Here is a 288358-nt window from a genome sequence, read left to right as displayed (position 1 = left end):
TATGAGTTAAAATACAGTGGAAGTGGTGGGGAGTCTGCCTAGATTAGCGTCTCCCCACACGGCCGTGGAAGGCAAGCTTGGCAGATGTCAGTGACTTTCTTTCATAGAAGCAAAGACACTTAGCCAACAACTCTGAGAAGCACTAAGTCGGGTGAAGACCACAGGTTTATTTGTTTCACTCAGGATAGCTCTGAGGCTTTAATGTTCTCATGTCCCCTGTGAGCGCAAAGCAGAGAGGAGATGGTGTTCTGACACCACCATCTTCTGCTATGGAGCATGTTCGCCATCAGTTTTCATTCCAAACCTCAATGTTCAGTGAACTTAAAATCTACATAAAGTCAGGCTGTTTACAATTAGCCCCAAAATCATCTAGCTAAGCCCTGGCTGGTGTAGCTCAGTGGATTGAGCGCGGGCCTGCAAACCAGACGATGGCGGTTCGATTCCCAGTCAGGGCACACGTCTGGGTTGCAGGCCAGTTCCCAGGGGCAAGTTCCCAGCAGGGGATGCATGAGAAGCAACCATACATTTGATGTTTCTCTTCCTCTCTCCTTCTTTTTGCCTCTAAAGATAAATAAATAAAATATTTTCAAAAAAAATCATCTAGCTAAGATAAATAGTTCCTCTAGTTGGGAGAAATATTTCCTTTGTTTAGGAGAGAAAATTTGGGGGTGGGTTTTTTGAAAACTTTTAAATATGATTCTTAATTTTGACACAAGATCATTATTTTTGGGGCCTCATGTTCAGAGACTGGGTTGATCATCATCACTGAGTTCTCAGCTTAAGGCATATTTCATCCCTTCCTGCAAAGTCCTTTCCCATTAGCTTAGTTATTAATTTATTCTTTCACTTATTCCCTTTTATGTCCATTCTCAATTCCATTTCCTTCCCTCAACCATTCTAATGTATTCAAATACATTGAATACATAATGTGGGGATTTTATATTTGTGTAAAATGTGAGTTGTTGTTTTATATTTTTATTTAAAAATGGTTTATGTTGCAAAATTTATTCCTGTTTTAACCTCTTTACTCGGCTCTATGTTTTTTAAGATTCACTATGTGCTAATTATATACTTAGCTATTTCTTTACATTGCTGTGCAGTAAGTAATTCATCGTGAAATTTCATTCATTTTTACCTATTCACTTCTCAAGTACGGACACCTAGACTTTCTCCAACTTCCTTCTTTAACAAACAACACTATGATTAACATCTTCTTGTATGTCCCTTGTGGAGTTGTGTGAGGCAGACTTTGGATCACAAACCCAGCAGGAGGTAGAATAAATATCTACCTAAGTGTTGTCACATTGCTGGCTTGAATGACTGTACTAGTCCACACCCCTACCTGTGATGCAGGTTTTATAGGATACCACATCCTTGCCAAAATTTTCCATTAGCCAGATTCTAATTTTTGCTAGTCTAATAATATGGATTAAGATCTCATGAGAACTATTTTAACCCTGCTGCCCAGGATTTTATGATATTTTGACTACCAGAGATAACAATTAAATCCCTAGAGTCACACAGATCAAAATGTGCTTGTAAGAATAAGTTTTAAAACTGTGTGTGTATACTTTGCTAAGCAATATTAAGTTCAAAACAGAAAATCACCCAGTCCAAAAAACATCCTAGTATTATTTGCTAAAAATCGAAAGGGTCATTTTATCATTCTCTAAATTCTTCTTGCAACCGGAAATGATTTCTGAATACACTGTTTCATCTGTCATTGTCAAAGATTAAATAGAATCAAATATGCAAGGTATTTTTTTAAGTTTGCTAGAGCAGAAAAATGTCATTGTCAACACTTTTAAACATTTTATGACTTTGAGATCTTTCCTTAAAAAGGAAAAAGCATATCATCAAAGTGTTTAGAATTGGCCATGAATATTAATATTTAAATTGAAAACAACTGCCACTAGGTGGCAAACAATCTACACATAGAATTATACAAAAAAGAAAATTATAAATATATTACATTGTATTTGCATCTTATACTAGACAGTGTAAAAATACTTGGTTAATACAGTAAATTCTATGTATTGTTAGTGACATTATCACTGGAAACATAAGCTTAATGGTACAAAGAGTGGCAAATGGCACAAAGTGACAAATGCACTTTGTGATTCAGCTTTCTTTTGTTTTAAGCAAAAAATGTTTAAGGGAATGAGGATAGCAGATATTTGGTCTTAAAATTTAACATTTGTCACTATTGTGGAACTGTTACACAGACATTTATTATTTATCTCATCCATACTTTCCAATAAGGTATCTCTCTTGTTGAAGATGCATTGATGATGAAACACAATAGATGTAGGTGACCTTGAACTTATCCTAGGACCTATGTCTGGCTTTACGGGTTCTACATGGTTATCAATTTTATACTATGTTGGATGTAGAGAAAGAGACATAATGCTGGGATTTTTCTTTCTCCATTTTATTCCACCCTTTTGGAAGTAGGAACTAAGATGCTATTGTGAAGAATGCAGACTCTGGTGTTATACCATCAGCTTTAAACATTAGCACAGTTACTTACACGACCAAGTTGTGTAGCTGTGGTCAATTGTGCTATTGTTCCCAAATAATAATTCCCCCTTCTGGTAAAAGAATGGCTCTTTCCTCATACTGTTGACCTTGAGCTTGACTATGTATTTGCTCTGGCATATGAGGCAAGTATATACCATAACTAGCAAGAAGTTTTAAGAGCTGTTGTAGGTTTCTACCATTTCTCTGGCTCTTTCCCCCAACCAAGAAAATTGCACAACCCTAAAAAGAACCCTGCATCTGGACTGAGAAGACTCATAGAGAAGACCCATAAGCAAAATGATTCACAGCTACCAAAACATAATATGAGTGAGAAATAAATATGTGGTATTATAAACTCCTGGAATTTAGAGGTTGTTTGTTTCAAAGCATTACCTAGTGAAAACTGACTATTAAAATGCATTTTAGTTTCTTCACGTATAAAAGGAAGCTGATAATACTAGTTATCTCACAGGACTTGGGAGATTACATTAGTTAATACATATAAAGTGCACTGCATCATAGTCCTGTTTAGATATTATTATTAAAGTAGTCTAAATGTATATACAATAAGAGTTTTCATTACTGAATGACTAGTCTTGGAAAGTTTTCCTCCTGATTTTATTTAATCATAAAATATTGACATTCTTATTTTCTGTAAGAGGAAACTGAGACTCAGAAAGTCTTCATAGTTCAAGTATTCTCAAACCATTTGTGGCTGAGTCATTTTTGGTATTTTTTATTCTAATTAGTCACAGTATAATACTTTCAGAAAACACAATAAAAATGAGTTACTAGAAAATTAAAAAGAGCAAATTCAAAAAGAAATACAAAATATAATTCTAATTTTTATTATTGCATTCAAAAATTATGTTAATTGTATGTTAATTAATATCACTGGAACCAACATCACATTACATTTTTTTAAATTACAAAAATTAGCCACATTATTCAGTGAAAATATACATATAAGTGAGTAAAATAGAAAATCACTGTTTTACTTGTGACTTTTTTATCATTTCATAACCATGATGAAAAACTATAAATGAAAAGCAATTTCCCAAATTAAATTCCAATATACATACTTTAAGCTACACACATTTTCTAATGTGGCAGATTAGCTTGCTTCTTACTTGTTAATTTAGCTAATCCACTTTTGTTTTAATAACACTCATAGTAGAAAAGCAAGTCTCACAGATCTATGTTGACAAGAATGGCAGAAAAGATTTTACGGCAATTGCAGAGTACTTCCTTTAAGCTTTTATCCAAAATGAAGCAAACGATGCTGTATATTCAGAATTTATATTAATAAATCATCAGAAGCCAATTCAACAATTTGTTCCATAGATTTATAGTTAAACTATTTCTTAGTGAAAGGAATAAATGATAGGTTTAACACTTTGGATTGCGGTTGACAAAATAACCTTACAATACCATACATGGAGACAGGGCCTGCTGTGCACCCTTAGTAGGCATCTTCAAGTCAATGTAGCATGAATCCACATAAGACTTGTCATGTGATTTCAAGAACTAAACTGTTGTGTACCCTCTTGATTGAAATGAGTGAACTGAACACATGCTTGTAAGTTTCAGCAATTTTCTAAATACCTGTGTTTATTTTCTGAATATATCTTTGCAGACCAACAACAAACAATGTGCTGACAACATTATTCTGTGAAACATACATTGAAAAGCGCTGGCCTAGGTAACGCATTTCAAACCCCAGTCTGGCTGACTGGTCTCCCTCAGTCGTATAAAATCCTTTCTCGGTTGGAAGTTGCTTATCTGGAAACAGATCATCGGCACTATGGATTGCATTTGTTCTACTCCCCATACTGCCTGGCAGGAGCGGCTGGCTCACCAAAGCCTAGAGCCAGGGATAGAGAGGATGACTGGTTTAATGAGTATGTGGATAATGCCTGTGTGTACCTATAGGTTGAAGTGTGTATTGTATTAAATAACTATTACTGTCTGCATTTCAAACCCCAAAAGTGACACTGAGACACAATTTTTTCGTATTGTCAGTTTAGTTGCCAAATTGTATTGCAAACTCTTTGATGGCAGACTTAAAATCATTAGTGGTTCTGGAAATCTGTATACATGTGTAATTGATTGACCGATGATTAGTTGGCTCACTAGTTGGTTGCCTTGGTTAGTTTATGGCATCCAAAAATGTATTGGCAACCTAAATAAGCTCAAATTATGACTTAATTTCCTGCATTGAAAAAAAAAAGCTGAAGTTTCTTAATGGAAAAATTGACAAATATGCCATTCTAGGAAACAACACGCAGGCACAAGCAGAGGAATTTGGAAAGACTGGAAAGATTCAAAACTGACTTCATTACTCACAATTAAGACCAGGGCATTATTTTCTTTTTTCAGGTTGTATTTATTTATTTTTAGAGAGAGGGGAGGGAGAGAAAGAATAATGCGATAGAGAAATGTAGATAGGCTGCCTCCGTACGCACCCCGAATGGGGGCCACACCCGCAACTCAGGCAAGTGCCCTGGCCAGGAAACAAGCAGTGACTTGTGCTCTGCAGAAAGATGCCCAGCCAACTGAGCCACAGGGGTCAGCAGGACATTGTTTTAAAGCCCCAGTTCGATTTACCATGAATCCTGTTTTAAAGTGCAAAAAATGTGTAGAGTAAATATAAAGTCATTGAATTTAAATAAATCGCTATTTCTTTTTTGTGTATATGTTACTGATTATGCTGTGACAGTTGTCCTGTTTTGTTTCTCCCCCTTTTCCCCCTCCCACCATCTTTCCCCTCAGTTCATGTCCATGGGTCGTACATAAAAGTTCTTTGGCTTCTCCATTTCCCATACTACTCCTGACCTCCCCCTGACTATTTTGTACCTACCATTTATGCTTCGTTTTCCCTGTACCTTTTCCCCATTCTCCCCTTTCCCACTCCCTGCTGATAACTCTCCGCGTGAGCTCCATTTCAGAGCTTCTGTTCCTGTTCTAGTTGTTTGCCTAGTGTATTTTTGTTTTTGGTTTCTTAAGTTCAGTTGTTGATAGTTGTGTTTGTTGTCATTTTACTCTTCATAGTTTTTGTCTTCTTTTTCTTACATAAATCATGTTAGCATTTCATATAACAAGGGTATGGTAATGATGAACTCCCCTAACTTGACCTTATGTGGGAAGCACTTTATCTGCCCTTCCATTCTACATGATAGCTTTGCTGGATAGAATAATCTTGTGTGTAACTCTTTGCTTTTCACAACTTTGAATACTTCTTTCCAGCCCCTTCTTGTCTGCAAGTTTTCTCTTGAGAAATCAGCTAATAGTCTTACAGGGACTCCTTTGGAGGTAACCCTGGGTTGCGTGGTCTGTCTCACCCCCCAGTTGTTTCCCTTGGCTTATCTACACTCAAATGTGGGACCCCCTGGTCCACCAGCCACCACCTTGCTGTGCGTCCTCTCTGCCCTGGCTGCCTATTTACACCCCTCCTACCAGTCTAGGTGAATGTTTCTTAACTCTTTGGTTATCGGACTTCCATTCTGTTCAATTTTCAGGCAGTTCTGGTTGTTTTTGTTCTTAAATTGGTGGTTATCCTTCAGGTTGTGCAAGTAGGCCAAGCATATCTACCTACACCTGCATCTTCACCAAGAGTCCGGTTAACTTCTGTCTCGGCACTAGGGCTAAACATTGGTCCTCTTTCACTCCTCCTACAATAAATAGCTTTTGGATCCAGTCACCATAAGCCTCCTTGATGTATTTTCCTAACTTGATATCTCTTGAAAAAAAAGTAAGAATTGAAATAAATTGTTATTTCTTATCCAACATGAACTTGTGTAAGTTAAGGAAGTTTGATTGTTTGTTTATTAATAATTGTAATTAACATAATTATTATATAGCTATAAATATTGAAATAGTTTTGTTGCTCAGGTAAAATTTCCAAATGATCATTTATTCTATGATTAATTTTAGTTTCCTCTAAACACCCAGTTGTGTGGGGGCTTATCTGCATTTATTTCTACTAAGAGTAATTTAAAATGTCAAATGTTTGTAGTATTAAATATCTTCATTTTATAGTAATAGAATCAACTTTACTAACATATTTTTTTTGTTTCTTAGTCATAGAAATGAACAGGTCTTACAAGCTAGACTTGAGTTGTGCTTTCTTAAAAAACTGGTTCCCTGTACTTTGTCTGTTTTCCCCAGGAACAAATACTTAGTATGAAGACAAGTAGCAACACTGTATTTTATTCATTAAAAGAGTTTTCACATGTTACAAAGATGAGAACTAAGAACATAAGATGTATACAGTGAGGGGCTAAAACATGTTAATACTTTTCCTCCCATCTTCTAAGTTCTTCTGTCTGGGCTAATGATCAAATTTAATAGAGAGATTAACAGGAGAAATCAAAGTTTTAATACATGTGTGTGGGGAATTTACATAAGCATTACAAGTCCAAAGTCAGTGAAGCAACATTGGGCGTAGAAGACATTTTTGGACAAAGGAGAAAAGGGGGAACCAGGTATTGGATTTAGAAATGAGAATGGACAATTCACAGGAAGCTGAGGAAGAGCAGAACATGCACGGCAGCAAGATTTTTGCTCGGCAACTCAGAACTGACCGGGCACAGGGAACGTAGCTAACAGTCTCCTATCTAAAGCCTTCATTTACCATATTTAATTCAAATTAGGCTAATGTGACATTCTAAGCTCTCCTTCCAGAAGCAGCAGGTTTCTCTGTGAATCTTAGGCAGGAAAGGAGGAAGGGTCAAAGATAGTTTCTAGTATTTTGTTTCTTAATAAAAAGCTTAAAATCAGTCTCTCAAAAAGGCAGCTTCATGGTGGCAGGATTCTCGTTCTCTCTCATTCTCTTCGACGGCATCTAGCTTCTGTACCTGGGAAGCTTAGCTTTCTCCAGGTGACCCGGAGAACTCTTGAACCTGTCAAGAGGCATCTCTTACTCGCAGCTTCAGAGATTTTGCTCATGAACTCCCGTAATCAATTTTGAGGTATTTCTATTGTTTCAAATATTTTTAAATTGTTTCATTATATTGACTATTATATGTTTTTTCAAAAAATGCAGAAAATATATTATCCATATATTAAAAACATGAGCATTTTAAAATAAAAGTTACTTTGCTTTTTAAATTGTATCCAATGGAATTTTTTTAACCAAAGCCACTTTATCTATCCATATAGATAGAAATATATAAGCAAGGTATTCCTTTAATGCAGGAGATTTCACATCTTTCCTTTTTCTCTTACAAAACATACTTGTAATTTATTCCTTCATGAGAATACATATATATTAATGATGCATACTTAGTCATTAAAAGTCTTTTATGACTTTTAGTTTGTATAATGCTTTATGTATATAACTTGAATTTTAAAATTCTGTAAACAGAGGCTCTAAGTGTTAAAAATTTCATCTAGATTTAACTATTATTGTGGTTATTAGCATACAATTGATCAAAACAATATTTATTATAAATGTGATAAATATGCATTGAATATTTTAAAACTTGGAAATACATCTTTTAATGAGACAAATAGGGTTGTATTTGTCTACAAATACTACTTATTATTAAAATGAAAAATTGGATTTTCACTTTTTTTATAAATGTGAGTGCTGAGAAGCACAGTTCACCTAAATAAGTAAACGGAACTGGAAAGGAATTCACTGTGGCTCTGTTATTCAATTACTTTAACTTCTTCTGACTTACATAACAAAATCTATAGTAATCTATCATCAAAACTAGGTTTTAATTGGTGTATTGATTCAGTACTTTGTTGAACTATCATTGAATTTAGATTTTTTTAAAAAAATAAAGTCTCTAGTTTAGAAAAAACTTTTAACCAGTCATTTGAGTTAATTGTTCTCTCAACACCACTGCCAGTATTTATAATTGCCCTCTCCTCCTTATTTTGGCGATGTTTTTTCAACCAAGGAATGGATGATACAGTAAAATTCAGTTCAAGAAAGATGAGTTGTTTGTTTTTCATTTATGAAATGTGAGAAAGAGGATTATAAAAGAAGACATTCAAAATGGGAAAGCACAGAAGACAATTTTAACAGAGTTTTAGGAGTGTGTGCATATGGAAACTGAAGATCTAGAAATTGATTCCCTTACCATCACGGTCCTGGGTGGGCCTTGGGACGTGTCCAACACTCCTAGGCACACACACCACCAGTCTGAAGGTCACTGCTCTTCTCTGAGGAGAGTGGTTCTTTTCTGAGACCGATAGAGAAGGCTTTGCTTTACGAGTTTATCAAAGTCTACCTCCCAGTTAATGGACTTAATAATGTCATTGCTTTCAGGTTGCTCTTTTGAGACAAGACGGGCAACTCATTAGTTACTGTGTGTAAAAAGACAGCTCTTGGTTAAGTAATGTAAATGATTACGTTCTTGTCAACGGACAAAACCATCTCCATTTCTGAAATTACCTTTTCTGCTGCCCAGTTTAATCAGACCAAACTCTGCCTTAGACTCTGGGGATACTGCACCGCACTGCACAGGACTAGGTAGAAAGCTGCTGAGAAAGCCTGCCCAGCAATTCCAGCCTTGGCTAAGCTCCCCTCTTCTGGGCATCCATCATTCCTTCTGCAGATCTTTACCAAAAAGATATTAAAATTACTTTCTTATTATACGTCTTCCTCACCAAACTGTGAAATCCTGGAGGCAAAGGGATTATGTCACATTAGTCTTTGCAGCTCTAACTTCTGCACAATACTTTTTATATAGAGGTGCTCAATAAATGTGTAGTGAAATGAACCGTACTGAGTGAGGTAGAGACAATTATATTTGCATGGCACGAGGTTAGAAATACAGAGGCTTCTGCCCTGAAATATTAACTCTCCCAGTTATTCTTAATTTGTTTGATAAAGCTTTTTTCATCTCCTGGAATCTTAATATTAAAAAAATGAAATATGAAATAGCCAGAAAAATAGTAATAAGAAAGAAATTGTTCCCTACAGTGGGAACAATCTCTGCAATAATATTGCAGATAGTGCGGGAACATGGCAGGGATTAGGCCTGCAAAGGAGAGAATGTTCCAGAAGAATGAAGAGTTTGACCCAGGAAGATCACCAGGGTTGGGTATAGGATTTGGGATTTGACCCTAAACGTAATACATGGCCATTAGAGAATAGTAATCAGAATATTGACATGATCTGACTTGGTTATTAAAAGACAATTCTGGCAGAAACATCTCTTTCTGACAAAGCCAGGCTGTGCTAATTACAACAACACTCCCACTTAAAACAATCGAAACTTACAGAAAATCACTTTAAAAAATCTCTCAACGGCACTGAAAAGCCAAAAAAAAAAAATGAGTAAGGAACTTCCAGGCCAAAACCAGACTTTAAAAAATAGGACCTGAGAGTCTCAAGTAATCCAACAAATTCCAGGCAGCATAAATCACAAGAAACCCAGTTAGATATTATCATAGTGAAGCTACAGAACACCCAAAACAAAGGAAAACAGTGCTTAAAGCAATCAGAAAAATAAAAGATAGCATTTTCGTTTTCTAGGGCTGCCATAAAAAAAGGCCACAAACTAAGTGGCCTAAAACAACTGAATTTATTCTCTCATATGAACATGAATTTTGGGAGGGAGTTATAAGTGTTGGGGGGACATCCTTCAACCTACTGCAGTCCACCCTTTGATCACCCCAAATTTGTGTCCTTCTTTCCCTGTACAAAATACATTCATTCACCCTAGCAAAACATCCTTAAAAGACAACTCATTTGAGCATCAAAGTCCCAAATCTCTTCATATGAATGACAAACCAGTTAGGGTCCTTGTTAGGGGAAAATTCTTCTCCATCTGTGGATATACGAACTACAGAGCAAATGATCTTCCAAATACAATGATGAGTCAGACATAGGTTAGACATCACTTTTTCAAAAGAGAGAAAATGGAAGGAATAAAAGGGTCAGTGGTCCCAACAAAATTCCCAGCAAGGCAAATCCCAGGAGGTTTCAAGACTCAGCAACCGTCATCTGTGGTTCAATCCCCTGTCTGGGCCCATGGAGGCCCTGGGACCCACTTCTCTGGCTTCTGTGTCCACAGCTGTGTTCTCGGACTTACTCTCCTTTTTTCTGAATACTAATACATGTTTACAGCTGACTAGTTCTATTTTCTTATTTTCTGACTGTAGAATCCCAAAAGTCTACTGACCTTTCTTCATTTTGTCCAGTCTCTGTCCCTCTCAGTCCAAGTTGCCAGTGTTTCTGCTGATAGAACATTGTCGAAAATGTTTTGGGTTTCTCCTACTCCACCAGGTTCCATACCATTGGACAGGAGCATCCTGCCCAGAGACTTCCTGGATGACCTTATCTCTATTCCTGGTTTCTGCTAAAATGGGCAACTGGTTGTATGAGTCATGCACCTAATCTCTCCAGCAAAAGGTTGCCAGCCACGCCCTTGGTATTCCATCCAGCTGCATGCTGGTTCCTGATTCTTTTTTTGTTTAATGGTTTAGCACATCCTGATTCCCTTTTTCATAACAGTCCCTTCCCCAACTTACCTGTTTCCGGGTAAGAGCCAGGCTGCACCTTTACATTTTGCTGGGAAATCCCCTCAGTTAAAGATCCGAGATCAGCACTTGTACGTTCTGCTTCCCACCCAGCCATGAAACACAATCCAGCCAAGTTTCCTGCCACTTTATAACAAGGGCTGCCTTTCCTTTAGTTTTCAATGACGTAACTGGCATTTCCCATCAAGTCTTCAAAAGAAGCTCCTTTAACGTTGGCATTTCTACTAATTGTCTTTTTAAGGCAGTCTAAGATTTCCTATTAACCATCTTAAAATTCTTCTAGCCTCCACTCATTGCCTAATTGGAAAACCACTGTAAAAAAGATAATACTTGTAGTTATCTGTGTACAGCATTTTAGAGTATCTGTTACAGCAGCATCTTATCCTCCAGTGTCAAACCTGCATCAGCTCCTTAGAGTTGTTATAACAGATCACCACAAACTGGCTTAGAACAACAAAACTTTATTCTCTCACATTTCTGGAGGTCAGAGATCTGAAGTCAAGGTGTTGGCAGGGATGATTCTTTCTGGAAGCACCAAGGGAGAATCTGTTTCATGATTCTCTCCCAGCTGCTGGCAGCCACTGGCCATACTTGACATTCCTTGGCGTGCTGTGGCATCACTACTTCTCAGGGCATCCTCCTCTCTGGGTCTTTGTGTATCCTCTCCTCTTCCTCTAAGGACAAACATTACCAGATTTAGGACCCCTCAGGATGGTGTTGTCTTGAGATCCTGAACTTACTACCTTTGTTAAGTCCATATTTCCAAACTAGGTCACATTCAGAGGTTCTGGATGGATAGGAACTTTTGAGAGGCACCACTTAACCCAATACAGTTAGGTTACCTTCTTCAAAAGAACAACAGCAGATTGATTTGAGTATTTGTTCATGCATCTATGTAGCAGTTTCAAGGTTGGAACTCTTCATTTATGTCTCAGCTCACTAAGTGACAGAACCATGCATCCACGTGTTCAACCCAAAAGCTTAGGAGTTATTAAGGTATACTTCCTTTTTTACCCCTCATATCCCATCTATCAGTGAGTCCTGATATCTGTCTCTTCAAAATGCATCCAAGTACAATTACATCTTACTACTTTCACTCACCATTCCTCATCTGGACTACTGCAACAGCCCCAAAAGGGAAGACTTGTGCCCTTGCTCCCATTCTTGCTGCCCTTCCGCACCTCCTTCCCACCTTCCCCCAAGTCCATTCTCCACCCAGCAGTCAGAGGGACATGGGAATATAAATCAGAACACATCCCTACACTGCAATGATCCTCCTAATAGATTTTCTTTGCCTTTACCTACCCTAAAAAGCAGTCCTTGACCCGGTCTCTACTTACCTCACTAACATTATCTTTAAATTGTTTTCTACTCTGATCCTTCGATACATCAATCTCACTCTCTGCCCACCCCCCACTCCCCCGTCTTAATGCTTGCTCTTTGTTTTGCTTGGCATGCTTTTCCTTCTTCCATTCCTTGAATGGCTGGCTCTTACCACCTAGTCTCAGTTCACATGACCCCTTCTCAGAGATGCGCCCTCACCGCATCTGAAGTATCACCTCATTCTCAATTGTATGATCTCGTTTCATTGTCTTCTTAGCACTTTCACCAACTAAAGTTATTTTGTATTATTTTAGTATTTGTCCATTTTATTTCTCTATCCCTCTGTATAATAAACTTCATGAAATCCAAGACCCTCTGTGACTTTTTTCATGTTCTACCTCTACAGCTGAGAAGATTGGCTAGCACATAACAGGTGCCTGGTGAATATCTGTTGAATACAAATGTATGAATAATTCCCAAAGTAAAAAAGAGATAGATAATACAAATGAGGGAATAACTATTATTGTTTTGGCACTGTGCTAGTTACTATTTCCCAGATGCATTGTGTACCCTTCCTAGAATTGTTCTGTGTCCTGGTAGGCCGAACCTTGGGAGACGCCGACATTCTGGTCCCTTCCTTGCTAGTTTCTGGTTGGACTGGGTCAGCAAGAGGTGCTGGCAGGAGACGGGCACACAGGAGAGACAAAAGTATTCCCCTTTCTTCCTGGTTCTTTCCCGCCCACAGCTCTGACAAGGACCCAATTTCCCTAAAACGACAATCCCCTCCTCCCCACCCTGGAGGACTCACTGAGCTACAATAACACTGTTTCTACCACTGACTCCTTTCCTTCTGGGGGGGGGGGGGGGTGCAGGGCGTGGAGGTAATTCTTGATGTTGCTAGTCCATGAGCGCTCCAACATCTCTCTTAGGTCTCCTAATCCCACCCGAAACTCTGCAGGTAGTCTTTCATTAAAAGTTTCTTCATTTAGCATATTCTGGACACCTTCTGCCTGCCCTTCCAAATCCACTCTTCACCTTTCCCACTATGTTTTGTGCCATAGGAAGCTGAAACAGAGAATTTACCAATGGCTTTTACCCTTGATCAATGGCTTTCAGTGGAGTTCAGCTAAAGGGAAATAACAGCAGGAAATCAAAGGCAAGAGAAAAGGGAAGTCAGGGTATTTAGCCCCCTTCTCTAGCTGCCAGGTTGTCTCAAAGTGAGTGCCTTTCTCCCCCACGGGACTTTGGTCCCACCAGGAAGCTCACTCTCACACCCAGAGTGAGCTATCTCTCCCCTTGGTCCTTTAGACCTAGAGCTGTGCAAGTCTCACTGCTGCGGCAAGGGGCAGGGAGTTGCCCGTCCCTTCTGGTACTTCCTAAGCTGTGCCCATGTCTTTGCATTCAGTCCCTTTATTAAACTCTCTTCAAATTACTCACTTTGATTGTGCCATATGTTCCCTGCCAGGACCCTGCCTGGCAAATGCGGTGAGGCTCCCCCATTACCACATCAGATAACGTCTCTCCAGCTGAGCTGTCTGTGCATGTTAATTTATTTTAGTGCAGAGGATTTCGATTCTTACTCTATTTCTCCTCTCTCACTGAGTGGTAGTGACTGGATCAGACTCAGAGACCTGGACCCAGTTGTGGGAAGAATGAGAAGATGCGGCCGCTCGGTTCCACGTGAGATTTCTCCTAACACAGGTTCTGGTCCCTGGTGTGCCCTGGTCTGTGTGGCTCTCTGGGCCACACCTCGGTGTCCCATCTGCTCTGCTGGGCTGAACGGAGGGTCGGTGCAGACTTCAGGTCTGTGTGAGACAGACGTTTCCTGTTGTTATGCTGAGAATTCTTCATCTCTAACCGGTAACTACTATGGCTCATCCTCAATACAGTCTTTAGTTAGAGAAGGAGGCCATGCTGTGTAGTGGTGGGAGCATAGGAGTCAGGGACACCTGGCTATGAGTCCCGACTCTCCAACTACCGTGGCCTAACGACAGCCTCACACCAACACAAGTGCTATCTCTGCTGAAAGAGATGGCCACTCTGTGACGGGCACATCACAGTTACCTTGTATTCGGGAATGACAACTCCTATCTTTCTGGGTTTTCTTTGTGTTGTTTCCATTCTACTGTAGTGATGGGAGGGGTTTTATAGGCTAGTCTAAATTTGGGGTAGGGGATACAAACAGAGTTTCTGGGGGAATATTCCTGGAAAGCGTGTCTTCTTGCTTGCAGAAATCCCTGATTCCACACTACTTCCTGTATGACACTATGGAACAAGATCCTCGGCCTGAAGCAAACCTGCTGTAGCTGATTAGCATTCATGCACACAGTCCAAGGTCTGTATGTAGATAAAGGCTCAGTCTGTTAAAGAAGGTATGTCTTCTGTGGGCCTTTTTAATGTATACTTTTCCACATTAAATAAAGAAAGGTCTGAAGTACAGTGGGTCTTGCATGATATTCCAGAACTGAGTCCACACAGCTGAATGCAGCCCACAACGAAACAAAGACACGATGACTAAGTGGAGTTAGTGTGGCCCGTTTCAGGTCTCCCTTGAATTCTGACTCTGTGTATTGTAAGCCAGCTTTCAAAAAGGGTCCTTCCCTCCGAACAGCTCTAGACATAACTGGACATTCGTGTGTAACAGATAAGATTTATTTGGCTGCAAAAAGCAGAACACTCTCACAGTAACTTTTCACATACAAGAACTCATTTTTCTCACTTAACAAGAAGGCTGATCCAGGGAGATGCAGCTACTTGGTGAGCCTGGCAGGGACCCACACTCACACACTTCCATCCTGCCATGCTTAGCTGGTGACTTTCATAAGCACAATTGCAAAATGATCGCTATAACCAGACAACTTATCTGCCTTCCTGGCAGGAAGGAGGAAGGGGCAGAAACCCACCTGAGTCTCTCCTACTGATTTCCGATTATACTTCATTAGCCAGAATGGGTCATGGCCCGCCCGGGGTTGCAAGGGACTCTAAGAAGGTGTTTTTAACAGAACATACTGTCATCATGAACAAAATTGAGATTCTGTTCTCAATTTTGGAGAGATTAGGAAGGGAACTAACAGTATGAGACAAGGGTAAAAATTTAACATCTTTATTCTCTTTCTTCTTCTGTATATTCTCTTTCATCCTCTGATACAGTCACTCTCTCTCCTTCGTAAACCTCTCAGTTGCAGTAGTATGTGGAGGGCGTTTGTGTGTTGGGAGTAGGTGGAAACAAACACTCAGTTATAACCTGAATCAAGGTAGTTCACTACTTCCGACCACACATCTTCTTCCTGCCCACAGCCCAGTTTATTATATTTATTTTTATTGTCATTTTAAAGTTACAACATATCTTTTAAAACATTTAGGAAATATAGAAAAGAAAGGATAGTAACTCATAGTTCTACTACTCTAATACTTCCACTGTTAATATGCTTATGTATTTCTTGCTATTGTTTTACCAGGGATTTAAAAAATTATAGTGTTAATTGAATACCACATCCCAATTTTATGATTTGCATATCATAAGCATTCTTCTGTTACTACAAAAATAATATAATTATATCATAACTTATATACACGTGTATGCATTTAGTCATACCACTAAATAGTAAAAACCAATACATTCCATCCTCTAAGATTATTGACACACAAACAAGACCAAAATAATGGCCACCATTTAGTGAGCACTTACTGTGCACCAGGTATGACGGGAGCACGTTGTCAAATGCATGATCTTATGTATTTCTTACGACCCTATGAGCAAAGTCTTATTATTGTCCCTGTGAACAAGTAAAGAAATTGACACTCAGAGATGGTTAGGTGGCCTTTTTAAAATCACACAGCTAGTTCATTTCCTCTTTAAAACATTATAATATGTATGGTAGTAAGTTATAATTCTGATAATATAACATTAATGCAAAGTTTACCTACAACACTACAATTATTGTGTTTTCTGCTTCAACTTTATTACAGAAACCTTTTGAAGCAGGGATCATAAAAGTGTGACTGAGAGAAGCAAAATGTGTCATCTGGTAACATGTTAAATGATTATTTGAAAATTATCCTGTCAAGTTAATGAATTATATCTGTTTTATCTAATTGGACTATCTATTCTAATCAAACTATTATTTCACTTTGAAGTGTAAACAAGATTTTAAAAAATTTTTTATATAGTTGACAATTCTCTTCATCTCAGCTTATTCATGTTATATTTCCCTGCTCTATTTTGTGGTGTTTGCTGAAACTAGAGTTATCCACACCAAAGTTTAAATGGTTTTGCCATCTTTCCTTTAAGGCACAACATTGATATATTGGGTGTAGGGAGGTTTTGATGACCTATCACTTTCCAGAACAGAGTTAGAAAAGTGAGGAAAGTCAGTGTTACTTAGGATATTCTGAGATTCTTGAGGCCATAGTAGCAAATTACTAAATGATTATTATGAGAATCTATTAGTACATTAATTTAATATTTTTCTTTACTTTTTTTCTTGCAGCAGAAAAGCTCATCTAACAAGATACCTCAATGTTGTTATTCAAAATGATTAAACCAGGAAGAATTAAGGCCCTCTTTTCCTGAATTTTTATTTAACTAAAACAATGAGACTAAAAGGTGTTTCTTCTAAAAATGTTTTAATTTTCATTTTTAATCAGTAATATATTGTAATGCTTTTTTAACTAAGAAGAGAAAAAGCTGAACAAAGTATCCACTGAGAAGACATATTACCACGTTGCCTCTGTCCACCTCATGCTCTCCTCCCCCATGGTCAACCACTTATACTCATTGCTGGCATTATTTCCTTTTTTCTTATATAAAATGTGACATACATTTACTCTCTCCTGCACCTTGAGTTTCACCCTTAACAATATTCCCTGGAGCTCTTTCTTTCTTAGTGTATCTCGTGCTTTCTCGTTGTCTTTGTACGGCTACCTAATATTCCACCTGTGCATGTACCATAGTTTATCTAACACTCCTCTGCTGATAGATACTTGGGTTGTTTCCAATGTTTTGCTTTTACAAACAAAGCAATAGTAAATAACCTTAAGCAGAAATCATTTTGATGTGTGCAGATTTGTCAGTAAGATGTATTCCCAGAAGTTAGATTGCTGGGTCAAAGGATAAATACATTTGTAGCTATTAAAAATATTGCTAAAATGTCCTTCATGGGGGTTGTATCATTGTGTCCTCCAGCTAACATAGTATAAGAGTACCTATTATCCCATGGCCTTGGAAGGATACTGTTGCTCAGCTTTTTTATTGTTGCCAAGCTGATCATTGAAAAAATAATGTCAGTTACCATAGCATGGTTTTAATTTACAGAGATATCATGCTATTTTGAGTAATGCAAGTGGTTTCTGGGGACATGCACGTATGCATGTTCATGTAATCTCTTTCTTTACCCCTCACTGTCCTGAGGTCTCAGGCCACAAAATCAGTGCTGTGAGTGGAACCATGTCAATGAGGCTTCCACGATTTATATTGTAGGCCCTTCAGTATGAGGTAGTAGATGCGGTGGCACGAGCCTTTGAACACAGCCAGGAGAAAAATTCAGGAGCAAGGAGCCAAGTCCTGGGTTTGCCAGTAACTGAATACTTGCTTTGAGCCAGTCATTGACTCACCAGGGGTTCTGTATCCTCATGTGGTAGGAGTATCCATAAGCAGAATAATAGGAAAGGGGAGAAACAAAGGTTTAATGACTGCTGCTGAGGAAGGGAAGAGTATGCAAGAAGACACCAATTCAAAGGAGCAAAAACATGCCTGGCTGATACCATCAGTTGGAAATACTGGACTAGCAAAAATCTGGGGAATGAGATAGACATACTCTGCAGTCAATTTTAGTTCCATTATGGTGAGATATTCCGATGAACTCATGCAGGGTCTGGCCATCTTGAAATTAAAAAGGGACTGGTATTTGTAAACATTCAGCCTCAAAACCGACGATTGGATACAAATAAAGTTTATTTTATTTTGGAGATCATGCACATCTTATGACCATAATTTGAGTTCAATTTAAATTCTAAATTAGTCTCCTTAAAATTATATGTTAAATGTCTGACCATTGATATTTATTAAATAATTATTCACTGGTTGCCAATTTTTAAATATATTTGGGCCACATTTATAAGGGACACATTTCTGAAACACTTAGCTGAATGTAGAGTACGATTCTACTTTATTCAAAAACCTATTTGCTTATTGGTAACTTGCATAAAGTAACATCACAGAGACTACACACTAAAGAACATAGTCTTCAGAACCATCCTATCCAGGTTGTAGAATTAAAAGTAATTTTATTTTTTCTTACTTATAGGTATTTCTATCATGTTTCTACAATGGTTATTTGTTATCTTTGAAAGGACTTTTATAAAATCAAGAAAAAAATACCTTGAGGTTTACAATGGAGCCTAGGGTAAGTTTCACTGTTAAAAGTTCAGTGGAAGAAGCTCTCGTATCTAGTCAAAGCTCTTAAACCAACCAGAGGCATTTTGGATGGAATAGAATAACAACCGGTAGGTGCTTTGTCCTTTATCAGGGATCTATTTGAACACTTTTACAGTATCGTCCTTTGCTCATTTTACATTTCTTATTTGAACACAAAATAGGAGAAATCACACAGCTTGAAGGTGAAAAGCCTTGCAGTATACCTATTTGCGTGTAAACACAATTTTTCAACCACTTTGTTTTATGCTTCTCATAATTTCCAACAGCTATAATAGGCTGTAGTTCCATTTGCTATTGGATTATAATGGTTATTTTCACAGGACACTGTTCACGGTATCTTCTTAACTGGTCTCTGGACAATCCATCTGATATATAACCAGAGTAATATATTCCTAAAACACCACTTTCATTATGTAACCTTCCTGTTCAAAAACCTTCCGTAGTTTCTGTTATTTATAGTCATAATTTTTAAGTTTTTAAATAGTATCACACTTCCCCCTGCCACAGGAAGCCTTATGTGGAATATCGTGTTAAAGAAACAGGTGAAGGTAGTATTTTACAGAACTTATGATAAAGTCAATCAGTAAAAACCAGGAGGTTATTTTGATGCACACAAAGAGGGCTTTGAGTGTTATGGTTGACCCTGGACGTCTTCAGCTTTCAAAATATTTCTGTACTTTATTCTGGTTGCACAGATCTGAGAAAAACCACTTGTTTTTTTATAAAAACAAGTAGTTGCTGTTAATAAGAGTCTTCTTAATAGCTAGGCTTACGATCACAATGAATCACAAAACCACGTCAAAAGTTGACTCCAAGATTTGCCGAGAAAGTGAACACATTGGTGGAAGTCACCAGGTTGACATATATCACACATTCAAGTGTGGATGCTGGCTTCTTCGCCTGTCTGTTCCCTTGTTTCTTTCAGCTGCATGACTTGAAATTCAGAAAAAAATGTTTTTAAATTATTAAAGATCAGGTTTCTTCAAAGGAGCTTCTTAGTTCATGGAAGGATTCCCACCAAATGAGAGTTGGCTGGTTGTTTGCACTTTAAAATTAGGCATTCTTTTTTTCCTCTTGATCCTATGTTGTCAGCCATCTTTTTCCATAAAAGGACCAGCTTTGTCCACCCTGAAAGTCTGCTGAGGTGGGGAACATTGGTCTTTGTGGATCCCTACAAGTGTAAGAAATTGTTTTTGTGTTATTCACGCTCTTCTCATTTTGCTCCTGTGCAGATTTCATTGTGGCCCAGAACATATGGAAATACATCTTTCATTGAAAGGTCCAAGACCATCCTTTTCACGGTGCTTACTTGGCCTTCAAATCCCCAAAATCTGGTCATCATCTCCTGAACAAACGTTAGGCTAATAGATGGAAACCTGTGTGATTGCCCCTTGAGCCTCAGATGTGTTTTTGCATTGTGTCATTTGTATGTATCTCTTGCTGATTATTGTCAATCACAGAGGCAAAGCAGTTTTTACATGTTGTATAATTCACTCTTACTTCCTCAGAACCTATCCTTCTAATGATCTACCCCATATGCATAGATGCAAGTGCAGTTTCATATACTTTCATTTCTTTAAATTATTTTTACTTTTTGTCTTAATCTGTCACTTTTTGTTACTCGTTTTAACACACACGGTTTCTTGCTCTTGCTGGTTGTGACAAGGTAACTACCGATTGAACATATTAAAACTAAAGCCATTCAGCAAATATGCAGTGAACTCACGTGGACGGTAGTCCAAACTAAACAGCACCACTATAGACACCGTCTGTCAGGGACAGGCAAAACCGACCCACGACTGCTCCAGAGAGCGGCTCCTCCGGCACCTACGCCAGAGTGGAAGTCGCCAGTTTATACGTTGAACTTTCGTAAGGAATTTCTGTCATTAGCAAGCACACTTGTCAAAATCAATTCGAATCACACATTAGCAGACTATAACCGCATGTTAGAGAAAAGGTTAGCAAACTTACCCTGTAAAGGATGAGACACTAAATATTTTACACTGTGCCAGTATTTGGGTCTCAGTTGTAACAACTCAACTTCGTGTAGCACAAAAACAGCCATAGATGATATGTAAACAAATTGGTGTGGTCGCCGGCTAACAAAACTTTATTTACAGAAACGAGCAGTGGGCCAGATTTGGCCCATAGGCTGCGGTTTGCTAACCCCTACAGGGCAGGGTAAGCAATTCTTGTTTGTGCGACTCAGTGTACATTAGTAAATAAGTAATCACCGTGCTCAATCAAAGATGGCAGCAAATGGTTTGCTACTTCTCTCACTGACAAGTGGAGTCTAATTCCTCGCCCCTTGAGTTGCATTGTTTTTAGTGACTCATGTGACTAACAGAAGACCGCTCGAGTGACGTTCTGGGATTTCCTCCTGGGCCTCTTGGCATGCCCATTTTAGGGAAGCCAGTGACCTGGGACAGGGCTGACAACCCTGACGCAGCCATGGGGCGAATGGGCACAAGACACAGGACAAGGCCCTGGGTGGGGGGAGGACGGATCAGGAGCATGGGAATAAAGAAGCTATTGGAAGCGGATGGCCTGCCAGGTGAGCCTCTCCAACTAGAGCCAAGGTGACCAGAAATAAGGCACCCCGACTGCATTCTAGTCAAATTGACAACTGGCCCAAATAAACGTTTTTGTCGTTTTCAGCCATCACATTTCGGGGTGATGTAGTGAATTTGAGACGTTCGGGACTAACGAAGGAAAAAACAAGAGCGTGCAGTGGCACCAACGCACCATGAGCTTCATCTGGGTGGTGCCTGACCAGTGGAGGAGGAGTCACGGCACCAGAAACTGTGACCTGGGGCCACTCCCAGAAGGGGAAGAAGATGCAGGGATTCTGGGGACCGGGAATCGGAGAGCAAGCTTACGTGCTTAGATGATGTTGTCAGCAGCTCCCTCTGTGGGGCAGTTTGGGGTCCTGGGCTTGTCTTATATGTGGCTAGCAGATACCGAGCGCAGCTTATAGGGTATGCAAAACAAGCAGCCTCCAAACAGGCAAAAATATGCTATTTGGGCTCTATTTTTAAAAACTTGATGTGGAAATGTTTGAGTTAGTGCCAGCGGGCTGTAATCTAACAGATTACTGTAATGAAATAAACAACAGAGGGGCCGACATAGAGGGGCCATCTTTGGCTCTTTAACAGGTGGTTTATTATGCAGTGATAAGTAGACCAAGCCTGCAGCCATGCTACAGTGTAGTCTTTTCAGGTACCTGTATTTTGTTCAATTAGATTCCACAGTTTTGTTTCAGCAAACAGTACAGATCCTAAATGTTTCGTATTCTGCACAGGATTCAACCCAGTGCTTTACTGTTGCTAGGTGATAAATATTTCTTAAATAATGTACAGATATTTTCATGGCCAGAGAAGTCACTATCATGATTGGAAGGCACAGAAACAGGTCTATTGACATGCAAAAGAATGCAAATATTTTTGGAGTCAGTGAAAGAGGGCACTTTCTGTAAATATTTGAGAAGAGATGTGGAATTTATCTTTAGCTCTGTTGATCAAATCATACCCTTTGGAATCCACTTTACTCTTATTTTCTGAGTTATGCATGCTTTGAAGAACATGATTAAAATGTGCTGATAAACCAAATAACATTTCTCAGTACCATTTGCCGTCCTGGCCATACTATACCTGACATTAATTGGTGTGTTCATTCTATTAATTAGTAGGTACAATCCCCAGAGATGTTGATGAACCAGCTTTGTTTACTAGCAATATGCCACCCAGACTCATCTCCACTTGATCAATGTGGGTTAAGGAAAATGACATGCAAATTATTTATTGAACTACCATTATGGACAGAAAACTACATTAGGTACTTCAGAGGATATCATTGTTAATAAGAAGAAAAGCCTGCCTTCAGAGGGGTAAATCTGAAAGGATAGCTAGGATTCATACAAAAATAAGCTTTAGGTAAGGAAGAATAAAATAAGTGTCATAGAAGAAAAAAAAATGTGGGGTTTTAGTAGATAGAGAAATCAGAGCTGACTTATTAATCAAAGAAAAAGAGAATTTTAGGAGGGGTTTTATAGAGAGATAACTTTCGAGTAGTAAATTTGAGTAAGTTTTTATTATTTTCTAACCAAGTACTGCTTAAAGTTAGACAAAAGACCTATAGGTATTTGCAATAAAGTATATCAGACTGCCCTTGAAAAATAAAGAATAATGGGGGAGATCTCTACAGGCCCTGGGCAACAGTGAGCACATACAGACCACGAAGTGGACCAGCCCCACAACAGTGTTCTTGGACAATCATCCAGATAGCAAAAACACTCAAATAAGAGAGGACCGTGTGCACGGCGTGTGTGTGAGTAGTGAAAGACAAAGTGCCGAAGATAAGCTGGCCTTGGAGAAGGTATTTTGCGCTTCATTTGCAAGACATTAGGGGCTCTTGGAAGGTGTCTGAGCAAGGGAGTAATGTCATTAAAGTTGGATCTTTTGAAAAATATTTTTCATTTGTTAATTTTAGAGAGAGAGAAGATAGAAGAGAGAAAGAAAGAGAAATATCAACTTGTTATTTCACTGACTTATGCATTCTTTGGTTGATTCTTGTATGTGCCCTGACTGGGGATCAAACCTGCAACCTTCGTGTATCAGGGTGATGTTCGAACCAGCTGAGTTACCCAGCCAGGGCTAAAGTTGGGCTTTTTGAAGATCAGCCTGGTGGGGGGAATCAGGAAACTGGAAACGTGGAGGTTTGCTAGGAAAATAGTGTTGAAGTTATTCCAATAGTTTCACTAAAGAGATGAAAGATCATGATGTTTTAAACCACAGTAACAGCCAGAGACAGGGGCCATTGGGGATAGCTATGAACAATATTGTTTTAACTGGAACTTGTTGGGAAGCTAGGAGGAGACAGCCATCCAAGCTAGCTAACACTAAAATCCATGGGAGTATTTTATGGCATAAGGTCTCTTCATGAGAATTCAAAAAGAGAGCTCTAATTCAGATACATCTTCCAGAAACTGAAATTGGAAACCCACACTGCATCATGCCCCAAGGCTGCTTTGCACAGGTCTGGGGACATGTCTCACTGCTTGCCTCTCTCCATAGGCTTGCTCCTTTTTCCATGCCCTCCTGACCATCTTCCTATACTTGGGATCTACAGCTCATAACTTGACCTTGTACATTTGCCTCAGAATTCTACAGCTCTGACTTGATCATGTAAGCCCTCAGCTATAACTTCTCCAGCTAATTCACAAGTCTCTCAGCTTCCTAGTTCTAAAGTCCCCGCAAGCAACAGCTGATTGGTCCAGATGGTCTTTTCTCCCCAAATTACTGGTCAGCTGTGAATGGCCTGTCCTTCATGTGGGTAGACAATATGTCTCAAACAGCTGAGGTCAGTGCCAGGGCAGAGTCAGTACCAGGTACATGACATGGAACACAGTAGTCTAGGCCTGCCCCTTTTTCTTTAGAGATCGTGATGAACTGGGAAGAAAGGGCCAGATACCTCAAAATATATCTTATCCACTGTAGCTCACAACTGTTTATATGGAAGTTCAGAATTCAAGCCTTGACATCTTCAAGAAAAGTAGTATCTTTAGCCAAAATAAAGTTGCGGGGGGGGGGGGGGATGGGCAGTAAACTATGATGAATTACATTACAGATCTTTAGATAATAAGTTGAAGATATTATCTGCCTGGGTGTTCTTGTAAATGGACAGAGAAAATTCCTAAGGCAAGACTAAATTATAAAATTATAAATGAGGATCTTTGCAAACTTCTTCCTTTTAGAATATAGCTACACAGTGGATGAAAAGGTTACCTGTTAAATAAATTTTAAATGTGAATAAATAAAATCTACTTTATTGCTAAATAACTTCAGGTAAATGATGCCCTGTCTTCTGAGCCTATTAACCTCAGAGAGTTTGGTCATAGCACAGTAAATGACAAATAGTGCTGACCACATCTTTGAACTTCTAGTATGTCAATAATAGCATTATATAGGCACCTTTTAGGTCAAAGGAGTGAATTAAATTTACAAGAGATAAACCTTTGCTTTATTGCTGAACTGTCACAATTCTGGATACCTTGACCTGAAAGATGAGGTAATAGAATAAGAAGCTGGGCAGAGAGCGGACTTTATTTTTAACGCATTGTTCTAAGACGTAATCACATTGTGGACTGATGACACTTCTAATGTGCACAGCTATTTCTTGCTGTCGTATGATCTGATTGAACATTTCTAGAGAGGGAACCCTCAAATCACAATAAAGGAGCCCAGTAAGTTTCCCCATTGTTCTCATCACTGGAAATGTCTTTCTTTCAGTGAGTCAAATTCTGCTTCCAGTAACTGTACTCACTGATCCTCATTATTTCCTCTGAAACTGTACAGAATAGAAGTCATTTTCTTCAGCCATTTGTTATTTGACATTACTTTTGATTCCCCCACCATGTTCTTACTCTTCTGGATAGACTGATGGCTAGTTTTGCTGATTTCTTAACGTGGTCTGAAGATAGGATTCAAAGAGCATATACCAACACAGTGACCTAGCTGGCATTAGATAATTCAAGTGTTAGAAAAACTAGGGAATACATTTTCTTTTTAAAAGTTGTATTTTGAAAAAGGCACCAGATATTTGATCAAGGAATTATAATGATAATAATGACACCTCAAACATATGTAGATTTCCAGAATTTCCAAGGATCTTTCTTAGTTGGGATTTCTCCCCAATCCCTATTTATGCTAGTTTTATTATACTAGTATTTATAATACTAGTTTTATTCCTGATGTTAACTCCTCAGGACCCAAATAAAAGCAGACAGTTACTATCTGTTCTTTGATATGACAACAGAAAAAAGAAAACATTCTACTTATCAGTACTAACCTGATCCACTCTTGAATATCTTTAAAAATCTACTGTTAAGTTGATTTTTGAATGTGTAATACATACGCGTAGTACAAAATTCAAAAGATACTACATAACATACAACAGACAATAACCCTCCCTGCGACCAGAACCCCTGACCTCCCAGCAGTGCCCCGAAGGCTCTAACTGATGCTAAGGTTCTTTCCCAGACTTCCAGAGATATTCTATGAGTATGTGATACATGTAAATATAAACTAACTTTTTGTGCATACATTGTAAAAGTATATCTTGGAGGTCACTTTGTGACAACATAGGATTTTCCCATTCTGTTTAAATATCCATTGTGCTCTGGTATTACTATTTAACAGTCTACCTTTGTGAGACATTTTGGTTGTTTTCAGTTTTTTTCTAGTAAAAACAGTGCTGCTGTGAGTATCTGTATACACAACAGGTTCATGCATAATGTTTTGTTCAGTGTTTTCTGTTGTAATGTTGGTGAGATGCCATAGTAGCTTAACTCTTGCTTATGTCATTAGCTTATTTTAAAATTGGTTTCACTATACATTATTTCACATAAAGTCAGAGAACTTGCTGTATTTTTCCATTAATATGCATATATATACCTATAAAATTAATTACAAGAAATGATTGTGATATATCAAATGGCATATAACTTTTTGTTTGTTTATTTATTGGTAGGCACTACATTGTTTCTTTATTTTCCATTGAATTGCACACACAGTTTTTAATTTAAAAGATGCCAGACACTCTGGAGAATCTGTACAACAGTGTGTGAATTTCTCCACATACAGAACTTGCCAAAATAGCATGTTATGAAATTTGTTGATCTTGGACAGCATCAGGGTGAAATATAGTGAGACACAACTCATTTTCATTTTAACCTTGGCAATTTTGTAATAGTGATGTTGAACATCTTTTTAAATGTCTAACAGTTGCAAGCATTTTCTTTTTCATTACTGAACAGTTTGTATCTGTTTTCTATTGAGTTTAAAGATCTTTTTAAAAGATTCATTTGAAGCACTTATATGTGAAGCTATTAACATTCAGTCCATAATATGACACAAATATTTTCTCTCAGTTTTAGATATCTTTAGCTAAAGAATTTTTTGGCATGCAGATTTTAAAAATATATTTAAAGTTGGAAAAGGTTTCTGTGAGTTTACATAAAAGCCTTTCCAGTGTTTACAATAATGCTATATTTTTAATTTATAAATTTTTGATCCATCTGCATTTATTTTGATGTAGGAATAAGGTGAAAATCAGCTTTATTTTTTCAGATATTCAATTAACCTAGAATTATTTATTGAACATTCTGTTTTTCCCCAGTGATGTGAAATACCACCGTTGTCATTTACTAAGTTTTATTTGAGGATTCTATTTATAAACCCACTCATTTCATTGGTCTATTTATACATGCATGTGTCAGTACACCACTATTTTAATTATTATAATTGATAGGGCCAATCTTCCCCCGTGGCTGAATTTTTTCACAGAATTTTTCTAATTATTCATGCAAGCTTATTTTCACATGTGAAGTTTACAAGCCTTTTTAGTTTAAAAAAACATCTATTGCAATGTTATCAAAATCATGATAAAATAATAGGTTACTTCAGGTACAATAGAGACAGTTATAATGTACCTATTCTCTTTAAGACTAGAATGTAGCTCGTGCATATTTATGTATTTTTCTTTTAGCAGCATTTAAACTTGCCCTTACAGAGTTTTAGACATTTCTTGTTGTTTAGTTTCAAGTATTCGATTCCTTTGTTGCTATTACAGTTTCTCTTTCATATTTCAAAATGGCTACTCTTTGTATGTACCATAATGTGTTGCTTAATGACAGGGATACGTTCCAAGAAATGCATCATTAGGTGAATTTGTCCTTGTGTAAACACCACAGAGTGCACTTACTCAAACCTGGATAGGGTACAGCCCGCTATACCTCTAGGCTGGATGGTACAGCCTGTATTGCTCCTAGGCTACTGACCGGCACGGCATTTTATTGTACTGAGGACTGTAGGCAATCGTAACACAAAGGTGTTTGTGTATCTGAGTATGTCCAAACATAGAAATGGTACAGTAAAAAATATGGTATAAAAGATTTTTTCAAATGATACACCCGTATAGAGCACTCACCACTGTAAATGGAGCTTGTAGTACTGAAAGTTGCTCAGGGTGAGTCAGTGAGTGAGCAGGAAGCAAACGTGAAGACCTAGGACATTACGGCACACTCGATGCGGCCCCTTCACTGGCAACGTTCGCAGTGGAGTTTACAGGCTTAAGGGCCATGATGAAGAAAACAACACGAAAGTAAATCAAGCACATGAGAAAGTGATGCAATCCAGGGAGGAGGTGAACGCGAGATGCCTGAGGCTGCCGCCAGGGTAACAGAGCATACTGCTTTACAACAAATGTTTTTATAAGCAGAAATAACAATAAAAAATGTAATAAATAAACCAGTAATGTAGTTGTTTATTATCATTAGCAAGTATTAGGTACTGTTTGTACATAATTGTATGTGCTGTACTTTTCTATGACTGGCAGCCCAGTAGGTTTGTTTACGCCAGAATAGCCACAAACACGTGAGTAATTCACTGCGCTGTGACGTCATGACAGCTGCAGAGTCACTAGGTCCTTTGTTGACTGAGATGTCATTCTGCAGCAAGTGACTGTAAAGAGAGTACATCCCAGTGACTTTACTGAATTATCTTATTAAGTAAAGAATTTTATTTTATTTTATTTATTTATTTATTTAAGAAGGGGAAGGGAAGGAGAGAGAGGGAGAGAAATATCAATGTATGGTTGCCTCTCATGTGTCCCCTGCTGGGAACTGGCCTGCAACACAGGCATGTGCCCTGACTGGGAATCGAACCGCGATTGTGTGGTTCGCAGGCCTGTGCTCAATCCACTGAGCTACACCAGCCAGGGCTTAAGTAAAGAATTTTAAATGTACCTAGTATTATTTTAGTAAGAACTTTTATCATAAGTAAATGTTAGTATTTTATCAAATATACTTTTAGCATCTGTGAAGATGAGTACATTATTTTTTTATTAGATTTATTAACAGTGAAATATGTTATTAGAGTTGTTAATGCTGAAACATTTTTGCATTTCTAATATGTACCTGATCTAGTCAAGACTTATTATTATTTTAAAATATGATATATTTTACTTATTTCTTAGAATTTTAAAAATCAATTCTCATAAGTAAAAAAACTTCTGTTTTTTTTATTATCTGTCAGGTTTGGGTTATAATATTATTCTTGTTCCTTAAAAATAATTTTGAAGTTTTTCCTACTTGTCTACACCCTAAAACAGTTTAGCCTGGAGTCCTCTGTTTTGTTCTTGCTGTTGTTGTTGTTTTAATTTTTATCTTTTTTTCAGACTGTTATATCAAGGGCTAGCTTCCAGGAAATAATTTTTAAATATTTTTATTTATTTCTCTTTAGAGGGTAAGGGAAACAGAGAGGGAGAGAAATATCAATGTATGGTTGCCTTTTGTGCGTCCCTTGCTGGGAACTGGCCTGCAACCCAGGCATGTACTCTGACTGGGAATCGAACCACTTTGGTTCGCAGGCCCGCGCTCAATCCACTGAGCTACACTAGCCAGGAGTCCTCTGTTTTTAAAGTTTCAGAGAATACCCTGGTGAAGTTCCTGGGCCTTGTACATGTTTAGGGAGGAGAAGGAGAACAAGGGGGCTCTTTGCTCATTTCCCTGTTTTTATTTATATTTTATAACTCTTCTGTGGTTTGTTTTCATAATTTGTACTTTCTTATAAATTGATATATCTCACAGAGGTTTTCAAATTATTTTTTGCACCATTGAGCAAAATAACCCTTTCTTTAAATTCACTCTGTAGTGAGTTACTTTCCCATTTTCTTCCCTTACTAGCATACTTCTTATTATCTTGGTTACATTAGCTAATGTCTTCTCCATTTTTTTCTCTTAAATAATTAACTTTTAGATTTAGTTAGTGTTTCTCTTGGTTTTTTTTTTCTGTTTCTTAATGCATTTGTTTCTAAATCTTCATCCTTTTTATCTTAAAGCTCTGACTTACTGATGTAAAAAAAACATTCTTGGGAAGAGCCATGTTTAAACTGTTGACGATCATTTAAATCTTAGGAAAAATAAATTTCAGATTAGTTTGCAAAGCTAGGTTTTGCTAAAGGGAAGGGAGAGTTATTTATTAATCAAGCAATTGCTTGAGTCCTAAAGAAAGGACGTAGCGACAAGCACAGTGCTGGGGAGCACAGGGAGACAGATACCTTCCTCGTAACACAGTGTCTCCTGCCCCCCCACATCAGAATTTGTCCCTCTCACACCATCGCGTAATGGCTTGACATCCCTGGGGGAAAAGTAAGTTAGTATTTATTGGAAAAGTGCATAAATTCAAAAAAATTGAATTAGCTACATAAATTATAAAACACAAGTCATGGTACTCTTTCTTTCTCGGTAGTAGAAATGGAGCAAAACCATGCAAACCGCTTTATGGAGAGGCTCATAGCCGGCTACAGACACTGCCAATCAGGCCATTTCATTCACCCTGTGGAGGTGCTGCCTCAGAAGGGGCAGGACAGGTGGGTGACCAACAACGACAGCCCAAGGCTGCCTCAGGTACAAGTAGTTCTGCTCATCCCTGAGGGCCGGTCTCTCCTCTTTCTTACGGCCTCCTCCTCTTTCAGACAGCTGACCATCATCTTGTGGTTTTAAACACTTTTTACATACTTTTCTCTACTGGATCCTTATAACAAGCCTGTGTAATAGACTCCCCTCTCTCTCGCATCTAACTGAACATAAGTCTAGATTTTTTAATTCAAAATGTGGGTCATGTCTTTCTTGTCTCTCTACTTGCAGGTCCTTTCTAAGTCAGGACTTTATTACCTTGTGCCCAGATTTCTGGGGTAGTTTCCTGGCATCGGGGTGGGCTAGCTGTTGTAAAACAGACAACTTTCAATCCTCAGAAACACAGCACAAGTTTGTTTCTTGTTCACATCATAGTTTAATGCAATGCATGGTTGGGGGCCGGGCAGGGTAGAAAATACTCAGATATCCAGTTTTTAATGTAACTCTGGTTCCAGCAGACAAAACTAGAATGTAATGTATAAAGAATTTTAAATTTGTATCTTCCTTAAGTCTATCAAATAAAAATTAATATGAATTACAAGAACAAGATTTTTTCATCAATATTGGTTCATTGTCTTATTTTAATTTGTTAAATATATAGTCTATGAATTATATATATGTATATATGTGAGTATATATATATGGAGAGAGAGAGAGAAGATTTCATTCTTTCTTCATTCTCTATCAACTGCAATGCCAGATAATGTCCAAATGTCCGGGCAGTTCCCACACTGCTCCATTGCTCTGCCTGAAGGTAAGATTTTCTAATGACCCAGTTACCCCGCTGGGTCTCACGAGTTGCGGGCAAACAACAGAGGGTTTTCTTCTGCTGCTTTATTTTGTGCTGATTTCTTAGTTGACTCTTAAATCTTTCCCAACCAAGCAATATATAGCTAATCAATTGATTTCTAAAACTCTGACAGAGTGGGACCTTACTCAGAATACTGAAGTTTATGTTCATGGTCGTTATCTCCCTTCTGAGAAGGAGCTAGCAATCTTTTCCTTGGCTAGAGATCCCTGCCTTAGGCCTAGGGCCTGACAAACAATGCCACTTTTTGAGGAAGCTCCTCCTTTGGTCCCCTTCCCTAAGTTAATTGCAGCCTTATGCCTTGGATGTAAAGCAGATGATACAACTTAATTACGGTACTAAAAATCTGTGCCAATACTATCTTTGAAATGAAATGTCAGAGTGGCACCTCCTATTTTTATTTTCATTTTTAGTCTTATTTATTTTGAATGTATCTGAGCTTTTGGAAGTTTGTTTAATGCTAATACATGAATGATATATAAGATTCTAAATGCACAAATGGATATACTGATAAAATCCATCTTTCTGTCTGTCCCCCAAGCCCCAGTTCCAAGTAGCAAAGGCCACCTGTGTTACCAAAAGGTGGACTACCAGACAAGTGTTCTTTGTCTCACCTTCTTCCTCGCATCTACGATTTATTCTAGGCATTATTCCATATTAGTTTATAGCATGGTACCTCATTCTATGTTATGTCTTGCATAATATACATTGTAGAAATGAAGAATTTTTTTAACCAGCTCCTGGTCACCAAGGTTCTTAGGTTTCTAGTCATTTGCTGTCACAGACAATGTGGCAATGAATACCTCTGTATCTATGTCCTTGAGAACTTGCTGCAGTCTGTCTTAGAATATATTCTTAAAAATGAATGAGTTAGGCCAATGGTGTGTGTCTGAATTTAATTTTGCTAGACGTTACCAAACTGCCTCATTGGTAGAAGTTCTTTAAGTGTGTTCTCCTGAAAATCCCTGACACAGCTGGTGCCCCTACCCCGGTGCCAGAATGTTTTTTCAAAGTGTTTATCTTTACTATTGTCGCGGGTGAAAAATACTTTCTCACTGGCATCTTAATAAGCACTCCTCATAGGAGGGCATTGAGTATATATTTAAATGCTATTAATAAGTAATATGACTATAATAAAGTATCATAATAATTGTAAACATCAGAAATATGGTTTCAATATAGTAATAATCACACTAATAATCATGATAATCATGGTAAATAACAGGCACACATCATTAGGTTTTAAAAAGCAGCTTCAGTCAGATGAAGACCATTGAACACCCTTCTCTAACTGAATTTCCCCATTTCTTTTCAACAGTATTAGCTAGTCTGAATTCAATAATTTTTGTTTGCAGGTGTTTACTCAGTCTTATAAAACACATGTGTATTCCCAAACTATATGAATGTGTGTATCATTTGTCTGCATGTTTTAAAGTTCACGTAAATAGTGTCATTTCCATTCCTCTGAAGTATACTTTTCACGCACAACATTATTTTATGAGAATTCATTCATGTCTGTGTAGCTCAAATTCATTCACTTATCCTACCACTCAGTGGTAGGATATTCCATTAAAAAAATACATCACAATTTGTCTATTCAACTATCGATGTCCATTTGGCCTGTTTCCAGTTGTGGTCCTTTCAGAAGATGTTATTCTAACCATTCCTGTAAATGTCTTTTCATCAACACGTGAGCAGACATACCTGGGTTTTGGGGCATCTTCAATTTCATTACATGTTGCCAATTTGCCTTTGAAAGTAACTGTCCCAATTTATACTCTCATCCGCAGTCTGGAAGAGTTGCTGTTGTTTCACATCCTTGCCAAGACTTGGTATTCAGAGAGATTAATTCTTTGCCAATACAACAAATTTGAAACAGAATCTCATTGTGGTTTAATTTGCATTCTCTGATTACAAACGGAAGTAAGAATTTTTATATAAAAGCATTTGTCTTTTTCTTCTATTTAAACTGCTTCTTTGTGGTCTTAGTTCATTTTTTTCTATTTGGTTATTGTTTTTGCTTTATTTTTCATTGTTTTGTAGGAGGTTTGTTTTTTTAGGAGATAAGCTAGCTTAGCTATCATTTTTCATCACAAATTATTTTTCTAGATTTTTATTTTTCTTTTCTTTATAGTAGTTTGTATTTATATATCCTTATTTATAGTGGATTTTATTTATTTTAAAATGGATTATTTAAATTTATGTATATATTTACATAAATAATTTTAAAGAAATGTATAAATATTACCAAATATAAAAATGTCATGTGTGTGCAATTATTTTCTGTTTTTGTTTGGTCTTCTTCTTGTTCTTTTCTACCTGTCACCCATGTGAACTTCCTCCTTCTCCCTGCAAAGGTAACTCAATCTTTTTAAGATAGTAATAACTATATAAGGTGCCAGGTGGGTACTGGAAATATCAGGAGGAACGGTTTTTAAAGTGTACACTTGTCTAACCACTATGTTGCACATCTAAAACTAACACAAAATAATATTGAATGTAAACTGTAATTTAAAATAAAATTTAAATTAAAAAAGATAATTAGGCCCTGGCTGGTGTAGCTCAGTGGACTGAGCGTGGGTCTGCAAACCAAACAACCATGATTCGATTCCCAGTCAGGGCACATACCTGGGTTGCAGGCCAGTTTCCAGCAGGGGATGCACCACAGGCAACCATACATTGATGTTTCTCTTCCTCTCTCCTTCCTTTCCCCTCTAAAAATAAATAAATAAAATCTTTAAAAAAAGATAATTATGTAATGAGATAGAGGTGTTAGCTAATACTATGGTGGCAATCATATTGCAATATATAAATGTGTACAAGTCAACATGTTGAATACCTTAGACTTACACAGTTATATGTCAATTATACAGTGGTGGGAAAAAGTAGAATTATATTATGACATCCTTTTGAGTTGATAAAGCTATTGTAATAATTAATCTGCATGTCTTTTTCCATGTGAACAAGTGTAAACCTACTTTTGCCCACCCCTAGATTTCAATTTTAAAAATAAGTCACATTAAAGAATTTAGCATTTCTATTTTTCACCGTAATTAAATAATTCAATCTAGACATATATTTACAGACATGTATACTTGCATTCATAGCATACAGGGTATTTAAATTTTTGTTATTATTTGCTTTCTAAACATAGGATTATGCTAACATAATTTTCTTTTACTTTTTATGTTTTTACTTAACAATGAAAATCCCTCCAAGTCAGCTTGTATGTTTCTAACTCATTCCTTTAATGGTTCCTATTTGCATCAGCAAAAATTTTGCTAAGCAGAAGCCACCAGCTCTTTCAGGAACTTAAAAAAGGATAATTGTACTTAGTCAAGATTTTAATAATGTATTTTGGATTTAATACATTTCATAAATGTATTAAACAAATACATTTAATAAATAAATGTAATTATTTATATGCATGAAACTTACATTGACATTAAGAGGTTCATTTTTCCTCCTAAGGTTTTCACGTTGTAGGAATTAATCCTTAAGTGAATATAGACAGAGCACAGAACCAAGTGACAGAAAGTACATTCGGTTCTATTCCCAGCTGTGTGGACTTGGGGAAATAATTTACCTTCCAGACTCCAGTTACCTCATTTGAAGAATGTAGGATAGAATTAGCATAGAGGCTGTGTTCCTGATGAAGTCATATACAATATTAATTCAAAACTCAGTTCAAGACTAATCTGAGGTTTGTCAAGGATTTACAATTCACCAGCTGATGTGGCGCCACCATGTGGTAGCAGTGTAAACACAGTTTTAAATGTTTTTGATTCATTACCTTTCATGTTATGATTCTTCAGCAACTAATTTGAAGAATTGACATTATTTCAATTTTTTTACATAAATTGGAATTTTCTAACATGCTTATTTTTTACTATTTCAAGTTGCAAAAAAGATGCGACGTCACTAGATATAGTCAGAATAGTTTTGACCTCCAAAATTGTTTCTATACGATACAGTAGTAATTACATGCTAAAATGGGGAAAACACAAAAATCAGAGAAAATAATTTGTAACATAAGAGTGTATTTTAGATAAAAATACAGTAGTTTTGGCAGCTATGTGGCTGGAAAACTTTTCAGAGTTCCTGAAGTCCCTGAAGTCAGGGGGTGGGAGGAGCCAGAGAAATTAGGGTCAAAATGGGGTAGAAAGGTCCAAGGCAGTGTAGTGGGGTTCTGGGTTATTGTGCAGTCTTCAGAATGTCTGAGGCATACGCGAAGTTAAAGCTCATTGTACAATCTAGTATAATGTCAACTTTTATTTATTCTAGCATGTATGCATCCATTATTATTTATTGAGAAAATAGTTGTATCAACCTTTTACTCACTTTAGACATTTGATTTTTGTTTATTTTTAAGTAAATTTTGAGTTTTGGAATAGTTTTGGGTTCATAGAAAAGTTGCAAATACAGGACAAAGACCAATCTTGTGGACTTTGTACTCAGCTTCCTTCGTGAATATCCTACGTCACTACGGTACATTTGTCAGAACCGAAAGAAGGAAGGGTTCCATTATTATTAACTAAAGTCCATACTTTATTCAAATTTTCTCAGTTTTCACTTAATGTCTTGTTTTTTGTTCCAGGATCCCATCCAGGACATTATATTACATTTAGTCATGTCTCCACGCTCCTCCTAGCTTTGATAATTTCTCAGAGTTTCCTTGTTTTTGAAGACTGATGAATTTGAAAAGTATCGTGCAGGTATTCTGTTAACGGTTCCTCAATTTGGGTTTGTCTGATGCTTCTCTCATGATTAGACTGATGTTACCGCTTTCTAAGAAGACCTTAGAGGGAAGGTGCATTCCCATCGCATCATGTCAGGGGTTCCTACTACTCACATTTACTTATCCCTGTTGACATTAACCTTGATCGCCAGGTCAAGGTGGTGATTGCCATGTTTCTTCACTTCTTCTTCTTCTCCTCCTTCTAGACAGTACTCCTTGGAAGGAAGTGACTGTGCAAAGCACACACTTAATAGGTAGGGAATTAGTTTCCCCTCCGTGAGTGGAGATTATGTACATAAATTATTTGGAAGTTTTTGCATGAGATATTTTTTCTCTTCTCTTCCATTGATTAATTTGTCAGTCATTTACTTATATAATGTGAACCCAGATATATATTCTATACTGTGGGTTATCGTTCAACACTATGTACTTATTCTAATGCTGGAACTGTTCCAGGTGTGGTGTTCATGGGGAGACCCTTCAGCTTGGTTTCCGTACCCCTTTACATGCCCACCATTTCGGTTTTGAAAGACTTCCTTCCTCTCTGCCTCGCAAGGCGCGCTCCACACTCACCTTGTGCCTGTCCTGCCCGGGCCTTAGAATCAGCCATTTCACCAAAGAGCTCCAGGTCCTTTTTTTTTTTTTTTTTTTTTTGAGAATGATAGTAGAAACCAAGCTTTGGGCACTCGGCGTAGTTTCTGTTTAATTTGAATCTTTTCTCTGCAGGTGTTTACATAAATATTTTTGTCTCCATGTCTTAATCATCTTAAAACTGAGGTACTTTTAAAGAGCCTTGAAAATTGGAAAAGTAGTTTGGTTAACAAGGCTTGCTTCACTCTTTTTAACTATAATTTTTGATCATTGCTACTGTTAACACCACCCCATCACTATTTGTAGGCTTTGTCACTCTCAGGTGTAAATTCTGGATAAAAGCTTTCTGGAGGAAAATTATAAATTATGTATGCACTCTTCCTCACTANGTTTACATAAATATTTTTGTCTCCATGTCTTAATCATCTTAAAACTGAGGTACTTTTAAAGAGCCTTGAAAATTGGAAAAGTAGTTTGGTTAACAAGGCTTGCTTCACTCTTTTTAACTATAATTTTTGATCATTGCTACTGTTAACACCACCCCATCACTATTTGTAGGCTTTGTCACTCTCAGGTGTAAATTCGGGATAAAAGCTTTCTGGAGGAAAATTATAAATTATGTATGCACTCTTTCTCACTATGTTATTTGTCACTAAATCATCCGCTAACAAATACGTTTCCGTAGTGAATAAACAGAGCTATGTGCATCTACGCATACAGGTGTTTCCCTTTAGGCTTCTTATTGGACCACATTTCTCGGAGAAAAGTGCCAAAATTACTAGACTGTGATTCGCTTGAAAGCAGCACCTGTGTGTTTTCTCCATCATCTTTACGTTGCCAGGGTTTAGCTCATGCTTGACATGATCCAGGGCTTTCCTCGACATTTGCTGAATAAATTACAGGAACTACTAGAATATGGTAAAATCTATCATGAATAATGTAATGTGTCTAAGATTTTCTTATGTCTTCTATTTGTTTTTTTTTTTTTTTTTTTTACTTGTTTGCTTGATTGTGCTTGGGAGGGCTTCAGGGCTACCAGTTAAAAGAATGGTGGTTACTATCACGGTATTTTAGTGCCAACTGCTTTCATCCCTCTGGTAATGTTTTATCAGGAGCAACGGTAAGTTAATCGGTTTCAGGCTTCTTTTCCACTAGTGAAATAAGGTCCGAACTGTTCACTTAAGAGAACACGCTTGCCCAAAGAAAGCCCATAAAACCTGAGTGTGTTTTCCCTTGGTTCATAGTAAAACATGAACTCTTTATTTGAGTTCTCTGTTACATGGAAAAGCATTTCTATGTATAGTGTTGAATAAGCTATTCTTTCACTAGATGGTATTGAATTTAATTAGAAGAAAATATCTTCATGAAAATAAGCCTTTAATGATATACTGTTTCATTTTAAGGCCATAAGTCATCATATCTTGTAAGTATTAAGATAATGATGCTGAAATACAACTCTATAGAATAAAAAGTATTCATTTGGTGTTCATTCTTTCTGTGGAAACATGCATTTTATTCTTTATCTTCCTTATATTGTTACTTTTAATTTCCCATTTAAAACAAGGTTCTCTTCTTGTGTGTTCTCTTTTATTCTGCTCTAGATTCAATACAATTTTATAAGATCATTTAAATATAATTTAAGAGCTGAGCATCTTAAATGAACGTTTTTTTGAGGCAGCTTTTTTGGCTTCAGTATGAACACCACCACCACCCATCATTTACTCATTCATTCATTCACTCACTCATTCTCTCATTCCTTCATCCATGACTTACTGAAACTGCTGTGTCCATTGCCATCCAGCACTGGAAAACATGGGTGGGAAAGAGAGATTCCTGATTTCAATGGTTAGCAGGGACGGAGTAAAAATAAACTGCATAATGGAGTAAGATGGTCCTGGCTGAGTTGAGGAGAGCATCACACCTGGATATGCCCTGATGTCTGGTTATACGAGTTTATGTGAAGAGCCTTCGAGGGTAACATGTTGTGCACAGGTGCACAGCAAATGGAGTAGGTAGGAACTGGAACAGCCTTCAGTCTCATGTTTGGCCACTAGCTTTTTCTTTATTCCTTTTTAAATAACAATTAACATCTATCATGTCCTTGATATGATAACATCTCTCAGGTCTAGACTCTGTTCTAGGAATTTTGTGGGTCCTTAATTAACTCATTTTTTCCAAAGTGCTCATCCCAACAACTACACACTGAGACAGACTGTGCGTGGTGGTCCCAAGCAGGCACTCCAGCTCCCGTTTTGCAGAGGAGGAAACTGAAGCACAGAACACCTAAGCAAACTTAGATCGCACAGCCCCCAATGCCATAGCCAGGATGCAGACCTGGCATGAGCTCCGAGCCTCTCTCCCATCATAAGGAGTATCTGTACTACTTGCTGCAGAAGCCGTTCTTCCGAAGGGCTGCACCAGACAAGCAGAAACAGTGAAGAAGGGAGGTGTGGGGAGCACACAGAGTACTTCCGAGGTACTTTCCATGACTAAAGGTGACCCAACACTTAGCACAGCTCCTTGAAGGTGACGGATTTGGGAGCCCTGGCAGGGAGTCAACTCAGCATGGACACTGTTGCTGTCATCTGGGTTATGGCCACCCTCAGACATCCTCTGCTACCTTCAGGAGCCAAGGACTCTGACAAAGAGAGGTGTTTCAGGAGTAGGGTGATGGGTGGAGAGAAGCAAGAAAAGAAATGTAACCCAGATACTTCATGGGAACTGTTTATGAAGCTGGCTGTGTCAATACAGCTGAATGGCTGGCTGATCGGAGACAATCAGGAGACATTCTGACAGCACAGTGAAAACACAGCGCTTCCCCAAACGGCACATCTCACGTCTCCGAAACTTGCTTTGCTGGTCTCTAGGCACAGCAAGATTATAAAAGATTTACATTTTCCACTTAATTGAGTAGGGTTTGAATGTTAGGGGTTGGAATTCCTTTTATAAATGAAAAAAAGTGACTTAACCCATAATTGGATGTAATTGGGTTAACTGCTGAGAAAATAATTAGCACTGCCCCTCAAATGCATCATTAATAATAAAGTTTTAAAATAGAAACTATGTTTTATTGATATTATTGGGGTGAAGGAGAGATGTCAGAAATTAATTGAGCATTACTGTGCCTTCTAGTCCTGAAAACAAGGGATCGAGTATTCTCCTCCCTGGTGTCTCTAACTTCACGGGAGAGCGGAGGAAACTCTGCAGCTCATTCAAGATGCCAGTAAACTCTCAGAGGTGAGCAGATGCATTGCTTGGCGTGATTGATGGCCTTTTCTGAGATGAGTGAGCACAGGAAACAGAAGGTTTTTCTGACGGTGCTTCTGCCAGAAGTTCCAGCCCAGTTCTCCGCCTCAGGCCCCTTCCCTCTTAAACCACCTTCTATTAGTAGAGGGGGAAAGTGGGATGAGTTTTTCCAAGGGATGGGGTAAAATGGTTTATTTTTTTACCACTACCTAGTCATACAGATGGTTAAAAAGGGGGAAAAAGTAGAGATAAAGCTTCATCCAAGTATTTCATCAAAATGTTCCAGTCAAACACAGCTGCATCGTAGTGGCTGCCTCCACATGGATGCGTCAAAATGACTGTCCAAACAGCCCCATCGACCTGTCGCTCACCCAGGGCGCGTGGGACACGCTTCTGACACTCCAGGCACACAAGGAGCAAGATCTCACACTGCGTTCCCCTCTGTGACCACAGTCTTCTGAGGTTTTGAAATACCTGTGTTAAAAATATCACACAACTTAAGTGCCAGGGGAAAGGTGAGCACAGGGTTTTAGAGGAGGGAACCTGCAGAAGGAAAAGCTTCCCGGAAGAGGAAAAATGATCTGGGAGGTTGGAGAGATGGCGGGGAGGGGGCCTTGGAGGAGGAGTCAGAGGGAGGGAGAAGGTATCTTGGGCCGAGGGGACGGAGTGAACATAGACTCGAGGTCAGAAACTGGACAGGATGATCCCTGCAGCCTACCGGCATTTCAGGTTACTGACTACACAGCCTGGACTGAGCACCTACTCTGTGCTTCCCACATCGTTCCCATCCCTCTTGGAGAGGATGTAGTTGACCTAGTAGTCAGGGTTCAATCTTTTCTCCCTTCTCTCAAATACGACAGAATACATCTTATCCATAAACCAGTATCAAAAATCAAATTTGATTTTAGCGCCATGTGATTTCCCTTCAGATTTGTTCTACTTAATTTTTAAGCCACCTTAATCTGAATGCAGTACAGATAAACTACTTGTTTATTATGAAAAACATAATTACATTAGAGATACAAATACAAAAAAATTGCTAACCAATTAAGTTATTAAGCACTCACGTCAGAGGCCATAACTTTCTGAAAATACCAGTAATTACTCGATTTTAATACTACTTTGTGCTCTATAAAATTGAAAAATTGGTTAAAACATTTTAAACATACATCAATCTTATCAAAAAATAAATTTTACATATGGATTAAATACAGAGTATTTTTCTGTAACATTACTATTAACCCAAATTTTCTCATGGTAACAGAAATATCTAACAGAATATAAAGCAAATAACTTCTAATGTTTAATTCATAATTCATAAATAGAAACATATTTGTTGTATAAAAGTTGCATATTAATCCCATGTATCAAGGATGCAGAAATCTCCCCTGAAATCACATTTTCAAATTTTTATGCTAATATTTCACAACTAACTTTTATGATTACCAAAGTAATGCATGTTTTCTTTAAAAAAAGGAAGAGTAGATTTAAAAAAGAATGAAATAAACAGATGAAAATCACTAATATTTGTTTATAATGTTTTTTGTGTGTTGTTTTATTTACAACTTTTTAAAAACTGAATCTGGATCACATTATAAATTTGGTTTTGTATGCTTCGTTTCTTACTTCTCCCCATGTCGTTGGCTATTGTTTCAATTTGTTTGATGTGTAGTAGATTTGTGAGTCTCCAAAACAGCCACCTCCTTCCTGTTTCAGGGACTTGTCTGTCTTGTCCATAACAAATCCAAGACTTACAATTGTGAAGTCATACTGCACCCCTCAAAGAATAATAACTAAAACTCTGTTAAATTTCCTTACGGACTTTTTTACTAGTTTTATCAGATGATTTCTATAAGCATCCAGAATTGACTGAGGATGGTTCACACTAATTAGCCCTCACCAAACACGTTTTTGTGTGTCTAATAGAGTAATTGAGAACTCTTGTAGGGAGTAAATCCTAAAACAACTAACTTCTGAAAGAGGATTGGGTGGGCTTGGTCTGTACTTTGGCACTTAATTTCCCAGGAAGAGTGTAGCATGAAATTTCAAACATCGTTTGCCACTTTGGCATATGATGGCCAAAGAGCAGGCTGCACGTGGGCGCTATTCATTTTACACACACCCATAATTCTGTTAGTTTGACTTTGAAAAGGTATCACACCGCAGATTCTACCTACAGAGGACAGAGACAGCACAGGGACCAGTAAGTCTGACAAACCCAGTCTGCTGGGTCGTGTCTCCGGGTCAGACTGGGAGGCACCGGCACTGCCCTTCGGTGTGAGTGGCGGTGAGGGGAGGAGTTTCCAGCAGGTCAGAGAAGGCCTCCACCCAGGAGGACAAACACAATAGAGAACCAGGCAGTTTGGAAACCAGAATTACAACGATTTTGGAAAAACCAGGAAGCCCTTTCCTTTCCCAGAAACCTCGTTTCAGCATCTCTCTGCCACTTGATTCGGGCTGCTTTTCCTGCCAGCAGTTTTCTCCTCACCTTCGCCCAAAGGACGAAGGAGACAGATGACTCCCACGGTGGTGCCAAGGCTCAGAAGATACATATAAGTACAGGTCCAGCCGCGGGGAGGAACAGATTCCTGTCACTGCCATTTATTAGACTCCACGCACTGAATGTTTGTGTCCCCTCCCCCAAATTCACATGTTGAAACTCTAAACCCCACTGTGATAGCAGGTGGAGATGTGACCTTTGGGAGATGATTAGGTCACGAGGGTGGAGCCCTCATCTGGGGTTAGTACCCTTGTGAGAACACACAGTAGAGAGCTTGCCCTCTCTGTCAGCTCGGCACTTTGGGAGGATACCATGAGAAGATGCGCTTCTGCTAACCAAGAAGCAGGACTCCACCAGACACTGAATTTGATAGCACCTTGATCTTAGACTTCCCAGCCTCCAAACAGAGAGAAATCAATATTCGTTGTTTATGCCAGCCAGCCTACGGTATTCCGTTAGAGCAAGATGAACGAAGACACCAGGTAATGAGCTTGGCTCAGGTGCCCAATTCTGTGCCTATCAGCTGACCAGGGTGCAGAGTCACCTTGGACACCCATGGGTGCTCTGAATCCCTCCTGGTTACTGGGGCAGGGGCCAGCAATGCCTATGATGCTGACCACTGCCACCAGGTAACTAAATAATAGCTTCTGAATTGGTGTAAGGATTTTTTTTTTACTTTTCTCTTTTGGACAATTATATTAGTAGCACACAAATACACATTCCTTGTATATGGTATGTAAATGTCTAGACCTTTTTCTTTGGGAATCTTTCTGCAAGTGTTCGCCAATTTGCTTCTGTCACTTAATAAATATGTCTTCGATATTATAGTGGCATATCTTTTAATGATTTAATTCTTCCAGTTCCTCAAGTAATTCAAAAGTGCATTTTATCACATTAAAAAATCTAGTGCTACACATCAAATGGATGTAAAAGTCAAAGTTCTGTTTTACACAACTCCTGAATTACATTTTTATTTTGCTAGTACCACAGTTTATACATATTCCTCTGCAGCTTGAATTAATGCATAAATATGTATTTATTATTTAAAAATACATCACTTAACAAACATAATTTAAAAATACATATGCATGGTAAAAAAAAAAAAACTTTTTTTTAAAACACCCTCCTTCTATAACAATCTAACTTGCTATTTTTCAAAATTGCTATTGACAATGTGTTATGTACCGTACTGGATTTTTCTATGTATTTTTATATATACACTCATATAGCAATATATTATTGGTTTTTTAATTTTAACATAATTTGGATACAAGTATAAAAATTAAGCATAACTTTGCTATTTTAAATTCATAACTATTTGTTGCAGATGGTTTCACATAAGTACATATAGACTTTTTAAGTTCTGCCTATCATTCCATAATATAGATATATTATAATTGAATTATTCCTCTACTGGTGTATATTTATTGCTTTTAAATTTTCACTATTAAAATATTGTGATAAATAGCCCTGGCTGCTGTGGCTCAGTGGATTGAGCATGAGCCTGCGAACCACACAATTGCGGTTCGATTCCCAGTCAGGGCACAAGCCTGGGTTGCAGGCCAGTTCCCATCAGGGGACTCATGACAGGCAACCATACATTGGTATTTCTCTCCTCTCCTTCCCTTGCTCTCTAAAGATAAATAAATAAAATCTTAAAAAAATATTGTGATAAATATAGCTATACATGTTTCTTCAAGTGCATATGAGAATATTACTCCTATGCCAAAAAGATCAGTATTACAGAAGGGTCCTACAGAAAAAGCTGCAATAATTTCATTTCCATAATAATGTTTGAGAATGTCAACTTCCACACAACCTCACCAACCTGGATGTCAACAATCCTTTGTAATTTTTGCCAATATGAAGAGTGAAAAACATAATCTCATTCTCTTGTTATAATTTGTGTTTCCTTGGTCATTAGTGAGAATTGACATCTCTTTATATGTTCATTTATCATTTATATTAATTTTTAAAATCATCTATTCATAAATTATATATTCTTTTTATTTCTCTTGGATTATTTTTACCATATTTCTTAAATCAATTTGCAAGAGCAGTTTACCTTTCTGTCCTTATGTATTTTGAAAATATTTCCCAGGTTTGAGTTTGTTCTTAATAATTTTATCATATGAAGTTTTCAGTTTTTAAGTTGTCAGTACTTTTATTCTTTTCCTTTATGGTTTCTAGATATTGTGAATTTTTGTAGGAATTCCTTACCACCCAAGACTGTGAGAAATTTTCATAAATGCACTGATATATTTTCAAGGTTTAACTTATAAAACAATATAGAGCTATTTGTGTATTATGTTTTTAAAGTTTAACTTATAAAATAATTTAGAATTATCTGTGTCTATATTGTAAATTGGAAGCTAACTGTTTATTTTTCTAAATGAATAGCCAATCATCTGATAAATTATAAAGTTGGCTAATATCTACCCATGTTTGAAAATCTGTCCTTCCAACAAATTGAATTCTTATATATAAGGGCCTCTTTCCAGATCTTATTTCCTATATACCTTTTTCTACTTTTTTGTGATGCTATGCTGTTTCTTTTACCATGCCTTTGTTATGTTTTGATGTGCAATTGTTCTTTTTTCAACTTTTTATGACATTCTTGTATATTTTTTCTTTCAAGTGAACATAAATATCTTCTAACCAAGTTCAACAGGCATCACTTTGGGTTCCTTTTCAAATTTCTTGCAATCCTCTGTAGGAATTTTTAATAAAAATTCATGGAATGTAGAGACAAATATGAAAAAATTCCTACAGAAGAATTGGAAAAACTCACCTGTAAAACCCTCTGGGACTAGTGCCTCTCTAACACTGATCTTTGACTCCTGATAGCTTCTAGGTTATTGTTATCCAGGTTGTCTATTTCTTCTCCAATCAGACACAACCACTTGTATTCTCCAGAAAACCTTTCCTTCCATCTAAATTTGTATAAGACAGCCTCCTTTCCTTACAACTTTTATTTTTTGGTTGGTAATTTTGTCTTTTCAATTTTTTTCTTAATTAGACATGACAAAAGATTTGTCGACTAGAACCTAGAAAGCTGGCTAAGGTCTCCTCTGAATTGTGCTGCTTCTCTTCCCTCACTAGCCCATTCCCCAAAGGAAAGACTTGCTTGTGCACTACGTGAAGTGGGCAGGACACTCCTGATGCCATGTTTTATTCTGGGCAGGAAGAAGTTGGGGAGGATGGTGATCTTCTCTGCCCTGTTGCCAAAACGTGGGTGGATCCCATTAGTATCTTTACGCACATTTTCTTTTTGCTTCCCGCTCTTATCTGTGGTAGCATTCCAAAGGAGTCATCCCCAGCCCTGCTGGGCTTCTCCAAGGCCAGGTAATTCTCTGAGGAGCCCTCAGCCTCCGGTGGGAGATTATTCACTCTTCAGAGAGGGTTTTGCTGATGGGATCCAGGGACAAACACTGCTAATCCCTGCCATTCAGAATAAGTGGGAAGGGAGAGAGAAAGAAGGTGCTCAACTGGCCTAGCTATTTCAAGAATGTGTTGACTCTAAGCTTAGAAAAAATCACTGAAATTCCTTCAACACTATAAAATTTCTCTTCCTGGTGTTTTAGCCCGAGGTTTTCTCTAACCCTGTTTCTTCATCAACCTGATTCCATTTTGTTTCTATTTATCTTCCTAGGAACTTTAATTTTCCGGGCATCCTTTCTCATTTTCCATCACTGATACAGATTAATTCTTGAGAAACAAACAAAACCTTTCCTAGTATTTCCTCAAAAAATGAATTGAGAAAGAATGTCTATTTGTACCCTCTTCCACCATTTTTAGACTGTCCCTTCTCTAAACACGTTTATACTGAACTAAAGGGAATAGTCCAAATAAGTAAATAACTGGATGAACAAAGTAAGGACTGAGTTAGGCACCCTTGTTATGCTCTCATGTCACTCTGAATTTCCTCTGTTGTTTCATAGTTAAACCTGTGTAACCGTGGTTTAAATCACTGTTTGTGAGAACCAAGATGCTGTTCCTGTTATATGCTATTTATAACCTTAAGGCACCACATTGCTTCAATCACAGTAAGCATTCCATAAGCACCAGTTAAATGGATACATGAATATAATATTATTTTATGCACAGTCCAAAAGATGCAGAAATTCAGTAACAAGACCTCTGAAGGATTTGGTCCAGATTTATACGGACAGTGACCAAACCAAGAGGGGACCAGGATGACTTCTACTGGAGTGCTCTTTCCACGAACTGTCTCAGGCTGTTTGCTAAGGCTTTTCTTCCAATCATCCCTTAAACAAAGACCACTGGAAAGAAGTCTGACTATCGTTCATAATGGCAGAAATCCTGTCTCATAACTCACATAAACATCACTTCTTCCATTAGCGCTTCAGGACATAGCTTAAATAGCTTCTCCCCTTCCTCTTTGATATTGTGTACCTTATTAGACTAATCAAGTAAAGCCCATATCACCTCCCTGGTTGTGTTGTAAATTTTATTAGCATTTCTGGCCTTCCGTGCCTTTGCAAAGAAAAAGATGTTGGTCAAATGCCGTGGAGGGGCGAGTGGGACTGGTGCAGTGGGTAGCTGGTGTGCAGGGCCTGCTTGTTCATCGTTTTAAAATTTAACATCAGAGTTAGGAAGAAGTCTGGATTGGCAAGCCACTGGTTTCCTAGAGTACGATCGTTTCGTTCCAAAGAAGGGTAAAATGGTCCTTTAATGTTTTGTTCAAGCAGCATAACAACCATGGGTTTTTTGAACCTAATTGCTACATTGTGGTGATCACAAATGATCTTTCTGAAATGCACTCTGATATTAATCCATTTGTTCACAAAACCTTACCATAGGTAAGTAGATGTTATTTTACTTGCCAATCATAATTCTGTTTAAATGTCTGATGGGGATGATAAGCCGAACTTGGCAAAAATACTTTTGCTGGCTTTTGTTGTCATTTGTGTTTTCTTACTTTTTTGTAATGTGAACTCTAAACATAAATTTGTGAGTTGGTAGTTTGTGGTGCTTATATCTTTCTTTAAAGAATAATATAAATTATTACCACAGAATGGTAATTAATGGGTTATTACCACATCACATAATATAATTAAGGCCGTACTGACATTGTACATAAAAGACATTATCTTATGAATAAAACTTCAATTGATATATTCAGTAATTCCCCTTCTTCTATTTTAAAGATATTTTATTTTATTTTTGTTTCTACTTTTTATTGAATTTATTGAGGTGACTTTGGTAAATAAAATTATATAGGTTTCAGGTGTACAATGATGAACAATTCTGTAATACATCATCTGTATATTGTATTGTGTGTTCACCACCTCAAGTCAGCTTTCCTTCCATCATCATTCATCACTGCTGTGCCTTCTTCAATTTCCCTCTTCCCACCCCCTGCCCTTTCTCTCTGATAATCACTACACTGTTGTGTGTATCTATGCTCCTCTTACCATTACAAGGAATCTGGAATGTTTTCAGATTCTGATAAAATTGCCTATATTTTCTCCATATTAGGTAAGTAGTTGCCAATAAATATCTTAAATTAATTAGTTTTTCACTAGTCTCTATTTAGAATAGTTATACCTGAAAAAAAATTAGCAACTTTTTTTTGAAACTGGGTATGTAATTCCAGTTTAACCAGAAAATACTACTGCAGGAAACAGAAAAATGCTTCAGGACAGACTTGTCAAAGCAGCGAAACATCGTGAAATCATGGGTTGTCCTTGAAAATTTTCCTGAAGATCATTTAGTCTTATTTGGTAGGTGCAATTGTTGTAGATTTTTTCATGACCCTTGAGCATATGAAAAAATATCTCTTAATATTTCCAAATCAGATAGAATAAAATCTTTCTAAGCCCACAGCCGGTTAGGACTATTGAAAATCTATCCTTTGTTATTTGAAGTGGTGGCTCCTTCCTTGACTCGGGGTCATACACAGTCCAGGGTTCTCTGGGGGAGATCTCCTGGCCTCCCACTAAGAACTCTAGGTCATTTAATTTGTCAACTTGGCAAAATTCTGGTCCCCATTTGTTTGGTTAAGTACCAGTCTACATGCTGCTGTGGAGGTATTTTTTTTTAAATGTGATTAGTATTTAAATCAGTAGACTTTGAGTAAAGCAGTTTATTCTCCAAAATGTGGGTGGGTCTCATCCAAAGAGTTGAAGGCAGTAAGAGGGAAAACTGAGGGTTCCTGATGAAGAAGCACAGAAATCCTGCCTGTTTTCCTGCCTGGTGTCCTGCCTGCAGAATTCAGACAATCGCAGCCTTGACTCTCCCGGAATTTTCAGGCTGCCAGCATGCTTTACAAATTTCAAACTTACCAGTCCATGATCACATGCGTATGTACATATTCATAAGGGCTAAAAAAATTAGGACTTTTCCTCCAGCTGTCCAAGTTCTTTCTGCTGGGCTAATCGTCAAATTAACAGAGACAGATTAATAGGAGGAAATCAAGTTTTTAATGCATACGCATGGGGAATTCACCTAGGCATGACAATTCCGAGACAGTGAGGTAACGTTGGATGTCTATGACATTTTGGGACAAGGAAGAAAGGGGGATGGGGTACTAGATTTCGGTGGTGAGAATGGGCGGTTTACAGGCAGTGGAGGCAGAGCAGAGTACACAAGGCAGGCAAATTCTTGTTAGGCAACTCAGAAGGAATGGGACACAGCGGGTGTCTAGCTAACAGGCATCTACTTGAAGCCCTCTTGCTTACCGTCATTAATTCCAGTTAGGTTAAGGTGACATTATAAGAGCTTCTTCTTGAAACAGGTTTCTCTGAATCTCTTGGGCAGGAAAAAGGGGAAGGTCAGGGTTCCTTCTGTTTTCTTAATAAACAGCTTAAAATCAGTATCTCAAAAGGGCAGCTCTAGAGTGGCAGAATTTGGGTTCCCTTCACATTCATTCCATTTCTCTGAAAAACCCTAGTTACTACCTGATTTAAAAGCCCCTTGAGTAGCCTGTTGAGGTGTTCACTGACCACGTGTTGCTTTCAAAGTGGGGCCATTTAGCTGCTCTCGACATCTGCTCCCTTCCCACTGCCCCAGACACCGTGATGCTTGCTCTGGTCCTCAAGGCAACAGACTGGTGTTCAGCCCTAGGACTCCACACGCTAACCAGCCAGAGTGTCATGCAATGGCAGCGTGCTGGTCTGCGCCACATCCGGGTCTCACTGTTCCTGTGTCTTCTCAGCTGCTAGAAATCCAGCTCTGTCCTTGGGTTGAGTCATCCCCCCAACCACTACCTTCATGTCCAAGTGTTAGAATCCATGCTTTCCCATCCACCTGTGTTGCCTCACTTTGGGCAAAGCCAACGACCTCTTACCAAGGATCTGAGTGGGGGTATGTTTAAGAAGGAAAGTTATTTATTTCCCCTTGGGGAGCAGATGAGAACACAAAAGCTTGGCATTAAGTACTAAAACATTACCCTTTTATTCCTTTAATTATTCTACATCTGTGAGAACAGACATGAACTACGTTCTCATTAAATTATCCTGCTTGGTGTGTTAAGGAGCCAAGACCCAAAGAAGTTAAGTGGCTTTCTCAAGTTCCCCAAGACACTCATAAAAAGAATAAGATTCTATCTGATGCCAGAACCCTCCCCCACCTTCATCTTGCACTTGACTGTAACCTGCCGAAAATTTGTGCACAGAATTCATGGAGGCCCTGGTGTTGCATCAGCTTTGCTACTTAGTTATGAAATGGCAGGTTGGGATTTGATGCTTAAATGGATCACAGTCTCTGTGGCTATTGGCAGCCTCAGCTTCCTCCAGACACTCAGCCACAGGCTTTGGAGGGAAGAAGGTCCCTTCCAAAATGTGTAACATAGTCCAAGCTTGAAATTTCGTGGGTACCACCTGGCGTTGGTGGTTAGAAAGTTCTACAAAATAGAACTGCTTCTTCTCTCTTCTTGATGAATAATCTCTGTAATTTTTTTAAGTTCACCAGCTCAGTGGAAGGACAATGCAGAATGGGGTTTCCGGCTTCAGCATTACGACTTGGGCTCTTCCTATTGATCTCATGGGCTCATTATGTAAGCTTATTTCTTTTGCTGATACAGGAGCAAAAAAGGCTGACTTGTGACTTTTCTCCTGTTGCACTCAGTTGTCCAAACATACTCAGACATTCAACAGTCTGTGAATAGCCGGCCATTTAGTCTTTCAGCCAAGAAGGCTGTGGCTGGAAATTGCTTGAGAAAATATCTGCTTTTGATCAAAATAAAATTAAAACTGTAAACCAGTATAGTTCAGTGCCTATAATAACCCTTGTCCCTTAGGGTCGTAATAAAACCGTCAGCTTCATGTGTCACTGACTCTCTCTCTCTCCTGCTTTTGCTATTGCTCTCATTATTTATCTGCTTTTGTAGTTAATGTTTTCTATATTCCAATTGTTTTCTTTAGAGAGCTGGTTTCTATAGAGGTTGTCATATTGTGTCCTTGGGTTTTTGTTTTTATTTTTTCTTATCTACATCTAATTCTAAGAGAGAAGCATGTGCGTATGTCAATAGGCAAGTGGAAGACATCACATGGTTTGAAATCAGAGTTTGTCTTCCTGGCCTGGCACAACTAAATTCACCTGCCAGGCACGGAGAGCCCAAGATTGCTCCAAACCTGATTTCTGCCAGATTAGCACCTGTGACCACTGCCTTGAGGCTACATATTACAATTACTATGGGAGACAAAATGTGCAGACTATAAAAACGGATCGCCAAAGTTTAAATCCTAGCTTTACTGCTTACCATCTGTTTATAAACCTGGTGTGAGTTACATATTTCCTCTATGCCTCAGTTTCCTTGCCTGTAAATTTGGGGGCTTTAAAGAAAGAACCTACATCAGAGAGTTACTGTGAGGTTTTGATGAATTAATACAGGTAAGCCCTCAGAATAGTAGTTGACACATAGCGAGTACTTAATCAAGGGTCATTATTATTAACCAGGTTTTTGAGAAGTTCTTGGTTTGTTTTACTAAAGACTAGAACAAAGCTTATTTTTTAAAAAGGTATGTGCTTTATATTTGACTTTGTTATAAACACTGATTTAGAATACATTAATAGCCCTGGCTGGTGTAGCTCAGTGGATTGAGCACTGGCCTGCGAACCAGAGGATTGCAGTTTGATTCCCAATCAGGGTACGTGCCTGGGTTGCAGGCCAGTTCCCAGTGGGGGGGCGTACGAGAGGCAACCATACGTAGATATTTCTCTCCTTCCATTCCCCTCTAAAGATAAATAAATAAAATCTTTAAAAGAAAAAAAGAATACAGTAATAATATTCCTTCAGTTTTCTGGACAAAAACTCTATGATTTTTCTGGAAGTTAATCTTTCTTCTGAGCTGGAGTATTTGAAATTCACCTTAAATAAATCTTTTCTGAAGTCACTATCTATAACTGGGGAACTTTTTTTAGATCATTGAGATCCTCACCCATTTCTTTATGGTTTGTAAAGAAAAATGAGAGAAGGTAAGAGTAATGGACTTAGTTTAAGAGGGAGGTTTAAATGTTAGGCTTTATTTGGCTGTGTGAAAAAAAAAAACAACAAACTCTGAAATTCAATTTTCTCATCCAAAAATACAAAGAAGCTATTTTGAAAATCATTCTATTGGAGCGCTAATTCATAATATAACATACATGATTTTAAGTTCCGGATATAAGAAGAGTTTAATGTAAACTTAATTAAAATGTCAGCCCAAAGCATACATGAATATTTGATATTGGGGGTGAAAGGCTCTCTCAAGAAACATCTCACAAAGGAAAAAGTTGAGTTGATTGTGGAAATTCTAAAAATAACTCCTATAAATCAAAAACTTAAGAAAATATAAAAGCAAACAGCACAATAATATGTATAATATGAATATAGGAAAATATGTATACTATATAAACAATACTTAAAATCAGTAAAAAGGATAAAAACACTAATATAAAAGTGAATAAATAACATGACACCCATCACAATGTATGGACCTTACTTGGATCTTGATTTAATAAACAAACTTCAAAAAAATAGAAGTGAAGACAACTAGAAATTAGAAAATGATATTCGCTGAAAAAAATATTCTCCATTTTCCAGGTGTGATTAATAGCATCATGGGTGGGTTTTTTAATGAGCCCTTACTTTTCAAAAATACATTCATAGGCATTTTCAGATAAAATGGTATGATGTCTGAGATTTACTTCAAAATAATACAGGCGTGGCGTGGGTGAATTGGAGATATAACTTAAATAAGATTAACCACAATTTGATAATTTTTAAAGATGCGTGAGGGGCTTTTAATTCTATCGACTGTATAATGTTTGAAAGTTTCTGTAACAAGAATACATAAAGTATACTACAGTTTGTGAGAATAATCATATTTAAAACATATTCACATGGATACTTGAATGCATGAACTTTGTGTGTGTGAGCATAAAGCTGACCTTTGTGTCCAGAGGAGAAGAATGTGACCAGGAAGGGGCTTACGGGGGCAACAACTCTACCACTAATATTTATTTCTTGTAAAGGGTAGAGCATAAAGTGGTGATTAACATATTATTATTTATTAATTTTGTGCATTTTAGTTATCACTTTGTATATAAAATTTTTAAGTGTTCTGTCTCCAGTTTTTTTAAGTACAAGCATATGTTTTTAACAGAAGATAAAATAAAGCTGAGCAACAGCTATTGGGAAAAATATTCAGGCTTGTTTTTACCAAAAGAAATACAGATTTAGGTGATACAATTTTTTCTACCAAACTGGAAAAATTTAAAACAACAACCAGTGTTCGCTAAGGCATAGTGAATTCACACTCTTATACACTGCTAGAAATACAAATTACTTCAAACTTTCTGGAAGGAAACTTGATGTACAAGGCAAAGTAATACACTCCCAGGTGTTTGTTTTATGGAAATAACTAGAGAGAAACACAAAGGTTTTTTTTATTAAGGGATGTTCACTGCAATTATGTTTTATAGGAAAATTGGAAACTCTCATGTCTAACAATTGGAGTCTAGTTAAATGCTGATGGCATGTTCACAAAACAGTTTTACGTAGTAATGATAATTCATTTTGAAAGACATGGAAAACGTGCGTGGCACAGTATTCCATTTTAAAAAGCAAGACCAAGACGATGCTTTACAGCATGGTCCCACCTCTGTAAACAACAGTAGGAGAGCTGTGTCAGTTTGCACCATTGTGTCACCTTCTGAGACGTAAACAAGTCCGGACAGGCCGGAGGAAGTGGTGGGTGGCCTTCTGGGCTTCTCTCAGGTTGCCTGGGGGAATGAAGGCACCTCCTAGAAAATAACTCACTCTGAGCGAAAAGGGAGTTGTGAGAAACAAATTTGACTCTGAGATGAAGCCTAGGGATGGGAGCCTGAGTCCAATTACTGCCTTTGCATCTGCCCCTGCTCAGTCTCCGTGGACCTTGAACTGGTTCAAGGAGAGAGAGGACTGTGTGCAAAGGTAGGAAGAGCTACTTAAACAAAAGCCTTGCAAAACATGGACCACCAGGGGCACCGTTCTTAGTCTGCCTATAACGGAATGTAAAATCTAAAAGGCTTTCTTTGCTGCTGCTCTGCTTGGCCTGCTCCCCAGTGGGAGCTTTGAGACTTCAGTGTGTCAGGGCAGTTAGTTCTTGACAGCCACAGGCAGCAGGCTCTGCCTAAATGACACCAGGGCCTGGGACCTGCCATGTGGAAGCTGCCTGCACCGGCTCCTGGGCACCTGCAAGACTCCCACTCGAAACAATAGAAACACACTGGGGGTAGGACAGGATTTTCCGGGCGGGTGAGGTCCTGCACTTTTATTACAAAGCAGCAAAGCAGAGGTGATGCTGTTGAAGTGATCTTTTTATTTAGCTCCACACTGGGGTGGTTTGGTGAAACTCGGGTTATACACATATGTACCTAGATGCCCAGAAATATAACCCAAAATGTTATCAGTGCTAATTGTTATCAGTGATTTCTAATGTCCTCTTTTGTGTGGGGGTTGTGGTGGTGTCAGTGTAAGATTAAGTATTTCTGTCACCGAGATTGAGATGTGACTGCGTACGCCTGGAGAACATGATGGGGAATATTCTAAGGTGGGTGTGGCGGAACTTCCAGGTTTGAAGCTCAGTGGAGGCCTGAGGATTCCTCTAAGAAATCGTACTCTAAAGAAAAAAACAGCATATTTGATTTTATTTTCCTATTGTTGTTGGAAGAGTTCCATTGCCTTTTAGGTCAAATATTCTATATGATTTTATAGACTTAATAATTCTGTGAAAACATTTGTAGTTCTGTGGATAAATATCTTTGATTCGTCTGTGACTATGAATGCACAAGTAACTTCTGTTGTACACGTAATGTTTTTCTCACGGAATTTCACTCATCTCCTGGTGGAATTCTCAAAAATGGTCATGGAAAGCATTGACTTATAAGAGACCCAAGGGCTGAAGCTATTTGTAACAATGAAAAACAATAAGAGAATATGTTGAAATTGTTTCTATTTACACTAGTCTCTTCAATTCTTTATGTGGATGGAAGAGGCCCTCTATTTCAGCTGCTATTATATTAAACTGTGTTGTATTTCTCAGTTCAGGTGGAATACAAAAATCGTGCTGTTTCACATATCAGAAAACCCAGTCTGGCTCACAAGAGTTTCATGTAAAACGTCTGACAAATGTATCCCAAGGGCAGAAGATGGACCTCATCATAAGTTAGGGAATTTGAAAAAGGTCATTTAAAGGAGATACTAATAACACATATTTGAAAGCTGTCGTAGTCGTACATTTAGTCTATATAAAGTACTCAGAGTTTTTAACCAGGGTAGTACCACACTAAAATTTTTTAATAGTTGAGAATCTCAACTTTTAGAGTATCTATTGATTATGGAGGACCTGGCCTTTCAATGTTTTCAACTGGCACCAGTATTTCATGATTAATATGACAATTATGCTTGTTTTGGCAAATAAGCATTAGTATTAAAATATGATTAGTACTTTAAATGTCTCTATCAGTTGAAAATCAACAGATACTTTTTTAATGGCTGTTTTGTCATCCTTTTAAATGCTTAGAAGGTATTTTTTTCTGTTCAAGTTTCTGTTTTTTCTCGGTCAAATGTGGCAGTTTTATCAGTAAGAATATACTGTGCTCGGCTGCAGTAACAACACACTAAGTATCAGAAGCTTAATACAATAGAGGTTTTTTCTGGCTCACATCATAGTCTGAGGTAGATCAGAGAACCATTCTCCAGCTGTAGCTTTGCCATCTAAAATATGTCTTCTGAAATCATTGCGTAAGAGCACTAGGGAAATGAACAGGATACTTTTAGGTATCAGGACTTGGAAGTGGCTTATGTCACTTGTATTCTCACTCCTTTAGCTGGATCTCAGTCTCATGGTCTCAACCTAACAGGAAGCTTCTGTGTCCATGAAGAAAAAGAAATTTTTAAATAGCGTCTCTCTGCTGTAGTAGTTACATTTCACTCACAAGTCATCTAGTTTCTACAGATTTTCAAACTTATTACCAGAGAATTGCACATAATGCTCTTTTATAATTTTCAATGTAATGTATATTTATATCTTCCTTGTCAACCTTTTTCTTTATTTTTAATTATATTTTATGGATCATGCTATCACAGTTGTCCTGATTTTTCCCCCTTTTCCCCTTTTCCCAAGCACCCCTCACTCCCTCAGGCAATCCCCCCACGATTGTTCATGCCCATGAGTCATGCATATAACTTATGTGGCTCTTCTATCACCTACACTCTACTTTACATCCCCATGGTTATTCTGTAACTACCTGTTTGTACTTCTTAACCCCCTCACCTCCTCACCCATTCTCCCACACCCCCCTCCCATCAGGGGACCATCAAAACACTCTCTGTGTCCATAATTTAGTCTCCATTCTTCTTGCTTGCTTAGTTTGGGGTTTTTTATTCACTTGTTAAAGATATGTATTTCTGCCATTTTAAAAAAAGTGTTTACTTATTTTTAGAGAAAGGGGAAGGGAAGGAGAAAGAAGGAGAGAAACATCAGTATGTGGTTGCCTTTCACACAGCAGAGGGCCTGCCCTGGCCCACAACCCAGGTATGTCCCCTGACTGAGAATGGAACCAGCAACTCTTAGGTTCACAGGCCGACCCAGTCCACTGAGCCACACCAGTCAGGGCTATTTTTGCCACTTTATTGTTCATAGTTTTGATCTTATTTCTCTCTTAAATAAGTCCCTTTAACATTACATATAATAATGGTTTGGTGGTGATGAACTCCTTCAGTTTTTTTCTTGTCTGGGAAGCTCTTTATCTGCCCTTCAATTCTAAATAATAGCTTTGCTTCATAGAGCAGTCTTGGCTGTAGATCTCTGCTTTTCATGACTTTGAATATGTGTTGCCAATTCCTTCCAGTTTGCAAAGTTTCTTTTGAGAAATCAGCTGGAAGTCTTACAGGAGCTCCCCTGAAGTAACTAACTTCTTTTCTCTTGCTGCTTTTAAGACTCTCTCTTTGTCTTTAACCTTTGGCATTTTAATTATGATGTGTATTGGAGTAGGCCTCTTTGCATCCATCTTGTTGGAACTCTCTGTGCTTCCTGGGCTTGCATGTCTATTTCCTTCACCAAATTGGGGAAGTTTTCTTTTATTATTTTTTCAAATAAGTTTTCAATTTCTTGCTTTTTCTCTTCTTCTGGTACCCTAGTGATTCAGATATTGGTATATTTGAAGTTGTCCCAGAGGTTCCTTAGCCTTTCCTTGTTTTTTTTTGTTTTTGTTTTTGTTTTTATTCTTTTTCCCTCTTGCTGTTCTGATTGAATGTTTTTTTCTTCCTTATGTTCCAAATCATTGATTTGATACTCAAGTTCATCCACTCTACTGTTGTTTCCCAGTAAGTTGTTCTTTATTTCAATTAGTATATCCTTCATTTCTGACTGGACCTTTTTTATGCTGCTGAGGTCCTCAGTAAGTTCCTTGAGCATCCTTATAACCAGTGTTTTGAACTCTGCATCTGGTAGATTGCTTATCTCTATTTCATTCAGCTTTTTTCTTGAGTTTTTATCTGTTCATTCATTTGGGCAATATTTCTTTCTCTCCTCATTTTGTCAGCCTCTCTGTGTTTATTTCTATATGTAGGTAGAGCTCAAAACAGCTCTACCATGTCTATACTCCATGTCTTGGTAGTGTGGACTAATGTATTAAGTGTCTTATAGGGTCCAGTGGCATAGCCTACAGTATCCCCCAAGCTGGATACTTGTGGTACACCCTTCATATGGGCTGAGTACACCCTCCTCTTGTAGTGGAGCTTTGGTTGCTCTCAGCAGATCAATGGGAGGATTTACCCTGGCCATTCAGCTGAAAGGACTGACTATAACCACTGACCACCAACTTCCACCCTCTGTGGAGGATCTGCTGTGCAGGGGCAGGGTGGTGGTGCTCCGACATGGTCTGTAGCTGTCTACTGGGTGCATAGTCCCTGAGGTTTCTCAGGTGGTGCAGGCCAAGGTTAGCCCCGACCTCTGTTTTGCCTGAGCCCCCCCTGCCTGAGCTATAAAACAATTTGAGATGGCTATTCCTTGTGCTAGGCTTGAAGATCCCCAGGAAAAGCCAAGCTGTGAATCTAGGCTGGCTGCTAGTAGTGCCAGGTCTGGAGCTCACTGAGGCCAGCTTTTGCTTGTTTGAGAGGATTTAGGAAGTTGTGAAGCAGGGGCCAAGACCAGCCATTCATATGGAAAAGCAGCTTAAGTGGGCCTGTAAGTTGATTGGAACAGAGTCTCAGGGGCTCTCTAGTGCAGGGCAAACATTGTTAGCCAGGTTGATTGAGTCTCAGATATGGCACCAGCCTGCCAGCTCTTTGGCTCTGTGGGGGGAGGGTTTAGAAAAGGGATAATGGCCTTTGCTTGTCTTGATGCCAGACTTCAGTTTCTTCTAGTATGCCTCTGGTGCCTTTCAAGCTGCTATTCCAGTGCTAGAGCTCAGAAGGAGTAAGTTTGAGTTGGTGTGACCATATGTGGGTTCTTTAAGAGGATCTGCTTGGGGCTCTAGAAGTTTCTTCTACCAACTCAATCCCTGCTTGTTTTTGTAGCCAGAAGTTATGGGGACTCATCTTCCTCGCACTGGAACCCTGGGGCGGGGGACTCATTGTGGGGCTGAGACTCCTTGCTTCTGAGATATCCCTCCCAATATTTCATCCACCACACACTGGGGCGGGACCAGCCCATTCTGCATCTGCTCCATTCCTACCAGTCTGGATGAATGTGATTCTTTAATTCTGTAGTTGTCAGACTTCCATTCAACCCAATTTCTGATGGTTCTGAGTGATGGTTGTTCCATATTTTAGTTGTAATTTTGATGTGATTGTGTGAAGAGGCAAACCATGTCCACCTATACTGTCATCTTGAGTGGAAGTCACCTTCCTTGTCAATCTTAACTTTGTGTATTTATTTTATCTCTTTTATCCTACTCTGGGTTTACCTGATATTCATCCCTTGGTCCTTACCAAAAAATAAAGGCAAGGGGTTTTTTTACTTATTCTTTCTCTTGATATTACTCTCTCTGTGCTATTCTAAGTGAGTAGTCTGTGGCAATAAGCAAAAGAGCTTCTGCTCCTGTGGAACTTGTTTACTCCTGCTTCCTTTCCGTCTGTTTTTTTAACATAAAAAAGAAGTGCTTTTTTCATTTATATTTAATTTGTTTTTACTTTTAATAAAAGTTTCTAGCCCTGGCTGCTGCAGCTCAGTGGTTGAGTGCCGGCCTGTGAATCAAGGGTCACCAGTTCAATTCCCAGTCTAGGGCACATGCCTGGGTTGCAGGTCAGGTCCCCAGGAGGGGGCATGCAAGAGGCAACCACACATTGATGTTTCTCTCTCTCTCTTTCTGTCTCCCTTCTCTTCTCTAAAAAATAAATAAATAAAATCTTTTTAAAAAAATAAAAAACAAAAGCTTCTAAAACTATAAAATTAATTTCAATTTTAACTGTTTTTTTAAGTTTTGATATTAAGTGTTCTCATTTTCTTTTTAGATTTTTCCCTTTATTTATTTTTTTAAAGATTGTATTTATTTATCTTTAGAGGGGAAGGGAAGGAGAGAGGGAGAGAAATATCAATGTATGGTTGCCTCTCGTGCATCCCCTGCTGGGAACTGGCCTGCAACCCAGGCATGTGCCCTGACTGGGAATTGAACCATGATTCTTCGGTTTGCAGTTCTACACTCAATCCACTGAGCTACACCAGCCAGGGCTCCCTTTTTTAAAATTAAAATCCATTTATATAGTATTTTGCAGACAAAAAAAAATGTACAGTCTTCAACATTCAGGCAATGAACTCCATTCTCAGAAGTGTTTTGTGAGAAGACCAAATTCCTTGCCCTCCTTCCAAAAAAGGTACTTCTGTTTATACTCCTAAAAATGATGTGTTTATTACGCCACCTCTCAAGAACAATCCCCAAAACCTCTGCAGAATGAAGAAAACCTTCTTTAGAACGCAGAGCCTCGACACAGAGGTGTCGTGCAAGAGATACATAAATGGCTGCTATTTCAGAGGAGTGTGCGCACACCTGGCAGATAGGCCATGAGAAGAGCTTGAGGACCCAGTTGAGTGGCCCCTCGCTGTGGAGCATGGCCAGCTGGGACTGCATGGCCTCCAGGGCCGCCTCCTCCTGCTCCTCCTCAACTTCTGAGGCGGCCATTGCTCCTGGAGGTTCAGGCTCTGGAAGGGTACCAGTCACTTTACTAGGTGTTTTGCCCAAGGCCCCTGCTGTAATTTCAAACAGAATTTTGTCGATCTCCATTTCTGCTGCTTCTTCCATTTCTTCCTGATCATCCATGCTTTCAGAAGAGTTTTCTATGATCCCAGCCTTCACCATCTCTTTGGACAGCTTCGGCTTGGTGGTCTGAATTTCTGGGATTCACTAGACTGCATGGCCTTTATCACTTCCATGCTCTTCTGCAGGGAACCGTCCACGCACAGAACTGCCAGTTCATTCTTCATGCCCATGAGCACAGAGTTCATGTGAGCTTTGGATGCACAGATCTTCCTTACAGCCTTCCTTGACCTGATCATCTCCTCGGCCAGAACCACACAGGCGTCTTTCTGACCCTTCTTGGCAGCATCTTTCACAGACTGTTTCACTTTTTATTCTTCTCTTTGAATATCTCTTATTTGCCAGTCAACGAAGCTCATTTCCTCTCTTATCTTCAGTGATCACTCATTGACCAGCTCTTTGGGCAGCTTCTCTTGGGATTTTCCAAACAACCCCATTGCTTATTGTACTTGTCTTGCCCCTTTTGGCTTTTTGTTCCCTGCACCCAGGCAGGTCAGCTGTCTGGGCGGGGCCGGTGAGAGGACTGGATTTGTTCCCTTTTATTTCTTCTTTGATTTAGGATTTTTAAAATCGCACATTTTTATTTCAAAGGAGTTAAGTTTGTTTATCTTTATATTGAATTATTAACACAAATATAGCCTGTAAAATGTGTACTTTTTAGAATTTATTGTCCTCTTTGTGGCCAAGAACATTATTAATTGTTGTATGTGTTCCATGCAGCTAAGCAGAGAATATATGCTCTCTGATGTTAGACATTGTTTTTTATAGCTTGTTGATTGTATTATTAAAATAATCTATGCCCTTACTTATTATTTATCTACTTGAGCTATAAAATTCTGGAAGAGGTATATTAATTTCTTTCACTGTATTTCTTCAAAGATCTAGCTGTACTTATAGAACCTGTTTATGTATTTGAAGGCTTGTTGTTTTGTGCCTAAAATTTGATGCATAAATTATAGTAGAAAATTCTCCCGAGTCTAGGTGAATTGCATCTCTTAACACAAAATCATATCTCAGTTCTGTTTAATGTTTTTGGCCTCGTTGCTTATTGGTATTTTACCTCCTGCACTGTTTGTATTTGCTTTGTATATCTTTGCACATATCTTCATTTTCAACATATCTTTGCAACTTTGTTTTAGATGAGTTTCATTTTTCAGTTATTTTTAATATGGCAATGATAAAAAATTTAGTGAGAATCTATATACTTCTATTTTTATTCTATCCATTATGTGTTTTCTTTATATTCTACTATCCTGTTATTGTTTTCTCTTTTTATTATCTAGCCCTGCTATGTCAAATTTTTCTTCATTGCCTTTTCAAATTTGGTAACTTAGCATTTCTTCTCTCTTTTAAATTGTGCTGGTTGTTAAATCTACAGTTAATTTTTTACTTATCTGTTATGACACCAGAACATAATGACTGTATCTAATTCTATATACCTTATTTTTAATTTCTCTGTTCCTGATACCTGAGAATTAGAATGGTTTTACTTCCTCACTCTGCCATGTGTTCTGTTTTCCTGTTTTCTGAATTTTTCCAGGAATTTCAATAAGATAGTAAACTCTCTCCAGGCAGCAAGTAAGGACATTCATAGAGCTCTGCTTACGTGTTTCCTTTTTCCCAGTGATCACCATTGTTGCTCATGTATTGCCTGGTTTTCTAGTTATTTAATGTGGGAAGGTAATTCTAGTCCTTCTAATTTCAACCCAGCTAGAAGTGAAAGTGTGTGCCTTTTTTTAAAAAAATAATCTTTCCCCAAATTTGCCAAGACTGTTCATTCATACACTTGCATCTCTTGCTACTTAAGGAAATTTTATCTCATAATTAAATTTTGACTTCCAATTTGCCTCCTTTTGAGTTCCAGAAGGAGTTCCACATGTTGAATTCGTTCCTTGTTGGGTTTCCTGGGTTTGCCCTTTATTTTCTTTTCCTTCATTAATTCCACCTCTTAGCATCTTGCTCTGGGTCCTGATACGTTTTTCCGGTAGATTTTCCACCCTCCTAATTTGCTTCTCAACAGGAGCTGTGCCCCCCGGTGAGCTGTGTGCTTGATTGTGGTGTGTGTTTCTGCAGCACCCATGCAGGGAAGGCTGAGGGGCCCCAAGAGCAGTGAGATCCTCAAATGATGTGAGGCAGAGCAGAAACTTTCTGTCATAACAAAGCAGCAAATGACTCCTTTCCAGACTATGGAGAATAAAAGGAAAATGGACAGCTGTCATTTTGGAGGCATTCATTTCTTTCCGAAATCCCAGGGTGTATGGGCTTGTGGAAAAAAAGAAAGCTTTCAATTTTGTACTCTGGATGAGCCAAGAACCATCGAAAGGTTCTGATAAAGAACAAATAGGTGTTGTGTGGGATATGAGGATTCATTCCCAAGTCAGCCCAAAGCTAGCCCACTAATAGAGATAGTGAGGGGTGAACGTGTTTGGGAGGTCTGCTTGGCAGAAATAGAGTGGAAGACTCTCAGTTAAAGTGACAAAACTTATTCACAATAGTCAAAAGGTAGAAACAACCCAAATGTCCACTGTCAGATGGGCAAACAAAATGTGGTATATACCTACAATAGTATAGTATTCAGTTTTAAAAAAGAAGTAATTCTGACATGCCACAACACCAACGAACCTTTAAAATATTATAGTAGGTGAAAAACAACAGATACAAAGGGTCAAATATTGTATGATTTCACTGATGCTAGTGCCATCGAATTAATAGGGACAGAAAGTAGAAGACTGGTTACAGGGGCTGAGGGAAGGGGGAGTCGGAGTTACTATTTAACGGATGCAGAGTTTCAGTTCAGGATGATGAAAAATTCTGAAGATGGATGGTAGTAATGGTTGCAAAACACTGTGAATGTACTTAACATCCCTGAACTGTACACCTAAGAGTAATTTAAATACTAAATGTTGTTGTGTATATTTTACATACCCATATACATATATTTAGAGAGTATATTAAACTCCCTTCTGCTCAGTTTTTCTGTGAATGTAAAACTGTCCTAAAATTGTTTATTTTTTTAAAATGCAGTTTATCTAAACTTTATACAGTGGTGGCAAAGAGTATGCAGAGACAAAAGACAAAGATACGTGTTGGAAGAAGCCTGGGCAATCCAAAACAATAAACTGGAAAAAAGAACAAAGAAAAGTAATTATGCAGTTACATAGTCATTCAAGGCTATTTTATATTGTTTCAAGGAAATAGTGTCAGATCCTGGTATGACTGGGAAGGAGGGTGGGATTAGAACATGTTATTTTTGCTATTAATTTTTGTTATTTTTGCTATTAATCTCCAGAGTTCACTCAAAATGTGTCTTATACAAAATAATTTCATGGAGGTTTTTGATATACAAAAACCTGCACATATTTAATTTACACAATTTGATGAGTTTGGACATACACATATACCACAATCAATGTAGTAAATGTACTCATTATTTAAAAGAGTTTCCTCATCTTCCCCCCTCCACCTTTTAAAAAATCCTTACCTGAGAATATGTTTATTGCTTCTTAGAGAAGGAGGAAGTGGAAGAGAGAAAAAGAGAAACATCAGTGTGAGAAAAAACATCCATTGGTTGCCTCCCGCATGTCCTCCAACCAGGGTGCAACCAGTGTGCGGCACAACACTCCCACCAACTAAGCCACCCAGACAGAACCCCCACACACACATTTTTTGTGTGTCTTTGGTAAGAAATCAAAATGAAATCTAGCCACTTAACAAAATTTTAAGTGCACAATATAGTATCATTAACTACAAACACTACGTTGTACAGCAGATCCTGGAATTTATTCATCTTGCATTACTAAAACTTTATACTCTTTAAACACCTATTCCCCATTGACCCTTATCCTACCCTCTGGCAACTACCTTTCTATTCTCTCTGGGAGTTTCCCAATTATAGGGACCTCCCGTGAGTGCAATCATGCAACAAAAGATATTTGTCCTTCTCTGAATGGATTCTTTCACTTAGTATAAAGTTAGGATGGCTGTTAACAAAAAAGAAAAAGATAAGTGTTGCCAAGGATGTGGAAAATTTGGAACCTTTGTACACTATTGGTGAGGATGTAAAATGGTGCAGCAACTATGGAAGCAGTATAGATACTTCTTGAAAATTTAAACGTAGAACTACCATATGATCCAACAATCCTACTCTTGGATATCCACCCAAAAGAACTGAAACCAGGATCTTGAAGAGATATATACACGCCCATATTTATTTGTAGCACTATTTACAATAAGCAAGATATGGAAACAATACAATTGGCACTGACAGATAAATGGATAAAGAAAAGTGGTGTCTCTATCCATAGGTATATATATCTCCAATGAAACATTATTCAGCCACAAAAAATAAAGAAATTCTGCCATATGTAACAATCATGGATGAGCATGGAGGACATTGTGTGAAGTGAACAAAGTATGTTTTGGCTATTAGGCCTCTGCACAATGAAGTCTCAGCAGCATTGGGCAGTGATAATTCTAGTGGTTTTATAAGGAGAACTCTACTGGATGAGAGAAAAAAAGTTGATTATCCCTCCACCCATCTCTCCCTTCAAATCTGATCTTGGCTTTTTCCCCATTATTTGTAGATAATGAGCCCGAGTCCAGTTTAGTCATCAGAGAAAATGTATTTTAGGTTTAAAAAATGTGCAGTCCAGTTTCCAAGTTTCATTTAAAATTAGAGTTGCTTCCCAGCCTCAGCTTAGGACTTCAGAGTCCCCAAAGGTTCCACATTCCCTGCCTTTCTTCCCCTCTCCTTTGCCCTCAGTAGGCCCTGGGCTGGGGGTGAGGAGAGGTGGACGAGGTAAGGAACAGGGAAGATCTGCTGGGCTGGCAGGGACGCAATCAGGCACGGTGCCCAAGGATGGGGCAGATTCCCAATGTTGACACTTCCCCTCACTTAGTCCTATCACTTAATGTCACAGACTTACAAACAACAGAATTTTATTGCTCAGAGTTCTGGAGGAATCCAAAACGGTGAGTATGGTTAGATAGGGCCCTTTTCCACATTCATGTCATATTCTCACAGAGTAAAATGGGCTAGGGAGCTCTATGGGGGTCACTTTTATAAAGGCACTAATCCCATTCATGAGCACCCCACCCTTATGCCCTAAGTACCTCCCAAAAGTCCCACTTCCTAATTCCTTCACACTGGGGCATCAGGACTTCAACATATGATTTTGGGTGGCAGGACACAAACATTCAAACCATAACATCTTCTAATGGGGTGATTTTCTGGATTCCTCGAAGGCACTTCTCCCTGTAGGATTCCCTGTGCAGCTGCCTAGTCATAGCAACGCCACCAATTTTGCAAGCTGCATGCGCATCATACCTTAGTCGCAACACACCACCAGAACTTCCTGCCAAGCACTACTACTGAACCTGATTCAAAACGTCTCAAGCCAGCTTCCCCCAATGTGGCCCAAAGCCAGTCCACCCAGAACCACTCAGGAATCTTGATCCGCCATTGCTGACAAAGCAGTTTGCTCCCGGTACAGCCCTTTCCCACTCTTGCTCTGCCACCTTCGGCTGCTCCAGGCACTTCACCAGGACTCATGCTCCTCCGCATCAGGAAGCATTAATCAAGGGCCAGCTTGGTGGAAGGTGCGGCAGAATTGAGGGCAAAGCACCCTCTTCCCCTCTCACAAGGTGTGAGCAGAGATACCCTAAAGTTTGCAGCAACACTGCAAAGAAATGTCCTTTTCCTCTTTCTATCTTTAATGAAAAAAGGCTTCAGTAATCAGTTTTTCTAGGGGTGGATCAAGGCAGCTCTGCTTAAAACATCAGAGCTCTGGAAACCATTGTGTTGCTGTTGGTCTTTGTCTCCTCAGCTAAAACTAAGACTATTTAAAAAACAACAACAACAAAAACCTGTTAGTACAGTTCTTTCCACATGAAGTAGAATGTATTATTTTATATTATTTTTTAACTGATCCAAGTAGTATATTTTAAATCATGTTACTAACATTGCTGCTTCCCCTGGTCCTCTCTAGCTTGACAAATCGTTCAAGAACTCTGTCCATTGTATGAGTAAGAACAAATGTTGTATTAGTAAATGCAAACATGAAAACACAATTAAATTTTGCTTAACTAGCATTTTGAATAAACCACTCAGCTAAATTGAATTTTCAGATTAAGCAGCAACTTCTCTTAGTTTTAATGTCTGTGATTAAATATCTTCCTTAAATTCCTTAGCTGCTTTAAATTCCTTTGGAATCAGGAAGCATATAAATGAAATCAAATTAAATATATGTCATTTCCCACCTTAATATGGTTTGTAGGAAACATAATTTAATATTTGAGACTTATAGGAAATGTGAGATAACCCTTGCACCCCTGGCCTTCCTCCTCTGACTGGATCACATACCTCCGGGGACACCCACATTGCCCAGGAAAGTACAACCATGGGACAGGGGAGACATCACACCTGAGCAGCTAGAGATAAAGTCAAGTCTCAGAGCAGGTGCTGCCTTGGGTGTGAAAACATGGAGAACCAATTTGGAACAGGACCCTGCATCCCACGCGCTTGGACGACACCTGAATGGGGACTTGTTTGTTCTCCAATTTGTTTGTTCTCCTCTTTGCTTCTCGTGCACTATTTCAGTCACATAAGTAGCTAGGCTTTATAATTCCTTGGATTCTCAACGCTTGGTACCTAGAAGATGCATAGTAAAATAGAAATACAAGAAATCTCCATTAAAATCTGTCATGTGTGACTTTGAATAAAAGACATACACATTTTTTATTAACTTATCTTATCTCTAAAACATTGAAAGGAATTTTTACCTCCAAAGGTTGTCATGGGAATTAAATGACAAAACACAATGATCACTAGACAGACCAGAGGAGGTTCCTTCCAGTTTCTCTACCCTTTTCTTTGAGGCTTTGAAGGGCTTGCCTTCCCCCTCTTTGAAGCCTTCACAGTTGTAATAAAACCGCACACGTTTCTGAGGGCTGAATTTGTCTTTCTTTTTCTAGGTTTCCCCTTGAAGCCACGTTAGTGCTGGCAAGGTCCTGAGGTGGGGGCTGATGTCACACCGTCTACAGGTGTGAGTGACTAGGTGTTCAGTCAGCAGTCTGTAGGGCAAATTTAACCCCAACAGGGCCACCTTATTCTACGTGGTGACTAAGTCAATGGAGGGCTCTGTCTTGGGAATTTTAAGTATAAATTACTAGAGTGAGTTGTTAGTAATACAGGCGGGTACCTATCCTTTCATTTCTTCAGCCAACACTTCTTGAGCTTCAATTTCCCACATTCGCTTCTAGCTGATGAGAGCATAGCCTGTCCTCCCAGTCCTCCTGTTCTGGTGGGAGAGACAAACGCGTGCTGTATTTGATCTGAAGATGTGCACTTTCTCACATTTTCAGATTTCTGAAAATGGAACACATCTTACAGTTCTGGCATCTTACAACCACAGTCCTAGACCAGTGGCAGCCACAGAGTCATTTTCCTACGTGAACTTAGTTTTGTATCTGTTTATAACCACAACACAATTAAGTTATGTGTATTGTTGGTACTGCACATGTAGAGTTTCAATACTGTTTAAACGGTCTTCAAAAAATGGTATATTTATATAGCTGAAAAAAGAAAAACTTATTTTTTAGGCAGCAGGACCAAGAAATAGAGCAAAGAAATATAAATTTGCTATTAGAGAAGCAAGTAATACCATTTGAAGTATGGCCACAATTCCATATTTCTTGCTTTATGGATTCTAAGAAAGGAAAACACCCACAAGTAGATGAAGCTGTGTTACATTTTATTAGGGAGATATTGTGTAAGAAAACACTGACATTGAGTATAAGTTGAAGATATATCCGACTATTAAATTCTGAATGTAAAGGTGTCTTAGGTATAATTTAATTGATTTATTATGCTTACAGCTTCCTTTTTTTCTGTGAAGGACATATGATTTTAAAAAATGTCAAAAGTCTAAAAGAGCTCTTTCAATGAATATAAAATAAAAAGTCTAACTGATAAGAAAGATGGTATGAATTTTATTTGTCAGAGTTTCTTTTTTTTAATGGGTATATAAAATAATGGCATATGTTTCAACTGTTAACATCTCAGAGTTACTGAAATTCAGTAGCTATATAATGTCAGTGCTAAGTGCCATAAAGAAAAATAAGGCAGATAAGGGGATAGAGAGTAATGGGTAGATCATACTATTTTTGGATGTGATGTTCAAGGAAGGCCTTTCAACTAAATAGACATTAGAGCAGAAATCTGAAAGAAGGGAGAAAGTGAGCCATGCAGTTGTCTAGGGGAGGGCTCTTCCTCTCGGAAGGAATTACAAAAGGAAAGGTTCTGCGGAGAGAGCATGTGCGAAGTGTTTGAAGAATCGCAGAGAGTTTTCTGCGGCTGCACGTGGCCGAGGAAGGCTGAGAGTGAAGTCAGACAGGTAGCAGGAGGTACACATTATTGAAGACCCTGTAGATCATGGCGCAGACCTTCGATTTTATTCTAACTGGGGTGGAAAGTCATGGAGGATTTTTAACACTCTGAATACCGCAGGGAGAGCAGCGTAGGGAGCAAGTCGGGAGAAGAGTGCACTCGTCTACCAGACCTGATGGCAGTGTATGCCAGAACACTAGTGGCAGAGATAGGAACTGCAGTTTGAATACGATTTGCAGGTAAAATCCACGGCATCTGCTGATGGGTTATATATGGAAATGTGAGAGAGAAAAAAGAATGAAGAAGCGTTCCAAGCTTTTTGGCCTGAACACCTCATCATACGGTGGTGATCTGGCTGAAGTAGGTGAGGCTCTAGGAAAATTAGAGTCTGTGGAGGATGTTGGGGAGAGAATTCATACATTAAGACTTTTATTTTGGACATGTTTAAGTTTAAGCACCTAAGAGGGAAATGCAAGTACACAGTTATATATAAAAATCTTTAGTCAGGGAGAAGCTAAGGCTGTAGAAACGCATTTAGGAGTCATCAGGGTATGTATGGGTGGTATTTAAAGCCATTGGAGAGGTTTAGCTCACCACGGGAGTGAGTAAAGGAGACTGAAGAGAGGCAGGCAGGCAGCCAGTGACTGGAGGGAAAGTCGGGAGAATTTGGAAACCAAGTGAAGAGAGTGTTTCAAGATGAGACTCTGTCGAATGTTGCCGAGAGGTCCATTAAAATGAGACTGGACAATGGACCACTGGATGAAGCACTGTGAATGAAGGTCAGCAATGGCATTTGACAGGAATAGTTTCAGTGGGAAGGTGGGGGCACAACCTAATTAGAATAGATTCAAGAGGAAGGGAGAGGTAAAAGGTGAAGAAAACAAGACTAAGGTGAAGAAAATGAGCCTGAGGCTAGAGTACAGGTCACCTTTTGAGGAAGAAAAGAGAAATGAGTCAGATACTAGAGGAAGACATGAGGTCAAGACTTTTCTTAATGCTTTTTTAATTATGAGAATCATTACAGCATGTAGTTGTGGTTGATGGTGTGAATGATAAAGTGCAGAAAAAAATTAAGAGATACCAAGAAGTAGGTAAAAGAGAGGTCATTCCATGCACAAGTGGAGAAGTGCATAAGAGCCTTAGATAGGAGCATAGACAGTTAAGCCACGGACAAAAAGAAATTATAGTTCAAATCCAAGTAATACTGGGAGACAGTGCATAGGTCTTTTGTGGTTTTGCAAAACATGCAAATAGAGGCACCTACTCCTTTTGTTTCTAAATATCTTTTCAAGGATATTTGTATAATGAACGGCCTTGGAAAAAAGATATTTTCTCCCTCTGAAGAAAAAGTAGGCATTCTTACTGCCTATTATAAAAGATATGGGTCCTTCATCTCAGATTGTTCTCCTATTATACAGGGATGCATGTGCAGGTATCTATCTGGGCTAGGAGGGAGGTGGGGCAGGGGAAATGGACAAGAAATATGCTAATACTCATGTTGCTTTCTGCTATGAGCAATAAAGTTTTTGTTTCTGACCCAGTAGTCTTGTATCTTCTGCTGGCATTCATGACAGACACTGTAGTAAGCTAACTTGTTAGCTTGAAAGTGAGGTCAAGTCTCAGATCATCCACAGTCCTTGATACACAGGCTGGTAAATCTGGTGATGGGATTATGAGCACACTCCTTGGATAAAATAAAAAGCAAAGTCATAGGGTAAGATTGAGAATGGGAATGATAGTTCGGAAGTTAAAAGGCCAAAGTGCATGTACGATATATTAAACAGTGAAGAGATCAAGGCTTAGAATAACATTGCCAACTCATACTGGGGACACAGCTGAGTATTTTTTAACATTAAGTGCTAGAAATTTATACAGCCAATCATTTTTTTTCTAGCCACATTCAGCAACTGGGGTACAAAAAAAGGAGGAACAGGAAATCAGATTTAACTAGGAACTAAGATTTTATCCAAGGTGAGAATGTTGAAAGGAGATTTGCAGGGATTGAAGAGTTGTTGAAATAGGCATACCACAGGGTGTGATCTGAAAAGGTGTAAGGGACTGGTTTAACAACAGAATGCTTGAAATTAAAATTTTAGAAGTGGTAACATTGTTGGTAATTGGTCCCTATGTGAATATTGATGTCACCAAGAATAATGACCAAGGCAGTGGCAGAGAGAGAAGTAATGTCAGGGGCGAAACCTCCAGTGAACGAGGAGAGCATTGTAGAGGACTGTAATGAGGAGGCGTCACAGGTGGATCAGGGTGGGTGCCAGCCCATACAGTGGGTGCCTTCACAGAAATCAGGAAATCACCCTCTTGCAGTCTTGCTTTAAACGAGGCTTGGCAGACAGTTTATGTCTCTGCACATTAGCAAATGACACCCTCCCGCTGGTCACGGCCATTGTCCACACTGTGTTGCACAGGTTCTGTCTACATAACACTATGTCACCCTTAATCAGGTGGCATGTATTTTTTAAGCAATAAGCTTGAGGGGTTATTTTTGTATATTTGTTTGGTTTAAGTAATAAGGAGAATTTTTCTAAAAATGGCAATGGGAAGCAAGAAAGTGGGCTTCCATCCTATGCCTAGACCAAGTGGTTTGTGGAGTACAAAAGAATAAACAGTCAACACTTGTCAGGGGAAGCTGAGTCTTCCAGGGAGAGTCAGGCTTTAGTGAGAGAAACAAGGTTCAGAGGACAGTATTTAGACATAGAATATTTAACTGATGACTATGAGTACCAGGGAGTAAAATGGGTAGATGTAGTTCAAAGGCAATTTTAGAATTTTTTATGAAAAATTATGTCCTATTGAAGATATACAGAGTACAGGAAAGTGACGTGATTATGTGTGAATAATTTATTATATTGGGTTTATTTCTCCATTTAGGTTTGTTTGTTTCTATTTACATACTGGTTAATGATTTAACTTGTTGCCCTTTTAAGTTAATTTTGCATTTTGAAAACTTAAAATATTAAATGGTTCACCCTGTTTCCATCATCCACTAACAGAGACAAATTTATAAGTTTATGGTTTATTCTTTCTGTTTCTCTTTGCAAAAATAAGCAGATATATGTACGTGTTCTCTTTTCTCATCTTATGAAACAGGCACTATACTAATAAAGTCTTTTGCACCTTGTGTTTTTTATTTAACTATATTTCATAGAAGTCTATGTAAATTCACAGGGATCTTTCTTCTTCACCTTTTTTTACCGCTTCACAGTTCTCCACTGCGTGATTGTATAATAGCTTACCCAACCACTTCCTTGTGTATGGAATTTCAATATTTTCCAATTACAGATAATGCTGCAATAAAGAGCATTATACTGATGCATTTTTTACTTTCTAGGTTTAAATTTTGGGTAAATTCCTAGAAGTGGTATTTTTGCATCAATGCAATAATCCCTAAGTACTTTTTTTTAGATACAGCTGAATTCTCTGTAATAAAGCTTGTATTATTTTGCATTCCCACAAGCAATACATGAGTGTTTTAGGCCAACATTTGAGGCAAGTACTTTCCTGTCACCTGAAAAGTCTAGTCTATTAGTTTAAAAAGGCAGAAAAATGGAGTCAGGATAGAAAGGCTTCTTGTGGTGGTTTCCACTGGGACTAGTGAGAAGTGAATGGGACAACGAAAAGGTCAAAAACACACCAACATATTTGTTGAGTAAAACATAAATGTGGCATTTGAAACCTGTGTGGAAAGGATATATTTTTCAACAAATGTTGTTGACTGAGTGGTTAATCATTTGGGGGAGAAATTGTCACAAAGCAGTTGTAGATTGTGTTGTTCAGCTAACCTCAGATCAACTCCTATAACAACCACATACAGACATAACCAAAGAGCCCAAATAAAATGTAAAATAATATCTTTCTAAAAGCATAGAGAATATTATGGAACAGTAAAAAGTGTCAGGGCCCAAACTGAAACAAAATAAGAATGAAGATAGTTCTGTTAACTCAAAAATGCCTTTGCCTTTGGGGCATTTCCTGGTCTTTGAAAGGTAAAAGTTTAGTTTTGACAACTTGTGGGTGAGGGGGAAGGAAATCAAAACCCATAAGTCATTCAAGATAGGAGGTCTCCCTATAATAACCTGGCACCCCAATGGGCTAGTACATCAAGGTTAGGGTGAACCAGAAGTTAAAACAAAACAAAACTCCAAAGCAAATTTAAAACCTAAGTTCAGGTTATTTGGAGTGGTGATTTAAGACAGCCTTAGGCTGGCAGAAGTAGGTGTAAATCCTGTCTAGGAGAAGGTGCCATCATTGTAGATTGCAGATTATTCCCACACACAAAAAATACAATATCCAACACACAATAAATGATACAGAGGCAAATAAGGAAATGAAACTTTGTGACTGAGAACCAACAGAAACAGCAAAGAGCAGAAATAGATACACAGATACTTCAATATTAAAATTATTAGACACAAATTCTAAAATAACAGTGCTCACTATGTTTAAAGAAATATTAAAAATGTTGAAGATATCTTTAAAAAAGAGGGAATGATAATAAATAATATTGCAGATATAATATTGGACCAATAGAATGTCTACAATGTAAAGAAATAAGCAAAATTAAAACTGAGTAGACACACATCTCACACCATATACAAAAATCAACTCAAGAAGGGTCATAGACCCACACATAAAAATTAAATCCATAACACTTTTAGAAAAACACATATGACAATATCTTTGTGATTTGGTGGGAGGCACAATCTTTTTAGGTAATAGGAAGCAATAAGCATAAACTAAATATTGACCAAATTAAAATTTATTTACTACTTATCAAAAAACATTAGTGAGAAAATGAATTGGCAAGCCACAAATGAGGAAAACATTTGCAAATTGTATAAGGGATTGGTAGTGTCATCTATACAAATCTTCTACAAGTAATAAAAATATAATAAGCTCAATTTTAAAAACAGACAAAAGGATTGGAAAAAACAGCTTATAAAAAAAGAGATAGTTGAATGGCTAACAACTTAGATTTCTACAAAAATAGTTTACACTAAAGGAAATATTTGTGCCAAAAAAAATTGTGTGTAGATAAACATATAGATTGATGGAACAAAATAGAGAATCCAGAAGGAGATTTATACATATATGACCAATTGATGAGTTCCCAAATTAGTTGCCAAAAGTACTTTCATGGAGACTGAATTGTCTTTCAAAGAAATAATGTTGAAAAAAAATTGAACATCCGGCTGAGGTTAAAAATAAACCTTGATCTTCACTATGCACCACACACAGAAATTAACTTGAAACAGATCATAGAGAACCCCAAAAGCATAAAATACACTGCTGAAGGAAAACATAAATGAAAATCTTCATGATCTTCTCAATAGGCAAAGATATCGCTTACTAGACACAAAACCCACTAACCATAAAATTTAAACAAAAACAAATTTAGAAGACTTCATCAAAATTAAAACGTTCTGATCTCCATTATTAAAACTGATTCCAATTCTGCTAAGGCAATATAAACCTCCTAAAAACTTATCCTGCCATTGATAACAATGATGAAATGTAAACAAAATATTTAAAACAACTACCAGAGAGTTCTAAAGAGTAAAAGAAAAACAGGTAGATCATGGAGAACAATGAAACATGGGGAAATGACGGGCCCAGGGCTAATGTACTGTGGGTATTGGGATGAGTTTACTGTGATGGCTGCTGTTGCTGCTGTTGCTGCTGCTGCTGTTTGCAGATTTCCCGAGACAGAGTCACAGTCATGGAACAGGGTGAACAGCCAAATCCCCCAAAGAAACGCTGACATATTTCTTGGTAAAGGAAACATGGAAAGTAGTCTAAACAAGCCAGAGAGTGAAGATGAATCTTGAACAGAAGAGAGCTGGAGAAGGGAATTACCTAATTTTGCTCATAAACACGCTAAGAGTCTGTCAGTTCCTTGAACTGTATATGCTTGGAACAGAAACAAAACAGCATGGCCAAGGCTCAGAGAAGTAAATTGAGATTTGGACCACCACTCAAAAACAATAAAAAGAGCTTACCATCTGAACCCAACTAGGTTAATTGCCTGCTAAAACAAAAATGCCAGTACTCTGTAGAGGATCATAATAGAACCCAAAATCTACACATCACTTGAGTCACAATGTCCAAGATATAATCCCAAATTTCTTCTCATAAAAATAACCAGGATTATCTGACCTATTCTCAGGAGAAAAGGCAATTATCAAATGCCAACTTTGAAATGATCAAGATACCAGATTTATCAGACAAGGACTGCATAGTAGTAATACAATTTTCAATGAGGTAAAGATGAACATGTCTCTAATGAACAAAATAAAAGGAATCTCAGTACAGAAATATATTGCAAAAAATAACCAAATGGAAAGTTTTAGAATTAAAACATACAAAAGCAATAAAAGTTTCACTGGCTAGGCCCAATAGCAGAATACAGTTGACAGGGAAACTAGTGAGTGAACTTTAACTAGACCAATAAAAATTTTCCAATCTGGAGAACAGACAGAGAGAAAAAGTAAAAAAAAACCAAAAACCAAAAAACAACAACAAAAAAAACCCCTAAGAGGCCTGTGAAAAAATATCAAAAGATTTATCATATTTGTAACTGGAATCCAAGTAAAAGAAAGAGTGGAACATAAAAAATATTTGAAGAAATAATGATGAAAAATTTCCTCAATTTTGTGAAAGATATAAGTTAACAGATTCAAGAAGTTCAAAGAACTCTAAACAGGGTAAATTCAAAGAAAGTCATGCCTAGAAACATCATGATCATACTGCAAACAAAGACTTTTTTAATCTTAAGAGTAGTCATTAAAAAAAATAACACATTCCTGGAGTAGCAATGATTTGAACAACTACAGATTAGGTCGGGTGACGTGGAACAATATCTTTAAAGTGCTGAAAGCAGGGAAAAAATTATCAACCCAGAATTCTATATCTAGCCAAAATATCCTGCAGGGTTAGGCAAGATAAAGACATCTCTCTTCTTCTTTTTTAGAGGCTTACTTTATTCTCATTTAACACAGAGAGAAAGGGAGAGAGAGAAAAAGAAAAACATTGATGTAATAGCAACATCAATTGGTTGCCCTCTGACCCTACAACCTAGGCATGTGCCCCAGCAGGGAATTGAACTGGTGAGCTTTTGGTTTATAGCACAATACTCCAACCAACCGAGCCACTCCAGCCAAGGCAAGACATTTTCATACAAAGGAAAATTAAAAGGATTTTTTGCCTATAGCCATGCACTATTAAATATGCTATAAAAAAAGGAAAGAAAAAAAAGAGTCCTGCAGGCCAAAGCATGATGCTAGAGGGAAATTTGGATTTCAGATACAATAACAAACATTAAAAATGATAAATATCTAAATAAATATAAAAGTATAGAGGACTTCCACCAAGATGAAGGTGTAAATGGGAACACTGTGCCTTCTCCCACAACCAAGTTTAAAGACAACAAAGTTTTAGCAAGCAAAAATGCAGCCAAAACACAGAAAATTGAACTACACGGAAGTCCGACAACAACGAACTATTCAGCCAGACCTATAAACCAGCAAAGGAGCAAGCAGTGAGACAGACTGCTCAGGCCCCAGCAGCAGGAAGCAGCAGAGGGGACCGCCATTGCCCCTCTTGGATCCTGCCCCCACATACAGTGTCACAACCCAGCAACTGAGTTGCCCCTCCCTGGTGAACACCTAGGGCTCCGCTCCTCATACGTAACAGGTGCGAACAGACCAAAACATGGCTCAAGAACTCAAAGCCCCAGAGCCGATAACTCTAAGCGACCAGAAAATAGCCAACCTCTCAGATGCACAGTTCAAAATACTGGTGATCAGGATGCTCACAGAATTGGTTGATTTTAGTCACAAATTAGAGGAACATATGAAGGCTAAACTAATTGAAATGAAGGAAAATGCACAGGAAACCAATAGTGATGGAAAGGAAACTGGGACTCAAATCAATGGAGTGGACCAGAAGGAAGAACGAAACATCCAACCAGAAAAGAATAAACAAACAAGAATTCAAAAAAAAAATGAGGAGAGGCTTAGGAACCTCCTGGACATCTTTAAACGTTCCAACATCCGAATTACAGGGGTACCAGAAGGGGAAGAGGAACAGCCACGAGTGGAAAACTTATTTGAACAAATAAAGGAGAACTTCCTCAATCTGGCAAAGGAAAGAGACTTTCAGGAAATCCAGGAAGCTCAGAGAGTCCCAAAGAAGCTGGACCCAAGAAGGAACACACCAAGGCACATCATAATTACATTAGCCAAGATTAAAATGAAGAAGAGAATCCTAAAAGCAGAAAGAGATAAGGGGACAATCACCTACAAAGCAGTTCCCATCAGACTGTAAGCGGATTTCTCAAAAGATACCTTGCAGGCAAGGAGGGGCTGGAAAGAAGTATTCCAAGTGATGAAATCCAAAGACCTACATCCAAGATTGCTGTATCCAGCAAAGCTCTCATTTGGAATGGAAGGGTAGATAAAGTGCTTCTCAGATAAGGTCAAGTTCAAGGAGTTCATCATCACCAAGCCTTTATTATATGAAATGTTAAAGGGACTTATCTAAGAAAAAGAAGATAAAAAATATGAACAGTGAAAGGGCAGCAAACTCACAGTTATTAACAACCATACCTAAAACAAAAGCAAACTAAGAGGACAGCTAGATCAGGAGCGGAACCATAGAAATGAAGAACACATGGAGGGTTAGCAACAGGGGAGTGGGAGGAGGAGAAGGGGGAGAAGGTACAGAAAATAAGTAGCATAGATGGTAAGTAGAAAATAGATGGGGGGAGGGCAAGAATAGTATGGGAAATATAGAATCTAAAGAACTTGTGACACACAGGCATGAACTAAAAGGGGGGGAATGGGGGAGGGGGTGTGCAGGGTGGAGGGGAATGAAGGAGGGGAAATAGAACAATTGTAATGGCATAATCAATAAAATATATATATTTTAAAAATATATATGTAAGTATATATTTTCCTCTTGAGTGTTTTAAAATTCACACAACTTTTTAAAGAAAAAAGTATGAACTATAGTAAGTTACTTTTAAACTAAAAAGTAAAAACTATAATATTGTCATGTGTTGTTTTCAATCTATATAGATATAATATATATGATATCTGTAATATAAAAGATGATGGGGAGGCTAAACCATCTATATTGTTGAAAGGTTTCTATCTTTTACATGATGTTGTTGGTAAAATAATAGCTTTTGGTACACTATGAAACATGACAGGTAGATAGAAAAATAGATAGATAAAATAATTCCTACATCAATCCCTAAAAGACATATGCAAGGAAGTATATCTTAAGAGCCCTTAGATAAATTAAAATGAAACACTAAAAAAAAAAATTAAAATTATCCAAAATTAGGCAGGGAAAGAGGAATAGAGGGAGAAAAAAAAGAAGCTGGCTGACTAAATTCATCTGTATCAATAATTGTATTAAATGTTAACCAGAGCCCAAATACCCTCCAATTTAAACAAAAACAGAAAAACAAAAAACCCTGTCTGGTGTACCTCATTGGTTGGGCATTGTCCTGCAAAGTTTAAGGTGGCTGGCTTGATCCCTGCTTAGAGCATGTACTTCGGTGGAGGGCCCATCCTAGGCAACTAGTTGGTGTTTCTTTCCCTCTTTTTTTTCCTTTTTCCCCCTCTTTCTAAGAATAAATAAATAAATTTATCTTTTTTAAAAATAAAAAATAAAGATATATTCAGACTGGACAAAAGAGACCCAGTTAGATCTGCTTATAAGGGACACACTTTAAATATAAAAGCAGAAATAGGTTGAAAGTAAATAGAAGAAATAGAATATAGACTGTGCAAAGAACGAGCACAAGAAGCCTGGAATGGCTATATTCATATCTAGTCTTCACGACAAAGTTTATTAACAGATAAAAACAGGTGTTTCATAGTGATAAAAAGCACAATTTGTTGGGAAGAATCAAATGTACACACTTAATAAATGAACTTCAAAACATATGAACATATAAAAACTTATGGATGTTCATGCAATGTAATACTACTTAGCAATAAAAAGAAGATATACAGATAGCAAATAAACATACAAAAATGCTCACCATTATCATCCATTAGGGAAATGCAAAGTGGAACCACAGTACAGTACTACTACACAGCCACTAAAAGGGCTAAAGTCATAAAGATTGGCCTCCCAGGTATTTAGAAAGATATAAAGCAACTGGAATGCTTATGTGAAATGATACAACCCACTTTGAAAAAGAATTTGACAATTTTTAATAAAACTAAATATGTACTGTTGTATGATCTACCAATTTCAATTCTAAATATTTATGAGAAATGAAAGCACTTTTCTACATAGAGTTTACACAAGAATAATTATAGCCACTTTATTAATCATACTACAAACCTTGAGCTATTAAATCGCTAAAGATTTTGAAAGTGTAATGTCCACTATTGGTGACAGTAAGGAAATTCAGGGCTATTTCTCCACATCGGGCAGAAGCATAAAGTGAACGTCCTCTCTGGGACGCAATGTGGTCAGAGGAGTCCCAAGACTTTATTTTACCAGAAATGCAGAGGTCCTCACAGGGGAGATGTATGCTATAAAGAGAGGGGTGGAAAGTCCTGCCCCCTGCAAAACTAGTTGGTTAAACATTTCATTCCATCCCCAGGACTCTGATTGGTGAAACTCCCAAAGCCTCCCCATGGTTCCTGTTAATTCCCAGCTTTAAGCTCAGTGGTGTAATTGGCCTCAGGCTCCTGTTTGTATGCTGTCTTTGTTTCGATTTCCAACAATTCAGCTTCTTCACAAGTCTCCAAAATGCACTCATGGCGGTGGGGTCACATCCTTAGATAACACGAGACCTATTTCTGTCTCTCCTGCCGTCCTGTCCCCTTGTAGCCTCTGGAGGCTTAAAATTCTTCTCTGTTGTATGGAGCATTGTGGCTCTTCCACATTTCTAATTCCAAAGGTGCACAGTAAGCCCTTCAAGGCACTTAGGAGAGTATTCTAAACCTCCTGATCTTAGAAGGGTTACCCATGGCCAGTTTTGCCACTGCCTCAACAAGTCCACTTCCAGAATAAAGAAATAATCAGATCCTCATGTCAGTACTCGAACCACCAAAACACTGTAAACAATTTAAATACTAAGCAAAAGGGTTAATAAATCATAATCTAAGTCACATGATAGAATTTTATACACCTATTAAAATACGGTTTTAAAAACCATTTACTATGGGGAAATTTTGGCAACATATATATTTTTAAATAAACTGAGGTACAAAGAATAAAACAACCAAAAAGGCTAGACCCTAATCTCCTTCCCCATCAACACACTAATAAAGAGTAGTGCATATATAAGGTTATAAAATTTAAATAATGGAGAAAGTTACGAAAAGGAAAGTGAGAGGCCTCGGCTTCTTTTTTCCTTTCTCCCACCACTTTCTCCAAGTGAACAATTGCTTATTATACTTCCTAATTTAAAAAGCATAAATCTGCATAAATTCACATCTATCTTTTGAAAATCTTAAAAGAAGCCTACAATTTACATTGCTTTATAGCTTTTTTATATTTATGACACATTGTAGAGATTTTCTAACACCAGCATATATATGTTTGTATATATATATATTTAATAGGGCATAGATAATACTCTACATGATTACATATCAACATCATGTTAATATACCTTATTTTTGGAAACGCTAGTTGCCATATTTTTATTCCAAAAGATTGTTCCAATTTACACTCCAATTTACAGAGTTTTCCTGCATTTTCACTGCATCTGTACTATCATTAAAATTTACAATGTGTATTTAAAATAAAGTCATTAAACTACCAATTAATGAGAGCCTACAATGTGAATTTAAAAGTCATGGCATGCTAACAAAAAGCATGGCATTGTACTACACTGGATGACAATTAGATGAGTAGAATATGGTTCTCAGTCTCTCCTCAATCTAGTAATCTGGAGGGGAGGAAGAAGAGGTAAACAAGTCACAATAATACAAAAAAAAGAGAGAAGAGAAAAAGAGTGACAAAGATATGAAAATGACTGTCATGTAAAACTTAAATGAAGAATAGAGCTTGGAGGAAGAAGTAATTTATTTCTACTGTCATTGTGAAAGATTTTATAACCCACAGGCCCCAATTTGCTTGGGATTAAAGCCCATAACAGCCACCATTTTTTGATATTTAGTACGTATTAGGCACTATACTGATGTATTTTAAGTGCATTTTCTAATTTAATGATTGTAACAATATGAGGTGGATAAGATTCTCATAGGCATTTTACAGATTGGAGAGCAGGAATCTGAGAAAATAATTGCTTACCCTCACACAGCTATTATCATACACTTTCTATATGTAGTTCATTTAATTGTCATAATATTCCTATGAAATAAGCACTGTTATCATCCTTTTTTCAGGTGATAAAAAATAAGGCAGAGAGGGTGTTAGGTTTTTGGGGTTTTTTTGCTCAAGGTCCCAGTGACAGACTGTGGCAGGGCAGGGACACAAACCAAGGCAATCTCAGAGCTAAGGACTTGAGTTCTTAGCTGATTAATTGTGGGAGGGAACGGGCTGCCAAGGGGCAAGGGAGGAGGAGAGAACTGCGTGTGCAAGGTGAGTGCGAAGGACAGATGGCTGAGCCAGGCTCTGGAAGCACATTGAGGGAAGGAGTTGTTCACTGGGGACTGGACAAGGCCAGTGGGAGTGAGAGTGGGGTAAGAGAGTGGAAATGAGATACATTGCAGAGGTAGAATACAGAAGACTTGATGGCTAATTGGATGCCTCAACCACAGCCCTCTCAGCCTTCAAGTCTCTAAAGGGTTTTACCCCTTTAGTTAGAGCCCACAGGCAGCCTTTGATTCCTTTCGATTATTTTAAAGGCCTGTTTCTGGATGCTTCTGTTAGAGTTGGAACCATTGTTGTGCAGTGTGGGCTTGAGAAAGGATGATGCTAATGAGCTTTGCGCTTCAAGAAAACTTCGTGATCCCTCAGTTGTCCACAAATCAGGAGGTTAGGATAGTGGTTATCAAGCAGCTTGCAGGAGAGATAGCACACTTCCTTCCAAGAGTTTCTAACACAAATGAAGAGATACGTCCATGACATTTTCCAGATATCCTAACACTTCTTCGGCACGCAACTCTACTGATTATTCCCTCCTTAAAGTGCTCTCTGCCACCAACTTCCACAATACTGTTCCTTCGGATTTTCCTCTTATCTTTCCAACTTGCCTTCCCATTCCTCTTAACTAGTATCAGTTCCGTGTCCTGCCAGAAACCATGTGACCCAGGGTTTGCTCCGCATTCTTCATTTTTCCCTCTGTTTGCTTCTGGTACAATCTCAAATAAATTCACTTAGAACATTTCATCTGTCAGTTCACAAAATAAGAGGATCTGAACCTCTTATCTCACTTCTTTTACTCAGAAGAGACTGACTCCCTGCCCTGTACACAACTTGGAATAGGCCTTTGTGGCTGGATTACCACTGTCCTCATTCCAGTTTTTGAATGGCACATTGACTTACCTCCTACATATATCTGGAGGGCAGCGACTCTCCGGATCCATGTTCTGTCCTCTAGACTCATGTGTATCAGAAGCCAGGCTGTCATCGCACAGGCACTTCAAATTCAACACAGCCAAAATGGAAATTACTAATTTTTTTTTTGCTTTGTTCCTCTTTGGTCTCGTCCAGGTAAATATCATCTTATCTACGCAGGTATGTAAATCCTAAAGCTAGTCACCATCTCTGACGGCTCTTCTCTTAACTCCACAGCCAACAGTTGCCAAGTCTGTTACACCCAATTCTGTCTGCTCATTCTCTCTGTTTTGAAGATTACAGACTTAGTTCAAATCCATAGTATTTTGAGACTGCATAGTCCTAATAATCTAATTGTTTTTTTCTGGTGATAATATCCTGACAGCTAACTGCAGTTTTCCTCCTTTTTTTTTTTTACTGCTGGTTTAATGAACTTTCTAAAATGATCTTATCACTAATAGGCTTAAAATCTCTTAATGGCTCCACCTGGCCATTAGGATAAAATGCAAACTTTTCAGCACACAAGGCCCCTTCCTGAGTTTTGCCTCCAGCCTCATTCCACAGGATGAAGTTTCCCCTTTAGCTGAGCCACCTGAGGCCCCATTCCAGACCTACTGAATAAGATTCCCTGGAGGAAGAGCCCTAGAGGCCGAATGTTTAAAAAGCCTGTGTCCATCTACCGATCACAGGAGACTGAGAAACAGACCTCAGGCGCACCCATTTCGCTCACCACTATGAGGCTTCCCAAGTAAAGCACAGTGTCTCTCTTTATCGTGTTGTTGGCCTGTGCCCTTCCACCTCCCTGACTTCTACTACCCCCAAGGTCTCCTCGTGGGCCAGAGTCTTCCCAGCTCTTCAGGCGCCACTCCTCTGTCCTCCTCCTTTGTATTTCTAAATGCCCCATGCCCATCCTTATTCCACCACATTCCACACTGTGGTTATCTTATCTACCTCCCTCACTAGATAATTTGAATGTGAATGTTTTGGTAGCAAACACAATTTCTTGTTTTTCACTTTTTATTCCAGATTCTAGTGCGGTGTTTAGCATAGAAAAGTATTTGTCGAATGGATTACTAGAGAATTAAAATGGAGGAGTATTCTGTTACGCAAAGAGAATTGTCGAAAGCCTATACTGAGTTAGCAATACGGACAACTGTCAGAATTTGGGTTTAAAGCTGGGGGTTGAAAGGGTCAGGCCAGGTTCCCAGCTGGCCAGACTGCCCATGACTCAGTTATCCCTACTCACTTGGTAGACCAAGGCTTTATCAGAACTCTCCCCCACCACACGAAGCAGACGTCTGATGCCAGCCAGAATGGCCTGTGGTCAGACTGACCCTCCTGTGCCTGGGAACAGCCCAGCCCTTTACCTAATCCACAGTCCTGGCTCAGATCCTGAAACCCTGAGGTGCCCACCCAGAAGAACAAGAGACGAACCCCTCCCTGCACTTTTTCTTTTAGAAAACCCACTCTTGCCTTCCCCTGGGCCTGCAGTCAATCTGACTCAGCCCTCCTGCATCTGTTGATGAAGTTCAGCGTCAAATAAAGGCATTTGGATCAGGTCATCCAGTTCCTTCCACCTCCATTTCTTGTGCGGGAGTCCACGCAAGAAGTCCTATACAGAAGTCCTATACCAATGAGTTAAAACACAAGTAGATATACACAGAGAGAGAATCATAGTGTAAATGCAGTATCAATCAAAGCTTTTAATAGACACTAATGGAGACTGATCAAAACAGAAAAAGGATTTATTGAAAAGTTGTTGGTTTCCCATAGAAGGAAGACTCAAAATGTCAGGCTTTGGAAACAGGCAGGAACAAAAGAAGGTTGAGCTCAAAAGAGGCTGCAGCTTACCCTCCCCTAGCACCAGGCACCAATTCTGCTGTTGGCACTGGTCCTGATGACTGTTACTGCAGCTGCTGACACTAGGATGAATCCCTCACTTACCCTCTTTCTTTGCCTTACGCTCCCCAGGTTCAAATCTCAGTGATTCAAATGACTGGACAAATGTAGATCCAGCTGTTTGTGAGAGAGAGATGGCTGTGGAAACACTTCTGGACCTGACATCCTTGTATACACAGCAGCAAAGGTGCTACTTGGAACATGCCCGAAATAAAGGCAGAGATTCCAGTACTAGGTAGACAAATGTTTTTTAAAGTTGTTTCTAATTTTATAGTGTTATGTAATGGTAAAATTAATTAACATCCTAGCATTCTGTTAAATTAGTTTCTGAGTACAATTACATTTACTACATGCTATCACATCAGATTCAAAGAAGTTTTAAGGTAGCAAGAGCTGCAGCGTAGATTCCTCCAGGACACTTGGATAATGAATAGGAATCTAGAGGAGAAAGTGTAGTTCTAAACACCGGGAATAGAGAGGACAGGGTGAGTTTAAGATTGGGATTTCAGAATCAAGAGTTTGTAGCTAGCGAGTTAGTAACTGAAGCCAGAGTGTGAACACAACTATCGGTTCTACACGATGGCTTCACACATGAACAAGTGGTCAAGGTTTATTTGTTCACTTCAATGTTTTTGTTTTTATTCAAAAAGAAGTCATCTCTGTAAGAGTAGAGGCTTTAAAATTTTTTCAGCAGAATTGAGAAATGCAAAGAAAGTTTAAGCAATCACTTCAAATCCTACCCCCAAGAAAGAACCATTAACACTAGAGGATCATCATTCTAGCCAGCTTTCTACACATAGTAGGTGTGTAGAAAATATATACACCCGTACAAAGATAAAAGCATCTGAGCTACCGCATTGCACCATTTGAGTGGTCACCACTCCTATAAAATGCACATGATAAGATAATTCATTGCATGTATGGATGAATGGAAAACTTTAGTTAAGTGGTCTCATTATTAAAATGAAAGTAATACTTTTAATTAATAGAAGAAAAATATTTTTAATTGGTGGACTTCAGACACGTTTTTTTCATCACAGAATACATTACTTTCTCCTTTAATAAACTCCGTAAGGTTGAAAAAGAGTTTATTAAATAAATAAAAAGGTAAAATTAGTTTTTTTTTAACTAAAAGTTTTGGGTTTAGAGAGTATCAACTAACTCAATCTTATGAAAAATGAGAACTTCATCTTCTTGTCAGCTCCCCCTCTTGATTTTGCCATGTTTGCAAATTGTTTTATTTTTATACTGTCAAGATACAGGGTGGGGCAAAAGTAGCTTTACACTTGTGAGTACACAAGACAATGTTTATGTTTGTGCTATTATTTACTAATTATTATATTATTTTTGTATATGAACAACTGTTGACCTACTCTTGTCCACTCTACTTATATTCAGTTGGTATTTTTCAGTATTTTGCAAGGCAATTGCTCACCATGTGTTCTTTTGCTGCCACTGTCCATTCCTCAGTTTTTTAATTTTCATTCATTTCTTAATCAGCTGGATGTTTGTTATACAATATATTTTCCTTTATTCAGTTGTATTAGAATTCCAGGTCTTCCATTTTCAAATATGTTTCTTTTTCCTTATTCATATATGGCACCATGTTTGGGAAAATACTCTTCTGTCCTACTTAAAACATTGAAAGAAAAGTAGTTTCATTTTTGTTGTTTTCAAATGATCTTTAACTGAAAAATTTTTTCTTAGTCATTGCTAACTAGCCCAGTATGCCACTGCACCCCAGCTGATGTCATCTATGATGTCACACAGGTGGCGGCCATCAACACTGCAGCCTACAGACTGGGCCATCCCCAGCATCTCTTTCCTAGGTCTCCAGGAAAGAGATGTCTCCTAGGTCTCTTCTCTAGCTAAAGATTGGTGCCACAACTGTGGGGCAATGTTGACAATCTCATCAAGAGCGATATGTTCTCCATGCTTCATGTCTTTCTGCTGCTTTCTGGCTCTTGGCCATTCTTTCAGAACTTTGATGACCTGGGCAGAGGTGGGGGCACTACCTCGAATGGTCTGTTTTGCTGTCATCCTCAGACGCTTGCAATCATCTGTTGCTTTGACAATTTCATCACCAAACTTTTTTGAAGACAGGTCCAGGGGAACAATCTTGGGGGCCAGGACAGATGTGGCATCAACTTCCCCAGCAGTGCACCTCAGGAATAAGACTTTGACCTTGTTGGGGTCGAAATTTGGTGGCCTGGTGAAGGCATGACTGACGTCAGGTGGTTCACGACAACCAGAGAAAGTCGCACCTAAGCCTCCTTCAAGCTGAAAGCCTAAAAAAGTGCCTTCTTCCCTCCTACCCCCCTTTTTAATGAAGTCATTGCGGTGACACTAGAAACAAAATAGAAAAATGCTTTCTGTACTTCAGAACTCTTTCCACTGTGCTCCCTTGTCTCTGGTGTTGAATACTGCTGTGAAGGTAGTGTGATGCCAACTTTTTTCCCTTTGTCAGTGACTTAGTTGTTTGCCTTGATATCAGACTATTCATTTTCAAGCTCAACAAGTAAACCAGAGTTTCCTGGAGCTGAGGATTCCTCATCGAATAATCTTTATTACTATTAGATGGCAACCATTGCTCTCAGGACTTGGGCAGTCCTGAGAAACAGTTTCCCAGGAACTTTGAAAAGGCAGGGAGTATAAAAGTGTCAAGAAGAATGCCAGATGGTATCTCTAATTCTGATTTTGTCTTCTAGGTCCTTTGTCTTTGATTTTTTTTCTCCTGTCTTGTGTCCTGTAGCTCCTCTTGGGCAGCTTGAAACGATTCCATGCACCCAACATTTGCTGGAGAGACAGTGAGGTAAAGACCTAACAGGAGGAGAACTTAACTGCTGCTGTGGAGGAGCATGCTCTCGGTGGAAAGCTGTAGTGAGCTCTGCAGAGCAAGTGTGGTAGACCAGATGTCTTGTTGGGATGGTGAGTTTTCTAAGATTCCTTCTGCTGGCCAATAGTTTATGATTTCCTATAGACAGCTAGATGGATAGATACGGATGGGGGTCTGAATAGATGAAGTGGCTAGGAGGTCATGGGGGGAAAACACCTCTGCACAGTCCTTCCTTGCAGAAATAGTGTGTCATTTTGGTGAGGACATCTATTCCTGCTGAGATGATTTTGTACCTTATGAAGAAAAAGGAAAGCAGTCAGTGATAAAATACATAGTGATATTATCTTAAAGGTACCTAGGGCTCAGGGGGGACTAGAAATAATCATTCTGAACCTGTAGACCTATCCTGTGTATGTGCATGTGACATATGTGTTTGTATTTTGGATGTTAATATGCCAAAGGTAGAGTCACCAGAAATCCCAGAAAACGATTCTAAATGTTTCCAGTGGCCCACAGTGACCCCACATGCAGAGGCTCAGAATTTGTGAGTGGACATCTTTTGCCAAGACATACATTTAATTGATTTAATTAAGAAGTCCTTCTCCTGTTATTGGACCACACACTACTGGGGGCTCTGGATACTGACCCACTGCTGGGCATTATAGGTATTAGTTGGCTTCCCTTGGATTGCCTTCCTTAACTCTGAGGATGAGATCACAAAGTTCTTACATTGGATTATTCCTTGTAAGGGACTAGTATTATGTCTTACAGAGCAGTGTGTCTGTCTTATTGTTTAAGCTTCTGTTTCTTATTGATGGTGTGATAGCAAAACAGAGTTCTCTTCCTCCCATGCAGGTATAGTTCTCACATCTGCCTGTGCTACTCACAGCCTTCAAGTGAGGTATGGACCCATCAGGATGGCGAGCTCCTTTAACTTAGTAAAGTATTTTTAATTATCAGTGATTCTTTTTCCCTCACTGAGGAGTTAGCCTTGGCTGAAACGAGCTGCTCTGATGAAGAGAAAGAGGTCAGCTACATTGAAATCCTCTTTAGGCCTAAATGGTATTCGCAATAATATTAGAAAGTTAATTTAGATTAGAGATGACAAGCTGTAAGCCTTTCATGTGAAATCAGCCCACAGCCACATTTTCTTTAGCCACCATACAAGGATGATGTGGTCATTAAAATAATTTTTTCAATTAGTTGATTATTTTTAAAAATTAAGAGCCCTAGCCAGGTAGCTCAGTTGGTGAGAGCATCGTCCCAACCCACTGAGGTCACAGGTTTGATCCCTGGTCAGGGCACATACAAAAATCAACCAATGAATGCATAAATAAATGGAAAAACAAATCAATATTCTCTCTCTCTCTTTCTTTGTCTGTCTTTCTGTCTCTCTCTCTCTCAAGTCATTAAATAAAAAATTACAAAATATCCCACAATGATCTAGATTTCATCCATTCATAAAATGAGAGATATGACAATCACTCTAATGTACCTTTCCAGTGGCAACACTGGATCCAGAGCTGCTATGGAGACCCAAGGAGCAAGCATCCTCCTGACACTGGCCTATGCTCTGCAGCTCTCCAGGGTTCCCACCAGTCACTCCCCTTCTGACACAGTGGCTAGCTGTTAGTTCCCATTTATTGTCACACCTGAACTTTTGTTTTTCTTATGGTAGAGTCATGAGGAACCTAACGTATTTCCTATGTTCTACCTCTATCATAAGTAGAAATATGCAGGACAAACTGAAAGAACAATGGATTTCCTTTTCTCAGGCTGCTTTAGGCATTGACATTACCTACAGGGAGCCTCTGGGCATATGAGTTCATGACTGTTGCTCTAGATGACGGAAGGGCAAGCTGGGTCAGGTAGGCCAAGATTACGGTGCAGGTAAACATGGTGGTTAGTTTATGGAAAAGGGCAGCTTCTTCTGTGTGACCACTACTTAACCTTTGTCATGTAGATTTATTACTTGGGTATAGGTATGGGGCAACTGGGGAGAAAAGTCAATGGTAATCAGGAAGTATTTCATGCTCTTAATGGTTTTCGGTCACATACAGCTTTCTGATTTTCCTCCTTGAGTTTTATTATTATGAAAGTGTGACGTGATTTATGGCAAGTCTCCTGCATACTCTTCATGCCTGAAATGTGCCAATTAGCAGTTTGAGTGTGAGCCTAACCAATGTAGGCTAAGAATCCTTGTGAGCTAGATTCCAAAATCATCTGAGTTCTGTACCTGCCACCCCTTTGCAATGATGCACCCATGCAGAATATAGTCCTTGTTCAGGTACAAGTTGTCACCTCACTTTTCTTGGTCCAGCTTTCAAATTTCTTATAGTCTTTAAGATCATTTTTAAATTATATACAGATCATATACAGTGAAAGCTCTTCCTCCCACACCTGCCCCCTAATTATCCAGAGTTCTTCATTGAAGGCAAATAATGTTGCCAATTTCTAATATATTATTCTAGAAACTGTTTATGCCAATGTTTCTCAAAATGTGTTCTGTGAATCTCTGGGGGTTCCCCACGATGCTCTGAAGGGGTCTGTGAGATCAAAACTATTTTCATAATGATAGTGAGATATGATTTGCCATTTTCACTGTTGGCATTTCCTTCCCAAAATTAATGGTGGATAAAACCACTGACGTCTTGACATGAATCAAGACAGTGTGGCACATTGTATTCTTCCCTGCCATGAACTCACAGATAAAAGCATTGCAGTTCCACTTAAGAACGTCCTTGACAAAGCAGGAAAACCTAATAATTTTATTAAACCTTGACTCCTGAGTACCTTTTTAATATTCAGTCTGATGCATACGGAATTATATATAAAACACTTCGCTGCACGCCAAAGACCCAGGCTGTCTCAAGGAAATGCACTTGCATGGTTGTTTGAGTTGTAAACCGAACTAGCTACATTTTTCATGGAGCGCCATTTTCACCTGAAAGAATGACAAAGTATGGTTATTCATATAAATGTTTAGCAAACGTTTTCTTAAAAATGTGCCCATTACTTCAAGAAAAAAAAGTGACAGCATGAGCCACAAACTATAAAATTTGAGCTTGTAAGTAAAAATCATAATTTTGGAAAATGTATATCTAACAACATGAGCTCAATAGCTTCCCAAAATCCAAAAACATTCTGATGAAAATGGTGGTGATGTTTAAAAGTTTAAAAGATTTGTATAATTCAGTGGATCAATATTTCACAAATGTCTGATGCATGCCCTTAAAATCATGCATGGGTAAAAAAGAACCATTCAAAGTGGAAGGCAGACCAATGAATTTCAATGTATCATGGTATATAACTAGCTCATTGATAGAGTTTTAGAAACTATGTTGCAACTAAATTTTAAGAAACTACCAGTACTCTGACTGGTATGGCTCAGTTGCTTGGAGGCATCCAGCAAAACGAAAGGCCACTGGCTGGTCCCTAGTCAGGTCATGTGCAAGAGGCAACCCATCAGTGTTTCTCTCTCTCTTTCTCTTTCCCTCTCTCTAAAAATAAATATGTAAAATTCTTTTTTTAAAAACTACTAGTTGTTGAGTTTGGGTGTAATATTAAAGAAGAATAGTTATAATTATCCGAACAGTTTTTTGAAGTATTTCTGTTTCCAATCTCTAATCTGGGTGAAATCAGATTTTCTTCGGATACTTCTACTGGAACAACGTGTCACAATAGGTCAAATGCAGAGCAGACAGGAGATTCTAGATGGCTTCCCTCAAGGCAGACATTGAAACTATTTGCAAAAATACACCACTCAACTTTTTTTTAATTTTTGAAAACCTAGGGTTTTTTTTCATAAAAATGTTACTTATATTAACTTGCAATGAGTTTATCATGGCTGTGTCTTCATACAAGGGAGCTAGCTGCCCAGAGTCTCTGATAAGGGCCAGGACTTAATTCCTGGGCTCCGCCCTCACCACCCAGTCTCCTCCCACAGGCCCCACCTCCTAGTACCATTACCTTGGGGACGAGGTTTCCACAGACAAAATTTAGGAGAACACAAACATTCCGTCTACAGCAGCACATTTATGTATTCTACTTTTTTCATACGAAACACCCTGTCTTCAGAGCTATTCCATATCAGGACATATAGATCTTCCTTATTCTTTTTATGGCTACACATTGCCTCCTTGTAAGAATTTTTCAGAATTTGCAAAATTAGTCTCCTGTCGATGAATGTGTTCTTTTGTCCTGTAGACCATGCCCCAGTGAGGAACCTTCTAGCTATGTCATGTCACTCATGTTTGTGAAGGTCTACAGGACAGTGATGGAAATGCTGGCAAAGATTTAACTGTTTTGTAATGTTGATATATGTTGCAAAATGTATAAGCTCATGCTTTTTTAAAACTTATTTTTAGTTTTTGTCTTTTCCCCTCCCCTTAAGTTCATTTTTCTAAATGTTATGTTATGACTTTTCAAAAATAGACTACATCGTCATTGTATGTAAGTTGTGGTCAGGAGAATATAGCAGAGTTGAACGGTATGTACATAAACACTTTATATGCTTGGGGCAAAAGTTGACTTTAAAACCCTGGCTGGTGTAGCTCAGTGGATTGAGCACAGGCCTGCGAACCAGAGGATAGCGGTTCAATTCCCAGTCAGGGCACATGCCTGGGTTGCAGGCTGGTTCTCTGCAGGCCAGCCCCCAGCAGAGGACACACAAAAAGAAACCATACATTGATGTTTCTCTCCCTCTCTCTTTCCCCTCTAAAGATAAATAAATAAATAAATAAATAAATAATCTAAAAAAAAGACATTCCTATTTTTTAAAAAAAGTTGACTTTAAAAGGTAAACAATTAAAACTCTCAAGTTTACAATAATATATAAGCTACACCACCGATTTCCCATAAATGTCCTATATCATAAATGTAATTTGAGAGAAGTCATCATAAGTTTTTCGCAAATCTATATATTTGCCTGGTATATAGTTGAAATGATTTGGCAACTTCTTCCGGAGGCCCTGAAGCAGCTGGCCCTGAAGGCACCAGTGAACAAAAGTTCCCAGCATTTGTAAATTCTGACTTCACAGTGGCCAGTGGAAAGGACGGTGCTTGTCACTACAGAGACAAGATTGCAGAGCCGGTTGGAGGTGGATTCCAGGTAAAGGGTGCCATAGAAACGCAAGATAAGGTCCAGAGTTCTTGCGTAGACTCTGCAGGTAAGTGCTTGTACTTTGCAGATAGGAGCTGGTGGTTTAGTGAAGCACCTTTGGGCAGGGAGATAGATTTTTTAAAATCTTAACATTTTCAAATAGCTAAAAGAAATGAAAACCTTCAGTTACCTTCTCCCTGTTCCCAGATAACAATCACATTTTGAAGGAGGAGGAATCTATTGATCTGCTCATTACAGGCCACCCCATATCTTCCATTCTGTCTTCACATATCAGCTTAAATACCATCTTCTCCGGAAAAGCTCATGTCTCCTTTAAACTCAACAAAATTATGTTTCTTCATGTTTCCATAATACTCTGTACTTTCTCCACCATAGCATTTGTTACAATGTATTATAATTGCCTATTTAGTGACAATATTTCTATTACATTTTACTTCCTAACGAGAGTGGTAATATGTGTCTTATTCAATGCTTTATTCCCAGAACCTAGTATAGCGCCTGGCATATGTAGTAGGTACTCAATAAATAAATATTTATTGAAATAATGAATAAATAGAAGGACAAGTTTAGCTGGAATACAGGCTCTGGGTATACGGAAATTTTAATTTAAAAGTCCCAAATCTCTCAGCAACTACTTTAAACAGCACTATCTTTAATATCATTTGAATTACTGCTTAATATAAAATTTCTAGTGATACAGATACACATAATATTTCCAATGCGGATATATACTATGGCTTGATATTATACAGGATGCCATTTTCTCATCTGTTTTCTCTACCTTCTTTAGTGGTATCAGTGCCATTTACCTTATTGGCCATCAATGGCATCTTTGGCCTAAGGAAAAATAAATGGAATCTCCAAGAAGCAATAAGATAAATCACATAAGAAAAGTAGCAATGAACTGGTATAATCTAGATATAATAGCCCAGTGAAAATGTGGTTTAGATGGTATTATTAAGCATGAAATTATTTTTCGACATTTTGATCAAAATTATTTTTCTTGATTCCTAAACTGCCTTAGGTCAACCAAAGAAAACAGAATCTCAAGATGTGGGGTAACTTATCATCTTTTAATTCTGAAAAAGCTTACTGTGTGTCCACTTACACTGAGCAAGGATGACATGAGGAAGAACTCACAAAAAGCTAGAGCTCCAAAAATACCCTCCATGCCCCCTGCCCCCTCCTCACTTTTCTGAAAGACAAAATCTTCTTCATGTCTGTTGAGAAGACTTCTCTCTCATTCTTTCACTACAGTCAGAATTCATTACTCCCTCTTCTGTGAACCCCTTTATTTCCTTCCCATATCTTTGTGATTATTCTTGTGTCTTCTGAAAGAAAATGAGTTCCTTACAGGCCTTCATTGGGTGTTTTTCAAGCCACTTAGCGCCTTCACTCCAGTAAGCCAATGCTCCATAGATGTTTATCAAACGCCTTAGTGTCTCTCAGTGAATTGCCCCTGTTGTTGATAAGGTGTATGATGTAGAGGACTGAGGTATTCAGAACATGTGAGAAGAGGAAGCTAGACAAATTTTTAAAAATCAAGAAAAGTTTCAGCAAGTATTAAGACGATTTAGATGGAGATTCAAAATATTTCAAGAATATCATGACTGCCCCAGCCACTGTGGTTCAGCTGGTAGGGCGTCATCCCATAAACTTAAAGTTTACTGGTTCAAGTACAGGCACAGCACATGCCTGGGTTGCAGGTTTGGCCTCGGGCCAGAGCGTGGATGGAAGCAACCAACTGCTGTTTCTCTCTCTCATGTCATTGTTTCTCTCTCTCTCTTTTTCACTCCTTTCTCCTCTCTCTAAAACCAAAAATTTAAATTTTAATTTTAATTTTAAAAAAGAATATCATGACTTAGTTTATGCACTGATGACAGGCCTGTTCAAATCTTAAACATGGACATTTAGAAGTTTGTAATCTTGGGCAGATGACTCAACCTCTCTAAACCTTACTTTATTCATTTGTGAAATGGGGTAATAACAATAGGGGTAATAACAATAACAATAACAATACTTGTGTTAGGAGAGATTGTTAAATCCTCCTCGGAAACACCCCCATCCACTGGTGTATATTTTTTATGTAATTGCCCCTCCTTGACTGTGGGATTTTAACTTTGGTGATTAGTTTATGATATGGGACAAATGTGCAGGGATTTTTTCAGATCTCATTAAGGTTCTAAATCACTGGCTTTGAGTTTATCATAAGGGATTATTCTGGGTGAGCATGACCTAAGCAGATGAGCCTTTTAAAGGAAGTGGAGACTTCTGTAAACAGAGACATTCAAAGGGAGAGACTTTCCTGCTGGGCTTGAAGAAGTCAGCTGCCCTGTTGGGGAAAGCCGAGGGACAGGATCACATGACGAGAACTACAGGGGCCTTTAGGAACTAATGGCAGGCAAGCCCCACCTGACAGCCAGCAAAAAATCCAAGACTTCACTTCTACCACCTCAAAGAGCAGAATTCTGCCAACAATCAGATGATCTTGAAAGAGGACTCAACACCTCAGTGAGACCTTAGCCCTGGCCAACACCTTGACTTCGGCCTAGTGGGGCCTTGAGCTGAGGCCACAGCTTACCTGTGCCTGGAGGCCTGACCCACAGTGATTGTGAGATCGTAAATGTATTGTTTTCCACAGCCACGTTTGTCATAATCTATTATGTAACAGTAGAAAATGAATATACTACCTTATTAGGAAGATTTTTAGGTTATAAGCAACTGATTCTGGCTGAAGTTCGATTTCTTTTTAAAGAAGGCAAAACTTACTGGAACAGAATTTGGTACATCAAGGGATTGAAGGAAAAGATAAATGTTTAGGCCCTGGGATAACAGGCTCCAAGGCTACTCTGAGGAACTCATCCAGGAATGTTGAGGAGTGCACCTTGAAATAATCTACCTATGGCCACCACACCTTATCCCTTGGCCCATGAATCAGATACTCCTGATGAGTCTAATTGCTTCACTTTCTTCACGTATCCACTTCTTGATGTCAGGAAGCTTTGGAATCAAGAGGCCTCCAAGACTACATGGAATGAGGCTGGGAGTTCCTTAAAAAGAAAGTGTGGTGCTATTAATGAGAGAGAAAAGGAGTTTGGGAGCAGTCACAAACAAGAGATCCACCTTGCTACCTCACAGGGTTGTCAGGAAGACATGAAAATACAAGTAACATGAACAGGACAATTCTTAGCACACGGTAACCAAAATGTAAACTTTAACCATCATTGTTAAGCACCACGGGGCCTAAACCTCATCTAGACAGTAAAATAAAGACATCTCCTGAAGATGAAAAGAAAAATCCCGTCTTATGAGGGAAAATTTTTTCTTGCATTCAGAAAAATGATCTAAGTGACTATTGCTACCTAATTATTTATAATTAAAGGTGTATCAGAGAACAGAAAGTTACAGATTCCTAATTGCTATTTGTACTGATTATCGCCATGTATTCAAAACCAAACCAGGTATGAGACAGACTCTTCCAAACTTCAGTGGGTCAGACAGGGAAGCCAACTGTTGGTGGCTAAACCTCTTCCTACAAAACTTCTAATGGTTGGCTCATGGTTCTGGCTGTAAGTATTCAGACAGTGACTAAGCCCATTTATTCATGTTTACATGACAGCATTAAATTAGAAATTAGAAAAAATTAATCCAGATATGCAACGATAGCCACACTTACTGAAGATCATAAATAGAATCCAAAATAGCTAGAGTACCATGTGTTGCGTGACTTAATTGTGTTTTTTGAGGTACAGCTTTCCTTTCATCGGTTGTTGCTTTTGTTGAATGCTGTTGGTCAGTACACTCGTCCTGAGCAAGGCCAGTCTACGAGGTAGTGTCATTTCCAGCCCAGAATATCACTGATGTCTGAATTTAGCTTCCATTATATTCTGTTCTACTCCACAAGTATTTATTGAGCTCCCATTATGTGCAATGAACTGTACTAAGTGGTATGATAGATTTTTTACAAAAATGAATAGATAAGACAGAGCTCAGGACCTTAGGGTATTTTATTATCTCCAAAGAGAGACAAATGTTTACAAGGACCAGACACCATATAGAGCAAAATATAACAAGTGTTAAAATAGATACGAGACAGAAGAAGGCTTTAAATTCCCAGCGTAATCACCTGGAGTTTTTCATGGGAGAAGTGGAATTTAAGCTTCTCTTCTCAATGGGACAGGCAGCACTTTACTCAGCTCCTTATGTATTCCCGTGCCTGGCATCTCCTTACGGACTTAATGTGAGAAACTAAACGTGAGTTAGAACAAGTTAAACTGTGAAAAATATACATAAAATTGATTATTTTAATAATTTGTAAGATTACAGCTCAGTGACATTAACTACATTCGCATTGTTGCAAAACTATTACCACATCCCTCTCCAGACCTTTTTTCAACTTGCAAAACCAAAACTCTTCACCAATTAAACAAAGACTTACCACTTCTCTTTCCCCAGGCCTAGCAATCACTATTTTTCTGTCTCTGTGAATTTGACTATTCTACATATGTTGTATAAGTGGAATCTTGCTCTATTTGTCCTTTTGTGATTGGTTTATTTCACCTAGCTTAATGTCTTCATGGTCTATCCATGTTACAGTATGCATCAGGATCTCCTTCCTGTTCTATAGATAAATTTCTATATATTAAACTTATGTATAAATGTATATACATATATATGTGTGTATATACATACATATATAATAGAGCTAAATTTTGAAATTGTACACGGGATAAAGAAAAAATGAAAACTTGCATATTACCTCTTCAAGATATATTTCTATGTGCTTTTGTGGGATTTTCCCATATAGTCATTAAAGCCACTGCTTTACTATGGCACCGCCACTTTAAAACCAAATTACTCAATATGGTTTTTGACTAATCTCACCATAGTTTGTGTAGCTAATTACACAAGATATTTGTGTAATATGTATATAGTGTATCCATTCATCTGTTGCTTTTTTCCATCTCTTGGCTATTGTGACTATGCAGCTATAAATATGGGCATATGAATATCTGTGATAGTGAGATGGAAATTTTGATGGGTCCAGTGGGGGCAGAAAGAGGGCATCTCAAGCTCAGGAAACAAAATTAACAAAAACGAAGATGGATGGCAATGACCTGGGCTTGCGTGACATGGCTTCCAATGGAGCTGTGGGGCGCAGGGCTGACGATGCAAAGGTCAATCGGTGCCAGGGCTTGGAAGGCACTAAGTTGCATACCAAGGAAATAAGTAAACTTTTTCTGAAGTTATAAGAAGCCATTTAGGGGAGCAATATTACCAACTCTATACTTGAGGAAGATTATACTAGCAAGGGTGTAGTTATAAATACAAGGTAATTATCCTGGCAGGAGAAAAAGTAGGGCAGTGGCAGAGGAAGAAGTAAAAGGGAGGAGGGAACAGAGGAGAAATATTACACAGGAACAATCAATAGGGCCTGGCAACCAGCTGGATGCGGGCGGCAGGAAGAGGAAGTTGTAGTTAAATCAGTGACTGTGAGCAGGGGCGACATTATCCAGTGCGATGAAGAATGTAGAAGGCTGAAGAAGCAGGCAAAAACAATAGTTACCATTAATTAAGCTCTTCTGTGTTAGATATCTTAGAGGCATGTTCTCATTTAATCTTGATAATGGCCCAGAGAAGCAGGAGTTACAGGACACAGGAAGAAATTCAGTTGAAGTAGATTAAGTTATTAATATCTATTTAAGTGGTAGAAATGGAATTCCTAGCCAGGTCTAACCCCAAAGTGCAAGCTTTGAAAAAAAAAAACTTTTTCAATCACAACACTATTTCTTAATCTTTAAACATGTTACAATGTCCACATGAATTCCTTATGTAAGTCCAACAACTTGGAAATGTAAGTCGGAAGCTCTGTAGAATACTCATGAACAAAAATTGTCCAGGATTCTTTGCGCAAAGATAAGTTCAAATGATGGGGAGGGAGTCCGTGAGTCCACTCAGGAGATAATCTAAAGACAGAAGAAAAGGCCAGAACTCAGTTCCAGAAGCCCCTAAATTCGTCAGGTGGGAGGATGAGAGGACTTGATCTGAGGGACGAGAGAATAACCACAACAGTGAGTTGGCCAGAAAGATGCACGAGAAGAGAGTTTTAAGAAAGGGATTCGTTAGCACTGCCAAATGCTTCTGGAATCTTAAATCAGAAGTGGACTGTGGCCACCACATTTGACATGTAGGTTATCACTCGAGACTGCACGGACAGGAAAGCACACTCAGCAATGTCCATGGATTGAGGAATAAATAGGATGTAGGGAAATTGAAACGGCAAATGTAGACTACGTGTTCAGGAAGTTGAGCACCAATGGAGAAGAGAAATTACGGCACAGTATTTGAAAGGGTGTAGAATTGACAAAAACTATTTTAGGGCTGGGAAGATATGAACATGTGTTTTGGCTATTGAAGAGCCAGTGGAGAATAATGGAATTAGTGACCAAAAACTCAGTATCTTCTCAGTCCAAAACATTTTCAAACTTCCCTGAAACTCAATGGATTCTTGATTGGATTTGGCTACTTACCAAATCCCTTTTGCCCTTTTATAGACCTTTAAGCTAGATTGCTCTTGACTAATTTCACCAATAAGACGCTGATTTTTTTTACCTGTTCATTCTTCACTGTCTACTGATTCTAAGAGCTTGCATACAGAAACTCTCAACATAGTAATACAGGGAAAGAACTACTTTCTTGAAGCCTTTCATAAAAAAAAGATTGGGAAATTGCTGAGAAATAATAAAATGTTCCAGCACCAAATTAAAAAATTTTAGTCTTTAAAGACTTCAAACTCATTGAGAAACCTCAGTCTAAAAACCTTCTATTGATTCTAGTTTCTGAAATAGAACCAAGTGCGAGGCACAGCCAGTATAATTTAAAGTAACAGATTGTCTTTTCAAACACTGACATTCCACTCGACATTCTACATGAACAAAGTAGTGTTCCCAATTTTTTTTCATGTACAGTTACACTTACTGTATTTATGTGATGAATTCTATTCCAGATATAGGTATTGATGATTATAATCATGCCTCAGTTACCTGTCTTATGGTAGATAATATAGGTATCATAGGAATGGCATAACAAATATTTAGTTAAAAAACTGAAAAGGGCTTAGAAGATGTAAAAGTGTAATATAAATGCTAAATAAAGATAATATATTCTGAACAGTAGGCTCCCTTGAAATAGGGTCTACGAATTCATTAGCACTCTCTGTTTACGTGCTTTTTGGAACTTTTAGGAGGATGTTGTCCATGAGTACGCTTGTGGGACGAACCCATGACCTAGAAACCAGTTGGGAAATGGGCAAGTAGAAGAGCAGATGTAATAATTCACATAGTACTATTTCCATAAGTCATTCAATAAATATTTATTGCATACTTAACTGTGTACACATACGATTCTGGGTGCTAGGAATATTGCAGGGAACAAAACAGGCAAAGACCATGACTCACAAAGTAACATTTATTGATTACTAACCATGTGCCAAGATTTAGTCTTGCATTAATCCACTGAGCCCTCAAACAACCCTATGAGCCAGGCACTGTTAATATCCCCTTTGCAGATACAGAAACTGAGGTAAGAGAGATTCAGCAATTTTCCCAGTATCACACATTAGCAGCTAGCGGCGTTGGGATTAGATCTTTACTGTCTGGCCTGCATGCTCCAGATACCTAGTAAGAATACCTATAGTAAGATACCTAGTAAGAATAAAGTGGTTGGGTACTGGGGTAACTAAATTGACTGACTTCGTCCCATTTAATTTTGTAAGGCTACAAAGAACAAGTCATATGTGCTACTGTTGCTTGGGGTCTTTTATCTACTTAATTCAAAAAATAACTCAATTTTCCATACAGGATGGAGAGTTTGAAGGATACTAGTGAAGGCAGAAGTTCTAGTTATGCAGGTAAGCTTCATGGTGACCATAGAACGACCTGTCCTTTCCAAGACTAGGCATTTGGGAATAGAGTCAGGCAGAGCCCAGTGCAGCCCTGGCAATGTTATCTTTAGCTGGAGGGCTAACCCCTGCTCCATCTACCTTATGATTTCTACTTATGTTGTTTCCAATGCTGAATAGCTAATGAATCATTTGGTTTTTTAATGACTATCAACTAACTTTATTTCCAGTATTTCCAGTTCATAAGGCCAAGCATGAGAATATGACTGGTCCATTTCATCATTTTTATTCATACAGAGAAGTGCTTCCTGCTAACTGACTCACAGGCCACCCCTTGCTCTTCGGTTCAGTCCTTGGATTAAATGCCCACTCCTGGACCAGCCCTCTGTGATCAGGAGGCCAGGTTAAATGGAAAGAACATTCTACATCCAGGCTCTAAGGGTATCTGGGGCTGTTATCACAGACATGTTTTAAGTCTGGCTTCTCCTCTCTATTATTAATTATTTAGGATGAGGCTTCTGGATTTAGGCTTCAAATGAGTGTGTTAAGGAGAACTAAAAAATTGTCTTCCTTTTAATTTAGGAGTTGATTTACAGTCTCATATTGTTCTACACTTTTGAATATGTTTGTCATAATTCTATATTTATTTTTGCATCTAAAAGAAATGATAAGAAATATTCACATCAAACCATAACCTCATTTTTTATTTTTAAATATATTTTGATTATGCTATTACATTTGTCTCATTTATTCTCCCCTTTGTTCCCCTCCACCCTGTACCTGCCTCCCATCATTCCCCCACCTCAGTTCATCTCCATGGGTCATACATAATTTCTTTGGCTTCTCCATTTCCCACACTATTCTTAATACCTATGCCCACTCCCCCCCACCCCCCCGCCAACCCAGGTCTATTTTGTACCTACCACTCAGGCTTCTTATTCCCTGTATCTTTTTCCCCATTCTCCTCCCTTCCCCTCCCCACTGATAGCCCTCCCTGTGATCTCTGTTCTGTAAATCTGTTCCTGTTCTGGTCATTTGCTTAGTTTGTTTTTTTAGCCTGAGTTGTTGATAGTTGTGAGTTTGTTGTCATTTTACTGTTCATATTTTTATCTTCTTCTTTTTCTTAGAGAAGTCCCTTTAACATTTCATATAATAAGGGCTTGGTGATGATGAACTCCTTTAACTTGACATTATCTGAGAAGCACTTTATCTGCCCTTTCATTCTAAATGAAAGCTTTGCTGGACAGAGCAATCTTGGATGTAGGTCCTTACCTTTCATGACCTTGAATACTTCTTTCTAGCCCCTTCTTGCCTGTAAGGTTTCTTCTGAGAAATCAGCTGATAGTCTCATGGGAGCTCCTTTGTAGACAATTGTTTCCTTTTCTTTTGCTGCTTTTAGGATTCTCTCCGTATGTTTAATCTTGGGTAATATAATGATGATGTGCCTTGGTGTGTTCCTCCTTGGGTTCAACTTCTTTGGGACTCTCTGAGGTTCCTGGATTTCCTGGAAGTCTATTCCCTTTGCCACATTAGGGAAGTTCTCCTTCATTATCTTTTCAAATAAGTTTTCCATTTCTTGCTCTTCCCCTTCCCCTTCTGGCACCCTTATCATTCAGATGTTGGAACATTTAAAGTTGTCCCAGATATTATTTTGGGATATTTTCCTCATTATTTTGAATTCTTGTTTCTTCATTCTGTCCTGATTGAATGTTTCTTTCTTCCTTCTAGTCTAAACCATTGATCTGAGTCCTGGTTTTTGTCCCTTTGCTATTGGTTCCCTATATCTTTTTCTTTATTTCACTTTTCACAGTCTTTACTTTTTCCTCTATTTTGTGACCATACTCAACCATTTCTGTGAGTATCCCGATTACCAGTGTTTTGAACTCTGCTTCTGATAGGTTAGCTATCTCTTCATTACTTGGTTGTATTTTTTCTGGAGCTTTTATTTGTTCTTTCATTTAAGCCATATTTTTTGTCTCAGCGAACTTGTTAGGTAGTAAGGGGCAGAGCCTTAGGTGTTCATCAGGGCAGGGCAACACAGCCCTGGGTTGTGACGCTATATAGGGGGGAGGGGTTCTAGAGGGAACAATGCCACTTGTTCAGCTCTCTGCTGGCTTGCAGTCACTTCCCCCACTACCCACAAGCAAATTGGGCTTTTCTGGTGATGATTGCTGGGTGAGTGGTTTTGTGTATGTTCTAGGACCCTGTGGGTCTCTTGAACGAAATCTCCTGTAAGGCTGGGAGCTTCTCCTGATGCCTCAACCCCCACAGGCTTTTTCAGTCAGAGGCTTTGAGGCTTTATTTCCCTGCGCTGGAGACCTGGGTTGCGTGGTCTGTCTTGCTCTTCAGTTGTTCCTCCTGGTTTTTCAGCGTGCAGATGTGGGGCACCCAGTCCTCCAGCCGAGGCCTTACCCCATGTCCTCTCCAACCCGGCTGCCCATGTCTGCCCCTCCTAGTGGTCTGGGTGAATGCTTCTTCTTTAACTCCTTGGTTGTTGGACAAGGAAGCACAGTATGTTCACCTACACCTCCATCTTGGCTGGCCATAAGTTCTTTATATATTAATTTCCTTAAGATGTTGAGAATATGATTTACATTATAATCCTTTCCTTATCTGATAAATAATATGCCCTTTTCCTTTCACCTTCGGTATTTCAATTACACTCACTATTGCAAGCTCCATTCTAAGATGACATGCAAATGTATCACAGAAATATAACCAAGATTCAAATTAGACTATCTATACAAACATTTTGGTGCTATCCAGAACAGTAACAAGAAAATCAAACTTAGCTCTTATAAATACCAATAATGTGCATCTAACCAAACCAATGTTAATGTCGCTTTTGTATTTGGAAAAACATGATACACAATTATGTAGGCTAAAAAAATAAAAAACTTGACTCAACAGGGTGATTTCAAGTAGTGTTCATCTAGAAAAGTTCTATGGAAAAGATTTCATTTTTACCTTAAGGCTTGTGACCACTAGCACACATTACAACATGGGGAACTGGGTTAGGAAAACGACTTGTATCTATGGAACAGATCAAAACTAACAGCCACTAGGGACAGAAACCCATGACCCTCATCTCATTGGTACCAGTTTAAACCAACTGAATGAGCCATAAACTGATAATATTTTGACACCTAGCAAATGGATGGATTTTTTACTCTTTACTTGAAATTTCATTCTTGATTCTATATTATTAGTATTTGTACTAAACTGTGACAGAGTTCCTGTTATGTGGGAAGGATGGGAAGACACATGGCTTTTAAACAGACCTCAGAAATCAGTTACTCTAAATCCCTAGTCTAACTCATGAGAGGGTTGAAGCCCTCTAACGTGAGGTGACCTTCCTGGTGTTCCCAGTGGGTGGTGGCAGAACTGGATCAGCAAGTGGAGTCCAAAATTTGGACTCCAGTCCTGGGTACTTTCACTTTGTGAGGGGCTGGCTCATGGAAGAGTTCATCCTTGAATTGTTCTAGGAGCGGAGGAGTGTGCCCTAGTGTTAGGAAAAGGGAAGTTTTGGTTCCTTAATGGACCTTTGCAGAGTGGGTGTTACAGGTTGGAGTATAGTAAGAGAGGCTTTGAATGATTTCCATCTGGGATGTGATGAGGTGCCTCAGAAATCTCTGAATGCTGAGTGCCGCGATTTGCTTAAAACATTTCCATATACATTGATTTTAGTTTCAGAATACTTAGGAATAATGTAACCTGAAGTCATTTTGAGGGGAATAGTTTGGGTGTAAATAAAGAAAAGTAAGGAAGTGAACTAATACCTTCCTTTGTCAGTGTGATAAGTCGGTGTGATGAGATAGAGCAGGGTGGGATGGGAAGAGGGGAGAGTGGTGAGATTAAATGGAGCCAGAAAGCAGGAATATATCCCGAATTATTAACCAGTGACTGACGGGTAGAAGGGTGAAGGAAGAGCAAAAAACGTTTATAGTAGTATGTTATCATTTAGGGAACAGATGGAGAAAGGTCCTATATACTATACCAGTTTGTATGGAGAGTACCACAGTGTTACCTGAATTCTAATGCTTCATTCTGCCTCTGTCTCAGGTGGTGGCACCAAAGAATTCTTTGTAGAAAAAATTAGTAGCAGCCTTTAGAGTCATTGTTCTTACACATGAATACCTTCAAAATATTCACCATTCTAAACCACATCTTGGGAACAACTGAGATGACATTTTGAGGTTTTACTGATGATCTCTTGAGGAGAAAGACAATGTGTTTCAGAGAGCCTCAATTCATCCTCATTTCTGTAGGTGAACTTCAACAAGTGCACAGATCCCAGGCCAGCCTTGTTCTCCAAATCCTTGGACTTTTACTCAGTTTTATTATTATTATTATTATTAATTGGATCACCATCTCAGAAAAAAGGATGGAACCACATACCATGGACACTTGTCCTTCACATCAGCTTCGCTATGATTTTTTCTAGAAAGCCTTTCTTATTGCCATAGCTGCTCCTCAATCGTACTTGCTCTGCATGACCCCTGCTGCACATTTCCATACTGTACTGCAGTGCCCGGTTTACTAGGCAGTCTCCCTTCCTAGACTAAATTCCTTCTGGCCTCCTTTTAATCTTCTGTTATTCCCCAGCCTCTTGCAGAGTACTTACCATAAGGTAGGCCGCTAATACAAGTTTATAGACTGTTGAACCAGCTCCTCTGAAAAAATACATGTGAAACAGAAATGTCATCCAAAAATTATCTACAGAGAATGAATCTAAAATGGATTTTTAGAAAGAGGAATTTAAAATTAATTTTTGTTTATTTCCGGGTAAGGTCTTAGTTTTTTGCACGTGGCTCATGGGCTTTCTTTCCTTCTCCCGTAGTCTTCTGCCTTTGGCTATTTCAGTTCATTATTCAAGGGCCAGGAAGAAAAGAGAAGCTGAATTTTAGATTAGTTAATTATGCTGTTTGAGAGCAGCTCTGAGAAAGAGGGGCTGCGGTGGGTGACATCTGTAGTTAACTGGCTGGATGAGATTATCTGTAGCTCTCATTCACCCAGCCTTCCCCACTTCACACCCCTAAACCAATGGTTTCCCAACATGTGAAGCATATTTTATAAGTTTATTTCAGCTTCATAGGGTTTGTTCCTTTGTTCTGGAGTGTACGTCAGGCCATATGTCTTGATTTTTGATTTGGAGAATTCAGTCACTACACCAACAGAAGAAATAGTCGGGTGGTCTGCTTCTCTAGGGTAATTTCATGGTCCTAAGGAAAGAATTTAACAGTTTATTTTCTGAAACTGGTTCAAGGAACATTCCTTAAGTAAAAAAATTCAGTCAAGATTCATATTACTTACATTTTGGAGAAGGATTTTTAATACAGAATTTCCATCTGTGATATATTTAAATCCTAGGCCTCAGGCAGCAATTTCAGAAAAGGGCCTCCTTTACCCTTTATTAGATGCAAAATAAATAGTCCACTTTGACAGGGTGGGGCCTTTGTCTTACTTTCCTACTCCTGAAAAATGTAAGAGCTGGTTCTGCCATCCCTGAAACTCCACTGGCTACTTCAATTCCTGCACAGCAAACCGTTACTGACATCAAAATGATTATCACAACTTCAAGTTAACTGAATTATTCTGCAACTACTTGTTTTTACTTAAAAGAGAGGAGAATGGTGAGCTGCCCCCAAAGAGGCCTGCAGTGAGTAAGTGAAAAGCTATCAATATCAAAATACAACACTCTTTCTTGATCTAGTTTTGACGCCTTAAACAAAGACAGGTTTTGCTATTTGGGACCACTCAGCCATCTTGCCTGAATACACTAAGAGATAGTCCTCTACCTGCTGATTGCCGAGGTACTTTAGTACTGATTTCTAAGTTGATGTACAAATCCCAACGTATTTTACAACAGAGGCCTAACATGCTTAAACTGCCTATCCATAGAGATCAACACTTAGGAAACGGAAAGAACGCGCATTTTACACGCACACTTTATTGTGTATTCTTCCAGTCCTAAAGAAGGGGAGGTTCTGTGTAAAAGCTTAAAACTTTATTTCATATTTTTTCATGACCTGTAGCATGCATTTAGCCTTTAGCGAGTGTTTATATGGAACTAAGGCCCACTCTTGCATGGCTGAATGCATACATTTAACAGTACGTGGTGGATTGGCTGCTCTGAGGATTGCCTTTAAAAAAAAGTAAAGTGAAAAATAGACAAAGAAATCTATAACCTTAGCTGTCTATCATATTTGTTTTTGACTGTTCTTGAACCAGCTCTAAGCCGGTGACAAGAATTTTGAAAAGATGCACCTGAAACAGTATCTCCGGGCAGGCTGCATTTGCCAACCAGCTTTATTCCTGCTTTCCAGCGGCGAAGGCGCAGCAGCAGCACAGGGAGCCAGCGCGAGCCTCCCCGGCAGGCAGCCGCGGCGGCGGCACCGGCACCAGCGCAGTTTCCCCTCTCCCCAGCCCTGACTCTACGCGCACATGCGCACTGCGCCCGCAGCCCTGGACCATTTGTCAGGACTACTCGTGAGACGGAGAAAAAAAAGAGAAATTTTGGGGGTAAGAAGCGGTTGATCGGATCTAATCTCTAATTAATCTGAAGATGTGTCCTTGCAAAAGACATTCATTTATTTTCCTGGGTGAGGATGAAAGTTAAGAGACCTACAGAGAGAAGGAAGCGCACCCTCGTCTTGTGAAACAGATCAGGGGAGGGGAAAGGACAGAAGGGGTTTCTCCCCCACTTCTCTGCGCCTCTGGGAAAGAGGAGAAAACTTAATCCTGGGGGAAAAAAGTGGGCAAGTGACTCGGAAACGGCTGGAAGGGGAGTCTCTGGGCATCTCACTCTGAAGTAGTGAGTGCGAGTGTGAAAGAGGAACAAAAGAGAGAGAAAAGAGAAAGGAAAAAATGGGGGGAGGAGAGACTTGTATTTTTTTCTTTGCGCGCACACGGGGAAGGGTGTGTGGGGCCGTGCGGAAGGGAGCCGGGGCGAGGCGGCCGCGTCGGGCTCGCCGGCGCGCAGGCGGCGGGATGCGTGTGGGCCCCCTCCTCCTCGCCCCCCGAGCTTGTCACTTTGGTCGCTTTCATGACACCGGGCACGGGGTGGGGGAGCGCGGTGGCGCCGGGCTCCGCCGGGGTGCGTGCCCGAGTGGGCGCCGCGGAGCCGCAGCTCTGGCGGCGAGCGCGGCCGCCGAGGCGGGGGGCGCCGGCGGGGGTGGCCGGGGCCGCGGATCGGTGCGGCGGGAGGCGCGAGCCCCGCGCGCCGCCCCTGCGGCCCCCTCCGCCCGTGTGGCCTTTGTGCCGGGCGCGCACCGGCGAGCGAACCAGCGAGCGAGCGCGAGAAGTACAAGTACGGGAGACCGAGGCAGTGGGAAAAGAGGCCGGGCCACTTTCTCCCCGCTCGGGCTGCGGAGAATGAACTGGTTGAATGTGCAGGCGCGTCTCCCCGGCGTGTGCTGTGTGTGTGCGCGGCGGAAGGGCCTCCCCGACTCCCACCGCGCACACGCACACTCACACGCACGCACACACTCACGGACCCGCGGTAGGGCTCGGCGGCCGAGAGTTTTCATTTTCTTCCTCGCCACCTCCCCCTTCCCGACCGACTGTGTGAGAATTTCATATAGATCAGCTCCAATTTCCGCCATTTTGGGAAAGTTGCACAAAAATAAACCCTCCGGTTTATTTCTGCCCGAGGCAGGAAAGTGCTTCGGGAAGCTAGGCAGAGCGGGCCGGCCGCGGCTGTCCGCGCGGGGGAGGGCGCGGGCCGAGGGCCCGGCCGGGAGCCCGCGCCGTCGCGGCGTTCGCCCCGCGCTGCTGCAGCGCCGGCCCGGTGCGGGCGCGGGCGTGTGTCGGGAGGCAGCGGCGGCGGCAGCGGCAGCGGTAGCGGCAGCGGCGGGCGGTGGCGGCGGGCGGTGTGGGGGCAGGCGCGGGGCTGCTTTTCCTGCAACTTGTTTACGTCGTCCTTATATTGGGGAGGCAAAAAGGGGTCCGAGGCGGGCCACCGCCCGCCTTGCGCCTCGTGCGTGTGCCTTTCCGGAATAATGGGTTTTGCACACTCGCGTCCTGGGCCCGGCGGGCCGTGCTCGCGCCGCCGCGGCCGGGCGGGGGGGAAGTAGAGGCCGGCGGGGGTGGGGATCGGGAAGCGCAGGAGCCGAGGCATCCGCCGCGCGCTCGGTGAGCTGGTGTGTGTGTGGGGGGGGGGGGAGATGGAGGAAAACTTGTGAGTCCTGGAGGAGGGGGCTGGGGGACAGGGGACGGTGCCATGGGCATGGGGAGGGCACAACTTTTGTGTGGTGGCAAAACTTTAATTGCCACAAAGATAAAAGGCCCTATAATCCTCCCCCCACCATTTCTGGTTAAAGCACGGCCCATAGCGCGACCGTGAGAGAAAGTTTAAAAGCGGGCGGTTTCCTCCCCGCGTAGCCCGAGGACTGGTGGGGGTATCTTTTCGTCCGTCTGCGCTTGGAGAAAGGTGGGGGTAACAAGCCGCCCTCTGGGGTCGCGAACACCGTGGCGCTTACCCCACCCTTCCACGGGGAGACGAAGGTAAACGTCGCTTCGGTTTCCCTCCCTCCCCACCGCTTCCTTTTCCTCCCCCTCCCCGCCGATTTTTTGAGGGGACCCAAAAAACGGAGTCTCTTTCCTTATGCAACTTCCTCGGACGCTGTGAGTCTGCCCTTCCCCCTCCCTGCATCCCTCGGCCGGTTCCTTAACCACCTCGGGTCTACCGCCAGAAAAATGCATTAGAGATCATTCAAAGCGCCCAGAAACAAAAACAGATTTTTAATTGTTCCAAGTTTAAGTTAAGGAAAACAGATGAGAAATAAGAATGGGGGCGGCGCGATTGGGGCGAGTGCATCGAATTTTAATTTTGGTTTTCCTATAACGTTGTTTGTAATATGTTTAGTAGTTTGGGGAGCCCGAGAGTCTCTCTACTGGTTAGCTCGGTCGCGTGGATTTTTGCGCAAGTTTTTAGAAAAACACTGACTCGAGTAGAGCATTTCTCCGGAAAGTTTCAAGTGCAGCAAAATAGCGAACGTGCAAAACTGGCCAAGGGGAGACCTCTAGTGGTTAAACGCATCTTTAAGTTCGGAAGGCCGAAAGCAAAGTTTGGCCTTTACTTGTAGCTACGTAGTCGGTTCAGACGTGGAAGTAATTAGAGGACCTGAGTGAGCGGCCAGATGTTGAGTGAAAGGATGCTGATCAGAAATGGAAAGTGTAGTGTGTCCGAGAGCAAATGAGTTCTGAGGACGCGGACCCCGTAACTTCATCTTTCATTACTTACATGAGAAAGGCACTGTGCTTTTATTCTGGGACTTGAGCTTCGTCACTCCCTGGATTAGAAAGAATTGTTTTCGTATTTATTGTCGTCTACACATTTATCAACCTGTAATCAGGAGACAGCGGAAATTTTCACTTTGAATGTTAATAAAAATGCTGCTATGTGTTTAAAAGTTTGAACCAATGAAAAAGACTTGGTCTGAGTGGGCCTTTTATATGAGTTGACCGTGTTACTCTCTCGTAAATAAAATTTAGCACTGTTGTTTAGTCATGAAATAAATAGTCCCTTTTCGTTTTAAGCGTATAATTTTGTGTTACTGGGTAAAACATTTGTGTATACTTAGTATAATGTTATTTAAACAAATCTATGTACAAAAACTGCTTAAATAATACCTATTGTGTTATTGTATGTTCTGTAAAACAACTCTAATTTTAATGATAAAAGCAATGCGAGAAATTAAAATTGAATCAGATGATCCCTCTACCTGCTTTTCACGGAACTCGAGAAACTTTAATGGGGGAACTTTGGAAAGGGAAATGATAGAAATGGTAAAACCCATTTCACTTCATCCAGGACTAATTTAATATACTGAGTGATATTGTGTGAAATTATGCAGTAAGTCAGTGACTCAGATGCTAAACTTTATCATTGTGAGTGGTGGACTTGAAGGGTTGTTTTTAACGATAGTGCTTTGATTTTTTTATCTTTCTTTTCTTTAAATCTGTGCTAGACTTTCCAGAGAAGTCTTGGGAGTGAGCAGCAGTCATAAAGACCATCAGATAATCATCTCATCACCACTAGGTAAGATTTGCTTTTTGGAAGAAGTTGCTTGATGTATTTACAAATATTAAGGGCTGCATTTGAGGATCAGGAAGGAGGAGTGCATGGGGACCGGGTTGGCGGGAAAACACCATTTTATGTGGTCTGCACTGAGTGCATGGAAGTCTTGGCACTGGTTGAACCTGGAGTAAAACATCGGGAAAAGTTATGAGACTGTCCTAAGAAATCTTTGGACTGAATCTCCTACCATATTCTTGTTTTTTTTCTTTTTCATTGAATTTATTGGGGTGACATTGGTTTATAAAATTATACAGGTTTCAGGGTACCAATCTGTAATACATCATCTGTATATTGTATTGCATGTTCACCATCTCAAGTAAATTCTCCTTTGTCACCACTTACTCCCCCATACGCTGTTCTGCCTCCCCAAACCCCACCTTCCTTCTGGTAATCACCATACTGTTGTCTGTGTCTCCCAGTTTTTTCCTTTTCCTTTTTCTTAATCTCTTTGCCGGTTCTTACCAGCCCTGCAACCGCCCCCCACAGCCATCAGTCTGTTCTCTATCCATGAGTTCTTAGCAGATTCATAATGAGAATTTCAATTGCACCTGTTTTCTACTGAAAAAGAAATGAAAAAACTAGAACAAAGTAATTATAAATGAATATAACTGTTGTGTAAATACACAATGATATCAGTGCTTCTGGAACTTGGTAAAAATTTGTAGGTGAATTTTACAGCCAGCCCTTTGGGGATGTTTAACTTCAGTGGTTTAACTCCAGTGTGGGTGACTTGTGCCAGATACCACGTGGTAGGATTGTAGTGCGTTTTTTTTGTATTCTCGTAGGGTCGTCAACTTTCTTGAACTGTAGCTCCACAGGGAAAACAGTTGTTGACCATTAAGATCCCTTTGGCAATTTCGGAGGGTGCTGGTTGGTCCTCAGTGATCCCGGATCTGTCTTCAGGACAAAGGTTGTTCTCAGGCGCGTGGGCCAGCCCTCACTGGGTGCTGCATTGAAATACATTTGGGCTACTCTGGTGCTTTCTGCTATTTGTATCTTTTTCTTGTCCTCCTTTAATCCTTTCCTTCTGACTCTCTGTTTCTCTTTTCCTTCTCTTGAGTATTAAGAGTTGCTGATGTTGTTTGACAAAAACAAAAAAAAAAAACACAAAATAAATTAGCTTTACCTTTTATGAGGAAAACTATTAATCCTCATGCGTTATAATACAACTTTTATATTATAGCCAAGATAGGTGTGGTCCAGATGTCAAAGCTGAATAACCACTGGTATAAAAATGATTGTTAACAGGAGTCCATTGTTATTTTCTGCCTGTGAGTCGTCCTGAATAATGTTATCAGCAAAATAAGTAGAGGTGGTCCATGTGCGTCCTGCAGCAGAGACAGTGGAGTGGGATGAACTGCAAGAACATCATGGAGACAGAAGTAGAGTTCAGGCAGAGTGATATGTTTCCCAGGCTGGGGAGTTTTGTGTTTAGACGTGCTGAGTGGAAGTCAGTGATTTTTCCCCCTTCATTGGAGGAGTCATTGAGGCAAGAGTGCTAGAATAGGAATCAGAAGATAATTTAGTCACAGAAAACCTTGTTTAAGTTCCTTCACCTCTTTCAGCCTACATTTCCCCATGTGGACACTGGGAGCAATAAAGCTTGCCTTGCTGTCTTTGTTGAAAGGATCAAAGAAAATAAAATTTGGAGAACTGTGAAGAATCACCATATTTTGCTGTGTATAACATGCACTTTTTTGGCCAAAATTTTTGAGGGAAAAATAAGGGTGCCCGTTATACATGGGTAGTACTAATTCTGTCTATAAATATGTTTCTAATTCTTTTATTTATGCTTACGCATTAAAAGTGTAACTCTAGAAAGCAATAACAATATCCGTATACAAAATAATACTCTGGCATACTAGGCTTTATATATAAATAAAAAATTGAATTAAAAGTTAAAAGATTTTTCCCACTGAAAGTTTGGGTCAAAAACATGGCTGTGCAATATACACAGGAGCACATTATACACTGTAAAATACGGTACGTCAAATGTTTGGTAGTCGTTTTACTATTTTACTTGAGCTGTGCTTTGTGAAGGGCAAAGGTAGGTTGTTTAGGACAGAACAGAGTGATTTAATTCCCGTATAAAATTATTAGATTGGTTTCTGGTGTATATATTATGTGGACTGTCACAATACTTTCAGAGGATAGTATTTTTTAGGAAAAAAGTAGTTTATATTTTATAGTATTATTGGCTTTTTGAGAAAAGGGACTGTGTTTCAACATGGTGCTGAAGACAAACTGAAATTTATTTATCCCAAACTAGTCATTTAATAGGTAGGATTAAAGGAAATAAATACTTGAGATTTAAAATGATGCCTAACTGTGGAAATGGCAGGCTGGTAAAAGTAGAAGAGCTGGTGTGAGGGGAATTCGTGTCCGGTAATTAATATTTTAGTTGCTTAAGTCTGCTGGGAAATGAGGATGAGAAAATAGGTAACTAGGATAGTAAGAATTTAGACCACAGGGGGCAGGCAATGGATCTTGCAAATGATTGTGGATTTAGGGAAGGATCCATGGAGGGCTCCCCTATACCTATGGTTTCTGGACCCCTTTGCTACTTTTTTCTAATTATTACCAACTCTCTTCTAGACAGAAAAAAAATGTCACAAGTGCTATCATTATTTTTCATTTGATACTGAACTTGACAAACCCTGACATGTTTTAGTCCATCTCTTTTCCTATACATTATCTAGTCAGTGTTCTAAGAATCAAAAAAAAAAACCCCAAAACTGAATAGTGAAAAAAAAATATATGTTCTGTTTAATTAGTCCCTGAGTAATTGGGGGTTATTTGTTGAATAATCTCCACTGGCTTGTTTGCTAGTTTATTTCTAAGAAATATACTTGTGTATTTCAACCAAGACTATTTATGGTAGATATTGTCAGGATGGGAAATTTATAAGAGAAGTTACATTATGTGGTGTGGGTCAAGGGTACCCTTGGGGTCCCAAGGAAGGAAAACTTAAGTGATTCCCCTTGGCAATGTTTCTACTAGTTAACCAGTTTTTATTGAGTTCTTACAGTGCCAAACACTCAAAGACTAGGTGTTTGCCCTTGAGGAATTCCCTAGACCCTCACCCGAGGAGTAGTCACAGCTCTGAGCTCTGCTAATGTGAGTGTAACAGCTGCACTTTGTGCCAGTAGAAAAGAAGGAGGGCTGTAGCACTCCTGGGAGCCAGCGAAACGCGAATTCCTGAGTTAACTAAATGCAGGGCCATGGCATATAACTGTATACACATGGCACAATATGCTACCTTTCTGTTTTAATGCCTAGTCTTCCAAAATGAGTGAGAATCTCTTCACCAGGGAGTGCCTGAATTGCAAATCTAGTAAGGGTGATGGGTTTGGACTGATTCTTTTCTGCTTGACTGTGTCCACAAAGGTGACTCTGGAGAAGATCTATAACTTTCCTTCCTTACTACTCTGGAAGGACTCATTACTCACAAGGATTTGAGAGGGGGTGCCTTTAAAGTAGACTCTTTATCTGGGAGACACTGTATTTAAATAAAACTATTTATGTATTCATTTGTGTGTTTATTTACATATGCCATCTTGAAGTTCAGGGCCTTCCGAAGATGTATTTTGTAAAGACTTCAGTATCCAATGGGAATATTCATGTTACCTCTCTACTCGTTACTAAGTTAAATAATTGCATTGAGATTAGATTACGAACTAGTTTGTATTTGTTGCAACATCAGCTATGCAGGAAGTAGATGGAAGCAAAACACCAGGAAAGGGTACCTTGAAATGTAACGGAGTTTGACTTATGAAGTCAGGTTGGGAAAGACCTTTAGGAATCCCCTATTTAGGAGTCAGAGTGGTTTGGTGGAAGAATGAGGGCTTTTGCAAAGAGCTTGAGTAAAGTTAGGTGATCTGATGAGCCTCTAAGAAGTGGACTTAGAATTAGTGACTTGGGTAGTGACAGGAAGAATTACATGTGTATTATATGCAGTAGTTAAGATGCCTTCTGTATTATTCTTTCTGTAGTTAGTGTTTTGTATTGGTCAGAAATGTTTATTGCACATCTATTTTGTGTAAGTCTCTGTTGGGGAGTGCTTCACGTAATCAACACTTAGGAGAAGTTGAATGAATGTGCCTTGCCTCAATGCAGTAATAATCTGGTAGAGGAGGTAACCTAAACACATCTATTGGTAATTAACAAAACAAAACCGTGGCGCAGTGCTAGTGAGCGATAGAGATAAGTGCAGTAAGTACTATAGTGGTACACCGAATGTGGTGTTAAATGCATTTCTAGAGTAGGACCTGGGAGGTGGGGTGTCCTCTGTAAAACACTGTGAACTGTTGATGCGGTAGGTGTGATTGTATATGGAATGCCTTCTGATTGTCAAACATTAAACTAAGTATTTTATCCAACAAATACTGAGTGCCATCTATATGCCCAGGTACTGTTCTAGGCACTGAGTTGTCTCAAATACTTGCACTGACCTTGAGCATTTGGTATTATTCTTTCTCTTTTAGAGCAAACTGGCCCTGAGAGATACTTAGTAACTTGTCTGTGTTCTTATCATGCAGTTTGAAAGGGGTGGGACCAAGGAAAAGGATACTGGCTTATGATCACCTCCCCCCCCCACACACACACAACATAAAATAGTTTATTTGTTGAATGGGGCTAAAGGAAGAAAACGGGTGTATTATAGCAGGTAGGTCAGAGGGGTTTTGCATGGATTCGAGACATAATTGCCAGACTAGCTGTTCACTATCACCACTTTGCACACCTCACCATTTTATTGGTTTTCTTAACAGTCCACTGGATGGAGAAGAAGTAAACGTCTATGTGTCCTGGTTTTTGCAGCTTGGAATATCTCAGACTTTCAGATACTTTAACTTGGCTATTGGTTTCATTTTAGATGATGGGTCACCTAACGTTTAAAGCCCAGACAAGATTGGTTTCTGTTGTTACCCCTACTCCTTCTGAGCTACTGCTTCTCCTGCCTTGTCTTTTCTGTGTCTCAGATGCACAGCACCCTCTTGTTTTCCCAAGTTTTGGACCCACATAGGCCTGCCTTCCACTCTAAAGAGCATCTTCCCAAGGGATTAAGCAAAAACAAAACAAAACCAGACAACAGTATGGTGATTACCAGAGGGGAAGCGGGTGGGGAGAGGGAGAAGAGGGGAGAGGGGGTGTAAGTGGTGATAGAAGGAGGCTTGGTTTGAGGTGGTGACCACATAGTACAATATACAGACGATGTATTAATAGAACCGTACACCTGAAACCTACGTAATTTTATAAACCAGTGTCACCCCAATAAATTCAAATTCAATAAAAGAATTAAAAAACAAACAAACACTTGGATCTGCCGGAGAATACCCAAAGATGCCATTGCTCAGAAAGTATCTCCCAGAACATTCTGAGAGCTGTTATTAACCAGATGCACCTTGGAAGAATTTAGTTCTACTCATACATTAGAGGGTATTTAGTTCAACACCTGGGAGGTGCTGGGTCCTAAAAGGAATGATTGTTTTGTTATGTGTTGATGTTTCTGATTTTCAAAATGGTAAGTCCTAGAATATTTCTAAGAAAGTAATTTTCAGATTAATGAATTTTCTCTTATATGTGGGTTTACTAAGATGAACAGTAGGGTGCAGGTATAAGAAAAAAATAATGGAAAGAAATCTCTGTCTCTTCACTTGCCTTTTTTTTTCTTTTTTAAACCAAGACTTGCGAAAAGGCCAATTACTGAGTTATACTGCAAAGAACACCTTGGTTTAGCTCATGGCTTTGAAATGACCACAAACTGGTAACAAAACATTATTCAGATTCAGTTTGGAAATTACTTACTTATTTAAAAGCTTATTTATTTATTTAAAAACTTTAATTTGTTTTGTGTAGCAAGAGACCTGATAAGGCAGTAGGGTTAGTTATCAAAAACTGTAAATCAGTCAGTAAATAAAAAGAATGGGACCTCAGTTTACCAAACTGAATTCAGAAGATGATGGAATTTACTCAGAAGCCAGGATTATAAAAGGAAAGAAGAAAATGAAAATGAGGGTTAGAGATAATCAGGAGAAGCTGGGTATGTGGGGGAATGTACAGTGTTGGAATCAAAATTTAAAAATGAAGACAGGGACTATGATATGACCAAGAATATATTCATCAGCAGTGCTATAATTACTGATGTTATACTCATTAACCGAAAGAGTATAAAGAGTCTCTTGATTTGTTGGGGGGTTCTGTGTTACAGTAGGTGTATAAATCTGTTGTACAAGTTATGGTCCATCAAGAGAGCTTTATTCTGATTTAGGATGCCATTATATGCATTGATGACATGGTAGACTATTTGTCCTTAACTGAAGCTCTTTTATCTACTGAGATTTTTTTAGTATCTATTATGTGCCTGGCCTTTTCAGGATTAGACCACAGCTTTATGTTATGTGTAATTTTATGGAATTAAACTAGTTCAGTCACTAGTTCATTTCAAGTAGGATTGTTCAGGCACCAAAATCAGTTGATTATTTTTTTTCCTCTGTTACACAGATGGACCCTGAACTGTTGTGAGTTGAAATTACTAAGTGGGCAGTCTGGTCTAGTTGTTAAATGATTGAAATAATGTACCCCATTGGTTTGTGGTCTTATTTAGTAGCTTTGAGGCCTAGCTGTTCAATCTATTGAGGAGGAGTTTAGCAACCAGTGGTTATCAAGATAAGCCTGCAGACGTGACTGCCATGAGTGACTAAAAATCTGGTCAGATCTACTTTATTACATGCAATAGAGAAATCAAGTGTAAATCTTTTAATTTAGCTCTGCGTTTTATAAAATATGAAGGAATATAAGAAAAAATACTACTCTTAAAAATTGAAAAGTATGAAATAAAATAAAAAAATTAGATACTACTTTTAGGGGTTTTTTAAAGTTCAGGTTTATTTTGCATAAGCATCAAAGTATCTGTATAAGACAGGTTCTTGTTCTTTTAATTCCCTTTGAATCCCTCTAATGGTGTAAAATATCTGTCATTACCCTGCTAGGGTAGTATGGTGATGATATGACAGCATTTTTCAAGCTATTTCTGCCTCAAATTGAGATACCATTATACTGTACATTGAAAATGAACTTCAAATAAAAGCATTTGATGAGAATGTATTAAATATGCCATAGGCGAATTTAATATCAGTTTATGATTTCGTTTTCTATGTACATTTTTTTCTTGAAAGGCATTTTTCATTTTCTGTTTCTCATTTAAAGGAAGTATGTAGGTTAGGCCACAGAATCTCAAATAATTCATCCTTCCGTACAGTAACAGAAGGGCAGGAAGTTGAGATTTTGTAAAGGTTGCCTTCGGTGATTACACCTTTGCATATAATCTCCATGGCAGAAAAGGTAACAAATGAGATAAACATTGCTGTGTTATGTATAAATAGGGTTGTTCTCATTAAAATAGGACCACTAGATTTGGGGGTTTGTTGTATCAATAAGAAAGGACGATCATAATAACTGATTCCATTTTTTAAAGGGGGCATAGATTAGTTGTCACTTGGGTGTCTACTATTTAGGGATAGATTGGGTTCGTTCTTGATGGTACTAAGATTTCAGTTCTTACTTCAGAATGATCTAGAGTTTGCCTACCTAAAATCTATGAACTTGGGCCCCTGGGGCAAAATTTCACATCTCTCCACACAGATCTCTATTCTAATATGTCTGTGACTTAAAGAGTCCTTATCAGTCAGGTTGAGTAGAATATCAAAGCTGGTATCTGTCATGCTTGATTTGAAAGGAAAATTTTTCTTTTGTGGCAATGTGTGTTTGTTGAGAGATGCTTCAAGTGTGAGTTTAGATTTTTCTCTTATCCTGTTGAATACGCCTGTTTAAGAGGCTTGACTTGAACTTCTTTTGATGTGTTCTCCACTGACACTTAAACAAGGAGTGTTTCTTGGAGCGGTAATGTTATGCTTCTGCCAAAGAGGTAAATAAATACTTAGCAGCTTAGTTGGTAGATAGAATTTTCACTGGCAAATATGAGATAGATGGACAAACGAAGATTTTTTTCCAGATTTCCCCTCTCCCCAATCTGTTTCTAGGCAACTAGTCTTGCATTTTCCCCTTCTCTTTTACTTATTCACTTGATACATTTTACTGATACTTATTTTAGACGTTCACAAAGAATAAAGAAATGAAGTCCTTTCCTCTAAAGCCTCCTCTAAGTAGATGATCATGATACAATATAATACATATTGTTATAATGAGGTACAGAATCTCTTTCCANGCAAGTCCCTAACACGCATTCCAGTGATCATTTGCAGCAGACTCTTCTTAGGCGTTCTGGCCCCCGCTTTGGGGAGGATCCAGAGCTTTCCTCTCTCTTTTTCCTACTGGTCTCTTGCTATAGTCTCTCAGTGTGTTTTCTGTTTGCATCTGTACCAGGTGTTTGAAAGCAGGTTCTGGAACCAGAGTTGGTTCATGAGGCAGCTTTTATGCCTCCTCAGCAGAAATGTCACAGTAAGATTGCCAGTGGCCTAATCTTGGGTCGTGATTAGAGATGATGCCTTTCTTAGTTTTTTGGTTGTTAAAATTGCGAGAGCGTGGCACAAATGAGTAGTTACTGACTTTTTACATCGGTTTCCCAAGTTCATTTTGAAAATTTTCTTGTCTGTGAAATCCCAGAGTCTCACCATTATTCTCTTAAGCCTCTGCTTTTCCCTATCTTCATGGCTGGAGTCCTGAGAAATCAAATAAGCTTTGTAAAGGCGCAAAGGTATTGGCCTCCGCACAGTTGTCTTTCCTCTGCCCTGCTGTGCTCCAGACATGTAGTACACGGGTGTTGGAGGGATTGTGGATGCTGGAGTGCCCCTTATTTCCTTCACGGTAGTGGGAGCTATTGTGGACTGAGCATCCACAGTGTGCAAAGCACGCTAATGTGTGTAATTTAAAAAAATTAAATCTCTATGAAGTAGATATTCTCATCTCATTTTTTCAGATGAAGGAGCTAAGTCTCAGGAGACGTTAGGTGCCTTGCCCAAGATTATGCACCTGGTAAACTCTGAAGCTGGATTTAAACTCAAGCAGTGTGTCTCCAGAGCTTGTACTTTCCACTGTTAGGTTAGACCAGCTCCTGTGTTGCGCACATACCTGTTGGGCCCTGTGCTGACGCCTGAGCAGCTCTGCCTTGGGAGGTAAAGTCTGGTTTTTGGCTGAGTGACCTCATTTTTCTCTTCTGCAAAATGAATGTAAGAATACTTGCCAGTCTTAAAAGGTAGTTCAAAGGGTGTAAGCTGGTATTGGTGTAACCTTTATTTCTCCCATTCTCTGAAGATCCAAGCTTTTGCTTTATGGGTAAGGCCTAGTCTTTCCCATTACGTGTGAGCGTCCTAGATTGGGTTGCACATCTTTCAGGAGACTGTCATCTTCTCTTCATCTCAGCTCCAGGCCGGCTCTTCGTCCTGACTGTGCTGTAGGCTCCTCCCCCGGGGGAAGTCTGTGCCCTTGCTCTGAGCCTCGGCTCTCCCCACTCACCGCAGCTCTGAGTGAAGTAACTGTGCGAAGGGAGGGTCGTGAAGGACACACAGACTCTGTTTATCTCTTGTCAGAATAACACCAGGGATTCTTGACGGTTGTGAGGGACTTATTACAAGACCATCACCAACTTTCAACCTAAAAAAAAACACATCCCAGCACCTGGTTCCTTCCTTCAGGTTACTAAAGTATAAGTGAAAAATACAAATGATCTCTCTAGACCTTAACTACTTATCTCACTTGATGAGCAATTTTTGTACTGTCTGGAGCACTTATTGAAACAAATTCACACATCTTTTCTACTGATTTCCTCTTGTAGCATTTGGTAGTTTTGTTCACATAAATGTGTCTGAGTCATCATTGCATTTGACATTTCAATCTTTAATTTATCTGAAACTTCAGTTTTGTGGCTAGGGCCTATCACTTTCATAAACATTTCCATATTCCCCTCATTCTGTCATCAACACTAGAATCAACTAGCAGTTAATTTTGTTTGCTTCATTTCTTAACAAGAAAAAAGTTTTTATCGCTTTATTTACAACGGCTGTAACACTAAAACTAAGCGCTCTGAGAGCCTGGCTGGACCTTGGCCAGTCCAGGCAACTTGCTCTTCACTCGCATCTTTATGACCCGTGTGATTCAGAATCCAGTCTCTGCAAAATGACAAATTACTAAATGTCACTGGAACTTCAGATGTCACTCAGGAATTGCGGAAGCCATAAATGGTGTGCGAATGCCCAGGATCTGCTGTCTGTATACTTCTGCTACCTGAGTCATGGAAAAGTGGACCCTGCCCTTCCTTTTCTTATTGATCTGTGGCACTGATTCCTTTGCACATGCAGGTAAATACTTACTAGTAAGTGACCCAAGAGCTTTGGGGAAGTTGATTTTTCTTGGGGACTTACAAGCTATAGCTTCGGTTGTCTTCAGAAACAAACATGGAAGACGTGCCTTTTATGACATAAACAATTTTAAATAATCATGAAACAGGATTTTAAATTAAGTTTATAAAAAAGTGTGAAACGTTTAGCGGTGTTGAACGTTTAACATTTGTCATTTAACAAGCACGACCACAAGGAGAAGGTTTTCTTCCATGACTGGCTTTCGGCAACCCCTCATTGCCTCTTCCTGGAGACAGCCAGTGTTACCAGTTTCTGGCAGATCCTTGCAGAGAGAGTCTGTGCACGTACAAGCAATCCCCATGTTTATGTTCAGCCCCTTTTGTTTTATATAAATGGTAGCATACACTTTCGGCATCTTGCGTAAGAGTCATAGTATTAACAGCACATCGAAGCTTTCTATATCAGGATGTGAAAAGCCACACTGTCTCACAGTGGCATCGTGGACTGTCGCACGGACTCACTACTGTTGGCCTTTATTGATGGACGTTTGGGTTTCCAGTTTTTTGCTATATTCAGGGAATAACCTTTTATATTTTTTCTTTTATACATATGTGCAAGTAAATACAGAATGTATTTCTAGAATTAGGATTGCTGAGTTGGCGTATGTTCTTGAAAATTGATCTCTATAGGGGTTGTTTCAGTTTACAGTGCTGTCATCAATGTGTGAGAGGCTTCCCCATATTCTCATAACAGGACTTTTGGATGTAAGATGTTACCTAATTCCATCGCCATCTAATGTTTTTAGATTACTGGTGGTATATGGTGGGTCGGAACTGCCAGGGATTTATTTACATGAGAAACTGAGGAAGTCCGTGCACTACATACAGTATCCCGAGAGAGTCAAGTTGTGCCTCTTTGGTTTGGAGACAGAGAGTAGTAGTAGAGGAGACAGACACCAAAGGTAATTCTGAGACAGTGTTGTATGTCAGTCTGTCCTCCAGGTGTTTTGTTGCAGGCTTAAGGCAGGAAGAGAGTAATAAAAATTAGTAAAAGCTACAGTGAGCTGTTTCACAAAAGGGGGGCTTTGGAGTATAACACATTGTATAGGTACCACCAGCAGTGACCTCTGTCTTCAGTAAAGTCATCTCCTACGTGAGACACCCACAGTGGGCATTGAGAGGATCACAGTGGACATCAGTACCCTTGATTTTAGCTGCTGTTGTCCACGACGTCGATGTTAGTGAGAAGCAAACGCTGCATTGGTACGTGGGTGGGACATCTGAACCCCAGAGCTGTCCCTTTTTGACATCAGCAGTGAGCTGGAGACCATTGGAGTTTAGAGGAGATGAGGAGGAAGATGGTAGCCCTTGTCTGACAGCACAGAAGACCCATCATGGTACACGCTTTTAAGGTACTTTCTTGGAAATCTCAGCACCATTAACAAGAGATTTGGGATGGGATTTCTATGAATGAGAAATACAGTTGTGACTTGTGAGTGACTATTACCTGTTTTTTCTGGCCTGTGGACTACAGGCTACACATGGGATCATGGAACTGTGCCAGATCTTAAGTAAAACATAAAACAGCGTTTCTAAGTACTAAAAACACTTGCTTACCTCTCAGAAACATGATTTGTTGGAGTGAAAGGACTCTATGTTTGTATGCAGACACTTGTGGGTGGTAACAAGGTAGAAAGACTTAACGTGTCATAGAAGTAGTTTCCGTTAAAATGATATTGGCTGTTGGCTATTCTACGTGCGTATGAGATTGTGGAAAAATGCCTAATCTGTCCTAGGTATTCATACTAATTGTGATAGTGAAACTAGCCAGTAACTTCAAAATTAGATCATGGGAAAGAGAACAAAATAAATATTTTCATGCTACAGTACCTTATGCAAAATGTCCACAGACCTTAGAATAAAACAGTGGATGGAAACAGCTACAAATTTTAGATGCATGCTTATAGTCAGAGTGCACCGTGTAACATTAGCAGTGTTTGGTAGGTCAAAGTGTATTCTAAGGATTCCCTAAAACACGCAATGCAGGTTTTGTACTACTTTTGTTCTTTTTAGTTATGGGATTTTGCTGTTATGAATTTTACACACTTAAGTTTTTAACTTAGATTGAAAATCTGCTTGTATTGTGTGTGTATATATATATATTTATATTTATGTCTTCATTTCATTTTTATCAATAAGAATATTGATGAAATTTTATTAGAAGCATATGCATTGCACTGGTATAGATAATTCGAGAACTTTGGTGCTAGAAAATTGGTTTCTGGATATATGTTCTAAGGAGTAATACAGGGAAAAGTTAAGTTTTGCTAGGTTCTCAGAGGACACAAGATTCTACAAGGTTAGATAATGTTTGAGGAAAATAGGAATCAGGCTAACCTGGGTGCAGATCCTTACCATGCCACCAACTGCGGTTTTGGCTGAGTTACCGAACCTTTCTGTGGCTCACTTTCTTTCATGTAGACTAGAGGGATACTGGTGCCTGGGTTTTTGTAGAACAGACATAAATGAAATAATGGGTGTAAATTGCCTGCTGCTTTGAATCTTTCTGGAAGAAGGTGAGGTCTAATTAATACAATAGAAAGTACATTTATTATGTCTGACATGGACTGCCTGGTAAACAGATGTTGTTAACAACCGTAGAGAAAGAACAGTAAAACTTTTTTTTTGAAGGCTCACCCAAGTTTTACCCGGTTGATCCACCAGGGGGACAGTTGCCATTCCTCCATCAATTTACAGGGGAGTCAGTTTTGTTACCCGTCTGTATTCAGTGAGGTAGGAGCCAGAGACTCTAAGTGCAAATTTGCAGTTAATTAATATTTTTACTGTTTCTTAGATTAACTCTTCACTAGGCCTTTATATTCTAGTTCCTGTGTTGAGGATTAAGTCTTAATGATAGTGAAATCTGATGCTTCTGCAAATTTAAACTATATAAATTTTGAAATGATCAGATATAGACTTAATATATGTATATTTAACATTTTCTCATTTAAAGGGAAAGAAGAAACTATTGAAAAATCTAGTAAATTCTAATAGTAGTTACAATTCAAAGAAGTTTTTTTCTATTGACTCTTTAAAAATGAATGTATATTATGTATTCAAGTAGACTACACTTAAAATAATTTTATTATAGAAAATTTCAAGCATACATAAAACAAGATGTAGTATAATAAACCACTAGGGACCCTTCACACATTGACAGTTACCAATATGTTGCCAGTGATTGTAGCAAATTCCTTACATGTGTCAGTTTCGTTTTGAATCCCACAAATACAAGAAAAGAACTCCGTTTAAAAACTGTATCCTATCATCATTCTTGTAAGAGAGCAGTAGTGTTTCTCTGATATCAGATAGCCAGTTGGCATTCACGTTTCCTCTCTTAGTAATCATCTTTGTTTAATAGTTCAAGTCAGCGTCCAAACAACACCTATGAATTGTGATATTGTTAATACGTCTCTTAAACTCCTTTTAATTTAGATTTCAAATTTCCTCTTTCAAATACATTTTTTGTTTCTTGACAGTTTTTTTTTGTTTTGTTTTTTGTTTGGTGTGTAATAAAACAAGTTTTTATCCTGGACAGCAGAAATTTTCGGACTTTTTGGTCTCGGGTCTCTTTTATGCTCTTAAAAATATTGAATATCTCCAAGAGCTATTATTTGTATAGGCTATATCAGTATTTAAGTGGATTATAAATTAAAATAATCCTGGCTGATGTAGCTTAGTGAATTGAGCACCAGACTACCAACCAAAGGGTCTCTGGTCTGATTCCCAGTCCAGACAGGTGCCTGGGTTGCAGGCCAGGTCCCCAGTGGGGCCAGGTGAGAGGCAATCACACATTGGTGTTTCTCTCCTTCTCTTTCCACCTCCCTTTCCCTCTGTCTAAAAATTAAATAAAATACATAATTTAAACTATTTATTTAAAAATAGCAATAGTAAATCTATTATATTAGTGTATATAAGCATAATCATTATGAAACAAAAGTTTCAAAATTAAAAGCATATAAATGATACTGTTTTGTATTTTTGTAAATTTCTTTAATGTCTGTCTTTAATGTCTGTCTTAATATTAAATTTCTTTAATGTCTAGATAGCTGGATTCTCATATCTGCTCTTGCATTCAGTCTATTGCAGTATGTTGTTTTGGTTGAAGTTTATGAAGTAAACCTGCTTCACACAAATATGACTTGGGAAAAGGGAGGTGTATTTGAAGTCTTTTCGTTTAATGGTGAACATTCTTCTTTGACACTACGCCAAAACCTGACAAGTGGTAATTTCTTAAATGTTAGTTGCAGTGTGCAGTTTGAAACTCTGTCAGTTAGCTTTTCATGCTCTGTTACTTTAAAAAATATTGGTCCTTCTCGCACTTTGAATGGATCCTTTAGTCATGTACCGTCAAGCATTGGTTGTTTCAAAAGCACTGTTTCAGCCAGCTGTGCAGATCTTCCAAATGTTGACATACTTTATTATGAAGTATTTTAAAATTGTGTTCATGAATATTACCACCTATTTCCTTAGAAAATTCTGTAGCTAAGGTGAAGCTGTCCAGTTCCTGTCAGTGGATTCAAGGTTTTCACAAATTCTGGTTTTTCTCTTGAAAACTCAAGTTGTATCATGAGCAACAAATGCCATCAGTATTTTTCTTGGTGTGCTAGGCTCACTTCATTTATTTTTGACAAAATATTTGCCAAATATTCAAAACCGAATAAACATCATTTGTTAAATAAAAATGGCTTCCCATGCAGAAAAAAACAACAGCTTTTTCAGCTGGTCTCAAACAGTTCGCAAGCGCTTTTCCTTGAGACAGGCATGGTACTCTGCATGCCCGGCCACTTTATGGTGCTGACTTTGTCATCACGCAGAATATTAACAGGATGTATATTTAGGCATCAAGACAGTAAAATTTATTATTTTACTTCATCAAGAATGGTCGTTAGGGAAACTGATACTTGCTCACCGTGAGTGTGTGGTGGTGAGCAGATGACAGCACTCACCTGCTTGTGCATCTGTGCCCCGAGTGTGAGTGTCAACACAGTGACGGAGGCAAATCATGTGTTAGCATTTTTATGAAAACAGTTTTGACTTCCTGGGCCTTTGGAAAGGGTCTCAAGTGAGACTATCTACTCAGTCCACTGAGCCACAATAGCCAGGGCAAGTGTTGATATTTGGAGTAATTTTTTTAGATCTATGGATATGGGGTAGTATGATAAAGAATATTATGTAATTAAGGGAAACTAAAGTAATGACCAGTGAAATAAAAACTGATTTGTATGTGGAATATTTAGTAATATGCTCCTCCCCCCACCCCCTTCCAGGTTAAAAAAAAATCATGACTGAATCTGCCTCTAGCACAAGTGGGCAAGAGTTTGATGTATTCAGTGTTATGGACTGGAAAGATGGAGTAGGTACATTGCCAGGAAGTGACTTAAAGGTAAGCCATCTTTATTACATAGAGTTATATGTGTGGCATGCATGTACATGTATTTATTAAAATAAATATGAATATGTAAAATAAGAATTAAAAACACTAGGTGTGATTCTGTAGGTTTTATATGATACTTAGACCTCTATAATAAACTCTCAGGTCAATTTAAAATGCTCACAGTTTGGGAAAAGCCATTGTTATTTAGGGTAGGTGACTAAGGAGAATTTTGGCAGCATGTGCTCATTTTGTGGAAACTAAGTTACAGCTTCAAAGAGGGTCATCTCAGGTCTGGCTCTATCATGATGGCCAATAAATGTGACACTTGTAGGCTTAGAAGACCTGGCTTCATATATTTGTAGTAATGGGCTTTGTAAGTTTCAATAAATAGCCACCTTCCCTGTGCACTAGTTTGCTCACTCAAAAACTGGATAATGATAAAATATTGAATATAAAGGATGATTTGCCTCCCTGGAGTTATTCATAGTATAGATGTGGGTTTTTACAGAATCACATGTTCAAACGCTGGTTCTTCTGTGAACCAGACTGCCTTTGTGTAGATGAGAACTCTCTTCAGAATGTGACTCTTCCGCTCGTACGCTCCTTTTCTAGGGGCTCACCCTGCCCCTTTTCCCCAGGACCCCAAACGCTCTCAAGGACCACATCTGCTTCCCCATGAAACATGGTTATGCAATCACCCATCTGGGAAATCAGTCCTCCTCACCTCTCGTTTCAAATTTGCTTTTGCTCTGATCCTGTCTCTGGGACCTTGAACTTCTCTGTGGCCTTTTAGACTTTGTGTATGTACTTGGTCACTCGCGTGTTTGAACTTCCCGTCTCCATAACAGGCTGTCTGTTGGCTTATCTCTCTCATGCGTGGTGTCTGTACTGTCTGGAACAGAAATTCCTGCCCCCTAATGCTGGCTTCTTGTAAGCCAGTCCCTTTTAGTGTTTCCTGGATGAGCATCTCAGCCCAGCCTGTTCTTGTTCATCCCTAGATCTGGACAATCTGTTATTGGGAAAACACTTGGATTTTGGCTGGGTTAGGTTTAATGAAGGGCAGTGTGCCAACATTTCCGAGTTTAGCTTAACAAGACTATTGTAGTGAGGTTTAGTGAAATCTGGAGAGATTTTAGTTTTCATCTGTGTGATCTTGAACAAGTCATTTGGTCTCTTTGGACCGGTTTCCTCTGGTAAAATAAGGGATCAAATAAATACTAAGGATTTTGTCTACTCTCACATTCTCTAAATGTTCATCTGGATTAGATATATTGGAAGTAGAGTACTGGAATTTTTGAGAAAGAAGGAACTGTTTCTCTGACTCGGATAATGTCAGCCGCACATTAGCTACATGAGCTTAGTCAAGTTATCTAAATTCCCTAATTTTCAGAATCTTTACCTGTAAAATGGAAATGTGGGATCTATGTCATAAGGTAGTTAGGAGGATTCAAAAAATCTGTATGTCAAACACTTAAATTAATCTATTCTGACTTTGTGATATAATATGTAACTACCACCTTCCCCTTTTCATTGCTGCATTCACTTCCTTGTAATTTTTTGTCCCTTTTGAGTGGCTTTTTGGTGGTGTCAGGTAGGTGATGGAACTTGTGGTCTTAGATTTTGACAATAGAGTATCATTTTCATCCCTAAGAAATTTAGACTGCTTGAAGGTTTTTCTAACAAAACATTTTAGGAAATAACCCATTGCTTTTATTAAGGTAATAAGGTAACTAAGCCATTTAGTGGGTTATTAGAATCTGCGTTATTTGGTTTGACTTGTGGTCCATTTAATTGAGCAATTGCCGTGTATCCAATCCACTTCATGAATTGTAGATAGTTTGATACTCACTTAAAAAATAATTTAAAAACTTATTTTCTACCTTCCTGCCTTTTCTATTCAAGGAGATTCAGAGACTAGTCAGTTGATTATATTGCTTAGGATTTCTAATTCAGTTGCTTCTTCTATGAAAATTTGAGTTGCTTAAGAGATCTGCGAAATTGATTTTTCACAAATTTAAGATGTTAGAAAGAACTTTGAATAAATCATGAAATTTCCTCTTTCACATCAAGCTTTGCTTATTTTATGCTATTAAAGCATGGGTATAGATATGTGAATTTCCTACTAAACAGGATGTTATTATTCCAAGACAACCAGCTGAGGTTAACTCAGCTAATGCAATCAGCTAATACACAGAAGTCAGTTTCTTGTCGTGGGAACAGGTTTTTGTGTGCTGCAATACGTTGCCATTTTGAAAGAACTTTTTTCTGTAAAAGCCTTCTGATTGCTGACCAGTCAAGTTATACACAAGTATCATTCTTCTGCTTAAAATCCTTGGACAGTTGTCTGAATCTTTCATGGTAAAGGTCAAGTACCTTCAGTGTGCCACCAAAGTTTTTTCGTGGCCTGGCCTTAACGTTCCTCTCTGCCTGCATCTCCCTTCAGTACTCAAGGCCACCCTGTTTCCTTGCCAGCCTAAACCACCAGCTGAAGATGTTGCACCTTTTTTATTATTCCCTGTTGCTGGAATCCTTTGTACCCCTACACGGGCTAACCAGTCCTTACATAAAGCCAGTGCAAAAGGTTTGTGTTTTGGTGCAGGAGTGGTATAATAGAGAACCTACTCTGATGAACATTTTACCTGCATCTTTTAATTTAGCCCCTTTATTTAACCTTTGGAGGTATGTGGTTTCTCCCGCTGTTGGCAGCTTATGGATGGGAAATGGAGGCCCAAAGTGGTTGTCATTTGCTCAAGATCAATTAGTTATTGGCAGATCTGTGTCCTAAAATAAGGCTTTTTGATATTAATTTTGTTACCACTGTTGTACTACAGTTCAAAGAGAGAAAACGTTTTCCCATCAAAAGAGAGGTGCAAGGACAATGTTATAGCATTTAAGGAGGTATTATTTTAGCTGAAGGGATCAAGAAGGCTTTGGAAAACACGTGTTATGTGAGCTCCAGGTGCCTGAAAGTGGGTAAGGGTCTCTAGTGTGTATGTGAAGACTTTGGGAAGCAGGGACGGGAGGAGGTGAAGAGAAAGGCAGGCATCCCAAAGAGGAACTAGCATAAGAAAGTACAGTGTTGGGGGTGGGGAGCGGGGAGCAAGTGTCCACTGGCCTTATTTAAAATCTTGTCGTCATTAAGCAGACATTTTTGCTTAAACAAGCTTTGGAAACGTTGCTATTGCTTAATGTGTTCTTTTAAAATGAAAATTAGTATTTTTAGGTTGTTAATCTCAGGGCTAGCCATAAGAGCAGGCAGGCAGTCAGTGGTCATGGAAAGGTGTATGGTAGGGCTCCCTGTCCCTAAAGCAATTTCTCTGCCTGAACTTCTAATTATGTCTGAAATTTATCCTCTGAGGATAATTCCTCCGGGTCATAAGGATTGAGTTTTTCAGAGTCCCTGGGTACAATGCTGACATACCTCTGAGAGCGGTAGCATCTTATCCAGTAAGAATAGTTACCACTTAACAGCAGCGATACAGAGACCCAACTGGAAAATTCACTGCACTTAGTGAACAGTTTGCCTTGTCTCAATTAGTGTTCAGACCAGTTTAGTGAGCAAATATCTTTGCCCTTAAAACAGATTGGTAAGTAGAACTAAATTTTAGCACTAAGCATAGTGAAACAAAAATAGTAACCTCAGGAGAGTTTTTTAATGATCTGTTATTAAAGATAAGCAAAAAATAGGCAAAAGATCCTTTGCTTTTACAAGCAAAAATAAATCCTTGGATAAAGAAGAGAATGGAATCAATTAAAGGTAATTCAAGCCAAGACAAACAAACAAAACCTTTGCTAGTCTTTATGTATTTTAGACGTAATTGTTTTCTGATTGACCTAGATATATCCATTTACAGAAAATGTTACAATGTTAAGCTGATGTGTTTACTTTGCTTAAGAAAGCCCTTTGTAAAGTTTATAATTTTGATATTCTTGGTTAAAATGGAGCAACTTGATAAATTTTCACATTTATCATAGCTTTTTGGATTTCTAAGTTAAAGGAATAACTTCAGAGTATAATTTGTTATTTCAAGTTTTCTGGTTCCAAAACCATTCATAAAACCATTACCAACTTCAGAACCAGAGTGTTTTATTGAAAAAACAATATTAGTAAAGGTCTCAGTTTTTCTGGAATTTCATCTGTGGAACTCAAGTGACGTTAACAGAACCTAGCAACCTGTGTTGTCCAGCATTTTCTACAGCAAAATAATATTGTGTAAGAAAATCCAGACTGAGAAGCCAGAAAAAAAAAAGATTGCTCTCTTTGCATGTGATAGGATCCTTAAAAAACACCTCCAGGTTAATTTCTGAGATAAAGTGATTTTGGTTAGAATAGATGCTCTTTACCCTTCAGGGTTATAGGATACCTCTGAGAATGTGATGGACTTTGTGAATCCTATCCCCAGAGATACAGGTTTGTGCCCATATCCTAATTGTGCATACATGTCATGGGGTTCATCCACCCCAAAACGTCCATCCGTGGATCCCTGGCTCACAGGGGTCAACTGTTTTCCTCAGTTCCACTGCATCTTTACTTCGTGCTTACACTGTCGGTCAGTTTTATAGGCATTAAACAGTAGGAGAAGGAGAAGATAATTGGGATTGAATGTCGTATCATGTAAACATCACCTTTTGACTTTGGAAGTATTTGAGCCTAAAGCTTTTGGGGGCCATCGGTCTGCATTTCTATTTGGTGATTTCGCTCAGCGGTCTTCTCTTTCTCGGTGTTTGACGCACAGGGTAGTTTGTAGTTCAGCGGCAGTTCACAGACTTATGCTCCAGGAGACTTTATTTGTAATTAAAATGTTTGGTGCTATTTCATACATTTTGTGATTGTCAAGTAAGTATAAATAAACACCAGCATGTAATAAAAATAAAATTACTTTCCTGGATTGAATTATCAGGGTCATGCTGGTTTTTAAAAATTTTTATTAGAATTTGCATTCTATCATATTTTAATATCATTAATTAATAATCATTATGGCTTGTTTTTCTACTCTTGCCCAGTAGATGGTACTGTCAGCTTTATTTTGAAATATTCTGTTTCAGAGTTGATCATTTTAAAATAATTTATTTTCCCCCAAAACTTATTTTTAGTTTTTTTCTTCCAGTTAACTTTTTACCATCTCCTATGCGGACATTTTTTAGGTGAACATATTAGCTATATAGTATGCACATTTTACCTCAAGATTTGTGTCTGGAATATGTAGTCAGGGAAAAAATGTTTCACTTCTTTAATTATTTCAGTCTGTTCAGTCTAGAAAGCATTTAATGATTGTGGACTACATGCAGAAAATTATTTAAGGTGTTATTTTCACCTGGTGGAAAGAATACTGGCTTAAGATTTTTCTGACTTGAATCTGAATGTATTTATTTGCATCTCATATGTATTTCTATGTAAGATCCAAAAACTTTAAGCAAAAAGTTTTATTAAATCCCTTTGAATTTTGAGCCCTCTTGCTCTTCATCACCTGTTAAAATGAGTGGGTCTTTAATGTCATTCTGTTTTATGGGAAAACAGAAGCAATACAGAAAACTTTGAACCTCGGGCATACGAGAGTAAACCCAGCTGTTTCAAAGAGGGTGGTGCCCCTGTGCACAGGGAGTGGTTCAGCCTGCAGTGCGCGCACACACACACACACACACACACACACAGAGTGCGACCGGGCTGCCACAGAAACATACCTTGAAGCTTGCCATGCAGTAAGAGGAAATTTTCAATATCTGGAGTCAAAATGTTCATGGAGTCAAAATGCCCTTCCTTTTTAGTGATAAACTTGTCCTGGAGCTAGTAGACTTGTTCAGTTGTCATAGATATTACCAGTCACTTTAGAAAATTAGAGGTGAATATAATGGAAAATTCTAGAGAGTAGGGAAAGAAAAGAGGAAGTGTAGAGCCTGGGAGTCATGTGACCCATGCTTCTGCCTTCTTCGTTCACATCTTGGGATATAGATAGCAACATGGGATATGCCAGTAATATTTTCTGGAACAGAGAGATTCCTTCCTTCTGAACTAGGTGGGCTTGGATGAGACCAGTTGATTCCTGGGAAAACAGTAATTCTCCTTTTATTGATTTTGATGATCAAATAAGCTATAATATAAGAAAAAAGTCTTAGCAAAAAGATGGTGTTTGAAATTACAGGCCACACATGTGAGCCGGACACTCTGCAGGAGCGTGCAGTGGTGGTGGTTTATATCATTGAGAAGTCCCTTGCCACTTCGTTCTAGTCCCTTTCCCCAAATTCTAAAATCAGGAAAATGCAAAGGGTTTAATATCTGCAGAAGGCTTGTCTAGATACAATTATTTTGATTAACTTTTCAGATGTAGTTCATTTTTTTCTTAGGGACTGTGTGGGCCAGCCGTTAAATGATTACTGTTTTGAGCACTTTTGTAAATGTTGCCTCTTTCTGCTGTATTGTCACCAGTTTCGAGTAAATGAGTTTGGAGCCCTGGAAGTTATAACAGATGAGAGCGAGATGGAAAATGTTAAGAAAGCAACAGCTACTACGACTTGGATGGTACCAACTGCTCAAGAAGGTAACAATGGGTCATCTACATTATTTCTTTCTTTTGAAAGTTTTTAAATAAGAATATCTAAGGTTTTATAATAGGATGAAACCAAAAAAATCCTGGGTGATCTTCATGTCACATGTTCTAAGGTAAATTTCTATAGCAAAACTGATATGGAACCAGCTTTTATATTTTAAAATAACCATGAACTGTCTTCTCTCCTAATGCCAGATCTGTAATAGCACCAGGTTAATTGGAAATTATCAAGTAAATCCATGTAATAGCCTACCCAGGTGATTTAGTCAAAAGCCTGCCACTTTTTTCTCATCTACTCCGATGGTTGTAACTAACACCTATATGCTGATGACTCCTAAATCTATATCTCCAGCCCCGACCTCTCCCCCGAGCTCCAGGCCCGTATTTCCACCTGCCTACTGGACATCTCCACCTGGATGTCCCACAGGTACCTCAAACTCCCCATGTTTGAAATGCAATTCATTTTCTATTTCTTTCTCCCCTCCCACCCCCAACCTGCTCTTTCTTCTGTACCCCATAGTTTAGTTGATGGTCAGTAAGGTACCATCTACCCACTGGATGAGCAAGAAATCTAGGAGTCATCCTGAGTGTGTTCTCCCCAGCCCCATAGCCTGTTACTTAATCCTCTTGGTTTTTATTTCCTAAATATGTCTCAGATCTGGCCTTTTCTGTCTATTGTCACTGCCACTGCCTTAATTTAGGCCCTTATCAACTCTCACCTGAACTATTGCAGGAGTCTCCTAAAGAAACATCCTGCTTCTAATTTCACCCAGTTTATCATGTACACTGAATTTAGAGGAACTTATGTAGATTGCTTATCTGATGCTTCACCAGTTTCTGTTTCTCTCTAGCAAAACATAGTAATCTGGGTGACCCGCATCCACCTGCTTTGTCTCTCTGCTCTCTGTCCCATTCTTCATACTTTGTGCTCCAGTAGCACTTACACCTAATTCTCCCAACACACCATGTGACCTCTTGCATCCTTGCCTTTGCTCATGCTGTTTCTCGTGGCTGGGTTGCTATTTCTCTCTTTCACCAGTTGTTAAATCCTTCTTTGCCTTTCAAAACCCCGTTGAGGTTTTATATTGAAAATTTTTCCCTGACCTCACCCCAGCCCAATTGTATCACTTCTTCCTCTGTACTGCTTCTGGGACTTGCTCATGCTTCAGTTACTGCATGTGCCATTTCTGATTACAAATACTGGTCTCCTCACCTGTCTCTCTTCTGGACCGTGAGCTCTCTTGGGCAAGGTCTATACTGTCATTTTCAGAGTCTAGCTTAAATTAGTGCCTAATAAATGTTTGCTGAATGAATGATTAGCCTAATGATTCAGGCGAAAGGAAATGTGAGTCCTAAATGATTTGGATAATTATGATTCAGGAGATCTGCTACCTTAAAAGGAAAACAGAGAGACATTAATTTAACCAATTTAGTAAAACAAAATTACTCACCAGAATGTAATGAACATGAAAAAACATAGATAGTGCCTTTTAAATTTTGTCAAAGACACATCTTCTGAATTTTGTGACTAATGAAATTTTCTTCATTTTTTTTCGAACTCTGTAGAAAAATCCTCGGACAAGCTTTTTATCTTTTCTGCAGAATTGTTTTGTTAATGTAAATAATTTTAGTGATTTCTACCAAACTCATCCTCTTCTTTCTCTCAAATGCTGTAGTTTAATCATCCATTCAACAAACATTATTCTTTTATTGTGTTGCTAACAAAATTATTAGAAGGCAGTGTTTAAGTATATTTGGGGCTGTTCTCTGTCATGGCTTTAAACTCTTCCTGTCCTTTTCACCTTCTAGTTTTCTCAGAGAAGACCGGGGTGCCTTTCAGGTTGAAGGAGCCGATGAAGGTGGAAGGGCTTCCGTTCTGCGAGAACTGTTGTCAGTGCGGCAACGTAGACGAGTGTCTTTCTGGAGGGAACTTTTGCAGCCAGAATTGTACTCGGCATGTCAAAGACAAGTACGTTTTTGCTCCATTCCGTCTACAAAGTGGGTTTTAGAGTGTCAGGTCATGGTGCTTGGGGATACAAGAGGCTCTCTCACCTCTGTCACCCTTTCATGCCCCCCTTTTTTTCAGAGACATTTTCTGTAGAAGTAAATGGACCTTGATCACATTACTGGACCTAATGACTTCAGTCTTGTCTGATCTGAGTTTTACTGCTCATGTTTAACCTGCAATACAACTTCTGTCGAGGCTTATCCTTCTGTTTTACATTAATTTGATTGTTTCTCAGATAAAAGTATTTAAAGTTCTCTGGACTACATACACCTTTTGATGTTACTGATATTTCTTGAAACACAGTTCTGTTTATATTTGGGGGGTTCTGAGGTAACTCACCTAATACTCTACAAATGCAAGATGAAATCAACTGAATGAAGATGGTCATAGTGAATAATGTAATGGGTTATGTTAGTGCTGATCTCAGGGCACACTGAGAAATACAGGACACAGCCATCAGATATGACTGACAGAGGGGTCACTTTGCCACTTGGGGACCATCTGGCATAATTCAAATTATTACCAAGAAGATGCAGTTTTTACATATAATTGTATACTACCAATAAATGAATTGACATTTGTATTTTGGTGGTTTCCCATGTATGTTAATCAGTACAGTCTTGTGAATTGTCCTTTTTTTGTTGGCTAGCTGATATTTCACTAAGTTACGCTTGGCCATTTTCATTTGGACTTACATTCTTTTTTTAAAAAATATTTTATTTATTTATCTTTAGAGGGGAAGGGAAGGGGAGAGGGAGAAACATCAATGTATGGTTGCTTCTCGTGCATCCCCTGCTGGGAACTGGCCCCTGCCGGGAACTGGCCTGCAAGGCATGTGCCCTGACTAGGAATCGAACCTCGATTGTCTGGTTCGCAGGGCCGCGCTCAGTCCACTGAGCTACACCAGCCAGGGCTGGACTTACATTCTCAATAATTGATAAATCTTGCTTTAAAGTTGCCCTGAAGACTAAAATATTTTTAAATAATTGAATTCTTTATTAGTATTGGTAATCCTTTATTAGTATTAGCAGATGTGAAAGACAAATAATTTTAAACTTGTAGGAATATGTTTCACATATTGTGCTTGTCCTCTTTTGAAATTAACATAGAAGCTAATTTCTAATTTCTGACCTTGGTAATGTCATGCATGATAATGGTTCGAGGTGTTCCTTATCAATGATATTCTAATGTTTATACATTTCTGTTGGTAGTTAAATATTTTTCCTTTGGAGGATGGTGTTTGAAAAAAATTTGCATTGATATTCAACATGCAGGTATTTAATAATTATTGTTTCCTGCCACTGTTTTGGATTTATAAACACAGCAGAGATCAGAAGGAAGAAAGGGACATAGGAGAAGACAATGAGGAAGAAGATGCTAAGGGTAGTCGGAAGAAAAAACCAAAACTTTCTCTGAAAGCTGACTCCAAGGAGGATGGAGAAGAGAGAGATGATGAAATGGTTAGTATCTCTTACACAACTACCTGGGAGTACAGGGGTGCTTCTTAAGTGGTAGCATCATGGTCAAAGTCACTGGCTCTGCAGCCAGTTACTGACTTCAGATGCTGCTTTCACGCCTCTCTGTTACCATCAGCAAGTTGCCTACCTGCTCTCTCTTCGTTGTGGGTCCTCACCTTAACATGAGAATAGTGAATAATAGGACCCATCCCTTAGGATGAAGGAGGAGGATGTGCTGGGATTTATTGCTGGAGGGAAAGAGGCAACAGCAGACCTTAAGTTTGGCAAATGAACCTTCAGTTTCTTGATTGCAGGAGCCCAACCCCATTTTGGTAAATTGCAGACAGACCTCATAAAAAAGCTATGTGAGTAGGTAGAAAATGGCAGAACAATATCAGGTATATTTGGGGAGAATTAATTCAAAATTTGTAAATTAAGACATAAATATCTTACACCTAGAGAATATACAAGATCTATCTATAAAAAGCCCAGCCATTGTTAATATAATGAGTATGGTTTGCATGACATCAATGTAGCCTGGTAGCCAAGGAGAGTGGACTGGAACGTGCACATGTGTGAACAGCGATGGCTTCACTGTATTAGTCAGTGGGGGCAGTAGATTCCGTTGAGTAAGCAAGCGTGTGTACTGTGTGGCCCTCATATTCAAAGTGACTGAGTGAGTAGAGCAACAAATCTGCATCATATTTTGCATTAAGCTTGAACATTCCTCTGTGGAAACCAGTCAGATGATTAAGGTTTGGGGGGACAGTGCAGTGAGGGCAACACTAATGAAAGCGTGGCACACAAGCTTCAAAGGCGGTTGAAAATCTGTTGAAAGTGATTCACGTTTCAGAAGGCCTGCAACAAGGAGAACACCTGAGAGTATTGAACATGTACAGGCTGCAATCAACAAAAATCGGTGACTGACAGTGTGAGAACTAGAAGCTGATCTGGTGATTTCAAAAACTATACTCCCTCTGAGATTTTGACACAGGATCTTGGCATGAAATGTGTCATGGCAAAATTTGTTCTGTGGCTTCTGCTACCAGAGCAGCAGAGACATCATGCTAGAGTCATGAATGATACTGGAAGAACTGTGAAGGAGACTTGGGGATCATTGTCCTATGTACAGTGTTTCTTGCATGTTGTATTTCTTCAGTAGATGTCTCTATTTTTCATACAACATGGCTTGATCTTTCTGGACAGACCTTGTATTAATGGTTCTTATGAAAATAGAACTTGGAGGTCTGGGGGCATTTCCCTTAATATCAGTATTGAACAACCTTTATTTGGTAGTCACTGTTCTAGGAGCTGAGAATACAGGGATGAACATGACAGCAGGGGACAGGGTCTCTGCTCTCGGGAACATTGCATTCTTACTAGGGGAACATGTAGTAAGATAAACAGGAGAAGTGTCAGCCTGTAATAAGTGTTGTGCTGGAAATTACAATAGGGCATTAGGATTTGCTGACTTTGTTAAGCTGCATTTTGTTAAACTCCCTTTGTTAAGGGAGGCCCCCCAGAGATGGTGGCATGAGCAATGTGATCTGAATAAGAAGAAGGAGCCAGCATTGCAAAGTCAGGAGTGAGGAGCCCTCTGGGCAGTGGAATAGCTAAGGAAAACTTCCTAATGTGTAGCATGTTTTCTTTGCAGAAGTAAAAAAAGACAATGCAGTTGAGAGTGGAGTAAGAGGCAGCTGAAGAGGTCCAGGGCATGTAGGGCTTTATGGTATACCAGAGTAATAGGTTTTCATTTTGTTCTGATCATGATGGGAAGCCATTGGAAAGGTAAAGGCAGGGGAATCCTTGGATATAATTTGTGCTTTAAAATGATCACTCTAACTTTGACCTGGGAAAGCAAAAGTGGAATCAGGGCACTAGTTAGAATATTGCAGTACACTAGCTAGGAGGGCTATGTAAGACAGGAGAATAGATTTGGGATCGATGTTAGGAGTAGGGTTGTCAGTGTGTAAAGGAAAGAGAAGAATCCAGGGTAACTCTTAGGTTTTTGGCTTTAACCACGGACTGAATACTGATGCCATTTACTGAGGATGGGAAGGCAAGGTTGGAGTATAGAACCTAGAGTTACTTACGCATCATAAGTGTGAGATGCTGACACCTAAGTGGAGATCCCAAGTAGGCAGGTGGATGCATGAGTGTGGAGTCAAGGAAGAGGTCAGGGCTGGAGGACGGACTGGGGATTTTGGCAGACAGGTGGTCTTTAAAACCTAGGGGACTTGGAGGAGACACAAGCAGAAGGACTGAGAAGAGGTTTGGGGAAAACCAGAGGAGAAGGGTCACAGAGCTGAGAGGGGACAATGTTCCGTGGAGGCAGGAGCAGGAGCCCTGCCCTTCCGCTGTGTATTTGTTGGACGTGCTCCTTCTGTAAGGACCTTAGGCTAAAAGCAACACAGTTTTCAAATGACATATTCTCACTTTCCTTAAAACTTAGGACACTAAATTGGAGAAAAGTACAAAAACCTAATGCTTTTTGACAGTTTTCTACTTTTGTCAGTGCCAATCTCATGAACTTCTAAAAACTGCAATTTTCTATTCCTACTGTAGGAGAACAAACAAGATGGAAGAATTCTGAGGGGTTCACAGAGAGCCCGAAGGAAAAGACGAGGTGATTCAGCTGTACTAAAGCAGAGTGAGTTGATTTTTTTAAAAAGGTTTCACTTGCAACTTTATGAAATTAAAAAAATTTCATGCAGGTAGACGTTTTAGTCTTAGTTGTAATACATGCTAGGGCAGTTAAGGTATACTTTTTTTAAGTATTTAAATTTTTTTTAAATTTAATTATTGTTCAAGTACAGTTTTCTGTCTTTTACTCTCATCCCAGCCCCCCCCCCATGTTCCCCACCTCCCTCCCATTTCCACTCCCGTTAGTTGTTGTCCATGTGTCCTTTATACTAGTTCCTGTAATTTTGTCTGTAAAGATTATAGTTTTGGTGATTATTGGGGAAGAGGGGTATAAGGGTAATAAAATACAGTAAAGTACAATAAAAAGACAATAAAGATTAAAAAAAGATTATGAAGAAGTAGGTAAGGGAAAGAGTCGGAGTTAGTATCATCTTCCAATTAGTGTTGGGCAAACACAAGAACATCGTCCTTTATTTTCTTATCAAATAGGTTTCGTTTACTTCTGCACCTTCATTAAAACCTGTGTTCGTGTTCATTTCCTAATATTGTGAGTTTCTTACAGTTTGTCTCAAACCGTAGCCTCCTGACCATTTTCTTTTTGGTTGTTCCCCTGGCAGCACTTGATTCTCATGTGAAATCCAGCCCTCAGGCCCCTTCCCTTAGTACTTGAGCGGATGCACTCACCACCTTCTTTGGCACGGACCTCACGTCATTTTCGTAGAGGTCTCAGTGGCCTCCACTGGTGGTAGCCCCTCCCACATCTGCCTGACCAGTTCCTCCTGTTAGGTCAGTCCGATTTGCGCAGCTCCACTCCAGCCAAATCAGGGTCAGGAACCCAGTGCTCCTCTTCTGTGATTGGATGCGTTCCTTGGTTGCTATCTCTTAAGTCTTCAAAAAGGGTTTGATATATTTCTACCTGCCTCAAGCGTACAGTCTGCCTTTTACATGTGGGGGAGATGACTTCTATTTTATGTTACTGAGATTAAAGGGAATCAATTTTCAGTTACTTATTGCTTTGTGTCAAAAAATGTCATTTATCTTTCTCTCCCCCTTCATTTCTGTTCTCAGGGCTCTGTCTCCTCTGGGACCTTGTTCCTTCAGTCCTTTATTTTTAACCCTTAGGTATTCAGGCTTTTTTCTCTTCATGAGCTCCACCTTAGCTGGTTCAATCTCACTGCCAAAATACCTTTCCCTTTAATTTTGTTACTTATCAAGCTATTGCATTCTTCCTTTTATTTCCATTACTTGTCAGATTAATCCAAAATAAAAGTGAATATAGTTGACACCTTAGCATTATCACTTATATATTCTTTTGCTGCTCAATATCTGGCCCTCACTGAGTTGATTTTCTTCTTCTTCTTACAAATTGGTAGCCATTACCTAACCACTCAGTACACTAGCCACTTTTCATTTTCAACTTCTTGATCTCTTAGGCAGTTTTTGGAGTGTCCTGCCTCCTGAAGTGCTCACTTCCTGTAGCTTCCGTGGTACTGTTCTGCCCTGCTCTGGCTTCGTAATTGAGTTCTTCTTTCTTCCTTCTGCCCTCCTGACTGTGGATGTACCCTGCAGTTCACTGCTTAGCTTTCGTTTCTTTGGCAGAGCAGGGGAGAGAAGAGACTTACCAGTTGTGGTCACGAGGGGAGAGCCAGGCCTAGTGGTGGTGTTTAAGAAAGTAGAGTTCACATGTACATCTGTGGTTCACTTGTCTTTCAGGTTTGCCTCCTAAAGGAAAGAAAGCCTGGTGCTGGGCATCCTACCTGGAAGAGGAGAAAGCCGTGGCAGTGCCAGCGAAGCTGTTCAAAGAGGTCTGGCTCCCGGGAGAGCTCTGTCTCTCAGGGCGGAGGGGCTGCGGAGGAGCCGCAGTCACGGTTGGCCTCGCCACTGTCCATTAGGACGCATGACTTGGGATAATTCCTACTGTTTTTCGTGTGTGTACTTACGTGGAGGGGCACCTCTCTTAGTATACACACACACCTTCTGCCCATGTGGGTGCAAGGGCACAGACCTGCACACGTGCCCTTTTCTCTCAGCATTTGCCAGCTTTCACTTAATTTTAAAAGATGCTTCTGCTATTTGTAAAAAACTGGTAGGTAAAGAAAAGCTGGCATGAAAGTTCATGTCGACATCATGACTTTGGGAGAATAAAAATGAGTTACTGAGGTTTATATGATACCCCAACAAAAGTCTAAAAACGAGTTACTATAGTAAATATAATAAAAGTATTTGGTCGTAAGTGATTTAAAGTCAGTTAAAGGTATAGATACCAAGTGTAGTTCTAGCCAGGAGCTGCTGCCCGGGGGCCCAAACGGATCGTAAACGTTTCTAATAAAGGGCCAGAGAAGGAACTTTTAGGCTTCGTGGTGCATCTGGTCTCAGTGCAACAGCTCGACTCTGTTGCTTTAATGAAAACAGCCACAAACAATATATAAATGAATGAGTGGCTGTGTTCCGGTGGAGCTTTAATTACAAAAGCACATGGTGGGCTGGATTTGACTCATAGACTGTAGTGTGCTGACTCCTGGTTTTAAATTACTTAATTATATTTAATCACGGTATGTAATAAGTCTGTCATCAATACCTTGTTATATATGTGGGAACATAGGGACTTTTTAAAAAGTGGTGACTAATAAATGTTAGGATGAGTACATCTACACTAAGCATATTTAATTTAAACATAATAGTCGTTACATATGAACTTGTTATATATGATTATATTCTGTAACTTTGGTCCTTTGAAGAATAGCCTTTTTACATTTTTAAGAAGAAATTACATGTGGAAAATGGAGACAATTGTACTTGAACAATAAAAAAAATTTTTTTAAAGTAACATGGACAGAAAAAAACAATGCTCTAAAAAAAAAAAGAAATTCTATGTACAGATAAGCTACACACCTCCCCCCAAATCCTCTCCCCTCTGTTAACAAGATGATGATGATATGTTACTCAAAATATTGTGAACTTTGCTTTTTTTTAAAACTTAGTTTGGAAATTATTTCATCTCAGTTTATTAGTTCCTTTATTATTGTTTTATATTAATGCATAAAATGTCAACTTATGGGTACTCCATAATAATTTAAGTTGCTTCCTATTGATTAACATGTGAAATATTGACAAATACATGATACACACATATATATGACATACATATATATTTGAATAGGGAGCAATTCAAATTATAGATCAGACATAAGATGGAATACTATATATTTGTATAAAATATAGATACACAAATCTTTTGCCGTGTTTTAGTGAATAATCTGTACACCCGTCATTTTGCACATGTGTGGGTAACTGTTGGATAATTTCCTAGAATTAGAATTGCTGAGTCATAGAGAATTTTTTTTAATAGATACCATGAGATGGCTAGAGGTCATACCAGTTCGTATCTCTGCTAGTGATGTGCGTGTGTACCTATTTCCCTAGAGTCTTGCCAACAACATTATCAGACTTTTTTTATCCTGACCAACCTGATAAGTGAAATACATTTTTTGTGTAATTTCACTTTTTGTGACTCTTACAGGTGAGGTTGAGCAACTTTTCAAATATATAAGACATTTAAATTTCCTTTTCTGTGACCTGTTTATGGTCTTCGTCCATTTTCTATTGGATCATTAGGTGATCCTTTTTCTCTTGAATTTTAAAAAATGTGTTCAGTCCTGTGGCCCAGTTGGTTGGGCATCCTGCCACAGGTGAAAAAATCACTTAGGGCCCCGGCTGGGTGGCTTGGTTGGCTGGAACGTCCTTCTGTCCACCAAAAAGGCTGCAGGTTCCTTCTCCAGTCGGGGCACATACAGGAAGCAACGGATACTTTTCTCTCCTTTCTGCTCTCTCTCAAATCGATAAACATATCCTTGGGTGCAGATTTTTTAAAAACTATGTATCTGGTTAAACAGTCTTTATTTAAGAATGGTTATTATTCATGTTTCTAATTAGACTTTCAGGATAAAAATTAACTAGGAATGCTGTCATTTTTTCATTGTAGTATCAGTCCTTTCCATATAACAAAAACGGGTTTAAAGTCGGCATGAAATTAGAAGGCGTGGACCCGGAGCATCAGTCTGTGTACTGCGTCCTCACTGTGGCTGAGGTAAGCTTTCCTTCCTCTTTATTTCCAAAATAAAGTGGTGATTATGGAATTTTAGTGATGGGAAAAGATGCCACTTGTTGAGTGCTTACTTTATGCCGGGCATGGTGCTGAGTATTTTGTGTGCATTACTTCATTTAATCTTTACAAAAGTTCTCTGTGGGTCATGCTTTTTCATCCTGGTTTTCTAGATGAAAGAACTTAAGCTCAGAGAGGTTAAGTGATGTATACAAGGCCACACAGCTTCTAAGAGGTAGTCTTTCCCATGCTGTGTTCTTTTAAACTTTATTCTAAGATTGTATTTATTTATTTTTAGAGAGGGGAAGAGAGGGAGAGAAACATCAGTTAGGTTGCATCTGGTTCACACCCCGACTGGGGACCAAACTCGCAACCCGGCCATGTGCCCCAACCGGGAATCGAACTGGTGACCTTTTGGTTTACAGGACAACGCCCAACCAACTGAGCCATGCCACGAATCAGGATGCCCTACTATGTTTTTTAGCATAAGGAATAGATCAACAGATGTATTTTTTTTACTATTTTGAGGTACCCCTGTGAAATTTTTCGGGGAAAAAATTGTCCAAGTCAATTATATATATCTTAGTCTAATATACAAAGTGAGGCAAAAGTAGGTTTACAACATTGAATATTTGAAACACAGAATTTATTCTTATATTATTATTTGTTAATTATTATATTATTTTCCATATGAAAAACTGTTAGCTACTTTTGCCACACCCTGCGTTACTGAGAACAGTTCCTCATATTGCTCCCTCCCTTGAGCCAGGGATGTGTATCTTTTTAAAAATGTCCCCAAAAGAGTGAGATGATCTCGTGTATTAGTTTTATTTTTTGTAGCAACCTTTCACTTAGTGAATCTGTTGAGAGCCTTGGCTTCTCTAGAATATGGTCACACCTGGTGGCTGGATGCTGACAGTCACAGTGGATAACCGTGCACAGTTGCAGAGAGAGTACCAGGGGGCAGAGAGAGTACCAGGGGGCAGTACCAGGAAAGCTGCATTTTATGAAAGCCTGGTGAGAAAGCAGATTCAGTAAGCACAGACCACTTGTGAAATGTCGAGCTGTGAAAGGGAATGGGATCTTTTTAAGCCCTGTGTGTGTAGTGTGTTTCAGCTCTTGGTTTTGAAGAATATTTATTTTACCTTGTCTCGTTTTTTATTATAGCAGTAATGTTTGCTCATCATGAAAACCTCAACTAGTATAAGGGTATATATTACAAACAATAAGTCCTCTCCCACCCTCTTCCCTGATTTAACGTCCCAGAGATAACAGCTCTTAGTAGTTTACTGTGTTCCCTCCAGATGTTCTTCTCTTCATGTAAAAATATGTACATGTATATTTTTCTCTTTTACATATTGATGGTATCATACATAATAGTTTGTGCTTGCTTTTGTGACAGTGTATCTTCTGTGGTATATATACATAATATTTTTTAACCATTTGGTAGTATTGCATTTCACTGAATTGTCATAATTCTTTTAACTGTTCTCAGGTGGATGAAAATTTGAGGGGTCTGCACTTTCTCATCACTACAAACAGTGCTGGTGTGAATACATTTACAAACATTAAAGTTTTTCATGCATGTTGCTATTTGTGCTCCAAAAAAGTTTTCACAGTTGTTAACATTCTCACCAAGAATGTAGAAGAAGCCACTAGGGAGCAGATAACTGTTAAGACCAGGATAGGAGAAGGGGGATCTAGATTGTTTGCGGAGGTCCAGCCGTAACGGGGTGGGGGAGGAGTCTCTCCTTGAGTTTCTTCCGGAGGGATGGGGGCGTGTGCACAGGCAGGCTTGTCAGTTTGGAGGTGGGCATTTGAGGGAACACCCTTTCTATGGAAAGTAAATTAATCATCAGCCTAGAGTGAGGATGGAGTTTGTAAGTGAAGGAGCGGGAGGAGGATTGAAAAGGTTTTTAAAAGATACGAAGAATGGGAGTGGGAACTAGACAGGCCCTTGTGGAAGGATTGCTCTTCAGTAGGGAGAGTCCAGGGTACAGGGACATTCAGTTCTCATTGAGTTAGATACAGTTCATAAACAGCAAATACTGCACTATTGCTCCTAAGAGAATTAAAAGGTTAGGTTCCTGTGAGCCTCTGGTCACAACATTTTTGTCAGTTGATTAATATGTAGCCTTGTTTATGTGTTTCTGTTTGGAGAGCTTATCATTTAATATCTGCTGTTGATTCATTAACATTGAACTCAGGCCAGCAGCACTTTATAACTTATACCTGGTGAAGCTTATCTAGTGTACCTGTCTTCTCTGTGAGGCACTTAGGAACACTAGCCAGCATTTCAGCATTGTGCTTGGAGGTCATTGTAAACAACAAGCTGACCCACAAAAAGCACAAACTTGAAAAACACAGCACTGAGTAGACTGTGCAGAGGCACCTGCTAGCAGTGTGAGACCCGAAACAAGGTGCAGAGCATGGCCTTACCTCACCTTATCTGGAACCTGGCCCGAAGGCCCACTCACATTTCTGCCATGCTGAGCGTGCACCTATACCCAGATACCACACATATTATTTATGGGTTATAAATAAATTTTACCAAATTAGGCAGATTCACAGATATGAAAATGAAACCTGTGAATAACGAGGATCAACTGTGTCTCTTTTTTCCCTCAGCTCCAGTCCCTAGACCAGGTGTAGGTGCATAATTGGTGCATATTGGGGAGATTGGGATTTTGTCAGGCAAATGTTTGAGGAAGGACTCCCAGGCAACAGTTTTAAAGTGTTGGCAAGAAAATGTGTTAAGTAATTGCCAGGGTAGGAAGACTTTGGAGTGAGGGGGCTTGCTGGGGAAAAGGGGGAAGGTTCAATGTGATGAGATGCTGGAGTTTTTATTGAGATTGAGGAGGAAGTGCCCTGGGAGCAACTGGGTTAGCAAAATGAATAGAGGAGGTCTTTGTAGGGTGGACATTTAATAGTCGAGAGGCAGTGCAGTTTCTAAATGAGACAGTGTCCATGGGGGACGGTGCCTGAAATAGAGAGTAAATGCAGGGAGCCAGGGTCCAGGGTATCGGACGAGGCACCCATGTGTGTGATGGAACTATTCAGAGTAGAGAAGAAAAGAGTAAGCCCGGGGTCGTGTCTGATGAGTGGGAAGGCACAGCTGGGAGAGGAGCACACAGGATGAGAAGGGCAGTGTGGTGCAGCCACACGGCACGGGCCTCGGAGGGATGGAGAGCAGGGGACGGAGCAGCCTCCACTTGAGGGATGGCTTGAGAAGGAACAGCTAGGATGCCTTTGAGCAAGGAGGTTGACGATGTAGGAGACAGTTTACCAAAGCATGGGGTTCCAGAGTCCATAAGGCAGAGTAGAGAGATGGGGGGAACAGAGGGAGGTTGAGTCAGGGACAGAAGCTCAGAGGTGATGCTGAGAGACTAGAAGGATAGATTAATAAAGGGGCTTATTTCTTAGCCACTGACCAGAGACAACTGAGTGTAAAGCAGAGTAGGTTTGTGTAGCTCTCAGGCTTATGAGAGAAGCATCCCCTGAACTCCTTGGCGTGGGGTGGGCGTGGGCCTTGGAACAGCCACTTACCCTTCTTGGGAGATCGTATTTTCAGGGATCCCAGTCCCTGCTCTGCAGAGGGACACTAGTCTCTTCTCTGGGGGCTCAGCTGAGCGGTAAATTTTATGTAATATAGCAATGTGTTCTCATTGAAAAAATACTAATATATAAGATAAAACATAAAAAGTTCATCACTCCCTTTTGACTCTTCCTTTTCACTCCCATTTCTCAGAAGAAATTATTGTTAATATTAGGCATATATTCTTACAGACCTTTTCCCATATCTATATGTACATGTAACTATGTATATAAATGTGTGGTACACATATGTTTATGTGTACATGCATCATTATGATATACACTAAATGTGTACACATAAGTACACACATGGACTCAACATACAATTTGCTCATTACCTGACTCGCCCTCTACAGTTTGTTTTAGAAGACATGCGGTGGCAGTAACAGTACAGCTTTTCTTTTTTGGGATTGTTCGTTGCCCTGGCTCTGGACTCCCATCTCAGGCTTCATGTTCAGGCTTCTGCAGGGCGGGTGCTCCTGGAGTGCCTGGATGTCTGGTGTGGTGTGTGGTTCCTCTGTAGTGTATGTATATATGTATATATGTATATATGTATATACATATATACATACACTACAGAGGCCAAGGCAGAGCGTGACCCAGCTGAGACTCCATAGACCCATGTGACCTTTTTAACTTGGGATTTCCCCAGCTGCCGCCCTTCAACATGTGTACTTCCTCAGCTTTCAGTGTGGGTCACGTGAAGTGATTTCTTACTGGCATTCCAGGGAGCCTGTATCACCTAAGTGTGCATTGGGTAGGCTTTCCTTTCTTTCTGCCAACCCAGGAGCTGGTAGAGAGGAGGGTCTGTTGGACTTCAGTGTGTGTGCACCAGTCGTGGTCTGGCTGGATCTCACCATGTGTGGAGCTGTGTGAAGGACGAGGAGCGTGCATGCAGCCAGCGTGCAGTGATGCCTCCACCCTGGGACACTGCAGGGGCGGTGTGCCCCCCCTGTGCTGGGCTGGCTGCCTCCCTGCTGTGCTCCACGGTGACACATGCTGGCACAACATAGCAGATGAAAAGGAATGTGTATACGTCAGAAAAGTATCTCCATCCCGAATCCACATGCTCCTGGTGGAAGTGGAGATAAGGCCAGAACACAGAGGCTCAGCATTTCTCGTATACACAATAGCCTTGGCCTTCACATTTTGTCATTTGTTTGCTTGTTTTTGCTGCTCTAAATGCAGGTACTTTGATTAACATAAACTGTATCATAATAGATGTCCATGTACATGAGTATTCTGGGTGTTTTTCTTTTGTTTTTTTTAATCAATCAACTGTCACCCGTTTCAGGTGTGTGGATACCGGGTCAAGTTGCACTTTGATGGGTATTCAGATTGCTATGACTTCTGGGTAAATGCAGACGCTCTGGACATTCACCCAGTTGGGTGGTGTGAGAAAACTGGCCATAAGCTCCATCCTCCCAAAGGTATTGTACTTTTTTCTTTTATATTTTAAATCTACAAAAAGTTACTTTTTTACATGTTAATTTGGAATTTTTAAGAAACAAGCTTTTCAGGTAGGCCCAAATTCAAGCTTATTGTCCACAATTAAAAATACATTCATTAAAGTGAAAGAAAAAAGCAGAATCCTATTGAAGAGAATAAACTACCATATGTCCATGTACTTATTTGCATATAAAATAACATTTGTGTGATATTTAATTTTGACTACAAATAAATTTTAGCTATGCATATATATATTTAAAAAACTGATTTAAAAAATTACTTCTAACCTGTTTACAAACCTGTTTATTGATATTTCCATATATAGAAAAATCTCAAAAATTGTGCATTAAATTTATAGATGTTAATACTTAGGGGATTGTGAAGCTCAGTATAACACTAAAAATTGGTTTAGGCTGTGGTTGAACTAATAACAGTTACTTTTAAATTATTGAGTGCTTTATATTATAGTCTTCCCATGATTTTGCCTGTTTTCATGTTTGTTTAAAAGTCCAAAAATAACATACCATCTTTTCAGTCCATCTTCACTTAATAATACCTTATTTCCTTCTTTTTGAGCTGCTACACACAGTATTTACATGATATCAAAGATTTAGGTTACTAGTTTCTTTTTGGCCTCAGTGTTATTGTTTTTTTATGGACTAGATATCCTTTGGTTTTAATTGAAAAATTAATGGCAAAACAGTGTTGTTCAAATGTCTGAAGAATTACACAAAAACACATGGAAAAAATGAGGGCAAAAAATAAAATCTATAAACATTTATATAAATTGACCTCTTTACCTATGGTGAATTATTAGCTCTTCATTTTTTGCTGTCTTACGGACTTTAGAAAATAGAAAGAGAGCAAATGAACAGATAAAATAAAATGCGAGATTTCTTTTTTTTCCTAAGGAGATGTTGGTTTTTATCAACATTAAACATTGAAATTGTGAAAATTAAGGCAAGGACATTTCCATTATTGTAATTTACCAATGTGCTGACTTCATAAATCTTGAATTATCAATCCTCTAGTGATAGGCCAAAAAGATTTTATCTCTTCTATTATTTTTTTTCCAGCTTCCCATTTGTACAAATTAGTTTCCTGAAATAGAATACTGAGGGAAAAATAAAGAGTTTGACTATTCTAGATCACTAGTCTACTGCTAAGGAGTCCTACCTAAATACTGATAAGGAGTTACTGGGAAATAAAAGGAAGAGCACCTAAATATAATGTATATTTGCTTCCTTTCATCTTTTTTTAAAAAGACCTATTACCATCATTCAGAATTGAAAAAATATATATAATTTATTGTAAATAAACATGACCCATGTATAAAAATTCATAGTTGTGAATTATGTTTTAAATTTTATTCTTTAAAAAATTACTTGATCTCCTGATTTTGGCATGTTGGAGTTACAGTTAAAAGTAGGAATAGAAAACTTAGTGTGAGATATTTTTGATATGTTACTAAGTCTGTTTATGTGTTCTTACCGTAGGTTATAAAGAAGAAGAATTTAATTGGCAGACGTACCTGAAGACATGCAAAGCTCAAGCTGCTCCCAAATCATTATTTGAGAATCAGAATATAGTAAGTACATCCAAAAGACCTTTTCTTTGGGGAAAAAAAGTAGCTGTTGGATAGGGTAGATTACAAGTGTTTCATAGGATAAATTACAGGTAATAACAAGACACTATAACACATTTCATTGCTTTGGTAAATAGAGTACTCTTACCTTAGTTAAACTTTAATAAAATTAGCTTAAAATCTTCATAAATATCTATTGCATAGCCATATCATCTTTGCCTTTTTTTGTTGTTGAGTGGGAGAAGGCAGCATAGTACAAAATGCAGATGTAATTTACAATTAAGGTGCATTGAAAATTAATTCGATGGGATGCTTTATTGTTATTGTTACTTGTTCAGGAGTGCTGTTCAGATGGGATTCTGTAGTACAATAAATGTAGCCCTGTTTAGGTTTGCATGCCAGTGACTGATTTACCTTCACTGCAGCATCTAGCTTTATTGTAACCGAAGCACAACCTGGATGTGTGTGTGTTCTCCTTAACCTGTATTACTACTGTCCTTTACCTTTGGCATCTCTGAGGAGGCCTGATACTGTACATATAGTCTTCCTGGCCCAAGTTCTGATCAAATTGAAAAGAATGGAGAAGAAGCGGGTAGAACACCACAATATTACCTTTACAACTGATAAGAGCTCAATTACCTGGCTGATATTTGCTATCAGATGAGTTTCTTAATTCTGAGCCCTAGAATTAAAGAGATTTACAGGCCCCTCCCACCCCCCCACCAAAACCCAGGAACCCTGGAGCAGAGCGCACATACCCACCCACAAGAACCGAGCCGCCCCTTAGAGGAGCATAAGTGGAAACCATGCACCCTGTAGTACCGCTTACGTTTTAGGGTATGACCAGCTCCATCTTCCAGATCCACCAGGCACCAGTGAGTGAAAATGTGGAAAGAGGCAGGCAGCAACATTTCAATTAACGTTCCCTCCAAATGAAGATAAATACAAGGATTAAGGGAAAACGTTCTCCCCCAGCCCAGATAGCCTCCATTTGGGAAATGATTTTACCCAGTTGTTTTGAACATCAACGTAATGCCTAAAAGATTCTAATCAAATTGAACATAAGCCTGGTGGAATTAGAGAACTGAAGAGAGGCGTGCACGCACCTGTGTGTGTGTATGTGTGTGTAGGTAGGTAGGTAGCTAATAGAAAATGAGCCAGGTTCAAATGTTAAAGTATCATGATTGAAAGGACAGATTCATTGCTGAAATGTAAATACTGCATTTTTGGTGGGTATTCTGTTAAGACAAGGCCAGTCAGGTGGAAAATTCAGTGGCTGGCTTTCTCTGCTCCAAGTTTCCTAATCACTGTCTGGTTCCCTGATGAAGACTTCCATTGGGGATTTGAGTGACTGCTTTAAACCGTCATCTTAAATTTCATGCTTTGCTAGTACACAGCTTAATGTGTTGGGCTGTGTGACTGGTATCTTAAGCAATTGATTTTTGTATTTTTAGACTCCTCTACCTTAGAATACTCAAATATTTATGGTCAAAACTTTGATAAGTAATTTCAGGACTTAGAAGTTACAGTGAAGGTGTCTCTGTCGCATTAGTGACTGCTTCTTCAATTCAGACAAAACTTAATTTTTAATTTTCAGGGACATGGCTATCTACATTTTTTTAATGATAGCAGTACAATTATAGAAAAGAGAGACAGCATCTATTTTGCTTAGAGTAATTAGAATTGTATCAGGATACTTTAGTATGGACAGAGGATTTTTTAAAGAAGTACAGCAGTATTGTGATTGGTAAAACTAATATCCAAGTACAGTTGTCTGAGATTAGGATATTTTTCCTCACAGAAGATTTTAGGGGATGTTTACATTTTACTGCACCTAAATACTAAATTTTATTGAATTTTTATTTTTTAAGGTTTTATTCATTTATCTTTAGAGAGAGGGGAAGGGAGGGAGAAAGAGAGGGAGAGAAACATCAGTGTGTAGTTGCCTCTCACATGATCACTGGGGGCCTGGCCTTCAACCCAGGCATGTGCCCTGACTGGGAATCGAACTGGCAACCCTTTGGTTCACAGCCTGCACTCAATCCACTGAGCTACACCAGCCAGGGCAGTTTCACTGAATTTTTATTATCTTAGTTCCATGTTCCAGATGGCTGATAATCTGTGAATGTCCTTCTATTACAAACTGTCTTTGAATGGCTGTATGTATTAATAGCCAGTTCTTTGGGTGATGTTGTGGATAATATCGGTAGTGTGAAATAAAAGTTGTAATAATTTGCAGCATTTGATTTATGAAGATGACCTACTTTCAGTAGAGTACTCTTTTGAGTGATCTTTTCAGAAGTGGGAGTGAATTTGTATTGACTCATACACATTTTTAACTTGATTAAGTACATATTTTGTGTGACATAATTCTCACTGTTAACTCTATAATCAAGGAGGAGAAAAACAGGAAGTAAACTTACCTGGTGAATAAAACTTGCCTAACAAGTACAGTTGTCCAAGGTACCAAAACACATATTAATATTAATTAAACTCTGAGGTTGTGGGTGTTTTAGTTTTGAGTTCCAGAGAGTTAAATGGGACAGTTAATTGGGTGTAGCAACAGGGCTTTTTTTTTTTTTTTTGCTGCTGCTTGTTGGAAAGCGATCCTGTGGTAAAATCGGTGCATGATTTTCAAATTATTCGAATACAGCTGATGGATGCCAGGCCTTCGAGCAAAGGTGCCGAGGGGGGGCGGGGCTTGCTGTCGCGTGTATGCTTATCCCTAATTAAATCTGTGTGTTTCATAGACAGTGATCCCATCAGGCTTTCGAGTTGGAATGAAGCTTGAAGCTGTAGACAAAAAGAACCCTGCATTTATCTGTGTTGCTACGGTAACAGATATGGTGGACAATCGTTTCCTGGTACATTTTGACAACTGGGATGAGAGCTATGACTATTGGTGAGACATTTTCCATTGCTCTGTGTGCTTTCCCTAACTTAGTGTTTATCCGTGTAAACCATGGTTTGAAAGCAATTATAGTGTGAAGCTTAGAACAGAAGATAATACTGCTGCCCCTCTCTTTTCCATTGCAGATGTATGACTTTTTACCTGTCCCTTGTGGCGTGTATTTCTAAATAATATCCTTTAGTTCTGCTTCATGATTTGTCTTTTAGTTGACTTCCTCCTGGGGAAGCACAGTGTGCACACCCCCACCCGGCACATGCTCACTCTGGGAGGCACGCACAGACTCACAATTGCCCCTGCATCCCTTATTTTTCGGAAAAATAATTTTCTTTTTCTTTTTAATTTATTTATTTTAACTATTGTTCAAGTACAGTTTTCTTTTACTCCCATCCCAGCTCACTCCCCCCCACCCCCCGGGTGCTCCCCACCTCCCTCCCATTTCCACCCCCCTAAGTTTTTGGCCATGTGTCCTTTGTACTTGTTCCTGTAAACCCTTCTTCCCCTTTCCCCCTGAAATTCCCTCCCCTCTCCCCTCTGGTCACTGTCAGCCTGTTCTCTGTTTCAGTGTCTTTGGTTGTATTTTGCTTGCTTGTTTGTTTAGGTACCTGTTAAGGGTGAGATCATATGGTATTTGTCTTTCACCTCCTGGCTTATTTCACTCAGCATAATGCTTTCCAGTTCCATCCATGATGTTGCAAAGGGTAGGAGCTCCTTCTTTCTTTCTGCTGCATAGAATTCCATTGTGTAAATGTAGCATAGTTTTTTGATCCATTCATTTACTGATGGACACCTAGCTTGCTTCCAACTCTTGGCTACTGTAAATTGTGCCGCTATGAACATTGGGGTGCATAGGTTCTTTTGGATTGGTGTTTCAGGGTTCATAGGATATAATCCTACCAGTGGAATTGCTGGGTCAAAAGGCAGATCCATTTTTAGTTTTCTGAGAAAATTCCATACTGTTTTCCATAGTGGTTGTATCAGTCTGCAATCCCACCAACAGTGCACTAGGGTTCCCTTTTCTCCACAACCTCTCCAACACTTGTTATTTGTTGCTTTGTTTATGATAGCCATTCTGACTGGTGTGAAGTGGTATCTCATTGTGGTTTTAATTTGCATCTCCCTGATAGCTAGCAATATCGAGCATCTTTTCATGTGTCTCTGGATCCTCTGTATGTCCTCCTTGGATAAATGTCTGTTCAAGTCCTTTGCCCATTTTTTAATTGGGTTACTTGTCTTCTTAGAGTAGAGTTGTGTAAATTCTTTGTATATTTCGGAGATTAAACCCTTGTCTGAGGTATCTGGTAAGTATGTTTTCCCATACAGTTGGTTCTCTTTTTATTTTAATACTGTTTTCTTTAGCTGTGCAGAAGCTTTTTATTTTGATGAGATCCCATTTGTTTTGATCCCATCTTTCCTTTTTGTCCCTTGTTCTAGGGGACATATCAATATGAAATATCTGATATTTTTCTGCCAATGCTCTCCTCTAGGACTTTAATGGTGTCACGGTTTATATTTAAGTCCTTCATCCACCTTGAATTTATTTTGGTGTATGGTGTAAGTTGGTGCTCAAGTTTCATTTTTTTGCACATAGCTGTCCAGTTCTCCCAGCACCATTTGTTAAAGAGGCTATTTTTACTCCATTTTATGTTACTGCCCCCTTTGTCAAATATTAATTGACTGTAGAGACTTGGGTTTATTTCTGGGTTCTCTATTCTGTTCCATTGGTCCATGTGCCTGTTTTTATGCCAGTACCAGGCTGTTTTGATTACAGTGGCCTTGTAATACTGTTTGGTATCAGGTATTATGATCCCTCCTACTTAGCTGTTCTTTCTCAAAATGGTAGCTGCTGTTTGGGGTCGTTTATGGTTCCATATAAATTTTTGAAGTGTTTGTTCTATGTCTGTGAAATATGCCATTGGTACTTTAATAGGTATTGCATTGAATCTGTAGATTGCTTTGGGTAGTATGGACATTTTGATGTTAATTCTTTCAATCTGTGAACACGGTATATGTTTCCATCTGTTTGTATCTTTCTTGATTTCTTTCTTCAGTGTTGTGTAATTTTCTGCATACAGGTCTTTTACCTCCTTGGTTAAGTTTATTCCTAGGTATTTTATTTTTCTTTTTTGCTATATCAAGTGGGATTTTTTTCTTGATTTCTGCCTCTGCTGTTTCATTGTTAATATACAGAAACACCTTTGATTTCTGGATATTGACTTTGTATCCCGCTGTTTTGCCAAATTCATTTATTAGGTCGAGCAGTTTTTGGATGGAGTCTATAGGATTTTCCATGTACACTATCATGTCATCTAAGAACAGTGACAGTTTTCCTTTTTCCTTTTGGAAAAATAATTTTCATTTGTCTCTTAATGTTTTATGGCTGGTAGCTAATTTTACAATTCATAGTGACTGAATACAAATATATTAAGGAATATGGTTTTTTAATCCTTACTGTGTTTAGATATATTACATAAAATAGTAGAAGCAACATATTATAAAATAATTATAATAAAGCCATTCTATTTAAAGTAATTGAATTAATGATATTCCATATCTAATTTATGTTCATTGATCACTACAATTCATTTCTTGATGAAAGGCATTTCTAAAGTATTTACCGTGTTTTGCCGTGTATAATGCACACTTTTTTGCCCAAATTTTTGAGGGAAAAGTAAGGATGTGCATTACACGTGGATACAATGATCACATGCCATGGGTATGATAACGGGCATAGTCATCTCCTGTGTAACGTGCACGAAAAATGGGTGGGTGTGCGGTGTACACGGCCCTTCCAGAGAACACTTACCATGAGGACATTTTAAAGACGTGAGAGATGTATTTATGAAATATAACTAATGTTACAGTATCAAATGAATGTTAATTTTATAAATGTTACTAAAGTTCAGGGAAGCTTTCCAGGCCTTACTTTTTAGTGTACATATATTTAAATATTAAGTAGAGGCATTAATAATGTGCTTTACTCCTCAAATTGGATTCTTAGACACATCAGGTTTACTTGCATTATTTTATAAGAGAGACACTGAAAGTTATTTTGTATTTGATTTTTAAAATCCTTTTTACAGAATAGAATCCTTTTGGTTATATGTTACATATCCTTTTTACAGAATATTTTTAATGTAGATAAGTAAGTCTGTGATTACATCACAGACTCACATTTTGGTGTGTTTTACCCCAGCTTTTTTCTGCAAAGCATAATTTTACCTCGTGGGGTATCTTCTCACTTAGTTTGCAGTAAAGCGTTTGTTGACGCAGAGACAGTTTCAAGTGCACACAGAGAAGAGTAACGGAGTGACCCTCCTGCAGCCCTTACTGGCACCAGCACTCACCGATCTGTATTCACTCTGTCTTCTCCAGGTTCTTATCCTAAAACCCGAACTCCAGGATTGTTTGAAGCAAATTCCAGATATTATAGCTTTTCACCTGTGAATATTTCAGTATGTGTCTTCTAAAGATAGGGATTTATTTTTCCTAAATATATAATGTTATAAATGCTAAAATGTTACTAATGTATTGGAACATTTTCTCCAGTCGACTTGGGTTTTGTTTGCTTTAGTTTGATGGCTTGGGGTGCAAATGAGGTACACACTTGGTGATTGCTTTGATGTCCCTCTTGATGTCTTTTAAAGTATAGATCCAGTTCTTTATCTTTTTCTTCTCCATGTAACCATTACTGAAGAAACCAGGTTGTTGGGCCTGTTGGTCTCCCACAGTCTGGCTGCGCTGACTGAATCCTTGTCCTAATGCGTACTGTGTTCTTCTGTTCTTCACATGCCCTATAAATTAGTGGTTTTATTTTATTTAAAGTTATTCATACCTGTCATGAGTGAAGGGCTGGATGAGGAAACTACATTTAGAAATACTGTTATCTGCCTCTCGTGGGGCAAATATGTGTCACCCCACCCTCAACTGATACCCTGTGCTGGCCATACCGACGTGATGACTGGGGTCGAGGCCTTTGGTTAGTAAATAGTACTTTGCAGCACTTACTAGAATTTGTTGAAATGAGAGCTTTTTGTTTTTAAAGTTCTCATTCATTTAGGGAGAATGGTTTTATTTTTAGCTTTTGCCTGATTCAAACAAAGTAAGTGAATGTTTAGTTATTTTTGTGGTCTCACGAGTATTACAGGGTTTAAAAAGATAAGTTGCTTATTTGACATAAGGTCTATTTCCTTTAAAAATACACTTCTGGAAAATAGTGATGAGGAAGTGTAGGCGAGTTTGTCACAAGAATTTGTACAGTCAGTTCTCTTTGATGCCAACTGCCTAGAGAATAGGAAGGATCCTGAGATCTGTTTTAGAGAGAGCAGGCAAAAAAAGTGATTTTTTTAAGCTCTGATTTTATGAGCACAAAATAATCATTTTTAGGGTAGAATATACTTTGAGGATTTATTTATACTTATATTGACATGAAATTATATTTTGTTAATTATCAGGAAAAGAATATGATATGTTCTCTTCATCATTGTGCATTTTAGGCACATTGAAAATTGCTTAAGTGCACTTGAATTTCTCTAGCCTTATTAAGTATTGTGTTCTTTGATCCTTGAATTTCTGAATGGTTTTTCTTTCCTGTGTAAATCACTTACTTAGGTATGTAATTGAGATTACAAATTAGATTGCTTTTCCCAATTTATAACAGTTTGGAAATGAGATTTTTTCCCCCTTCTTTTGAATTGAATAGTGATTTTTATTTCTTTACCTTAGTGGGAACTTACACACACACATTTGTGTTACCATATGTTTAGTTGCAATAAAACATTTCTTTCTTTCAAAGAGGAACACTTTGTAGGATTTAAATGTATGTAAAATTGGAATAGTATTTTATAAAAAGAAAATAGTATATATATTATAGTAAATGTATACTGGTTTACTTCCGGATTCCTCTACTTTTGTTACTGGTAGTTGGTAGCTACTTAATTCTCTCCCCTGGACAGTCACTGGATTAAGGAACAGCCCTCACTATCCCAGGTGACCGGGTCGGGAAGGAAAGGGGGGCAGTGGGGGGCCTGGTGTTGTGGGGGCAGTGGGCAGCCTCTTTCCCTTGTCATCTTCCAGGTCCCTGAGGGTTGGGCCTGTCCCCAAGCACAAGGTGAAAAGGAGTTACCTCCTTTTCTCCCCCGGGCACTGGGAAGGAATGGAACTTGGAGAAATGTTGTTTTCTTTGACCTTGTCTTTCTGGAACCGGGAGATCGTGAAGACAGAACCTCGCTGACTGTTTAGTCAAAAGACGTAGACCAGTGGGGTTGCAGCTTCAGCCATCTCTGACTTTCAACCTGGTGTCCCCGTTAGGGCACAAAATCAACCACCTGATTTGTGAAAAAGAGAAGCAGAGTTAATGAATTAGAGCAAACATGGGGCTGGAGCCTTTTACTGAGTGTATTTAAATTTTTATTTAAGAGGCGGAGCTCTTTTGCATTTATAAGTGGAGAGTAATAATAACTTTACGTGTGTCCTCCAAGTGATGTTGCAGAATTTGCAGTGTGTTGTCAGTGTCGTAGAGCAATGTCACAGGTAGCAGGTGTGTTACTTGTGATACTTGGGAAGCACCCGTTGGTGATAGCGATGAGTTCCAGAGGTGAAAGGAACCTGGGTGGCCGTGCACTTCGGCCCTGGCGGGCTCACCATCTGGGGAGAAAGGGGAACACAACCATGGGCTCCCCTGAAGGGGAGAGAGATGGTAGCACATAACAATTAGGACCAACTGCTTGCTGTCTGCAGTGGCCCAGGGACAGAAGGGCTGACAGCCTCACACTGGGGTTCTTCAGGATGGCTTCCTGGAGGACACGGTATTTGTGCTAGACCTTGAAGGATGATAGGAATCTACATAGATCTTGGGATGGAATTTTCCTGGTCCAAGAAAAGTCTGTGTTTAAGCCCAGCATGGGGGTGGGAAGCTAGCAAGGGCACGTTTGGGGAATGGCAGCCAATCTATTCAGTTAAGTGACTTAACTCTTCTAAGATTCATTTGCCTCCCCTTACGAGAAGGATTAATAATAATATTCAATACCTTTCTCTTAGGGTGATGTGAGGATTAAAATAAGAGGTTTAGAAGCAGAAACCAATTTGCAAAAGGTTAAAGAGATGACAGACTATAAGGGACAAGCAGCTGAAGTTTAGCCCTGGGGGGAAAGTGGATTATTACTTGACGGGAGTCAGCCTCTGAGGAGGGTTTTCTGCCTGGGTGGAGTCTGAGCCTGGTGACAGGCCACACTGTGGAGAGACAGAGTGGAGATGTCCAGGACTGAATAACTGGGGACACCAGTCCCCTTGGAGAGGCTCACCTTGGGAAGGAAGGCACTCTTCCCTCTCAGCCTGGAGGAGATGAAGAACTGAAAGGAAAACTGACGGTGGAGGAATGAGTCTCCTTTATCTTTTCCAAGTAGTCATTGTGTTTGAGAATCAGGTGTTATGCTCGAAGGAAATGCAGAATATTGAAAACAGCTGCTGTGGGGAATGGGCTTGGAAATGAGTTGGAGATAAGAGGAGAACTAGATAACCCAATCGGATGAGGTCCAGGGCTTAGCAGTAAGCAGTGATGGAGGCAGCCCTCCAACTGGAAGCGTTGGCAGTGGTGGAAGCCAGGAAAGTAAACTGACAGAGTCATCATGCTCTGGATTTAGGGAGCGGGAAGGGCCAAGCGTCCTGTATTTCTTCAAGAAGCCGAACCATTATTGCTTGAGATGAAAACTTTGATGTTTTCCTTATGTAAGGGCCTTGAAACAATTTTTTGTCTCTCTGTCTGGATCCGTGGGGCCCAGTGCTTATGTGCATTAGTTTTGCTTAGCGCTTGGCTGTCTGTGCCCAATAAAACCAGGATCTTTGTCTTTTCAACCCAAGGGCTTGGTGAAATCAGCCACTTCCTGTTTCCATAAAATGAGGATCTTAATGTCTCTTCACTTTATGCTACATTTATAAACATGGGTTATTTAAGAATTATTATTTCTATTATTATCCACCAGTCTGGGTCTCATTGGATCTTAGCAGACTTCCTCATGATTAATTTGCATGTACTTGTGAAACAGACTTAAAAAAAAAAAAACAACTCTTTTTTGAACTGGCCTGGTTCGATGACACACTTAAAAGCCCAAAGAAAGAAATGAGAGGTGCAGCAGTCAAAGATTTGTCTAAGTTTTACCATTAGCTATTCTTCATTCAGTCTCTTCGTAGTTACATTTCTGCTTTTGGACACTAGATGGGACTAAGAGCTGACGTGTGTTACAGATAGTGGCAGAAATGGCGTCACAGCATTCCAGCCTCTGCTGCAGTCTTGACTGCTGATTGAGAGAGTACGAGTAAGCCAGTTGAAAATAAGGTAGTTTTTGTCTTTTCTGTTGATTTGGCTTCCTCGTCTATTTAAAATGGTGACTTTGGTCAATATTTAGATAATATTAAAACCTTATGCTAGCAAGATTCAGGTAGTGCGGGAATNAAACAACTCTTTTTTGAACTGGCCTGGTTCGATGACACACTTAAAAGCCCAAAGAAAGAAATGAGAGGTGCAGCAGTCAAAGATTTGTCTAAGTTTTACCATTAGCTATTCTTCATTCAGTCTCTTCGTGGTTACATTTCTGCTTTTGGACACTAGATGGGACTAAGAGCTGACGTGTGTTACAGATAGTGGCAGACATGGCGTCACAGCATTCCAGCCTCTGCTGCAGTCTTGACTGCTGATTGAGAGAGTATGAGTAAGCCAGTTGAAAATAAGGTAGTTTTTGTCTTTTCTGTTGATTTGGCTTCCTCATCTATTTAAGATGGTGATTTTGGTCAATATTTAGATAATATTAAAACCTTATGCTAGCAAGATTCAGGTAGTGCGGGAATGTATGGTCAAAATATGCCACAGTATTTCCCTTAATTGCAATTTATAAAGAAATCCAATAAAAATTGAAAGAACTAGTAATGTCTAGCGCTCTTGCTTTAATCACCACAAACTTGGCAGATGATTATAAAAGACACTTGATAATTGTATTAGCTTGGAAGGAAAAAAATTAAGCAAAAGTTACCTTTTTTTCATTTTAAATAAGCACTATATGAATTAACAGCTGTTCCTAAAGTAAAAATATTTCTAAAATAAAGGTAATACATCATTACTAATAATTCATAACTAAATGATTGTCTAGGAAAAGAATAATGTAGCTGGAAATAGAGCTCCATAGCTTTGTTCATACAATTTGTAACAATACACCTTAAGGAATTGTACATTAAAATATCTTATGAAAATACATATTTTAAGAAAGGTACCAATTGCTGTATGAACTTCATGTTGACCTAACCTTGCTTATTTTCCTTTCGAATTTTTTTTCCACTTGAAGCAGGCTTTGTCCGATCCCCAGTGCCACCTAAACAGCTCTTATCAAGGATAATGTTAATGACCTTTACACTGAGAAAGGTGATGATAAATTCTTGGTATTAATATATTGGATAAGTAAAAGGTCCTTTGCAGGGTCTTTTTATTCAAATAAGGTAGATTGTAATAAGGTGCTCACAATCTCTAATTAAGGTGTTTTTTTCTTTTACTTTTACTAGTATTTGGCAGTTTCTCTTGATGATTATGATTTTAACTTTGTATCATTTACAGGTGTGAAGCATCTAGTCCACATATCCATCCAGTCGGCTGGTGTAAGGAACATAGGAGAACGCTCATTACTCCTCCAGGTTTGTGGGTGCTGCATGCCTGATGTTATCCATGTGTGTCAGAGGTCAGCAGACCTCTTCTGTAAAGGACCAGCTCATAAATATTTTAGATTTGTAGTCCATACAGCCTTTCTCACAGCTGTTCAATTGAGGTGAAACAGAAGAGCAGCCGTAGACAAATATGTAAACGCATAAGCGTGGTTGTGTTACGCTAAAACTGGATTTTCGAGAAGAGGCAGGTGGCCTGCAGGTGATCATTGGCTGACTGGTATCCGAAGTGTTCAGGTACTTCAGCTATCTGCCCCTAGCCTAGGGCCTTCTCAGCTTGCTTATTCTCTTTCACAGGCAACAGTCCACCTGCTGGTAGGTAGTCTTATTTTATATCAGTTTGAGTTTATTTTCTTGTGCTGAAGAACAGATTCTGTGGCTTCATCATAATTATGACATTGAGTTTCTGAGCATCACTATTTAAGGTGCCATGACTACAACCGATATGAACAGATAGGGTTGTCAGCTAATGACGTGTCACTCGGCTACGGGTGGTTGCTTGTGGACGCTCCTGTGAGCAGTGAGGCTCTGTTATCAAAGGGAAGGGATGGCTCCTTGATTCTAGAAGCTTATGGGTGGATGTTGCCTGCAGCATGTAAGCAGCAGACTCAACCTGGAACTTCAGATACTTGTCTCATTCCACCCTAACAGCTGGTTTCCTTTTTAGACTTGTGCCCAGGTGCTTATTCCTGGATCTCAGTTAGTGTCTGGACATTTACTCACTCAGGGGCCAACCATTCCCTGTGATGGGTGAGGCGAGTCCCTTCCACTTTGGGGGTTCTCCTATGTTAAGGGGCAAAAGCCATTGTCCTTTACCAATTTACAGAGCTGTTTTGCAGATGAAAGAATATTTACATAAACCATGAAGTGTGGAAGCTTGGTTGTGGCCCAGGTGTGGGGCTGCCTGCGAGGTTCCTGATCAGTTCTCCTGTGTCCTGACTTAGGTAATGCCGGAGTGGTGAATAGGGATCGCCACGCCACCATCATCATCTAGATTGCCCTGAGGGTTCCTTTCCATTTCCCAGTTTGATATGGATCTTAATTTTTTCCTTACTGCCTCTTTGGTCATGATCAGAGGTCTGTAAAGTAAGCAGAGAACCAGTGAGTAACAGATTCCTGGTTATGTCCTCGCAGCGCTGGGTCAGCCTGGGAAGGTGCAGAGTCAGGCGTTGCTGCTGACTCTTGTGTGAGGCACTTAACAGACTCATCGGTCTTCTTTCACGGACTTTTATAACTCAGTAGAGAAGATACGTAGCTTTTTGACAAATTAAGAAAATGCAGAATTTCATGTGAAACACATAACAATGTGGATATACTCAGTGCCACTAATTATATACTTAAAAATGGTGAAAATGGTAATTTTTATGTGATTATATATTGTGTCACACACACACACACACTTTTTTTTAACCCTTCCAAATAAGGAGACTGGTTTACGAGCCCATGCTGATGTTACTCTGCTCTTTCACTCCGTGACAAAGCCAGAGGTGTTTCTCTGGTCCCGTTTTGCTCTGGGCAGATTCAGGGCTTGATGTCTGATCCCTGTCTGAGAAGGAGGGGTCCTGCCCCCTGGTGTCTCTGGGCAGCTGCCCTTCTGACACCCTTGCTGTTTTGTGGACCGGTCCCCCGAGCAGCTTTGTCGGCCACATTTGTGTTCTCTCTAATCACATAATATACCTACTGTTCTTTTTCTAAAATTGAAGTCTTCATTCCTTTTAAAAGGACTTATTTTGAGTTATCCAAATAATATGGTAAGACATACTTTTTCAAAAGATTTTATTTATTTATCTTTAAAAGGGAAGGGAAGGAGAGAGGGAGAGAAATATCAATGTGTGGTTGCCTCTCTTGTGTCCCCTGCTGGGAACTGGCCTGCAGCCAGGCATGTGCCCTGACTGGGAATTGAACCACGATCCTTTGGTTTGCAGGCCTGTGCTCAATTCACTGAGCTGGACCAGCCAGTATGGTAAGACATACCTTCTAAAAAAAAGTTTAGGCTGAGAAGAGAGATAACCACTGTTATGTCCCTTAATAGTTTAGTGGCTGGTCATTGTGTCTTTCCAGAAAACTGGTTTTGCCTCTCTGTGTGTGCAAACAGGCATGCATGCAAATCAGCTTCAGTATCACATTGTGCAAGATGTGGTCCTCAAATTATGTTTTCAAATGTTTGCATACATAGAACGGTTTGTGTATTTTCTCTTTATTTTGAAACAACATTAAATGTACAGAAAAGCTGCAGGAATAGTATGGAATTTGTCTGTCCCTTTGAACTGTAGGCCCATTTAAATTTGTCAGTTGTACCAGTGATGTCATTTATAGCACAAGGGTCCAGCATTGCTCTCAGTCGTCGTACCCTCTAGTCTCCCCCAGTGAGGCTGTCCTTGACTTCCACAGCTTCAGTACGTTGGAGGACTGCAGATTCATCTGTTTGTTTTGAAGAATGTTAATTTGGGTGTGCTTGGTGAGGCCTTGTGCTTAGACCCAGGTTATGTGTTTGGGGCAGGAAATCACAGAAACAGTGTATGTGTCCTTTCAGGTGGTATGTGTCAGGTGGTCTCATTACTGGTTGGATTTTAGCATTAACTGATGAACATGGTGCTTTTTAGGCTTCTCCACCAATGTAGTTTATTTTCTCTGCAATAAACAAGTGTTTTATGGGGAGATACTGAGATTGTGTAATTATTCTGTACTTCGCACCTGTGTCACTCACACATTTTAGCATGTGTTGATATTTCTAGTATGAATTATTATTCTAAAGTTGGTAAATGGTAATTTTTCTTATTTTATTACCCTTGTACATAATGAGTTGATATTTTTATGCAAATAATAGCTTTCTCACCTTCCCATTTGTTCCTTTAACTTATTGATACCAGTGTGGACCCAGAGATTACTGATGTCATCAGTGGGTTATAATTGACTGCTAACATTATTTTCATGTGTGGGTTTTCTCAGATATGGCTAGTGCGAGCCCCTCTAAGCTGGTTTCTGTATGCTTTGACATGTTTTTACAATTTTTTGAGAACGCTCCACTCTCTGGCACAAGGTTATCTTACACTTTCTCTGGCCCAACCCTGAAGTCAGCCATTTCTCCCATTCTGCATTGTTCTTTTTACTAGAGGATAATACTTAGAAAGTAAGATCTGAACCCTGTATGTGCTCACTGCTGCTTGGGTGTTGCTACTTCCAGCTTTCCAGTGGATATAGGAAATTTGTAAATATATAAAAATTATATTTGTTTCTATGTCATTTATGCATATTAAGAACCATGAATTTATATCATTAGCTCCAATTCATATTAATCAGTTTTGCGTTTATTCGAGTTTTCCACTGTTCATAATTATACCTCTTTTTAGTCAGTGAGAAGTCTGGCTTCTGTTATTTCCAATATATTTACTGTTTTTTTCAGTACCTTTATGTAGTCAGTTTCCCATGTTGCTGGGCTACCAGTAATTCCTGCTCAAGCGTCCTTAATGGATTTTGGACTCGGAGTAAGGAAAAAGGGGCAGGAGGGAAGGAGGATAGTTGCTCTGAGACCTTGTGTTATATTTTGTCTTGCTTCTTGGCTCTAATAATATGAAGATATATCTGGAATATTTCACATATTTGTATATGTAAATCCATCTCATTCTTTTTTTAAAGATTTTATTTATTTATCTCTAGAGGGGAAGGGAAGGAGAGAAGGACAGAAATATCAATGTATGGTTTCTTCTCATGAGTCCCCTGCTGGGAACTGGCCTGCAACCCAATCATGTGCCCTGACTGGGAATCGAACTGCGATCGTGTGGTCCGCAGGCCCACGCTCAGTCCACTGAGCTACACCAGCCAGGGCTCATTCTTTTTAATAAATATTTTTTATTATCTATAGAAAGTATTTCTATACTTCTTTTTAATAAATACTTCCTATTAACTATATAAAGTATTTCTACACTTCAATAGAAGTGTACAATACACTTCTTGCACATTTCTATATTGGTGGTCATTTAACTGATTTTTATATTTTCACATTTACAAACAGTGGTGCATTGTCTTTCTACATGTATATGAGAATTCCATAGATTATTAGAAGTAAAATTACTAGATTAAAGGGTATTTATGTTTGTGTGTGTGTTGTGATGTAATTCTGTGCTTACCTGAGAAATTGTACATGCACATTTTTTTAAAAGTTTCATTTAAAAGTGAATAGGGAAGTCATGGTCAAGGTGAAAGCAATTTCATTATTACAAATAGTAATGAATGTGTGTTGATATTGCAAGTAGTTTAAAGTTATTGTGTGTAATACTAACATAACTTCCTATATTCTACTGATAGCACTTTGTAATATTATAGGTCAGTTTGTGGTTCTCACTGTCATTGTGGTTAAACCTAATGGGACTTACTTTTTTAAAATTAGGTTATCCAAATGTGAAGCATTTTTCTTGGGATAAATACTTGGAAGAAACCAATTCTTTGCCTGCTCCTGCAAGAGCTTTCAAAGTGGTGAGAGAACATACTTATTTTACAATATTTCATTAATTTGTATGGTGATCATATCCACTCATTGAAATTTAAGAACAGAAAACAATAGTCCTGGTGAGCTAGAATAGGAATGGGAGGGAAACAGAAGACCACCAAAATGATATTTCTGAATTTTTACGTGGTTCACAGGCCCGCGCTCAATCCACTGAGCTACACCAGCCAGGGTCTGAATTTTTGTAATTTTGAAAGTCAAATTGTTAGTTGGGTTTTTGTTGTTGGCATTTAAAAACCACTTTCATTTTGGACTTTAAATCTTTTTGTAAAATAATTCTGTTTGAGTCAGTGTGGAGTAAGTTGTTTGTACAGCAGCTTCTGGAAGATCAATCAGGTCAGGACATTGTTTTCTAATGAAAATTATATTCAGTAATTCATTTGAATTTGCTTATGGCAGACTGAGATGCTATTTTTTATTTTATTGCTATTAGCATGTTTAATTATCAAAATACAAGGGCACCTGCTTTTATCAAAGTACCTTTCTAAACCTAGGTCATTGTTTCTTATATACTATGATTGAAAGTAAACTTCATTTCTATATAAGGAAAGAATAAGAAATGAAATATAATTAAAAATTTTCTGTTTTAAACAGCTTGCTTTATAATTTATATTTAACATAAACTTAAAGGAAAAGAAAGGTGTTAACTATTAAAATTTTTTTACTGTGGCATAGCCTGTTATAAAGAACATTTTTCTTTAATGATCCTTTTGTGTATAACTTGTTAGAATTTTTAATGATAGGATTAATCAGTAGGATTAATTAGTAGGTAAGAGCTCAAATACAGAAAAAAGAACATCAGAAATTTTTGAGAAAAAACTTATATTACATGAAAAAGCCATATTGAAGAATGTGTATGATTCCATCTGATAGTAAATTCAGAATTTAAAAAAGAGTCGTGTTTAGAGTCATTCCATACTTATGAATTTCTGTCTAGCTCTCTAACTTCATCCAGTATAAAGAAGAGCTCCATTGCACTTTGCTTTGAACTGGACAAAAACAGCAGGATTAGTCCACCTGCGTGGTGTCACCTTGATATCAGAGGGAAAACAACGATTTCTCCAGTTTGATTTTAGATGCTTTGTACTGGTTGTTTTGTATCCTGCACCTAAGTTTTGCATTTAATTTTCAGAGCAACACTTTTACTACACCCATTTCACAGAAGAGAGATGTGAAGTTCAGAAAATTTAATATATTTACCTAATATACGTATTAATTACCTTGTCTTCTACTGCCTGTAGTTTTTTCAGAGGTTTATGGCTTTCTGCTGAGTATTGAGGTGTAGGTCCTTATTCTCATTCCTGTTCTCACCAGAGCAATTCTGTCTTGCATGTTGAGATCACTAGTTTTCTCCTTCAAAAGATTTCTGCTTTTTGCTTGAATTCCTACCTTTAATCTTCATGTCTTAATTATGCCATTTTAATGCTCTCTTTTTTAAAAAATCGTTTTCCTGCTTGTTGATTTTTGCCAAGGTACCTCCAACTAATGAGGAAAAAAAATTTTGTCTTCCCTATGGCTAATCAAATAACCACAATATTTTGAATTTCATCACAAGGTCTTTTGTTTCCTATTTGCTCCTGTAGGCTAGGTGGCTGGGCTGTTTGTATTGCCTATGGGATTGGCCTCGTGATGTGGGATTGTGTTTTTTATCAGGAGCCTGAATTCCAAAGCCACTCTTGGAACTTCAGAGTTTGAGAGGCTGGGTTCCAAAGTGGCTCTTCTTTTTTAATTTTGTCTTTAATTCTAGTTTTGTGGCATAGAGCCCGCCTTCTCTTCTTCTAATCTCACTGTCTAAAATTCTCTCTTACGGCAGAAACCTCCACATGGATTCCAGAAAAAAATGAAGCTGGAGGCTGTAGACAAAAGAAACCCCGTGTTTATTAGGGTGGCAACAGTCGCAGACACAGACGATCACCGGATAAAAGTAAGTGCTCTCTGCTGTGGTTTTGCTGTGTCTTTTGTTACAAGGTATCATGGATGGAAACTTTAGAAATCTTTAATTTGTGAAGTCCTATAATTAAATTAGTAAAAACACAGGAATATGCTAATTAAGTGGCTGTGAATCTTCGTCAGCATTTGTCCATTTTTTTAAATCTATAAAAGTTTCCTCTTTAATTATAACTGACTTTTAATATAGGTCATGTCTACTTTCACTAAACACACACTCAAAATAGTAAAAGTTTGTCATAACTAAGAGAAGACTGCTTACGCAGATTATAGACATTCCTTTGAAAAGAATAACCCACTCTCCAGTAGCATGTTCTTATTTTGTTCCAGAAATTAAAGGTCAGTGTTACTTTGTTGGGGTATGTTAGACATAGACTTTTCAGAAGACTATCCCGCCTTTTAACAGAGGACAGGTAAACAGAAATAATTTCACGAAGGACATCAGTTTTTAGTTAGAGTTGGATTTAGCAAAAGTCAAGCTGCCCTCCAGGAAGATGGATTTGGTTTGCCGGGTGTGCATGTGAAGAGGTGAGATGCAGCAGCCCCTCCAGGGGAGTAGTCAGAGCTCCCCATCTCTGTTCTGGTTTCGGACTAAATGCACTTGCAAACCAGAACAGTATGGGTTCAGCTTGCTTCGTAGAATGGGTTAGAATTTCTTTTAGGGATGACAATAGTTAGAATCACAGTCAGCTGTCAGATTTACATGATGTTTTCCAGGATAACACTCATGGTGATAACCGCGTGGGAGATTTATGTTGTTATCATTATTCCATTGGTGAGGCTGAGGCTCAGGAACACTGTAAATGAATTCCTTACTAATTAGGGGCAGGGGCAGAGCTAGTCACAGTCCTAAACTGTAGAGATTTGTGCATTCTTTTTCAAAAACCACATTTCAACTGTCTTTAGTGAGGTAACATGTAAGAAAGTAAGTTACAAAATAAAATAACCTGTATAAATGTATTTCTATAAAATAGAAATTTTAACATTCAGTTCACTAGTTTTAACATAGAATTACTTAATATTAATTGCACGTTTTGTAAATAATGGAGAGCCTCTGTTAACCTTTTCAAGTATATTTTCCTGTTAAGTCATAAAGAGAGTATTTTAGGACCAGAAGTATTTGTTTTTTAAATGTAAACCAGTTACCAAAGAAATGCAGAATTAGGAAAAATCTTGTTTTTGTACATCAGATAAGTCAGAAGTGGAGAGACTGTGTGTTTCACGCGAGGAGCGTCAAAGTATATTCTCACGCGTAGTTGACTGGAGCGCGCTTCCGCACTTCTGAAGGGCAGTTTGGTGATAAGCATCCAAAACCTTAGGATGTTGTTTACCTTTTGATGCGAGAATTTCAGTCGTAGGAATTTATGTTAAGTAAGGGAATAACCAAAGAAAATATGCAAAGGTAAAAACTGCAAGGAGTACATAGCGGTACTTTTTATAGTGGTAGATGTGGGTGAAATAAATTACTGTGTATCTCTGAGGTGTTAAATATTTTGGAAGAATAATATTGGTAAGTGAAAAATTTGTGTGTTTTATGTTTGATGTCCAGAATTGTTTTTTTAAAGAACTCATGTGTAAGCAGTTACGGAAATAAGCATCAAAATAATGACAGTGCTTCTTAGGGTGGGAGAATTATAAATTATTAGGTTTTTCTTTTTAATTATTTGGTTTCAGGAACACATGTTACTTTTTTAAAAAGATTTTATATATTTATCTTTAGAGGGGAAGGGAAGGAGAGAGGGAGAGAAATATCAATGTATGGTTGCCTCTCATGAGTCCCCTGCTGGGAACTGGCCTGCAACCCAGGCATGTGCCCTGACTGGGAATCGAACCACGATCCTGTGGTTCCCAGGCCTGTGCTCAATCCACTGAGCTACACCAGCCAGGGCTACATGTTACTTTTTTCGAGTTTAAAAAAAGCATTTCTATTCTGTGGGTTTTAATCCTTGGATTACCTTATTTCTAAGCTTGAGAAAGAAGATTCTTTCCAACGGAGATTATTTTGAACCCATACATATGTACTTCAACAATTTAACCATGCACTATTTCATCAATAAATGTACCATAATTTATTTATCCAGTCCCCTGACTGTGTGCATTTTGAATATTTTTCTCTATAAACAATGAATTAAGTTATTGAGATGATCATGTCAAAGATGATGCATTTTATAAGTTAATTGTTGTTGCTAGATAACTCTCCAAAAATATCTCATCAGTTAATACTCTTACCAGTCCTTCTGTCAGAACATCTTTCATTCTCATACTCATCAGCTCCAGGAATCACCAAAATGGAACATTGCTGGCAGGTTCAAAAGAGAAGAGTTGCATCTTACAGTTACAGTGATTCTTTTTTTTTAGTTACAAGTGAAATTGAGTATCTTTTTTTTTCTTTTTCTTTTTGACTATATTTTTATATATTTATTGTTTATATTTATTTTCCTGTTTGTGAACCATTTGCATGTATTTTGTATCCTTCTATTGGGTTTTTATCTCTTTATATTGATGTGTGACTTTTTAATAAATTGAGGAGCAGTGCATCATCAATATGTGTAACAAATGTGTTTTGGGGTTTCTAGTGGTTCTGCGTCTTACGTGCAATACTTTACGTTTTGGTGCAGTCAGATTGATCTGTCTTTTATGGCTTTGAGTTTAGTGTCTTACTTATAAAGGCAATTCCACTCTGAAGATTAGAAATACATTTACTCATACATTCTTCTAGAACATTTATTGTTCAGTTTTCGGTGTTTGAATTTTTTATCCATCTGGCATCTGTGGTCTTATGAGGATTAATGAGTTCATAGACTTTAAAAGGACACCTAGATGGCAAGCTTGATTTAAAAGTAAAATATGCAGGGTGGGGGCAAAAGTAGGTGTACATGTGTTTGTATGTAAAATGCAAATACTTAAACCTCCTTTCTACAATTTTAAACCTATTTTGCCCTACCCTGTATATAGCTTGTCAGTATATCCTGTCACACTAAGAGATGTAAAAAATGTAATATTTAGAAAATAGGTAGCTGGTTCTTAGTCACTGTGTCTGAAAGACCACTTGCCCTTGTACCTGGTGGCCAGTAGAGATGGTGGCATTGACCAGTCTGTGAAACCTCTTTGCAAGATATTGTAATTATCTGTAAGGAAAAATATCTAAAAATGCATTCGCTGGAAGGATATTTTGTAAACTGGGTATATTTTAGGGCAGTAATGTTTTTAAGAAGTCCTTTTAAACATAATTTTAGGAAACTTGACATTTACATAAAAGGCCCTCTTGCCTCTGCACGCTCCCCTGCCACCTCCCCCACTTGGCTGATTTATGCGTTACTCCAGTGACTTTTCCTGGGTGTTTGGTGTTGCTTCTAATAAGGTGTTAAGTACTCAGGTTGCTTATGAGGAGATACGCATAATATATCTGTAGAAGTATTGGCAAAAAAACTGCCTTTGGCAAGAAAGACATTATTGATGGTTAGGAAATTTGAAGATGGGTGAAAAGGGCATATTTTTTTATAGTGTGAACCAAGTAATTTAAATAATTGAAACGTTTATTTGGTATTCAATCTACTGTATAAGTTAGAAAAGAATGAAAATGCTTATGGTGAGCAAGACTTTTGATGTAGGAATTTTTACACCTGAATTGTTGAATTTTTTGTGGTCGCTGTTGAGCAGGTTCACTTTGACGGCTGGAACAGCTGGTATGATTACTGGATGGAGGCCGACTCCCCCGACATCCACCCCGTGGGCTGGTGTTCGAAAACTGGGCATCCTCTTCAGCCCCCTCTGAGTAAGAACTCAAGGCTAGAAAATAAACGTTTCTGTTTTCTTGTGTGATGCTTAATAATTTATTTTCCCTTACCCTTGTCTTTCTGCTATACATTTCTTCTCTATGTACTCCTTGTCTCTCTTACTACATTTTTAATTACCTGGTAGCAAAAAGTATGTAAAAGAAAAATTAATGTCTGAAAATGTAAAGTGTGTATTTTCTTTTTATTTAGAAGTAGTAATCACCTTTTAAAATTAGTACTGAATTTTTAGAAGACAGTTTATCATACTATCAAAACTTAATCTATCATTGTTGATAAATAGTTTTCTAAAATGTTACCATTGGGAGAAACTGGTCAAAATATGTAAGAGGTCTCCCTCTGAATTGTTACTTATGACTGCATGCAAAACTACAATGACCTCAATAAACATTTCAATTAAATTCAGTTATTTTTTGTTAAAAGAAAGATGTACACCTAGAATATGACATACTAGGATCTCAATTTGGGAAGAAAATATACACATTATAGGAAAAAACATGTAGAAAATACAATGAATTATTGTTGCATTTTAAAAGTATTTAGTGTGCCTTCCTCACCTAGTAGCTTCATTTCTGGGTATCATATATGAGCTACGTAAGGGCTTGTATAAAATTGCACAGACATGGTATTGGTTACAGTAGGTTTAACGTAACCAAACTTAGAAACAAAAATCCGCTAAACAAATTGTGGTGCATTCAATTACAGCTACTATGTAACACTCACAAAGAGTATTACTATTCAGATGGGAAGATTTGTAAGACTTAAAGACCAAAGAAGACTGTTTCAGAATAGCACACATCTCTGTTGTTCCTTTTATGTGGCAAAATAAAATGAAAAACTTGATACATGTATTAGATGTATTGGATATAAGAAGATCATATAGGAGGCTGCACGTTGTCAGGACAAGGGGAGGCACGAAATGTGGAGGGGGTAGCTGGAGTGGGATCTGTGACAATTCTTTTGTGTCCAGTTTGGCATTTGAAGTTTTCATAGTGTAAAACTTGGTTTGGCCAAAAAGTCTGTTTAGATTTTTTCTGTAAAATAAAAGACAGTTTAAAAAAATGTTTTACCAGTAACTTCATTGATTTGGATATTTTGACTGTGTCTGCTCTTTCCCGAGTGGTATAACCCTCAGTTAAGGTCTCCATTTGATCGCAATCCACTCCAACTGGTCTACCCGACCATGGAGCACAGTCCAGTGAGAAATCACTGGTGCGAAACTCACACACCTCTTTTGACACATTTGATCAGTCACAACACCTTTTCTATACACTGCACAAATCTTTTTTTTCTTCATTTCAGTTGCATTCTTATCTTTCTTGAAATAAAGCATAATATGCTGAAAATATTTATTTTTTCCATCTTCAGTAATAAAATGGCTACACAAAAATTCACCAATTTTGATTTTTTTTAATGCACACTGTATGACACCTGTCACAATACAATCTAACAAATTTACTTCAAATGAAGTTAAAGACAACTAAGCAGAGCTATCATAGGGAAAAAAACCAACGGACTTTTGGCCAACCCTATATATTGTTTTGTACTTCAAAACATTTGTTTAGAATCTTCTCATTAATTCAGATTAGGTCCCTCTGGATTCTGGAATTTGTGACATTTTGGAAGGGTTAGATCAAAGTTTACTATTTCACTGTTAAAGCCAGATAAATAACATGAACAAAGTTGTAGAGGAGCATCTTTAGTAGAGACTTCTAAAATTCTTTTAAATTTATAGGATCCACTTTTTTTGTTATTTATGGATATTGATTCAAGATTATATTTTTAGGCATTTTCCCTCTATTCTAATCTCAGACATTTGACTCTTAGAACCTTCTGGTTAACTTCATGCCTCTTCTTTCTCTTTTTTTCCTTTTTCATAGGCCCCTTAGAATTAATGGAAGCTTCGGAACATGGTGGGTGCTCGACCCCGGGATGTAAAGGGATCGGTCATTTTAAGAGAGCGAGAAACCTGGGCCCTCAAAGGTATGTGGTGCTGCCGCTCACGTGGGGATTCCTTCCAAGGTCAGGTTGAGGATGTCTCACATATGCGACATAATAGTTTTTATGTATACGGAATAAGTGTGAACTAGTTTATTGTTTTATTTCATCTTTGTTGTGTTTTTTCCATCATCATTTAGTCCTCTTATACCCCACTCCCCCTAGCAATCATTACACTGTTGTCATGTCCATTTGTCCTTTTCCATTTTGCTCAATCTGTCCACCTGCTCCCCTCCCCTCCAACTAGCTGTTGTCCTGCTTTCCATCCCTGAGTCTGTCCCCAGGTTCCTTGTTACTTCAATTTGTTCCTTAGATTCCACATATGTGTGAAATCATATGGTGCTTGTCTTTCTCTGATTGACCCTTTTCACTTAGCACAGTGTTCCCCAGGTCCATCCATACCTTCACTGAGGGTAAAACTGTCTTCACTTTTACGGCTGAGTGGTATTCCATTGTGTAGATGTCCCGTGGTTGTTTTATCCATTCGTCTCTTGATGGACACTTGGGCTGCTTCCATATCTTGGCAATGGTAAATAACACTGCAGTGAACATAGGGGTGCTTATATTCTTTTGAATTAGTGTTTTGGGTTCCTTCAGCTATATTCTCAGAAGTGGGGTTGCCGGGTTGAAAGGCAGATCCACGTGTACTTTTTTTGAGGCAGCTCCACACTGCTTTCCACAGTGGCTGCACCAGTCTGCATTCCCACCGACAGAGCACTAGGGTTCTTCCCCTTCTCCACCTCCTCACCAGCACTTGTCTGTTGGTTTATTGATGACAGTCGTTCTGACAGGCATGAGATGGTGTTTAATTGTGCTTTTTATTTGCATTTCTCCCATGATTAGTGACATGGAGCATCTCTTTATGTCTATTTTCTGTCTGTATGTCCTCTTTGGAAAAGTGTCTATTCAGGACCTTTGCCCATTTTTTAATCGCACCTTTGTTTTTTTGGTATTAAGTTTTATAAGTTCTTTATAAATTTTGGATGTTAACCCTTTATCAGTTGTATCAGCAAATATGTTCTCCCATTCTGTGGGTTCATTTTTTATTTTGTTTATGATTTCCTTGCTGTGCAAAAACTTTTAGTTTGATGTAGACCCATTTGTTTATTTTTTTCCTTTTGTTTCCCTTGCCTAGGGAAATATATCAGTTAAAATACTGCTAGGAGCAATGTCTGAGATTTTGCTCCCTCTGTTTTCTTCTACAATTTTTATGGTTTGGGGTCTAATATTTAAGTCTTTGGTCCATTTTGAATTTATTCTTGTGTGTGGTGTATGTAAGAAGGTGAGCTAGTTTCATTTTTTGCATGTATCTGCCCAATTTCCCCAATACCATTTAGTGAGTAGACTGTCTTTAGCCCATTGTATGTGCCTGCTTCCTCTGTTGAATATTAATTGACTGTAAAGGTGTGGGTTTGTTTCTGGGCTCTCTAGTCTGTTCCATTGATCTATGTGTCTGTTTTCATGCCAATACCAGGCTGTTTCGACTACTGTGGTCTTATAATATAGGTTGATACTAAGCAGTGTGATTCCTACAGCTTTGTTCTTCTTTCTCAGGATCACCGTTGCTATTTGGGGCCTTCTGTGGTTCCATATAAATTTTTGAAATATTTGTTCTAGTTCTGTGAAATACATCATTGGAATCTGGATGGGAATCTATAGATTGCTTTGGGTAGTATGGACATTTTAATGATCTTAATTCAGATTCATAGCAAATGTAGTTACCATGGTGATCCTGAAAAGAATGAGTATGTCTGTAGTTTAAACCTTCATAGGAGAAAACACATTCATGATTTCAAAGAGATTTACTCTAGCTGTTTTGCCTTCCTTGGCAGTGTGACTAGTGTAGACAGCTTCTGAAAGTTATTTTGAGTTGACCATTAATAATGAGAAAAGGGCAAATTCTGCTGGAAATATTTGTTTGGTAGCATATTACATGATTGGCTGACTGAATGATTTGAATACAGAGAGGTGATATTTTTGTAGATTAGCAAAGATCACACAGCAGAAATATAGTCAAATATAAGAATTTGTTGATCAAAAATGTATTTTTCTCTTACCTCTAAGTAACTTTAAAAAGAAACCAAATTTATACATTTGAAATTTGATGTATTATTTAGGCGATTTGGAGGTCTTTTTAGATTGTTTTAGATTTTTACTGAAATACTGAGAAATTACTGTAATGTAAGTGGGTTTTTTAAAGAAGAAACACATTGTCTGTTCAGGTGTATATTTAAATAACCTGTCAGTATAAGTGTTCTAACTGCAGGTTAAAGGGGTTGCCCAGTAAGAAGAATGATACCTTGTTGCTCATCTGGACCGTGCAGGTTGTGAGTCTGTGTCTTTAAAATGTCTAACGGGTGCGCAACCCGTCCCTCTGACACCAGCAGGAATTGTTGAATCGGTGTGGTCACTGTCATCTTTGTTTAGTCTCCTTTCTCTCTTTCCTTCCACCTCCCTGCAGTGCTGCATGGCTTCCTTCGGCAACACTCCTCCCAGTTCTTTTTTAGGAGGTTCAGCGTGTTCTAAACTAGAGTCTGAGCATAGAAAGGATGATGATTCCCTTTGCAAATATCCTTTTACAAATCATTTTTGTTTGCATGATTGCAATCCAAAAGTTATACAATTAATTTAAACTAAGTTAAATTAACTTAGTTTAACTCCCAGTACTGCATTTTGGGAGTTATTTAGTATTGCCGAGTAAAGGCAACTGGATTATTTTCAAATATTATGTAAGTCTCAATGCCAGAAATACTCATTAGCGTGCCGAATTTCCATTAGATGTTTGTGAGTTCTGTTGTTCCGGAAATACTTTTGAGCAGCAGTTTCCCCCGCCCACCGCCGGCAGCTGACATACCCTGAGCGTTAATTTACTCTGTGAGGTGTTTCACTGACTGTTTTGCGTGCACGAAACCTCAGACGGCCCTGTAATACAGAACTGTTACTCCGAATTTTTGAAGAGGCCACTGTCACCTTGGCGGTGTACTGAGTTGCCTAATTGACAGCTGGTCAAGGAGGGACCTGGGAATTGCAGCCAGTCTAACTCAAGGGTCTGTGCTCTTGGCCACGACCTTCTCACTGCCTGTCAAGGCACTGCTCCGTGAATTAGCCCCAGATCCAGCCTTCAGCTGTCTCGTGGACTGATAGAGCTATATGTAAGCTGCACGTAATTTAATTAATATATAGACACAAAATGGTAAAAAAATACCACAACTTTGATAGATGTACGTATGGATGAAAAAAAATTTTTTAAATGGGTGAATGCAGACATCATGTTGTTGGGCTCCTGTTGAAAATTAAATTTTTTTTGTCTTCTGGTAAGAAAACCCACCTTAAAGTGATGTCCATAATCTCTTTAGGAGGGCTTTTGGTCTGAGCCAGGAGTTTCAGCTGTCACAGCAAGGTCTGTACTTGCTGTCCCACCCCGCCCCTCTGCCTGCCCCCCACCCCCCACCCACCCCTGGCCTATCCCCAGTGCATCTTAGACCTCTGAGGGTCCCTCAGTTGGGCCACACCCCCTTCACAAGGTTTCAGAGATTTTCTTTGGAATATTTCTTCAGAGATGCAGTGTGGTATTTGCTAATTATAATCAGGGGACAGTCATGGAAGATTTTACGGACAAATGTGATAAGGCAGTCTTTCAGTGTAATTGGAACCATAGTAGAGAATGAATCATTTTTTTTGGAACGAGAGAGGAAGAAGTGGACCTTATAGCTTGAACGACATGCATGGATGAAGAAGCTGTGTTCAGGGCATAACTCGGAGCTCGGTGCAGAAGTCTGACTGGAGCCTCAGGGAGGAGCGCGCAGTGCAGAGAACTAGGGGCAGTGTCGGCTCCTGCCCTTCTCTTCCTTCTTCTCAGCCCCTTCAACCAGCTTTTCTTGGTCTCCCCAACTCTGCTCTCCTATGTACAAACTCAGAGCTCTTTACTGGGCAAGATACTAACCCTTAACAGGCACAGACTCTTTTCCATTTCATTAGTAGACTTGTGGAGTAGCTGCTGCCTCATGGGTATTCTTGGAAAGGTTCATTTCATGGGCACTTATTTTTGTCCTTGCTGAGAATGCTGTGTTTAAGAAAATGTAATGAGAAGATTCTCTTTGGATTAGTTTACTGAGAAACTGCATAAATCAAACATGCATTCTTTGCTTAGATAACAAGAAAAGTTTCTCTTTTAGCAAGAATAATCAGTTTTATGAACATGTAAGTAAAGACCTATGTTGGGTTTTTTTTTTTAAGATTTTATTTATTTATCTTTAGAGGGGAGGGGAAGGAGAGAGGGAGAGAAATATCACTGTATGGTTGCCTCTTGTGCATCCCCTCCTGGGAACTGGCCTGCAACCCAGGCATGTGCCCTGACTGGGAATCGAACCGCGATCCTCTGGTTTGCAGGCCCGCGCTCAATTAAAGGCCTATGTTTTGACTAGCGTTTCTTGTTAGCTTCTCTGAAAATTATAATAGTTGCATTTGATCCGAGAAGAGTAAGACATAGAGCGTGTATCTCAATTGAATTTGAGAATGTGGGGTTATTAAATGTTGAAATCTGAATGATTAACAAGTGAGTTGGATATGGATATGGTATTCTCATCTCTAGGCACCTTCAGTAAGTAGCCAGATTGCTTAATTCTGTCTCAGGACGGAGCATTAATATTGGTTGCATCGTGGTGTTTTTCGTTGCTGATTCATTAATTTGGTCTACTGAGAGGTCAAAGCATTGGAGGAGTTCAAAGGAGTACTAAAGTTATCTAAAAGTACATATTCTACGTATCTAGTGCCTTCAGAAGTAAATGTTTCCCACATATGATTTGATCTTGGAGAAATTAAATAAGAAAAGAAAAAATAGCATTTACTACAGTCTCTGAAAAATGTTCATACAGTCTGTGAAGAGTTTTAAAATTAGTAAGTCTGTTCACACACCTGCAAATGATAAACATTGTTGTATTAGTTCAGTATCCATTGGTCAAACACTGATGAGCGCCTGCCTTGAGCTGAAGTGGGTGACAGACAGCACAGCGGACGGGACCCCTGTTTCTGAAGGTGTGAGGGAGCAGCACTCCGAGAGAAGCACCCCTCTTCCTGAGGAGAGCAGGGAGCCTTCCTAAATGCAGTGTGGCATGGAGTTTTAAGGCTGCCCTTTGTATATGCTGATGCTCTTTTGCACGAAGGGGCTGTTAATCTCCTTCCCGTTTTTAAGTAACAATGATAGGTGAGATTTATTGATGGCTTCCTGTGTTTCAGGCAGTGTTTTAGAGTGGACATGTGTTACCTCATCTAATCCTCACAACACTCTGTGAAGTGGGCACCACCGTTCTAATCCCTGTTTCACAGATGAGGAGCCAGGCTTAGCCTGGTTAGGAACGTGCCCAGATCGGACAGTGGCAGAACCAGGGCTCAGCCCAGGCTCGCAGGGCGCTCAAGTCCCTGCTCCTAACTGTGCGGCTCTCGCGCACAGCTCGGTGGCATGATGGAGACTCCTTCCTTGTTTTACAGGTTTTTGTTGGGACAGAGTGTGAGGAGGATTACGTGAGCACTTAGGAAACTTAAGTGTTGCCTAATGGTTTAAATAAATGATTTTACAATTTAAAAGATTTTAAAGGTGGCTTTGGGGAGCGGTCCTTTCACCTTTCCTAATAAGCTGGAACAGTCTTATCTGGGAAAAACAGTGTCTGGTCAGCCCAGAGGGCAGGCATTTGTACAGCCCATAGGGGATCATTAGCTCATAGAACAGGGTGCATGCTAATAAGGCACTTACAGTAAAGAGCTTGGAAATTGTTGTGAGTATATGCAACCTGAGGAACTGTGTAACAGTAAAGAGCAGTGTGTATCTGTACTTGTGAGTATCCATGACCAAATACACACGTGTACATGTGTGGTGAGACACACATGGCTTATATTTTGTCACTAGAAGCTTAGTACATGAGAAACTAGAAATGACAGAAGCCTAATGGGAACCCACTCTCTCCACAGAAGTTTGACCAGCACTGACGAGTTTGTAGTTAGTAACTTTTAAAACTATAGGAGCGCTGTGAACTTAAAAATGAGGAAATTGACCCAGAGAGGGAAAGCACTGGCTGTAGGACAGCAGCATCCTGCTGGGAGACAGCGCCAAGGTAGATTTCATTGTCATGGACTACGGACAAGCAAATTCTTCTGTATTGCCAGGGACTGTTAACTGAGAGAGTGATGGTGAGGCAACACCCAGGGGCCGCGGTCCAGCTCTGCCAAGAACTGAGGACCGAGCTCCCTTGTTAAGTGAATCCTCTGCTGCTGCATCTGCGAAGTGAGCATTGAATAGGCACAGCCTCCCGTGGCCGTGAGAATTAAAGGAGGCAGTGCAAGTGGGGCACTTAGCCTCGGTCATGCATTCAGTCCATGGTGATTATTGCCATTGTCACTTCCCAGACGAGAGAACAGTCTCAGGACTTGGGCTCGCTCGTTACTGGGAAGAAGAAAGCGGCAGGCTCCTGAGTTCCGACTAGGGCCTTGCCCACCCCGCTGCGTACACACCCCATCCCTCGAGCACCCTACATTTGCCCTGGTGGCGTCCCTTTTTTTACCGCCTCCCCTCGCTACCCTTTCATCGCAGGTGTAGGAAGGGGAGTGTGATGAAAACCCACTCGGCTCGTCTCAGGGTTCAGCAGGACAGAGAGTGGCTCCCTTGGTAGTCCGTCCTGGCCCCTCAGTAAATCCCAGCTTGGAGGGCTGTGACTATTTCCCCTACTTCAGGCTGAGTTTAAAATGCCTCTAAGGAGGACACTGAGGCACCAAGTCGCAGTCCTGTCTCCCAGTGAGCTGCCCACGTTTACATATTGTGATGTACAAGGACACAGTGTTCCGTGACTTACTGAACAGATAGGAGAGGAGCTGCCCTAATGCACAGCTCGGGACCTGGGCCTCCTCAGAGTCCTGTGAGAGTCCCCAGAGGGGGCGTGGGGGTGGGGTTTGGAACGGAACTCTCATTTTCTTCATATTCAGTAAAATTCCAAAGTAAATTAGAGTTACTCAGTAATCGTAAAGCCAGGTGTTTAATGGTGAGTAAAACATACAGTGGTTGCAATATTCTAGGGATAGCAGTCTCCTATCAAATGAAACAACAAAAAAATTTATTTGGATATTTGCCTTGCTGTCAAAAAAAAACGCAACCAGACAAACCTGCAATAGAAATGCACAATATGAGGAGAAAAGAATCGAATAACGTCTTTAGGATGACTTGATCTGAAGCTTGGTTTTAATACATTTTCTTTGTTGGAAACAGAATCAAGAACAGCGGGCTGGGGGGACTAATGGTATTTTTACCCTGTTTGTCGGGGGTGGGAGGGAAGTTTGTTGCCGATGATGAATTTGGTTTCAAACAGTTTATTAGGAGGCAACCCTAGGACATTGGTATTTCACCTGAAATCCAGACCAGTAAGGTGGGGCTCCCCCTCCCCCAGGGGAGCCACTGCAGGTGGGCCTGCCCCCTCTTCAGGCCTGTGTTAGTTACAGGGGGGACGGAGGACCCAGGCGCAGCCAAGCACTTGCTGCCATGTGGGCCTCTGTCCTGAGGAGTGATGTGAAGACAGGTCGGACCTGTTGGCAGCCTCTTTGGAATTGAGGGCGTGGGGTGCGCAAGTGGCTGAGAGTACGAGCATCGAGGCGAGTACCGTGCCCCCAGCAACAGCCCCCATGTGGGCCATTTGTGGGGGAAGGTGTGGGTTGGGCCCTGCTGCCCGTCCAAGCCTGACTGTCCAGCTTTCCTCTGGAGCTGTCTGATGCTTTTACAGCAAGTTCATTTCTGCTGAACTCAGTCAGAATTGGCTTTGGTCACTGATATCTGTGAATACTGATGGATACAAATATCCGTGAAAGATCTCATGAAGCTTTGGAAGGGTGATTGTTCAGAGAGTCCTCATGGTACATTTTGCTCCACATCATTACTGAATGAAATAAGAGTGATCAGTCTGTTTCGTGCAGCTTTGCTTCTGTTGGGAGTGCGGGGAGGACCGGAGGAAAGATGGTGAAGGGGTTAGCCAGAGAACATTTGTGCGTAACCCATGGACACAGACAATGATATGGAGATTTACTGAGGGAGGGGTGCCAGTGGGGCCGGGTGGAGATGGGCAGAAGGAGAAAAAACAGGGACACCTGTAATAGGATAAACAATAAAAAAGAACAAACAAAAAGAAACCTGAATAAGAGTGTGCTCATTTAGCCAAGCTGCTTCATCGCCGTGTTACTGTGGGCAGGCAGCATCTCTGGGTATGTGATGAGCATTCCACAATTTCCCGTGTCCCCAAGTGACCATCTCTCTATTCATTCTCATCTCAGGGGAAAACTGGTATTCTTACTACCTCTGAGTTTTTCAAGCCAAACTCTGAAGGCCATTCTTTTTTTTTAAAGATTTTATTTATTTATCTTAAGAGGGGAAGGGAAGGAGAGAAGGAGAGTAATATCAGTGTATGGTTGCCTCTCATGAGTCCCCTGCTGGGAACTGGCCTGCAACCCAATCATGTGCCCTGACTGGGAATCGAACCGCGATCGTGTGGTTCGCAGGCCCGTACTCAATCTGCTTAGCTATACCAGCCAGGGCTGAAGGCCATTCTTAATTCCTTTCTTTATATTGTTCCCCAGAACTTGTTTATCTCCATGTCCCCTGGAAGGGATGGGAAAAGGCACCTTGACGGTCCTCTTCGCCCCATTTAAGCCACCCAAATCCAAGTCATCGTCGTCCTATCTTTACTATTAAGTAAAGTTTCTTGCTTCAATTCTATCCCCTTGAAATCTCTCCCAGAGTATCCTAGGTGATTGTTTTAAATTGTAACTCAAACCATATTTAATCCCTTATTTGAAGGCCCTCCAGGAACTTCAAATCAACACATCAGGCCCTGCAAACACCTTTGCCGCCCGGGTCCGTGCCCAGTGCATCCCCTCCCCCTGCCCCCTTTCCTCTAGCCCAGTGGCTCTTGCTTTCCCTGCCTCCCCATTTCCTGGGCTGCTCTTCCCTGGGCTGACAGGGGCCGCCTTCCTGGCCGAGGACACTGCTCAGATGCTGCTGCTTTGGAGACCGGGGAGGCAGGCCTTTCCTCCCCACCCCATCACAACCCCAGTTCTCCCTGGCATTTGTCACCTCCCAGAGTTGTCTTAACTTACTTATTTGTGGAATCCTGTGTTACCTGTGTTGCCCTAGAACGTTGGCTCCCTGAGAGCAGAGGTCTTCTCTTATTTTCCAGTGCTTAAAGAGGCAGTTATCACATAACAGATACTTTTTAAGTACTTGTTGAACAAATGAGTGAAATAATTAAAGAGTGAAATTACCTGACCATTTTAAGCCTTAGTTCGTCACAGGAAAAGCCTTTTGTGGGCTACTGAACAGATTAAGTAAAACACTTCGTGAAAGCACCTAGCACGGTGCTTGATACATAGTAAGTGCTTCATAAATACTACCAGTTATTGTTTTGTTATTATTGGGCTAACGTTGTAGACACTTACATCAACACACAATCACATGTTATTTTCTACTTTTGCATAGATACCAGCGTGGAGGAGCATGTAGTTAAAAGATTGATTGCATTTTTGCGTACAGGATGTACGTGATAAATTCTGTAGGCTGTTATCGGAAACACTTAAGAGCATTTTTAGACCCTTCTCCTCTCAGGTGAATGTATCAAATGCACTGCTTAAAAATTCTTCCTGGGTGATTATCAACATTCCCACTATCTCCTAAAGTGAAGAAAAGAATATGGAAAACACCAGTAATGTAATTTACTAAGGTACATACCGATTCCAGACTTCAGGAGGCTTCCTACGAGCAGAGGGGCCAGAGAGGCCGTTAGTTGGAGGGGGTGGTTGTTTTTGATGTACAAGTATTTCCAGTTGTTCTGGAGCCTGGAAAGCTGAGGCCCAGGCATAGCGGTGCACTGACTTAACGTTTAATTAACAGTGCGCCGCGTGGATGTTCTTTGCTGGATGATAGGAATGATCCCCAAATGGGAGCTGAGAGACCGACTTGTGGTCACGGATGGAAGTGAGCCAGAACGGGATGTTATCCACACTGACCTCTATTCCTTTTCCATAGTAGGGGCAGGGGCAGGGGCAGCTGGGGGCGGATATTACTTTCTAGGGCATCAGTTGTGCTTCCAGACCCAGACACAGCAAGCTGGGGAAACGCCTTCCTTTTGAGGGCGGTGGCATCATAAAGGGAATTGAGCAGCGTGCGACGTTCGGGGCCTGGAGGATCACTGTAGAGAGCAGATCTCGGCCACCCATCTGTGCCTGAATCTTCCCTGTCCCGCCTTGGTCACCAGCCCTCCTGTGACATCTCCTCTTTCTGTCTCTGGGCTGATTGTCCCCAGAACGGACACAGAGGGAGTCCTGTGGTGACTGTTACTCAGTTCCAAGGATTGCATCAGATTGCTTTTAAAAATCTAGTACAATGACATGTTTTCTATCAAATATAATTAAATTGTGTTTTTTCATTAACTGTAGTAGGGTGACATTGACACCATTGTGTGGTGTGTGTGTGTGTGTGTGTAACTCTCCACATCGTTCGTACCTCACATCGTGTGCGCCTCACCCGAGGTCAGGTCTCCTTCCATCACTGTTTGTTGGACCCCCTTTATCTTCTTCATCCTCCCCCATCCCCCCAAACAGACAAACAAAACAAATTATGCTTTAAAGACAATATTTCATACTATTTAATCATATGTGTATACATGTATAAATACATTTAACGTACTCAGTTAAATCTTGGCATTTTATGTTCTGTAGCCTGTCATTGTAATTGGAAGAAGTGTTTTCTAAGGGGAATGTTCTTTTCTTTTTCTTTTAATACTTAGTGCTGCCAACTGTCCCTATTCAGAAGTCAATTTAAATAAAGACCGCATTTTCCCCGACCGCCTAAGTGGGGAGATGCCTCCGGCCAGTCCATCGTTTCCGAGAAGTAAAAGAACAGATACAAATGAAGTCTCTTCATCTCCTGAAGTCAGGTAATTTACGTGATAACATTAATGTTGTTTAGAGGCATTCTAGTAGAAAGAGATTTTCTCTTCATTTTTTTACACTGAAGTATTTTAAAGAGATTATCACAGGCATCATGATACTCCAATATAAATACTTCATTATGCATACATAAAAAACCGTTTTTCAAAATAACACAGATTTTATTTACTCTTTTTTAATTTTAAACTTATTTGCTATAATTCTTTTCTTTTTTTCATTTTCAAAGTAAAGACAACATTTGTTGGTTACTGATTCCTTTCACCTGGACTTAACAATGAGCTAGTGAGCTATGCAAAGCTCTGAGAATAGTGACTAATAAGTAATAAGCCCTCAACAAATGTTAGTTTTTATTACTGTGGTTACATTGTTTTACAGTATTTCTTTTATCCCCGAGGAGCAAAAGAAAGGCTGGCCCATTTCTCTGTTCTTAGGTTAAACTCTGAATTGAGCACTCACACAAGATGATTCTCATATCAAATTACCTTCTGTCTTTTCCTATACGCAGTGCTCACATGGCTGTATTTTCCCACCCAGGATGTAATACATTTTCTTCGCATCATTCTAAATAATTTACTAAAATTTGGTTGTCAGACTTCGTGGGGGGTTTTTTAGTGTACTTTGACACGGCGAGAGAGAACTTGCACCACCAGAAGCCAGCCCCGAGGCAGGGATTTGCTTGCAGGCGGTTCCCTTGGGAGCTGAGGAATGGACCCACAGCGGTGGAGTGAGGACAAGACCGGGAAGGAGGGATAACAGCAGTAAAAGCTGCATTGCCGCGCTGGTCACTGCCGTGGACAGCAGCACAGTCCTGCTGGGAAAGCTCCAGGAGTCTGAGTAAAACAGACACTTCAGTTTTCCCGTGCAGCGGTGAGGGAGCTGAGCTACTTAGGTACCAGTTCCCTCCAGTCACAGAGGGAGGCTGCTGAGGCAGGAAGGCCACATTAACACCCAGCACACCCGCCTTGCAGCACAGCAGGCAAAGCAGCCAGATCCCAGGTTCATCCTGCAGAAAATCAGAACAGGCGAGACAGCAGGGAGTTGGCAGCTGAGTGCTGAAGTGGGCGTGCATGGCCAGGGCGCATGGACCGACGCTGACCGCACTGGCCACGCCGCCCCATTCACCAATCTCAAGTGCCCGAAAGCCTCCGGTGTGAGACATGTGCTAGCGTTGCTTTTGATCTGGTAGCTGACATAATGAATAAGTGAACGATGCAAGGACGACGCGTATCCTCTCGTACCGTAAGCATTACTGCAAGGGCCAGTTCCCAGGCCACCTGCTCAGGACAAACTCAGGGACAGCCGACGTTCCATAGCAGCAGTTCCCAAACTTGGCTTCCCGTCACAGTCCTTGCTATCTCAAAGATTCAGATTTGGAAGCCTAGCCCACCGGAATCTTCCAGGCTAGAGGCTAGAGTCTGCCTTTTAAAAATTGGTTTGGGAGTATCCTTGCTTAAAACTTTCAGTGACTGCATTCAGTGATTCCTGGAGTTGAGACCCTAATCTGAACGTGGCCTACAACGTCCTGGGTTCTCTGGCTGTTGCCTCACTCTCCAGCTTCATCTCTGCCAGGCTCGGCTTTAGACTTAATGCTGTAGCCACCCTGGCCCTTGGACATGCCTTTCTCTCTGCCCAGAACCTAGCTTGTCTCTCACCTTGCAGGCTTCAGGTTAACTCATTCCCTCAGGGAAGCTTCATCTGGTCTTCCAGGCGTAGGTAGCTCAGGCACCTCATTCCGTACTTTCATGTCCCACACCTGACGCTGTGGACAGTTTTGTGAAAGTATTTCTTCAAAACCTGTGGGCTCTGTTGATGACAAGCTCCATAGCAGCAGAGGTCACATCTTCTCTGGTTCTTCCCTAAGACCCTCCCAGCACTGAGTGCACTACCTGGCACAGTAAGGACGCTAGGCCACCTTGAGTCATCCACCAGCCTTGAAAGAAGACACATCAGTTATGTAACCTAAGAGGCAGCAGCTCTATCACCTTCTTTTTTGTTCCAGTCAAACTGCCTGCTTTCTCAGCTTTGTAAGATCTCCAGAGTAGACATCTGAGGGGTCATTATTAAATGATGTAGTAATTCCCCCAAACAGAATCCTGCACTCTTCTGTCAGTTAGACCAGTGCTTCCCAAACTGTGGTTGTGTTAACTCCTGACCCCTGCAGAGAATGGCACCAGAGGAATGACGACATTCCCACGGTGCACGGAGGACACGGATGGGGCTGCCTCCTGGAGGACTGCCGGGGTCGGGGAATCCGCGGAGTCGGGGCATCTTGGTGGGAAGCTTGGCCTCACATTAAGACGCCCCTTCTTGAGCCCTTTTGCAAATATGCTGGGTATTCGGATCCCTTATCCTATGGCAACTTGTCGGATGGATAGTCGGATGGGGTCTGTATTTGCCAAATCTCACTTTATTGGTTAGGGATTTTCGTTTTATGGGAACTGATAAAATTAATCACTGGACTAGGTTTCCAGGAGTGTTTTTCCTTGTTATCTTTATAATCCACTGTATCTTCTCACTTTTTTTTGCTAACATATGTTTCTTATGCTAAATCATAATTTGATAGGCTCATTAATCAAAATGTCTTCTTTGTAGTCATTAAGTAAATAATAAACCATATTTACTTCTCCTGGCCCATGTTTTATGAAAACACTATTAAAACTGTTGCTAATGCATCATCTCCAAAGGAATTTAACTTCAAAAAGTCTTTATGTGACTGTTAACCATAGACCTAAAAGTTTTGATCGCACCTGTTCTGCCATTTTTTCTGAATCCTTCCGAAGATGGTGACCTCCTCGTCTTGAAGCTGTTCAAGCACAGTCCCTTCTCCATTTGTCTGATGAACGTAAGGGACAGTTCAAGTACTTTTTTATAATTCCTCTAACACGCATCCCTGAGATTCTCATTCTCTGGGCTTCTACCTGAGCGTGACCACAGCCCAGAATTCAGGGGAAGAAATGCTGAGGACATACAAAGAGACATCCTTTTAATGTTCTGAACAGAAAATTCTGCATGTTTTATAGCTGCCACTACTCCACTGTGTCCCCACTTGTTACTGGAGAGCACAGGTACCTTTCAGTTCTAACAAAGCCCGGGTGAGATGGAGTAGAATAAGCTATTGTGCAAAGAGTTGGGGTCATTTAAAGCCGTTATGAGACAGACCAAACTCATGTTGAATTTGGAGATGGTGGCATAAAGCTATACAATGAAGCAAAGCCATTGATTGTTTCATATTGTTTCAGTATTTTTTTAACAAATTGGATCTGATTGAAACATAATTGCCTAGGGATTGCTTTTTGATGGAAAATAAAGAAACCTAAAGAAACACAGTTGCTTGCATTCAGATGCCCTCCTGCTACTATGTATTTACTCTGCTAATGTTTGTTTGGCTAATGTTTTCCACATAGCATAATTAGAGTAAGGCAGTCAGACATCTAAAGCCTGACACATAATTACAGAGGAAAAGAGAATGCTGACACATAAAGAATAGATTTTTCCATTTGAGTGGATTCCACTGTCTTAATTAAAAGCCTCAAGAATATTCTTAAGATTTTAGTTATGATTAACATTGCAATTCAAGCAAAAGAAATGTTGAAATAAGTTGGTTCTTCAAGGTTCTAAAATCCCAAGAGAAAGTCCTGTGTTCCAGGTACTCTTTCAAGGTGCTTTCAGCTGTGTCATTTAACCCCCATAACGCCTGTGGTAGGCAGGCATTACTAATACGTCCCCATCCTGAACACAGAACCTCTCTGTTTCACAGACTGTACAGCTAGTAAGTGGCAGGCCTGCCTTATAACCCAGACAGTCTGGCTGAAGTCTGGCTCTTAAAACAGTTATAAGTAGGTAATTTTACCCTAAAATATAAATAATTTTAAAATAGTAATGTCTGCCATTTATCACGTCCCTGTTTATGTGTTTGGCTGTGTGCTAAGCACTTAGATATACATTACGTTATTGAGTCCTCAAAATTCCTATGAGGTGAAGGATTTATTATCCTTGTTTTGTAGACGATGCAGTTATCAGTTAGGGAAGTTAAGTAACTTGCTGAAGGTCACACGGAACTGTTAAGTAGCAGAGCTGAAATATGAACAGTCTGTTTACGTCTAAAGACCGTATGTATAGCCTTGGCCGGTGTGGCTCAGTGGATGGCATGCCTGCCTGCCAACCGAAGGGTTGCTGGTTCGATTCTCAATCAGGACGCGTAACCTAGGTTTTGGGCCAGGTCCCCAGTGTGGGGTGCATGAGAGGCAACCACACACTGATGTTTCTCTCCCTCTCCTTCTCCCTCCCTTCCTTTCTTTCTAGAAAATAAATAAAATCTTTTTTTTAAAGCCCTTATGTATAACGACTGCTGGGCTGCTTTTTCCATGTTATAATTCACTCTCCCTGTGCCTCCTCAGCTTGTGTTCTCTTCCAAAGTGGAATTGTTGGTAATGAAAAATGTTGATCAGGAAAAGATGTAGTTTTTATGTAGAGCAAAATCATAATATTAAAATATTTTTCATTGTCATTTTGAAAATAAAAAATCTGTCAAGAAGCCTATCTTGTGCTGTGTTCCAGAATGTTTATTATATTATCCTGGAGATTTGACATTCTGATATAAACATCTTTTGTCTGTGTTTGGAAGATTGTGCTGCTAGAATAACTTTTGCTGAGGAAGTTGGAATGCTAGACCAAGGGTTTCATTTTGCATAGAGAAAGAAATCCATCATGGTACAGATCCAAATAGAACTGGAAATGAAAGTCCTAACTTACAGGAGAGAGAAATACTGGTTGTCCAATTGAGGATTTTTTTTTACTTTAAATAAAATATAAAGCAAATAAGACTAATGGGTCATATTCTTCATTCCTGACCTTATCAAAAGACAATTTGAAAATAAGATTATAGCACAAAAGGCACATTCCCTTAAACTTCACGTAACAAGGATATGTACTATATTCTGGAAAAACACAAGGATGAAAAGCAGATAAATTTTGGCATTAGTAAGACCTGGTACTATATTTGCCCTGTAAATTGTCATTAAATATTGTACATGGGAAGAGCTCAGTAAGTTTGGAGTGCAATGTGTTTTCAAAATGTTAACTTTTCTTATTGTTAACTGCTTCCACACTTCTGGATATGTTGATTAGGATCCTGCTTACTCGAGTGGTTATGTTCATCCGTCCCTTTCATGATCCTGTTCTAACACCCTGCTCAAATGCGGCCTGCCCCTCCCACTCTTCAGCTAAGCACACACCATGTGGAACTCCAAGGAGCTTAGTCACTTTTAATATTAAGGAATTAGCAGAACCCATATATTAACTGGAAATAAAACATTCGGCACACATTTCATACTGAGCCCTTTATTTGAACTGTATTTGATAAAAATAAATATCCATGTTTACATATTCCTGCGTTTATATGGGCTTAATTTAATGAAATGCCGTGAGTTAAAATGGGGAAAGTAAAAACAGCATGCTTCAGTAATGCAGCAATATAAATATAAGAGCAGGTAGCTTTCATTTTGCTTTTCTTTGGGGATGGATTATGGCAGATCCGGGCATGAAGAAATGTTTTGGAGCAAAGATCTTATTTTCCTTGTCTGTGTCTTCCCAGAAAATGGCCTTTCTCTTATATTTTATAAAATAAGTCAATGACATTGTATTTGGGCATAGGAATATAAAAGAGCTTTCCTCATCCTTAAGTCTCTTGCCTTTCTTTTAATAAATGTTACTGTAGAGGAATTGATACACTTTCATGAAACTGCAGAAATGTAACTTAGTTATCTGTGGACAATTGATCATAAAACTGAAATATACAAAAAATTCTAAGACTATTTTAGCCTTTTGTCTAAAGAATATCATTTGGATTCAAAGAAGAGTATTTCCAATTTAATATAAAACAAGTTCAGAAAATCACATAAGCTAATTTTAGCATAGTAAGCTGATTTTAGCGTGAAATCACCAAATCTATTTCAGCACTGGTTTTACCAAGAAGGCGTAGTTTTCTGTTACCATCTCAACTGATGTTCTTCTTCCAGTTATCACTGATTTTTTTCTTATATTTGTTTTCAGTGTACCTCCATTTTTACTATGGAATGAGAGCCTTCATAGTCTTTCATTGGTTTCTCTTGGGAGAAATATTTTTATTGCATAAAACAGTAATTCCTTCCCCATTATTAAGTAAGCAAGTATTCTTCTGCAGTTGTTATAAGTTGTTTTCAGAATGACTAAGCCAGGGAGCTCAGATTCCAGTGAAATTTCACATGTCCCCAGAAATGGTCTTGCTAAGAAGTGAACATTTATTGCATGCTCATTCTGTAAGCATCATTGTGTTAGATTATTATTCCAAATGGAGAATAAACTAATGTCTTTATAATTAAGACTGTAAAATTCCTTTATATTTTGTTGGGATATTTGGTTTCAAATGTATTTGCCCTTTAAAAAAAATTACCAGAAGTGTGTCTGGGTCTTCAGGAAACTCATGGTATGTTTGTAAAGGTATCATCAACACCTATGAAACAACAGAATGTGAATACAGCGAATTATAAAGCACTGAGGTGTGTGGGCCAGTATCATAACCTAGACAGCCCCAGGAAATTACAAAGGGAAATTTATTTTGAACTCTGAAAGTGCAGTAGATTATTAGGTTGAAAATGTTAAATTCTCTGAAAGTTAGCTTTAAAGAAAATATTAGTACCGACCACCCAAAGTCACATCATCTGACTTGACTTTGAGTGGTGGGCACACAATGAATGTACAGATCATGTATCATAGAAATGTGTACTTGAAACCTATATGGTCCTGTAAATCAATGTTATCCCAATAAATTTAATTTTTAATAAATTAAAGAAAATATAAGTAGATTGCCTGGTTCTTTTTAAAGCCAGTTTTGTCCCTGACTTAAGGGTAAAACTATGAAGGAAGATTGCAATACGTCCTTTCCATTTTAGAGCATCCTTGTCATGTTTAAATTAGCAGTAAATCCTTCTTGGTCACAAAGAGGCGGAATCATTTCAGCCTGTGAATTGGACCTGATTAGGCCAGGCAGAGCTTCCCGGAATTGAGTTTGATTCTCCGAGCCAACCTCAGCCTCGACCCCAGGTCCTGGCGCTGCATTGTGCAGTGAATCGATTAAATGGTGTGGGCTTTCAAAGCATTTTCTTCCTTGAAATCATCTTACCAAGCAGTACAAGTAAAATTCCTCATGAATACATGTCTCTGTTTGAAGTTGAATTATGCAATAGCTACATTTGGCAAGATAATCTTAATACCATTCTTAGCTTTAAAATATCTTTTCTGAACAGTGAATGAAAATGGATGAGGAGGAAATGGACATTTAGATGTTATTAGCATTCATTGCTTCTTGGTAGAACTAAAAGTTCTGACATTTTAGGGGCACTATTTGTTTTTAAATTTTAAAAAAACAGTTGATGAGATGCAGTGCTAAACCAGTTTTTTTAAAGATGTTTCTATTACAAAATATTAAAATGCCTGTTGTTTTTCAGAGACCAGCATGCGGATGATGTCAAAGAAGACCTTGAAGAGAGAACAGAAAGTGAAGTGAAGACACCGCATGAAGCCAGAGGTAGGCACGCTCTCATGTTACTGGTGGATATTACTAGTCATACTCAGCGGTCAGCACTTAACTGGGTTTGGCCATCACCTTCATGTTAAAGATAAACTTCATTGGGTTGTCTGTTCCATTATCACGGATAGTAAAGTTTCATAAGGGTAAACGTAGTATGTATTTCATCGTGATACAGATTTACCTGTACTTACGGTCTCTTTCACACATGTGTTCCATGTCATATGTAAAGTTTGGGTAAGATCCTCTATTTGGTCTTTGTCATACATTTTCTTTGGTATTATTGATGCCACTTGCTTTACAGTTCTTCAACGCATCAAAGGATGTGTGTTGAGATCCAAATAGAATTAATATGGTTTTCATGTAATACCACAGATGAACAGAAAATCACGTGAATGTTTTTAGTTGTATTGGAGAAAGTAATGGTTTTTAACATCTTTGCTAACAAGGTGCTACAGTGGTTTAGCCAAGCAGCGAAGTCATAATTACTGTTAATCATAGTATAGATTGTATTTATAATTTATCCACAGCTCTATAATTATTATTTATTTTTTATAAGAAAGTGTTGGCCTGATTACGATTTAATGATTGTCCCTAGGGCCTTTGCTGTTCGTGTGCGTTTTTTGGTTCAGATTATCACGTAAGATTTGTGAACAGCACCTAATGATTGTCTGCCTGTAATAAACAATACCATAAGGAAATGCTTTGATTTTCATATCTGATTTTCATAAAGTAGTGATTTGAGATTATTTAAAAGTTCTAGCCACTGCTGTCTTCAGTATGTTTCGTGGTATTTAATGTAGCACTGTACACAAACCTGCCGGGTGGCCGGGGTTCTTGTTCCTGCTCAGCCGCCTGCTGGCTGTGACCTTGGGCATTTCACGGAGCACTTCTCAGTGCTTCTGCTTCCTGGTCTGTCCAGAAGGGTGGTGACGGTCGCTTCTCAGAGGCTTCTTACCGGGATTAAGTGCAGCGACATTTGTAACTTGCTTAGAACAATGTCTTGCTCGTAGGCTGTGTTACGCAACTTGATTATTTTAAATGTTCCTGGTATTTAGGAAGGAAGAAAAACACCTCTAATTTATGAAGGATTTTTATCATCAAGATACATTGTGTTCTTAAATAAAGGCTGCATCCTGTCTTTGTGAGTGGTGGTTTAGAGCACAGCTTTCATTCTCATCTCAGCTCTACCAATTGAGTGTGGGGCTGGCTTTGGGCAAAGTTTCCTCCTCTGTTTTGTAAAGTTGATGTAGTAATAGTACCTGGATTGTCATGATAATCATTGGATTATCTTCAGTTCAGATGCACCAGTGGCTGAAGCTGCATGTAGTATTAGTAGCAGTGTGGAATAAGTGTCTTTTAAATGGAATTGACTGATTATGGAAAGTTTAGATAGATTCATAGCAAAATCTTCTAGGCTCTAAACTTCTCTCATTTTGTTTTTCATTGGCTTTATTATGGTTGAATAACCTTTTTTAAAAACTGTTCTTCACATACGACATACTAGTTTCAGCTTTACATCACAGTAACTTAATACCTGTATATGCATTACATAATAAGTCTGTTATGATCTTAGTGACTCTACTCCCCACGCTGTCCATTGTATCCCCGTGATTTTATTATTTTACGACTGCAAATGTGTACCTTTCAATCTCCTTTTTGCCCTTTGTCCTGCCGTGCTTCCTTCTGGGAAGAAACCCTTAGTTTATTCTCTGTACTCACATAGACTCTGAACTTTCTGAAGAAGTATTAATTAGATAACCCTTGTGGCTTCTCTTTCTGACTTGGTGATCTAGTCAACATGTCTTTGCTGAGCTGATTTTGATTTTTTTTCCCTGAAAACAATCTACTTAATGGAGAATTTCAGGTCTACTAACGTGATTTGAAAGGTGTTCTTTTTTCATGGTAGTTTTGGCTTTTCAAATTTTGTATATTTTTGTTCTATTTTTATTGATTCAAACATAGCCAGTTTTCGTCTTATTATTCTTTTTGTTTGTTTTATTATTATTTCTTCTATTCTTTCTTATTTTGGAAACATTGCCAGGATTTATATATAATTTTTAATTATCTCACCCAGAAAGGTCAACTTGCATACTTTACTTACTGCCCTATTTTTTCTGCTAATGAAAGGGAACTACATAAAATAAGTTGCTTTAAGAATTTTCTAAATGAGATTTAGCTATTAATATCTCATCCAGTTTTAGATGCCTAAAATAAATTTGATAACTTTCCTTTTCAGCTTTTGAAATATTTTGTATAAAACTTTTATAAATTAATTTTATCTGTAGTGGAATTATGTTACCCTTGTTAGCTTTCATTTAACTTCTTTCTTAGTTTTAAATCACCTTCATTTTTTTTTGAAAAGTTTGTTTAGTTTTATTTTGTATGGGAAAGATTTGGATTTTACTTTCTGACGTTACCATAGTTTATTACATGTTTGTCTCTGGACCCCATGGACCTTCAGTTCAAAACAAGCTCTTATGGAGTCTGAGAACTCTTACAGGGTGTCTTGGTGACATTGGGGATAGCTTGGATCCTAGTTTATAGGTGGAGGTGTTCAGGTTTTTTCTGCCCCCCACCTCTCAGTTCCCAGTAGAGCCATGACCCATGGTCTTAGATTGGGCTCTCGGGAAACACACCCCAAGAGTGTTGTGTGCAGGTTTCCTGAGGCCCCCTGGGAATGGTGCCTATGAGAGGGTGAGAGAGGCAGGACTGAGCAGAATGGAAAGGTGAGCTGTGATCTAGTTACAACAGAGGCCTCAGTCAGTCCCACGAGGAGCTCAGGGTGATACCCTGAATTAAAGCAAGAGAAACAGGCCTTTGAGCCTGTGCTTTGGGAACGAATGTTTTAGTTCTGAAGGGCAATTTGAGTGGCAGCCACAGTATCCACTACTCCCCCCCATCCTCCCTCAACCCGCCTCCGTGGTTTGGTCTCCAGTTTTCCTTTAAGGAAAATAAAACAAAACTGGAAAACAAGGTAACCTAATTCAGTCTGATCTTTTCAATTGAAAGCAGTGAACCTGGCTCCCAAATTCAGTCTTTTTTCATAATTTTGTCTGAGATGTCATGAGCTCTTGATTTTTTTTTTTTTTTTAGATCCAGAAAACTTCCCTCAGTTAAAATGTTGATTATTACTTCTGCTCCATTTGTTCTCTTTTTCTGACTGGTAATACCTATTATTCTTGGGTTAGAGCCAAGCATGACATTCAAAATATGGAACAATTGGTTTGGCAGCCAACACTACATGGAAAAATGAAAACCAACACTGCTCTTAGTTCTGAAGCAGATTTTGGAAGCTGACTTGGAAATAGGAAGCAAAGTGAGATCTGAGTCTGAACAGAGCAGGGGACATGGTGGGTACTTCCCCTTTCCTCTGGCACTTCCGCTGTGCGGGCAGCCCACCACGCAGTGCTTCTACTGGGCCCCCGTTGGGAACGGTGCTGTGGGAAGGAGCAGGTTCTCTTCCTCTGTGGTGGTGAGGACGTCTTTCTACAGAGAGACTTCCTGTTCGCTTTGGATGGTGTTCCTTACACTGAAGACTTACTGTCTTGATTCTACATGAAACATTGGTGGCTTTTTCTTTCAGGATCACCTGTATCAGAAATGTTTAATTGTAAGAGTTGCTCTTCCACTTGCCTTTTTCCTAACCCTAAGCTAAACAAGAATTTTAATATCTGTTCTCTCTACCAGAATTGAGAGACAGCGTGGTGAGAAAGTTTGTGTTTGCAAATTTCTGCTTGGGAAAAACCACATTATTATCTACTTTATATCAAGAAAGTCTGTAGAGATAGGCTGCATCGACACAGTCTTCCACAGTTTCTGGTGCTTTGTGAGTGCTGAATAAATGATTGCAAATGAACAATTTCCATGTAGTCAATAGTAATCACAGACATTAGAGGCAGACTGTCCATTCTGAAAGTGTCAGCGAGGAAAACATTCTCGTTTGATAATTGTCCAGAGAGACAGAGTAGCAGTGAAGCCATACAAAGATCCACAAAGTTCTCTCTCTTAACACTGCTCCCACTTAATATTTTCTTGCTTCTGATATTAAAGAAGCCCAGAAATTCATGATGTTTTAATTCCAAAAATGCATTAATTGCTTTCCAAGTCATCAAATTGACGCTTCTATTTTGTTGTTATTTTTTAGTAGCAATAAGGAGTTTAATATCAGCTCCTGGTTTTATATTTTAATAGATTTTATTTAAAAATACATATTTATTTTAGAATAATTTGTAAATATGGAGAATTAAGAAGAAAATTAAAGTTACCTGTAATTTATTTTCTCAAATAAGCTATCTGAATTTTAGTATCTAATTTTTGGACAATTTATGTATGAAATAATATACAAACTACTCTGACCTGCAGTTTTTTAGCTATATAATATTGTATGCACTTTTACATAAATATTCGTACTAATTATGAAATAATATTAAATTTTGCCTCTGTGGGTGGGTATAATGTCATTAAGTGAATCAATCTATTGATTATCAGAACTAGTTGTTTTCTATCTCTCACTATTACAAGCACTATTGCCTTAAACCTTAGTAATGATTAGAATTAGATTTGTGTATATGTGACATAAAATACATGTAAGTGACTTAGCAGAGTTTATTTTTCTCTCACATAGAGGAAGTTCAAAAGTAGGTACTCCGGGATTTAATAGTACTCAACAGTATCAGGAAATCAGGTTCCATCTACCTTGTTGCTCTGTTTTGCAGTGTCTGTTCCCAAGGCTATATCTTGCTCAACAGTGGTGCTGGTAGACCAGCCATTCAATTAGTACTCTACCAAGTAAGAAGGGGAGGGCAGGAGGAGGGAGTGGTGATGGGCACACAAAGTACTCTCACACTTTTAAGGGCACTGCCAAGATGTTGCAGATACCATTTCTGTTTATATCCCATTAGTCATATGGTCATATGTAGCTGCAAGAGAAGCTGGAACATATAGTCATCATTTTTGATACAATTATGTACCTAGCAGAGAACTTTCTTATAGATGATTGTTAACATTCATGCTTTAGTAGTTTCTTAAAATGATCTTTTAGACTGAGAGTTGCTGAATTGGAGGATAATAACTCAGGAGAACAGCAAACCTGAACAGTTTGTTTCAGGTGACAGCAAACACTTTGCCCAAAGCTTTTTCAGGCATTAAGTGTTTTCTAGTTACTTTAGCTTGATGATGATAAGAGTGGGAGACTGTTTTTTAAAAGATTTTATTTACTTTTAGAGAAAGGGAAGGGGAGAAAGAAAGGGAAAAAAACATCAGTGTGTGGTTGCCTGTCATGCACCCCTAACTGAGGACCTAGACCATAAGCCAGGCATATGCACTGGCTGGAAATCGAACTGGCAACCCTTTGGTCTCAGGCCAGTGCTCAGTCCATGGAGTCACACCAGCCAGGATGGGAGACCATTTTTTTTATCACACTAGAGGGTGCAGTCTGATCAGTCCAGACGATCCTGCTGATACTCATGGTGGCACGCAAGTGCAGATCCTGCACGGGGAGTGAGTGCTTGAAATTTGAATGCCAAACAAGATCCTAGCAGTACAGTCCCCACACCCTGCAGTACCTCCTGGCTTGTAGGGCCAGGGAACTTAGTGGTGCTGTATTCTAAGGCTGAACTATGTTTTAGCTGGCCCTGGTCTGATTTCTGCATAGGCTTTGATCTCCTAATTTGGCATAAAAAGGTTTTCTATCAGACCTCCTTTCTAATAAAACATCCTGATCCTTATGCCTCCTCTGTATGACCTGAAGGTTCTCTGTCTATCTGTCTCCCTCTTATGTATGTATATGTTTCACTAAAAGACTTTTTATAGAAAAATAGTGATTCTTTGATTTAATATTAGTCTGAGTAGATTGATGTGTTTATAAATATAATGAATATTATGGCTGTGCACTATACTGTTTCTCATTGTAATGTATTATAAAGTCTCATTATTAATTCAACATTCTTTTCATTAACATTTAGTCCCCATGTACTCTCTTCCCCCAGCAGGCACCACACTGTTGTCCACGAGTCCTTTTTCCTTTTTGTTGAATTAGCATTGTAGCTGAGCTGGTGTGATGGGGGAGAATATATGTGGGGAAGGTGCCTTTCTTCTTCTCATGGGCTTTAAGTACGTTTCCAGAAAAGATTTTTGTTCTAAAGGATCTTAAGGAGATCATTATTCACAAACTCTTAAGAGTCCCAAGGACATAAAATCATTTGCCAAAAAATGCCTCTTTCAGAAGAGCAGTAGTAAACTAGGCTTGGGTCCAGAAGATCTAGCAGATAAATAGAATATTCTGCAGTTTAATTTTGATCTCCACAAATGAAAAATGACAAAAGCATTTGCCTTCCTGTTGTTTTTATTGCAAAATGTCCCATTTCAGAAAAGTTTAGTTGGCTACTTCAGAAGTCAATGTGATTAATATTGAGAGACCAAAACAGGGCTGAGATAAAAGAAGAGAACAGGACACACGCAGTGGCCGAACTTGGGCATCCAAAGCTGGAAGGAAAACAAGGGAAACAAATACAGTTTCCTAAGCTGAGAGTTATTTTCCTGGCCATGAAGCTCTAAGAGAAATTTCTTACCTGAAACATCGAATGATAGAATGACAAATGTCTTCAGTGAGTGATGTAGCAAGCATGTAGTCACATTTACAGATTGTGTCTTCTGGTCACCTTCAGGTGACATTCAGTGAAGACACAGGAGAGTATAGTTATTCAAGGACTATTAATGTTGAAATGAACCAGTGCCCATTATATGGGGGAGATGCATGGCTTTGGGGGCTTTTTGCTGCTTTTCAGAGAGTAATTTCCCATTTGCTTTCAATCAACCAGGTGCCCGGGAAGAGCCCAGTGTCCAGCAGGCACAGCGTCGGTCAGCTGTCTTTCTGTCCTTTAAGTCCCCAATTCCGTGTCTGCCCTTGCGCTGGGAGCAGCAAAGCAAACTTCTGCCAACTGTGGCTGGAATCCCTGCCAGTAAAGTTTCCAAGTGGAGCACAGATGAGGTATATTTTATTGTCTTTGTCTGCCAAGGACCAGGTGCAGGAGTGCTGCTGGCTGGAGGGGGGACCACATTAATGGGGGCCGGGGCGGGATAGTCTTTTCTTCTAAAAGATAAGAAGTTATTCTGAAACAACTAAAGCATGCAAGTTAAACATTTTGAACCTGTTTGAGCATTGAGATTCTGACTTATTTTTAAACTGGAGTTTTTGTCTTATTTTTGACAGGTATCAGAATTCATCCAGAGCTTACCTGGGTGTGAAGAACATGGGAAGGTATTTAAGGATGAAGTAAGTGTTCCACTGAATTGCAGTATGTAATTTAATGGGGTCCAAGCACTGAAATGCAGTGAAGGGTGAAATTTCTGCCTTGGCAGAGAAGGAAAGAGAGGGCTTGTGTTGTAACTGACAAATCAATAGTTGTCTAACAAGCAGCATTAGTAAGTTGTATAAAAATGTCTTTGTGTGAGATTAGATGCAAAGGAAATGTTTGTACCACTTTATGATACCCCAGAGCAATAGTGCTGGACTCGTTATTTTTTTAAAAATAAATAAAAATGGCCCTGGCTGGCGTAGCTCAGTGGATTGAGCGCGGGCCTGCGAACCAGACGATCGCGGTTCGATTCCCAGTCAGGGCACATGCCTGGGTTGCCAGCCGGTTCCTTGCAGGCTAACTACCAGCAGGGGATGCACAAAAGGCAACCATACATTGATGTTTCTCTCCCTCTCTCCTTCCCCTCAAAAATAAATAAATAAATAAAATCTTTTTAAAAAATTTTTTAAAGAAATAAATAAAAATGAACATAAAGCTTAATAACATACATTTCTGTAGTTGTAGCAGAGAAAGGAACCAAAAAAAGGAAATAACCATTTATTTCTAGCACAAGGAAATTGATTCCCATTATCTTGTTTTCAAACATAATTTTAATGGCATCAAGATTAACTAATCTATTTGATGCTTATATGTCCTGTTATCATCCTTATTAAAATGGTCTCTCAGATCATATATATTTATACCAGTAATGTTTATAATAACTGATACTCATTACAGTCAGCTGTTAGAAAACTACTTTTTAGTTGTTTTCATCTGCCTGTCCAGAACTTCAGTGTGACGGGTGAGTAATAACGATGTCACCTGTAGGGAGCATTGAAACAAGGAGGAGCTCAGGCTCTCCCAAACCAGAAGTCATGCCATCTTGCCCGTTGGCTCCTCCAAGCCGAACAGTCAGTTAGCGCTTAGATCTTAGTCTGAGAAGGCTTTCCTCCACCATCTGCCGTCTCTGGTTTGTAAGTGTGTACAACCTGTTTGCTCCCACGTTTCCCCTCAACTGTTAAGAATCACACACCCCAATTAGGAGCATTGCAGGCGTGTCAGGAGAGCGGAGAGTGCAGCCCCCGGTTTCCCGTGTCACATTACCTGCTCAGAGCTCCTGTGCGCGTTAGATGGATGCCTAGTAAAATGCACAGGGATCTGATTTTCAACATCATTTCTCTGATTTCGGTTCTTCTAAATGTTTTTTCTTCTCTCTGGTTGATCTTTAATTGGAAATTATTCACATTTTGAGTTTCTTTTCTTCCTCCTAAGTGCCTTTGTGGACCACTCTCGGTTAATTTCCATTAACCTGTAAGGTTACATATTTCTCTTTCCTGTAAGTTAGGACTTTCATTTCCAGTTCTATTTGGATATGTACTATGATGGATTTCTTTCTCTATGCAAAATGAAATCCTTGGTCTAGCATTCCTCAACCAGCTGGGTTTTTTTCCCACAACACTAACCACCTTTTAGAATTAATTACTATCAATTACTTACTCATTAATTTGCTTATTTGTTATGTTTTTTGCTTACAGTCCATCTCCCACTACTAGAGTGTAAACTCCATGAGGCATTTTTATTTGCTTATTCACTTGTTTTTGTGATCTGGTTTTTTTTTTTTTCCTTTGTTGTGTGTCCAAGCCCAAGAAGAGTGTTTGGAACAAAATAGATATTTACTAAGTTTTTAGTGCGTGAATATACTCACATTTTTACGTTCTGAGAAAGGCACTCAAAGAGCGTGCTGCAGTGGTTTGCAGCATGAAAGCATTGGAAACGACCTTTGTGCAGAGTGGGAAGAGTGATGACATGGAAGGTGGGAGCCCCCCACCCTCCAAGTTCTCCTTCTTGCTTTTTTAATAACATGTATTACAAAAACAACAAACAAAAAATAAACCCAGTAATACGCTGCAGTGATCACTGTTCTTAGAAAGGACTCTTCTCAGTTAAGTTTGCTTCCTCCCAGTTGAGGTCCGTCCCATGGCATCAGGGCAGCCTGGATGTAATAGACTGGCATTCACCTCAGATTATTTTTTTTCCTTTCCGGTGTGACCGTAAATACAGTGATCTACCAAAACTTTACTCCACACCTAGCTTTCAGATCCCAGCCTTACTGTGCTCTGAATGGTCCTTTTCATCAGTCATCTGTCACGTTAAACTCTGACATAGTCTCAGAAGGACATTCCACAGAGCCCAAGGTTATTAATAAAACGACTCAGTCTTTGTAGTGAGCTCCTTGGGAACTGGGCTGGTAGGTGACGTTTTCATTCATGATTTAGAAGGTTTCTCTTGGGTCATTCATTTTGCTATGGTCTGTCTTGGTTGAGTGAAGTGTTATTCGATCTGCCCCTCTGCTTGGCCTTGCTTCATCAGAGGGCTGTCATAGCACAGGCAAATGAGACCAGAGCAGAAGGGCAGTGGAACATTTCTCGGACCTGCCACTTAACATGTCTTACACTCAAATTAACATCGGAATGTCTTGCCTCCTCTTCAAAGACAGCAGTGTGTTTCGCTGTCGAGAAGTAGTAATTTCCTATATAATTGTTATCAAAGTGGTATAAGATGACTGTGGTTCTTGATGATTAAGTGTATAGGCAGTTTAGATTTACAGGTTTTTGGGGGGGGGTTCTGAGAATAAAGGAAAATTTTAAGAAACAGCTACTTGATTATATCTGCCTTTATCTACTAGTGAACTGGTTACAGAATTGAGAGTAGTATTTGTTTGCTAGGGCTGCTGTAACAAACACCTTCAACGCCTATAGCTTCAACAGTAGATATGTATTGTTGCCCAATCCTGGAGGCCGGAAGTGGCTGAAAAGGAAGGTTTCTTATCACAAGGGCCATGGAGAAGGACCTGCTGCAGGCCTCTGTCCTTGGACTGCAGATGGCATTTGTTGTCTCCACACCATCTTCCCTCTATAGGTGTCTGTCCCCAGTTTCCCATTTTTATAGGGACACCAGTCATGTTGGATTCCAGGCCCAGTCTAATCTAGTATGACCTCCTCTTAACTAGTTCCATGTGCAGTGACCCTGTTTCCTAATGAGACCACATATTGCAGGGGGGAGGGTTAGGACTTCAGCATAGGAATTTGGGAGGGACGCAGTTCAACCTGTAATAGTACATTGCTGTCAGAGTTTCCAGCATGCTCTGAGGCAAACACAAACACGTGATCTACTTTTTATACACAAATGAGGAAACTGAAAGAGAAGTGCATTGATTGTTTTAAGATGGTAGAACTCCTCAAGAGCTGAAAGTCGTGTAAAAAGACTCTGTTCCTTTGCTCTGCCCACTAAACTAGACATCGTCTTCGTAGAGGTATATCGTTGAGCCTCAAAGCACGCTGTTCTGCAGGAGCATAGACTTTTAGTCTCAGAAGAGTTGCAGAGGGAAGGGGTGTTTGTCACAGTTACCCAAGTAGAGGAAGGACCAACCTAGAGTCCACAGCTCTTAACACCAGTCTCGTGTTCTTCCAGCTACACGGTTGATTGCCCTTATTAGTACTTGCTTTCGTTCTGCATATGAAGAGTAATTGTAGCCACACTAGAAATGTTATCATAAATTTTTCTTCATGGTATTCAATAGAAGGCTAATTTATGTATGTGTGTATATATTTATATATAAATTTATACATTTATAAGTATATATAAATATATATATATGCATGTAGCTGATATGTTCACCTAAAATTTGTTTATAGCCACAAATATTTATGTACCTATTTTCATCTCTAATTTTTAGACTAAAACCTGTCATGAGGGGAACTGAATTTGAGGTACCCCCACTTTTCTAAATTCTTCTTGCGTCAGCACCTAAGAGGAATCACTGGAAGGGGTGGGTACCTCCCCTTGAGTTTTTGCTTTGCCCCCAATCCCCATTTGGGGTGTTGTAGATGAGATCAATTTATCAGGAAATGTCGTTTGTACACGTGAAGCCATCTGTGCTGTTTTAGTGTTGCTGTGTGTGAGACAGCTGATAATTTAACTTCGACTATTTCCCACAACACTGCATCGGGTTCATTCACAATCTTTTGTCCTTTTCTCCCATTTCAGCAAATTGATGGAGAGGCGTTTCTGCTTATGACACAGACAGACATTGTTAAAATCATGAGCATTAAGCTGGGCCCTGCTCTCAAAATTTTCAATTCTATCCTGATGTTCAAGGCTGCAGAGAAGAACTCTCACAATGAACTTTGAAAGTGGTGAATTTTGAATACCATCAGCTTTCTGCTTTAAAGCTCATGTTTTATTCAAAGCACAAGGACAATTATAACTCCTAAGTGAGAAGTCTCCAAAACTCAACAGAGCAATGCGATCAGATTATTTATATTCCTCCAGAGACAATATGAATTCTTATGAAAGTGCTTGAGCTTTTAACCAGGTACTGTCTAACAACAGTCATCTTTCGGTTCTGTTCACTGAGCTAAATTTATCTTTGTAAATCTTTTTGAGGCTAGGGGGTGGGATGTGAAGGGGAACTTCATTAATTATTTATGGTTAATGGGACAGAGTATGAACTTTTGGCATTTTGTAAACATCGATGAATTCTCTTTCATGTACACTGTTTCTTTTTCAGTACTTTCAGGAATCTTTTTATATAATCAAATTTCAACCTAAACCAAAATAGTCAAAACCTGGCTAAGTTTAGCCAGTGGGATGGTTGTCTGTATTGTTAATTCTGTGCCATATTTTGAATTGCAACATTATGCCAAGTATAACTTTGCAAATCATGATATTGCCTAACTGCTTGTCATCGTTTGTTGAGGCTGAATAGTTGTAAAAATTACTTTTCTTTAAATCTATGTTTTTGCTTTTGCACGTATTATGAAATGTTAAACAAATTACTTTCACCAGCATCTTTATTATAATTACCAAAAACGTGTATATAAATAATGGAACTGAAAAAAATATATAAACATAAGTAAACTAGGTGATGTATTTGAGTGGCATCAGTCTCAGACACTGTGATGCCCCGTGTGTTGGACTCTTGTAGAGTCCAATGATATCATGGATATGCAGTTACGTGAGGGGGGGGGGAGTGTTTATAAGGATTTTAAACTATTTATGAGATTATCTTAAGCCTCTCTCTGGTTGTTTGAGATCACTGGTGATTTTCAGAGATCGGTGAAGGGCCTGTCCTGTTCACAGAAACACTAATCCATCAAGAGCTCCGTCCCCGATCTCGCCCTGCTCTGCAAACCTCAAGGTTCTGCAGGGCTGGCTGGAGAGAGAGTGTGTCAGTTTCACAGCGAAGGCCAGGTGTGAGGAGCGCCACCAGCAGACACGAAGATTCTGAATGCTCACAGATCAGGGAGGCGACTTCCCCAAACAGTTATTCCAGAACCTGCATTGTGGAGAGATTCCTTTCTCTGTGGGTTCTCCTCAATGTGTAAGCATACAGATGCACTTTAAATGAAAGCCCTTGATTTCCCATAAAATGATAGCTGGTAGTGTTTCTTTTGCAAGTGTGCGCTTCTGGCAAAAAGGTAAATTATTTTATTGGCTTTTGGATGTAATTTCTAATTTCAGGACTGAACATTTATTGATGGTCTTTTTTAAAAGTAGAAAGTAAGTTTGCAGCATGCTGTCTGAATTCATGGGGAGGTTCTGTGTGTCTTTAGTTGCTCTCGTTTCTCCTGCTGTAGAATTTCCTTTGATGTCTCCTTTGGAAGTCTGTTAGCAGCCTTTTGCATATGTCATCATTAAAGGTAAATACAGGGTCCGCAACATCTGCAGTGTTCTGTTAGTTTCTTTGCATGAGTCTGCTTAAACAAATTTTTTGTTGTTAGTTTTCATTTCCTTTTTTTTTTAAGTTTTGCTAAGAATTTGTACATTCAAATTGCACTTGTTATATCTGACATGAATGAAATAAAGTCTTAATTGCAGATACTTTTTTATGTATGTATGATTTTTTTAAAAAGCTTGTCAACTAGGCGGGGCAAAGGAGAACAGGAACAACATCAAACAGGAACTGTGTACGTGGGTGTTACCTCGCTGTGGGATGACTGCAGGGTTCAGGGTTGTTTGTCACACTATGTTCCAGAGAATGCGTAGAGTGACAAAAAATTTCAAAAATAATATTCTTCTGTCAGGTAGGGTTTATACCCACTGGGCATTTCTCCTTTCTGGTTTAAAGCATGTATAACAAAGGACACTTAAATCTTCCTGGAAACATCTCGTTCTAAGCAGCATGTTGGTATATGCTAGCAGGACCTTTCCAACTAAGGGCATTTTTTTTTTTTTGCAAAGAACACTGGGCAAGACAAATGAGACTTGCCTGCAGATTGAAACAGCCCAGGCTGCCACTGTGCAGCCTTTAGATTCAGGGGAGTCAGCCCCAGAAAAAACCAGGTGAGGTTTAGTTCAGCTGTATTTGCCAAGTGGCCAGGCACTGGAGATAGATGCACCACCAAAAGAGATGATAATGCGTATGTGAACCTGCCATCATGGTCAGCTTGTCTGCTTGTTTGGAGCCAGACTTCACTGCAGTTTCCCATAGACCCAACCCATTCCTTGGCCCCAGCCTAAGGAACAGAGAGAGGCTTTCATTCAACTTCAGCCTTGGAGATTGTGAAACTTTTAAGGAAAAGTTCATTTGCAAGAGGAGAACTAGGACATTGTGAAACATAAAAAGTGTTGGAGGGTCATTGGGATAAATGAAGAAAAGTTGGTAAAGAACCAAAGGCATGTTCTAGTGAAAGGGAAGTGATGGAAACTGGAACAGGAACTAGTTTATTGGGAAATGACATGTCCCGAGTTGTTATTTACTCTGCCTGTCCATTCCCGTGTAAGTAGTTAGTACACAGTCATTGTAGAGGTGGGCGGCTTGTCTTGCATTTTCTTTTATCTCACTGCCTCAAGCATTTTAATGGTCAAAAAGAAAGGTATTAGTGTTCTGTAGTATTTCTAGAGATGTATGTTATAAAATATTTTTTCAGTAAGTTACATGAATCCCTTTTAACCTTTAAAAAAATTGATTTATGAAGTAATCCAAAAAATGCTCATCACATTGGGTGGCAAGCAGTAACACACTTAAGCATCTTCACTAAACCAACCTGATCTGTCACAACTGGTAAGTAACATTGATACCAGGATGGTGACATCAAGGGGCATCTTAAAACCATGGTTTTGGATGAATGAGGACATGGGACTCTGGGCTGGATGAGGAACCAGGACTGTAACTCCCGGGAGAGGCTGGAGAAGGGGCCTAAGAAGGGCCCTCGCCTGAAAGCCAGCAGTTGGTGCCCAAGTGGCCCTGGGAGAGAAGAACTAGGTCTGCTGTGAAGGTACAAACAAGCCTCAGGGGCCAACAGGGGAAACATAAATGCTGGAGGTCCAGGCCAGGGAAGACCAGAAACCATGTGGGAAGGGAAGGTGTACAGTTCTGCACCTCAAGGGAAGGAGGCAGCAAAAGACAAAGGCGGGTTTCAGGAGGGAAACTGGCAGACAGACACAGGTGGCAGAGGGTCAGAACCTGTGCCAAGGAGTTTGGCCAGCAGTGAGGGGCCTGCAGGAATGAAACAGCCCTTGTTTCAACAAATGTGATTGAAGGAAACACCAAGGCCACACAGGTCAGCTGGGGGAAAGAGGAACCAGGGAGTATGTGCATCTTCTAAAAATACCAAGTTCAAAATGTTTCTGAGAAATGTTCAGACCAAGGAGGCAGCCCACAGCCCCCAAATACGCAGTTCCTGGGCATTAATTCTTTCAAAGGTGGGCATATTGAGTTAAGCACCAGGTCATACCCTAAACCAAAGGTCCTGAGCAAATTCGAAGTGTAGTGTCCTTTAAAAACTAATGCACCCATTAAGGTGCAACTTGAACCAAGGAATTCCTTAGAACTTAAAATAAACAAACAGCTCTTCAATTAAGTAGTATTTTATTACAGATTTTCACAAAGTATCTAAGGTTCAAGACAGAAGGCATTAAGTTTATTCACACCTTTGAGACACGATTTTCTAGTATCTACCACAATCTAATTCAAAGAATTTTTTATAAAGTTCCAGCTGTCCCAGAGATCAATTCTGATTGATGAATAACTAGGCAGGCTGTTAGGTGACTGAATGTTGAAATCCTACTTCCTTCTCCTTTTCTTTCATAGAAGGGAAATAGGGACTGTGCATATCAAAAATCAACGTTTCCAGGAAGTTGAGGGTTTGGGACAGTCGTCTTGGACACTGGATCCCAAACACATGAAAGGCTGCAACGAGAGCAGCTAAGGCCGTGACACAGTCATCCACTGTTGAGAGTCTCTCTTTTTCTACATACAAGGAAAATTCACAGACACCAATGTCGAAAGGGTTCTTAACTTCTAACACGGGTGTAGACACTTGGACCTGAAGAGAAAAGATGGTATGATGTGTAACATAACAAAACAATGCAAGGTGCCTGGATTAAACCATTTTATTATAATGAATGATCTTGCTGCAATTTAGCATATATTTGTAAAAATGACAAAACCTACTTCCAAATAGAGCGCCATCCTGCCTTCAAATATGAAGATGTGAAATGTCAAACCAGTGATCACTGATATACTGCGTACCTTCTCATTCACAATGACGAAAAGGCTGGGATCATCCCCAAAAACGTCTGGTAGGACTAAACACGTGGCCATCATCTTCATATCTGTCAAAGCAAACATGCTCTAAGTAAAAATAAGCTTTTATTAACCGTTGTAAGCAAAGCCAGTATAAAGCATGTAGATTTTTTTAATCACTACCTTCTACAAAGAACAAACTAGCTGTCATAGATCAATGTTTCAGAACTATTTTTAACCAACATCCCCACCTGATAAACTTTCAAGATCCCATGTTCTCCCCACTAGATCTGGGCCAGGAGAAGGTAAGAATTCTATAATCTGTCCCTTGGCCAGGATGATTTTTATCAAGCTTTATCTTGTGATTTAGGTTATGAAATTAACATTATTGATTCCCTAAATACAGTTTTATAGCACCAAATGGACTTTTTATATTTATATGCAAAACCTCCTGTTGGAGAAGTTTTTTCTTTTCTACATGTTTTTTCACTAAATTTTATGTATTATCAAAACAGAGCTTTTCGAGTCACCCTGAATTACACAGATAACCGAGACTAGATCACTCCACTCTCAGGTTTACCAACATTTCAGTGTGTCCTCATCTGTGTGCTGTTTCATTTTTTCTTGCAAGGTGACATTGATTGGGTTGTCCACCACTGGAAAAGAAGTCAGTATATTTTCTGAATAGGATTCCAAAATGTGCCTTGTTTTCTTATAAATATCTGTTCTTGTAAGAACTTGAAATTCTCTGAACATCTGAAAGAAGAGGAAGATACTAGATCACTAAAGAAATCTAATAGAAGGGAAGTAAATAACCCTTTAGGGTTATTTTACACTTCGAATGGAGTTTAAAATACACATGAGGCATCTGAGTAGCTTTAGTGGAGAAGTAAAGACTTAAGACAGAGGAGAAGAAAAGAGTGAATGCCTGGAGTGAAGAGGAAAAGACAGGTAACAGACATGGCAAACTCCGGAGACCATAAAAGGAAAACGGGTGCAGACTCAGTTGGATGAGGGGTCCAGCGAACATGTGCATGTTTTAGCCATTTGAGTTACCCAACTCAATTGTGGGATCTTACAGTTCTTTAGGTAAACTACACTATGTTTTAGGCAGGGTCCAACAAGAGGCAAAAGAAGAAACCTTACATTTTGGGAGACAAACCTTGAAAAATACCAAAACTTAGTGCCCACGAGGATAAGGAAAAAAGAAGAGCTTTAGAGACTCTGGGAGATCAGATAGAAATAAACTGTGAAAGACAAAGTACACACAAGATACTTGAGCACAAGGTGGAAGCAGAACCAGCTTACCTGAATGGCACCCCCTCGACTCAGAACCACTTTTTCTTGCCACTGGCTAAGTTCCCCACTCCCCGACCCCCCGGGGAATTCCGTCAGCACTGTCCCCTCCTCTTTTTTTTTTTTTCACAAAGTGGCATTATGAGACCATTCATCATGCACAATAGTAGGAATGAATGTAACAGTCACATTCCCTAAAACTTTATAAAAAGCAGTTACATACTGCCCACCAGTTCTCATCATTTCTTTCCTATTTTGGTAGGTAACCCATGGCCCAAAGATAAGGTCCAAAAGTTACCCAGAAACCAGAAGGCACAGTCTCATAGAGGCATAGAGGTTCTCTTACCAGGCAGCTCTTTCAGGACATTGATACGGATGAACATCCTACACAGGGATTCTCAGCTGGGGGGTGTGAAGTGGAACCCGAAGGCAGTGAACCTTCCTGCACTTTCCTGGGCACAGATGGGCTAGGAGTTTGTTGCCTTTTATTTTCAAGTTTACATTCAAGTTACTGAGATACCAGAGCTGACAGATGCCCTTCATGCAACTTCTCCCAGTGCTAACATTTGATCTGTTTGAAAGTAAGCTGTAAACATGGTCTCTTACGCCTTAATTCTTCACTGTGTATTTCCTAATACAAGGACACTCTCCCTATACACCCACAGCATAACCATCAAAATCAGGACAATCTAATCCACAAACCCCATTCAAGCTTGCCAGTTGTTCCAGTCACGCTCTTCATAAATTCAGGATCTGAGCCAGAACCATGTGAGATTTAGACATTATGTCTCCTTAGTCTCCTTCAGTCCGAATGAGCTTCTTGGTGTTTCCTATTTTTTGACATTTCTGAATGTCATACTTGGCAGAAGCCAATCACTTAGTCTAGGTTTGCATGATGTCTCTTCTTGATTTATGCATTTTTGGCAAGAACACTGACACTTCTCATCGCATCAGGAAGCACAAGATGATCATTGGAAATTACTCCCATTATTGGAAATTTTCACTTTTATCGCTTGTTTAAAATGAAATCTGCCAGGTTTCTCTACTGTAAACTTAATCAATATATATTGTACTTATTAACTCATAGGTGTACATATCATATTAGCTGGGGATTTTTATGTACTTCACTTAAGTTCTAAATTGTGATTGTTCAAATGGTTTCTCAGTAAGGAGAAAACCAGCATCTCAAAAGATCTATTGGAAAATTTGGAGAATTGTTTAAATTTGTGTCTGGTATTTTGCCTTCCTCAACTGCCTCCTACTTGTGCCACATCCAATAGGTCTCAGTAACAAATTCCTAGTTGATACTATTTTAGATAGTCTAATAAAGTATCTGTTTTTTGATTTTCTGTCGAGAGAAAAGTTTGAGCATAGGAGGTTGATGAGTACAGGTGGTGACGGAGAGTCTGTGTAGACTCCTAGGACCCGCTTCCCACGCCAGCTGCTTCTCTCCACACCCCCGTGCCCGAAGCTCCCTGAGCTCGAGTGTGGGAGCAGTGGTGGTAGCCGCGAGTGGTGGGTGGTGATGTGTCGCAGGGGCAGCTCTCGGAACTACAGGAATTGTCTGTTAACTGGCTATTTGTAAGTAAGGTCAAGCTTGTTTTTATTTTAGGAAGCACAACAAGGTTTTTATCCACTGAAAATCCCAGCTAGTTGCAAATCACTGAGTTAAGGAGGTACTTCCTGAAGAAACCTGAAATGAATGTGTAGCTCTTTATTTAAAACAAGAAGTTGACAAGCTTACTCGGTAAGTACAGTCATTACGAAAACCATGTTAAGAGAGAGCAAGCAATAATCCAGGTGGGGTTGCTGAGGACTAGATAGGTAAGGTTGCTGTACAGTGATAAGAACATGCCTGCTACACCGTAAGTTCAGATGTCTGCTATTGGCACTATTATAAAAATAAAATAAAACTGCAGGAAAATCCTTATTTTTGTGGGGATTTTTTGGAAGAAAAATATGCAAAACTTCATTTTGATTGCACCCAAAGAATTCTTCTATGAAATGTGTACTCAGGTAAAAACTCTGATGAATCTTTCATTGTTACTACCACAGCTAAAACTCCACTGCAACTGTGATAGGATCCTCTGATGGCCACCTAATAGGCAGAGTATTTGAACTGCCCCATAGACTTCATATATTTTGGGATCACTTTATGAAGTCATTTGGGGTCATAAGAAAATAGATTTTGATTACTATTGCATACTGAGAGTTCCTTAATAAGCTATCTTGATTTTCTAAGTGCATGCAAAGGGGAAATGTTTCACACTTCCAAAATACTCCGAAGTACTGGTCCCAGCCTCCGCAGTGTCCAATGACAGGGAGCTCTCCAAACCTGAGGCGGCACGTGCATGTTGTTAGAAATGGGCTCCAGAAATTCTCAGCAAACGGCCCTAGTTGTAGCCTATTGAGATTCGTACTTGTTATGTAGTGCCGTTACCTCTTGAAGAGGAAGGAGACAAGTCAATTTGGACACTATAATCAGAGAGTATTAAAGCGAATAAAGGTACCTGATAAGGGCACTTCAAGAAAGGAAACATCTTAAGAATGTCCTTCACAGGCGTTTTGTTGCCGATCAGCTTCCTTCTTATTTGCAAAGTCTGGCTCATCCTCTTATCAATTTCTCTCCAGTCCCTTTCTGTTTTCACATATTCTTGCTGGAGCCAGCTAATATGTTCATCTGTCTCAGAACCTAAACAAATACCTTCTTCCTGAAAAATAAAGTCAAATGATCAGTGTTCCATATTTCAAGTTTCAGCTTAAAACTTCATGAAAACTTGAATTATAGGTTGTATTGCACTCATTTTATACATGTGTGTATATATATGTAATTACAATAATGTACTGATAAGATGAGCAGCATCATGTGTAATTACACTTGGCCTTGAACATGATTAACAAATGGACCTTCTTTAACTCTGTTGAACAAATCAAGATAGCTAATTACTTACTGTGCAATTATCTCTTCTCTTGACAGATGTATGAGTGCCTTCACTTCCTACATACCCTTCAACAAGGAAATCTAGATTATCTAGAAGGTTCGCACTTAACAGGAATGCTTATTTCTACTCGTTCAAATTTTAGAAGATGAAATATTAAGAAGAGATAAAAAGGTTTGTAATTAATCAAAAGGTTTGAGAGGCATTTTTGTCTTTTTCAATGCCTTTTTATAGCAGTATTGCCACTCCATATAATCCAAATTCAAAATAATTAGAGTGTATATTTTGTGTTCCTAAATCATCAAATTGTCAATTATATTCACTACACGTCTGGGAACAGTGGGAGTGACTAGAAAGCCCCAACAGAGGTCATTAAAAATCTAAGCTTTGAGAAAAAAATCTAGAAAAATTAGTTGAGAGGATACTCAGCTGAAACTGCACCTGGATTGGAATCTTGGCAAACTGTCCACCTGACCGGAATTGGAACAGGTGTTCCCTGTAAAGGACGAAAATGGGTAAGGAGCCCACAGTGCTCCTTCATCAAGGCCTTCACAGGCGCTTTAGGAGAGCTGGCTGCAAGAGGTAAACCCACTATCTGAGAACACAGGGTGACTAACAAGACTCAGACCAAGTGAACAAAGTCCTAGAAAAATGTAACTTAACAAGACCAAAAAGATGTTCCTGTAACTTTACATTCACTTAGTCTTTCCACAAAGAAGTACAAAGATCTGAGGGCTTTATCGATGCATTCTACTAACTTTTCAAAACAGAGTGCTCCAAATTTATGCAAAGGAGTCATGCATGTGGAATAAAATCATGTATTTAAAAAACAGACGCATGATAAACATAAATTCCGAGTAGAGGGCAGTACTGTTGGAAAGGCCGGCATGAGAGAGGGACGGGAAACACAAGCACACAAGGTGTGGCCTGTTCCGATTCTAAATCTGTGTGTTGAGCTCACAGTGTTCATTTTGTCTCATGAATTACACATATGCTACGTTACATTCTTTCATCAGTCTCAAATGTATATGTAATGATACATTTTTAAAGAAAAAAATCCTAAATTCTAAAAAGTAAAGGAAAATGTTTTTTAAACTTAATCTTTATTGTATTTTTCCATTACCATTTAGTCCCGTGATAACCCCCTTCCCCAGCCATCGCCACTCTGTCGTCATGTCCACGAGTCCTTTTACCTTTTTGCTCAATCCCTCCACCCCCCCTCCCCTCTGCTAGCTGTCATCCTGCTCTCTGTCTATGAGTCTGTCCCCATTTTCCTTGTCAGTTCAGTTTGTTCACTAGATTCCACACAATTATGGAATACATAAACAACTGTCCTTTTACTGCAGTATAGCAAAGGTTCTATAATTGCCGATGTTGACATTTATGGACTACTAGACACAGGATAAATTGCTTCCCCTAAATCCTCACCCAAGTCATAAAATATCACGGAAAGCAGAGTTCCTAGGAACCTCCTACCTGGTTAGGTTCACTTAATGCCAGTGGGTTGTATACTAAAGTGACCTTCCTTATTAAAAGGAGTCACTGGCTATCTCAGACTTTAAAATTCTTATTTTTTAGATTAATTTATGGATCATGAGAGCTGGAAGGAGCTTAGAAATCATCTGGTTGATGCCTCTTACTCCACTGATGAGCAAACTGAGACCTTCAAAGGGAAGGTGACTTTCCCCAGCACTGAGATAATCAGAGGGGCAGATTCCTGTCTTGGTGTAGCCCCTCCCCACTTCTCCAAGGAGATGAATGGCCTTGTTCTAATGAGCAAACTAGCGAATGAGCAATGTCTAAATCTTACACAACAGCCGCTGCAGCAGAGGCAACTGCTGGGTGTCTGTCTCACTGGGCAGAGACAGTTAGGGGACATGCTGAAGAAGTCATCAAGGAAAAGAGGCATGAAACAAGAAACAGATCACTTCCAGCCAAGAATGGCAATGAATAGACACATTGATGGGAAGTACAGGAGTCATTGGCAGGCTTCACAACTCAAAAGGAATCAGTATAAATTATCCAGAACATTAACTTGAGTTACATTTAAACAAACAGGAAAGGGAGCGTTTGCCATGCATGCCTTTTTTTTTCTCGTACCAGTGCTGGTGAGCAACACAGAATGTGCTGTCTACTCCAACACCGTGGTGACTTACAGCTACTAGAGTGCTGGGTGGAGTAGCAGAAAGCTCAGCTCTCACCAACTTCTAAGCTAACAACTGGAACAGAAATAAGGAGGACAGTATTTCTTACTTAGCTTTTAACAGAAAACTCAGACTGCTTTTGAAGTAGTAGGACAAGCATGGCTTAAAATGTACAGTTAGAACATGCCCCCCATAAATAAGTAATATCTCACCTTGGCTTTTATTAAACATAATTTGCTCTATATCCTGCAATCTGAATAAGTTTGAGAAGTTTGTCTTGTTATAAAAATTTCAATTTTTATAAGTAGAGTATTAAAATCTACTTTAAAGACACAATGTAATGGTCCTATAGCTAAGATTCTTTTTATTTTTTAAAATATAGCTACAGAAAGACTTCTGGTCAAGATCGAGGCATTGGGAAACACACCTCACCTCCCTGCACAACTAGAGCAAAAAAATACAGCTACCCTCCAAAAAACGATTTTACTCAGAATTGTCAGGAAATTGAGCTATGTGGAAGTACAACAACAGAAGAGTTAAAGAGGGCCCATTCATCCAGACGGGTAGGAGCGGTGGAGATGCAGAGAGGTGTGGGGAGAAGTGGAGGCACAAGAGGCACAGAGAGGCATGGAGACGGGAACTGGCAACCCCACATCTGTGTGTGGTGGATAAACAAGAGGAGGGATACCCCAAGAGTGAGGGATCCCAGCCCTAGTCCAGACCACCCAGCCCAGGGTCCCAGTGAAGATAAGACCCATAACTCTTGGCTGTAAAAACCAGTGGGGGTTGGGGTAGTGGAAGAAACTGCATCCTATTAAAGGGCCTGCAACTGACTTAAGACTAAAGCAGACCCGCCCCCTCTAAGATTCAACACCAGGGCAACAGCTGGAAGGACACCAGGAGCATATGGGGAGAAAGTGAAGTCTTGGTGGAAAGACAGCTTCCTCTCCCACAAAACTCCAGAAGCCAGGCAGTGGCATTGTCCCCTCTGTGAGCCCTCCCCAACACACAGCAACAGAACAGTGACACAAGTTGCCCCACCCTGGCAATAACCCAAGGCTCTGCCCCATGCAACCTAACAGGTGCACTAAGGCAAGGAGTCAAAGCAGCTCTACTTAATACACAGAAACAAACAAAAGGAGGCTGCCCAAAATGAGAAGACAAAGAAATGGGGCCAAAATGAAAGAACAAAACAAAACTCCAGAAAAATAACTAAATGAAATGGAGATAAGCAACCTATCTGATGCACAGTTCAAAACACTGGTTATCAGGATGCCCCAGAAACTCATTGCCATAATTTCCTTCAATGCCATAAAAATGACTCAGGCAGAAATGAAGGTTGCATTAAGTGAAATAAAAAAAAATCTATAAGGAACCAACAATGGAGAGGATGAAGCTGAGAACCAAACCAATGATTTCAAACACAAAGAAGAAAAAAGCATTCAATCAGAACAGCAAGAAGAAACAAGAACTCAAAAAAATGAGGATAGCGTAAGAAGACTCTGGGACATCTACAAATGTGCCAACATCCAAATCATAGGGATGCTAGAAGGAGAAGAGGAAGAGCAAGAAATTGAAAACTTACTTGAAGAAATAACTAAAGAAATCCTAATTTGGTGAAGGAAATCGACATATAAGTCCAGGAAGCACAGAGAGTCCCAAACAAAACAGGCAAAGAGGGCCACATCAAGACACATAATTAAAATTCCAAAGGTTAAAGGTAGAAAGCAACAGTAGAAAAACAGTTACCTACAAAGGAGTTCCCATAAGACTGTCAGCTGAGTTTTCAAAAGAAACTTTGCAGACTAGAAGGGACTGGCAAGAAGTATCCAAAGTGATGAAAAGCAAGGATCTACAACCTAGGTTACTCTATCTAACAAAGCTATCATTTAGAATTGAAGAGGAGATAAAGTGCTTCCCAGACAGGGTAAAACTAAAGGAGTTCATCATCACCACGCCATTACTATATGAAATGCTAAGGGGAATTATACAAGACAAAGAGGAAGATAAAAATGATGAATATTAAAATGGCAATAAATTCACAACTATAAATAATTGAATCCAAATAGCAAACTAAGCAAACACCAGAATAGGAACAGAACCATAGATATGGAGATCATTTGGAAGGTTATCAGATGGGAGGGGTAAGGGAGTAATGAGGGGAAAGCTGCAGGAATTAAGAAGCACAAATTGGTAGGTACAAAGTAAACATGGTGTTTGTTAAAGACAGCATAGGTAATGGAGTAGCAAAGGGACTTATATGTACGACCCATGGACATGAACTAAGGAGGGAGATTGTTGGAAGGAATGGGAGTACCAGGTTGGTGGGGGGGAAGGGGAAAAATTGGAACCACTATAATATCACAATCAATAAAATATATTTTAAAAATAAAATATAGCTACTAGAGGCCCTGGCTGCTGTAGCTCAGTGGATTGAGCACAGGCCTGCGAACCAGAGGATCGCAGTTCGGTTCCCAGTCAGGGCACATGCCTGGGTTGCAGGCCAGTTCCCTGCAGGCCAACTCCCAGCAGGAGATGCACAAAAAGGCAACCATACATTGATGTTTCTCTACCTCTCTCTTTCCCCTCTAAAGATAAACAAATAAATGAAATCTCTTTAAAAAAATAAAATAGAGCTACTAGAAAATTTTAAATTACGCATATGGTTTGTATTATATTCTACGGCACAGTGCTCCATTAGACGCTGTGGTTTTCCCCATACCAAAGTCCAATGATCTCATTTTCAATTCCATTGTCATCGTATTGACTTTGGCACTGGAAACGTTTCTTTGCTTAGCTTTTAGTCCTGTGTCTCAGTCTGCAGAGAAACTGCTGCAACTCTGCCCCATGCTCTCAAGTGCACAGCTGACTCGTACAACTTCATAGTATTGGTAAATCTGCCACCTGCCCGTGGCAATAATTGCATTGCATTCAAAATGCACTTTGCTGTCAACATTTTTCTTCACCTTTTGTTGCCTTGTTCAGTTTTTCACCATAAGAACAACATCTGTGGAAGGCTATAAAAATTAGTATTTGGACAATAAACCATTATGTGTCAGGTGAGGTAAGAAACAAAGAGTAACTGCCACAGAAGAAATCAAAGGAACTTGGTAGATATTCTTATCCTTTGATTATGTAAGCAGTTGTTTGCGTAACTTTCAGTTGCATTTTATTTCTAATCCAAAGAAAGCTAGCGCACAAAAACTGCTTCATGAGAATGTAATAATTCTAATATTATTAAAAGTCTACTTTAAAGACACTATGTAAAGGTCCTGTACCCAATAAATAGGAAAAGAAAATGTTTTAAGAGAGAAATGCATTGTAGACACTGTTAGTAATTGAACACCTGGAAGTTAGTTGATTTATTTGTTGATTTATTTGGCAAACATTTGAAGGACTTTGAGATACCTTATAAGCATTTATTAAATCCTACCATCACCCTCCTAGGGTGGGCTAAAAATAAGCACAGGGATATGCACCACCGTGGGAGTGAGCCTAACAAAGTCTTTTGGGGAGTAATTGGTCCAGCTAAGCACATGCATGCCCTCCGCCCCATCAGTTGCCCTTCCAGGGTACAACCCAAAGAGATGACACATGGGTGGATCCATAGCCAGACAGGCGTGATGGGATTCTCTGCACTGCAATTCCTGGTGGGGGCAACCAAGGCTTGAGGCCAGGTGCACTTAATAACCGGTACAGTCGTGGACAAGGAATACACAGAGGACCATCAGGGAGTCTTAAAGACTTTAAGCGAAAAGTGAAACAGGAGTGAGGAAGAGAATACCATTTACATTAAGTCAAACATATGCAAACCCATAGTGACAGTATGCATTTTGAAATGCTTTTGTTTGTTTGAAACACAAACAAAAAGATACATATGAAAGACATTACAGTGGGTGCCAAAGGCTGAGGTGGGGAAGAAGGCAGGTTGGAATGGGGACAAAAAGGAATGAACAGAAGCAGAGAAAGGCCAGTGCAATGACTGTAACGTACCAGGTGAAGAATGATTCACTCAAGTTTAATTAACACCTGAGGTTTTTTTTATAAAAAAAAACCCTACAGCATAAAGTACAATTTCACTACACTGCTAGGAAGTTTCATTTAATTCCCACAAACATTTAAAAACAGTGTCTTCATCATTTAAGCTGAATAATGTGGTCAGTGACTTAGGAAAATACTCAGTTAAGTCTACTGTTTCAAGAATCTAATTACATCTGTCTTGTGAACCAAAGGGGGGATTTATGGAAAGTAACTTCACAGGGCAATCTGATCACAAATTCCTAACTGGGCAGGTCACAGCGGGTAGTCCCATCCCTGGCCTACAGCTTCATTAGTTAAGGGCTTATCTTTGCCTTAAGCAAGCCCTGTCCAGTCTTTCTGTGCATTCAGGTTATCACACCTAGAAATGCTCCCTTTCCAGAGCCTTCCTTCTAAAGCAGACCACCCTCCAGAGAGCACATAATCTTAACTTAATTTTGTAATCCATTTCCCACCTTGCTTTCTCCCACCTTCATATCATGTTCCTTAATTTTGTGAGCCCTGAGAAGGCCAGGGGGAAGGCACCTAGGAAGAGGGGCTCCTGGTGGCTCACTGGGCCCAAATAGAAGAGCAGAACCGAGCAGCCATCTCTGTGCAGGGGCCTCGCACACAAACCGCACTTAACGGATAAGCCGCCGCACTGGGCTGCCTGCCTGCACTGTTCCCACCACTGGAGCCAGCCCTTACAAAGATGTGAAAGTTACAAAGCAGTATATTTTTATTAACTTTTTTGTGTTATGCTCACCGGAGGACAGTTTTTTCATTGCTTTTAGAGATGGGAAGGGGCAGAGAGAAATCCACAACCCAGGCACGTGCCCTGAACAGCAATCCAACGGTTGACCTTTTGCTCCATGGGACGATGCTCAACCAACTGAGCCATGCCAGTCAGGACAAAGTTGTTCTTTATGTAGATACTGGATGCATGATTCACAAAATATTGCTATGGATATACTATCCCCAGAGCTTAGAGTGTTAATAAAATGGAGATGACCCAGTATGTTGCTCGATTAATAGCAAATATATCAGCTGAAGAAAGAAATAGAATACTTCCACCAAGTACCTTTACTAACATAAACGTGTTTGTGGTGAAGAGTTAGGATTTACATATTTGGGTTAGAGACAGGTTTGGGGGAACATGAGATTTAGCTCCGCCCTTGGTAGTTTGGGCCCCCCCCCCTAATGAGTTCAATCTACTTTATTAGCAAAGGACGTTTTTGTTTCTGAGGGTATCTGTGAGGTAGGTAAAGAATATTTACAGGATCTCAGATCACTAGGACCCACACGGACATTAAACAGCAAGCCTGCTGCTGAGGGAGCAAACTCCAGGCTGGGTCCCCCACCTGACATTCCTCACAGTCACTGCAGGTGGTGACTGACAATCTTCACGGTCACCTTGGCTGGTGTGGGACCCCTCTGGGCAAAGAATGGGAGTGGTGGACTTTTGTATCCATGAATGTGGCTTACCTTCCCCCCGACACCTTGAAACCGCAGGTTACCTAACCCTACATTGTGACTATTAAAAATGTTTTTAACAGTAAGAACAGTGAGAACACAAGGTAAATTTTAAGGTGACAGGTAGATATTCAAGAACCCTGAACACAAGGGTTTTTCTAGGTTTTTTGAAAGTTGTAAAAGAATAAGCATGAGCTGTTCAGTAACAGACTCTATTCAGAACTGGTTTTGAAACCCCTTTTTTGGAAATATTGGCATTTGCATTATTTACTATGCAAAACATTGATCTTCTTGCTTTCTGACCATACCAAAAGAATATCTTATTTTGTTTAAATTATTTTAAATGTTTTTACTTATTATCCACGAACAAATGAACCAAATCAGTAGGTTGTCAAAACAATTACAGATCCAATCTTACTTTTATCTGGACAATTTTAATTTCATCAAATGTTATATCAGCATGAGATTTCCTTTTCTGGCCTCTTCGGTGTCCAAATTTACACTTATTTCTCATCACTTGTTCATCATCTTCTATGGGTCTTCGAACATATTTAAAGCGATCTTTGAGGGCTCGTTTCCATAGAAACTGTGTAAAATAACCAAACAGGGCAGTTAATCTTCAAGGAGATTGAAATAATGGTAAATAAACAATAAAGGTTTTATTTGTCACCATTGAGCTTCAAATCTTTCCAAATCACAGTAATAAAAACAATAACTCTCTCCTTGCATCTACCCTCATGACAATCTTGTGATACTGCTACAGAAAGTGCAATCCCTAAATCACTAATAAGAAAATACTCAGAGAAATAAAAATACTTTTCCAATGCCATATAGCTATCGAGTGAATAGACTGGCTATTGATTTTAGATTCTCTAATTCCTAAAATGGGATAATTTTCACCTCACTCTGCTGTCTTCGCAACATGCTGCACTCTTTAAAACTTCTTTTTTTCAATTACAGTTTCCATTCACCATTATTCTGTATTAGTTTCAGATGTACAGCCCAGGGGTTAGACCATATATACTCTACAAAGCACTCCCCCCACTGATACCTACATGGTAGTCATCCGGCAGCACACATAGTTATTACAATCTCAGTGACTGTTCCCTATGCTGTACTTTCCATCCCTGTAACTATTCTGTAACTACTGTACTGTTTGTCTTTCTCTGACGGACTTATTTCACTCAGCATAAAACCCTCTAAGTCCATCCATAACAAGATTTTGTTCTTTATTATGGCCAAGTAATATTCCATTATGTATATGCACCACAGCTTTTTTTATCCACTCATTTATTGAAGGGCACTGGGTTGCTTCCATAGCCTGGCTATTGTAAATAATATTGCAGTCATCATACAGGTGCATGTACTCTTTCAAATTACTGTGTTGGGTGTCTTTGGATATTTACCCAGACCTTAGGATCCTTGTACTCCACATTTCTGGAAAAGAAATGATAATGGTATATGCATATATGGATTGATGCATTTATTGACGCATTTATAAAATGTATTAACTATACCAATCCATATATGATTTTTCTGTCATTTTCCTTCATTTTTCTGAAATTCACTCTGGTGAGCACTATTGCTATTCCCTCCCTAGATGTTTGTGGTGCACCTACTTCTTCAAACACAAAGCTATTTCTCCCCTTCCCCCACCTGCCCACCAACACTGATACCTAGTTAACTCTCGTTCTGTCTGCAGCTCTGAGCTCAGTCATTGCTGCCTTCCGGCCTCCTTAACTGCCCATTTCCCTTGGTTATCAGCTCTCATCTTTCCTTATCAACACTTAGCACACTGGTATTTACCTTCATCTGTGTGATGCTTTTCTGTTTCTGCTCATTTTCTTCTGGTTCTTTTCACCCTCCCTTCCTCCTTCCCTCCCTCCTTCTTTGCTTGCCTGCCTGCCTTCCTTCCTTCCTTCCTTCCACTGGGCTATCAGCATGGGGAGACAGGCTCCTGTCTGCTTGGCTCACTACACCCAGCACAATGCTTGATGCACCTTAAACACCATGAATACTGGACCCCTGTGTCAGTCTTCTGTGCAGTAGAAGGACCCAGGTGTCGAAGCAACACACTAGAAGCAGGACTTCGAGTCCTGACGTTGGGTGGTAACTAACACTGTGTGAGGCGTGGTCTGACACTTCTTAAAGCCCAGGCCTTAAGGCTGTTTCTCAGCCCCTCCTCTTCCCCACTATGCTTTAATAAGCACAAGAGTAGGTGCAAGAAAAAACAAAAGGAGCCTTTGCAGACAGACAAGCCCATATTTTGCTTCCTAGTCTTGACCACTGGAGGGGGTGGTAACTCACCGGTTGACCTTAGCCACCTTTTCTGAGTGCTATTTACTCACGGGAAAACGGCAATGCTCCTGAGATCATATTAGTCCCTTATCTGGCACATGGGTTTTGTCTCTCCTGGTTCCCTGGTTTAAGTCCCAGTAGGAGCTTTCTGCTCTTCAGAAGGCACTGCGACTTAGGGAAGACTTTGGAAAGACCCAAGGTCTAGCTCTAGTACAAGTGAACTGGTAGCCAAGTGAACTGTCAGCCTTAGTTTTCTCAACTGTAAATTGGAGCAAAAAGATCAGTGCACAGGTTTTGGAAGACTCAAATAAGCAGCTACTTGTGGAAGATATTTGTAACTACAGTGCTGTCCATAAAAGCATCCCCAGCTCCACTGAGGTGTGCTGTGGGCTGAGGTTGGGGGGTAGCTTCAGCCCTGACTCTGTACTTGGGGATGTGTGAGTCAGATCTGCTCCATCACCTCCCACAGGCCGTGGGTCTGGACCCCACCATCATTGCTGTACAACAGCACGGAAATAACAAATGGCTTATATTTTTCTTAGCCCTGAAATATGAACTAGTGCAAATACATTTTTTTGCTCATGTTTTCTGTAGCTCTGAGCATCTTCTAAACCTGTTGAGCTGGTGGGATGTAACAGAGCAATCAACGCTGGAACATTTTAAAATTGCCAATTTCTCCTTCCTGGCCTCTCCCTTCTCTCCTCACCAACTGTCAGATGGGAAGAGGAAAAGACCAATCAAATGCAATCGTCCACATGAGTACTCAGCCAGTCGCTACATGCCTGGCACTGTGAGTTCTCTACTCAGGTTCCTCGGGTTTCTGTTTTCCCAGAAAACACCAGGCTGTCCTAAACCACAAAAAGTTAAACAAACATTGTTACCACATGCAAGGCATGAACCTTGATTAGATTTTAAAGCAAGATAAATGTCGAAGTGTTTAGCAATGATCTCTGCAACTTTTTTCAAATGCTCGGCCAAAACAAATGAACAAATAAATACCAAAGAGGGAAAATAAATGCGGCACACCGCCAATACCTAGTGAATCTAGATCAGTGATTCCCAATCATCAGAAATGCTGTCGTCTCCCAGGATGCACTGGGCATGTTCAGAGACACGGCTGGTTGTTACCACTTGTGGTCTGGGGCACTGCTCATTCCTAGTGAGTGCCAGGGATGCTGCTAAGTATCCTACAATACTCAGGACAGCCCTACCACAAAGAACTACTCTATGTCTTCAAGAAAGCAGAGCACAAAGGATTTTTCTCAGACATCTGCCATGATAAGGTACAGGAAGATAATCTATCTTATTTGGATATAACTACCAACGTATATATGTACAGCATATAGAGATATAAGGAATGAGAGTGTATTTTTTATGTACACATGGTTGTAGTTAGTTCCCTATTATTATTCCTTAAGCCATAGACAGTCGTCCCCCATTATCTGTAGGGACTGGTTCTGGGACCACCTCCTCATGAAAATCCATGCATGCTGAAGGCCCTTACATAAAACAGCACAGTATTTGCATATAACCTATATCTGCACATAGGCTACCACGAGGGTATGCCTCCACATGGCTTCACTGGGTGGACTCAGTATAGTGCTCAGTGGTTAGCTATTCAAGTTCTGCCTTGTGGAACTTTGTGGGATTTTTTTCCTTTGACCAATATTTTTAATCCACAGTTGGTTAAATCTGGAGATGTGAAACCCGCAGACAGGGAGGGCAGACTACAGTTCCACGGTCATTAAACACTGAGTTTTGAAGACTTAAACTCAGCCGTGGTAAGTGCATTCACATCGAAGATCCCAGGTTTTTACACCCAAAGATAGGCAGGTCCCAGCCACAAAGTTTGTACTGAAACCTCTAGAGCAGCAAGCCGTTCTCAGCCCTGGCTGCCCAGGAGAATCATGTGGAGAAGCTTTAAAAATGCCGGGGTTCCTTCTGCAGGTCAGATCAATCAGAATTTGGGGGGGGTCCTAATAATGTGCAGGCAGAATTGTTGGAACCTGTTGCCCCGGAACATCTCCAGGTCTGTTTCTGAGGATAGAAACATACGTGAGAGGGGCAGGCGAGGCTGCGGGGGCCAGGCCTCACAGCCAGACAGCTTCTCTGCGGGGTCTAATCAGTAGGCAAGAAGCACTTTACTGATTGCCACCGACACAGGTGCAGTCACATCCTTCTCTTTTGATGTGTCACATCTCTTAAAGATCCCGCCTAGACTCACTGTTACACATGAGCTTCCAAACAGCTTGAACCCAGAAAAGAAAGATAAGGACAGAGGAACACCAAGAAACCGAAGGAAGCGGGCAGGGGAGGGATGATTAGGTGTGGCACAGAGGATTTCTAGGGAAGTGAAAATATTCTGTATAACAGGACAGTTAATAATAGATACGTGTCATCATTACAGTTGTTCAAACCCATAAAATGTATATCACCAAGAGTGAACCCTAAGGTAGTGTGGCCTTTGGGCGATAATGTAGATTCATCAGCTGTAACAAATGCACCACTCTGATGGGCGTGCTGATAAAGGGGGCGGCTAGGCCTGTGTCAGGGCAGGGGGCACACGGGAGAATCGTTTGTACCATCCCTCAAAATAATGTCTATTTAAAAAAAGATTAAGGAACACGGAGACAGAAAGAAGTATCCAAAAGAGGAGAGAGCATGTGAGCAAGAGAGAGACTGAGTAAAGTGGGTGAGACATAAAATTAGTGGACAATTCAAGGCCGTTACTTTTAAATGGGCTGAGATGAACAAAACGGTCACTCACAAAGCCACAGCCGTCCTCGTCCAGGAAAGGGTGGGCCTGCAGCAGGGCGCTGACCACGTCGTTGTACTGCTGGGTGGTGGGGTACCTGCTCAGTGCAACGGGAAGACATTTTCATTTCCAGCCGCGCAATCCCTTCCTTCACAAAGAGTCTAAATCACACCCCTTTCTCCAAATCTTTCCACGTAACAAGGTAGACACTCAAATGTTGGGCAACATGGGACTTATTACCAACATGTCATCTAAAACCTGAGAAGGGTTGGTTCCAGATGAATTCTATTTTACCCTGAAAAGAGACCCTCTTCCGTAGCCATAAGCCTGCCCTGCCGGTACTCACAGTGAGCCTTGCAGGTACTTGGTCAGGTCGGCCTGGAGAAACTCGATGATCCTTATCCTCACACTGTGATCAGGACACTTGCGCTCTGCCAACGTGCATCTGACATCATAGGGGAGCTCTGGTAAAACATAGGACTTAGTCCAATGGAATGTTCTATTCCCTGCTAGAACATGTTTCCCATTCCTTCTGTTAAATAAAAACACAGAGTGAAATTCTCTTTCAAGTATACGCAGATTATTCATTTTCCACATCCTAGGAGCTTCTGATATGAAACAGTTTCCTGAGACGTCATCAATCCATTTATCTATCTGCAAATGTTTCAAGGCTCATTAGAAAGCTCTGTTTTCTTTTCCTTTGGACACATAAATACTTGTAGTTCTGGGAAAATATGTCATAATAGTATAGACTTTAGAATAAAGTCTGAAGTTTGGAGCAATATTAATCCACATACGGTGAAAAAATTATATGCAATCCACGGTTCAAAATTGAACAAGGTATCAAACATTGGGAGAGTAAGTTGAATTCAGCAAAGCAAGTGAGGCATACAGTGAGTCTTAGCACCTGATCAAGAAAATGTTCTTACTAATGTATTCTGCTGCTGGTTAAATTAAATTATAAGATCCACTTAACTTAGTTGGTCATGGTTATTTTAAAGGTAAATTTGGTTTGTACATTATAAATAAGTACCAGATACTTTGGTTTTATTCAGATGAAGTTTCTACCAAACACTACAGAAAACTGTAGCTACAGAAGGCAGATCATTGGTTGCCTGGGGCTGGGGGTGGGAGGGAAGATGGATTGCAAAAGGGTATGAGGGAAATTGGGGGGAGATGAGAAGCTTCCAAAATGGATTGTGACTGTGCGTGCACAACCATACAGACTTTCTAAAATTAACTGAGCTATGCCCTTCAAATGGGTGAATTTTACATTATGTAAATTATACTTCAATACGGCTGTTTATAAAAGAACCACTTAAAACTTTAAAGTGAGTGACTGATCATTAAGTATGTAAAAAGAAGAATCTATAGTGAAATTTCCAAGTAACAGTTACCCAGAGGCACCAAGCAGCTTTTGATCCACTTCACTAATAAGATTGATCAGAATGAAAGTAAAGGAACACAGGCAAAGCAGAAGACAAAAAAAACCAGAAAGATTTTCTAAATTAGACTAAGTAGACTAACTATCTGGCACAACCACGGCATCCTTAGCAGCCCTAACAAAATTCAGATGAGTTTTGAAAAACCAGGTTCCTTTAGAATTTTAGGTCATAGTTTGTAAGAATGCACGAGATATAACGAAACACGAGGAACTAAGAAAAAAGGAGAAAAACACTCTCCTCTCTTTGTGTAAGTTCTCTTCTTTTTTCCCCCTCTTTGGCAGTCACTATACTGGTGATGAATCAAATACCTTTCCAGGCACTGAATGATCGCTGGGATTAGGTCAAAGCCAATGCGGAAATTTAACTCCAAATCTGAAAGTCCCATAGTTTAAAGACCTACTGTATAGGAGAGCTGAAACTTCATATTCAGTACTTGGCCATACTGGATGTTTTGCCTTTTGTAATTCATCATGCAAAACTCACCCCTTTTCCAGTTGCTATAGGCACAATAATCTTCCAGGTTTCTAACAGCGTAACCATCGAGTGGCATGGACGATTCAGTCTATTGTACACTCCCAGAAATTCTTACTGGTCTAAAGTCTTGCTGTTCAAAAAGTAGTCCTAGAACAGCGTTGTCAGGACTTGTTAGAAATGCTGATTCTCAGGCATCACCCCTGACTTAGTAAATACTATAACACAATTCCTAGGTGCCTTCTAAGTACATTAGAGTTTGAAAGGCACTGGCCTAGGGCCCTGATACTTTTTGCTGGAGTCCCCAGGTGAATCTCACATTCAGTCAGCGCTGCCCTGCTCACTGGCACCGCACAGAGCCTCCCCACCTCTCTATCGGCATCTCTCACCCTCTCCAGCAACTCCATTTCCCCTGCCTCTATCTCTCACCTTCCAAAAACACTTACTCCAAACAGAATCTCCTGTGCTGTTTCAGGTGTTTGGTGTCTGCACCTGCTCTTCGCCTTGCTGTGAATGTCCTTATTCTCTCCTGCCCTATTTCCTCCAATGAATTTCTCATCACCTTTCAAAATCCACAGTTTCTGTGTAGCTTTCCCCAAAGGCCTTCTCCGTACTCACTTTCTTGAAAACCTTATTTCTCCCTCTTCTGTGCTATTTCTGTGCCGTGTGCATTTCCAGTTCTGTGTGCTTTCTTAATATTGCCATTATTACCTTACATATCTGTCTTGTCCACTCAACTCTGAGTGTCCCTAGGCAAGGATTAAATTGCATCCCCTGTCTAAATCCTACCACTGTCTAAATAATATCTATCTCACGGTGTATATTCAGTGACTTTTAGACTGAACAAAGTGGGGAAAATAGATTAGAAATTAAGCTCAGTTTGAAGCTCTTTAAAGACTTTATATTGGATTTAATGGAAAGGAGCAGGAGTCAGAGAATATTTATCATTAATGACAACCAAATTTCCCTAATTCTGCAACTTCCCCTTGGTTGGTTCCAGAGATCTCCTCCACTGAACAAACTCTCAATTCTATCTTAGCCAATATTCCTCACTTCATTTGGGTCTAGTCAAAGTTAAAAGGAGTATATTTAATTCAATTTAGATGAGACCACACAAAATACATCATGGTTTTCTTCCTCCAGGTAATAAAACCCTGTTGATCACCTCCTCTTTGCCCTAGGCCACAAAGGTGAATCAGACTGGTTCCTCACAGCGCCTACCCCTATTCTAGAGGACACAGTCGTGCAGCAAGCGAGAGGAGTAATCAATCACACAACTCACTGGAATGTGCACTAATGGAACTGTAGCTAGGCTGGCACATGTCATCTTCTGTGCTGGGTCTTCTGTGCTAGCCAAGATGCACACCCGACTGAGCTGCGTGTGGGGTTGCACCTGCGAATAACACATCTCACATTGACCCACTGACATCGGCCTCACTGAGTGAGCATAGAAAGATGGAGAAGAGCGTTCTCTAGCACTTTGTAGCAGTAGCCAGACGCTAAAAATGTCATTAAAATGATTTTTAAATGTGTGTGAAACCATGACTAATTTATAATTATGCCCAAAGGCAGAAGCAAAACATCTGCACACATCTATTAAAAGTTCAAGTGACGTGTTTTTAAAGTGGCATTTAGGAAATTTCTACCTGCTGATTTGATTTCATGCTCTATTTGTACTAAAAGAGAAATGAAAAGTTTTAAATAGTGTAGATGAAAAATAAAGACTAGCGTTGCAAAAAAACAATCCCTCTTCTCAATGGATCATTAGTACATGTTTCATATGAGACATAATTCTTCCATCAAGAAAGGGCATGGAAGCAATTCGGTGGACAGCACTGTGTCACAGCACCTGGGGTGTCCCTGGGACAGGAAACTCACCCATCGGGACACACACACCTTTACCAGAGACTTTTCAAAAGCCAACGTCAGATGAGTATTTTGCTTCTAGAACCTCTGTTTCTACTTGTCCACAAATAATCCAGATGGACAGCACACATTCACTTTAGGGAACATAGCAAAAGATATTGTAACAAGATGCTGAGCTAGAGGTCTCCCAAAACGGAAAAAAACCCCACAGCTATCGCTTGGAAGATGGGGGGAGCAGAGCAGGACCATTGAGAGCTACCTTGGGTATCTAAAATACTTGGGCAGTGTTTTAGTCACGTTATATAGCTGATCCTGCTCAGAGTCAGGGGATGGGTGTGGCTCTAACCCATGCTGCAATGTAGCTGGAGGGGTTTGTGGCTCCCTCCCCCAAACGGGAACGTGGCTAGCTCTACATCTCGGGACAAAGCTTGCCTGGACTAACAATGGCAGCTGAGAAAGGCAGAAGAAACTAAGTGCTGGTGAATGTAACCCAATATAGGAGGAGTTGGAAACGGGGTTTCGGGGGAAGACCCATGCCAGGATTTAAACCCAGGTGCCGGGACAGCTGCGCCCTCTCTTAGCCACGCAGGAGCGCTGGACCATGTGGCCTGGAAGGAGCGGAGGAGGGCCCTGAGTGGCTCGCCCTCTCTCTCTTCTCGAGTCATACAGGGCTGCTAACTACACAGCTTAGAAAGGAGCAGGATGCAGCATCTGTTCGAGGCTCTCTCTGGTCCACGAGGCCTGGGAAGGAGAGGCCTCTTGACTATGTAGAAGCCAGAGGACCCCTACCAACCCACAGTGAGAATGCGTGTTTGGATTAAATAAAGGGGCCTCATTAGCTAAGCACGGATAACTGGAAAAAGCAAGAATACAGATGGTAATCTGTCCACTAAGCTACAGTCTTCTATTTCTTTTCCTGAGAGACAGTACCTCCGACTGGCCTGGTTTGGCAAGAGGCAGGCCCAACTGTGCATTTGTGGGTGTTTCTTTTGTTCTTAAAGGGAGTAAGATTTAATGGCAGGATTCTGCCATTATTCTAAACTTGTATAACTTTTGAATAAATAGTTTCTTTCCTTTTCATAAGGCTCTGGCGTTGGGAATCACGATTCTTATCATCGGCAGGTAATAGAACCCAGAGCAACAGAACCCAGTGGTTCTGTTCCAATATCACAAGAAAAATGACTGCCTTTTTGTTATATCACTCGGATTCAAGGACTGCACATGCTAGTGGGTGTTACCATCCACGTTGTGCAGAGGCCACCTGGTAGGAATTCGGAGGAGTCAGAATTCCAACCCAGGTGCATGGGACCTCAAAGCCAGCTCTTGATCCACCATCCATCCCTTCCTGCCCCTGGAGAGCATTTGGCTTCATAAAAAGCGTGTAGCCAAACACCATCAGCTCTATAGCCTGTTATGGGTGAGTGGCTTATAAACTCCAGAGTTTAACTCTGTTAAAAAAGTATATTTAATATGAATTGCATCAAGAGGTCCAAAGAGAAATTGATGCTATTCAAATATTTATCCTGCCCCAAGAAGATACATTGTTTTCCACTAGCTGGCATATCCTCAGCTCAATATACAAACTCCTGTTCGGCCTCTCTGTGCCAGACACCGTGCAGGTCTGTGCTTACGATGACAAGAAGGCACGGCCTTTGTCTTTGTCTAATGAGGGATGGCAGGCTTTGAAGTCCTCATTTTCATTATCTAGTTTTATAAGTGAAGCAAAGATACCACGTGTCGAAGACCGGGGTCCTTGCCTGGCCTGAAACGTCAGCAGAAGCGCTTGGGAAAGAGGGACTTGGAGCAGAACCTTCGAGGATGAGCGAGTAGGTAACAGGAACGCGACAACATGCCAGCCAGTCTGAGGCAGCCAGAGCAGCCCTGAGGACAAGGGTGAATCCACCCTCCAGAGAGAAGCAGGAGAACCAGGCAGGCAAGGGAAGCAGAACAGAGACGGCGATGGCTATAGCCTGGCTCTGCCTGAGGGGGGCAGCTCCACCCTGGGCCCCCAGCACCAGTTCCTGGTGCTACAAAACCCCCTTCTTACAATAAACCCCCTGTCTTAAGTTAGAGTGGATTTGTGGTTCTTACACCCAAACATATGAAGTCAGGGCACATGAGCTCATTTTCAGACATGTTTAACTCGGGAGTGCTTGTGGACAGAGATCAGCAGCCGGTGGGCAAATGGGTCAGGGGAAACTTTACAACTAGAGAAACGTGGCAGTACCGACTCTGGGTTCCAACCACCCCACCCCCCCCGCATTTCTCTTTATAGGGAACCGTTCTGAGTGGCCTGGTGAATGTAGCTCAGCCCTATTAGAAAACCAACAGCCATGAGTCGGCACACAAGAAGCCAAACCCACAGATCGCCTTTCCCATGAGGAATCAGGCCTGCATTCTACCTAAGCTGCTTTCAGGTTTGCTTTTTGCTAAAACTGCTTCACTCTGAATTGAGGCAGCAAATGTTTACTACATATCTTTAAAGTAACTCCCTAAAGTCTACACTAAACCTCCCAAGGATGGAGTGTAACCAGTTCAACCACTTTTCCCCTTGCATTACCAACATCCCTTTTTTGTTATCTATAAAAGGTAATCCCCTAAAGCGAACCTGTGCATAGTAAATGAGGACCATCCTTGATGTAATGTGCCCAGAAAAGCAATAAAAGCCTGTCCAGGCAGGGGTCGGGGCCTTCTCTCACTCAGAGAGTGGCCATGCTGTCCCTTTTTTCTCCACAGGACTTCTGTAGTCCTTGTGAATTTGTTCATCGCATCCACAACACACAGACCCTGCGGGCCAGGGTCCGCATCATCTCTTCGTTTCTGAGACAGTCCTACTTTCTTCTTCCTCTCACTATGTACCGTGAACGAGGAGAAGTACCATGAAGTGCAAGGCTGTTCCTCTGACTGTGTAAAAACACAGGAATAGTAACCCTGCCCTGCCATCATTTCAGGACCATGCCAAGGATAGAGTCCCATCAGAGGGCTTAGAAAAGAGACCTATGTGAATAGAAGGGGCCACTGTCATCTCTCACTGGCAGCAGGAGGGAGAAGAAAGAAGTCCTAAGGAAGGAGGAAATCCCACGGGGAGCAGTGCTGTGCACACGGGGGCACTCTGAGTGCCTTCCATGTGCTTCCGCTAAGCTCACACTGGGCAGGCATTATCCATTTTTTATTGATTAATTTTCTAAATTTTTATTTATTTATCTTTATAGGCAGAGGAGAGAGAGAGGAAAAAACATTGCTTTATTGCTTTATTTACACATTTGTTAGTTGATTCTCTTATGTGTCTTGACCGAGAATCAAACCTGCATACTGGAATGATGCTCTAACCAACCGAGCTACCCAGCCAGGGCAGGTATTATCTATTTTTAATGCTTGCATGAGAACCACGAGGAAAGTATCATTATTACTCACAGTGGTTCTAGGGCCACAGCACTGGGACTATGTTTTTCCCATCTCCGTTCCCACGAGCACACTTGTAGAAGGGACGGGTTCCCTTTGGAAGCTTTATGGTGGGAGGGGTAGTTGAGAACTCCTGGTTCATCTTGCACACCTGGAGCCACACTAAAGGAAAGCACTCAGAATCTACAAGCAGCCACGAGCAGAAAGGAGGTAGATGAACCACCAAAACAACGCGTTTACATTTTCTGAACCATAGTTCAGACCGGAAAGACAATGGAAGTGAGTCTCACGTAGGCCATCACCTTCCACCTTCTTGTTCCCCACCCCAAACAGGAGCCAGTGGTGGGGAGAAAGATGAGCCCTAACATTGGGAGATATTGAGGAGCTCAGGCCTTGGTGCCCAGGGGTGAGAGTGCAAGGTTGAAGATGATGGAGAATGAAGAGAACAGAGAGAACAGCCCAGACCAAAGCCCAGATGCCCATTTTGCAACAGCTCCCCGTCAAAGGTACAGCTTTTCCCTGCACTTGTGGGGTGCTGGGGCCCGAGGCTGGTGCTTTTGGTTCCCCGAGCTAACACTACCCCTGACTCTCCCCGGCCCCCTCCACCTGAGGGCCGTTAACCTCATGGAGGTGAGAATGGCCCATTTAGGAAGAGTACAGAGAAGCCCCTTGACCTCCCTAAGTCTCAGTTTTACTCATTTATGAAAAAGACAAAATCATGTCCCCCTGGCAGGACTGCTGCGTGGCCTAAATGAGATGATAATGCCAAGGATTGGTGAGAACTACCAAATACCACACCCTGGCTTGTCTGTCTGGTACCCAATTATTCTCCTATGCGAGCTAGCACTTCTCCTTCAATGGTAGTACTTTTATGGAAAAGCGTGTCCTCATCCGTGGCTGAAAACAATATTATGACTGATACATGAACCACACAGACCCAGTGGCTGGGAAACGCCACGCAGGCTGCCTACCACGTTACCTGCCGTCACTCTCAGGACTGTCTGAGCACCACGCTCTGGGCTCTGGTTCTCTAGGTCTGTAGTTTTCCTTTGTTTCAATGTAGCCCATATCTGGAAATATTACATCACTTACATCCAGTGTAAGAATACAGGAGCCCCGCCTACCTGCCGAGGATCCATTCCAAGACTCCCAGTGGGTGTCTGAAACCATGGATAGTACCAAAGAAGGCCGTACATAGACTTAATTTTTTCTTATGCATACATATCTAGGTTAAAGTTGAATTTATAAATAAGGCACAGTAACAGATTAACAACACTACTATAAGGCAGAACAATTCTAACAGTAAAATACCGGTGACTTGACCACAAGCCCTGCAATACTGTGGCAGTCCATCTAAAAACCGAGAGGACCACCAAGTAACTAAGAGACAGGTAGACAGCTGGCCACTGGACAAAAGGATGACTTACAGCCGAGGCAGGACAGAGCAGGATAACGCAAGGACCCACCACACTACTTTAGAATGGTGCACAATTGAAAACTTATGGATTGTTTCTTTCTGGAATGTTTCATTTACGGTTTTCAAGGGTAACAGAAACCACCGAAAGCAGCACTGTGAGTAAGAGAGCATTACTGTGCAAGGACACGTTTACCGAAGCACTGCCCCCATGAGGGCCAGCCGGGTCAAAACAACAACTACAAAGTTCAAAACAGAAACAAAGACTCCTCCAGAGGCATATGCTATAGGACACAATTCACTGAATAAATTCTATCTTTGTGCCCACTGCCAATCACGCCGGACAGTTTATAACCATGAAAGCCCTCTTTTTCCTCACTAATGTGTACTTGAAAGATGCGTAATGTAATCTTGAAACTTCAGTTTTCCAACACAGAGATCAGAAAATTTAACTTTCACCTTTTACCAAATATTTCATCACTTGATTAAAAAAATATCTCCCAGAAAAATAAAAAGTCTCCACTTGGAAATACATTGAAATGCATGAAATCTCCTTTAGAAAAAGACAAATATTATCATTCAGCTTTAAATGTTGAGAAACTGGAGCCCCACCTCTGTTTCAGCACTCTGGGGTCAATTAGTCTGTTATCAAGGTTTTCAGCAGGATGGAAAGTTTGCATCTGTTCCCCACGGTTGGCTGGACTGGAGGATTGTTCTTCCCTGTCACCGAGAAAGACAAGGTGGGTCAAGGAATAGTCAACAGGAGCTCCAACTGCTGATGTCGCCGTGGATCTCAGGGTCGGGCGGGGTCGGCCCGGTTAGCGGATGATAGAGGTCTACATCCAAGATCCACTCCAGAGCCGTGACTAGGGATGAAAAGGAAGATGCTCTGGGCTCGTGTCCCTCCGTAGTTCACACATACAGGAGGTAGACCGATGCCAGTTCACAAGGCTATTTTCACCAATCGGTCACACTTACAAGTGCTGGTAAGATAAATCTTTCCTTTATGAAATGATGGTGATAATAGAATGTTACTTTTATTGGTTAATATTCTTATTTGGCAAAAAAAAAAAAAAAACCCACCAGAGAGAGAGAGAGAGAAAGAAACTCTATGTCAGATCCCCTCTCCACTCGCTGTCATTCTGGGGGGCCTTTTATCATCCGTGAGATCTCATGATGTCAGGACCACACCCCACTAACTCCCTTGTTTTCCGAGAGATGCACCTGAAGCCCAGAATGAAAAGCAGCTTGCTCACCACCACAAGCTAATCAATAGTTTGCTCTGTTTTTCAGTTTCCTGCTCCCTGGTTTTTCTACCAGCTTCTACAAGAACAAGAACCAAAAAGCAAGTACAAATACTCCTACCTATTATAGAGTCCTAGCACTTGCCGAAGTCTGCTTAGGATGCTGACGTCCAGATGTGGCCTACAAATCCTTTTCAGAACAGGGTACCAGTCAACCATTAGCCATTAAATGAAATATGCACTCAAGCTGAAACCCATCTGTACTCTCCAATCTAGAATGCCATTACAGACTCTCTACAAGGAGTCTTAAGCGTCATTTATTCTATTTGCTTCATTTTACAGTCGAAACTAAGAAAAGTCAAGTAATTCTCCAAGGTTAGATGGGTAGCTAGTACCAGAACAGGGGGTTCAAATCTATTATTTTGACACCTAGCCTCAGGGTTCTTTCTACTATACCAGGTTTCCTACCTTTATTAAGCACTTCCTGGAAGAATTTGAGTAAATTGCATATTCTCGTCCTTCTATTATGATTCCCACATGACAGTATATTTGTCAAGTGACAACGTATTTGACAGTGAGCAAATAAGCCAATAAGCACTTTAACCAAACATAACTAATAAGCCATTCAGCAATTATGGTTTTGCACCAGAAGAATTTAACCTGAATATAGGACAACACAATCCTTACAGATGAGTCACCTACTCACTGGGTAGAGAGTAAAAAGCCCTCACTCGTTGATCTCTGGACAACCCACGTTTCAAGTCTTGGCTACCTTTGAAAATGGCTTTCTCAACCAGGTCAGCAACGTGGAATATTTAACACAAGAGTACGCTGGTCTGGGATAAGGGGAAGAGATTTTTCTCAAAGATTTTGATACTCCTCACATCAGTGTGAATTGACAGGGAATTAGGTACTGTATTACTTTCCACAGCCTACAGAAGAAGCAGCAGGAACGTCAGTATTTAACGTCATCAATCCAAGGCAGTGGAAGGACCAGGAATGAAGCCCAGATTCCCTGGCAGCCCAGTTGGTTCTCATTTACTGGAGAACGTTACAAACGGTTTTGCAGTGGCAACAAGGCTGTCTGTTTTCTTCCAGGTTGTGCTAAGGCTGTATTGAGATTCCAGTCCACTGAAGAGAACTTCAGCCCAAAGTCCAAGTCATCCAAGGACGCCGGGAAACTACTCTGAGCTCTATTTGAAACAGTTCCTCACCCTCCCAATTGCCGGAAAGGAGTGGAAACACTCAATGGGAGCGTCATTGAAACTCACTTACGAAGAGTGGGCTTTTACACAGATTCATCAAAACAATGCTCAGGAGACATCCTGCAAATAAATCAGGTGGCAGAATCTCCAAACCAACTGTGGACCATCCCTTCCTGCCTACCCATCCACTCCATGTCCCAAACATCCAAATATTCTAGAAATCAAATGATTGAATCTAGGTTTCTCTAACCTTATACTGCTTAACCAACAACAAGCCAGAAATATATATTAGTACAGATATAATCTGAATAAACTAAAGTAAACACACAGAATGGATTTCAACAAACATCACAATCTCATTTTTAAAATCAATGATTAATTAGTCTGCAGCAATTATTTAACATTAGAAACCTTGCAAAAAGTCTCAGAATAGGGAAAAACCAAATCAGAATGCCTGAAATGATCCTGGGGCACAGATCTGTAAAATGAATATTTTAATTTTAAAATTCCCACTACCATTCCTTTTCATTTCAAAAATCAGTGATGAATAAACGGACTAATGAAAACATCCCTAAACTTCAAAGCCACCACTCATTTTTCTACTTGATCTTTGTGGGACGCTATCATAGCGCTCAGCATTCCAAGAAGACTCTTGAGAAATTGAAAGTCCTTACAGCAAAAGCCTTCAGCAAATTATATTGTGAAGGCCTCTAAATAGTATAGGCCTCTAGGGAATATAAACGAGCTCCTATAAGGAATCCTTGGCAAATAAACATATACGTACATAAATAAATCATTTAGGGAAAAGCAAAGGACAGCAAAAAATGCCTTTCCCAAAACGTGATTTTAAGATCTAAGGGGCAGAGGTCCGTTTCCACTCATGTTGTGTGAGCATTTCAACCCCTCATTACAGATCTTTCTATAGAGGAACTCCCAGTTTATAGGACCATGCTAAAAACTGGGAATTAGTGTTAAAAAAGTGGTGCATTAAAAATGTATCTTGATTTGTAAGAGTTTGCAAAACATGTTCTTTGTGCAGCTGGTAGGAATACTGTACATACAAGCTAGCTGAAAATGGACAAAATTTTCAAAGAGGTTTGAACTGCAAATGGCAGGCATGGAAAATAAGGAATGCGTGAACACACTTACGTGAACTCCGGGGCTGTTGCTGCTTCCGTGGCCAGAGTTGTTTCTCCAGAGCTTCCAGGGGACTTCAGTCCTTGACTCTTCTGCTTGTATTTTTTAATTAAATCCATCAGAACAGCCTGGTGCCCAATTTTTTTTACCAGTTGCTGAACCATCCGATCATTAAGTGCTAGGAGAGCAGCCCCACTTACTTCTTCCTCTGGGAAAAAGAAAAAAAAAAGTTTCTGTATGCCTGTCTGGGAAAGCTCTGCAAAACACAACATGCCAAGAAAGAACACTATTTCTGGTGTTAAAAGCATCATCTAAACTTGTCCTCTGAGGTTATGAAATGTTCTGTATTTTTAACAAAGATAGAACACGGATGTTGCACAATTCCAAATGGCTGTCTGCTAAGAAACTATAAAGTCGCAATAAAATCTTATTCTTTTCACATCATCGCCTCCTCCTTTCTGATTCTTTCTAACAAGAAAGAATTCTTTCTAACATTCTTCCTTTGTTTTTTATAAGGAAAAAAATCTCAGAAAATTATTTCTAATAGCACCTGCCAGGCAATATTCCATACTTGTAAGTCCAGCACTGCACAAAAAGTGCTGCGTTATTTAAGGACAAAGGTAGAATAAAATATTATCAAATATGTATTTAAGTAACTCTTAAGACTTCATTGTATTTGAGCTCTTTTTGAAATATTATATTCCCCTGGGAACGCTGCATCAATGCACACAGCCACAGTCAGTCAAGAAATGCAAGCTCCTCACAGCAACAACTCCACATCCACACTCCCAGGCAAAAAGCAATGACCAATAACAAAGGACACTGAACATCTATGCTGCTCAATTACCATTTTTAAGTGTAAATAACTCACCTTGAAACCTATGAACTAGCTCTCCTAAGTTTTCCTCCACCAACCACCTGCAGACCTGGTTAACAGACCATGCTTCCATTGCTGTGTCCTGGAAATAAATGCACCTGCAGAGTAAAAGTCAGAGAAGAATTCTTTAATTTTTCTTTCTGATTGTTGTTTAATTTTATATTATTTTTTTACCAACTGGCTCTTTCATTTCAGCTCCTTCCTTTGGCAGACTCTTTTTTGACTCTTAGTCCTAAACTTCTTTCAAATTACTATTTTCTGAATACATGTCTAAAAGTTGCCGATAAAACAAAAACTCATTTGTAAAAGGAGACCGATTTGAACCTATTTCCTAGTCTCATTTCTCAAATTTCTTCACCTTCTCCGACTTTTTTCCACAGGCAACCCTCGGCTTCACTAAGAGCCAGCCAGCCGAGACTGCGAGACTGCGATGGTACCAATCCTGTACCATTAACACTCAGGGTTTTTCACACAAAAAAAGAAAGGTGTGAAATTCACCACTACTAGGCTCATCAGGAAGTGGTTGACACTTACGAAAGGGGAGGGGAGGGGAGGAAGGGAGGAAGAATCACATAAAAGCCCGACAAAGATACTTAGTAAACCAAGACTGGTTAACCCCTTGCTGCTCCCCAGCTGGAAAAGAACTGGTAGCTGCTTCTGATTGCTGTGGGTTAGGAAGAGGGGAGAAGTAAGGCCAAATTTCTCCATCTTTCCTTTCTTCCAATAAGAGTGTATATTCCATTCAGTTCTAGAACTTTATTAAACACAACTATGATTGTTAAACTAACTAGGGAAAACTAATACATTGATTGATAAAACACTTTTAAGAATTTAGTTGGGCAGACTCAAAATGGGAAAATAAATGTATCAGTAATCATAAGAGAAAGAGGCACATAACATCGTTTAAAGTAATCTTCAACGATTCAGGTATGTTTGCATGCCACTATTATTCTCTAACCACTAAGAAAATTTAAGACAAGTATACCAATTTGTATAATTTTTCCTCTTTTCCTCAGGCAGCTCATTTCCTTTATTTTTTATAATTCAATCCAAATTACTTTTAATGCACTAGGGAGAAACAGAAAAACCTTACAACATTTTAATATTACTTTCAATTTCATCTTTCAATCCAAATGATATAGATTTACTTGTAATGCAGTGACTCTTCCTTCTATAAAGACAGGGAAATCTACGCGTAGAGAAATCGAATCATAAGGAAAGATTAAAGTATTTATTAGATCCCGTTTAACTTTTATTGCTAGAAATTCTCAAAGTTAATATTGTATTTTTTTTATTTTTGTGTATTTGAATTTCCACATCACAGACTGGTGGTGAAAGGGAAAAACATTTATCTTTGATACCTGACAATCTGAAAGAGCAACAGCCTTCAAAAATCACTTCCTAGAAAACAGATATAAATAAGGCACAATCTCATAAGTATTCACAAACGCCACCTTGCCAAATTGAAAATGAGGGTTAAATACAGAAGCATGCCTATCAGAATCACAACACTGGATGTAATCTGCTACTGCAGCGGTGGCCACAGAACTTCTCCCCTCGGCTAAACAGCACGAGGAGGGTGTGAAAAGTCATTATTTGCAAGGCTCTGGTGTAAATTAAAAATCACACCTTCCTGCCACACTTCTGGCTTCATTGTGAAGAGTGGGGCTTGGGGAGGGGGAGAGAAAGAGAAAAGAAAACAATTCTCCAAACTCCAAGATTAAAAGGTGTGCACGGCAGAAGAGACTTCCCTGCAGCCATCAAAGGATAAAAGGACATTTGGAAATAAAATTAGTGCTTGGAAACCCTCTCCTACGTTTTATTTCCCAGATTTTTGCCTAAGTCTACTACTGGGTAAGACGGATCAGTTATCAAATTATAACATCATACAAACACAATAGATTTTTTGAAGTCCTGCAGTTTTGCTCATTTGTTTTTCTAAATATTTAAGGAAATAGTAGCATTGCCTAGATCATGTTACATCTTTAAAGTAGCAACCTTACATCTTCTTCTCACCAGAGTAATGGTCGTGTTATGGATGATCTTATCTACGATACAGGAATGAAGGGTGTTAACGAGAGAAGACACACCCAGCAGCTTTACTGCATTTCCAGCAGTTTCAGAAACATCTTAAAATATTTTGAAATAGGAGGACAAGTATAATCGCTAGTTATTTTAATAGGCAACAATAAAAAAGATACACATAATTAATAATAACATCATGTGTGATGACTCCAGCCAAACCATTCGCATCATTTGATTCACTTGTGCTTCAGTTGAAAACCTGGTACAGAATATTGATGGTTCTCATTTAATTAAAGACAGGAAGAGCTAAAAATGTAGCTAAAGCAGCCTCAGTGTGGGCAAATTTTATTTAATACATTTGTTAAACCTCAAAAAGAAGATAATGGTGCAAACAGCTCTGTGTGGTTTATCATCTTCAAGACCAGTGTAGCTTACAGCAACATTGACCACAAATCCATCTTTCAATCCAATATTTAAAAAAAAATATGAAAGCCCTTTCATCACGTTCCTGTTTTGCATTTCTGGTCATATTTTCCTGGAGTTCAAAGGCGGAGGCAGCGACAACAGCAGCAAAAGTCTAAACGCTTTGCTGGGGGAACAGGCCCTTTCCTGGGTCAACGGCTCATCCTGCCGCAGAAAGGGCATCTCCTACAGCTAGAAATGCAGAGACACAGACGCGGGAGGAACCGCGTGGCCTGATCCCAGTGCCTGTATTTGATGCTGCGCCCACGGATCGACCGAAACCCCGGGGAAAGCAAGAACGGGGGTTTTTAAAAAGAAATAGCTAGGGGTTTGTGAGGGGACACGGGAGCGGTTAGTCTCTTGTTCTTTGGGGCGGGCGGCTGAGGGTTTCAGGATCTGAGCCAGGACTGTGGGTTAGGTAAAGGGCCGAGCAGCTCGCAGGTACAGGAGGGTCAGCCTGGCCACAGGCCCTTCTGGCTGGTGCCAGATGTCTGCTGTGCGCGGTCGGGGAAGAGTTTCCATAAAGCCCTGGGCTACCAAGCCAGTCGGGATAACTGAGTTCTGGGCAGTCCAATGGGCTGGGAAACTGGCCTGACAGTTTCACCTACCATGGCTATGCTTGAGAGAACAAGTCATTTAACAAAAATCAGATCTGCTGATGAGAAAAAAAGGAAAATCAAGGTACAAAAGTAGGGTTCTGGCTATAACATGAGGCAGTGTCCAGGCAGTTCCATGGGACGGCATTGCTACAAGGTAAAGCAATGACTCCTTGTTTGCCAATGGAGCCAAACGTCTCATCCACGTTGAACCACTGTTCATTCCAATCAGCAGCAGACGAGGAGGAAGGGAAACTGAAATAGTCACCTAGAACACCTTGCATACCTTCTTTATCAATATAATTACTGCCTACAGAGCTCGGAGGTAGGTGAATGATGATACGCTGAAGTTAGAAGCTTTGTCAAGACCATAGACAGTACATAAGCAGAATACAACATAGAGTGAATTATGAAGCTTTCAGAATAACATGCCCAAGTTTTACTGTGACTACTGTGACTACTGTGACGCACACCTCACCCACAACTCTCCGCCTGAGAAAGACACACGGCAGCAGGAGGAAGTGTGCTGAGGATGTGAAAGGCCGCTGTCAGAAAGGGATGGAGGAGCAGGCTCAGAGCCCAATGGATACACAACCGCAGCACTTCAGCAAGGACAGATACCTCCCACTGTGTTCTCTGCTCCTCCTCCTCCTGCAGGGGCGATGATTCTGCCTCCCCAGTCCTTGGGGTCCTCCTCGCCCTGGTACAATGCCAGCACCCCATATGGGGGGCCCTCCCATGATGCCAGTGATGGGTCCTCCTCTTCCTGAGATGATGCCAGTGGGACCTGCTCCTGGAATGAAGCCACCTGTGGGAGGGAACATGCCCATGATATCTGCGCCCCCAATCATGAGACTGCCTGCCCATCCCTGATGGTGCCCACGTGGCCAGGAGTGTCTTGCCCAGACAGCTAAGGAGAGAGGGGAGCCTCTTTCTGACAGTTTCATATTATTTGTTCTGCTTCACCAGGAGATCGTGGTGCTGTGACTCTGGGTGTTTGCTAACAGCGTGACAAGTAAGACTCATCCCCTCTTCTTATCAAAGAGAGAATAGTTTTGGAGGGGAGTAGTGGGACAAAATTTTTTTTATTTGTATTGTGAAGTGTGAAAATAAAACGGTAAACTCTGTTAGCTAAAAACACGCTCCCTTTATTCTCCCTTCCGTGTTTGTTGACTACAAAGGAGATGAACTGTTGCAGTTGTGTTTCTGAAGCTCGCCCTCTCTTCAGCATGGCCTCTGCATGCCATTCTTTTTCCTTCACGACAGAGCGGGTCCCTTCGGGCACGTTGCCTTTGTTTAGTAAACTCACCCTGTGCAAGGCTCTGGTAAATATAACACATGTAAAGCTTTTGTTACTTGAAATACCAAACAGCACAATTGGTTAATTTTTCACAGAAAAAAAGAGTCAGTTATGATGGATGCTATAAAAAGCACTATGGGTTAGATGTTTTCCACTCACCTACGAAGGAATCAATCTTGATTTGAATCTGAACGAAAGATGAAAGATTCAGTTTAGTAGATAGTGAAGAAGCTAGAAGTGGGATCAGTAGAATGAAAAGTAAAAAATAATAAATAGGTAAATAAATAAATACATAAATCTGTCCTGTTTGGGGACCTGAAAGTGGACCACAGTGCCTAGAATGGTGAGCAAAGGATAGGAAATAACTGTTAGCTGGGTCTAAAGATCAGGACAACTTGCAATGCTGAGTTCAGAGTTACAGATGTACTTAAGTTGGGAAAGTCTCTGGACTGATTGTATGCTCCATGCTTTAGAGAGATGAGTTATTCAGCTCTGCCAGATAAATTATAGGAAAGGGTGCCCTTTCTTGAAATAGTTTATGTATGAGAAGGAAGAGTTTAGCTTTGACTAAACATTCATATGTGCACCAATTTTCCTTCATTTTAGAAAGATACATGTTTACATTAATACCTCTAAAATTATGGAATTAAAACTTTCCATTTTTTCATACATCATAGGCAAAAAGGGAGTGAGGTCTACAAAGTTGGCTGATACCATTACCATAGCTAGTTAGCTAATTATTAATAAAAAGAGCAAAGGGAATTAGACAGTGAGGTTAATAAGCTGGGAGCAGGAGCCTGATTGCTCCACCAGGAAGCTACATCTTCACACCCCAAGAAATTACAGCATTTCTCCACCAAGGGGATTAACACTTCTCCCTTCCTTCTCGTACTGGATTGTTGGGGGGCAAAAGGGGAAGTGCTTGACCAAAGAAGCCTGTCAGTCTAACTAAGCAGCATCCAAAGCCCACAAAAGCTTTGGAATTGATTGGTTCTTTTGATAAAGCACTTGGTCTGTCCCAAACCCAAGCTAATATAATCCCAGAGAAAGAAAGAAACTCTCTCTCTCTCTCACTCGGTGATGCACTAATCCTGTGTGTTCATGCATTCTCTCTCACCCGAGAATGTATGACCATGTGGGTCTAGCAGCTACCAAGGCCTGTGACAGACTTGATGAGCTCCAAAAGACTGAGCTTTAATATGAAGCAAACACTGTGGACGCTGGCTTTTATTTCAGCTTTGCTGAGGACATGGCTGAACTTTTTCATTGCAGGTTGGAAGGAGATGGGAAATTGGAAATCCAGAAGCAGATTTCCACCCAAATAAATTATCTTGCCACACTACAATCTCCCGAGCGTGGAATGCTTTCCTTGCAAACCCGTGGAAGAGTCTGATTTCCACCAACAACAATACCACACAAGGGAAGCATACCGAAAGGGATTGCTAGTATACATTAAGCTGAACAATATGAAATTGCCTTTTTTGTACATACTAAGATGAGTAATTTCTTCTGGTTAACCTAATTGATTAAAAGCCTGGTTTTGTGACCACTACTAATAAGTCTTTGTTGGTTCCTTTTTTAAAGATTTTATTTATTTCGTTTTAGAGAGAGGAAGAGAGGGAAACCTATGAGAGGAATGTTAATCCGTAGCTTCTCGCACACCCCCAACTGGGGACCTGGTCTGCAACCCAGGCATGTGCCCTGACAGGGAATTGAACCAGCGACTTTTCTGTTCACAGACCAGCCCTCAATCCACTGAACCACATCAGCCAGGAATGTTGGTTCCTTCTGTCCACCAAAACTAATCAGGGCTTTTGTAATTTACACAGCCCAAAGGAATCTGAGGGAGAAGAAAAGTAAGGAGCACAATAACAGTAACTAAAATTTCATATTTTTATTTATTAAAAAACTAAACAGCAATTTATCTGGTAAGTTTAATGGCAACAAAAAATAACAATGCTCTGGAGTCCAGGGTCTTCGGCGACTTTGGAGGCACAAACATCCAGGTCTTTTGGCCTTAGAGTCAAACTTATGATTCATCCCTGCTTCGGCCTCTTTGACCATCAAAGCTTGTAGACCAGCAGCATGGACCACAAGCCTGAGGGTTCCTCCCAGAGGTGGTAACTGCAAGTTGTGCTGTGTAACTGGGAAGCCTTGAGTCTGAAAATGTCAGTTCATTCATAGTTAATTTATAAATTTCAGTTAATATTCAAATGGGGTTATATATTTTTGCTTGCTGTGGTACTAGCATTTATCTGGAAGGACAAAATAGGCAAAAAAAGTTAGAAACACTTGCACTCCCAGATGTTCGAAAGTACTCTAAAGTTGTAACAAATATAAAAGCTAAAGATACAGATCATGAAAACAGAATAGAAACCTGGAATCAGAAATATACATGTAGAAGTATGAAAAAGATGTTGGTTCAAATTGGTGACAAGAAAAGGGATTATTCGGCAAGCACACTAACTCATATCACCTATAAAATAAATTCTTCAGATGAGTTAGATAGTTAAATATAAAATTAAACTAAAAAGCATTAATTTAAAATAAGATTTCAAAATAAAATTAAAGATTAATAATTTAACTACAAAAAAGTAAAAATATGTTTGTATATAATGTATAATTATAAGAAATAAAATAATTCCTTAAGACTGTTATTGATAATAACTCCTTAAAACCAATAAAAGATAAATTCACCATTAGAAAAATAAGAAGAGTCAACTTATGAACAAAATAACAAAATGTATAACATTCTTTGTGATAAAATAATTAATTTTTCTTTGTTCTATTGGAAAAGGTGAAAATTAAAAAACAATCGCAAGAATACAAGCTAACATTCCTTTCCACACTGCTAAGGGAATTATAAACTGGTAGAACTTATTCTGTTATATTATTTACATTTTGCAGATACAAAACTGAAGTTTATGGAAGCAATTCACCAGAGGTCTGATAGCTCATAAGGGAAAGAGTAAGTTTGGAGCCCAGTCTGTCTAACTTTAGAGGATACAACTATCAACCAAAAATCATCACACCATTCCTACATTTTGACTCTCCAATGACATTTCTCAGGATTTACTCTAAGGACAATAACAGAAATGAGCAGAAATACAGCAACAGCAGTAAGACAGCACAGCAATAATAAGAATAGCAAACAAATGGGACAAATTAAGTTTCCAGTGATAGCAACCGACTGCTGAATTACGGTAATTTATTTATATATAAAATGGAATCTTATTCAGTGATTACAAATTGTGTCTTAGAAAAACAGCAATACAAAAAATCATGAAATATGATTGAGGGAAAATAAGTTTAAAATAATATGATTCAATTTTGTAGAAAATAATGTGATTCCATTTTGTGGAAATGATAAAACACGAACAGAACTAAACAGATGAGTAGAGCACAAAAACTGGGAAAACATGCACCAAAAGGTAACCGAGCTTCTCGTACTTCTGTGGGATTAAAGCATTTTGCTTTCTAATTTGCTAATCTCAAAATCTTCTCAATGAAAGAATTTTATTTTAAAAAAACCTAGGATCTTTAAAGATGAAAACTAAAAAGTGTTGTTTCGGGTCCTTGCAGCGAGGCCTTGGCCCGTCGTTTCTACACCAGAGAGTCCAAAGTGAGAGCACCACCAGATCCAGCCCCTGGAAGTGGTTTTAGTGACTTTATTTCATTTCAAAACTGGGAGATTTCACTTAGAAGTCTGGAATCATGCTTTCTCCTGAAAAAGCAGAAATGCTAGCGACATGGAGTTCGTACTGTTAAACAGCAACAGGCTGAATAGCAGCCGCCCCCTTGAAAGAAATGAAAGCCTCTCTGAGATGTACCTCAGGGTGCAGGGAGCCTAAAGGAAGCTCGAGACGGGCTGGATCCCAGACAGCCAACGTTCCTCGGTTCGTGGCGGAAAAAGGTCTGGAGAAGAAGAATAAATACCCACGTGTGCACATGTGTATGTATATGTGCACAATAATATACCTTTGGATACCTTAATTCTTTATTAATGTTTTTAACTCCTGAAAGAAATACCTACCAAAAAGAAAAATATATATTTCTCATAGCAAACTTAAGACAGAGGTGATGATAATATATGTATTAGAATTTGGGGATTAAATCAAAAGTCCTGGATTCAAAAGGCCTTTGTGTCTCAGAAAGCCCTGGGGTGTAGGGGTTTAGTCTTCTGGCAACTACATCCTGGAAGTAAATGGCACCAACGCTTACTAAGCACAGACACTGGCTTAGTGTGGTTCTGGTTGCACAGTGCAACGAGCACGTGGTAGTGCAGGTTGGAACAGCTTATGAGAACTTATGTTATTAAAATATTACAGTTATTAAACAGTTTCTTCAGAGCCACTCAGCTGTCATACGCATGATACTTGATTTCTGCGTCCTCCTCTGAGGCTTAGCTGGTAAGTCAAGCTGCGCTCCCTTAATCTCTTACACCAAGGGTCTGCCCTTGTAGGCCAGTTCTGGAAACAGGAGACAAGGTGATGGAGCTTCTGAACACAGTGTGGCCCAAACAGCAGATGGGAAGCGCGGGGATGAAACAGGCATAGGACCCAGTGGTTCCCCTACGAAACTGGTACAGGTTGAGGGACCTCATACTTGTCAGCCCTGGGTTTTTCTGAAGAAAGAACAGGATGTTCAAGCTTTTTGTAGGTACAAAGCTACTCTTTTTTAAAAATCAGCACAAAAGTTGTTACTACCTGATAGGCTAGAGTCTAATGCTAAGTCTGAGTGTGCGTATTTGAATGTGTGTGTGTGAGAGAGAGAGGAAGAGAGAGAGAGAAAAAGAGAGAAAGAAGGGAGAAGAAAGAAAGGAGTACAAATAGGAAATTCCAGGAAGAACTGAGTTGGGTATCTTTCTCTTAACTCTGGTGGAACTGGACTCAAGGCTCGATACTAAATTTCTATGAAATAATAAAAAACTGATGTCTTATACTCTTGATCTATGGGACTGAGTTTTATACCCGTGTGCTAAAATTTCTTTAAAAATTAAGTCGTAGGTATTAAGAGAAATTTGAAATAGCAAAACATAAAGTAGGTTCATCAATAGCATCTTATGCTTGTTACGTTATGCTTCCATTTTGGTATTCATCACAAAGAAATAAAAAAATTGATTATAAACCTGTGTTTTCCCCAATGCAATTCCTTTGAGGCCGAAGACTTACCCAACTTTGTAGTTCTAGCACTTAGCACTACACCTGGCACACAGTCAGCCATCAGCTAATTATGAATAAATGAACTAGAGTTTCCAACAAGTAAATGCATAGCTAATAAATGGCATAGCTAGTAATCTTTGTGACTAGCAAATGGTGAGTAAAACCACACATTGTAAGTAAACTGCAAAGCTCTTTATGAATTGGAAAACTAGGAAGTGGAGAAGCAGCCCAAAACAAAAAAGAGTCGGCAAACCTCACCACAGTCACAGTTTTAAAGGTTACGAAACAGATTTAACTGAAATGCAGACTCTGAAATGTAGGCAAGTTTCATAGCTGGAGAAATGACTTTGTTCCAGTTATAATTTGTAAGACGAATACCTGCTCCTACAAATATGTTTTACAATCAGTAGTGACATGTTTAGGAACTAAAGCTCAAAATAAAGAATGGCTTTGGTAGTATATCTTACTCATGCGCCGTGTTGCAGATCACTGTAGATGAAATTGCTGAAGAAACCAGATTTATTTGTTCTCTGAAGACTTCCCAAGAATCTGATCATGGAAGATGTTACTGTGAGCCCGTCGGAGGCATGGTATTATATTGGAACGCTGCATTTAGGGTATTTGTGGCACAATCCAAAGGACTTTCTGGGGGGAATGTTCAGCAGGCTGGTGGCAAGCCGGGACAGGGGCGCAGGGACACTGCGGTGCTGCTCAAGCTGTGCCCAGGAGAAGGCATCTGCAGTGCCCATGGGTTGCGTGAGCTTGCCCCCTTCTTGTGTGACCATCTTGGGACCCTGATTGTTCCTCAATATGTTTATTGAATAAATGGAACAAACAAACCCAGTCATGTTAAACATCATGTAATCAAGATAAAGAAATAAAGGTTAAATGCTAAGACAGTAAAAAATATTTAAACGTATTCAAATAATCATAGCTAAAAAGTTCTGATAAGACTGAATAGAACTTGGGGGGAAGATCTTCAGTGTCTTGTTCCTCACTTCAGCCTGTGGCCATGCTCTGCTCGAGTACACTCGACAACGTAGATAAGAAAATAAAGATTTCAAAGACCTTAAGATTTGTGTGTATACATGTGGCACTTTTATTTTATTAATGACTTTAGGGATAATATTATCCTTATAGAAAATGTGGAAAATATATAAAATAAAGAGAAAAAATTGTAAATCCCATAACATATATGTGCTAATATAGTTAAGACTGTAGTTCACAGTCATTTTTATTTTTTACTTCTGTTTCTTCTCCTGGTGTCAAAAGAATTTCCCCATGTTTTTCAACTTTTTAAAGTATAATTTTGAATGGCTAGCATTTCAATTTGTGGAAGTATGATTTCATTAACCCAGCCCAAATGTTGAGTGTTTAAATTGTGTCTGGTGGTTTTTGTGTACGTGTATGGTTATTTAAAATAATGCTACAGTGAACATCTTTGTTCATGGATAGCTCACAGATGCTTCAAGGTGGAAGAGAGTAAAGGGGGTATAAATGGTGATGGAAGGAGACTTGACCTGGGAGGTTAAACACAGTACAAAATACAGATGATGTCAAATTGTACCTATACAATTTTATTAACCAATGTCACCCCAATAAATTCAATAAAAGTAAATTTAAAAAAGAATTACATTTTGACCAATTGGGATTGTTTAGCCAAAGGTATATACAATTATGAAGGTTTTAATTTTTTGTGCCGAATTGCTCTCTCAAAGAGATATCTCCCCCAAAACTCCTATATAAGGGCACAGACTAGTGCTGAACAACAAACAGAACTTGTTTTGTTAATGAAAATGTTCTATATCTGCATGGGCCAATTTAGTCGTCCCTAGTCCCATGTGGTTATTAAGCATCTGAAATGCGTTCAGTACACACTTGGCCATGAGGAACTCGCCAGTGCTCACCCACAGCCTCTCAGGCCTCACCACTACAGGGAGGAAAAGGTCTACTCTCCACCGCCCAGGAGCAGCTAAAGCCCATGACGCCCAGGACTCCCTGGAAGTAAAACCATCTTAATGGACTGACAGGATTTGGTGTGTAAGGACACCCGTGGGACTGGGGAAAACCTCGGTAGATATCTCAGTGGCCCAAGTTCTTCTCAGACTTAAGAGTTCCCAAGGAAGATGAGTTCAGTTACCAATAATGGTGAGAGGCTTATTCATTTACCTTATATGGATTCTCTCTTACCTTACCTGTTTCATTTCTCCACTTATCTCCTAATGTTGTCTTCCCACCTAGTTCTCTCAAGACCTACTTCATGGAAAACCAAATCCAAGAGTGCTCTTAGTTCTAGAAATATACCTACAAGTTGGAATAATTGGAGACAATAGTTCAGTTTAAGCGCTCAAGTAATGAAGGCATACAACTGCGGCCTTTCCAATTTGGCCTTTCCTTTTACTGGATGTGTGACCTTGGGCGAATTACATAACCTAATCCTCACTGTCCTCTACCGTAAAAGGAAAGATAATAACTGTGTCTGCTCACAGGACTGTAGTAGTGCGTGAGAAGCAACTAGCAAATGTTGGCACTTAGCATTCATGGTTATTGATTGTATTTTTAATAATGGTGTAGAGTGTTATTGCTAAGTTGGCCAACTTGGTTTATGAAAAACTGGAATATTCCCCCTAGTGTTTATCAGAAGAATTGGCCAGTGGGAATATAAAGAGCATTTCACAGGTGTGATACTAGTCCTAGGTCATTTACTGTGACAGGAGCTGCTTAGTTTCCAATAAGCAAAGACAAGCATGACCGGAAGCTGGTCAAGAACAGTACGACGAGTTTGTCAGACCACACATTGTGAGGGCACAGGCCTCCGTAAGGCTGACATCACTTCACAACCAGTTGCGGATTCAGCAGTCCTCAGGGCCACCCTCGCTCTGACGATCTAGCTACATGTTTGGAGGATCCCACTCTACTTTAGGTTCAATGACGAACTCAAAAGACAGAACAATTTTACTACAGGACAGGGATACAAACCAGCCGAAGAAGAGACACATAGTATGAAGCCTGAGAGGGTTCCAGATGCAAAGCTTCTTTCATCATTCGTAGGACGTGGTCGCCTTCCCGTTCAGATGTGTGATAATACCCAGAGTATTGCCAACGGGGAGCTTCACTCAGTATCCGTGTCCAGGGGTCATCAAGCGTTCATTGTGTAGACGTGCTTGATTGACTCATAACAAAGTCACTTCTGTAACTCCGTAAATTCCAGGGGGGTAGCAGTTATCTCCCAGAGACAAAGGCCAGCCAAGTTCTTACATTGGCTGAGCTGATACAACAAAGGGGAGATGTGAGAAACATCTTTACACTCCACAACCCAATTTCACTTGAAGGTCTCTGCATGCGAGGGAGAAAACAGACAAGTGAGGAACAGAAGAAGCAGAGGGCAAAGAGAAACTTTCCCTTTCCTCTGACTTCTTTCAAAGAAACAAATACCTGCAACCAAACGCTATCTATTCATTTCTAAAATCAAATGGAGGCATTGGCTGAGTTAATAGGGCAATTTGTCCTGCTATGTCAACCAGGGTTCACCTTTCCCACTTGGGGCTAGGAGGCACATTAGCACACAAATTATTGGAGTTTTGATTTGCACTGAAAGCTGCTAGGAAAGAAAAACAGTCCCAAAATGGATATGTCATCTTGTATAAAATCACTGATTATCAGACAAACTTAACTCACTGATTGTTAATGGTCATTGATGCTTTAAATTTGAAGCTTGAAATGGAAAAGATTTGATTTAATTTTCAGATTAAGGAAAGCTTCACACCATCTTCCGAGCAATCGAGCCATGTGAATGAAAAGTAAATGAGCTCATCAAGGATTCTGCCTTGAATGAGAGAATAAATGTCAAGTGTCTACTTGAGTTTCTATTCAACAGTGATTATGTAGGAAGGAATCACTTTAAAAAGCAAGACCGGCTGAAAGGTGACATTTGGTCCTTGGGCTATGCTGGGACTTCTATTTAAGTGAAAACCCTGAAGTAGAATCACTTGATTTCCATCACCATGGAAGCTGACTTGTTGAATATAAGATTAATCTGGTGCTTGAGAAGTAAAAATCAAATTTATTTTAAAAATTAATTTTATGGAACATTACTCCCTAATATCAGCTAATTGCTTCTGCAGTTAAGACCAAATTACTTCCTTGTAAAAAGAGGGGTTGTGGGCATCTTTTCGTATACTTCTACGACAATCAGGTACTGCATGTTTTAAAAATTCTCATGGCACACTGGTTGAAAATCACTGTCCTACTTCTCATTACTCAATGAGGTTGAGCAAGTATGACCTCATTGTTCATAAGGTCATTGTAGGATAATTCTATAGGTCCTTTAAAAGTAAGTCTTGTTGTTTCATTGTTTTTAGATATAAATACAGCTATGTCTCTCAAAATACAAAATTCTTAAAGTAACTTTGGGGAGGAAACCAACCTTTCATTAAGGATTGCAAGAATATAAATTTTGAATCACTGCTTATCAGGCAATGCTCCCTGCTTACTTATAAACCTATCAGACACTTGAAAGAAAAGCTCCGACTTAGTTTTTAATACATACAAAATATATTTACGTATTTTAAAATTTGAAATGCATCCACCTAATTAAAAAATCAAAATTATTTTTTAGAAACATAAAGAAATCTTTTGTTCCCTTACCAGTCCCCATGTACCAGATTCCTTCTCTGTGCAAGTAACTGTTTATTTTATTCTACTACTCTTTCGTTGTTTGTATATACAAATATAAGACAATGCAAAAATATGTCCCTATGTTTTCTCATTTTGTTAAAAACAGTCCTTCACACACATTGCTATTTTTTATTAAAGTTAAGTTTCAGAAATATTTCCTCATCAGAGCACAGCATCCTTACCTTTTCGCACAGCAGAACATGTGTGGATGTACCATTGCTTCGTTAGCCAACATCTTGGTGACTCGCACGAGTGGTCTCCAAACTCTTGTTAATAAAAACAGTGCGGCACAGTGGCAGAGACCATTCATTGTGAGTAAAGGGATCTGTTGACTATATTACCCAGAGAATGTCTGTGGAATCAAATTAAATATGTTCGTCCTTTGGGTAGAAACTTGGGAAGACATTGCCTAATTGGCCTTCGTAGGGTCTTACCATTTTCTTCCCATTCTTATTGGCGCTGTGGGAAAGTGGTTGCTCACTCCCACACTTCCTTGACATTGTGCATTGCCAAACTATGGGACGTTTGTCATTGTTATGGAGTTAGCTGAGGTTTAATTTGTATTTCCCTTATACGGGAAGTTAATCATCTTCATATGTTCAAGATCTAGTTATATTTGCTGTACTGTAATGTTTATATTTATCTATCCGGTAGACTGTTTCCCCCCCATTATCAAAGAAGTTTCTTTGACGCAATTTTATTGAAGTTTAGCTGATATTTATTAAAGTTTAATTGATAAATGGCTCATATTTAAAGGGCACAACCTGATGAATTTTCACACATATATGTCCATGAATGTATGTCACTATGTATATGTATATATACATATATATGACCATTCATAATCAAGGAACTGAACATTTCTATAAACTCCCAGAAGTTCATGCCCTGATTACTACCAAATCTGCATAACAGACTTGACCTAAGAGGTACGATGGTTGTCCTTGAACACACAGAACACTGTTGAGAGTCCACCCTGCCTCTGATTCTCCTAACCTATAGATAGGAATGGTCCAAGACTCATATTCACTCATTGCCATGTCAGGGATTAAAAGTTCATTTTCATCTCTCTGTAATCTTATGTATTTTTCTAAACTGTTTGACATTTCAATGTTTTTAAAAGACATGGAAAAATTATAGATATTTAACAAATTGACTTTCTATATTGACTTTGTCTTAATAAATATGGAAACATTTATATTTTCCTTTGAGTTAAGTAAGGTACTAACAGAAAAGGGTGTGTGTATGTGTCTATATATATGTATATATGCGTGTATATGTGTGTATGTATACACACATATGTATATATATATATTAACAATGCATGTGATGCCATAAAATTCAATTTTTATGCAAGCTATATAATGTGCCTAAACTGTGATCATGCAAATGTGATCATATTGTTTTCTGTCAGAGCTAAATCATATTGTGTCTAGTATTCTCACCATTCAGCTCTAACATGGGGCTATTGTTTAACAAGTGCTTTTTATAAGCCAATTCAAAGTGTTTACACTGCATTTGAGAACAATAATTTGATTTCCTTCCGAGGTTGAACGCTGTGGTGAGTTTTGAATGTAATAGTGACTTCTTTAATGATATAATTTTCTCTTAAATTTCCACTTGTTGATCTGAAATCTAAATCTTTAAGTATAAGGTCACTGTTAGAAGGACTACAAAATACCAGTAGTCAAAAGAATTAAAAGGAATATTTTCCACTTGGACCATGTCGTGAGGCTTGGAAAACATACAGCTAAAACTATATACTTTTAGACACCCAAACAGAAAGAAGGCATTCAAAATGAATCTAAGTCAGTTATTTCCTCAAAAGTTAAAGGACAAAGTAATTGTTTCTCAGTATTTGGAAAAGTTTGTAACATAACTAAAAATAATATTTAAAGTTCTAATTATATTGTAGGGAATAATTTTTTAAGTTTATATTTCAGCATAATAATAACAATGGCAAGAAGCATTTACTGAATAATTTCTAGGTTTCAGGAACTGTGCAAAATGGTTTGCAGGCATTATCTCTAATAATCATTCGCATAATAATACGATTATTACGTTCATTTTTTACTTGAGATGTAGAACTGTAAACAAACTTAGCTTAATAGCCAAAGAGTAAAGTTGCTGGCTTTCAAACCCAGAGGTCAAACTCTAGTACCCATAACCTACACAATTATTAAATTATGGGATTTTAATGATACTTTAAAAATATTCAAAATAAGTAAATAATTATAACATCTATTACAGATTTTTAAATGAATACATTGATTTCATTTCTCCAAATCTATGTACGCAAATGATTAATGAATTTTATGTAACAACAAAACATTTCAACTATTTAGTTTTCAAAGTAATATTGCAGAGCTCTTAATTAAATATGGTATATTATACATGCGTGTTAACCTAAGCTCCCTTTTGAAAACTCAGAAAATAACAATAAAGAAAGAAAACTGTTTAAACTCAGGAGGTCAAGGAGAACAAAAAATAAATAAATGGCAGAGGACGAATGAGGTTCCCAAATTTTGAAAGGTGGAAACAGGTGGTGAATTGCACCAGACTTTGGGAAGGCGATCAGAATCAAACGTCTATAGTGTTTGCCAGTTAAGGAAAGCAAAAGCCAGCTGCTGGACCCTGCAGAAGAGAGGAGGGTTTGGAACTGCAGTTTCTCCTGGACGACAGAAAGGTGGTGTGGAGCCGAAAATGGAGCCCTTATTGGAAAGCCACCAAGTGGAGGTTAGCTTCCAGAAAATGACAGCTAAGAAGACAGCAAGAAAATGATTGACGCTAAAAATTAACAGTGCGGTGACTGCAGGGGGGAGGAAATGTAGGGAGGTTAAATGGTAATGGAAAAAATACAATAAAAAATGTAAAACTTTATCCAAAGTCTTATGGCCAGTATTATAATCAGCATTTCTGATAACTTGTCTATTTTATTGGATGAAAATATTGGTGTAGTATCATTTACATAATCAATAATTTTACCTTTCATGTATTTTTAAGGTTCGCAATATTTTTCTAATATAAACTTATTGTTGTGGTTCAGCAATTGGTATTGCATTACAATCAGTAAAATATCACCAGGTGTTATTCATCCCTGCTGACAAGGGGAACCACAGAAACTCAAACTTAATATCAATAAACTCTTTGTTATTCTTAGTTTTACTATAGTTTAATTTTACTTCATAATTCTTAAATTTACTATGTAATTAATGACTAACATGTACTTTTAATCACTGTTATTTTGAACTGAATCATTTTGTTTCAAGTGCCTTTCTGGTTTAATCTGAAAATTTTTATTTGTTTGCTTCTTTGCCTTTATTAACAAGAAGTTAATAAAGTTTCAAATACACAAACTGTAGGTAGTGGTCTCAACAAGCAACCACCTACTGTCTATCTCAAAGCCATGCATCAGGGTGCTGGTCCCCTCCAGCATCTTAATCTCTTCTTTTCTTATCCCACTAATACCCCTGATAGTTACAGAATGTGCAGAAACAAAATTACTGTAGAGGTGTTGGGGCCCACCTGGTTAACAAAGAAAAGTGTTAGGTGTCTGAGGAGCAAATAGGAAGTACGCTGCTGGTCACCCAGGGGGCGCCACTGTGCTCACTGCAACTGTCAGCCCCACCCTCTGCCTGTTGGTCATCTAGGTCCTCGTAGGGCCTCAGCATGAGAAAAAGGCAAGGAAGATGCTCCAAGCATGGGTGTATCTGGCATTGAAGAGATTAATATTGGCCCAAACAATGCACAGAACACTGCAGTAATAAGCCAGCCTCTTCCTGGGCGTGAGGAGTAAGAGAGAAGCCTTTAGAGAAAGGGCCTGTGCTTATTTACAAACAGCTTGGCTAAGATGCCTCCTAGAAACCTTAAGAATGAGTCCTGCTCTTATTCCTGAGGCACTGGGAAGTTTAAATATTTTTCATGTTAAATCAGTGTTTAGTTCAAAGTCATTATTTTCCTTGAACTACAGTGTTCAGCTACTAGATACAGGAAACTCATTTTACCTCACTAAATTTTATTCATTCACTTGAGATTATTACACTTCTACTGTGTATTAGGTTGTCTCTTACAAAAATGAGGTTTTGAATTTCAAGCACTAATATTTTGCCATTCTTTGACATTTATACTCTTCAACTGGTCTTACTTTATATACATTATTTTATAACAATAATTTTCAACAGTGGGCTGCAAGAACTTTTAAAACATGCAATACCTGCCTATTTAGTCAGGGGCAATGACTTCTTTTCCCTGAGATTTACAGATAAAAATATGACAACAGCCAACACAAGAGCCATCTAATGTGAATGAATCAAAATTATACCTATTTATGGTCAGGCTGGCAAAAAATATATGTTTTGGAGTGCTGCAGAATTTTAGTAATTAGTTTATATGTGCCATGAGTTGGAAAAGGTTAAAAATTGCCATTCTATGCCATTAAACAATTAAAAATGTTTATGTATATCAGTCTGTAAAAACATTAGCCTTGGAAATGAGGAGATAAAAGAATGTGAAGATAAATCTATAAAGAATAAGAAAGCATGAAATATATAAGTGGACAGAGACCCCACCCTGGTGATGATGGTCACGTGCTCTAACGTACTAATGGCCTTTGTTTACTGTGTCTATGGGTCAGGCACAAAACAAGGCTTGCATATCCTTTATCTCTAATTTTTACAGTGATTTTAAAACTAATACATGATTTATTCTTTTTATTTACCAGGAAACTAAGGACCAGAATGGCGAGCCTAACCTTATAGAGCTAGTATATGGTGCAAAGGCAGGATCCTAATAAATTCTGTAAGATACCATAACTATGCCAATTAATTCCACTATATTTTCTCACTACTTTGAGGAGTGGTAACTCCTCAAAATTTACAGTGAGAGTGTAGGAGTCCTATATCCAACAGCTACTTTCCCTCCTCAGCTGTGTCCCTTGATAACAAAGTTTCCTCCCACCAGGAAGGCTGACCACATCAGACACTTCCCTCTGTCCAGTTTCCTCTTGGGAAGGGCATGTGAATGTGGCCTAACTCTAGTCCAGGGGACTGAGGATGAGTTTGCTGGGAATCTTCCAGGAATAGTTTTCCTTTTCAAAATAACAGGAACAAAAAAGGATGCGTAATAGAAAGTACTCTTAGTTTCTCAGGCAAATATGGACTGTAGCAAAGTCCCCGGCTCCCAGTGAGCAGGAGTTTACAGTTTTACACAGACAGATATATCCATCTCATTCCCTGTGGTTTATTGAGGTCTGCATTTGGCCTTAAAAGATCTTATCCTCTCCAAGATTATAAATAATTCTCTTATGTTATTATATTTAAAACTTTGATCTCCAGTAATTTATTTTTGTGAAAAGTAAAGGGAAGACCTTGTTATATGCATTTTCCAAATGGCTGACCATTATCCCATCTCTGTTTATTAAATGATCTGTCTTTTCTCTATTCTGAAATATCATCTTGATCATATAGTTATACCTATGTGTATTTATCAATCTTTTATTAACAGATTAAATTTGGGAATGGCAAAAATCAATGACGTAGAACCAGGGGTCGGATTGAGAGACCCACTTTCTAAAATGATTTATTTACCTACCTAGTTATTGTTTTAAATGATTTTGCTTTAAAGTGTTCTGGGATAACCAAAAAAGCCCAATATTTCTAACTTTCATAAACAATAAGTAATAATCAGGGGTCCAGGAATGTGTTTCCTTAAACTACCATGAGTAGTTGGTTGGTTAAGTGGTGAGATAACCGGTCTTCAGCCGACAATTAAATATTGTTGTGCTTCGTGAAGATGTGGACTAATTTCATCCAAGGTGGCATTAGTTTTTGTTGTTTTTGCTAACATCCACACTAGATCTCAGCTTTTAATATGGTTCATTCACTTATATGATTAGAAGATCAGGATGAGTAGAATTCACAGTAAAAAAAGTAAATAGGCTGATAAATACAGATATTGACATCTTCATCCTCAGTTACTATAAATACTTAGAACTTTTTTACTTAAAATTATTTCAATTCTTTCATTATACAAATGGAAAGAAAAAGATAATAAATTTCCATTCACCCATCACCCATATTTAACAATTATCAGTATTTTGCTTTACTTTATTTTTCTCTTTATCAAAGTATTTAAAGCATTTCATTTCTATGTACTTGAACATGCATTTATAAAATATAACAGCCATTCTCTTGCATAACCAGTAAGCCATTAACTCAACAAAATGAACAAAAATTCCTTGGAATTATTTAAAACCCAGTTCAGAATCAAAGTTTCCAACTGTCTCAGAAAAGCTTCTTTTACAGATCATTTGTTCAAATCAGATCCAAACAAGCACTAATCATTACATCTGATTGCAGTGTCTCTCAAGGCTCTTAAGTCTAGTTCCTCACTTCTCCCACTCTGCTTCCTGCCGCCTTTCCCCATCATACCATTAACTTGCTTGATAGAGCAAGTCTGTAAACTATTGGACCCTTGCAACTCAAAACATAATTTGCTGACTAGCAGTATTGGCATCCCCTGGATTTACCTGAAATGTGGAATTTCAGGCTCCGCCCCTGACCTACAGGATCAGAAGCTGCATTTAAACAAGATCCCCAAGTGAGTTATATGCCCATTAAATAAATGTAAGAAACTGCTCAAGAATGCCTTCCATTCTATATTTGTATTTTTGCTTCTTTGTGATGTCTTTGACCTGTTTCTCTATTCCAATTTCCTGCAAATGAAAGTTAGCTCCGTATCAGCAGTTATCTTGAACTACTTGGCATAGTCCAAGTAGCTCTCAACTTGGACTGTGAAGGCTTGCTTGCTGGTTTCTCTTGCTTCTTGAATTGGCCTGGGTCCCATTATCATTATATTTTACTGACATAATGATAAGCTATATTTAAAAAGCATCAACAGATATTTCACCTTCTTATCCTATCAACTCTGAGTAATAAAACATTGACCAAAATATTCAGATAACGCTCAGTTAAGAAATCTATTTGTTTCAGTACCTAGTGGGTTATATTGCACTGGACTTTAGAAAAACAACAAGAAAGCACGTATTTGTCTTACAATGACCAATTACGCATTACATAATTTAACCAGAGTACACAATGAAAGCATACTTTTATACAGAAATCTATGTAATACATTTGAGTTCATTTATTAATTCACTAATCCCCCTCCTCACTAGTGATATGGAGAAATAATGGTAAGTAAATCCGTAGCATATTTTGACATGGAAATTTTCTATTTGTTCCTGATTTGGATTTTTTTTCCTGTGGTCTTCCAATCTTGCTCCTCTTTCTGTCCAGAATGGTTTTTTTACTCTTCTTCTTCATGTTCCACTCCAATATAGTTAGTTGTGTTCTTATCTTAGGGCTTCCCCCTACACTATGTTTATGACTTTGCTCAAAATTTCTTTAAGTATCATGGTAGGTTGCATAGCAGCCCCAAAGATGTTTGTGTCTTGATCCCCAGAACCTGTGACTATCACCTTATGTGGTTAAAGGGGCTTTGAAGATGCATTAGGTGAAGAACTTGAAGATGGAGAGCTTATCCTGAATGATTCAGATAGGCCCAACAGAATCAAAAGGGCGAAGCAGGAGGACCAGAGTCAGAGAGAGGACAGGAATACACGTTGGACTGCCGCACGTGGCAGGAGGAACAAGGGGCCGAGGAATGTAGGCAATCTCTAGAAACTGGAAGAGGCGAGGAGACATTCTCCCCTGCAGCTTCCAGAAGGAATTCGGGCCTGCTGATACCTTGACTTTAGCTCAGTGAAACTGATTTCAGACTTCTGACTTTCAGAAAGGTCAAAAAAATTCATGTTGCCGAAGCCATGAAAATAGAACAGGGTTAGAGATGCACTGATGTCAGGATGAGGGGGGCGAAATAGAAGAATCGGGTTTTCATTGTCTCCTCCCCAAGGGGGTGTATTGTTGACCGCTGCCGCTCCAAGGGTTCACAGAACCCACCCAGCAGTGCGGAGCTGAGATGAACACTTCCATGTGCCTGCAAAGGCTGGAGCGCTGGACGAGGCGAACCGCAGTGAAGCCTACTGCTCACGGTGAGCTTCGCACAAGCATATCCCTGACTCCAGTGGTTAGAGAGAAGGTAGGAAAACATGGATATGGCCTTACTCTTTGCAATTCCACTAAACATTCTCCCGTTAGGATCGACCAAGTACAGAAGTTGGAGAATGAGACTGGGAGTTAAGTTAGATCTGAATTTAATTCCTTCCTTCCTGCCTGCCATTGAACTTACCCTATGACCTTGACAAATCACTTCACCATTCTGAATTTTAGTTTCCTAAATCATAAATGAGCTTAAGGATACCTATCTGATAGTGTAACAGAGTGCAGCCAAGGGGGGTGGGTGCAAATAGGGATTTGTAATGGGGTCCAGGACTCAGGGTGTCCAGGAATTACTAGAAAAAAAATATATATAGTGTCCTCACCCCCACAAGTCTGAGCTGGGGAATGGGACACATGGAGCAGGGCCATTGAGAGCTGTTTTGTATAGCCACAGCTTTGCAGTTACCCTCTGGCACGGTCATTTAACATATCTATAACCTTTAACTGGTTTCCTAGGTATGTTAAATAGCTGTGGCCAGGCTTTGAGCCAAGAGGATGGGAGTGACTTCAACCCAAGATGTAACTGAGAGGCACCTCCCCCTGGCTACAGAGCCTGCATGAGAGGTTGGATATGATTGGCTCTGGGCCATGGGACTTGCTGTGGCAGCCCAGTAAAGCTGGAAGAATACAGGAATGCTGGCAGGTGTAACTGATTGTGGGAGGAGCCAGGAATGGGGCTGCAGAGGAAGACTGGCACGGGGATTAAACCCAGGGGCTGCAGCCATACCGGGAGTGGGGACCAAGTGGCTTGGGTGAGAGTTAGGACCACATGGCTTTGGGGTGCTCCCTTTTGCCACATGGCTTAGGCAGCAGGAGAGACTTTGCCTGGAAGAAAGGGGGTGAAAGGACCCTTGCTAGTGGGCCATGAGAAGGTGCCACATGGCTTTGGATTATCTAGAGATTGAGGCAGCAATACAGTGGATGGTGCTGGACCCGAAGGGCTGCCTGAACCACGGGCTTCTACTTTTCCTGAGATATGATACCTCAGACTGGGCAAAGGGGAGAAGGAAGGACTGTGTGTGTTTCTGGGTATTCTAAAGACCTTTAGTATTTTAATGAAGATACTAAGTCATTACTCTAAGTCTGTATAACTCTTAAAAAAATAATTCCTTTCCTTTTCACCAGCCTCTGGCATTGAGAGATGTCTTTCCTCTGGCAGCGGGCAAAGTGAACCTAGTTCAGGGGAAGAACCCCCGAGTAAAAGCAGGGGGGTCCTTTGGGAAATAGTATATCGTTCACTCCCCCACTCCCAGTCTGTTCTGAAACAATAGTGTTGGTGTTAAGATTCTGTTATCTAATGGATGCGAGGGACCCCTGATTTGGTGAGCACCAAATAAAAGGCAGTCTGTGTTATTACTGGAGTCTTTAAGCTCCCGTCCTTCAAGCAGCTTATCATGTTCTCCTTTTTCCTCTCAAGGTTAAAGTTCTTTCTCCCTTTTTGACCCTTCTCTTCAGTTACAACCATGATTATCTTCCCTAAGTTAAAAATAAAACCGAACCAACCCAAAGAAACTGAAAAACCTTGCCTTCAAACTCACCATCCCTTTAGGCTGTGTTTCCATTTCCCTCTTTCTGATCACCAATCTCCCCAAATGTTCTGTTATGTGTGATATTGTTTTTCACTAGTTGCTTCTACTTTCTAAGTTTCTATTCACTACTCAGCCATCAGAGTCTTATTTATTTTTCTGTTTACCAATGCTATTCTCTAGTAGATTATAACCAGCCTGACTGTGACCAGATTATTAAATTTCATAAACATTTTGCACTGGGTCTTCCTCTGGCTCAAAATTCTCATTTTCTTTGCCTTTGAAGATGGTACATCATCTCACACCTCTTTCTCTTCTCACCATTCCCAGATGACCTGTCCTGACTTAGTTCTTCTTTTTCGTTCATTAGCTACTTTTGATGGGGGCCATAAGAGTTGGAAAATTGTAGTTTAAGGTAAAAAGTTATAAGTCTAGCGAGTAATGTATATGTTAAAGCTTTTGTTTCAGAACCTACAGATAAGGCCCACCCTGGCTCCTAGGAAAACAGCAGACCTCCTGGGGCACTGCTGAAGATTACCGCCTGGGGACAAATGGAGGCACCCAGGCCTCTGTGTTTCAGGGAGGGGCAGCTGCCCCTGGGAACAGCTAATGCCCAGGACAGGAATGTTGCAGCTTCTTCTACCTGACCCTCCCTGAATTTCAGAACCCCTCATGGCACCTTGTTTATTCCCCCATTGTAAAAAGTCTGGCCTGGAAAGAAAAGACAAGATGGTCTGTTAGGATATGAACCCACTCTTTTCTCAGATCACCAGCCAGCTGAATAAAGTGCCCATAAAGATTCAGTCGCTGTCATTGCTTATGGGTTTGGTAGTGACAGGCAGCCAAACGCCGGTGTCTTTTCCAGTTTCACTTTTAGAAGGTTCCCTTCTTGGTGCTCTTCTCTCTCACATGCTTCTGCTTTGCACTCATATTTGTTTTCAAAATTTATACACGGGTAACTCCCAAATCTAACCTTTAATGCTGGCCTCTTATCTAAGCTCTGTTCCAGCTTACCCATTGCCCAGTCAAATTTTCATGTGAATTTTCCGACTGCCCCTCCAATGCAGTGTGTCCGAAATCGGATTCTGTGCCCACCTGGCACTTTTTTATGCTCCTGTTTTGGCAAGGTACAGAATGCCTTACGCCATCGTTCTTTGGAACTCCGTGTTGCAGATTACAAAGTGCTAGTCTGTACTTTTTTGCCTCATCTTTTACTCTCTTATTTTGTGTAAAGATAATGTGGTCATTCATCTCTACAACATCAAGCACTTATTTGATAATTATAATGTTCAATAATATAATTTAATATCACCATTCACATTAAAAATGTGTAATATATTTGAGCACAGTAGAAATCACCACATTTCAAACTGATAAAAAAGGAAAGTCTCTTGTCTACCAATTTTATACTATAAAATTATTATTTACCCTTTATTTAAATTTTGGAGCTAGTAGGCATGAACCACTGGGATGTTTAATTAGGGTTGGAGATGCACTCTTGCTAAGATGGGGAAGACACAGCTTGCATTTTCTCCCAAAAAACCACAGGAGCTGCGTTCACTTCCCTGGAGCATCACCAGTTAGAGCTCATTGTCTGGTATAAAGTGGGTTTTGTTTTAAATTTGGAATATCACATCTTCACGCTGTGTCTCTCCCATTGGAGTAGGAATAGAGTGATAAACACCTGCCAGCCATCCAGAGGTTTGCCAGATCCTCTGACAAAGAAAACGGGAAATCAAGACCACGTAGATTGTTTCTTATGGCAGGAACACTGCCACCTTGTCCCATGTGACATTTCTATTTCTGTACCCACAGGGACATAGCTGTGGCTACATTAAAGACTTATTTCTTTCTACTCAAGGAAGTGTGTCTATTTACATATCATTATGTTTGTTCATCTTTTTTATTGTTGATTATACTTAACAAATGTTCAATGATGCTGGTGGACCAGGTAGATCCAATCAGAAAAGTAGTAAGAATAAATGGAGGACACGTCCACCTTTATGAGAACAAGTGAAAAGAGACATATCTAAAAGCACTCCCGTTGCGGACTGCACCATACCATAACTGAGAGCACCACACTTGTTCCCCTGTTCTCCCCACTTTTTGAGGTTGGTCTGAATGTCGCTGGCCTAGATTTCCTAGCAACTTAAACTTGGATACCAGCCTGTGATCAGTTCTGGCTGCCCCTATGACTCTTGAACTTCAGACCTTCTGCCCAGTTTCTTACCTGACTCCTCCTTTGGTTTTTGTGTCCTTGGTGTCAGGTGTGCACTGCTTATTTGCATCCCTTAGTGGTCTCCCAACACCACCTGCCCCTAATGATCCAGCACAGCATGGATTTGTGCATTACTTTCTTGTCACCTGCGTCTGTCCTTTATGTTGGCACTCTGCAGAAGAAATCTAATTATGTCACTCTTCTGCTTAGAATCCTCATTTGTCTTTATGATGAAATCCAAGCTTTTTAGAATGGAATTAAAATGGATTTTCATCATCCTGTTCTTTTTCCATTTCAGCTGATGCTTCTGTTCAGTGCACTTACTCACAGATCTCCATCTTCCCTCGCTTCTGTGCTAAACTCTCCTTCTTCCTGCAAGACACAGCTCCTCAGGAAAATCCTCCCTGACTGAGGATTATTTTTTTCTGAGGCCTATTTTTACACACATACTTATTGCATTCACACCTGCCACACTTCTATACACACACACACGCACACACAGGCTTGACCTTGCTTTTAGCCCTAAAGCTGGCTTCTTCTAGTAGCGAAATGGACTTGTTTTCTAGCCTAACAGAGATTGTAACAGCTTTCAAGAGATATGACAAATGGAGAACAAAGAGAAGCAGAAATTCTCCTAGTACTAACACAATTAAAGGCTGTATCATGGTATATAAAAGTTCCTTTAATACATAACTGAGGAAGAACAGACTATCTGGGGGCAGGGTGGAGTGTGTGATACCATTCATTACTGTGGCTGCTCTGATGTATTCCTGGTCTTCATAATCCAGAGTTTAACACCTTCGTAGAAGTTGAAATTTTGTATTCAGAAGAAGGAGGAGATTGAAGCTAAGATGTTTGAATAAATATGGGACAACCAGTGTGCTGAAGCTCAGGGAAATACCCAGAGAAAGCGCATTAAAGGAGAGAGGGAGAGGGAGGGAGGGAGAGAGAAAGAAAGAAAGAAAACAAGGAAGAGAGAAAGATATATACTTACTGGTGTAGCAAGAAGACACGAATCCTGGAAGAAACCAGAATTTTTTGAGAATCCAAACCCCAAATTTGTATTTCATGCAGGGTTAGGCTTCAAAAGAATACTCCTTATAAAGCCTGGAAATCTTGAAGGAAAGAAGTTTGCATAAAAATTGGACCCAGCAAGGTGATAACTTTTGGGCATTTGTAAGAAATAAATGCCAAACTGCTGTAGAAAGGTGAACCTCAACCCAGGCTATAGAGAAACGGTTCATCGTGAGCAAAAGTCAGCAGATATCACAATGAGGAAGATCGGGATTCCAAGAATTTCTGCTCCTGGAATACTATGGAACTTGTTGAAGCAGGAGATAGTCAGGAATGAGGGAGCTCCAGAGGAGCCCCAGGACTAGGACAAAGGAGGTGGCTACAGAGCAGAGACCCTGTTCTACGGCTGGCCGTCCTTGCTTTTCAGAAAAGCGTTGAATCATGATGAATCAGAGTGAATCATGAAGGCACCCATGCAGAAGATGCTACATGACCCCTGCTTCATTGTAATAGCATTATAATAAATTTGAATTGTGAGTCCCTGCTCACCCTGGCAGGCAATCAAGGAAAATCATGGGAGACTGCATACACAGTAGCTGAAACGTAACATAACTATGTCTACATGCACAATAAAACCTCACCAAAACTAGCCAGGAAGTATCCGCCCTATAAGAATAGAATCCCTCCAGCCACTGAGGGTTGGTATCTGCTCAGAGTTGGCCTGCTCCTCTCTTCTGTGGAGCGTACTCTGGCTTAATAAATCTGCTCTCTCTGTCTGTTCTACACTCTGTGTGTTCAGTTCATTCCTTGTTCATGATCAGCCGGAACCCGGTTCCCTGTGCCCTCCCGTGACACTGGAAGTTCATTCAAAAATGAAATTAGCATACAGTGTAGAATTTAAATGACAGAAAAAACCAGACCCTATGAAAAATTATACATTTGAAATAATATGTCAGTGGGTATGCTAAATAGAAAATAAGATACAACCAAATGAAAAATGAACAAATAGAGAGTTAGATTGGAAAGTTAGATTACCAGAATATAGCACTACAAGATAGAAAATTAGAAAACAGAAAGGAGAAATTAATACATATGGAGGTTAGAAGGAGAATACCAGTCTGGTGGGAGCTGGAGAAGGAAGTGATTGAGAGAAAAAGAGAGAAACCGTATTTGTTGATGCAATGACCAAGCATTTTCCAGAATTGGTGAAAGATGTAAATCCTTAAAGAAACACAATGAGTCATGGTGTTTTTAGGCTAAATTAAACAAGTCACACCTAGAATATTATTATAAAACTATAGAAAAACAAAAACAAAGAGAAGAATTGAAAGCAATCCAAGAGAAAATGTAGATTACCTTCGGAGCCACATATTTATTTAAAAAAAACAAAAATGCTAAACAACAAAACAAGCAAGCAAAATATAACCAAAGACACTGAAATGGAGAACAGGCAGACAGGGACCAGAGGGGAGAGGGGAGGGAATTTCAGGGGGAAAAGGGGGAAGGATTCACAGGAACTAGTATAAAGGGCACATGGACAACAACTAAGTGGGGTCAAAATGGGAGGGAGATGGGGAGCACTGGGGGGGTGGGCTGGGATGGGAGTAAAAGACAGAAAACTGTACTTGAATAACAATTAAATTTTAAAAAAAGAAAGAAAAATTATGCTGGCACAAACTTTCAAGAGTGAGAATGGAGGCTAAAAGACAGTGCAATCTTTTACTGTCTTTCTTCAAAATTATTTAAGAAAGTGACTGTTAATCTAGAGAAAATTAGTCAAACTGTCATTTGCAGAGGAGGGTTTAATAATACAGTTTTAGACCAAATTCAGAGGATTTGCCTTTCGCAGATGCATGATGAATAAGGGCCTTTTAAAAGATGTAAGTAAGGAAACAGCCTGAAAGAAATACAAACTTCAAGTAGCAATTTATACTTTTTATAGAGAAATTAATAAATATGTGGCCCCATAAATATAAAGAAGCATTTCTTATGTAGAACAAAAACATGCTGCATTTCAATGGTTATTAATTTGGATAATATAAAAACAACATATAATAATAGTCTAAATGCCTACCACAATTATAAGAAAAGTGGATAATTATTATCTAGAAGAATTATTGATTAATTTTAGTCCATTTCCTCAAGTATATATGTTAACAATTTCAGCACTCATTTAAACAGTATAAATTGATTATATAACAGCTAATTAATTAGAGGATAAATGGGAATAAAGATACCTTGGCCAATACTATAGAAGTCAGAGAAACATAATAGCATTTTATAGAAAAAGCCAAAAAAAAGAGATAGAGATAAATCCAAAAATTTTAGCAATTACAAGAAATGTCAATGGACAATTTTCTCTAGCTGAAGAATAGAGGCTATAAATTGAGTTTTAAATACCCAATAAAATTCCTTTTGTATGGAATATAAATGTAATAATTTTATGTAAAGAAGTGATTAAAAGTAGACCAGGTAAATAATCATAAATAAACAAGTGTATGTATATTAATATGAAAAAATAGTCTTCGAGAGGAAAAGCATTAGTAAGGATAAAATGGTTATTACACATTGATATAAGATTCAGTTCACAGCTAAATAATAACATTTCAAGTTGATATGCCTCTAACAACATAGAGCATTTTACACAATGAGAAGGACAAATAGACAAATCCACAATTAAATTAGGAAGTAAATGCTCCTTATTCAATAACAGTAGATTAGGCAGACATGTCAAAATTATTTATTTGCAACTCTGTAATAGCAAAATGTAGAGGATATAGCTAAATTGTGTTATATTATAAATATATAATTTATATATAAAAATATAAATAGTTATATTGTAAACTATTGCATTCAATAATTGAAAATGGACTAGAGCTCATGGATAACATGGATAATTCTCAGAAACATGATGCAATTTATGATAAAAACACTTAGCAAAGTGGGAATAGAGGATGCATTCCTCAACATAATGAAGGCCATGTAAGAGAGACCTGCAACCAACATCATACTCAATGGGCAAAAACTAAAATCTTTTCCATTAAGATGAGGAACAAGACAAGGTTGTCCACACTTTCACCATTTCTATTCAATATAGTATTGGAAATTTTAGCCACAGCGATCAGACAAGAAAAGGATATAAAAGGCATTCAAATCGGAAAGGAGGAAACAAAATTGTCACTGTTTGCAGATGACATGATAGTGTACATAGAAAATCCTACAGACTCTGAAAAAACAGCTCATCTTAATAAATGAATTTGACACAACAGCAGGATACAAAGTCAATATCCAGAAATCAAAGGCATTTTTGTATACCAACAATGAAACAGCAGAAGCAGAAATCAAGAAAAAAATCCCATTCGATATAGCAAAAAAACCCCAAAACACCTAGGAATAAACCTAACCAAAAAGGTAAAAGATCTATATTCAGAAAACTACACAACACTGAAGAAAGAAACCAAGGAAGACACAAACAAATGGAAACACGTACCGTGTACATAGATCAGAAGAATTAACATTCATCATCAAAATGCCCATACTACCCAAAACAATGTACAGATTCAATGCAATACCTATTAAAACACCAATGGCATATTTCATAGACATAGAACAAACACTTCAAAAATTATGTGGAACCATAAATAACCCCAAATAGCTGCTGCAATTTTGACAAAAAAGAGCAAAGTAGGAGGGATCACAATACCTGATACCAAACTGTATTACGAGGCTACTGTAATTAAAACAGCCTGGTACTGGCATAAAAACAGGCACATGGACCAATGGAACAGAACAGAGAGCCCAGAAATAAACCCAAGTTACTACAGTCAATTAATATTCAGCAAAGGGGGCAGAAACATAAAATGGAGTAAAAACAGCCATTTCCACAAATAGTGTTGGGAGAACTGGACAGCTGCATGCAAAAAAAAAAAAGAAAGAAAGAAAGAAAAAGAAAAAGAAAAGAAACTCAAACGCCAACTTACACCATACAACAAAATAAATTCAAGGTGGATAAAAGACTTAAGTATAAGCTGTGACACCATTAAAGTCCTAGAGGAGAACATAGGCAGGAAAATCTCAGGTATTTCACACAGCAACATTTTCACTGACATGTCCCCTAGAACAAGCGACAAAAAGGAAACAATAAACAAATGGGATCTCATCAAAATAAAAAGCTTCTGCACAGCTGAAGAAAACAGTATTAAAATAAAAAGAGAACCAACCATATGGGAAAACATATTTGCCAGTGATACCTCAGACAAGGATTTAATCTCCAAAATATATATATAGAACTTGCACGATTCCACTCTAAGAAGACAAGCAACCCAATTTTAAAAATAGGCAAAGGACCTGAAATTTCTCCAAGGAGGACATACAGAAGATCCAGAGGACACATGAAAAGATGCTCAATATGGCTAGCTATCAGAGAGTTGCAAATTAAAACCACAATGAGATACCACTTCACACCAGTCAGAATGGCCATCATAAAAAAAGCAACAAACAAGTGTTGGAGAGGATGTGTAGAAAAGGGAACCCTGGTTCACAATAGTGGGATTGCAGACTGGTACAACCACTATGGAAAACAGTATAGAAATTTCCTAGAAAACTAAAAATGAACGTGCCTTTTGACCCAGCAATTCCACTGTTAGGAGTACATCCTAAGAACCCTGAAGCGCCAATCCAAAAGAACCTATGCACCCCAATGTTCATAGCAGCAGCACTTATAATAGCCAAGTGGTGGAAGCAACCTAGGTGCCCATCAGTAAATGAATGGATCAAAAAACTATGGTACATTTATACAATGGAATTCTATGCAGCAGAAAGAAAGAAGGAGCTCTTACCCTTTGCAACATCATGGATGGAACTGGAAAGCATTATGCTGAGTGAAATAAGACAGGCAGTGAAAGACAAATACCATATGATTTCATCTTTAACAGGAACCTAAACAAAAAAACAAACAAGCAAGCCAAATATAACCAAAGACACTGAAATAGAGAACAGGCTGACAGTGACCAGAGGGGAGAAGGGAGGGAATTTCAGGGGAAAAGGGATAGAGTTTATAGGAACAAATATAAAGGACACATGGACAAAAACTAGGTGGGGTGGAAATGGGAGGGATGTGGGGAAGGATGGGCGGGTGGGCTGGCCTGGGAGTAAAAGACAGAAAGCTGTACTTGAACAATAATTAAAATAAAATTAAAAAATAATAAAATAAAATCTTTTCAGAAAATGTTAAAAAACGTGATGCAGAATGACAAAAGAAAGTTTCAAGATTTATGTATGGTGTGCTGCCAAGTAGAGACATGAGTTGGATATATGAACATGAGGCTTGGAAATGAGATTTGGGCTGAAATATGAAGCTGACCGTTGTCTGCACATTATTTTTGTAAAGCAGGAGAATGCCTAAAGTCATCAAGGAGAGGAAGTCGGGAAGAAAGCCCTTAGCAAGCTGGGGTTCTCCAGCACTTACAGAGCCAACTGAGGGGAAAGGAATCAAGCCAATAAAATCCAGAAAGTCAATCTCACGGATAAGGTGAACAGAAAAAGACAAAGAAGAAAGGCTTTCTTGTTGCTTGTCCTGATTGCTTCCTGCTTGGAAAGTGATCATGTGAGGTGAGACGATGTCCAAAGCTCCAGTAGCCATTTGGAACCATGGGGGAGGGAGCAAGCTCGAGGACAAAGGCCAATATGCTGAGGATAGTGGAATAAGAAGGAGAGAACTTGGCATCATGGAGTCACTCGACTCAGGTGGAAACTCACTGCTTCTCCGATGTTGTTATATGAGATAAGCATCTGTTTTTGTACAGTCACTACTAACTACAGTTTCCACTGTTGGAAGCCAAACACATCTCATTCTATCCTACTGGCAATTTAACAAGTCCATCTTTTTTCTGGGTAAGGGAAGAAATGGATTAGGCTGCTCACTGGGGTTGCAAAGATGACTAAGACAGGTCCCTGGCCCGGGAGATTGCAGCCTAAGAGAGAGGGATTTACATTTAAAGCGGAGAGAAGCTGGGCCTTGAAAGCTTTTAGTCACGGATCTAAAATAATAAGGGCAGTGTTTTAGGAACATTAGTCTGGGGTCGTAATAAAAATGATTGAACACGTTGTGTGCACATAGCTGTCTGTATAATAGATTTTATTTCATTCAAACCTCATAACAAGCCAATAAGAAAGGCAGTGTCTGTGTTTTATGGATGAGAAAGCTGCAGCCTATGGAATTTAAATCATGCCCTCAAGATCAGACAGCAATAAGATTAAAGCCAGGGTTGTTCACCTCCACAGGCCAGGCTCTTACCCACCTGTTTTCATGCTACACTGTCCCTCCTGTGCCACCTGCTGCCTTTGTCCTCATTTCATCATTCACAGGGGATGGTCGGGAGGGAGGAAAAGTGGGAGTCGAGGAGACAAACTGAAGTACAGTGGCAGGCGTGAAAAAGTAAAGGAAAGGATCAAGATGACAGGCATTTGCAAGAGGAATAGTGAGCCTTAGTGATAGACAAACATGGGATGGAGTCTACTGAAGCAGCACAGGAATATTAAAGATCTCGACTACTTCCTTTGTTTTTGAAAGAAGACTTAGTATTTCTTGCTTCCCTTCCTTCACCTTTTCCTTAACACATGATCTAGCTTCTGCCTCAACTAATTTTTTTGAAACTGTTCTCTACGTATTCACCTTTGGCCTATTAATTAAAACTACATATATATATATATATTTCTTCTTTTTAGTTTTTCTATTTTCCTTGACCCCGCTTCTCTTTCTTTAAAATTTCTCCTTCATACGCCACTCCAAACTGAATTTATCCCTGGACAAACTCATTCTCTGTTTTAAAAATCTCTCCCTTCCTTCATCTTTTTCCAGAATTATTTGTGGATGTCTCATTTCTCTTTCTACTTGGCTCCAATTCTTTTCTTCTGTCTGCTAAACAACCTCTTGGGGTATGTCCTTTATTACAATAATCTTTATCAAAGTTTCGTCTAAGCCTTTCAGAACAGCCCCAGCCCCTTTGACACCCCATCTCCATACCTCTTTGCTTACAACTAACATCTCTTTAAGTAAATAACTACCACACGGAATCATGTGTGCACTTATTTCATGCCTTATTTAAGGAGTGATTTTTATATTTTCCAATAGTCTCCATAGTGCTTAACATTCTTACATTTACTAGACTTTCCATTCTTGTATTTCTTCATTCATTCAACAAACATATGAATGGCAGGCATAAAAAAGAAAGCAAAAGAGGAAATAACCATAAAAGTACAAAGTAGAGATTTTAAGGGGTAGGCTTGCACAGTTGTGGGATTGTGGGGGCTGGCAAGCCTGAAACTCATAGGGCGGGTGTCAGGTTGGAAATTCTGACAAGGTTTGGCGTTCTAGCGTTGAGTCAGGAGGCAGACTTACTTCCTCATTTGGGGACCTAAGTCCCATTTCTTAAGGCCTTCAACTTCAATTAGACGAGGCTCGCTGTGCTGTGGAAGGGAATCTATTTTTACTCAAAGTCTACTGATTTAAATGCTAATTGCTTCTTTACAATACTTTCAGAGCAACATGAAGACTGGCGTTTGACAAAAACTGGATACTTTAGATTAGCCAAATTGACATATGAGATTCATCACCGCAGGATGGAAGCCAGAGAACCAGATGAAGTTAAAGGAGAGGAGAGTCAACCCCTCCAATGTAATTGGGAAATGTGGAGGGAGGCAGTGTGAGTGGAGAGGGAGTTCCCATCATATGGCTTCTGTTTCTCTCTGAGGTAGAGGAGATTTTCTAGGATGGGGGGAGAGACTGAAGGTTTGAAGACTGTAGATAATATTTGTAAAATTCACTGAACAGAGAGGGAAAATGAGTTGCCAAGTGAAACAGAGCCCAAATAACATGCAGTGCTAAGGGCTGCTTATCACACTCTTGGGAGCATTACAATCTCCTTAATAAATACTCATTGCACAGGTACTTCACTTAAGTTCGTATCTTTACAAGAGTTCACACAGTAATAATTGTCACTTTCTGCTGGCAAACACCCCTCTTCAGTCAACCAATAAAAATCCTACTATACTCTCTTATTCTGGCTATTAGCCCTAAGTAATGTCTAAGGTTGTCTGCTTGCTTGAAGATGTTATTTTTGTTTGCCTGTGTAACACTGTGCATATAATAAATATTAAAATGTAAAGTGATACACAGGTGACATGCTGTATCAACTTAAGGAGAAAAACATGACTGTCAAGGAGAAAAATCTGAGCTTTGTTGGGACTAATTTAAATGCTAGAAGTAGTTTATAGGCTTCCGGCACAGGCCCATCGCTCTGTGACTTCATATTAACCCACTCCTTTTGCCTTCTTTCAAAGGACAAGCTTGCACACTGTGCAATAGGCCCTCCACATAAATATGAGCAAACAAATGAAGATGTTGGTTTTCTTGATTCTACTTCCACATCTTTGCCTCTTTGCATATCATGCCTCAGAAAGTGGCTCAGAAATTTTCTAAAGCTTTTGATTCAGTGTCCTTCTCTTGCTGTGTTTGTTTGAATTATTTGATAAATGTACTTGTTGCTTGAGAGCTAGTATAAGGTAGAAGATATATTTTTAAACCATGGAGTTAGAAAACCTAGGTAGATGGTGGCAAATTCAAATCCCTACAAAAATACAACACGTCTGCTGTAAGCAAACAACATCTGCTGGCAGGTCTTACATTCTTTGTCTCACATTTAGTTCAGGCTTCATTACTTACCAGTGCTATGATTTAGATAAATAATCCAACCTCTCGTGGTTTCACTTTCTTTATCTGTAACATATTAATAAGACTTCTGTTTCTTGGGGCATAAGGTTGTAATGGGGACTAAATTAAATAATGTTCTGTAACAGAACAGGTAGTACCAACATACACGAAGGTTCTCCATTAGGGTTCTCCATAGAAACACAGCAAATAGGATATACACCTACCTACATATAATTCTATGAGAGAGATTTGTCTTAAGGAATTGGCTCACACAGTTATGAGGGCTGATAATTCTGAAACCTGTGGGGCAGGCAGCAGCCTGGAAATTCAAGGAAGAGCTGCTACTGCCGCCTTAAGTCCCATACCGCGGGCAGGCTTTCTGTGTTGCTGTCTGGAGGAAGAATTGCTTTTTCTTGGGAAAACCTCAGTCTCTGATGTTAAGGCCCACCCACATTATGGGAGGTAATCTGCTTTGCTCAGAGTCTACTGATACAAATGTTATTCACATGTAAAAAATACCTTCACAGCAGCATGAAGACTGAAGCTTGACAAACAACTGTGTATATGTAATAACCTAGCCAGCTGACACATAAAATTAACCATCGCAATATAGCATTGTGAGGAATACTTGGCTCTTGAGTTAAGCTGCCTAGATTTAATTTTAACTTTGCCTTTTGGGAGCTGAGCGCCCTTGAACGAATATTGCACCCTGTCTGGGATTCAGTGTTCTCATCTGTTAAAGCATTTTATGGAGTTGTTAGAAAATTATATGATACATGTAATATGTTCAGAATAGGGTAACACAGTAAATATGCAGATATCATTGTTATTATTATTAAATATATGTAATTATTATCATGACTTTAAAATCTGGAAATATGATACAATTTTTTTAATGGAAAAAGTTTTCATTTTTTAGTTCTGTTGTTTCTCTTTCCCTTCAGGTTTTAGGGACAAATATAGTAACCAGTTATCTGGGTGCCACACTTTCAGTATTCTGCCCCAATATCACCATTAATACATTCTGTTTTTCAGAACTTTCATTCTGATGTTTGGTTCATAGAATATTCATGCACAAATATTGGAAGACGATTAATCGTTTATCTTTTTAAGATTTTATTTATTTATCTTTAGAGAGGAAGGGAAGGAGAGAAGGAGAGAAATATCAGTGTATGGTTGCCTCTCGTGAGTCCCCTGCTGGGAACTGGCCTGCAACCCAGGCATGTGCCCTGACTGGGAATCGAACCGTAATCGTGTGGTTCGCAGGCCCGTGCTCAATCCACTGAGCTACACCAGCCAGGGCTTGATGATTAACCTTTTAAAGATGGTAGGGAAAAGCCTCACTATTCAGGTTTATTCCTTAGTTTAATCGAAAACCAGCAAATATAAGTCAGGCATCTGTCAGCTAAAAACCCTTGCCGCTTCGTGGGCAGTACCTTGGTGATGGGTTCTTAACATCATGCAGAATTATTCATTACTTTTGCCACTACAAGAGGTTGTAGTTTATTTACTTTTCTGCATCTGAACATACCAACATCATCTAAATCAATTTGTTGATTTTATTGCTAATACTCATGTGTTTTACCATTTCCAACTTTTATTGTTTTTTCAGTTACTTAATTAACTGTGGGCTTTCCTTCAGTCACATAAGTGTATATTTAATAAGTTCCCGTTCCATCAGGGTAACTGTGGGCGGGAGGATCTGTGGGTTCTTACTACGTCTCTACAACATATCTTTTTAACTAAAGAATAAGTTAGTCTAAAAAAAAAAAGAAATTAAAAAGGAATTTGAAAATTTAAAAAGTCAGTTAGGTGATCTTTATTATTAGGGCATATCTAAACCTAATCTGCTTTTGAGACAAAATGTTAGCACGGATTTATTAAGTTGTGAGTAAGTAGGAAGTAAATTTTGTTGCACTCACAGAGATGAGATGAAGAGCTGGCTACCCAGCAGGCTCTCTCAGATTGGCAGAGAGTTGCCTGGGCCACTCTGACCCAGGGCCCCGATCTCAGCGTTTGACATATAGAAGCTTAATTTCATCAGGTCCTTTAATGACCTGGTTCTCAGGAACAACTTGGAAAAATTAAACTCCTGAACGATAGTTGTATAATTGAGAATGTTGGTTTGTTCATTTACACTGGAGGCTGTTTCTATCTAAAGATTAATCCGAGATACTTCCCCACCCTGATGTCCCTAAAAACTCCAATTAGTATTTAAAGTTTTTAGAGAGTGCCTAGTTATGGTCAAGGAAGCTGGACAGCTGAATCTATGCTGGAGGAGCAATTAGGTTTTATGTTATGGGCCAACTCTACTACTTGGGGTGCCTGGTTGAAAAGTATTTTGAGATGAAAGTTTAGCCCAGAAAAAGAAAGAATGCTATGGTTGAATAACAGCATCCCGACAGCTGTCCAAATTTCCGGTAGGAGTCGAGCATGCCACGTATCTGCTACCTTTGATCGAAGTTATTGAAAAAAAACCCTCACCATCACTCTTGGCCCTAAATGTATTGCACTCTAGTCACTTCACTCTGGTCATTAAAATACAGATGTCTCCAGATGCATTGCTCATTTCCTATAGACAAAGGTTGAGAAAATAGTATCCAACTAATTACTCTTTCACAGATAACCATAGGGCCATAGTTTTCTGGCAGGTAACATTATCTATCCTTAAGTAGGATATAGTTTTGTTTACTTACAATCCTCAGAATAACCCAGGATGTGGCGTTCCCATGTTCTGCACAAACAACACTTCAAAAAACAATTCCCAAAAGATATATTCTTGACACATGTTATTGACATGTTACTCATTTAATGACAACTGACTCTGTTTCTATTGTCAGAAAATAAGTGGCCTGTAACTACAAGTTTACTTTGTGCTGAACACTTTTTTTAGTGCTTCATACTACAAGAGACCTCAGAGTCTGTCTCTGAAGTTTCTAGATTTTTCTAGCTAAGGATTGGATTTGTTTTCCACAATTCTTACGTTAAGTGGGCAAGGAGAGAAACACGCAGCTTAGGCTTTGTGCATATAAGGTTATAGCAGTGGGAGCCAAGACTGGTTCGGCCTAAGAGTGACCAGAGTGGACAGAGTGGTCACCAGAGTGACCAGCTGACCGGGGTGGACAGCCTCCTGGGTCACCTTACGTTGAGGGGTCGCCCCTATCCTGTAGGTAATGCAGACTTCACTGTCAAGACATTTCTTCTGGAGCAGCCCTACGGACTGAGGGACGTGGTTTGAGCATCTGGTAAGCAAGTTACTATTGCTTTTTAAAATCAGAGAGTTTCGTATTTGTTTAAGAAAACTGCTTACTCAAGAGAATTCTTTGTATTTCCATTGAGATTAGCCTAAGGATGTCATGTAATATATATACTAGACTTCAAAAGGCTTTAAGAAGTCTACACAACTCCGAAAAATTACCTCACAGAGATTTAAATAAGCTTCTCTTCAGGGTATTTTAGACTAATTTATCTAAGAAAATCTTAACCCCCAAAGTGACTGTGTATCTTTTTTTAGAAAGATTTCTACTTAGTATCCAGTTATTAGTGTTTGTCTTAATTAATATGAAGCTCTTTAAACTCTTCAGAAAGAAGGATAGTGATCCCATTTCATTTTTGTGTTACATTCAATTTAATACCATATTAGTCATCATTATTACATGTTTATTAGTGTTTCTAATTCCAAAAATTTATTTTTGTTTTTCCAATAATTTGTGTTTCAAAGTGAGTGTTAGGATGATCTCAAAATTATATAACTCACTGATTTTTTTTGATTCTGGAGAATTTTGCACACTATTGGGACTACCCCAGATGTCCCCACATCCTATACTTTCAGGATCGATATTTTCCTCAATATCCAACAACCACAGTCCAATGATTCATCTAGAATTTCTGCAGGTAGTTCATTTCCTGTTATTAGAATTTCTCCCTGTAATGTTTTTGAATGCCAGGAATGTTTAACTTTCCATAAATCCTTCTGGTTATTGTGTACCATGTTTGTATGAGTTAAAATATTTTCAGCTTCAAAAACCATGAAATCCAAATCAAATGGACCTACAGAAAAAAAAAAAAGGAATGTATTGAGTCATATCAGAGGAGCCCCAGGGGTGAGGCAAGCCTCCGAGTCAGTTGTTTGATGGGGAGGATCGGATTCTTCCTGTCTTTCCTCACTGCTTCCACTGGATTAGTTTCATCCCGAATTTCCTGTGTGGTCATAGGATGGTTCACAGTGGCAGTCCAAAAAACAGATCTATTTCCAAGTCTAGGGAGAAGGAGATTGACTTTTTATAACTTTCTCTTAAGACCCAAGACTCTTCTATCTCAGAAAACTCCAAAGAACTCCTCTCTGTCTTTATTGCTGCAAACTGTCTTAGGCATCCACCAAGACCCTCCTGCAAGGGAGATGGAATTAGCATAATTGGCCCATATTAATCAGTAATTCCTCACCCTTCCAACAGCCCCTGCCTCAGATAGGGTGGAAACTGAATATCGGGCAGCCAATCATTCCATAACATGCTGCTGTGGGCTTTCCTCCTGGTCTCCCCTTACTGTGCTATACCTATGTCGTCAGGGTTAAGTTACTTTTCCCTTTGCTTGGCTCTAGCCACAGACATAACAGCAAGCTTAATTATTCGCCACACAGGCATGTCAGTGAAGATGTTAGGAGCCTACAACTCGGGCAATAAAATGTAATACTGACTAGCACATATCACTGTTCCTGGAGGTGATCCTCAATGCCTTCCATGGGGGACCCTACTGGATATGCTGTCTTTAGTACCTTCCCTGCCTCCATCATCCAGGGCAGCATGTCTCCTCCAACTCTGGGCCCTCTTCACTTTGGATTTCTTCCCCAGAGTCAGAGGTCACAACCTGTATCAGAGTGAAAGATAGGTACCTTCACACTGCATGTGGCCAATATTCCTAGCTTGATCTCTCTGTTGAGTTCTGAGCTAGGGCAACCAATGTATATTCTCATGGAGCCCCAATCCCCATTTAGCTATCTAACAGACAAACTTAACAGGACTGAAAGGGAACTTTTTTTTTTTTTTCAGGTAAATGCACATTTATTCTTTAATTTTTTATTGTACCTTTTCCATTACCATTTATACCTCTCTCCGCTGTAGTCACCACTCTGTTGTCCATGTCCATGAGTCCATTTTCATTTTTGCTTGATCTCTCCACTCCCTAACTTTCCTTTCCTAATAGTTGTCATCCTGCTCTCCATCTATGAGTTTGTCTCTGTTTTGCTTGTTAGTTTGGTTTGTTCATTAGATTTCATATATGAGTGAAATCATATGGTATTTGTCTTTCTCTGACTGGCTTATTTTACTTAGCATAATGTTCTCTAGGTCCATTTATGCTGTCACAAAGAGTAAAATTTTCTTTTTTATGGCCAAGTAGTATTCCATTGTGTAAATGACCCATAGTTGTTTTATCCACTCATCTACTGATGGACGCTCGGGCTGCTTCCATATCTTGATGATTGTAAATAATGCTGCAATGAACATAGGGGTGCTTATATTCTTTTGAATTAGTGTTTTGGGTTTCTTTGTATGTAGTCCCAGAAGTGGGATCGCTGGGTCAAAAGGCAAATCCATTTTTAATTTTTTGAGATATCTCGATACTGCTTTCCAGAGTGACTGCACCAGTCTGCATTCCCACCAACAGTACATGAGGGTTTTCTTTTCTCCACATCCTCACCAGCACCTGTTTATTGATTTATTGGTGATGGCCATTCCAACAGGACGGAAAAGCATCTCTTGATTCCTCTTCAACTCTAAACTTTTCTTCACCCAAGTCTTCTCCATAAATAGAAACAATGTGTTTACTTATAAGACTCCACTTATTCATTTGATCAAGCCATACACTTTGAAATCAAATAAGAACTTTTTCTATTTCTTCAAAACACACAGACAACCTGTCAGCAAGCTCTGCTGGCCACACATACAAAAATAAATCTTGAATGTGTCTACTTCTCTTTTCTCCACTGCTACTCTATCATCCCAAAATTCCATCACTTTTCACTCAACTTGCCTCTTCACTCCTCTCCAGTTTTCACTTAAACCTATTCAATTTATTGGGCAAAGAGTGGCCTGCTGAACTCTGAAACTATATGTAAAATCATGTACTTCTCTCCTGCATGTATCCAGATTTTAATTCTTATTATTTACATATGTTGCAAGTGTATTCTCCTAGCTTCTCCCTTTTCATTCTTTAGAAATGTCTCTAATCTCTAATTTTAAAGCAGTTGAATATATCAATCTTTTTTCTTTAAAGTTTGTCATCTCTGTTTTTCTTTAGTAAATTCTAACTTTAGAATTTTACTAACTTTAGTAAATTCTAAACATATTTCTCCTGAATTATTTAGTGTTTTCCATTTTAAAGTTAAATTTTTAAACCTCCTGAGATGGATTTTTTGTATCATGTGAAGTACATTTTAATTTTCTTTTTTTTCCAATATGGCCAAGCAATTTTTCTGTCAATATTATTGAGTACACCCTCATTTCTTCAGTGATCTGAAATGCCAAGTTTGTTCATAAATCAAGTTTCCGTAATGTATGGGTTAGTTTGTGGGCCAAATTCCTTATCTCTATGTTAATATCACAATTATATCATAACTAGTAAGCTTCATAACTTTTTACTGCAGTTAAAGCAAAACTCCCCAATGTATTCTTTTGCTTTTTAATAATTTTGGTTCTTCTGAGGACTATGATTTTCAGTGTATAAAGTCACCTTGCCAAGTTTTACACACACACACACAAAATCATACTGAAGCTTTAATTAGAATTCTATTTGACTTTAAGTTAATGAGATTAAAGTTGATAAATATATTTTTTATTATATTAAATCTTTCTTTCCAAGAATATGGTAAATTGCTCTATTAATTTAGGTATTTAAAAATAACTTCCCATAACATTTTATAATTTTTCTATAAAGTGCTTCCACATCTTTACGAGGGTTTTTTTGGTTGTTATTATAAAAAGTAAAGCTGTATTATCTATTTGTTGCTGAGAAGGTCTGCTAAAATTTTATTAATCCTAATAATTTTTCTGTAGATTTTTTGGGTTTTCTGTGTAGATAACCAACTATATTATCTATGACATCTGAATACTTACTGTAATCACGCTCAATTTTCAGCACACTATCCTTTTACCTCTTATTTGTTCTTGCTTATTTCCCTTGCTATTATCTTCAGAAAAATGCTGAATAGAAATTATGATAGTGATAATTACTGTATTTTTTCTTGATTTTAGAGGGAATATTTATAACATTTCAACATTAAGAAAAATGAAAGTTATAGGGTTTTTGTAGAGTTTCTTTATCAGATTATGGATATTGCCTTCTATTCTTAGACAGATTAGAAATTTAATCATTAATGGATAGTAAATTCTGTTAAATGTTTTTCCTGAATCTATAAAAAAGATTATATAATTTTTCTTTTTAAAAATATTATTGGTGTATAATGTGTTGATCGATGTACTAATATTCAATCAACCTAGAAATATTGGAATAAACACAACTTGGTAACCAAATATTATATTTGTAATACTTTGTTAGGATGATTTGCTAATATTTTGGGGACTTTTTCACTTATGCAAAAAACACTTCATTTTTCCTTAAACTACATTTGGATGATTTAAGAACCAAATAAATCACTATCCGAGTACAAAACTATAGGACTATTAGAGATTGTGCTAGAAGAGAAAACTTAATTTAGGGACTTAAATTTGTAACAAAGTTAGAAGGAAAAAATTGGTTACCCGATAAGTTAAAAGAATGCTAAAGAAGCAAATGTAGAAAGAGCGTTAGCCCGCACCCAAGCCCTCGGCGCTTCTGAGGCTGCTGCGGTCTGAAGGGCAGAGCCATTACCCCGCGCTCACCCTCACGGATGGTGGCCCCTGCGCACTTGAAGCAGACGGTGCTGGACGAGCTGCCAGAATGAGAAACAAATCACTTTTCCATTCTTTTCATGTTTCAGTCTCCTGTCAGTGTTTCACATGAGCAGAAACTAGTGGGGAGCAAGAGGACAAGGAGACTGTGAAATCCAGTTTGCAGGCTTCCAGCCCCAAAGGTGTAGAAAAAATACAGAGAAGTGCAGAGGGGAGGGAGAACATCACCCACCACAGGTAAGAAGATTTATACTGACCTCAGAAAATGAGCCAGGGAATGTCCTTCTTTTTTCTGTTTTCTGGGAGAGTTTATGAACATGAAACTGTGTGCTCCTTGAATATTTGGTAGAACAACCTGACAAACCATCTGGGCCTGGTTTTTCCATTTGTAAAACATTTAAACTATTGATTAAAGTTTTGCTATAGATTGACTACTGAGGTTCTATTTCTATAGTCCAATAAAGGGTATCGGTGGTATAGCTGTTGTTGTAACTTATTTTCTATCTTGCTCTGTCTCTTAGTGTTTTTTTAAAATTATTTTCCTATTTTCCCCTGTATTTTTTTGTGCTTGTGATTACCCTCTTTTGTGTCTAAAATACTCTGTAATATTTGTGGATTCACTAAGCTCAAATTTAATACAGATATTTAAACATACATGTACAGGGGGAAGGAGGCACTCATTAGATGCGAGAAACCGTATGGGGGGTAGATACTGCCATGCACCGGGCTGGTTTCGCGCTCGAGGCCCGTGTAGTTGCGCTGAATCCCCGCTTGGAAGGACCCACTCCTGGCGTGTTGCTTTTCTTTCACAGCTTTGAAATTCTTAATGACTTTTGAAAAAGGGGCTCCCATTTTAACTTTTCACTGGGCCCTGCAAATTATATAGCCGATCTGATTGTATTTCAATAGGTTTGGAATTAAACTTTTTTAAAAAAGTAATTGCTAAAAAGTATTCATTTACTGTGAAAAAATGTTAAGGGTTTATGCAAAATAGAATTAAAATATTCTGTGAGAGAGGAATTAGACTATTGATTTAGGAAATGTAGGTTTAAAATTTAATAAAGGAGAAATGAGCTTAATATTTACCTAGGTTTTTCCACAAACTTAGGGAGAAACAGAAAATTAACTTTTGAAACTTGAGTAACTGTAATCTTCAGTATATTTTTTACAGGATTTTATAAGATTTACAGAAATAATTAATGTTAACTGGGTGTCAATGAGTAAGTCCACAAATTAGAAGTTTTAAATTGCTTTGGTTACAAAATGTGGTAAGCCAACGATTAATTAATTTGGTCATTCTAATCAGTTTTTATGTGAGTAAATAGATACTTCTCTAAAAGAGCTTATCACTGGTCAAATATCAGAGAGTTGTTTTAGAACTACAGATTTGTAGAAAGTCAGTGTCCACATTTCCGGTGGAAGCCTGGGTTTTCATAATGTCTTTTGACATTGGCATTAAGTGGCTGCCCATGATGAGGCAGAAGAGTCCCTTTCACAGGTGTCCCAAGGGTCTCCTCTCCGATGTTTTAGGTGTAAGTGTTTAGAGAACATAAAGGATCTAATGCGGTTATATATGATGCATTCCTGGGAGGTTTTTTGTCATATTCTGTTCCACACTTGTCCCCTCTGAAGAAACAAGGTTTGGTTTGGATTTCACTTTGCTTGGTTTAGCTCTACGTTAGTCTTGATCAGACCAGAAACAGGAGCACATGGCCACAGGTTTGGGGGGGGGGAGGATCTCTCTTAGAAAGTCAAGGTCCATTCTTGAAGATTTTAGATTTTTAGATGTCTTTAAATCCTGCAGAAGATTAACATACCCTTATTCCATCTCAACCTCTATGATTTGGCAAGTTTAAAGTTTCATGGTACTTTACATTCTTTTGGGGGGGCGGGTAGGAGAGGTGGTCTTGGGAACGCCATCTGTAAAACAACCTGGAAAGGTACCAAGGCTCCAGTTTTGATGGTGTCTCCTGAGCCTTTATAGAAGATATAGGCGGAAACGTTTGGGGGCTGCTGGGTAGGTTCTAGTAAAACTAGATTGACTCCAGAACAAACGAATGGGAAAGTCGGCCTCAAATCAAAGCAAAGATTCTCTTCCTGAGAAATGAAGTTACTCCAATATAGAAGCAAATCAAGGTGCTAAAAATGCCTAAATGCTGATTCACAGTGGGCATTGACCTAGCTCCATGAAAAGATGTCCCAATGTACTTGGAAGAAAAATTTATAAAGCCACCTTTTAGGTGAAAAAAAAGAGTAATATTAATATTAGAATAGCCAACATTGATTGAGAGAATAATGTGAGGGCCTGCCATTCTTTACATAATTCTTAATTCTCTTAATAATGAAATAGATACAAATGTTACCTTTATTTTAACAANGGCATTGACCTAGCTCCATGAAAAGATGTCCCAATGTACTTGGAAGAAAAATTTATAAAGCCACCTTTTAGGTGAAAAAAAAGAGTAATATTAATATTAGAATAGCCAACATTGATTGAGAGAATAATGTGAGGGCCTGCCATTCTTTACATAATTCTTAATTCTCTTAATAATTAATGAAATAGATACAAATGTTACCTTTATTTTAACAATAAAAATCATAGGTTTAGAGAGTTTAAATAACTTTACAATGTTAGTGAGCTACAAAATTAAGACATTCTTATCCCTGGTGGTGTGACTTGGTTACTATTTCAACAGTCTTCTTACATAATTTTTACCTTAATGGGAAAAAGCCTTTTCCAAGTTCACTGAGGTAAGGTCGGAGAACATCAAACAATGTGGCCACAAATGGGAAGGTGAATCCAGAGTTGCAGAGTACTTGATGTCGTGCCCAGCAGGTTGTACACAGTCACAAAATGTTATTTCTTATGGCGTGGGAAACTAGAATGCAAGGGGTAAAAGCTTAGGTGTTATTAAGTCCTAAACTTAACATATGTAACTTGGTTCTGGCTTGTGTATGACTTTCAGGAAGTTTTACTTTCCTTCTCTGTAGAATGGACAATATAATATTCTCTAGTTTGTACAACTGTTGTGATCAGATAAGAAGATGCTGGTAGGCCCTGGCTGGTGTAGTTCAGTGGATTGAGCACGGGCCTGCGAACCAGATGATCTCGGTTCGATTCCCAGTCAGGGCACATGCCTGGGTTGCAGGCCAGTTCTCGGCAGGGGCCAGTTCCCAGCAGGGGATGCATGAGAAGCAACCATACATTGATGTTTCTCTTCCTCTCTCCTTCCCTTCCCCTCTAAAGATAAATAAATAAAATATTTTTAAAAAAGAGTAGCCAACGAGACCCTTAAAAAAAAAAAAGAAGATGCTGGTGAAAAAAAAAAGAAAGAAGATGCTGGTGTTGGCATTATGCTGGCACACAAAAAGATGCTAAGAAATGGCAACTATGGTTGTTGAATTGCATCAGCGGCTACAGACTAAACAAATCAGACCAAGAGGCACAGTGACATTCTCTAAAGTTGCTAAGCCATAACTCACATGGGCACCGAGCAGTGGAATTGAACAAGAGGAGCAAGAGGCCTAAAAGTCACCGAGAGGGAGACTTGTGGAATTTGGGGCACCAAGTATCATGTGGAGAAGGGAGTCAGAATCCAGACCATTTCCACTGCCAATGTGTTTGTTAATGAGGTTGTTGATAGTCTTCCTCTAAGCCCTGTGCCATGGGAAGTGAAAGTTCCCTACTTAACTCCTTTGTAATTTAAATTTAATTTTATTTATTTATTTCTATAGAGGGGAAGGAAGGGAGAAAGAGAGAGAGAAACATCAGTGTGTGATTGCCTCTCATGTGGCCCCCACTGGGGACCTGGCCAGCAACTCAGGCATGTGCCCTGACTGGGAATTGAACCTGTGACCCTTTGGTTCACAGCCCACTTTCAATCCACTGAGCTACACCAGCCAGGCTCCTTTTTAATTTGTAATTGTACACTTCAGCCTTCCCAGTTTTCTCCTTCCAGCTCAGAAATCAATCACCTAATAATGTCAAATGAAAGAAAAAAACCTCTCTCTAATTTACAAAATTATAGGTAATGCTGTTACTCAGTTAAGATGATACCTTTTTCTGAGCATAACCTCCTATCTTAATTAAAACCCTATGTGGGCTCTGGACACAGCAAAATTAGAGATGAATAGTGTACCCATGGTTTCGCTGTTCTTATATTAGAAAATAATATTCTTCCCAAATGTTTTGACATACATATCCATTTCAGTCACAGAATCAGTTTCAGTTGTTTCAAAGAATGTAAAATGTCATCAACACAATTGCCTTCATAACTTTATAAATATTGCAATTATCTTTAATGGGAATGTAATCTTAATAAAACCTATATTGTCTTTTGAGAATATTCCATAGACAGAATTTGCATTAATAGAAATACTTTATATATTTTATTTCATCATTGACCAGAGGAATCATTTGCTCTCCAAGGTTAATTATCTCTGTATTCTAAAAATACTTGCTATTAAAAATATTTAAATTATTTTTGTTTAAAAAGCAAGGCACGACATACCATATTATAACAATTTTAATACATTGTGCATATATATAATTCTGGTTATGAGCTAGGGAACACAATTTCCTTGAACATTATAGTTTTTCTACTCCATTTTAGTGCTAAAACTTTTACTAGCAATAAATAATGTACTTTTACTTAATTCAAAATTATTGTAAATGTGCCCTGTGCAGATAATTTAACACCTGTAAATTTCCTAGCTCTGTAATTGTAGATTGCATATCTCAGAGGCTTAAGAGATCTAATTTACATTGCAGAAATAATGAGCTGAAAACTGATTGCAAATGTATATGTATTAACATAGTCACTAATTTTTCTACTGCGTTGTATACATACATCTTAGTGTAAGGCATTTAATTACCACGGCAATGTGTTGTATTTAGCAGGCTCAGACACTTAAAAAAAATAAACTGAAACATAGCTAATATTCTTTCCCTGGGATTGGGAAGAGAGAGCCTTTCAGTGCAGACCCCAGTGCTCGGTACTGGCGGGTTGTACTCTGGGTGTACACCCCAGGCCCGGAGACCCTGGGAGCGGGGAGGAGAGACTGACGCTCAGCCCGGGAGCCCTTCTGAAGGACCACCCATTCTGTGCCTCAGCTCACCTTCCTCTCCAAATCCGGTAGCTACAGAGAGGAAAAGCTGTATTTAAATAGAAAACTAATAAAATATGCAAACAAAATCAACTGCCTCCCCATTTTTTTCATTTTCTCTACTTTTAAAAGTGATGTTAGAATTAATTCTTTTTCATTGAATTTGAATCAATTTCCAATTTGAATTTGAATCCTTGTTTTATGATTTTAATTCATCTTTTGTTATACTTCAGTCCTTTCCACTGTGAATATTAATTTTATTCATCCAGCTACCATAACAGTGGTTTATTTATATGGCCAGAATCACAACATACTGGAGCTAGAAGGAATTGAGACCTGGAGAAGCTGGTGCCCAGCCAAGGCTAGAAGCGAGGTCTTTGTTACCCAGCCCACCGTCCTGTCCCTGTCCGGGGCATGGCTACAGCCATTCTCATGGTACATGTGCTCAAAGAGCAGTATTCAGAGCTTTTCCAAGGAGTGAGGGGGGGGATCTTCCAGGAGCTGGCCATTCTACACTTTTAAATTGGCGGCAACTTGGAGCAAGAGGAACACCTAAGGTGTTGAAATAAAATCTGTGGCAACATCTATGGGACTGTTTTCTTTTAGCATCTATCCTGATTCATCTCTCAGGTCCTGCTCTGGAAATACCCCTTTGAGGGGAGCTCAGATATACATAAAAGGAAATGCTTTGATGAATACACGTTCCTTATCCTGAAATCTGCGTTCAGTCACAGACTGGCTGGGCTAACTCAGTTTCTGGGGCACCCAGCCCCAGGTCGCTTTTCTCCTCACACCACGACTGAGTTTTTGTAAGAGGCCTTCAGCCAAGGAAACTGTGCCTAGTTGGAGGGGATAATTTTTTCCACTTATTTTCGGGAGCTGACTTGCCATACACTTCCCTGTTTGCATGAACCAGTTCCTTCCGTAGGTATAATTGGATAAAGCATTTAGAATAGGATTTATCCAGCTTCATTTTCAACTGAGGCATCAACAAAATAGATATTAGATATCAAAATGACTGAGGCAAATATTCATGCACAGAATTTCCTAAAAAAAGTTTTGAGGACGATTTTAAATTTTCTAACAACTTTTTTTGTAGGAGGGTTGGGAGCAGAGAAATTGAGAAATTTTTTCAGAGCTGTTATGTTACTGTGAGTGCCCCCATTTCCACCCAAACAGAGGGAGGAGGGGCAGCTGACCTCCACCCCTCACTCAGTGGGTGAGGAGACCACCCAGAGGGCTTGGGTTGGTTTCAGAGCCAACCTGGGCAAGTTTAAGAGGCCTGTGCAGCAGAATGGGGCTGGCACAGCTCTCTAGAATGATTGAGGTCATCTAGAGCACCCGAGTTTATCAGGACAGATGCCGTGCAAGGCTTTTCTGTGGCCAGGTGACAGGCATGTTGGAGAGAGAGGAGGAGGAGCCAAAGCCGCTGGTCTGGGGCAGTTTGCAACCTTGTCTTGTGGAAAGAAGGGGAAGGGTTATCAAGGACCATGTATAAAGGACCCATGGACTTCGCCAAAAGTGGGTAGGATTGAGGGTGGGAGTTGGGGGTGGGGCCGGGGAAAAGTGGGGGCAGGAAAATGGAGACAACTTGAACAACAATAAAAATAAAAAATAGAAAAGGAGCTTCTGAAGGATAGCATAGCTTACTTGGACAAACAGAACCAAGAATCAAGGGCAGAGGGGTAAACAGAGGAACAGATTCTGGCCCCAAGCATGAGAAGGGCTTTTGATTGAACCCAAAGAGGTGTCCAATGAGGAAGAAGCCCTCTTGGAACCTCTGTCAAACCCTTCTTCCCACCTCCCGGATCTGCGGGGCTAAAACACAGTCAGCAGTGATGGCAGAAGCAGAGTAAGAAAAGGAGGAGCCACAGCTAACAAACACCTCTGCCCAGTGAACAGGTTCTTACGTAGCGGAGAGAGGGGTAAGGTGAGCTTCACCTCAAATAAATATGGAAGTGTCAATGGATATATCGGGCTGGGCATTTTTAATGTATAAATTGAGACTATGTTTTGTAACTTTAAGCGATAGTGGACTGTTCTGCTACTGTAAGACTGAGAAGTCATGAAACGGCCACAGGTTTTATCCCAACACTGGGGAAGACAACTTTTATTGAACAAATGTGAAGTGATTAGTGGGGAACAAAAAAGAAAGTAGTGCATAGGTTCCTGAGTCATACATTTTAAGATACAGTTGCAAAGTGCTCTTTCTCTGTGAGAGAAGACCTTCCTGTCTCTGAGTTTGGTGCCCCCCTCACCCAGGGCTGGGGTCTGTCATTTGAGCCACGTGTGTGTCCGGGATCAACCCAGTGCTTAGGCGGATGGGGACGTAGTTTCACTTCACTCACTCCGGGACTAAGTGTCAAGTCATCCTTAGTGTCATTTGGGCCTTAGTTTCAAGTCCCTTGTTCTGATTCTGTGCTTTGATTTTTGAAACCCACCTTATTTTTTTTTGAGTTATGATCACCTAAAAATAAAAGGCCTTTCAAAGTGAGAAGCAACAAGCATTTATCCAAAATCAATTGCAATAGCCATTCAGGGTGCACGGATTCACTCAGAAGCCGGAGCAGCGTCCGGTCAAGAGACGAAGGGGTTGGTGTTTACAGAGA

The 288358-nt window shown here is 39.4% G+C and overlaps 3 protein-coding genes and 2 pseudogenes across 12 annotated transcripts; 2 read left to right on the top strand and 3 right to left on the bottom strand.

Moving 5' to 3' along the window:
- Positions 1-39130: 39130 nt before the first annotated feature.
- LOC118986776 (uncharacterized) lies at positions 39131-60283 on the bottom strand. Its single transcript, XM_037045874.1, is given in 5 exon segments — positions 39131-39251; positions 55287-55374; positions 59357-59965; positions 59968-60210; positions 60272-60283. Coding segments are annotated over 4 exon segments (969 nt in total). The 5' UTR covers positions 60119-60210; positions 60272-60283.
- Positions 60284-85389: 25106 nt separating this feature from the next.
- Positions 85390-88410, bottom strand: LOC118986775 (60S ribosomal protein L12-like; annotated as a pseudogene).
- Positions 88411-105971: 17561 nt separating this feature from the next.
- On the top strand, positions 105972-204318 carry L3MBTL3 (L3MBTL histone methyl-lysine binding protein 3). 9 transcript variants are annotated; one of them, XM_037045768.1, is made up of 23 exons: positions 105972-106056; positions 109506-109576; positions 125258-125373; positions 131789-131900; positions 132262-132336; positions 133719-133878; positions 135245-135377; positions 137940-138024; positions 139731-139822; positions 142000-142104; positions 147008-147143; positions 148659-148750; positions 151498-151649; positions 160255-160331; positions 164746-164831; positions 166676-166786; positions 170470-170584; positions 172484-172586; positions 183413-183562; positions 191060-191139; positions 197961-198130; positions 198353-198415; positions 202485-204318. In XM_037045768.1, exons 3-23 carry the CDS (start codon positions 125272-125274, stop codon positions 202626-202628), a joined length of 2343 nt encoding a protein of 780 aa, XP_036901663.1. In that variant the 5' UTR covers positions 105972-106056; positions 109506-109576; positions 125258-125271; the 3' UTR covers positions 202629-204318. The 9 variants fall into 9 exon arrangements, with proteins under 9 accessions (XP_036901663.1, XP_036901657.1, XP_036901665.1 ...); XM_037045762.1 differs by having other exon boundaries at positions 135242-135377; XM_037045766.1 differs by lacking the exon at positions 105972-106056 and adding an exon at positions 106741-106843 and having other exon boundaries at positions 135242-135377.
- A 1977-nt stretch (positions 204319-206295) lies between these two features.
- SAMD3 (sterile alpha motif domain containing 3) lies at positions 206296-237371 on the bottom strand. 2 transcript variants are annotated; one of them, XM_037045760.1, is made up of 11 exons: positions 237309-237371; positions 236945-237048; positions 236086-236281; positions 233100-233207; positions 224236-224421; positions 223902-223986; positions 219255-219422; positions 210774-210974; positions 207552-207723; positions 206974-207056; positions 206296-206767 (listed from the first exon to the last, which is right to left on the bottom strand). In XM_037045760.1, the coding sequence occupies exons 2-11, from the start codon at positions 237021-237023 to the stop codon at positions 206483-206485; spliced, it is 1563 nt and encodes a 520-aa protein (XP_036901655.1). In that variant the 5' UTR covers positions 237024-237048; positions 237309-237371; the 3' UTR covers positions 206296-206482. The 2 variants fall into 2 exon arrangements, with proteins under 2 accessions (XP_036901655.1, XP_036901654.1); XM_037045759.1 differs by having other exon boundaries at positions 237275-237361.
- Positions 237372-240461: 3090 nt separating this feature from the next.
- Positions 240462-240947, top strand: LOC118986774 (U1 small nuclear ribonucleoprotein C-like; annotated as a pseudogene).
- The last annotated feature ends 47411 nt before the right edge of the window (positions 240948-288358 follow it).

This window comes from Sturnira hondurensis, unplaced genomic scaffold (genome assembly GCF_014824575.4).
Source record: "Sturnira hondurensis isolate 20B ecotype Veracruz unplaced genomic scaffold, ASM1482457v3 Scaffold0004474, whole genome shotgun sequence".
Classification (NCBI taxonomy): domain Eukaryota; kingdom Metazoa; phylum Chordata; class Mammalia; order Chiroptera; family Phyllostomidae; genus Sturnira; species Sturnira hondurensis.
This window is presented reverse-complemented; position numbering and strand designations above follow the sequence as displayed.

Bases quoted from the DNA above. Each gene is read 5' to 3' on its own strand.
- L3MBTL3 (XM_037045762.1), top strand. From the start codon at position 125,272: ATGACTGAATCTGCCTCTAGCACAAGTGGGCAAGAGTTTGATGTATTC. The intron at 147,144-148,658 runs GTATTGTACTTT...TTCTTACCGTAG, and splicing joins TAAGCTCCATCCTCCCAAAG to GTTATAAAGAAGAAGAATTT. The intron at 170,585-172,483 runs GTAAGAACTCAA...CCTTTTTCATAG, and splicing joins TCCTCTTCAGCCCCCTCTGA to GCCCCTTAGAATTAATGGAA.
- SAMD3 (XM_037045759.1), bottom strand. The intron at 224,422-233,099 runs GTGGGGCTCCAG...TTTATTTAACAG, and splicing joins CCCAGAGTGCTGAAACAGAG to AAGGAATGGGAAACATGTTC. The intron at 207,724-210,773 runs GTACCTTTATTC...CTCTTCTTTCAG, and splicing joins TCTTGAAGTGCCCTTATCAG to ATGTTCAGAGAATTTCAAGT.